Raw genomic sequence first — 253,688 nt, forward strand, 5'->3', positions numbered from 1 at the left:
AATTTTTCTTTATGCGACAGAAGCAGCAAGAATTCTAATTGCCCAAAATTGGAAAAATGAAACAATCCCAACAAAAAAAAAAATGGAAAGATAAGTTATTTGATTATTTAGAATTGGCTAAACTGACACAGGCAATTAGGGACCAATCCAAACAAAAATTTCAAAAAGAATGGGGAAAATATAGTGAATATCTGAAAAAGCAGTGCCCTCAAATTAATACTTGGACTTGTCTGGACTAATTTTCGCAAAATAAGATATAGTGTAAAAATGTAAGATACAGAGGAAAAATAGAGAAGAATTGAGAAACAGTTTATTAAGTATACAACCAGACCAGCTTTGAGGGGGAAGGAAGTCAAATAGAAATGAATAAGAATTGAAATAGGAATGTATGTGTATCATTTGTTCTGTATGTGTAGTTACCGTATTTTTCGCCCTATAGGACGCACTTTTTCCCCTCCAAAAAGGAAGGGGAAATGTGTGTGCGTCCTATGGGGCAAATGCAGGCTTCAGGAGAGCCACACCGCCAGCCCCACAAGCTCGGGGGACAGCGGGAAGGCAGAACGCCACCATCCCACTGTCCCCCGACCTGGTTTGGAGGCTGGCGGCGGGGAGAAGTGTGCTTCTCCCCGCCGCCAGCCCCGCAAGCTTGGGGGACAGCGGGGAGGTGTAGTGTGCCATCCCGCTGTCTCCCGACGTGGTTTGGAGGCTGGCGGCGGGGAGAAGCCCGCTTCTCTCTGCAGCCAGCCCCGCAAGCTCGGGGGACAGCGGGGAGGCGCAGCGTGCCATCCCGCTGTCTCCTGACGTGATTTGGAGGCTCCCCCAGCCCCGCAAGCTCTGGCATCGCTCTGGGACCCGTTCTGGGGGCTGGGGTCGGGGGAAGCTCGGGTTTCCCCCGACCCCAGCCCTGCATGCTCCCAGAGCGGGCTTCGCGCAGCTCTCCGCAAGCTGTGGGAGCCCTTCCCGACTTCGCGCTGGGCTCCCACGGCTTGCGGAAAGCTGCCTGTTCTGGGGGCTGGGGTTGGGGGAAGCTCGGGCTTCCCCCGCCCCAGCCCCACGCCTGGGGGTGGGAAATAATTTTTTCCCCTTTATTCCCCCCCCCCCAAATCTAGGTGCGTCCTATGGACCGGTGCGTCCTATAGGGCGAAAAATACGGTATATCTTTTTGTATTCTTGTCTTGTGAGTGACGTCTGTGTTGGTGTTGGTATAGTAAGTTAATAAAAGCATTTTAAAAAAGAGGAGGAGGAGCTATCTTTAACGGAAATCCCCAAAACCGACACTGCCAACATGGATTGCCATAGGTCCAGATTTTCCCAAACATTTTGGTGATTTCCGCCTAGATACTGCTTCAGGGTGGAAACTCCAGACCAATAATAATAATAATAATAATAATAATAATAATAATAATAATTTATTATTTATACCTCTCCCATATGGCTAGGTTTCCCCAGCCACCCTACTTTTTGCCAAGGATCAGATAGATCAGAAATTTGCATCAGCCACTAGCCATAGCAATAAAATAAAATATACTGAAGATAGAGGTAAAAACTTAACTATACCATATACATTTAATAGATGGATCTGATACATGTAGCAGCTCCTGACCACTCCCAAATGTATCTGATCCATGCTGAGTGCAGCAAGACAAGGCACCAGATTCCAACAAGTGTTGAAGGTAAAGCCACAGCTGCAAAGGGACAATCTGGGGTGTGCTCCCCCATTGCTTCTTTGCAACCATAGCTTTACCTTTCCTGCACTTGACATCATATGGTATCTGATGATTAGCAGGTGGGGGATCCTGCCTAACTATCAAGGTGGCCCACAGGGTTCACTCTTTTCAGATCCAGCCCTCTGGCCAAAATTGGTCCCTCCATCCTGGGACAGTGTTTTCTGCCATGGATGGAACAGGAACGTGTCTGGATTAAGAGGGGAACTGAAAGTCTATTTTGAAAGGTTTTGCTGTGTTCATGACCTGAAGTTTACAAGTTAACTTTTACAGTGGTCATTTCCTGACTGATATAGGAAAGATAGATTGCTTTTTCTAAATAAATAAAAAGCTAAAAGGGGCACACATTCTTCCCTGTCTTTTTGGTGTCAGAGGGCATTTGGTTGGTTTGCAACTGCTTCAGCATCTCCTCTGATGTTTCCATGAATTAATAACTAAGTCATTAAAGAAAACCTGCCCTCCATCTTGGGACTGAGAACATCTGTGGACATGATTCACCAGGTGATACCATATCTCTGAACGGAGGCAGCAGGTTTGTGTTTCTTTTTGCCCCTTTGCCAGAACAATTTGCCAGAGGAAGGTTTGTGTATGCTTGGAAAGCCTAGAGTCTGGATTTTCAGTACTAGTTGGTATAAATTAAGACATTGTTAGTCTCACTTGATTTGCGTTTCTTGTTTGCTGGGAGCAATGTGGCTTCTACAGCTAAGGATATTTTCATGATGCCATTGAGGTGCATGCGATATGAATATAGTGCTGCTTTTCGTAACTTGAAAACAAAACTAGCAAGGAGTTGTGGGGGGAATCTACTGAAACAAGCCAAACACCAATCCATAGCTCCGGAAGATGTTGAGTATAGGCCAATGGTTCCCAAACTCCCCTGCCCCACAAACCACTTGGTCTGTCAGGGTCCTGGTGGAGCATGCAATAATTTTTCTGCCTCTAATAGCAATTGGAATCCACCATGCTAGATGCTGTATGGTTTTTAATTGTATTTTATTGCTGCTTTCATTACATTATATTTTATTGTAATTACAACTTGAAATTCTATGAAATTAAAATTGTAATACAGTAAAACAAAATATAAGAAATAAAGAAGCAATAAAAACACAAGAAAAATAATGGATATGCCACAGACCAACAGTGGAGTAAAGTAAACTCCTACTCTTGAATGAAACAAGGAACAGGTAAGTATGAATGAGAGCCCTGTGACTGACCCATACATTCCATCTCTGTGTGTGTTTCAGAACCAATGAAAACTGAATTGGTTGGGTCCAATTCAGTTCAATTTTTTCATTGACTCCAAAAGAAATGCACATTCACATTATGCATAACGTAAGTTTTTGGTTCAATAATGGACTATTTAAAAAAAAATTCAGTTCATTATACTTTTTACTGCCTGCAGTTCCTAGATTTCAAAGTAAAGCAACTCAGAATTGGGGTTTCTAAGGCCATCACCCACCATCAATAGTGCTCATTCATTGAACAGGTATATTGCGTGTAGAATTCAGGACAGGCCACAACACTCTTGGATACCAGCCAAAGCTAGAAGAATTAGGAAGAGCGAAGAAAGAAAAGGAAAGCTAATATTCTCAGGTTCGGAGGGCATGTTGCCAGAGGTTGCTTCTACATGGCATGCTACTCTTGCAGCCTAATGTGCTGTCAGCATTTTGTATATTAAATTCCTGCAGGTGGTACCTTCCTGCCCCTCCAAGTTTCAAGGATAGGAGAATGCAACAGTTGTGCAGTGTTAATACTGATTTATCATATATGTACGTTTGTGTATGTTCTCTTAATGTCTGCATCATCCTTGTTGACCTCAGCTGGGCTTGGATGCAGCCCAAAGGCTCGATTGTTGGAAGCTACAAATCCAAAGGTTCCTTTCAGGCAGGCAACATAATACAGCAACTTCATATCCCAGGTATAATTGCTTCGGCAACTGAGGCTCAATATCAACCTTGGCATAGCTTTTGGCACACACCTCCAACTTGCACGGGATCAGAAGCTTACAGACTGTAGCTTATTTTGGGGGGTGGGGGAAGGGCTAGTACAGCTCTGAAAGACAGAGAATAAAAAGCCTAATTGTCCAAATCCAAGGCAGCAGAAAGGAGAGCAATCCTGAAATTGGTTGTAAGTTCACAGATACTTGTTGTAAGATAACTTACAAGGTGTTTCAGGCCTGCGGGGTAACATGGCTGTCCAAATATCATCCAGTTGATGTTCTGCTGCATCCAGAAACTGGAGAAAGGCTGAAATGCAGGTGTGTGGCGGGGGGTGGAGTGTGTTTGCTGAGATAACAACTGCATGCAAGATCAGTGTAATTTCTTGAATGTTTGCTTGAGCTTGAAAATTGCAGGATGTATGCTACTCCAGTACAATACAGTACAGTTCCCATTTGTGAACAGAATTAGATTTACTAGAAATCTACCTTATATCCTTTATGGATATAAAAGGAAATTTATCAGTGATAGAAAATATATTGATGTTTGTGAACTTGTTTACATGATTACACATGAATATGGTTGAACTGAACAGACTTTTGCTGGGCTTTCAGCAACTGTACATCATAATCATATTTTGTGAATTGAATATACACTGGAAAATGAGACTGGGAAGATTGGATGAAGACATACTGTGGATGGAGTTCCCAAAATCTGTTTTTCAAGTGCCCTAAAAATCTACTGTAAAGATTTGGAGGCTGTTCTGGAAAATCCTGAAAATTTGTGCAAGGGGAAGGGGGAATTGGCAAGAATCATTTGCCCCTCATTCTGTGAGCAACTGCTGCTGCTGCTGGACTTGTCTCATCAGGATGGAACACAGGTCAGGCCAGCAGTATCAGGCCAGTTTTCTGTTGCAGTTTTACAGATGGATTCCATGATGGGTGAGGCAAATCTGGTTTCTCTGTCAAATAGGATACATTATGAAAGCAACGCCATGGTCCATTGTGCAGCACACAGCGTCACAGTGTGTGTTACTGTGAATGAATATTTACATATTATTAGACAACACGCTGCAACCTTCAGCACATTATTCCAAATTGGAACATGAATGAATGTGAAAAGTTTCAAAAGGTGAAAATTCGGTTTCCCTTCTGCTAGCTATGCAAAACAAAACAAACAAGAGAGGAAAACATGAGGAGGGAAGACTGAATCTAGCTGGAAGGGGTGCTGGGGATCATTAATTTATCACAGCCAGCATTTGCAACAAAGGCTTTATTGAAAATTTCATAAACAATTGCTCTTTCATGACTAAAGGTTTAAATTGCATAGATTTTTGGGCCCTTGCCATGGGGTTCAGCTGGGGCTGCTGTTGCTTTGAGCTATATGGCACAGTTTTCAAGGCTCTCTCCCCTTGGAGGAATTCACATCTAATAATATATTCACAAGACTTATTCTTCCGTTATTAGCTATGTACTATATATATATGTGTGTATGCCTTCTGGTGAGGAGCTGGAAGGAAATTGAGATTCTGATTGTTAACAATATTTCATGACAATAAGAGGCTATATCTTGTAATATTCAAAAAAGCTTCACCTATGCATCTGTGTTAAGTGGTTTGGTGTGATAGCAGTCATTGACTCTCTCAGGCTATAATTCTGTGCCCAATACCAAGGAATAAACACCCTTTATTTTCCACCATTTAGCTTCTTTATTTTTGTCCCCTCCTGGCCTTCCTCTTTCATCCCTTAACTTCTTGATTTCTGCATCCTCCCAGTCCCTAGTCTTGGTGCCACCATACTCCTGTGTTAACATCTCTAGAGCCCCTGTGAAATATCTCCATCCTTGTACGCCTTTCCCCCAGTGAGCAAGAGGGTGGCATTCAACAAGGCCTCCACCTACTTGACTTTTCCATGGTTTGTTGTTGTTGTTGTTAAACTCTGCATACTGCCCTTCAGCCAAAGATTACAGGGCAGTTCACAACAAAAATACAAAATGTGAACACAAAATGCAGACGAAAGCAAAGGCACACCAATAACCCCCTCCCACAAAGACATTTAAAAGGTTTGAGCAGCCAAAGGCCTGCATGTAGAGAAATGTTTTCACCTGATGCCTAAAGATATGTAACGAAGGCGCCAGATGAGCCTCCCTGAGGAGAGCATTCCAAAGATGAGGAGCCACCGCAGAAAAGACCTGTTCTTCTGTTGCCTTGGATTTGCGTCACAGAGTCCGCCATGGGAAAGAGTTGCTTCTCTGTTTTCCAAGCAGACTTGGAACTCAAGCTCCAGGACCGGCAGACTGGATGACGAGAGAGGTAGCCGCAAAGAATGCGAGCACAAAATTGTAGCAGCGAGAAGAGCTACACACTCTTGCGAACTGTTTGCCAGAAGGCTCAGTGAATCATGGAAAGACAGAGAACCACCACCAAGAGAGTAGATCAAAGAAGCAGAACCAGCTTAGGTTCCTCAGACCTTTTCTCTGCCTAGTAATTAATAGAAGTATTTACGGAAGGATGATCGCTGTGTTCTAATTGCTCGTAAAAAGAGGATACATTAATTGGATTTCCCACCAAGGGTGGGGAAAGAGAAATACATATTATTCCCATGTCAAAGCAAGGGAAATTTTAAGTGTGCACTGGCTGTGAAAAAGGTGGACAGAATGTCTAAGGCAGAGATGGGCAGCCTGTGGCTATTCAGATGTTGCTGGACTCCATCTCCCAGTGGTCATGGATGATGGGAGATGATGTCCAACAGCATCTGACTACCATCTTTACATGTTATAGGAAGCATCAATGCCTGTCTTTCCACAGCATGTTCACCATGTATTTCCTGGTGCATTTGAAGGGGGAAATCTAATCATTTGACTTTTGTTGTTGTTGTGCCAGTGCAAACAATGGTCTTCTGAACCCTGCATCCTGTCGGGCCAGCCGTTACAAGTGGCACTTCTTTAATATAAAATAAAGACATAGAGAGCGAGTAATATTCCATAATAAGAGAGAGAGCTCATTGAGACTTCTCCTCTCCTCCGATCACTTTTTATTATCCTTTGTTCTGTCCAGCCGCATGGCTGCATTCCAATGTCTCACGTTACCTCATCCGGTCAAGCTTTAACCCACCCACAAACGATATAGGGTTACACTGCCCAGAGGGGGGGGGACATAACTCCTTATAAGGTCAATGCATTCCAATGCATTGTAAAGCTCAGAGTGCTGGTCAGCCGAGGTCAGGGGGCACCCTGCAATATTACAAGCCTTTACCATGGCTATATGACTCCCACATGCCCTCTTTCTTTATATTTTAATCAGAGCCATATATATCAGTACCAATGGTTATGTCGAGAGCGATAGGCGACTCTTGTGAGACCGGAAGTGGGCCGCGGACTGGAGAACCATGCAGTACATACAGAAATTAAAGAAGGAATACATTGTATATAGCAACACAAAATAATGCAAATAACTACTATAATAATCACTATAATCAATAAACGTCGAAGCCAACTTCCATCCGGAAGCCAAGAATATAAGAATTCTGATTCCAAGCTGCATGGTAGGCTTCCTTTCTAGTTTTTAACCATGCACTGGTATGCACTGGTATTGGTCACTGTAAGAGAACAAGAGCTATTAACCATGAATTTCAAAGTATATTGACAGTTTGGATATATGCCCCATGATTCTTTCCCCTCTTTAATTTGAAACAAATGGGGGCAGGCATACACACCCAACATTTAGAAGCATGCAATAAACTGGTAAACTTAATCATATCTTGTACAAAAATATTATCCCTCCATATCTTATGATAATTTTCACCCCTAACAGTCTTATTCAACAACACTGTTCTTCTAGTTCGAGAGTGGCTGAGCCGTGGATGCTGCCAGCCAGAGTAGGATTCTGATGACAGCGGCTTGCCAGCTGATAAGGTGAAATATGGTGGTTTCAACTGGACTAGATCGTCTGCTTCTCTTCCTTGTATAACGGTGCAGCAAAGGATGGCAAGGCAAATGGTTAGGAAGGCGCTTCCGCGGTTGAAGATGCTCGCCATGGCCGCACGCCATCCTTGGGAACAGGAAGCACCTTGGGACACAATATCCCTAGCTTGGGCCAAAGGAATAGAAAACTGCTTAGCCAATGCTTTCACAGGGAGATGAAAGGTGTTATGACATAGTACAGGATCAGAAAAGAGAGAAAAGGCAGAAATGTTCTTCAAGGCTGCATCTGCTCTTGCATTGCCCTCTGCTAAATACCCTGGGTGCGATGTGTGGGAGCGAAGATGTGCAACATAATAAGGGAACTCTCTGTGCTGAAGTAAAGCTTGCAGGGCAAGAAACAAGGAAATTAAGTCAGAATCCAAGGAAGAAGTTATATAAGATACTGGTAAAATAGCAAAAAGGCGATATACATACTGAGTATCCACAATAAGATTGAAGGGTTGAGTAGGAAAGGATTGAAAGGCAAGCTGGGCAGAAGACTGTGGAGGGGTAAATAACATTTCCATTTTCCTCCCTCCTCCCACGTCACCACCCCCCTACTTTTCGTTCCATCCGTGAAGAGGGTTAGTGCAGAGGGGAGAGGTGTGAGAGACAAGGGGATAGCCAAAACATAGGTGACCTGTGTCAGAAATGTCAAACGGTCATCCTTTGGGGGGTTAAAAATGATGACACCTATAAAATCAGCCAAAGCAATTTGCACGGCAGCATTTGTGATCAATAAATGCTGCTGTTCAGTCTGTGAAAAAGGCAAATAAATTGATGCAATATCAAAACCGCTCAAAGCTATAGCACGTGAACGTCCTTTGATCACAATGTCTGATGTGGATTCAATTACGGAATAAATGTTTTTTGGAGGGGTATGTGGTAGATGTAACCATTCTATAATGCAGATAGTCTTCTTCTTGCCAAATTCCTGTTGGCAATAATGGTGTAGCAAATACTGTCAGATGCAGCTGTTGTTCAGCACCTCTAGGTGGCGCATGCGGAAAGGTTTCGATGCTTCATCCACAAAATGCTGACAAAGTGTAGGGGAGTTCCACATGCTGTGAGGCAGGACAATCCACTGACATCGCTGGTTGGGCTGCAAATTGTTATATTGGCAATATAAAAGCAAACCGTTCCTGTCTGCTGGTGCCAGTGGGATGAAGATGGTTCAATGTGGCCGAAAGTCAATTGTTCAGAAATAAGCTGTTCAGAAACAAGCTGGTGCTGCGGATTTTTCTTTTGGTGGAGGCCACCGTTCTTGTCTGATTGAACCCCACCTAGACTGGATACTGGTGGGTTCCGGGATTTTTCTCATTGCTTGTTGAGCAGCAAGAGCAGTATCCCTCAATAAGATCTGCAGCAGTGTGGCTTGTACTGAAGCCTGAGCAAGGGGGCCATGCCCCATCATAGCAGCCATCACATCTGCGAGGGTAAGATTAGGATTATTCCCTCTTGCTTGTTTAAATGGAGCTTGCAGTCCATTTGTCCTTACTGACAATTGCAGCTCTTTCAAGATTTTAAAGTCAAAAGGTTGGTGCTGGGCTTGAGTTCCTGCTGGAGCACCAGCAGGGGGCACGATAACAGGGAATGCCATAGTATCCTGTGATAAGGAACAGGCAAGGACTGCACGTTGAAAAGGGGTAGCTGGTTGTGCTGCTGAAAGAGCAGGGTCATTTCCAGCCAGACCACTGTATTTTTGCAGGATTGGGTCCTCTGGTGAGGAACTGTTGTCTGGAGGTTTGGGGTCTGGGGGTGCTGCTGGCAAAGCCAGTATTGGAACAGATGCCAGCACAGCAGGCTGAATTAAAGAAGCTGGAGGTTGTGTTGGCAATGCAGCCATGGAGATATTTTTTGGTGATAAAGAACCCATAGCATATCGAACCTTGCACCAAGCATTTAAAATCCGAGCACTACTGCTGGGGAGCCCATGAAAATGTTCACCAATCTTGTCCCAATGTTTTATTTCCCATGTTCCATTCAAAGGGAAACAGGGACAATGTTCATCAATAGCCAGAATGAGCTGTATCACATCACCATCAGGAACTTCCAATTTGTTGGAGGAGAGGAGAAATTTTAAGTCTTTTAAAAATTTCTGTTGCGGAGAAGTCAAAGAGCTGCCCATGTCTTTAAAATAAGATAAAAAAAGAAGAAAAGGGATCGGACTCACCCTGGGATCTTTTTTAAGATGCTTCAGCGCTGTGCAATCCTTGCCGGACGAAGGGGGCCGATGATATCCACTGCTTGGATCAAAAATCCTCTCACAGTTTCTGTTAGAATCCTCTTAGTCTGCCTCAGACTGTTTGCTTAAGTTGCTTCTTTTTTTCTCTTTTAAAAACCTCAGTCATATTTATTATTATTCAGCCTCACACGGGGCACCACTTGTCGGGCCAGCCGTTACAAGTGGCACTTCTTTAATATAAAATAAAGACATAGAGAGCGAGTAATATTCCATAATAAGAGAGAGAGCTCATTGAGACTTCTCCTCTCCTCCGATCACTTTTTATTATCCTTTGTTCTGTCCAGCCGCATGGCTGCATTCCAATGTCTCACGTTACCTCATCCGGTCAAGCTTTAACCCACCCACAAACGATATAGGGTTACACTGCCCAGAGGGGGGGGGACATAACTCCTTATAAGGTCAATGCATTCCAATGCATTGTAAAGCTCAGAGTGCTGGTCAGCCGAGGTCAGGGGGCACCCTGCAATATTACAAGCCTTTACCATGGCTATATGACTCCCACAGCATCCCAGTCTGCTAATAAGGTTGAGGTGGTCTGCTTTGTTTCACTTTAACATTCCTTTACATCTAGGGAATGGGCCATGCAAAGATGTCCTCAGCGCCAAGGCTATGGTCTGCATCCATCTATTCCCCATGCCCAACTCTTACCCTTAGCTGTGCCATATAGGGGAAAAAAGAAGAGTGCTGCCATGCTAATATGTGGCCTATATCTGGGCCCTGGGCCAAAATGGGGAGGCCAGTTGCTCTCTTACACTGGGACAGTGTTGAACCTGTGAGTCAATGTCTAAGCAGAGGTTCATGGGATCAAATCATTAGGGCCGTATGCCTGATCTGGTTGACAGGAAGCCTGGTGTATTTGAAACAAGGCTTTGGATCCCTGTGAGAAAACTAAGGAAGGAAGACAACGCCTGAGTGAGGAAGCTGAACTGCACATTTATGCATGCAGGAGTGGCAAGCACTTAAGCAGACTCCCATTAGCATTACTTGGCTGTCTCTTCCTTTTCAGCCGGGGCTGGAAATTTCTTTTGAAGGGAGATAATTTTATAAATTGCTGAATGCACATTTTCCAGAGCCTCTGGCATTCGGCAAGAGACACTTTGCTTTTAATTTAGCCCTTCTGTTCCTGTATTAAAAGGATACATTTTCAAAGCAATGGGGGCACAGTACTGGTATAAACATATCCTCCTCACAGATAAAGAGCATGTAGGATGTAACATAGATGTAGACGCTTTGAAAGTTCAAAGGGGCTGGAGAACAAGTGTTTCTCCCTGACTCCGAATGATATGACAATAAAACGGAAACACACTTCTTGAGTCAAAGTTCAGCTGTCGTTCTGCTGCTGGGTTGAGGCAAGCTACGTTTTTGACAAATTGCTCTTGTGCCATGCACATAGCCATGTCCCTCTGGGTTGGTTGATATAGAGCACTGAGGTAACAAGCCCTCTCTGACTCTCCTAAATGCCCCACTGTTTGTGATTGACAGCTACTGCCGTGAAATGAGTTGTGTCAGCTACTGTTGTCAAAGATGGCTATTCAGTATCAATGAAACGCTACACATATACACCTGACCATTCCTGTCCCACCTAGAATAAATCTCACTATCCCATTTATTTGGAATTAGTATTAGTAGAATGATCAGTTGGTTGTATTCAGATCTTTTGAGGAAGATGAGCTAGGGAGAAGGGTACAGGGAGAAGAAAATGGCTGTTATGTTATAGTGTTCCAGTGAGACTCCCCAAAAATATGGCTGACCACTGTTGGAGGCTGGATATTGGACTAGATGGCTCATTGGTGTGCTTCATCAATGAAATGTTTTATTTTCCTAAAGAAATAATGCATGCCAATATATAGTGTGGGAACCAGTTCTTAATAAATTTGGAGGTTCCAGCTGACAATGATTTTATATTAATAGGTAACACCGACCGCAATATTTGGCTTGGATCCAGAATAGGTGCTTTATAAAATAGCTCACCTCCATCCAAGCTTCTTTGTAGGTCGCCCAGCTTGACACATCTGACTGAATCGGCTTTGTTTAACATCTCCCCATTCACTATTGTGAAATTTTAAACAAAAGACCCCACCCCTTTTGAAAGAAGTTGATGAAATTTGCAGGCATGGTAGCCACTCATGATTGGATAAAGCCTGCCAAACTACAGGGATATAGGTCTACCTGTGCGTGCACATACACCTGAAAGGAACCACTGCTAACTCTTTTTTGTAGAATTTGCAGGTAAAATGGCCCCTTCTGAGAAAATAAGTTTTGTCAAATTTCAGAAGGTGGTTTTCTTGCAAGAACAGGCTTTACATTTCTGGAGTGGCTAAAAATAAAATCACTTAATCTTTCCTGTTATTTTGTGGATATTTTGTAGGAGAGCAGCACACACACAAGAGAAATACCCTTAGGTAAGAAACCTGCTAAACAGCAGACAAAAAGGTCCGTGAGCTGTTCTGCTAGCTTCCTACAAGCTTGATGTATTAGTAACAAAGGAGCTGTCCCACTGAAATCTCCTTCCCCACTCTGCCATTTCCCTTGAACTTTGAGAAGACAAATGCTTTGCCCTTGCGGAATAGCATCTGCATCCCAAGCCATGGGATTGGGGAGCACTGGTGAAGCTCCCTTTGATTGCAAATTAGACCTATCAGTTGCCTCCACCCTCCTGATCTGGGCATTTTTCTAGACGTTTTGATTTTGTGAAGCTGCTGCCTCTTCCACTTTCTCCACACCACAGCCTTAAAGGTTAAGCTTTGAGACATCATTTCACTTTTCACGGACCTTTATCTGCAGAATTTCTATCTCTTTTTAATGCCTGGGTCAGAGGCCACAGGATGCTCAGGGGGTTCTGCTTTGACTTGTTCCTGCCTTGTAGAGATCTTGCAAAAGCCCCCAATCCTTCTAAGGCATCTCACCCCATCATTTGGGAATTGTACCAAGCTTTAGCACACCTGGACAAACAGGGATCCCAATTCTCTCAGCGCCAGTCCTTCCATAGCTAAAATAGCACTTCCTGGCACAGGATATCAACAGGCTCAGGGAAGCCCCAAGTTTGAAAAGATACAAAACAACTTTAGCAAGCCCACCTTTCAAGTCTGCAATTCTAAAGTGGGGAAGGGGAAGGGGGGCCTGAAGGTGGTCAAACAGTCTCATGACAACAATCAGAAGGGTGGAGCAACTCTCTTGCACACCTTCATCCTTCCCGTTCATTTTTCTTTTACAAATGAAAAACAAATTACGCCAGCTCCTGGGCTGGCATAGTTTTCTCCAAGTGGTACTACTGGGAAGGGTATGGATCCTTTGGATTGATGCCTTCCCCAAGCCTACGCCAAAGACACCCACCCTCTCTAAGGTTGGACCCCTGACTTTGGAGAAGGAGATGTTCTTGATGACTTCTGGGATGACTTCTCAGGGATCATAGGCCCGCATGGTCTGAGGGGGAATCTCATTAAAGCAGACCAGTGAGAACCAAGTCAGGTCGGTGGCCACTGAATGCTGACTGAGTGTTGGAGGGAGGAGTCTGCATTGCCCCACTGTGTTGCAGGTGCCCCTTGCCCTTTTCTTTTAGGTAAGGAATAATAATAATAATAATAATAATAATAATAATAATAATAATAATAATAGAATTGGCAGAAATGACTGGCAGAATCCGAGACCTGGGAGAAGAGCTAGTGGAAGAGGATTGGAAGAAATTTAAAGACTACCTGCAAAAACATTGTAAAATGTTTGAATGCTAAAACGATGCAGGATATAAAGACAATATGGCATTAGTGACATAGTTGAAAGGAATATGTAAAAAATGTTTTATAAGAATAAGGGTGAAAAAGCTAGAATAACATTATGTCAAATTTAAACAAAATGATATAAAGGGAAAAATTGGAGACATAATAGTTGAAATGTATAACATAGAATAAGATTTGAAAAAGGGTAAGGCACTGCTGAATATGATTGTGTAAAAGGGAACACAGAAAAGGGAGATGTGAGGAAGTCAGGAAAGAGGGTTATGGAAACAATAAGTAAGAAACTGGATTTTTATGTCTGTTTTATGTCTCTTATCTTCTACTTTTTTGTTTTGTATTGCATTTTTCCATTTTTATTTGATTGTAATAATGTTCTTTTTTTCTTTCTTTTTTTGGTTTTGATTGTGAAGTTTGTTTTATTGTTTAAAATCTCAATAAATATCTTTTAAAATAATAATAATAATAATAATAATAATAATAATAATAATAATAATAATTATTTATATCCCGCCCTCCCCGACCAAAGCCGGGCTCAGAGTGGCTAACATCATACAAGTAAGACAATGCATAAAAACAACTGATCAATAAATTAAGATACAGCCCACAATTAATTCAAACAAATTAAAATTAAAACTGGACAAATGGCAATCTTCAGGTTAAAATTGAAGGCGGTTACCAACTGTTTCCACTAATATTATAAGCATCTGTGAGCAGGCTTGGAACCTCCTTCGTGCTTGTTCTTATTCAAGAAGAAAATGAGTCAGAATGAACCCTGACAAAGGTTGGGGTTCAGGCTGCTGCTGCTGCAGCAAATGTAAAGAGTAGCTTTGCAGCACTCACTGAACTTGAGAGTAGATGAGAGGCTTTTCACTTGTTTTAAAGTTGTTGCAGTGTTTCTAGCTGTTTTTAATTATCTCATATGTAAATCGCCTAGAGACAGTCGTTTAGAAGGCCATTGGCAAATTAATGATGATGGTGGTGGTGGTGGTGATGATGATGATGATGATACGTGCGCCATGCACTTCCCTTCATCAGTGCTCTTTACCAGGAACATCAAAGGAGCAGCTTGAAGGCTGGAAAGTAGGAGCCAGAGCTCAGTGCTGAAGGGGAAGTTGAGGAACAGGCTGGTTGCCACAAAGTCATGCTCTTTTAAAAGCTGCTAGTTGGCAAATTTGATTCAAGAAGCTGCTGGCTTGGCAGGTCTGTGGATTCCAAATTTCCCTTACTATCTGCATTGTCAAAAATCCATCTATTACCGTCTGTTTTGTGTTTTAGTATCTTAGAAGCTTCAATAATATACTAGTGTTGTTTTGTTTGTTTGTTAAAAAAACCCAACCCTTTTTATTTTCATGAGAGCATTTCCACTCAGGACATTAAAAAAAGAGAACAGCAGTACATAACCCATAAAACAGAAGAAACTAAGAGGTACCCATGTGCAGACCTTGCAAAAGTCTTTCCAACAAATTCAGGGTAGTCAATAGCTGAATTAAAAAAAAGAGAGGCTCCCCTTTTGTTCTCTGAAATATTTATATTAAAAATAAAACTCAATCAATCTCACACAAATGCATCTTTGTGGTCCCCCTCACACACACCCTACATATTCTTGGTTTACCTGCAAGTCGTCTCCACTAGGGGATCTGCCAATCCTTTTATACCAGGCTGTTAGGTTAGCTCCTCTAATATTCTTCCCAGGGCTGCTAATTAATATCCTATCAGGGATTTGTCTGGCATGTTATCATCCAAAATATCACACTTGAGAGTGAACAAGTTCGTTCTACCAAGCATATTGAGTATAATTCATCCCCTGCCCCCCATTTTTGTCAACTTTGTATTATTGTTAATAGTTTTGAATGCCACATGTTATCCCAGGATGCAACTCTTACAGTAAAAGGGTGGGGGGAAGAGGTCAATTGGGGAAAGGCAACCGATGTGGACTTGCTGCCCTCTAGTGGCTCATAGTGGAGGGGGAAAATGAGTGTGTGTGTGTGTGTGTGTGTGTGTGTGTGTGTGTGTGTGTTAAGAGGAAAATTCAAAATTGGAGAATGGGGAAACTAAGGTTGAGTACAAGGCATCTTTCATTCTGTGGTTTCTGCATATTACATGCTCACCCACACTGTCATGAGCATGGCTGGGTACCATGCTCAGAGGGCATGGCACAATTGAGAGCATTGGGAGCAAGGGGTCTTTCCGGCTACGGCTGCTACCATCACCAGCTTGAAGCTGCTGTTCTCTAGCTTGGTACCACCATTGCGATGGTAATGTAACTGACCCCCTTCCATAGCCACAGAAGGAAGCCCTGAGTTCCATGCAGACCAGAGTTACAGAGTCACTAAGGCACTGAGCAAAGCCGGTGGGATTTATTTATTATGGGGAGAAAACCTGGGGAAGGGGGGGGGGAGAGATTTGAGAGGGAGAGGGTGAGGAGGAATGGGGCACCAGAAAGACACTGGTGCTTGAAGGTGAACTGGTTTGTCTTTCTGACTCTGACTCCAAGGACTTTCCTGCACACCAAGACAGCTGTGGACTTCCAGTTAGAACTTTATTCTGGTATTGAGGGGCATGGGTTTTTTTCCTCTCCTTTGGTTCTGAGCATACAAACTTCTGCCATTGTTACTGCTACTGCTGCCTCTCTGGGGTTGTTTGAGGTGGTGTTGGGGCAGATTACAGGGGCTCTGGATCTCAGCCTTATAGTTTGGACCTAGCCATGGCACCAGTTGTGATCGACACAGAAACATGTGGCTGGTCACTGCTGGGAACTGAAAACTAGACAAGATGGACCAGTGCAGTTCTTAATGTTCTGACCTTCCGCTCTGCACCACTGGAGCTTGGGGGGCGGCTGAAGATCACATAGTTTTGCTCTGTGTGAAAGGATTTCCTGCTTGCTCTTCACAAACAAAATCTGCACACAGAAATTATGGAACCCCAATAGTATTCTATTAAAGAAAGGTTAAGACAGAGATCTGTAGCAAAAAAAACAACAACCCCTGAAATCATAATAATCTTTCACTGCAGCCTTCTTCAGGGAATACAAGTGCAATCCTGCCCATGTCTAGTCAGAAGTAAGGCCATTGAGGTCTGTGAGACTTTCTCACAGATAAGTGTGTATTGCAGGGGTGTAGGACTCCAACTCCGTCAGGCCCCAGTCAGCAAGGGCAGTAGTGAGGGATGCTGGGAGTCATAGTCCAACACCTGTAGAGTCACATGTTCCACACTCTGCTGCACTATGAAGGCAGCCTTAGTCTTTGCCAGTCATGCATGTTCAGAACTCCCACTATAGTTATTAAAAAGCAAAATCAAATCCTGAGAATTTCCCATACATTTTTAATTCAGAGCTTCAGTGAAACTGATCTTATAAAAGTCCTTTAATCATATGGTCCAGTTTCTTGTCTTTGGATAATTTATATGATGCACGTACATCATAGACAAGGAATTTCACAAAGAAGCCACGTATGTAAAAAAGCACTCACAGACATAAGTGCTTGGTAGGAAAATGTTAATTTATTATGTAAGGTGTTGCTTTTTGCTTTCTATTCAACCGTTTTGTTTTGTTTTATTTTAAAGAGAAACGAAGGGGCCATCCATAACAGAAGGTGAAATGTTGATTTATATAATTATCGTTAGCAAGATTCATTATAGCTTTCTGCAGTGGTGAGCATTAAATAATAGAATGTGAAATTAACTCTTCTTCACCCAAATACTAATTCTCCTTATCCTCAGCCAGTGCTTTTGTGGAGCTGTAGCTTTTATTCGAAGGCATTCAATGTCACCTTTATTAGTCTGATCTTCCATTTCAAAAAATCCAGACTTAAAATCCCCAATTCGTATGAAGGATAGGCATGTTTGACGTTCATTTAAGTGGACTTTGAGCCTGCCCTTTTCTACAAAACCATTATGAAGAATGTCTGTGCGATGTTCGGCTGACCCTGTGTAAATATGAATCTTCTGGGGAATAATTGGGTTGTCAAAAACAATGGTGAAGTAGCTTTCTGCTGTCACATTCATACCCCAAAAGACACCCCTTCCAGGAGGACACACATTGGCCGGTATGTAATTTCCATATATTTGCATGTTTGTGAAACAGGAAGCAGTAAGGGCATCGCCCAAACTTCCAATGTCTTCATAAAACTCTGAATCTGTGTGTTTTACTTCCAGCTCGTGAAATGAAGAAATTCTCCCTACATGCTGGAAGAGAGAAGGCCAATAGAAAATAGTTTCTCCTTGCATTTTGGTTTTATGAAAATATGTCATGAGCCAGTCCGCGGGAATAACATCATAAAACATCAAGAGAAACCGAGCTAGTTTGGTGAGATCAGAGCTATGATAGAGCTTCCCTATGTAGCCTAGCCTTGAAAATGCTATTGTGGTCCAGGATTCCTCCATCGTCCTTACATAGCTTTGTATAATGGACACAAAACCAGTGGCACAGGCAGTGTCATCCTCTAGCATCAAATAATACTGAGAGAGATTGGCACAAAAGTTAACTAAGTAAGCATAATCGACATTCTGTTTGGATTTATATTTGATGTTTTTGCCCCAGAGATCTACTTTCAGATTGTGCACAGGAGGGTAACTTTCTAGAGAGCTTTGTATGGCAAGCAGCCTTCCTGCTTTCACATGCGCACTAAACTGAGCCTTCATCTCCACGGCGTTTTCCTCGTTCAGCTTAGAATCGTTATTGGCTAGGTATATAACTAGGGTGATCAGATTTAATTCTTCTTGGCGGCAGTGACTGAAAATGGAATCAATTGTCTTCAGCAAAAGGTGTTCTTTCTTTTTGTGGAAAGAAGAGATTCCAATGGTCAAGAATCCTAGAACAAGTAAAGACTATAAGAATATTGAGCATTTGTACAGCATTTTGTATGTTCAAAGCACCGGGTGCGTTATTTGAATATCACCACAATCTTGTGGCTTTATTATTATTCATGTCAGCTCCCCATCTGCAACATGGGCAGGGCTTTTTTTCCAGCTAGAACTCACTGGAACTCAGTTCCTGCACCTCTTAGGTGGGCACCATTGCCATTCTAAGAGAACAAGAGAGGCATTCACTGTGAGTTCCAGCACCTCTTTTTCTAGAAAAATAGCACTGAATATGGGGGTGAGAGTGCAAGCTCAATCTACAGCAGCATGGGTCAAACTCTGCTTGTACAACACTCCTTTCCTGGCTGTCTTCTTTCCCACTGCCCCTCCCCAAAAAGCTGGTCCTGGGGGTGTAGTTGGGGCTGCTGCAGATGAGCAGTTGTGTCCTTGGAGTTCATGGCAGAGACTCCTTCACTACTCAGCCTTCTGGCAACTGTGAAAGACCAGCCCTCCTGTCCATAAGATGCATGCCAAGATCCTGCCTTTCATCCTCTCCTGACCAATTAACACATGCCTTTCTCATGGTTACCTCTTTCCAAAGCAAACAGGTGGTTTCTGGGGTGAAAACTCAGTGTGGCAGATCATGGGCGTGATTGGGTTATTTCTGCTGACTTTGCTAGAACATGCTTCAGTAACCACAAGCTATGTCTTAAAGGCCTGTTGACCATTTAGATCCCTGACCACTGGCTGGGGTTGAAGGGAGTTGGAGTCTAACAACATCTGGAGAACCGCTGGTCAGCCACCCCTGATATACAGTGTGTTGAGGGCTGACAGCTGTTCTAAAATGCATTTGTTAAAAATTGACATAGAAAATGATCTCGAGGAAAATCATAATGAGGCAAATCATGTACCGTATTTTTCGCCCTATAGGACGCACTTTTCCCCCTCCGAAAATGAAGGGGAAATGTGTGTGTGTCCTATAGGGCGAATGCAGGCTACATTCCCACACCGACCCCTCTCGCTCTCCAGGCTTCAGGAAGCTATCCGCAAGCCTTGGGAGCCCGGCGGGAGTTCCTGCCAGGCTCCCTAGGCTTGTGGACAGCAGCCTGCAGCCCGAAACCCGGAGAGCACAGCGGAGCATGCCCCGGGCTTCGGGCAGATATCCGCAAGCCTGGGGAGCCCGGCGGGAGTTCCTGCCGGGCTCCCTAGGCTTGCAGATAGCAGCCTGTTCTGGGGGCTGGGTTTGGGGGAAGCTCGGGCTTCCCCTGCCCCAGCCCCGTGCCTGGGGGGGGAAATATTTTTTTTTTCTTTATTTCCCCCTCCCCCCAAAACTAGGTGCGCCCTATGGGCTGGTGCACCCTATAGGGCGAAAAATACGGTATTTAGATGGCTTACTAGGCAGGGATGCGGGTGGCGCTGTGGTCTAAACCACAGAGCCTAGGGCTTGCTGATCAGAAAGTCAGTGGTTCGACTCCCCACAACAGGGTGAGCTCCCATTGCTCGATCCCTGCTCCTGCCAACCTAGCGGTTCGAAAGCACGTCAAAGTGCAAGTAGATAAATAGGTACCGCTCCAGTGGGAATGTAAACGGTGTTTCCATGTGCTGCTCTGGTTCGCCAGAAGTGGCTTAGTCATGCTGGCCACATGGCCGGCTCCCTTGGCCAGTAAAGCGAGATGAGCGCCGCAACTCCAGAGTCGTCCACGACTGGACCTAATGGTCAGGGGTCCCTTTACCTTTTTACCAGGCAGATGATGGGAGAGTTATTTATTTTTACATCATTTCCCTCCACAAACCAGTAAGGTTTCAATTCCCCTCATAGTTACTTACTCTTTATTGAAGGAGGTGATCCCAAGAGATATTTATACTGAATAGGTAAGAGACCTGTAGCACTTTCCATTACACTGAAATCTGGATTCTTCTTCAATATAATATTTTCTGAGCTGGTTGTCTCCATTCTATCTGTATCCTTAAATATAACAACAGTAGACTGTTTTTTATATAATCTGTGAGGCTTCCTTTCTCATAACTCCATCACTGTGTGAATCCTATGTTATATTATTATGCAAAATTCTATACCCTACAAGATGGCATATCCCATTCCTCAGAAATTCTGCAACTAAGCCTAATATGCAGCATTCCTTCATCTGCTTAACCCCGTCTTGCATTTTAGATATTAAACCCCTGAAGGCAGGGTTATGTTCTCTTGCAAATTACAAAGCTCCATGCACTCTGGTAGCACTATAATAAAATATAGAAATAAATGGTATAGTTCTGAACAATGGGCTGAATCCATAGATGCCCATGCAGAAGAACTAGTAATGCATCCCGTAATTTGATGTACACACACATTGCAGACACAGCTATTAGCTTTCTACAGGGCTTACCGTATTTTTCGCCCTATAGGACACACTTTTCCCCCTCCAAAAATGAAGGGGAAATGTGTGTGCGTCCTATGGGGCGAATGCAGGCTTTCGCTGAAGCCTGGAGAGCAAGGGGGGTCTGTGTGCACCGACCCCTCTTGCTCTCCAGGCTTCAGGAAGCTATCCGCTAGCCATGGGAGACGCAGCTCTCCCACAGCTAGCGGAGAGCTTGCCTGCACCCAGAAGCTTGGGGCGCACTGAGCTCAGCACGCCCCAAGCTTCGGGCTTCGCGCAGCGCTCCGCTAGCCGTGGGAGAGCCGCACGACTCCCATGGCTTGCGGATAGCAGCCTGTTCTGGGGGCTGGGGTTGGGGGAAGCTCGGGCTTCCCCCGACCCAGCCCCGAACCTGGGGGGAAAATAATTTTTTTTCTTTATTCCCCCCCAAAAAAAAACTAGGTGCGTCCTATGGGCTGGTGCATCCTATGGGGCGAAAAATATGGTAGCTTATTGTCCAAGGACTTGGGAAGGAATAGACTGTCAGGTAACCAGTATGTGCAGCATGCAAGGACTTTTATAATCAATAATATCACACTGAACCTGGCATATCAGCTGAGGACAAGTGCTCAGGAAGAGGGGAGGAGTCCACAGAGTTTCATAACCAGGTGTCACTGTGGGAAAGACTTTCTTACCCATCTCCACATAATTCACCACTTCCACTGATGGAGCACTGAATATACTTTCAAGAAATTTCAATTCTCAGTCAAGAATATACAGTGGTACCTCAGGTTAAGAACTTAATTCGTTCCGGAGGTCTGTTCTTAACCTGAAACTGTTCTTAACCTGAGGTACCACTTTAGCTAATGGGGCCCCCTGCTGCTGCCGTGCTGCCGCCATGTGATTTCTGTTCTCATCCTGAAGCAAAGTTCTTAACCCAAGGTAATATCTTTGGGTTAGCAGAGTCTGTAACCTGAAGCGTCTGTAACCTGAAGCGTCTGTAACCCGAGGTACCACTGTACAGGGAAAGGTGCTTCCATAAGTATCCAGCCGAAGCTGTTCAGAGCTTTTTCCTCACTTCCTCTGGAGATGCATCATCGCATAAATGTTGTGTGAAGTGCATATAACCTCATGGGGAAATCCTACCGATAACTCTTTGTTGCCTACCTTTAATCCAGATTCTTCCCATTTGGGACATTTGCATGTCTCCTTGCTTTGTTTCCAAATGATAGCAGACAATACAATGGCGAGTCCTAAGAAAAAGCATAACCTAGAAAAGTTCCCCCAGTAGCAGGCTAGTGACTTCTTCAGGCTCCTGTGCACCATTGCCATTTCCCACCAAGGGCCTGTTTAAATGGAAACGGCCAGTCTTAATACTCTTGCTACGGCAAGAAAAGGTTCTGAAATGAAAATGAAAATTATGCTGTTTTAATAGATGCACTTTTTTTTTAAAGGTGTTCGTGCTGAGCAAATCTTTTAGAAGCAAAATGATACAAAATTCCTTTTTGTTAAATCCGGGTATACAGTGATATTATGATCACAAAAAAGCTAATCATTTAGAAACATTGCAAAATCAGCTTCTCCCTTGGTGTGGAGCGCAAGTCTGCTCAGGATTTTAGGCCAAATTTAGACCTTATGTAAGAACATTGCATTGGGGTTCCTGCAGATTGCTGGAAAGAATATCCACACTGGTTACAGAGGAGAAAAAAGAACTCCTGTCAACAGGTTTGCATAGAGATGTTGCTGAGTTCCTTAATCCCTTGCCTTGGAATATGAACCTCGGTGACTCACCCTGCTTACTTTAAATATAAGATGAGCATTAAAACCCTCTGAGCTCTTTTCTGGCTTGAGTTTTATGAAGACCAGAGAAGAACTGAAGTAGTCTCTACTAGCCAGCTATCCCCACGCATGCTGGTATCCAGCGCCTCTTCCCCCCACCCTGACTACAATTCCCCTTAATGTTTTGTATACAGTAAAGTGTGTTCGTCCTTTTAAGGAAACACAACAGGGCTTACTGAGTGACTCAGCTCACTAAGTACTTGTGCAGCAACGACTGTGCAGGGACAGAGAGGGTGTAAAACAATTGTTCTCCTCCTTATGAAGCTTTGGATCAGTGGCATCCTTCATGGTCTGGTCTGGTGGGGCCCAACTGTAATTCCTTCTCTCTCTTCCCAGAAGCCTCCAACTGCTACAGAACCTGTGAGCTGATCAATAGAACTAGAACCTTCTCCTACGATCCTCTCCCACCACTGCCTTTGGATGGGCTGGTGTACTTCAATACCACATGATAAGGTAGCTCATATGAATTTATCTATGACCTGTGTGAGATACCTGTTGTCCAAATATTTTCTCCATTCCAGTTGTTTTTTAAACAGGAACGTTATTTCCCTCACACACTTCTAGAACTCCTATTTCTGCAGTATCATGCAAAGCACGGGGCCTTCTATTGAGCTATGGACCTCCCCCCATACAGGGGTGAATAACTGCAGGTCCAGGGAACAAACACCAGCCCTTCAGAGTCTCCCCAGGCCACAGCTGACTCCGCAGGGCTCTGTCTCTGAGCTCTGGCAAAGACTCTTCCTTACCTGGATGGAGGTGTGTGTTTGTGGGAGAGAGAGAGAGAGAGAGAGCACCAATTGCTGTACAATGAAAAGAGTTTCATCTGTTCCTCTGCTCAATTTTGCCTCTAGTCCCACCTACCACTGGCAGGCAGCCTCAGAAGCAAATGTGTCTCTTGGTCTGAAAAAGGTTCCTCATTCCTGTCACAATATGCACATAAAAGTGAAGGCTGAAAGCTTACCTTCCAACGCTCTGCAGCCCAAACGTGGGAGACCATCTTCTGGGTCCGAAATCCCATGTGAATCGTGTGACCCATGTGAGATCAAGGACCCGGAAAAATGCTTTTTGATGGCACGGTGCCCAAAAGCATGCATTCTGGGGTGCCATGTGAAATCGCAGAGCCAGAAAAAATGTGGTGTTTTTTTCTGAGTGAAATCTTGGCCCCAAATCACATGAGAGCAACATGCCCTAAATGGCCGCCATGCTCTCACAGAAAAAAGAGATGTCCTGGTTTTTCCAGGGCAGTTGACAGGTATGTGAAAGTGCTTGTATTCAGCTGTTGGTGGGATTCAACTAAGGGGTTACAGGCATGGAACGAGGTTTGTTCGTAGATAAGCAAATGGACAGTTTCTTGGACATAAGAGCCACTCACCCACAGGGCCCCTAGCTCATCACGATTGGCTGCTGCTACCTTGTATGTGTACAGTATAGTCACTTCAGCCCCGATAGTGCATTCCATGTACACCTGCAGACACACGTACACTTGTAATCCTCAATATGTGAAGAGGAAACAGCACTTAAGCCTTACCAGTTGTATGTTGCCAGGTAAAGGACCTCTAAAAAGGACGACTACAGACCTGCCCTTTTCACTCACAGCACTCTCCCACAGCAAGTCTCCATCCCTGTAGCATGCAGACTGTGGACATAAGACCTGTTCCTGGAAACATTTTAAACATTTTTTTAAAAAGTTAATCTGTGTATGTCCATCAGCGCCAAAGGTCATTTGTGCTAACAAGTCTCCAGTGAGGCCTTTCCACTTCACCCAAATGCCAAGTCAGTAAATCAAGCCTAATAAGGATGTTTTGTGTTGCCCCTTCTGGTATCCGAAAAATAAGTGTGTGTGTGTGTGTGTGTGTGTAAGAGGACATCTCCAATTCCTCAGGTTCCAACTAAAGAGCTTGTAAGCAGTTGCCAGCCGATGACAGCTAATAAGCCAAACTCAGATGCTGAATGCACAGGTCTAGCCCAACACCCCTGCTGAGTCGACAATCTGGAATTTGGCTTCACTGCCTGTGGCTTTCAAGGATTTCGACAGATGCAGCACATCGATTTAATGTTTAAAAGGGACCCCTGCTGCGGCTTCCGCAGCTTGCTCTATTGCCTTGGGAGTTAGGCGGCAACATAACACACAATAGAAGTGATGCCACTCAGCAATTCTGTGCTTATAAACAACATTCAGTGTTTGGGAACCTGGGATTCCAGTCAAAAGGGCATCAAGATTTTTTGGCACTTTCATTCCTCCCATCTGCAACAGGAAGCCATTTCCCTCTCCTGTATGAAGCCACAAAATTCTTTATAATAGCACTTATTTCTCTCCTTGCCCCCCTTCCCTATCCCAGGAGTGTCTTCCTTATCAACTTGGTTGAATTAAAATATTTAGCCTTCTATTAGAGGGCCGTGTTGTACTTCATACTTCAAAATCAACAAATTGTAAGGTGAACTTCATAGGCAGCAGCTTTTACCAGATTACCAGATTTTTTTACACCCTAACTTTTTGAGGGATTACAGTTCACCTCATCAGACGGAAGCACTGTTATAGGCCTGACAGGGTGAGTCTGGGGCTGAATCCTATCCCACCATTATAATGAGAAATGAGGGTGAGAGAATAGATTCTGTGGATTACAGTTAGAAAATGGTCCAATGATCTGATCTGAAACCTGTGTCAGCTTGAAGCCGGCCCTTGCCGCTTTTGTGGTAAAAAGGCTAGGAAACAGCTTGTTTTGAATGCTTGACGAGACTGGCATGTTGACAGGTGCTGTGCCTTTTTCTTCCATACACTGTGCTTGGGTGATTTTTCTGGAAAGATTTTGTGGTTTGAGCTGCATCTTTTGGGAAAGGCGTTTGTTGTGCTGGGTCAAAGAGAATATCTCACATGTGATTTCGTCTAAAAGCAGTGTGGTGTGCTTGTAGTTTATACTGAAAATGAATTTTTGTGGTCAGTGTTAGGCAATGGAATTTAAGAAGGGTGTTCTCCCAACATGCTCAATACGAATCTGTCATCAGAGAAGTCTAAGTGGAGGGGAGCATTGAATGGAATGCTGGATAGAATGAGGGTGGATTCAGATGTGGGGGAAATCACTTTAGTTTTCCTGATAATAATGCTCATTCTTCTGTCCTGTTTCCTAATGTTCCTTTCACACTGCAGTACCTGTTGCATTATGGTTCTCTGGCCTTTTGAGTGATATGCTGGCATTTTGCACTAAATTTCATTCACATCATTGACCATGGTGTGGCACAACAACAAATGTCACTGGACAAGGTCACTAGCCCCCCACCCTTTCATCACATGCATGTTTCTGTCCCTCCACGATTCCCCCATGAAAACAGCAGGAAACGAACTGCATGCCGGTATACATGTTGTCCTTCGATTCCTGCATTTTTCTGAGTTGATGGAGTTGCAAAAGGATTTTTTCCCCCTGGAAGCAATTAATATGGAAATGAGAACTGTCTCTGCTCTCTACAAGAAAGCCAAGGCTTTTGTAAGTTACTTCTTGGAATCTTGCAGATACAGTTTGGCTGGTATGGAACATTGCTTCCTTACAGCTAATTCTCTTTACGGATGCTTCCAAGATGATGGCCTCACACGGCAAATGAGTCCTTGGGGTGTGGGTGTGTGTTTGTGTGTATACACACATACTAAGGACTCATTTGTAGTGTAAGGCATACATACATACATATACATATACATACATACATACATACATACATACATACATACATACATACATAGGTATAGCTGGATTAAGTGGATAAAAATACATATGGATTATTAAAAAAAACCCTATGCATGATGAGCACCAGTCCCATAATTAACACCCATCTGGATGCACCCTGACTTTGCCTTAAAAAATGTTCTGGAGGAATAGGTCCAACTGTTCTCTTGGGTTCATGTTTCTTGTTTCAGGCAGACCCACCTGCATGAGACATTCAGAGATTTTCATGCTTTAGGCTATCAGATTCGCATAACTTGAAAGATCTGTGTTGCTTGAAGTGTGCAGCTATCATAGCCAAACACGTTTGATAATTCTAAAACTTAGAACTATTTTTATTATTATTTTTGGCCACACAAAATAGTGAGCAACTTTCTCCAGAACTCTTCACCAGCTCGGAGTTTGGTGGGAGGCAGAGCAAGGGGATGGGGGAGAGAGAGAAAGTGGTGTGGTGTTCATGTTGTCAAGTCTGCATTAGCTTCCAGAATAAGATGGGGTATCAGAAGAGACAGTAGACCTGAAGATAAAATCCCTTATTTTTGAAAATACAAAACCCAGTAGTCTTCTATATTTCTCTCTAGCTGTAATCTTCCCTCGAGTACTCAAAGTCTTTGTTACTAACTTTTGATATTATGGTAGGCCTAATAAAGGTGTTGCCCTACTATGTTTGTCTTTTTTAATGGGCCTGCAGAAATACCGGTACTTTTCTTTTTCTGGATGATTTATGATGTTACTGATCAATATTAACCACTAGGTGGCTCCATTTACACGGCAACTCGTTTATTCTTTCGACAAATGCAGAAAACCCACCTGCTGCTGGTCAGATGTGCTTTCCAGCAGATGTGATACTGGTTTATGCATATGGGGGCAATTCTCATACTGTGAATCACAATGAGGCATTATTGTCTCTGAGCCATAACCTCATTGTATAGAGGAAACATATAGGCCGTACATAATTCAGCCTTGTAAATAGCCCAGAAAAGTTACTAGCCTGCCATTTCCTTTTACTAGCCAGCTCAGAGACTTGTAGGCTGTGTTCCCATGCTGGCCACAGCATGATGACACAGGATACCAAACTCTCAGCAGCCCAGTTTGGGTTTTTTTTAAGCTTACTACCAAAGAAGTTGGCAAAGGAAGGAGGTGCTCAGGGATGGGCTTCCATTCCTCCCTAGTGAGTACAGAAATGAAGTTGACTGGTGGAGGAATGGAGAGGTCCAGCCTTCCATTGCCAATTCAGTCAATTGCCTACCTGAAATTCTCTGCATTCACCTGCTCACCTACACTTGCCTTACAAGGAATATGCCAAGGTGGGGAGAGGGTGAGCTCTTTTGTGACTTACATGCCCAGCATCTATTCAGAGGGAATGATTTCACCTGGACTCGCTAATCAAAGTGCTATGGGGGAAGGACGTGGAAGTAATGCATTGCCTTGTTGTTGCCTGTTCAGTGCTCTTTGCTAGTTTGGACACCTCCAAAGTGCTTGGTGCACTTTTCCAAAATTGGATTCCAAACTGGATCTTGGTCATGCATATAGGCCCTTACTATGGAGGCACTATCTAGTTGCCACAACTCACAGCCACAGATAATATTTATTCCTCACAAATTGCGCTGACTTTAAAAACATGTGCAAGGCTCTTTCACCCCTTATGCAGACCATCTAGCTTGACACCAGTGCTTTCCCTTATACTGAAGGTGCTGTTGTGATGGAGACTGCTAATGCTACAGTGCAGAGAACGAGACCATTTACCCTTTCTTGATGATGGAAGGCCCTATTGTTCTGTGACAGCAAATGCCAAGGTGGCTGATAGCTCAGTTGGTAGAGCGTGAGACTCTTAATTTCAGGGTCATGGGTTTGAGCCCTACGTTGGCCAAAAGATTCCTGCATTGCAGGGGGTTGGACTAGATGACTCTTGTGGTCCCTTCCAACTCTACAATTCTGTGATTTTATAATTTGTGATTCCTCGGATGTTGGAGTGCAACATCAGTCCCAGTCAGCATAGCCACCAGTCAGAGATGATGTGAGCTGTAATCCAGCAATAACTGGAACGCCACTGGTTGTAACCCTTAACAGTAAAGCTGTGAGGTAAGCCAGTGTTGTTATTCTCCTATTGCCATTGGCCGAGATGGAGTGACTCGCCTGATGCAGGATTCAAACCAGGAACTTCCTGGTGGTTGCAGCCCTGTCTTTTACCAGTACAGTGGTACCTTGGGTTACAAACGCTTCAGGTTACAGACTCCACTAACCCAGAAATAGTACCTCGGGTTAAGAACTTTGCTTCAGGATGAGCACAGAAATCGCGTGGTAGCAGCGGGAGGCCCCATTAGCTAAAGTGGTGCTTCAGGTTAAGAACAGTTTCAGGTTAAGAACGGACCTCTGGAATGAATTAAGATCGTAACCAGAGTTACCACTGTACACTCAACCAGTTCTCTGTAGCAGAAGGAGCAACAGAACATATGACTAAAACCATTAAACGTCAATCATTAAACATTAAACATTAACAACAGAGGCAAAAAGTAAACAATGTTGTTCTGTATCATCTCAGCCCATTCCAAATTGTATGTTTGATAAAGGCTGGCATTTTCCATCTAGATTCCTTGGTGTGTGTGTGTGTGTGTGTGTGTGTGTTGTCACAATTAAAGTAATAATTATAAAAATCCAGGCAGTTTTTAAAAAAACATCCCTTACAATATAACCTGTAACAATAGGCACTTTTGTCAGCATTCCCAAGGGAGGAGGAAGCCTAGAGGAACAAATTATCTCGTCATGCTTACATATGGCCTCTGCAGAATAGAGTAATATAGTTGGCAGGTGCACTTAAGGATTTTTATGACTGATTCTGAGTTAGCAGGCAAATGCTTGAACATTCACATTTTAAAATCAATTAAAGTAGTTATTTAAACAGAAACAAACATTCTGCTAAAAGTTAGTCTGAATTAAAGTAAAAACCTGATATACAAGTAAACAAGTTTTAGTGTTGACAACAAATAGCACTGGTGGCAGAATTAATTCAGAACTCAGGAAATCAACCACTGAAATAGTCCATCTGCAGATTTAAAAACAAAAATATCACAGCATTTAAAACATGGTAGGTTTTTAGAATAACCAGCTTAGTAACAGTTACCCTCAGAGACTGATTTAGCACAAAGTTATTGGCACCAAATTCACATTGGCTCAACAGGACTTGTGAATTGGGAACATGTGCGCTGGATCATGACCTTACGATATAAAAATAACGATCTTCTCAGCACTGAAATCTTTCCCACAGAGGAACACGTTGCTCAACTTTAGATTTTTTAAAAAACCCACATTTTTAAAAAGAGCCATTAGTGAGTGAATCACCTTGGTGGGAATAATTTACTAAATTAATGCGTTGATTGAATATTTTAGACAACAAGACAAAAAAAGGTCTCCCAGCGAAACAAAACATCAAAAACAGCAGCAGCTCAGTCACATTTAAGCAGAAAATTAAAACAGCTCACAGTTTTCAAAAAGAAACTAAGTTTCCATGTTTTTGCAAATCAGTTTTCTGTTAGATATGCAGCAGTAAGCAGCACTTCCGTAGCCAATGGATAGATTGCACTACAGAGCATGAAACAAGCAAGAGAGATTTTCTGCAATCAAAACCAGACAACCGATCAGAAACTTTAATCTTATTCATTTTGCTCACCCATGAAACAGGGGAGGGAGGGAAATGTACTGGATCATCATGAAACACTCTATCAAAACAAAAGCTTCCACATCTGTGACAGGAAAGTTACCAGCTGCCATATGTCGCTCCGATATGCATATGCTAACACAGGCCCGGCCAATGGAGTTCCTACAAACTCTTCCATGACCCTGTTGTCCCACTTAATGAATGCCCCATTGTCAGCAGTGCTAATGCTATGCAATCTGTTTTGCCATATTGCAGCACGTAGCCCTGCTCTGCTCGGCGCAGCGCATTTTGCCACATAAGGGTAACTTGCCGGATGCCTTGCAATCTGTTGCTCTTGAAGAGGGGAAGCTCTGCTGTCACAATTGACGCAGCCTGTTGGGCCACAAAGGAGGCAACCTCATTGTTCTCCATGTTAGGTATTCTGCTTTGTGGCTCTTCCCCAAGAGCAGCTGCCTCAGAATCTCCGTTTTAAACAGACGACATGCCAGTGACTCCGACTGTTGTATCAAAACAAGCCGGTTCCTTTTATGCGATCGCCACCCAGCTTTTTCAAACCGCATTTCAGCTACGTTCAATTCAATATTACAGCCATGCCGCAGATTCTGACACAGTTTTATTGGTCTCAGATGGCTGTATGTAGTTACTGTGCTGTGACTTTTACAGTCAACAAGCTGTTCGGTGGCAGTAGAATTTGGGTGTCTGTTGCCATAAACAAATCTACAGGGGGTGATTCAGGAATAAAGTACTCTTTATCCCAGAGTGGCAATTTGTTAGGGAAATAAGTGCCTGGTGCAAGATGAACAACTTCAGGGTTTGAAGCAGGGCTCCACTCTTTCATTCCTTTTCCTGATTGATCACTAGTCAACTAATGAATCAACAAAGTGATTAATCAGTGTGGACCACTGATTTTAATTACTAGGTCTGATTGCTAAGGGCAGACATTTATTTTGGGGGATTTGCTCTGATACTTGTGATAAGGAATGAACAAGAAAGTAGTAAACATGTAGTGGTAACCTTTGATAAATTTATCACGTTTTCACACATGTCCTTCAGCATCTCAAAGACACCTAAATTGACACCTATAAAATGATCATAGATAATTCAACACATTAGACTGCAAAGAAAACAAAGTTAAAACATATCAAAGATGAAGGCTTTACAGCCACTGTAATAACAGAATCTGTATTCGAATGATACATCTGTAACAGTGGGGAAGGATTGCCAATTAATGTGTCTATCTTGCGTATCAAGACAGGGCTGAAAAGCTATGATTACTCAATTAAGATTATTTACGTTCCTGGAAGTCTTACCAAATCATCTCAGTTTAAACTCGGATTTGTTTCACAGAAGAAACGAGTTAGTGTGAAACTGCAGGGAGCTAATCCTCATCTGTGTTTGCAATTTGGGGTAGCTGGCTTCACAAGCAGTGACACAATGGGATTTTGAAGGTGGCAGAGAAAGCCATGGGGAGAAAGCAAAGAGAGTGACTGAATGCAAGGCATTCAGGAGAACACCCATCTTATCCCTGTGCTTCTTGAGATGGGCTATATAGTTATGAGGAAAATCAGCAATCCTGGGATATCTGTGATAAATAATGACCATAATCAATATTTTACATCCTATGGAAAGATACATCTGGTATCTTTCTTGTTTTATATCTGCATGTAGAGTAGGGCTGTGCAAGCCACACACACACACCGATTTGGCAATTTGGATCAGGCCCCAACTCAGTTTAGATCAATTTAGATTCTCAAATCTGAATCAAAATTTCAAAGTCTAAATCTTTGTTCCTCTCATTTATTTACTTCCACTGGGAAACCAAAATAGCCCAAACCTCCCCCACCACACCCCATACAGGTGCATGAAATTTTGAGAGATGGTAGTTCCTCAAGAGGGGGTTAACTTTGCCAAATTTCAGACAGGTAGATCCAGCAGTTGAACCGAAGGATAGACAGAAGACAAGCTGAACAAATGAATGAGGATGAGTCTGAAAAAAGACTGGGAAACAAACAGGTATAGAAGAAAGGCTAGGTAAGGTACTGAAGGATAAACAAAATGGAAGCTGAATAGATGCCCCCACATTCCACCAAACTCTTTCTAACATTCAGAGGGAGCTGCTAGTTTTGACATGTCGTGTCCCTCCCCTAAGCAGCTGCCCTAAGTTTCACTTTTTTTTCTATATTAAAAGAAGAAATTAACACTACTGTGAGCTATAGAATGAACTGTGCTTTGCCATAAAAACGACTGCAGATTTTTTCTTTCTTGCTAAGACAAGTACAGGCTGCATAAAAGGCATTTTTAAGTACACTACTGACCTGGAAAAGAAAAAGGCTCTGTGTTCTACAGTCAGACTTCAGCCTACCACTTTCAAATATGCTTTTAAACAGGACCACTGTGGCCTTACCCCTGCCATTCAGAAGAGTGTTTTAGCAATGTCTGAATTTTTTCAGTGTAGATGAGCTGCTCAGTTGGCTTATGCTTGCTAATGAATTCTGCGACCTGACTCTAGTATTTGCTGTAGAACTTCTGACAGCAGTGTGTAGCCTCTACGGTTTTGCTGGAAAAATAAAATCCAGACAGACCAATAAATTCCAACGACACGAATAAATCACCAGCTTTTATGCTGAATAAATAGGTGTAAAATGAATTATTATAGACACAATGCTTTGAAGTTATTGTATTTAAAAAGGCATTGGTATCTACAAAGTTCTTATCACTGTGCAAACTCTGTTATTCTGTTACTAGAGGTCCGTAGAATACAGTGCATCTTGTACAGGTCTATTGAAAAAAATTAATGGGCCTACAAGATAAGCAGAACAATGTTGCATAGTTGAACTGGTAGAGTTTTTGGATTGTAGGTAGGAGACTGCATATCAAATGCTTCAATTTGTTTTTAAAACACCAGGCAAACCTCCTCCCGTGTAGAAAACTAGTGTGTCATGGAAGGTCTAGTGTAATTTCCTCCATTATATTCTTGGTTACTACATGCAGGGACCTTTTAATATGGGGCACCATTCAGAAATGATCCCTCATCTGTTCTACACCCCTTTTAATTTTTTTGCATGTATTTCAATAACATGTCCAGAATGGCTTGCCTAGACACCTCGCTCTAGCTCTCTTCTTGTGCTCACTTTGAATGTGTGAAGGGGCAAGCGAGAATGTGTGGGGCATGCCCCACCTGCTTGATGCACACTGCCCTCTCCATGTCTCCATCTTCACTGGCTCCACCTCGACCTCCACAGGTCTGAATGGGGAATCGTCATCTGTGATCAGTGCAATGCACTTAAGAATATTCCATTCAACTGGGAGCCCTGACTGCATGGAAGATTCTGTGTTTATTATTGTACAATTATTAGTTATCTGCCTAGGAATAACGCAGCACAAAACAAATAGTGCAATAAAGTATCAAATAAGATAAAACAACATCAGCACACAAAGAAATAAAAGATACAACCAAAGGGTTGCAATAATCACACGGAGGTGAAAATTAAATGCTCAAATGCTATCAAAGTAGGGACTGGTTAAATATGATCAATGTTAGCTTTTAAGACATTAAGGGTAGTAAAATATTTTTAAGGGTGAACAAAAAGGTCTGTGACTGGAGCAAGAGAGAAGTCACTGCCAAATGTGTGAAAATCTTCCCTTCAGATCTTCCAGCTCAATGTAGGGCTGGATCCAGTGAGAATCTTGCATGTGGAGCCTGAGTACACAGCCCCTCTCCCTGTCCTTCAAATGCACTGAGGTTTCCATGTAATGAATTAAAAAAAACAAGGTTTGATGTGGTGCAGTGCTGGTTTTTCTGCAAAGAAAACAATCAAAAATTTCTCCACTTTCCTGAGGTGTAGCTGTTCCACTTCAGTTGTGCTAGGGCTCCCGTTAACTGGGCTTAATTGTTCCTCCCCAGAGCTGTGACCCAGGAAGGATCAATGGGTTCAAATCCCAGATGGCTTTTGTTGTCTTTCAGAACTAAGTTACATGAAGCCAGCCCTGGGTGTTTTGTTGCTAGGGGCAATCAGAAAATGACTCTCTTCCCCTGTGCACCCTTCACTTCCCCAGTGGCAGTGGATGCACAGGTGATGTGTGAGCCGCAGGTGCACAGCAGAGGAAGTGGCCAAAAGTGCAGGAGGCAGATGTGCCTCCTCGCCCAGCTATCCAAAACCTGCCATCCTGAGGTAACTGCCTCACCTTGCCTCATGGGCCAGCCAGCCCTGCATTAAATCACACATGGGGCTCATCTACACAGCTGCAAGTAAAACGGTTTAAATGTGTTGTAAAGTGCAATATACAAATGTGACACTATATGGCGACAGTGAGCTATGCAAAATTCAAAGTATTTTTCAGAATGTTTGTAAAAAAAACATTTTCAGAGTTTTTTATATGCGTGTAGATTCCACCATGGTTAGAGAAACCATAAGGCAGCCTTTCTCAACCTTGGCTCCTGAGATGATGTTGGACTACAGCTCCCATCATTCCTAGCTAGCAGGAGCAGTGGTCAGGGATGATGGGAGTTGTAGTCCAACATCATCTGGGGAGCCAAGGTTGAGAAAGGTTGCCATAAGGGGCATGTCAGAGGATGCAAGAGCCGCATTAAGAGCTTGTGGAGGTCAGGCAACAACAACCCACTGTATCTCCTTCAGACTTCCCTATCCCTACTTCCCCCATCGCTCAGTTCATGGGCCAAACAGTATGCCATTCAAGGCAGGGAAATCTCAGATTTACTTCTGTCCTTGCACAACCACCACATAGACCTGAAGCTCCCAATACAATGTACCGAAAAGGTAAACTCTGCCCCCTTTTCAGTGTGTGTGTGTGTGTGTGTGTGTGTGTTAAAATCAGACTGTTAACTCTCAATCTCTTTCAAGACTTTGGTATTTCACTAAACAATTATTTTGAAATGCAGGCCTGCTAAGTGGATTTGTGAGCCCCAAGGCAAATTTTAGGTTGCCTGCCTTTCTGGTTTTAATGCACGGATGGGCACAGTAGTACAACATGGTTAGGCAAGCCAGGAGCCATCTTTTTGTCCCAATGCCCTCTTCCCCTTAGCAGCTTTGTTGACATCAAGTTGCACGAAGGCTACAGAGAGAAGAACTAAAAGAAAACACTTCACCCACACACAAACAGTGCATAAGTCGGCTGCCAATTATTTATCAAAACATGTTGGTTCAGACAAATCTTTAAAGCACTGCTGAGGTCGTTACTTAGTGAAAATCTAAAAAGCAGAAACAAAACACGTCAACTTTAATTCAGTTTCAAACGTGCATAGCTATTTAAGGAAAATGTCCACATTTCTGAAATATTTGAATGATCTCCGATGTCCTGAAACAGCATTGTTCCCTGTGGAATTTAAATCATTCAACTGTAGCAGCTTTACCATGACTGCCAGAGAAGCAACTGTGAAGAGAAACACTGATCATGGAAGATCTGCAGAGCTATACAGTCAACTCTGTGGTGATCTGAGAACAAAAGGCGGGAAAGACTTCCACCTCAGGAAAGTGTATTGGTGAATAAGTTATGTAGAACAAATATCCCTCAGCAGGAGTGTATACTGAGAGAATCAGGAAGGCAACATGAACAGCATAAAGTACGGAATGGAGACAGAATTTCTCAGGAAAGATGGGAAGGCAGAAATATCTATATAAATGTTGACTGATCTGTGTTGCACACACAACACATGCCATGCAAATTAATTTCTCTCTCACCATAACCACTATATAGATGTACTTGAGAGTAAACCCAGTTGGATTAAATGGTGCTTATTCCCAGGTAAGTGGTTATAGTATTGCAGCCTCAGTATATAATTCTACTGATTTTTGGAAAAAATGCATATCCCTCACACCTTGTTCTGAAGGAATTTTAACATCACAGCTCAGTAGTCTGCATATTAAACAGTTGCTTGAGGATGACAGAACAGTTCAAAAGTTCTTGATCATTCTGATGAAAGCAGCAGACTCCCTCTCTCCAGCTTCACCTCTGACCTTCCGTCTGCCTCCATGAATATTTCCCACATCTTCAAGCCTGCCTGCCGTACATCATTGCCATGACATTTCACCGTGTAAATGAAATAGTTACTAATGTGCTCAACCTATCTAGTATGGCTGGTGCAAGTTTCTTTTCCATTCATTGCCTGGCTGCTATTTATGCAGCCTCTATGAGTGTTGTGGAAACATATTAAGGATTAAATATATATATCCCCCCTCATCTCTCAATGAATCTATCAGTTCCATTATCCTATCAAAATAGCACTACTTGATTCCATGGCTTTAAAGAGAGTTGAGATAATGCCATGTAATGAGGGAACAGGTATCCCCCCCCCCCCCCGCCTTATGATCTTACTTCAAATGATGCAATACTCTTACTAAATGAATCTCACATTACTTCATTTTTTAGTTGTCCCCCCCTTCCTCGGTAGCTGACTTGTGGTTTAGTGTAAAAGACTTACTTATAGCATGAGAGGATCCTATGCATACTTTCTCAGAAGTAAGTTTCACCATGTTTGATGAGTCTTGCTCCTAGGGAGAGATACCTAGTGATGGAGCCAAAACATCACCTCAGCATGATTTAAGTGGAGTCAATTCAATCATACAGTCATAGAATTGTAGAGTTGGGACCATCTAGTCCAACTCCCTGCAATGCAGGAATCTCAACTCAAGCATCCATGATAGATGGCCATCCAACCTCTGCTTAAAAAACCCTAAGGAAGGAGAATCCACCACCTTCCGGGGGAGACCGTTCCACTGTCTAACTATAATAAAAAAAGGACTTGTGACACCTTAAAAGCTAACAAATTTATTGTGGCATCAACTTTTGTGGACTACACAAAACATAACCCCTATCGTTCTGCTTGGACACTGAGGTCCAGCGGTGAGGGCCTTCTGGTGGTTCCCTCGCTGTGAGGTTACAGGGAACCAGGCAGAGGGCCTTCTCGGTAGTGGCACCCGCCCTGTGGAATGCCATCCCACCAGATGTCAAAGAGAAAAACTACCACCAGACTTTTAGAAGACACCTGAAGGCTACTGTATTTTAATATTCCATTGAAAGCCACCCAGAGTGGCTGGGGAAACCCAGCCAGATGGGTGGGGTATAAATTATTATCATTATTATTACTATAATATAACCAAATGCCACAAGACTCTTTATTCCTTTTGCTGCAATAAGCAGGCAACCCTTTAGAAAACCTGTCATAATGATATCCCAGCATTCTCTCTCAAAGGAGATATTGCTAAAAATTGCACACCTGGACAATGCAATTTGTAAGATGTAGAGTATTAATGGAAGGCACTGTTGGTCTCCTTTGGACATCTTCTTTCAAGGAGGGGCAACTCTTTTAAGAGTTTCAGCATCTCAAGAGTAATTTGATTTTTCACCCCAACTACTGAAGCCCCTGTGGTTGTAGGACTGCCTGGCAATGTGGCGGCACCAGTGTCGTGGAACATGGTATAATATAGAACTTCAGTCTTGTCAAGTGACACAGTCCTTTCCTTCAGTTCCCAGGCAATGTTCCCACAACTGATGGCTTCTAGTCAAATTAAAACAGATGCAACAATGACTTTATTTTCTTTATTTTCAATCGATACTGTATGAATACAAAGTTTCTAGAAAGCTACAAAAAAATCTACCACTTTATCAAGAAGGCATCAAAATGTGTCACTTTGCAAAGACATGGAACACCTGCAGTAACCGACACAAAAATAGCATTTTTAGAGTGATGAAATAATTGCACTTAACTGTCATGGATATTAAAGTTATCACACATATGTACCGCGAAAGCTAGAATACATATTTTTTACAAAGCACTTTTATAAAAAAATTCTCTGCACACAAACCCTATAATTTTCATATTACTATCATACTAAAGATAAATTCACTTTAAAGCCAACACTTAAAACATTTTTTTAAAAAACAAAGAAGGTACCAGTACCTACACACAGACAACAACAAATACAAGAATACTGTACTGCCAAAAGGTTTGATTGAAACTCATTTTGAAAACTTCAAAATATGTTAAGACAAGATTTGAAAAGTTTCATATATATTTTTATTTTTTAAAAAAGAGCTTTCCCTCCGTGTCTAAGCAGGAGGTACTTTGTCATCCAAAGGCAGATTCTACAACCCCCCCACCCAAAAAAAAAAATAACCAGCAGCAGTACAATATTAAAGTAACCACTGACCATATATGAATATGCTTAAGTCACAAACCCAGTTTATACACATTACACAAATAAACAAAGTGAGAATTCCATTAAGTCATTTACAAATGTGAACAAATGCATGTGGCAAATAAAAAAAAATCAAAAAGAAAACTGTTTTACATAAAACGTACTGATATTAAAGAATTAAAGGCTATTCAGGCTTTAAAAACTGTTATAAAATTCTTTTGTCTTTTTTCAGGCACATATCGTTGTTTTTTTATCCGCAGTCATGAGCCTGAAGCAGAGGCCCATTTGAACTAAAGAGAACAGAAACAAAATGCTGAACAAAAATAGAACTTGTGTGAAAGGAGGTAACGGGGGCATATCCTCTCTGTGAACTGAGTGCACTTAAAGAGTTAACTGACAAAATGTGTTTAGTTTGTTATATATATATATATATATATATAAAGTATCTCATTGCCAGACCAACTTCCTAAGCTAGAGATCAAGACTTCCAAATTTCTTTTTTCTTTCAAATTATCCTGTCTTTCTTTTCAGGGTGCTGGCCAGAAGGAAGAAAAGGAACAGATTTAGAGAGAGAGAAATCAACCTGAGTAAGGACTGAAATGAGGACCACTTGACATGTTACTTGCTGCCCACGGTGGCTGAACTCAAACCCTTCTCCATACCAGTGATCAACGGATCAGGGAGCGATATTTAAATCCTAAAATTGCAGAGTTGGAAAGAGCCTGGAGGGTCACCCAGTCTAACTTCCCACAATGCAGGAGTCATAGCAAAAAAATTCCCTGGCAGGTGGCCACCCAACCTCTGTTGAAGAGCCCCCAGTAAATGTTTGACCATGCACTGTAGGGGCCCACAGTAGACTGGGCTTGGGGAGAGTGTCAAGGGTGTGCTGCCCTGGTGTGCATTTAGAACGGCAGACATGGCAGATGGAAGGGAGTGTTAGTCTCTGTTGCATGGACTGCCAAACAAACAGAAGAGCTTCTCAACAGCAGCCACAGACAGTGAGCGTATATTGGTCCCTAAAGAACCATATGTTGCATGACCTGTGTTGACGATGTGGGCCAATGTTAGTGCATTGCTCTGTAACTGACTTCTACTAAATTCTCAAAGACATCCCAAGTCATGGTTTGGGCTTACTATCATTTAGAGTATGGCAGGCAAACCATGGTTCTGAGCTACTTGTCTGCTTTCATTTCCCACCTCTGCGCATTCAGCTTCATAAGTTCACGCCCACTGCCAGAATGCGGCAGCTTCCGGAAGCTGAGCAATGCCCAACCTATGGTGGTCTGTTAATTCAGACATCCGAACCATAGGTAGTGGAGAATATGAATCACAAACCTCCTCTGAACCAGAGTTTTAGATGATGCTTTACTACTAGATTGAATTAACATAGCCATGCCTTGTAGACACCACACTAAACCATAGTTAAGCATCTTTAATCATGGTTTGGCTTGATGTCCAAACTGAGCCATAGAGAAGGAAGAATGCCCTAGGAATTAGATCAAGGAAAGAAAGTATAAAGATTTCAACTTTTCAAGTTCTGCAAGCCAACTTCCATTCAGTGTAATAGTTCACTCTGTTACTTGAAGGTGACAAAACAGGAAAGTTGAATTCAATGCAGTTGCCAACCTGAACGGACTCTAGCATGGGTAGGAAGTGGGAAAATAGTTACCAAAGTTGCAAATTATTCAGTATAGTGGTACGGTACCTAAATAAAATCATTCTAGAATTCAAGTAAGAACAACATTACATTTGTAAAGTAAGCTATGTTTCAACTGCCACAAATTGTACCATTATTCCCCCCCAATTTTGTACACCAAACAATAAATAAATTCATTCATTTGCAATAAAATATACTCCAGCCACTTGCTTACCTATATCTGTTGCAGCAGATATATTCAATCGATCAATATTCGATCTATTTGGACACCATTTACACATAATGCAAAGCCAAAATACACCTTGGCATGAATGAGCAAGCATGTGGGTGCACAGTAGGAAAACTATGGCTGCTTTATTCCTCCCTAGCCACGCCGCTGCCACATTACCAGTAGCTAAGCCACAGTTTATCTATGAACCTGGGCTCATGAATGATCTTGCTTCAAGGAAAACACAAACTGTAAGCAAGGTTTGTTCTTGGTGTGACACTCCTGGGTTGTTTGCGGGGAGACAAACCACAAGCTTGGGTTCACATGTTGTGCTAAGCCAAACGATGGCTTAGTTCCTGGTACCGCTGCAGCAGCAGAAGTGAAGGAGTGGCTGGATTTTCATATTGTGCACCAGGACACTTGCTCATTCATGCCAAGGCCAAGTTTGGCTTAGTGCTAAGTGTGACTGGGGCCCGTGTACTTCTGAAGCCAAGCAATCCTTACTAGATGAAGATGTCAGAAGAAAGTGAACATATACAAATTTAAGAAAAAGGGAGGGGTATAACTACATATATTTACCACTTTGTGTGCCACATACTAATTTTAAATAAAAATTATTTGATTTTTTTTGTCTATTAAAAACAAAAGTGTATTCACAGCTACAAATCTCCTCTGCCAAGCTTTTGGTTTTACTGCTATTAGTTCTCAGTGATTATTAATTATGTTGTATCCCTCTGAACCAATGTCAGTGCTGTTGATGTCTCTCGAAAAACATGGTATTGCCCAAATGCATGGGTGGTATTAAAACGGCACTCTTTCCTACAATGAAATAGGAAATGGTGCTGTTCAAGGGTCTCCCCGAGGACATTTATTCCTAACAATTTGGTGCTAAAAAGCACAGGTCAACTGGACTGTTTCATTTTTTTCTACACTTTCATTTTCAATTTTAGGCATCCAACTGCTCAACTTTGTAAACAAAACAAGTGCAAATTTAAAGAAGAAAACCATCTTCACAGATTTAGAACTACTATAATGATGATGGTGATGATGATGATGATGATAAAGTCAAATTTGTCCTTTGCCTGAACTTCTGCTATTTATATGGGCTCGTGTTACTCAGATGCAAGACTGGATGGAGAGGGACATGGCAAAGGGTGAAATACTGACTGCTTTCCTATCCTTGCCAGCCAGCAATGCTGCATAAACAATCACAAACGGTTGAATAACATAGAGAATAGTTTTTCCAGCATGATGCACTCTTGTGATTTGCAAAAAGCACGCTACTATAAAAAGTACTCTTTTGAGAATGGAGGCCTGTTAGTTTTGACTGTTTCCAATAAACCAAAGGCATTATGGTGATCTCTAAATATTTTTGGTCTCTACAAATTGTCATTTATTATGGCAGCACTTTTCTAAGCTGGAATTTCAAAACCAAAGGCACTTGCATGCGAGAGTGCAGAGAGTCACAAAGGTTTAAGTATTTGGTCATGAGAATTTAAGAAGGCAGCATTATTATTCATACAATTCACTTTTTGCAGAAAATTCTAGCGCTGTTAAAAGGTTTCATTTTGGTATCGATATTCCAACTATGTAGTGACGGGGTGACTTATATAGGACGGTGTTTTAGGGCCAAGTAGCCAAAAGGCTTCTCTTCGGGAGATATTTTTTTCCTTTTTCCTTTATTTAAGTAAACCAATTAATTTACTACATAAGATTGGCATGATAAGCTAAAAGGTACTTCTACTATAGCACTAAGGCACTGCATATTGTAATGCTTTGGCAGCTCGGAATTAAGAAGTTCCTACGACAAAGTAACAGTTAACAAGGGAGATGCTTCCAGCTTACAAAAGAGCTCACAGTTTACAGGCAGCCTTTTGGACTACACAACCCACATAAACATCTGACAGACTTAAGGCTTTCCAGAAGAAACATGCACAGGGGGTTTACACCCAACGTAAAGGTAAAGGCAAGGCAAACAGCTCCCGGGAAGGTTTTACAAAAGTGGAGATGCAAGAAACATTGTGACTCTTCAAACAGCAGAGTTATTACATACATCGTGTCCCAGACTGCATTAACGCAAAAGAGAGAAGTGTACCTGGTTTGCAAACTGACTGCTCTTCCACACACCTCAAGGGGTTGCTTTGAGATGCATGTTTATTCTAAAAATGTCCAACTTCTTTTAAAAAAACAAATCCATCAAAACCAAAAGCCTCGTAAAAGGTAACATTTTTTTTTAAAAAAAGTAGTTTTAGACTTGTAACACCAAGTGCTTCAAAATAAAGGGCTACTTTAGATGAGTAAGATGCAGTGCTAATTCTCCGTTAGTGTTAAAAACTGATGAAGAGTTACAGCCATATAAGCATCTGATTTTACAGTTCACAGAGTTAAAATGACTGAGAGGTTCATCTGCTTTAATGTCTGTAGGACAAAAGGCGTGCAGCTTGCAGAGCCTAGAGGCTATACAGTACTGGACTGACTGCAGCATGCCATGAGAAGGGCTGAATAGGAGTCATGAATGGAAGACTGCATGCAACGTGTTACAGTTTTGCAGTGTTCCAGAAGTTGAGTAGCTCCTCTGACAATTGAATAGGGCAAATCTCCAAGCTATTTATACCTTGAGCATTTCCTGCCCCCATGTTGGATTCTAACAGGGTGAAAGGTTTTATGCAGGCATAAAGAAGTTTGCTTTCTGAAGTAACAATTATTCTAAGCAGCACACTGAATATGTTTCTTAAGTATGCACGAAGCTGCATTTCAAAGTGCAACAGCTACTGACCTAGTGCCTTAATGTAAAGAAAGACGTTCTCCATAGTTCATTTCATCACCCTGTGGGCTATACAGCTTCTCATAAGTGGCTGTAGGCCAGGGGTAGGCAACCTAAGGCCCAGAGGCCGGATGCAGCCCAATCGCCTTCTCAATCCGGCCCATGGGCGGTCCTGGAATCAGCGTGTTTTTACATGAGTAGAATGTGTCCTTTTATTTAAAATGCATCTCTGGGTTATTTGTGGGGCATTGGAATTCGTTCATCCCCCCCCCCCAAAAAAAGATAGTCTGGCCCACCACATGGTCTGATGGACAGTGGACCGGCCCACGGCTGAAAAAGGTTGCTGACCCCTGCTGTAGGCAGTAGGTGGAGAGAGGCAAATCCTTGAATGGAAACTGTAGCAAAGTTGTTGTGTTCCTAGCTCATCAAACTATACAAACCCCACGTAGTGATAGATTTCTGGGTGATTTGCAGTTTCTCACTACCTAACACAACTCTCTTCTATCTAAATTCGGCTGCTGAAATGAAGGCAGCTAACTAAAAGTAGACTTTTGTGTGAAAGAACTGTATGTTCAGTTTAGTTCTACAACTGAAGCCAAATCTCCAAACTCAAAATGTGCTCAGATGCACCATGTTCCTTCAGTCTAACTATGATATATTGATTTATTTTTTACTAGGCTCTGACTGATAGATTTTGGGGTTGTGGTAAAAAAGTAGATCCAACAAGTCTGATGTTTGCCCGCCCTGTATTATAGGTTAACATTTACTAATAACATAAACCAGTTCCAAGACACTTTTTCAGCCTTTCATCACGTCGGGCAATAATATATATTTACAAAAGCTGCCTCTGAAGGGGAATCAAACCTCGTGTGGTGATAATAGATTTATACGTCTTTGAAAAAAGCTCTTCCTCACTTGTTCTTATGAGCACCAAATGTTTCTACAGTGATGGAGGGGATGTGGGATGCACCATGTCTAGGAAGTCTGAAAATGGATTGTAGGAATTGATAATACGATCCAGTGTAAATTCATACGCTTCATGGTTTGAGGCCATTAACTATCAGAGTTTTCACCTTATTGAGTGAACAACTTGTGATCTGCAAGCCACATACATTGTCAGGCCTTTTTTGGGTGACAGTACTCACTGGTATGAAGTGCATGGGTATGGAATCACCTCTTGTTGTTGTTGCTCATGGGAACCATTTTGTACACGCTCCCATTCCATGTTTATATGAGGATTGTCACCTCTCTTCTAACCCCCCAAAGTACTGCACTTTGTGGTCTGTCAAGTGGCTTGACAACCCTCCTGTTTTTGCATTTTCAGGCAAGCTGAAAGAGAAGGAGATTTCAATGGGGCTCATAAAGTAATAATTGTGTCTTTTTTGTTTGGCGAAGCCTGTGATTTTCTAGCATTTTAAAGACATTAAAAACAGATGAACCTTTTGATTGTATATCTATTATCATCTCAACCACAGTGCTTTTTGTGGTTTTCCGCTGACAGTTTAATTGTAATTCAACAGTCACTTTAATTCCACCCTCCCTTTACATTTGCTTATCACTAATTTTGGTGTTGCAATTTATAGACTCATTAGGAAAAACAAAAACAAAAAGTTCATATAATATATAACCACACACAAAAGACACCATAAGTCTAATTTTTCAGTATTTACCTAGTTATTGCAAAACGAGTCATCTTTTAAATAAACAAATGTCCTTATTAGTACAATACTTTATACCTTTTTAATGCACTAGATATAATTAGTAAAAGGGAGGAAGTCTTCTCGCTTTGCAATACCTGCTTGAAAAGTTAAATGGGTTAGAAGGTTAGTTTTAATACAGAGGGAAGAATAATAATATTTTTTGCCTACTTTTAGGACCTGTCTGCTCCCATCAGGCATTTTTAAGGCTATGTTTGTCATTTGGCTTCAAACAGAAATTGAGTTGCAGTTATAAAATAATTTAGTGAATTACATTCGTTTGTATCGTCCACAGTAATCAGTTATGAAGATAATTCTAAGAAGAATTTGTGTGCTAATTTATGCTTATAGTTAAAATTCATTTCAATTTCACTAGCATCTTAAAAACAGGGTTTTTAAAAATTAATTTAGACAAAACACCTCATAAACTCTTATAATTGCTGTTAAGTTTTCCCATGGCAAACGCTCTGTCTTATATTTTTCTAACACAACAACAACAACAAAATTAAAACTTCCACAAAGGCCTTGAAATTCTTAAATATAGTCTTCCCAAGGAACGGTGGTTTTTTTAATATATAAATTTGAAGAACACTTTGTTTTAGAAAGAATTTGTACAACTGTACCAGAATTTCACAGCTACAATATATATTGACACACTAAAATGAGGTTTAGAAAAATGTAGGGGAAAGCTCAGCCAGAGGAACTGCCACTTAGTGTTGAGGTTGACAGTCTGTGTTTTGATAAGGAGTTAAACAAAACATGTCTATAAATAACTGTTCAGTCCTTTACAAGCCTGTAGATGTGATGCTGTGCACCATGTTCGCTGTTTGAAACTTCAAATACACAAGCCATGCAAAGTAGGGTTTCTTGCGTGTCCCTGTTCGTTACAACCTGTTTGTGTTTTTATACATATAAAGAAAAGGAAAAAAAGACAAAACATTAGAAACTGGGTCATTTGCGAACACAGGAACAAAAGCAAAATATGTAATTGTAATCACTGGAGATACACACACACACACACACAATTTCACTCTCATATCTGAAGAGACATACACCTCTCATCTGTCAAGGTTTCTTGGTTAATGCCTCTCTAATGCTGACTTTTGACTCAATGCATATAGACATTAAAGAGTACTCTGCAGGTATGAGAGATAGACATTATTATTATTATTATTATTATTATTATTATTATTATTATTAAACCATATTTTACTAGAGTGCATAATCCTATCTCCCTTATCTCCAGCACTATGTAGTCTACAACATATTGAGTAGGACTTCTAATGGAAACCATCTCAACTGGATTCTGACCTAGGTTCTGCAGTTCCATATTTCTGACACAGTTTCTGGAATCTGGCAAGGCAGGATCTGCTTTTTGGGAAGTTTCCAGAGGCATATTTTTGGAATACTTCCCGGGAAAACCAAGCTGCTAAGATTTTAAAGGAACAGTTTGCAGGAATCTCCTTTCTCCTCTTAGAGAATGTGCAAAACTGCACAGCAGTACATTGATAAGAGCAGAACCGATCTAGAAGCAAAAAGCCACCGTGAGCCAAAATGTTCTGTTCCACTTATCCCTGAATTTAAGGCCAAGCAAGAAAAAGAAGACAAGGCTACGATGGAGCTTTGCCGTTGTTCAATCGGAGCTGCGTAACCCAATCTTTAAGGGCTTGGAAGAAGGGTACTGGGTAGGAAATCAGAAGCTAGGAGAGAGGAGGGAGGATGAAAAGAAGGAAATATAAAGGTGAGAGGGGTGGGACAAACAATAAAGAGGGATCCTATGCAGGTCAGTTTTCCAGAGCCCAAAATGTTCTTAGGGTATTCAAAAGCTACTGTGATAGATCCATTCAAAACAGGTGATTAACATTGAACATAGCTTGAAACGAGTTGTTTCACAAAGTAAACTACCAGGTGTCCCAGAGAAGAACTATTTTCTTGGCGCTCTGAATCAACTAGGAAGTGAATTTACCACGACTTCCATGTCTCCAATCACAGTTATGGTGGGACAGCCAATGCGGACACCAGGCCCAAAACACACCCAGGCCAAGGAAAAGAGTACTGCCCCCCTGTTACTGCAAACTCTATTGCTAAATGAGCAGTGGGTGAATTCTAGAAGTAGAAATATTATTTACTACAGCTAGATTTCAGCCTCCTTTCCCCGCTGGGTTCTAGGTCCAGGGTCAAGGCAAAGAGGCTAATGAGTGGCCAACTAGATAAATGCATCCAGTTCTCCACCACAGAGGTCCAGTTTATAAATTGTCTCTGGTGGATTTGCCACAGAAAAGCCACATCTCCATGGCTGCCTCCTATATTGGATCAGTAACTCATAAAGCTGCCTAGCACAGGGTGTTTGGACCGCTGTGTAGATTTAGTAGCAAGACTGGAGTTTCTGCAAGCCAAGATTAAAGCACAGAACCTACATTTGGCAGTAACATTGTACTTAACTCAAGGGCATGGAATTTCTAATCCTTGCAAAAGGAACCAAATAAAAATCTGCCTGCTCCCAAAGAACTGCAGAAAACCGCCAGAAAAAGTGAAAGAGAGAAACGTTACCAATAAAATTGTAAAGTTTTCCAACACGCTGTTCATCATATATTTTTCTGGTAAATGCTTGAGCTTGTGGATGAAATTGATCATATATTCACACATTGGAGAGCGGTTTATTCTAAACACAAACCGGCCATTCTCAAACCGTGCGTATTCAGTCTAAGGACAAAAGGCAAAAGAGAACAGAACAGAACTGTCAATGAATGAAAAGCTCTTTTTTATTTTTAAATGTGAGCCACTGTGTAAAATAAAGACACCTTAGGCTATTAAAATGAAATTTTATTTCAACTAAATTAAACATACCATGTAGCTAAAATATCGGTTTCTCATAAAAGGAACATGAGGAAATAATGTATTGCTTATAAAATAACCTTAAAGGCTGCCTTAATATTGTGGCTCTGATATAAAATAGGGCTTGAAGGAACAATTAAAATCCATGTTACAGGGGCTTTCCTGTTTTCTCTGTTGAGTTGGGAAATGTTTTGAATGTACTATTAATATTCTCTATTCAATGTGTTGAGCATTCTCAGGCTCACAGAATAAATCTCACATGGAACTCTTTTTGGTACTTTGCAACTCCAGGAACTTTTGGTCAGGGCCACCACTTAATTCAAGGTTTGTGTGCATGTGTGCACTGATTCATTATGGATCATTTGTGAGCAGGAACAGAAGAATGGTGGATCTTTCCAACTGAAATGTAACCCCTGCACTAAAATCCCACTTCAGGGAAACATGTGTGCACATGCATGTATGCAAGTATACACATAAACACATGCACAATATACATGTATAAGGGTAAATATAGGGTGCTACTGCACGGCATGCAAGATGCCCTTCAGATTACCAGAGCTACCAGAGAGATTCATGGCTTTGCATGTGCCCTCCTAGAGGAGTCTCTTTCCCCTCTTCCAAATGGATAGGTAAATCAAAACTGGGTTGTAAGGAGTCTATTCTATTCAGCCCATAGTACAAAATTATGTAGAGATCCACATAGGCGCCGACTCCATGGGGCCTGAGGGGGCCCGAGCCCCCTCAAAAATTCGTTTGGGGGGGCTCCGCCCCCCAATAATTTAAGAAAATTATTAGTTCGGCCTCATTACGCCCCCCCCCCGGCGATTCTCTGCCAGCCGCTTCATTCCGCTTCCACGCGCCTCAGATAGAAGGTGACGCGCGCCGCTACCTTCTGTCGCCTCCGTCACTTCCCGGCTTCGTCTCCCTTCGTCCCCGCCCACTCTTGGTTCTTCGGCGCTCCTGCTCGGCCGGCAACAGCGGAGACTGCGACCCGCTCCGAACCGGCGCTCTCCAGGTGTGAAAAACCCGCGAGGAGGTCTTCCCATCCGCCGCCCGGAGCTGCGCGCAGCTTCTCTGCTGGAAGCGCGAAGTCGCCAAGGGGATGGAGCACGGGAAAAGCAGGAGGAGGAGACCGGAGGCGCCCAAAATAAAACTGTAACGGCATTCAGCACTCCGCCTCCCCGGTGGGATCCCGCACGGGCGGCCGGGCAAACGACGAGCCGAGGGAGAAAGTCTGCCTTTCAGCACCGGCTGACTGACAGCGGGTTCAAAGCGCAGTCGCCGCTCCGGCTTTCTCTGCACCGGCCGCGCCCGCCCCCCGCCAGCCTAGTTGGCTCCACCCTCCCCGGTATGGGCCCCCCCAATATGTAGTGACAACATCTGGGTGTCCCCCAAATTGGCTTACTCTGCTGTAAGCTCAGTGATTTAAACCAAGGACAGCTTGGAGAGGGAAAAAACACTTCTAGAGAAAACCTGGCAGCAAACAGGCAAGCAGCAAGTTTGAAAACCATACCTCTACTTTTTCTACCACTTGCTTCCCGAACGAGCAGACTTTGGTGGAACAGGTGATTGTCATGTTTTCTGAGCTCTCATACTGACTAGTTACACCATAGAATGCTCCTGTATCATCTTGGATGTTGCAGTTTAAGTCCGCCTGCAGGAAAAAAACAACAGATGCTTCCTCAACTACTGACATTATTGCAAAAAAAGGAGAAAGTATTTATTATGAATGTCATTTGAAATAAAAATTGATCTGCTTTAGCAATCCCCATCAAAAGCAGACTTAAGAGCACAAAAGAGCAAATGGCATTGATATTTCCTGCAGCTGCAAAAGAGTTGCCAGCAGATTTTGCACAGCAGCTTTGCAAGATGGGACTGGGATGCAGATAACACACCTGCAGCCCCAGGCAAATTTCAAGGGAGTGCCCTGAAACAATTCTCATTGCCAAGGACAACAGCTGCGCTATTTCTCTTAGGCTTGGGTTCTGCGCTTCCAAATCGTAAAAGCTTTTGACAGCCCATGGACTAACCCAAGGAATTAAAAATATAAAGATACAGCAGTTCCATGGAAAGAATAAGGATTTCTCGGCTTAGACCCTGAAGATCAGACTGGAATTGGATTTGGATAGCTAACCCAGCCACATAGTCAAATAACCGAGGTCCATAAAAATAACCCACCACTACAACCCAAAACGATTAGCGACATATATTCTCCAGCCCCATATTTGGCTGGAAATACGCTCTTCAAGTGAAGGATGAATGCTTCTGTAATGCATGTCTGAATGGTGCCTTTGCATACTGAGACTAAAAAGCAGGTGCAAAAATTATTCTCTGTGCCTAAAATTTGCAGCAGAAGGAGTGGCTCCACCTCCATCATCCAGCCCGGTCACTTAGATCCAGCACTGAGGGCCTTCTGGCCATTTTCTCCCTGTGAGAAGTGAAGCTATAGGGAACCAGGCAGAGGGCCTTCTTAGTAGTAGCGCCCTCCTTGTGGAACACCCTCCCATCAGATGTCAAGGAGATGAGATTTAGAAGACATCTGAAGGCTATATAGGGAACCTTTTAAGGTTTAAGGTTTTATCATGTTTTTATATATGTTGAAAGCCGCCCAGAGAGGCTGGGGCAACCCAGTCAGATGGGCGGAGTACAAATAATAAATTGTTATAAATTGTTATTATTACTGTCTGTTGATTACAGTATATAATGCATTCATCTATCAATATACTATAACTTGTTGGCATGGAGCTCTGCAAGTTTTGCATATCAAGACCCTCAACTATTGGACACGATGCATCAAAAAGAACCCCACAACATGCCCCAAAACTGAGCTGGCTGAAGACAAGAAAAACACTCCACATGGGTAAGTGTTCTTGGTCTTCGGGGAAACGAGGAGGCAGCCTGCATGTGTCACAATAGTCTTGCCTAAATAGAGTCTTCAAAACAACAGAAAAGCAGCAAATGCAGAAAGATTACAAAGCCCTTTTCGACCAAAAGAGGGGGTTTCCCAAGGGAGCAGCATAATGAAAACACAAATATTCAGTAGTTAAAATTGAACATGGAGAGGTCACTTGTTAAACAGAACAGAGGCTTCAATTACAGTGGAAACGCCGTGAGGCGTCAGTCATATGAGCGTATTAGACTTCCCCTCCTTTTCAATGAGCAGGGCTCAAAGAGCAGAGATTCCAAATTGTGAAGCAATTCACACACACACACAACTGCATCATCTGGATCTTTGGCACACTTTGCTGCCAGTTGTGTGCTGCAGCTTTGGAAACGCTTCCAGGTCTGCCACATGGCTGGGCTTTTGATGACCAGGCCAAGCTACTCTACTTCCCAGCTGCTCTCTGACTCATTCAGGGGAACCAGCACACTTGCACCAAGTTGCAGGCGGGCAGGCAATGGCTTGTGAAGAGCTTTGCATGAGTGCCATAAAGCTCGCCGTGCAGCAACGGTCCTCTCTGAGGCAACAGAGGGGGCGAAAGCAGCAGGAGTGGTTTCTTCCATCTCAGTTTTGTTTCAAATGTGTCTGAAACGCTGGCTAAAGATGGTCAGTCCACACAGCTGACCTCATCTCTCTCCGGCAACTCGCTTGCCAAGTCTCATTCCGTTATGCAATAAAAATCACATCTAAGAAAGGGGGGGGGAGGGACACACATTACAATAGCTTTTTTGTGAATGAAGGAGACAAAGAATCAACATGCCTCTAAAGACGGCAGCAGACACACATGAGGGACGTGGGAGGAGACCATGTGGCTGAGCTCTTTCTGAACACTAACCACACTGAATTCATTATTTGTTAACAGTGCCTGACAAAGGAACAGCATTATATTTTTCAGGTCACAGCTATTTTACATGATAAGAATAGGAACAAACCTAACCATCCAACTCATGTTACTTTGCCACTAATTATGGCATATATTTACATCTATAAAATGAGAGAGATTTTTGGACATGATTTAATGCCCTTTTATTGTGCAGATTCCTTTATTTCCACTCCACATTTGAATTTCAAAAATGCTTTGGACTTCAAAGCATCTTTTTTTTAAAAAGTCCACTAATTACAATACACATTATTTTCTAGAACTGCTTGTTTGCATTGCAGATTTCTAAAATGATAGGTATTCATTAAAATGCACTTATTAATATCACCCACACTTCTTAGAATGAGAGTTTTGCTCTCCATTTTGCAACGGTGTTCAGACGCACAAATAGGTTTTCATTATAAAGCAATATTGCAATTCTAAACATGTTTAGTCAGAAAACAAGGCTCATTGTCTTCACTGGGACTTACTTGCGGGTTGACATGCAAATGCGTTTATAAAAGTAATCAATCCTTTCAAAAGGAGGTTATGCACTGGGCTGAGCCAGCTCAGAGTATGCTCTTATAAAATATCTCAATCTTTCATTTCACCTGATATGAAATCATCCATAATATCTCATGCTAACAGGTTTAGTTAGAAAACTGTGCCAAGATACCGCACAGATAAATAGTACACAAAATATGAGAATGTATAGTTAATGATACATTTGTTGATATAAACATTGAGCCTGGCACATGCTGGGAAATACTCTGTAGTAGGGTTCAGATGTACTCATCTCAGCTTAAAAGGCCAAGATATAAACAAGACTTCTGCCACGGGGTCACAACTATGAAAGGACACCTCATGAAAAAAATGGTATGGTAGATGGAGACATGCCTATTCAACACTTGCAGCAAACTGTGTACATGGTTACACCACAGAGCTACAGGGTTATAGCCACCTTCTCCAGCTGCTTTCTTGAGTTTGATGTAATATATAAATAGGGCAAAAATATGTCTATGTGTCCAATCCTTTCCTTCAAATCTGGAGTAAGAGGCAAGTGGTTGCTTGCATCACAGTTTAGGGCTGTCAGAGAAAATGGAAGCGGAAGTTTTCTGATGTTCATTTATTCATTTCATGCCCAGGCCATAAATCAACCCAGTGAATACAATCGGTATTCGCTGTTGCCTTCTTACTACAAACTACATTTAATTGATTACATGTCCCTACCACAATTTGCATTGAATTTCATTTACATTGAAATGAATAGGCTGGAACAAGGTACTGTGACATAATTTACGTAAATTATGTAAGTTCCACAATAGCAGACGGTGAGAAGGACAACAGTTTTTGATGGAAGTTGAACTGCAGCAGAACAGGAGCGCTGCTGCATGGAACAAATATAGGTAAGAAGGGAAAACGATGTCTTCTTGCATATTTTTCTGGGTTACAAACTTTACTACATGTTGCACTTAGCTTTGCCTCTTCAGATCTCGGAAGGCTCACTCTCTGCCGGCAAGGAACATTGGAAAGGCTTGAAGCACTTGGTGGCAGCTAATATTCCCTGCTTTCTGCTCTCAACCACCGGGAAAAATTAGGAGAGGGAGAGAACCAATGGAAAAAGCCTAGACAGCAGTTCCTCCACCCCTGTAATTATGACTCAGCACAGAGAAAGGCACAAGATGAAGAAGTACTTAAGCCCCTTCACCTTAGGGGCTATAGGAAGGGACCCTTCATAGTTCTAAACAGCAAGAATGGGGTTCCTTTTCACATGGTAATTATAGCGTATGGAATGGCTCTAGGATGTTAAGGCAAATGCATACCACGGGAGAAGAGTCTGGGCAGACAGACCTAAACTGTGTCGTTTTACCATACCTTCAAGGTCCTAACTTGCTGCATGTGTCAACAGTCCTTTTATGACCATCCATTATCTGTTTGTGGATCAGGCATTCTTTGGTGGGAGCTCTCAAAAAAATGTATATTAATGAGGCTTTTTAAAAAAATTTACTTTCCCTCCCTTAGAAATGTTATCTTCCAGGGCAATGGGGCACACAACATGCAGCCTACTTAAATGTATGTGTGATGGCAGCCCTCAGTTTGACTTTACAAAAAGCACTGGCTACACAACAGTCATTAACAGCAGCATTTTTGTGACATCAGGGATTCTTACATGCAGGGATGTCTTGATGGTGCAGTCAGCATTGCTAACCTGTTCCACTAGATGGCAGGTGACAGTTTGCAAATTGTTTCAGTACCAGTTGTAGAGTGAGCATCATGTTGACAAGCAGTAAAGGAAGCCTGCTCTTGGTAAACTGGATCAGTTTTAAAAATGTTGTGCTAACATGCTAAAATTAGCTGTAAATTACGCATGCCTTTGCAGGGCTGGCAAGATTGAAAACCTGTCACGCTACAGTTCTGAATAAATATTCTGCCTTGGGTTTTGAATAAGATTTTGGCATTACTTAAAAAGACAAACTAGATTACTCAGTGGCTGATCGGAACCATGACACTACTACGACAACAGTTATCTGTTTTGCTGTAAGAACTGTCAGGACTGAAAATAAATTTATTAAATCAAGCGGCTGTTCAAAATTAGTGGCAGCACTGAATACTTCAAATAGTTTTGATTGTGATGACTGGTTAAAGTACAGAGACACTGGAATTGTATAATACTATTTTGACACACTGCTGAACTGTTTTATTGAAGCAATGTTAAGTTTTAACTTTGTTTTCCCTTTACTTTTATTCTACTGTACTGGGTTCACCACCTGAGGTTCCTATGGGATGAAGGTTGATCTAAAAGTATAAATGAATGGGAGCATAGATTTGTAAATCTGGTGGGATAACTGCTGACCTCTGCCATTATTGAAATTGTATTTGGTAAGAAACAGCTTTAAGACAACCCCGACTGGCTGAAATCCAAGGCAGTTCTTTGTAGCCATCAGGGGCTAATAACCATTGATGGACTAAACCTCCATGCATTTGTCTAATTTTCCTTTACAGACATTTTAGTTAGGGCCCTTCAGCACATATTGGGCAGAAAAATACATTAATTTCATCTTTTCCCCTCTGTCTGTACTGAATCAAATGCTGTCAATTATATTGGATGACCCGAAGTTCTAGCATTTTGAACTGTCCCTCCACCCACTTTTCCTACACCAGCCAAGAAAGTACATTAGAACATAAGAAGAGCATGGCTGGATCAGGCCCACCTAGTCCAGCATCCTGTTCTCACAGTGGCCATCCAGATGCCTATAAGGAACCTGCAAGCGGGACCTGAGCACCACAGCACTCCCCCTTTTCTGCAGTCTCTAAAAAATGGTATTCAGAAGCATGCTGCCTTCAAGAACGGATGCAGAACGTAGTCACCAAGGTTAGCAGCCACTGATAGCCCTGCCCTCCATGAATTTGCGTACTCCTCTTTTAAAACCATCCAAGGCTATCACTGCCTCCTGAATTCCATAGTTTAACTATGTGATTTCTTTTGTGTCTCCGTCATCTTTCAATATTCATCTTCGTAGGATGTCCCCACGTTCTAGTGCAGGCATAGGCAAACTCGGCCCTCCAGATGTTTTGGGACTACAACTCCCATCATCCCTAGCTAACAGGACCAGTGGTCAGGGATGATGGGAGTTGTAGTCCCAAAAAACATCTGGAGGGCCGAGTTTGCCTATGCCTGTTCTAGTGCAATGAGAGAGGAAGGGGAACTTTTCTCTATCCGCCTTCTTCACACCATGAGAAAGATAGTAGAACATTTAGGAAAACAACAACAGCAGAGTATTTTGAATATCTCACCCAAAATTTTACGAGGAAGAAGGCATTCTGAGGTCCTTTTCCAAACAGCTCCTTCAAGCCGCCCTTCTTTTCAGGGAATTTGTCATAAATCTGGCGAATGTCTACCGATTCCAGCAACGGATCGCTGTAAGAATGGTTGGCATGCCCAATGTGCACAAAGAGGTGTTTGTTATACTGCGAAGTAAAGAAATAAAAAGCGTTATTACTGATGTCATAAGAGCTTTGCATTTCAAATGCAAATAACATTTCTTTGCATTTGTCGGGGCTGTACGCTCTTTCTGTTTGCACAATACCTAGAGGAAAGATGTTCCATGTAATAAATAAACGTGCATGCTAAAATCAGAAGAAAAACAGGAAAATAGGTGATTTGGTGTCCTGAAATGGAATGCAGTGCAAACAATCAGTCATGAAACTTAGTGTGAGGGAATCCGCCTATGCCTGTCCTGAATCTCGGGTTTTTGTGCAGAAAAATGAGGATTAAAAACAGAATGGATGAACTACAGGTGAGCAGCAGAAGTGGCACAGGCTTTAGGAGCCACCTCTGGACTGAGACAGCAGAGTCTGACTTCTGCCTGCCTCACCAGCTTGGTAGGCTGGAGGCAAAGTCACAGCACAGCTGAAAGGCAGCACAGCAGGAAGATTCTTCACAAACTTGCTTTGAAGGTGATGAAGTTAAGTCTGATTTCTGTACAACAGCTGCTAAGAAAAACAGGAGGTAGACAACAGTTTGCAGTTTTTAATTGGATATAAAACTGAAATGCCTGGACACTGATTTGTGAAGTCTCTCTTCAAAAGCCTGCATTTATTTATACAGTGGTACCTCTGGTTACGTACTTAATTTTTTCCAGAGGTCCGTTCTTAACCTGAAACTGTTCTTAACCTGAAGCACCACTTTAGATAATGGGGCCTCCTGCTGCCACCGTAGCACAATTTGTGTTCTCATCCTGAAGCAAAGTTCTTAACCCGAGGTAACATTTCTGGGTTAGCGGAGTCTGTAACCTGAAGCGTATGTAACCTGAAGCATATGTAACCCGAGGTACCACTGTATTCTATCTTTCTTCCATGGCGCACAAGGCAACACACATGGAGGTTTGACCAGTTTAGTTTTCATTATATCATGTGCCCCCAGACTAGGTCATGGAACCCTCGCTACATAAGGAATTGTTCTATTGACTTGACAAGCTTTATTTGTCAAAAATCATGGCCACTGGTGAGATAAATAATAAGTAGCTGATTAGGTCTTATTGTCCCTAATGAAGGGATCGTCAATGGTTGCACCTGTGGAGGCCTTCCCTAGTTGCTGAATTTAGGCTTGAAAAAAGTTGTAGCCAATAGAATATTTCTGTGCAACATCTGAATCCGAAGAGGGCTTGCAAGCCCTGAACTGGTGGCCCGGGCTTGGTAGTGAACTAGATGAGAGCTGATAAACTGACTCTGAATCCTGGCCATCATGGCACTGTGGCTGGGTGATTCCAGAGTCTGGATAATTGGTCAACTGCCTGCTTTGGAAGGGTCAGATTCATAGTCTAGAGTGCTCCTGGATCCATCTGTTGCTAGAGGCCATGGGGACCTTAGTGGCCAGGAGTGCTTTTTACCAACCATGGTTGGCAAAACACTTGTGGTGCTACCCTGGAAGATGCAGCTGGTGCAGAATGCAGCTGCTCAACTGCTGACTGGGATGGAATACCACCATCATATTGCTGAAAGAACTTGCCTGGCTGCTAGTTAGCTATCAAACTAAGTTCAATATGCTGGTACTGGTGTACAAAGAGCTATACAGCTTGTGCTCTGGATACCTAAAATATAGCCTCATCCCCTACATACACAACTGATCACTGACCCTGCCCCAGTAGTGGGCACACATGGGCACCTGCCCCGGGCGGCATGGATACACTCTTCACTGCTGATCCATTCTGCACAGTGTCTTTCATGTGGTGGCACCAACCCACTGAAACCTCCTCCAATTATATATTAGGCAAGCACCTTCCCTACTGTCTTTTTGAAACCTGCTGAACATGTTTCTCTTTCAGCAAACCAAATGGAGATCTTTACCCCAACTGACAACTGCATTGGCTCTGAATTGGTTTTATGTCCATGCTGCTGCTGTTTTTTAAATGGTTCTACACACACACACACACACACACACACACACACACTGTTTAATATATTTTTAAAATTATATTCATACATGAAATGCACAGTAATAACTTGTGCTTGACTGTGGCTTGTGTGTGTTGTCTACAACAGTTTCTTTGGTTTGCAAACACACCCATAGGCAACCCAATGTCTTGCTTGTGGACTTCCCATAGGCATCTGGTTGAGCACTGAAGGAACAGAATGTGAACAAGATGGTCCTTTGGTCTGATCCAACAGGGCCCTTGTTACATCCTTGGGAATCTGTCTACCAGTTAACTACTTAAAATAACCTCATATGATAAAAGGTAGAGTAAAACAGAGAAAACATATTAATCTGTACCTGTAGCCAGCATTGTCATACTTCAGTAGCTTCCCTTCCAAGTCAGGATTTAACACTATATCAGATCTAAATTCAATTCGTTCAATTATGAGCTGGTCCCACAGCTTTTCAATCAATTAGGAATATTTTTGTCCAAATTCCCCTTTCATAATAACCTGAATTATGTTACCTCCAAATACAAGTGGAAAACCTATCCAGTCTTTGCTTACAGACCAGAGGGGTAGCATCAGCCAAAAAGGGTGTTTCTTCTTTAAAGAGTAGAGTTCATAAACAAATGAATGGAGGGAGTGAATGCATGAATGAGCAAACACATGAATGAATGAATAAATGAATGAATGCTTATGAGTAAAAGCCTTTGAAAGGGCAGGCTTAACTTGCATACCGATCAGTTACACAAGAATTACAGTAATTATCGTCCTATTCTGTAACAATAAGTAATTACCATACAGCATCTGCACAATTGCTAGCTTTACCATCTTGCTCGAGATGCCAACTACAAAAGCAACAAGCTTGTTATCCTCTTTAAAACTCATGTCTAAAACTATGTATGTAAAAGTTTTTATGTATACACCAAACTGTACCTCTGTAACACCGCAATTTAAATTAGACTTTCAGGCTTCAAATCGCTCTCCTAAAGCCATCTATATTGAAATAGCCGTAGGGATGCTTCCTGGACTTCTTCTCAACAATACCTTAGACCTCTGAAGTTAAGAATGTGGGAAATGGTAGAACGTTGCACCATCTAAGGACCTCAAGCCGGTCAGAAGTTGGAACAATCACCAATTAGGGATATATTGCCTAAATAATTCTTACAGCTTCCTTCTGAAAATCACCTTGATTTCTAGGAGCTTTTCCTTTTGACTTGTCATTGCAGAATATTCTCTAGGAATAAGGTGGCGCTGGCAACAACATTTATGCAATGCTTTAGAGTGTATAAAGTATTTCACACGCATTATCACAGCAGAAGCTGCAACCTTCCAGCAGTTCAGGGCTGCCACTGAGATTGAGGGGGCCCAGGGCTATGCAATGTCAGCGTGTTGTGATTGCAAGCTGATTCATTTGTGTGTGTGACACAAGCACATCCTATGGTATGTATGCGCAACCACCATGGAACTTGGGAGAGATCAGCCCTTTCATTGGAAATATTGGGGGGTGCTATCCACCCCACGGTAACTATGCAACAGTTTGGCTTCACCCCCAAAGGTGCACTCCTCCATTGTCTCCTGAAACAGACAGATGCTAACCAACCAACATTATCGCAGGAATCTTTCCTGCAATCCTGTGAAGTAGGTCTGTCTTATTTACTACATTTATATCTTACTTTCCTTCCATGAAACTTAAGACAGCATACATAGGATGAGCTTAGCTTCAAAGCTAAGCCTGTATTGTATATAGTATTGTATATATCCCTGTATTGTATATAGTTTGCTGAGAATGACAAGATACCTACATGTGAGATATAAACCCAGTCCATCCTGGCTCGTAGTGTATGCTCTTAGCAACCTCACCAACTCTGAATGTACTTCCTTTCTGCTTTAATTAGTAAGATTTTCTATGAAGGTCAATTCAGGGAGTGGGAGAAAAGTTCTCAAAAACTCATGTTTCATTTTTGTGGGCACAGAATTCCTTATACACAGTGCAGATCTACACATGAGTACTGCAAGTCCTGCATATAGAGTTTAGTGGGGCAATGGAGAAAGAGACTGAAAGTCACAAAATGATTGTGTTGTTAAACTTCTAACTTAGAAACCTAAGGGACACATTGCAAAAGACAGTGTGCTTTTCAAATCCAAAGCAAAGTTAAAGGCAGCTGTGGAGCTACTGCAGTTGTTTGCTGATCTTGCCAAAAGTACCAGATGCTGCTGCAGCAACAGCAAAAATTCCAACATGTTTCAGAGGGACAGATGGTATGGCATCATCTCACAATATTCGAAGGACATAAATGTTTATTTTGACATTGCATGTGTGATTATTTTCTCCTTATGTTACTGTAATTCCTACACTAAACAGAATGATGACTAATCCCGTCAGTCACGGCATGTTTCTAATGAACGACAATGACAATGTAGTAGGCATTAAATGAATAGATTTTCTTACCAAAAGAAAAAAGAACTCATGTTGGTTTAGAGACAACTGTACACCACTTATGAGATCACTCACACTTAAAAGAACGCAGTCTTAATCTCCTCCACACCCTGGAGAAGAGGAGCAGGGAGGCTCTGAATGGGCAAAGGAGCAGAAATAAGCAGGGAGCAGACTTCTCAACTTGCATGCTGATCAGTGACAGATGGCGAGTGAGGGTCAAAGCCCTTCACAAAAGGCTGTGTCATAAAGGGGCAACTGAGGGGAGAGGAAAAGCCAGTCCAGGCTACCCCTTTCCACCCTGTCCATCCCATTCTGACTGCTGAAGACCCCACTTCCTGGCCTCTCTTCCTCCTCTCAATGCAGTGAAGAGCTCAGGGTCATTTCTCTTACTTCCGACAGAGAACCTTCTGGCACATGGATGGCTGAATGCCACAGCCAGACAAGTGGAGGATCTCTTCAGTGTGGTGGGCTGAAACCTGGAGCATTGATGTACACTCGGCTGGGGCATGACTCCCTTCTTCCTCACTTTTCCAGGACTGCACTTGAAAGCTTCAGTAACAATACCTCTTACAACTCAGTTTTCAGTAGAAGCTCATAAAATACAACAAATACCTTTCATTTACATCATTATCCTTTCTGCCTGTTATATGCTAGGTTTGCAGAAGGTCATTTCTAAGGAGAAAATTGCCCACCCCAGTACTTAAGAGTTCAGGACTGAGATTCCTTTAACATTTTGATGTTATGGCCCTTGTACTTGTTTTTAAGAAAGAAGTTTAAGAAAGAACTTGAGAACATACATTCATGGATTGCTTCACCTGTACTATCTAAAGTAACCTCTGTAGCTTTGAGATGGCTGCCTCTTACTGAACTCTCTCGTATTTGAAGAATGCAGCCTGTAAGGCCATGAAAAATGGCTCTTGTCAAATAATACCAGGAGAAAAAGAAATTATAATCCATTTAGGAATTCAAAGGAACCAAGACAAATTGCTGGTGTCAGGGGATGCTAACATACAAGCTGTGGCAAAACAAAGACAAATCACCTGCATTTGTTTTACTTGCTAACATACAATTAAGCATATCATAATAATGTGTTTTATTTAAAACTGCCATCCCCTTCAAAACTCAACAAGCAGGGTGGAAAACTTCAAACAGTGCGAGTGTTTCATTATATATACGTTGAAGGATCCTGATGTGCTTCAGTTTGAGCCCTCTTGTGCAGGGAAAGTCAATAAAAACAACAACAAGAACTACCCTGTCCACCACAACATATGCTAAGAAACCTTATGACAAAATGTAAGGTACAGTACGTTTGCTTTTCCAATTGTATTTCAACTGCATTTTATTGCTAGTCCAAATGCATTTCAGAGATTCTGTGTGCCTCTGAAAGGGCAAATGCAGCCACAGAGAGCAATTGGGATGGAGGCTGTGGTGCAGAGGGAGTTTTAACCCTTTCTTTCCATACTGTTAATCCAATTCCAGACAAACATACAAGCCCACTGGAATTGGGAGACTGAGAAAAAGCTGCAGGGAAGAGAGTTAAAAGCACCACTCTGATAAGGCCATGGCCCCAGTCCAGATGATTCCCTGCCTCCATTTTCCAAAAAGAAGAGTCTGGTGATCAGATTGCGGTTTTCCTGCCACCTTCTATCATTTGGTTTTAGGAGACAGTTGAAGGCCCAAACTAGCAGGACCATGTGCTGTATATTGTGACCTGTCCTTCTTGTAAGCCACAACAATGCCAGGGACTGGACGCCATGTCAGCACCGCTGCCCTCACTGATCATTACGGCTCTTAGGACTGCACATAACATTTTCCTCTTTAGAAAATGAAAATATGGAAACAAGGTCTTCTAACGACCTGCTGAAGCAGAACCAGCAGAGGGAGCTAAAACTGCAAACTTTATTCATGGTGCAATCTTGTACATGCTTACTCAGAAGTAGGTCGCACTGAGTTCCAAGGGACTTGTTCCCACATCAGTGTCCACATCAGATTGCTGCCTTTATTCCAAAGTAGTAGCTACTTTATCAAACGCATCTTAGCAACAATGGAAAATCCACACCAACCTTATGCTCCCTAATCTTAAAGCAGGTTAACATTAGCAAAAGGCAACCCCGCTTTTCTCTCTCTACATTTTTGGCTAATATGCCAGGCACATAATCCTGGAGAAAGTAATGGCTATAATCCTGTTGCTTTGATGAGGACCCATTAAGTTCACCGTCCCTGTTCCTTGTTCGTAACATTATCAGTATCCTCTACAGTGACTGGCAGAGCCGCTACAGGACATGAGGAATACCCAGCCCTATGTGGGAGATACTAGGAATTGAACCTGATAGCTTCAGCATACAAGGCAGATGCTCTGCCACTGAGCTGTGGTTGCGACCAGCAGTTCCCCCATATGGAACAACGATGTGAATGATCCATGCCTGCTCGTGTGAGGGGTAGGCAGCTTCTCCACCTTCATGGATTATGTAAGCACACCGTTAGATTTGGCTGAATGACATCATCTCTGGAAATATACTTAGAATGGTAGAGTTGGAAGGGACCCCTAGGGTCATTTAGTCCAAACCCCACCCCCTGCAATACAGGAATCTCAACATGCAGCCCCCCACCCAATTTGAAACCATAACAGACCCTGTTTAGCTTTGCAAACATGCCAACAGTTTTATCGCTGCACCCCTAGGAGGAGGGTACCACTTGTTAAGTGTGTGGCTTGGTCATGGATGACCTACACCTCTAAACCAGGTGTGGTGAACCTTTGGCTTTCCAAATGCTACTGAAGTAAAGCTCCCTTCATCCCCATCCCTGGCAATGCTTGCTGGAGCTGATGGGAGTTGTAGTTCAGCAAGTGGAGAACCAGATGTTCGACATAGCTGCTCTAAACCCTCCAGCTGGCATGCAATCTCTTATAAATCTCTTTTCAATGACATGAAAAAGGAAACAAACACTGCTTGCTGTGGAAAAGGGGAATCTTTCTATCCTTGGCCTTGTATTTCAGCTGGTGAACAATGGAGAAACTTCTACTCTGCTTCACAAACCATTCTCACCCTATGTTTTCTTATGTGACTTTTTGGCCATATCACCGCAACTGCGGATGGCAAGAACTCAGTAAATTCCACGTTAAAGAGAATGCTGAGACCCAATTAGGATGTGATGATCAGGTAAAACCAAGTCACCCTCCTATTTCAGCCAATCAAATACATCTATACAGCTGGAGAGGCTTGAGCTTTCAGGTGTGAAATGCAAGACCTGAATCAAAAGCCTTTTCAGCACGTAGACAATCAGTGTAAACATCTGTCTCCAAAAGGCTCTGTTTCAATAGTTGTATGTTGTCTTCTAAGGGGAAAGTCATGCCTACATTGAAAGCTAAACTTCATTCAACATGTTGAACAGCAGTATTGAAAAAGCAACCATATTGTGCATCTTAATTTCTGTACTGTTGTGCTATTTTCTGCTCACAGCCTTATTGCTATGAAGAGTACTCTGATGTTAGGTTGCCACAGTATGTCTCTGGTCATTATTGTAGGAAAACACTTTATTGATAATGCCTACTTGCAAGGATACATACATTCAATTGTTCCCAGAAAAGAGTTATAGAAAGCATAAGATGAGGCTCCACTCTACAGACTATTGTATTTTGCAAGGTATTTGAAGCAAAGAAAGGTTTCGTTTTCCAGGTTTTTCATAAGGGCATTCACTTTTCATAAAGAAATAAAATCTGCATAAAGCAGCAGGTTTAACATGCCCCCCCCCCCGCAAAATGAAACCAAGATGACAATTGACACTGAAAATATTATCACGCTCAGCCTTCTAAGTTCACCAAATCTCTGTGCTATTATAGATAGATGGATAATGATGATAGATAGATATAGATAGCTGAAGTCTTCTCAATGCCTTAAAGCTGATTACAAGAACAAACACCATAAATTCATATGCTCTATTCCTTGAAAGCAGCTAGAGTATATTCTAGGACTTGTGAGGGGCACCATGAACCATCCCTGTTGATCACACAAACAGAACATGTGATTTAGAAGTTTCCATGGTACAGGCAGATGTTTGCATTGCATTAGTGAAAAGATGTGATACAAAACTGCAAGAGTAAAGAGGCACAATGACTGCTATAAAGGATATTCGCGTAATTCAGGGTAATACTTACAGAATCTGGATCTCTTTGTTGTTCAAGAAAAGCTGAAAATTCCACCAATCTGAGTTTAGTTGTTCCAATAGACCGACCTTGCCAAGCTGGAACTGACGGGGCTGGAGCCGATGCAGGTTCAAACCCTGAAGCATAAATGATCAGCAACGTCTTTGCTAGTTTTAGATTACGATTGCATTGTATTCTTTATTATTGTGGATGAAGAAAACTTGATGCCAGCCTATTTTAATATAACTGTTAAAATTCAACTACTTTTAAGCTCATTCTCAATTGCTTGGAAATATGGTTATTTTACATTCATAACATTTGTGTTTTACTTGTTGTTAAAATTATATTGCTGTTTCCTCCCTCAAGTATTACATTCTTCTTTGTAAACGAAAGAAAAGCCTATCCAATATATTGTATTTGATGTATCAGGACTGTGCAATTCCTTCTATAATACCGTATTTACTTGAATCTAATGCTCACCTTTTTTGGCCAAATTACATTGCAAAAATTAAGGTGGGCATTAGATTCGATGGCACATTTACATTCGCCAGCAAATACTTTTTTTTGTTTCGTTTCAAGGATCTGAAAATTGAGGTGTGCGTTAAGTTTGATGGTGCATTAGACTCAAGTAAATACGGTAATTAGACAACACTTTACAAGAAAACATTAAAATAATCACAGAAACCTCAGTAAAATAAGTATAAATGAAGTAGTCCAAGACTGATGCAACTCTGAAAGATATGCCATTCATTACTGGGAATGTTTGTATACATAAGAGCCAAGGAGACCAATCTTAATGAAGTCAATTATCATTTTAAGATAAAGTCAATTGAATGATTTTATATTCCTTTAGTTTATTGCATATGAGGCCAAAGGGTATGGTTTTAGATTTAGAAAGGACAAAGAAATGTGCCATTTCTTCACAGATGTTCCTACAGTGAGGAATTCTGGAATAGGTAATGCCACTATGGCTCTAAAAGTAGATGTGGATTAGATGATTCAAATGCATATTCCATCATCTCTGCATAGATAAATATTGCATACACAAACTCACAAATACATTCATCCGAGGTAGATGACCAATGAGACTACCGAACTCCCTTGTGTAGATGTAATTAAAGGCTGCAACCTCTGCCAGGCACTAAATATGGAGTGGGTCCAAAAAAATCTAAACAAACGGATAAATCTGTAATTGTTACCTGAAATGGGAGTTGCGACAGTTGGCTGTATAGGGTAGGCTTGCTGGACAAATGGCTTTATGCTGAAATAAACCATTGGACAATGAAGTCAGATATTAACTGAAGTATTTAATAACAGTAACAAGAAAGCACATTTTGTTTCTAGTAAAGACAACAGTGAAAACCTCCTTTTAGAGCAGTATTTCTTAGTCTGAATTAAGGGTCTAAAGCAGGCTTCCTCAACCTCGGCACTCCAGATGTTTTTGGCCTACAACTCCCTTGATCCCTAGCTAGCAGGACCAGTGGTCAGGGATGATGGGAATTGTAGTCTCAAAACATCTGGAGGGCTGAGGTTGAGGAAGCCTCGTCTAAAGCCAGTCCATCCTGGGACAAGTGTAGCATAGCGATTAAAGAGCTGCAGTCCTGAGGAACCAACACAGATTTAAAATGGAGGAATCCTCTCTCCTTGCTCAGCAACTTCAGATTGGCACCTCAATGTGTATGGGCCAGTGGCCCACCTTAGGGCCACCAAATCCATTCCCCACCCCACCCCACCCTTTTTTGCTCCATAGCTGCTTGCCGCTAATATTTTGGTTCATTGGTCAAATCAAGAAATACACAAAGCTGGGCTGGAGAAGTGTGGAAGCCCTTCTTAGCGACTGGCCTTCAGGATGTTTGGGACATGACTCTCTGCCATCACCTCCACAAAGAGTGTGATTGGAAGTGGACCTCAGGACTGTGCACATCTATTTGTTTGTTTAAAGTTTATTAGCCGCTGTTCAGCCAAAGCGCTTGAAGTGGCCAAGAAGAGGCATGTAAATGTACAATGGGAGTACCATATTGGTCTGAATATAAGCCACACTTTTCCTCCAAATTCTGACAGCGAAAAGTTAAAGTGCAGTTCATATTTGTGACTTTGCCTTTCCCCCAACAGCTCTGGGGAGGCTTGGGAGCAGCAGGTGGACTGCGCACCATTGCGCCACGCTGCCGAGCTGCTCTTGGGGAGGCCATTGGCAAAGTGGCACGGCTCCCCCCCCCCCCCCGGGAGTAACCTGGGAGTGCGGGGCAGCGGTGTGCAGCCCGCTCGCCACTCCCAAGCCTCCCTCGAGCTGCCAGAAAGAAGGGGGGAAGGCTGGTGGCAGAGCAGTGCGGCTCCCCCCCCCCCCGGAAGCAGCCCGGGATTGTCTTTTTTCCTCTCCCCTCCTTCAATTTTAAAAGTGAGGCTTATTTGCGGGTGAGTCTTATATTCGGGCCAATACGGTAATTCGTTGTTCTACTGAGGAAAGCATTCAGTCAGGGGAAGCATTTCGGCTTGCCAGATGAAACAATCCCCCCACTCCTCACCCCACTGTTTCTTACACAGGGGGGTTTCTTACACACACACACACACACACACACACACACACACACACACACCTTTTTTCCCCTGGGGGACTGAGGAAAGAAAGCCCTGTTGTGCAAGTGGAAGTGCTTATACAGGGCTTATGCTGATGGGACTCCTTAGTCGATTCCCGTCCACAATAGGCACAAATTAGTGCCTGAGCTGAGGGACAGGTCAGCCTTTGCCAACCTGGTGCCCCTCAGATGTTTAGGACTACAGCTCCAGTCAGTGCAGATGTATAGCACAGTTGTGCTGGCCGGGGCTGATGGGATCTGTAGACCAAAACATTTGGGAGGCCCATAGGATACCAAATACTGCCCCAGACTGTGTAAACACCACACATTAAAAGAACCACCAAAGGAACCTGGGAACTGTACATTACCCCTCACAGAATTACAGCTCCCAGTTTTGGAGGAGGCAGCAGGTGGGGGAGGTTGCTTTGAATGCAGTTTGTACAAAGCCTTGGTTATTTGAAGCAAGGAACTTCCTTGACCCTGGGGGTAATAAACTTGATCCAAGATCCAACTATCAATGAACCATGGGGTTTTCCAGGACCAAACCAGACGTAATATTAAATGGATGCAAGCATTTACCATACCTGACTTTTGTTCTTTAGTTAGCAGCCAGGGTGGGGAGAGGGGGCAGAAAAGTATCTGGACCATGATCTGTGAGGGATTAACCTAGCCCCACTCCCCAGGGTTGTGGTCCAAATAGAAACACACCCCTTCCTGAAATTCTAAAATCTGCTCCAATCTCACTGGATGTAGTGGTGAGGCTGGAACTAATTTCTGTACAGCTTGAGTATCCCACCATTGACCCTAATTGAAACAGCCTTTGTTTTAATCCTCATTAACAGGCACTGTGGTGACTGGGTAAATGTGCTGGAAAACTAGTATTAAGTATAGAAAGCATTCTGGTCACACAAATGCTTCATCTATTTCCCATGCCACCACTGCCACACTCATTACGTTCTTTAGTTATAGCCTCTGGGATTGAATTCCTCTGGCTAGGTACACATCATTTTTGGATATACACATACCTACCAATGTGTATTGCAACATATACATACAAACAAGTGAAAACAGTGGCGCTCAGTCTTGTTTTCCATCACTTACTCTTGTGAAGATCCAGGCTGTCCTGTTTGTATCATCCCTGGCCAAAACTGCATGGGAGTAAAAATAATAATTTTTTTTTTTTTTGACGCACACAACTTTTTTCAATTGCTCTCTTTCAGGGCACATTTCCTATATATATTTTCCACTAAAGAATTTTATAAGGGAAGGGGGAAGTACATTTTATAGAGAAATTAATTGATCCATCCTTCATTTCCTACCAATCATTGTTCTGAAATGTACTTTTTTATTGCAGCCAATTAACTTACTCCAGGTGCTCCAGGAAACGTCGGACGGGGAATTCCTGGCAGGCCCAACTTATTGTGAATCGCTGTTGCAGATACTATTTGAGCTGATGACATAGCGGCCATGTGCTGGAGTGCTTTGTCCTTTGCAGTCTGATCCTTCAACATGACAATTACAGGCATTCATTAATAGAATGGACACAACAAATCACACCAAGCAAGCACAGCTAGGAAGCACATATGCTAAAATTAATTAATTTTTTTTAAGGCACAGGAAATGTGAAAAATAAAAGCATACCATGCAGGGGGGGAAATGTAGCACAAGGGGTAAAATACATTTGGATTTCCTCAGGGTAAAGTTCTCTGCTCCATATTATCATGACTCGGTTTAAGTATGAATACAATTCCCTACTGTAAATCGGTAGGAAGTCAGCTAGAATTTAACCCAGGACTGAACTTTATTTCCCCCCCCCCTCCCCACAAGCCAGAACAGAGTCTGAACCATCATTTGAAAGTCTTTGTTGAGCCCAAACAGGAACACAACAGCAGCAACAAAATCAGATGACTAGTTCATAATAGAGATTTGCCTAAATACGCAACAGCCCTGATAGGGGTAATGATCTGAAGGCAGCTGAGGCTACTGTCTTGCTAAAGCTAAGGAGGTTTGGCTCTGGTCGCTGCCTGCGACTACCTGGGAATTGCATGTAAGCAGCCTTGGGCCCCATGACAGAAGAAAGGTGAGTTATTAATGTAGGAAACGAATGATGTCACTGATTGCAACCAGATGGGAACCTGAGACCCTGAAACTAACATCTATAAGGATTTTTAGGTATTTCTGGAATCCACCTGGCTTCTCTTTAACAGCCCTCTCTTCAAGAGCTCGGGATAAGGAAGCCTGTTGCTTTAAAGGCCACACTTCACTCTCAGAGGCTGGAAGAAGAATAGGAAGGCAGGGCAAGGCAAGGCATGCACTGCACAATATTTCACACATGCTGTAGTGCTAAGCTACTGCTGGTGCCTATTAAAGTGGTGGAAAACTGAACCAGAGGATTTAATCCAGCCAAAGTTAAATACTTTTAAAGCCTATTGCTTTCAGCAGCAGAGATTTAAACCTGTACTTAAGGCTTCTGTTGAAACCAAGCTTTCCTTAGGTCTGACTGTACCCTTAAAGGATCCACACCCACACCCGGTGAAGTAGGAACCCCGGAAATACTTGGGAAATACTTGTTTCCATATATGTTACTACATATACTATTTATGATACTAAATGCTAAATAGGTTTATTTTATAACAACCCTTAATCTATAAATGATACTGTTCAAAAATCAGTAGTGGACTTGCTCTAATGCAGAGTTTCTCCAACTTTCTTGATTACAACCCCCATCATCCCTAGCTAGCAGGACCAGTGGTCAGGGATGATGGGAACTGTAGTGCAAAAAGAGCTTGAGATGCAAGTTTGGGAAACCTTGGTCTAAAGGTAACCCTGGTTATCCCCAATCCCAATTATCAGCCATGCCAGGGTCAAGCTAGAACCATGGGCAGGTGCACCATGGTTTAGATGTGTGATCTGCAGAGCAGGATCCCTGAAGTAGGTGGCTGGAGCTGGGAGGTACTGGAGTCTAAAGTACAGCAGGCACTGCTCTCTTGAGCAAGCAAGGGCAGCTTGCTAAGCTCCTGGCACTTATGCCGAGTAAAAAACTGAAGAGGGCTCTGAGGCTTGAAAGTATACAGTCCATAGAAGCTCAGGTCCCAGCCTGAAACAATCAAGTTCAGATCCCAGCCCTGAAGTAAATGACCTTTGGGAGTAGACCAGGCAGCAGTTTTATATTTCTTTCTCATCCTATCCCAAAGGCTCATGCTAAGGAAGCTAGACACAACCCAAACACAATGAAGCCCTTGTAGGAAGGTACTCAAATCCTACACAGGCCTTCCATAGTACGTCTAGTCTTAGATTTGAATACTTGGCTGCACAACTGCACAGGGCCTACATGTCACTTGTGGCTGCTTGTGAATAACAGAACCAAGCGAGTGAAGTCAACTGCGCAAGGAAGATGCATTTCCCTGGCCTCACTCATATAACTTACAACATTCACACACTGAGCTCTCTCACCTCCACCATCACCATATGGGACCACAGTGCAGGGGGGTGGCTCCTGTGGGCGGCTCTCTGTGAAGCGGCCCGTAAGCCCTGGATTTGGGGTCCCATTGGGTAAGAAGATACTGGCCAGGCATGGGAAACTGTACCATGGACCTCCAGGTCTTTCTAGGGAACTATTCCCTTGTTACGAATAAATCTGGCTTCAGCAGAATTCTGTAGCAGCCTTATTTACACATTCCACGCCACAAGTTCCTCTTGCTTTGAAGGAGAAAATGTTTTGGGCGAAAGCTAAACTTTGGGTATAAGACTGAACGATAAAGGAACACAAGCGCTAAGAGGCAGATTCATTGTTACAAGCAAAATCGCAAGCATGCTAGCCAGGAAAGCATGCCATCCAATATGGTATACGAATCCGCACACATAATTCCCCCCAAAGCCCGTAATGAGAAGTTGAGCAGCTTCTTCATTTCAACAGCTCCTTTAGAAACAGCAGAGGCTAACAGTACAGTTAAAGCTAGCTAAAAGAAAAAAAAGAAAGAAAAGGGGGGGGGGAGCCTGCCAAGCACAGCTGAAGTATGTAATACTTGCTTTACTGGAAAAAAAATACTTACCATGCTTGTTACCTGGATGCAACAACAAAAAGTTTGTTAAAATGCTTCTGCACAAGTGTAGTTTCTTAGCAAAATATGCTCTAGCACAATTAAAATTGGAAGGTGTTCCTAGTCATTTCGTACACAGAGATTAACAGTTATTATTAATTTTCACCAAGGAACTGATTCATCAAAAGAAGAAAAGGACTAATTGTATTAATGCCTACCACGCTGATAAAATTAAACGACCAGCTTGGCAGCTGCTAGGTCCCCATTTAAAAAGCTGTGGAAACTGCCGTAATAAAACTATTACAGGTTGCCTATTTTATGCTGGTTTGCTGGGGGTACGGGCGGCAGGGGGAGCAGCTGCTCTCAGAGGTATCTCCCCCCCGCCCCCCCAAAAAAATCCTGAGCAGAATTCAAGCGGAAACCTGATCAGGTGTTAATGCTTCGAGAAGCGACATTAACACCTGTGGACCCATCTGTAGCCTGCTCTTCCAGAGTCACAGGGGAACTGGCTGAGAGCAATATGGCTGCTGAAGAAACCCGGCTTTAGCAGCAGCGGGGATGCCGTAGAGTGAGAAATCAACTTATTCAAACAATTATGCCAACTGCTTGACCTATTTTTCGACTCCTGAGGTTTTTGGGTCTTGCATTATTATTCTAAATAGTTAGCAAGGAACTCTTCAGAGTGAAAAACGAAACGAAACTGCCTCTTTCGAGCAGGTTTATAATGATAAAAGAGGGGCTCTGTTTTGTTTTCTTCTATCACAGGCAACACTCGGTGCCTGTACATCTGTTAGTGTCATGGCTGGGCCAGCGGCACTCATGCCAGGAATGAAGCTTGGAGCTTCCACTCTGTAACCAGGCAGGGCAAGAGAGGGCCAAGCTCCTGACCAGACCAGAAGCTTCAGGCTGCCTGCCAATTGGAGGAGCAATGTCACATGTCCATATTCCTTTTTCGTTCCCAAAGAGAGCTTTTGCTGCACAAGCATGTACAGACCCCGAGGGGCTATATAATTCATTTGTGGATCAATGAAACTGAGGTCAAGTGAAGGATTATATTATTCGAGAAATTTATAACAGCTGTTTTATCATTTCTTTTAATTACATGCCATTGTATTTGCAATCCATTTGGTCAAAAATTAGCAAATAGATATGTGCATATACATTTTATATGTATCTGTGTATGTTGGGTGTGAGTAGGGAAGAACAGCTAACATAACTGCAGAACGTACATAAAAAAGTGTGTCCTTTTGGAAAGAAATTTTCTATTCAGTAGAATGAAAAATGGGGATGGGAGAATTTCTTACTTGTTTGGAGTCTTAAATCATTTCTTGTCTGAGGGAACCCCAGGCAAGGTGTGGTTTGTTTGTTCCAGAATAACTAATGACCCACTATTATCTGGATTAAATGGCTACTTTGTAAAATAAAATATGATGTATAAAAAAAGGCATATTCCAGCATATTATAGGGCATGGATACGACTAGGTAGCATTCAGGGTCTCTTCAAATCCTCTGATTTTATTATCAACCCTACATAATGAAAAGGAAGCTTTACCTTCCTCACTCATATGCAGCTATTTCTGAGGTAACTCATAACAACTGATTAATCACACATTAAAATGCTACATGACAGTCTGAGCAGCTAGTGAAGAAGACTACATCCAATTAAAACTGGATGGGGAATTTAGGCAGGCAGATTAGTAGTAATTACTGAAACTGGAATTTGGCCAAGATACATGACTTAACACCCGTATTCTCCACCTCTGAGTGCACTGGGATCTTTAATGAACACAAGCGATCAAGACCTTGACTTCCTAAGAAAACGGGTGTGTGTTTCCACTGTCAGTTATGCTGCAGTAAATACAAAATGGCTTAATTGTAGTCATGCAGAATTATGCAGTCACTAGGCAAATGTGGAGCAGAATTTGTTTAGATTAGTTTGCCTTCAAGTGCCATGATTGGCTTCTGGTGCTAGTAATGCTAACATCATTTTCCTGTCGTTTACAGTAAAGTGTTCCTTGGCTGACTCTCATCTAGTATTGATCTTTGAAACCTTGGAACAGGCAAGCATTCCCCCAAGGTGACCCTGAAACAGTCCTTGAATGTCTCTTGCAATACGTTATTTTCCAAAAAAGGGGGCGGGGCTTAATTTGCTTCCATATTTTGTCATTTTTGATCCATAAATTTCTGATCTGAACAGCAATAGCTAAATTCTTGACTAAACTGAGAGGTAGTTTTCATATTTAGACATACAGGGACCATTGCAATACTGTTCCCCAAGAAAAATGATCGCCGCCCAAGTAATTATCTACATAGCCTTGTTCCCTAAAAAAAGTCACCCCTCCTAATTCTGGGAGAGAATTTGGAGGGTATCACATGTGAGGCATGGAGTCCAATAAAATATGTGGATAGAGAAAGTGGTTTGTGGGCGATGTTCTAACATAAATGGCCAGAAGGGATGGGATGGATGCCTAGGCTAGGAGAAGTTGGTTAAAAAGAAAGAAAGCGGGTACAGTCATACCTTGGTTCTTGAACGCAACACGTTTCAGGAGTCTGTTTGACTCCCGGAACCGTTCAAAAACCAAGGCTACAGCCAATCGGAAGCCGCGGAAGACGTTCAGCTTTTGTAAATCGTTCGAAAACTGGAACACTCACTTCTGGGTTTCAGTCGTTTGGGAGCCGATTTGTTAGGAGCCAAGGCATTTGAGATCCAAGGTACGACTGTGAACCCAATGGCATTGCCTTTCTGTCCAAACTGTTGCCCCTGGTTTGGCTCCACCTGTAAACGTGTGGAGGAGAGAGAGGATCCCAAGAGCTCACTTCACTTCACTCCACTCCACTCCCTGTGCTCTCCAGATTTGTGATGTGTGGTTTCTATGTGCACAAAGTGGTACACACAGAAATTTTTCTGGAAGCCTAATCATGCAGGGTTCCTGATGATTGGAAAGGGTCTACAAACAGAGAAACCCCATTGCTACCATTTGCCCGATGCATAAAGGTCAGGCGGTGGGGGTCTTCTGCCACTATCCTGTTCTCTTTCCCACGTGTTTCCTCTACGTGTGAAGCCAAACGTAAGAAAGAGTATGTGAAGAAAGATTTATTTGAAAATGAATGCTTATGTGTGGCCAACTGCATGAAAAATAGAGTGGTAATGAGCATTGCAGATGGGAGTAGGCAGAACAGCAGGAACAATTGTATGCATGTGGACAGAAAGAAAGGAGGATGCTGGGCAAGTAGGTGCTATAAAGCAGGTTCTTGGAAGAGAGGGGTGATCTTTGGTTCAAGAGAGAGGGTTTCCTGCTCATTGAGATGTACCAATGCAGTGACTAAACCAGGCATAGGCAAACCCCGGCCCTCCAGACATTTGGGACTACAATTCCCATCATCCCTAACTAACAGGACCAGTGGTCAGCGATGATGGGAATTGTAGTCCCAAACATTTGGCAGGCCGGAGTTTGGCTATGCCTGGACTAAACAAAACAGCCCTCTCCCCACTGTATGTCTCCAGTATCTTATATTCAGAGTTCTATTGCCTCTGTAACAGAAAGTTTCATTTAGTGATTACGGTGGATAGCTACAGATAAGACTTGCACTCCACAAATTTATCTCATTCCCTTATAAAGCTATTGCCACATTGCATGGCAATGAATCCCATAAGCAATTTATGCACTTTGTGAGTAATTGCTCTGTCTGCCACAATAATTTTCATTGGGTGATCCCAAATTCTAAGGTTGTGAAGGAGCGTAAGTAAAATGCCTCTCGATCCATCTCTTCTCATCATTATGGAATTTCATAAAACTTCCTTATGGGTCCCCCTTTCATCTTTTTTTTATTCTGAATTACAAAATACAATGCACCCTGAGAAAGGGCTAAAGGGAAGGCAATCCACCTCACTGAGAATTTTGGTTGCTCTTCCGGGGTCAGACAAAGTAGCTGTACATGATAAAAGGGGAGGGGAGATGGGGGCATGTGTGTAAAACACAAAAAGAGCTTTGGAGCTGAGGAAAGCAGGAATCAAAGTGCTTGTGCAGAGCACAAGGTGCTGATGGTGATCCTATGCATTCGACAAAACTCTTGAGGCTGCATCTGTTATGAAGCTGAGTGTAATATGTTCATGATTAATAATTTTATTGTTTACTACTTTGTTTACTACTTGTTTTCAAGTTGCAAGCCATTAGAGAACATTAGCAGATATGGGAAATATTAAAATTAAATGGAAACCAACATTTACATTTGTTCCCTCCCAACTCTACAATGCTGTTATATCTTTTAATGAATCAGAGCCCTGTGTTCCCTTGAGTGCCAATTGGTTTTGAAGTAAATGCCCTAAAAGATTAATATGCTGGCCATGTTACATCCACCATAGTTTAGTTTGCTGTATACAAACTTCTGCAAGCCTCTGACTAGCACCCTTCCTCCCTTCTCATTTTCTGGTTCAGAAGGGTTTGGAAAATGCTGCTCCATTTTTGCTTAGCCATAGTTTGTTGTATCATCTAAACTGACAAATGTGCTTAATGTTAATTACAGCTTTAAAAAACTAAACTAAACTAAACTACAGACAAGCATGATGTCCAAATGTGGTCATTCCATTTTTTTAAACCTGTGATAAAACAGGTTGGAATGGATTTTTTAAAGGCAAGAAATCAGCAACTTATGTTCATCATCTGTTCTAAAACTAATGTACACTTCGAAATAATTCATTGAGCCTAAGCAACCTACTCAAAATGATTTCGTATCCCAGGGAAATGAAAGAGATATGCAATATAACTTTTCAAAATATATTCTTGGTATAATTAAAAGAAGGGATAATGTGCATTTTAAAAAATCAACAGCATAAATTATGTGGTATTACATATTTTCATTAAAACCCACATAGACATCTAACAAAACGTTACTTTAAAAAATGTTCAGGCAAAGAAGCTGCAATTTGCTCTTAAAATGAATTTTACAGTAAAGCATGAAATACTAGCATAAAACAGTTTTCTAATAAGTAATTTTACAAATCTTAGTTCTGCATTTAGACTGTATTGATTAGAATAACCTCTGAAATTATTTGCTGGAGCTAAAAAAAACAAACCATGGAAGTATACAATTGTACTGGGCAAAAGACAGTTGAATAATTGTAGCCATGATCTCCAATTTGCTTATTATTAGAGAAGACAGTAGTAAACACAAAAGCCGGCTATTTCAGCCAGGCAATAGCTAATGCTAAAAGAGAACCCACATTCAAAGCTATTCCAACTTGCTGCCTAATGAGGAGCAATTAATCCATCTTATTGTATCTCAAAATGCAGAAGACTTCATTCACATCAAAGGGAATTTTCCAAGGCTTTTATCATTGTTCATTTATTAAAAACAAGAAAAAGAAAAAGGCTCTATAGAGTTATCTTTAGCATCCTAACTGTCAACAGTATTTTCTTTTTACATGCAGGCAGCACGGAATGTACACTAATGGATTTTAAAGCACCACATACATGCAAACTGTAGGCATTTTTTTAAAAAAAAATTGGCTTCCTTTAATGAATTTTAAGCTTACATGCTAATGAATACTGGAAATCAAAGCCAAATATCTTGTTATCTCTAGGACAAAATACTCTTTTAATATCCATACACCTTCTCAGATCTTTTGGGGAGAGATATCCACATCTATTTTCCCACCAAGTATGAAACTGTTCTGATGTTTACAGAAGTAACACACTATGGCACACCAATGCAAAAGGAGGAGTTGTGACATTTCCTAGTTTTAGTGGTATTCTCTTCCTGAACTATCAAAATAACCATCACTAACACTGAGGAAGTTTCCATCACCTATGGAAGGAAACATTTTCAAACTTGGATTAGAATGTGTAGACTTCTCCAGACTATATATGGCGTATTCCAGAGGCGTTTCCCACAGCAAGATAGGGCAAGGACAACCATGTGTTCCTTAAGACTCAGGTTCATGCACCTAGAAACCATCCTCTCCAGTATGTGCCTAAAGGTACAGCTGCTGCCATGTTAAAATGCTTTTAGAAATTGCTTATTTGAATGCATATTTATTAAAAATGTATTCAAACTGGCTGTATTCTTCTTGATTATTAAGGCAAAATATGTAGTCAGGCCACACTCTGATTTTAACCCTGTTATCCCACAGTCTTTTGTGGGCAAATGGAGTTGTTCCATTTGTGGGCAGCTAAGTTTGTATTTAAGCCATTTATCATTTGACCTTTGGTTTTTATATTCTGGGACTTGACCCTAATACATGATGATGCTTGGGCAAAATATCATAGAATTTCTGCTTATGCAACAGGACTTGCCTCCCTCTGCTTCCCTCACACACGCCCTGGATCCTGGAACAAATTTAGGAGTTGTGCAGGGGAGGGAAAAAGGGGAAGTCCCATTGTGCAAGTAGAAATCCTTGTGATGATGAGAGGCACCACTTAGTACTACTTGGGATAACCCCCAATGGTTCTCATCATTTCTTCATTTGCCCTTCAATACTGGGTTGCAGCTCCCATAGAACCCAGCCACTGCCCATTGAAAAGCACTTGGAACAGCTTGCTGGTGGAAGAGATGAAATCTTCCCTGACCCCCTGCAAGACGAGCTTGTTTCCGTGCACATGTGGATTGGACCTGATGGCTATGTGACAAGTTATGGCCTATCAAGCATCGTATGTCTGGGCTTGTGTTAACTGAGATGGCAACTGTTGGATTGGCCACTTCTGTTTACATGATGTTTCTCCCATGGGTATCATAACCAGAGAGGATGGGCTTGCTGTTTCCCTCCTCGATTCTGCTTATCTCCACACCTAAGGTAAGGGCTAGTTTTCCATATCTGCTTCAGTGGCATTTCTAGATTTCCTAGATCCCCTGAAGCAAGGATGTTGAAGCTGCACATTGCCCTGCTCCTATAACATGGCACTTACAGGGAACAGTGTGCTGCAGGATCACATCACTAGCAACACTGAGATATTCAGCAGATCTGAAAAAGCCCACACAGATACAAATAAAGTCTGAACATGGGCCATTATTGTGAATACATTCTATTCAGATCTTCTGCGGGAAATAAAATGTCATAAATTGGAGAGAGACACTTGATCCCACTGCCCTCATGCATTATTCTGTCTGATTGCATGATGCCAAGTGAACAAGGCACTAGTTGAACAGTCGTCATCTGTCAGAAATGGGGACACTGCTGAAGTTCAGAATTATCAAATTCAGAATACAGATTTGCCCAGTTTTTAACATTTTGCTGTATGACTCAAATTGTATTTCCCTGAAGACATACTACAGCTCAGAATGCAAACTAAAGTTCTGCACATGTGCAGAATAAGCTTTTAGCAAAAGTCTATTTTCATCCCTAGTCATGGTGGCCTCTGCTTCATACAGAAGCTTGAAGAGGAAGTCAAAACTTGTATGAGACTTTGCATCTTCACAGAAAGCCAAAGTCTCTATCTTCTCTGGTTTTACAAAGTAATTGAATAGGTTTGATAATATCTTGGCTGATGTGTCCCAAAAGAACTGCAAGGGAGACTTTGCATCTACTCCTTAGAAGGACTGGTAGTGCAAGAGTAAATGTACTCAGTGCTCCACCTGGTGCTGCAGGCAGACTGAGAGTAGGCACTGCTACCTCAGTCTCCCACCTAGTCTGCATCAACTCAGGAAGAGGCTTGGTACAATTAGCTTGTGTGCCATTTCTAGTACTGTGCTGGAACTGTCATTCAATTTCTCAAAAGTTTTCTTTCCCTAAGAATGACGCTTCCACCCCCCCACCCTATTCTCAATGCATTTTTGAATTCCTGTATGTGCAGGGATCTGATCTTGAGTTATCATTCAGTAATAATAATAATAATAATAATAATAATAATAATAATAATAATAATTTATTATTTATACCCCGCCCACCTGGCTGGGTTTCCCCAGCCACTCTGGGCAGCTTCCAGCAAAACACTAAAATACAATAACCTATTAAACATTAAAAGCTTCCCTAAACAGGGCTGCCTTCAGGTGTCTTCTAAAAGTTTGGTAGTTATTTTTCTCTTTGACATCTGGTGGGAGGGCGTCCCACAGGGTGGGTGCCACTACCGAGAAGGCCTTCTGCCTGGTTCCCTGCAAGGTGGCAGAGGTCTCTTCTTTACAATAAAGAAGAAGAAGTAGTAGTTTGGATTTGATATCCCGCTTTATCTCTACCCTAAAAAGTTTCAAGGCGGCTTACAACCTCCTTTCCCTTCCTCCCCCACAACAAACACTCTGTGAAGTAAGTGGGGCTGAGAGACTTCAAAGAAGTGTGACTAGCCCAAGGTCACCCAGCAGCTGCATGTGGAGGAACCGGGAAGCGAACCCAGTTCCCCAGATTACGAGTCTACTGCTCTTAACCACTATACCACACTGGTGTAGTGTGTAGTCCCCAGTACTTTGCAGCCTCCCTAGCTGCCTGCACTTCCAGATCTCAAAAAGCCCTGTGGGAAGAGTTACCTCATGACATCTTCCCTGGACTTTAATTGAAGCCAGCAGAACCCAAGAAGGCTGCAGAGTGCAGAACAGTGGTGAGATTATTTGTAGAATGAAAGAAATGGCACTCACAAATGGTCCTTGGCAATTGTAAGGCAAGCAAGAGAAAAATTTCACACCCCACCTATAGAATTTCACTGAAAATTTATCTCCCCTTTGGTAAAAATGCAAGTTAATTTTTTGGCACATCATTAGTCACTACTTCTTTCCACTCAACCCACAGGAGCTAGAAATAAGCAGGCATATGACAACCTGGGCTGAGTAAGACCTACTCAGTCACCAGAACTGTCTGTGTGAATTTGGGAGATGGTCTCACACTTTCCCTCTCCTGTCCCTACCACATTCTTCTGTTGTCTTTGCATACACTGTGCTGACATAATATAAAAGAGAGCCTATGCTTGCAGGTCCCCTGCAATAGAATCTTATAAAGCAAGTTCTGCTCCACAAAGTCAAAGACATACTATATTCAATGAAATGCAGGACAGCCCAGTTCCATTGTTATAATTATGATAGCACTGAGGAGGATGACAGGGAGAGAAAGTACAAACCTCATACCAACTCCCAAAATCATCATGGATTCTGTTCTGGCGAACCATCTGACTCTTGTCTATTCTTTCTTAAGGACCATATACATAATTTCTACTTCACATAAAATAATATATTTTGCATGGGTGGAGTCACTGCCACTTCATAGATGGTTATTATTATTATTATTATTATTAATCCTTTTCCATAGAAACATCTCCTAGTTATTTTTTCACTGTAGCAACAAGGAAACTCGAGAGCAAGACTTGTGATAATCAGTGGTTAATTTTCATCAGTGCCTGGTCGCCCAAAGCATCTTTTACTGCCGCAACTTGTCTCTTTACGCTGAAGTACATGCTGACATTGTGGGAGTGGCAGAAATTATTACTCGACAGATGTATCAGCAGATTCTTTCAACAAATTCCACGGAACCAGTGCATTCAACAGAAAACATCACTAAACTAAATTCAGTGGAGAGAGAGAGAGAGAGAGAGAGAGAGCCCAACAGGAAAAAGGACTTGCAGGTATCATTGGTGTTTACTTTGCTGCCTTGCTCTGCAGAAAGCTTCATCATCATACAGGTGGTGCAGCAATAAAAAATAAGTTCAAATTTAAAAGCATTTTTAAATATTTTAGGTGTGGGTAAGAAACACACCTGGGAGGTTTTCCTGCATGGCAGAATTGCAACCTTTTAATCCTAAGAAAAGGCTCTTTGGTAGAAATCGAAGCAGGTAGCCCATGCTAACAAATGTCTGACTTCAGTTCCACAAAGGAATCTGCAGGTGCCCACTATTAATTTAGTACATGGTGTCAGTACACTGCTTAATTTTCTAAACAGGAGCTAAGATGCCTAATTTTAGCCATTAAGTTTGACAGTTTTAGTCTGAAAATGCTACAGCCTTCTGTATCGTTGCACCTTGGGTTAAGAAGCAGTACTTTCAGAGTTCCCTTAGTTCTTCACCAACCGCGACTGCTCAGCCAGCCCAGCTCACAAGCCAGCCACCAACAGCCATACAAGCTTGCCAGCATGCTGCCCACAGCATATTGAAAACCCAAAGCTCCTGACAAGTAGGACAGTTACAAAGCCAGGCCTGTTATTTACATATTGCAGTTCCAGGATTGCGGCAAGCAACATCCACAGTGTTTACCACTTAGGGCAGCATAATCACTTTCTGAAATGCTTTTTGCTTTCAAGTGACTTTAAACAAACAAAAACCAAAAAAAAAAAAAAAAAAGCTCAGCAAAAAGACAGACAAACATTAGTATGATCTCAGATGGTAGTCAAGAAGATGCTATAGTTTACTGAAAAATTAAAACAAAGCAAAAAAAAATCACCTCAAACCTAACAACTGAACATTCAGGGATTCTTTTATGCAAAAATCTGGCAACGGAAGCATTTTTTATCACTTCATCATTCCTCTCAGAAATCAGAAAATGGGGGGTGGGGTCATCACTCTTAAAGTTTAAGGGAAGCAATTAATATCTTTCCCTAGGTTATGCAATTTAGGAAACTACAAAGCTAAAACTATTCCAAAAGCCCAATCCTACAGATGTTTACTCAAAATTAAGTCCCACTGTGCTTAGTGGAGTTTACTCTCCAATATGTGAGTTTAGGATCGCAGTCAGATTTACACAAATGGGGCTTCCCCTTTCTTTTCCTCTCCTCTTTGAAACAGATGGGGAGACCTGAGACTGGATCTCACCCAAAGGGCGTAACTCAAAGTTAATCACTTCTAAGTCACACTGATTTCAAGCCGAGAGCAGATGCCTAACTCTCCCGCTGAAGCCAATGAAAGTGCTTCACTTTGAGGGGATCATAGCTGGAGTCAACATTTTACTTTGGGTAACAAGTGATTTAAAGGTGGATGTCGCAAATTAGACTCTCCGGAAATCACAGACAAATGTAAAATAGCCGGAGGTAGGATAGGAATCTAATGCTGATCAGAAAACGTGTTTTCTTTTATCTATCTATCTATCTATCTATCTATCTATCATCATCTATCTATTTATATTAAAATCCCTGCAAGTATTTTTAAAATCCCGATAACAAGGGGGTGGGAAATGTACCATCTCAGTTATCAAACTGCAGCTGCATGTGTGTGCACATACAAAACTCCTATTTAACTGCAATGCTTTTAGTGCAAACACTAAGTTAATGCTTTTTTTTGTTTGTTTAAAAAAGGAACCTTTAAAAAAGTAGTACACATGCACACAGCAAGTAACATTTTTGAAGGTTGTTAAAAAAAAAATAGAGAGAGAGGCCAGTGCAGAAATCAGTGAAGGGAAGAGATTAAACACAAAGAAATGTAAACAGCCACCACATGCAAGGAAACTAGGTTACAAGAATCACAGCACCAGGCATTCACCGATCACCAGGGAAAACAGGAAGTGAAAGGCATAGCAACCACAAGCCCAAAAGCAGAAAAGCGCATACCTTCAGCTTGGAATGAAAATCACGAGATTTCCTTCTGGCAAGAACCTGAATGTGACTAGACACCTGCAGGGTAGGGGAAGGGAGGGAAACAAAGGAAAAGCCTGTAACCATGGAGATGAAAAGCCCCCTACAACTGGGCAAGCCAAACGTACCTTAATGGCGGCTTGAATTTCTCGAACTTTCTTCCTTGCTAAGACCTGTATGTGACTAGACACCTACATTGTTCAGAGTTATAAAAGAAAAGGGGGAAAAAGAATAAAAAAGAAAACACAAAAGAAACACAAAAAATCAAACATCTGTTTTTCTTTTTTTAAAAAATAAAAAAATAAAAGTTTATTTGGGGAAGTTATTTGCATCTTCAGTAAGCTTTGCTGTTAAGAGAAGACATTCCCAGCCACACACCACGCTTTTAGCAGAGTTTACTGATCATCACTGCAGTGACATGGTTAAGAAGAAAACATTTTAGACTACTCAATTTATTTTTCTGACAGAGAAACTAGGACGTTGCCTACCGTTAAAGACTGCATGCTCTTTTCTTAAAACCTTTTCAGCTACAGTCTTTGTAGTAAAGGCATGCCTTATGGATAAATATTTGCAGATCTTTTTCAGAACAAATGTTTGCTTAATATCTGATAAGACTATATAAAATTTAAGGACAAGCAGAGTGCCAAGAAAGTTGTATTTTGATGTATTCAATAGCTCATAAGTTTCGTTGCAATTAAGGAACACCCAGTTTCAAATGGAACATGAATGAATATTGCATATACAAATACTGCAGTCATAATTGTGGAGCAAAACTATCTTTGCTGCAATAGAATCATGACAAACTTTGTAAGCAATTTATCTCATGGTCAGTTTCATGTCATAATTTTGCACTAAACCAACGGAGGAGGAGGGGAATGTTATGTCAAAAACAGAACACTGGACTCAGCTAGACTGGTAAAGGAAAAGCAATTTATATGAGCTGTATGTGCAATATAACATTGCACCACCAGATGGTGAGGTGGAGTCCCGTTTTTCTCTACCTGTTTTCCCTGTTTAAATTTACAATGCTTTAAACTAAATGAATGAACCAAATATAGGATGTACAGAGTACACATGTTCCATGGGGCCTCTTTTAAAAGACTCACCCTGTATAACCATCATGTTGCCAACTACTGTGTGTATCACATCCATATCCTATCCCCTTTCAAAGGTGCTCAAGTTAGCATAGGTACTATCTCAATATCACTACAACAACCTTTTGAGGCAATGAACCAAAAAGTTAAGATCATCCTGTGTTCTTCGTTGTTGAGTGCAGATTGAACTCTGGCTTCCTCGCTCCATGTCCTACACACTAATGGTACTACGTGCTACACATCTGTAAGACAGCTTTATCATTATACTGAGGATAGAAAAGACTGGTGTAACAAAAATGTGCAGGAAGCATTAAACTTCTGTATTGTGTCCTGTATGATGAAAATTACAATTGACCAGCAGCATAAGAAATCCACACAGTGTTTACCGGTGAAGTCCAATCACAAATCCTTCCTCTTGACATAACAAGTTTAATAAACTGTTTCAATAGCCATCAGTTTCTCTGTTAATCATGAGCGTCCATAATGCAGAGAATTTTATCAATCACAAATACATATATCACTTTTTTTTAAAAATCAAATCAGCAGGAATAGCAATATCCACACAGCTCTCTGGCAATCTCCATAACAGAATATTCTATGTAGATAGAAGAATCCTTAATCCACTTCAGCAATTAAGTATCACACGGTTCCAAATGCAATGAAACTAAGAAACATTAAAAATCTAATGATTGCCCCTCTCCCCACCTCAATGCTCCTATAAAACATCTTCCCAGGGGACAAACTGTCTATCACCAAAAGAAACTTTCAGAACCTTCACCCAAAAGGCAGTCAGATAATTGGCTAGAATGACATGAAAGTCACTACCTTTATAAATACTTCCTCAGAATCACACATAAAAGATACTAATGGAAGTTATTATATCCCACATCTATTCATTAGAGGGATATTTTGTATTACCAGTGTAATTATACAGAGTAATTTCATAGCTGTAGGTTTGCATCAGGCAGACCCACAGTCACAGCACAATCTAGTCCCGGGACACAATTCTTACCCTTTATAGACAATCAGTATTATTGGATTATTTATTGATATATTTTTACTTTTAAAACTTCAGGAGCCCTTTAATGTTCACTTGTGAATTTCCACACAAGTAGGCTTTCCTGCTGAATTCAGTTTGAGGGGCTAACACACAGAATGAATGGGAGGAATGTGTGGCACCTGACAAAATCAGCTGAGAAAATCCTGTGTATGTGTGTGTGTGTGTGAGAGAGAGAGAGAATGTGTATTCCTGTAAACTGGAAACTGGAAGAGTCCATGGAATCTGGCTCAGTTCTGTACCACACCAATTTGACTTAAATGTGTTTTCTAAATGAAAATGCAGGGATTTGGCACTTTTCTAGCTATACGAACAGGTAAGGTGGAGATCAAAGAATGTAAAAAAAAGAGGAAGTCTTCATATGTAAAATGTCTCCATTATAATTCCTAAATTCTGTTCTCTCTCCACTTCAGTTAAAAGCCCTGTTTAGTAACCTTTGGGAATTGGTGGCAGCTCAGTGGCAGAGCATATGCTTTTTGCATGAAAAAGATTCCAGGGTCAATTTCTCTCCAAAGAGGACTGGGAAAAGGCACCACCAGTCAATGTAGACAATACTGCACTAGCTAAACGAATGATCTGACTTGCTGTGAAGCAGCTTCTTGTATTCTGAATAGGAATACTAAGTTTACATACGACTGATGCAAAGACTGGCTCCATTCAGACATTACACCCACACAAACCAGAGGCTGGGCTTCCAAATATATGGGTAAACTATAGTTCACAGCTATTTGTGTAATTTCATTTTCCTTCCACTCTGCACAGTCTTTAGTTACAGCAACGATGGTTTATAAATGGAGATACCACTCCAAACTATCGTTAGCAAAAATCATGATTTCCACATTTGCATTGGGCCCGCTGGTTCACAAATGATGGCTTCAGTGGTGGAGCTTCAGGCGGGGCGCACCGTCCACAGGGGTGGGGCGCCCAGCGTGGGTGGGGGGGGGCAGCTGCGATGGCACCCTACCAGGATCGCGCTGCCAGGGTGTGCTCCCCCCACACTCCTCTTCCTCCGCCAGTGGATGGCTTGCTGATTTAACTAAGCCATAGTTAAACTTTCTCAACCATGGTTGGCACGGTATCTGAACTGACCGTAAATAAGACAAATGGAACACAACTGTTACTTATCCAGGGAAAAGGCTGAGTGATGCTAATGCTGCATTTTAGTCTCTTGTGAACTCTGATGCAAATTCTTCAAAGCCATGTCCATCTCTTGCCTGATTTCGGAAGTCATGTCTGATAGGAAATTAAAATGTTACTTGTGAAAACTACCTAAGGCTTTAAAAAATAATAATACACAAAATACCACATCCAGTTCTGTAAGCAAAGCAGACAGTTGTGGGTTTTTTGTTTTTTTTTTGAAGCCTGAAAATTACCTGCAGGAAACAGCTTATCCAAGAAACACAAATAACATTGTAGGTTGGGTTACTAGTCTATTTTTTATGGTTGCTTGCCCCACATTTTTGTTGCTGCTTGCCTAAACTTCACTGTACTTAGATTTCACCAGCAAAAATACAATTATTTCACTATAAATAAGTAGCTGCGTATACCACTGGCATTTGGCCATTTCCTTCCCTTTCCCCCTCAATTGGCATTGCCTTTCACCATGCCTCAAAACAGGCACAGCATGCCTATGTAGGAACTTCAACCTTTCCCTTCACACACACCAATATTAAGCCCATGAGAATTCTAGATGAGTAAGATGGAGCTCAGAATGCAAAAGGAGGATGGTGTCTTTTTTAAAAATAACAAGAATGTAGAGTTGAGCAGAGCTAAATGGCAGAAAAGCTTTGGTGGGAAGCTACATCAAATTCCAGTCTGCTGCAATTCTGGAGTAGATTGTGGAAGCTGGAAGGGGTTGCATAACTCATTCTGGGCCTCCATAAAAGTTTGTGATTCTTTTTAGATAAATAGGCCTCTCTTCACAAGGTCAATAGTCCTCTGATACAGAGAGGAGGAGATGGCCTGGCACCTGGTGTGAGCATCCTAGGTCAATCCTGGGATGAAATTACACTCCCTGAATTCCAGGGCAGAAGGTGTGCAATGCAGCAAGGCAAGATTCAAAACTCTACTCCCTCATTGTTTTGGAGAATCACTGAGTTCATGAGAAAATGCACCACCCAGCTCCTAGAACCAGAGGCCTCCATTGACTTAGGAAGGAAGGCTTAAAGCAGTGTTTCTCAAACTTGGGTCCCCAACTCTTGCTGGACTACAACTCCCATCAACCCTAGTTAGCAGGACCAATGGTCAACAGCTGGGGACGCAAGATTGAGAAACACTGGCTTAGAGCCTTCAAAAAGGCTTGTCTGGTCTGGAAATGTTTTCTCCACCACCCATAACTCTGGCCCTGACCTGGATCAGCAGAATCACATAGCAACCCCTGGAAGAGGACCTTGTGTGTATTCATTTGTATTAGAGTCATTGCAGAGAAGTAATCTACCAAAATCTCTTGCCTACATTCCTGTACCAACCAGTCCCAACAAGAATGTATATCCTGCAGCGCCAAAATCTGATATATCTGACCTAGGTAGCAACCTTACTAATGTCCAAATAAATGACCTCTGGGAACACATTTGCACAGCCCTCTTCTTAAGAGGTACCAACTTTATTATTATTATTATTATTCTGAGCACAGGAAATTTTCAACAGCTCCAAATTGCAGGAACCATAAGTGCAAAATATTAAATTTCCTATTTTAAAAAGTGGGTCAACTAATCATAGTTGCACAAATAGGCTTGAAATGTCTGTGTGTCTTCGGTGATCAAAATCCTTTTACAAACCCCATGTTTTTATTTTAAAGAATGTTTCAGGAAATCTTGCAGGTGGGGTTATGATAAAAACAAGGCTAAGTGAGATAATAAACATCAAAAGGCTAGGATGATCCCTACTTGAAAATGAAATAGATGCAAAACTCACAAAGGACATGCATAGTAGCATATGCTGATTTACATATGTAAATGAAGAATGTTCCATAATCTCTGATGAAAAATATTACAAGGGAATACAAAGTTACTAGCTCCGGGTGAAGCACAGACAACCCTTCATAGTTTCTGCGTCTCTCTCGGAAGTTGTAATGCACACCATGCTTTGTCACCTCAGCACATAAATGTACTTTGTGTTACTTTCCTGTGTCATAAAAATGTGAGAGAGCAGCTATAACTCTAATAATTCAACAGGCTTGAATGGCTCGCGCAGCAATGCAAGTAGCTGAAGGAGGTAGATCAGCTTAAATAAATAAAATAAATAAAAAGAATCCCAAATCTCATCTCATGCAAATAGACAGATGTGGATTCTCTGTCATGTTGACAGAAAGACATATCCTCCTCTAGATCTTCCAAGAAATCTAAAACCTCTATTTGCCTATTCTTTCATTATTAGCTAGTTTTCAATTCTCTGTCCCATTGGTTTAAAAAAACACACCCTTTCTGCCAATCCTGCTTGGATACACTTTCAATACCAAGGAAGAGACACATGAGATACAATTAAGCGTCTCTTAGCAGGTTCTGGGGACATTCTTCTTTGTCTGGTGAAATTCCAGTTGTAACTTGCTAATCACGGTGTAAACTTCCTGCTTTTTCTTGCTCCTTTGTCCTGAGACAACATGAGGCTGTCCCTGTTTGAAATGGCTTGAACAAAGGACTTTGGGGAACCGTCTTAAGTTTGGACCTTGCGTGGCCTACAAACTGTGTGGATGACTTTACCTAAGAAAACATGCAATTTGCTACCTTTTCTCTGCTCTTTGCTATAAAGCATTCAGTTCCTTTTACTAAAGGATTTCCTTAAATATATTTGGTTGACTTTAAAACGACGTCTTTTTATATTGGATTTTTATGTTGTGCACCGCCAGGAGAGCTATGGATGAAGGGCAGTATACAGATTTAATAAAGAACATAAATAAAAATAAAGATAATAATGCCATTACCTCCCAAAGTCACCACAAGATCCCTGTTACCACTTTTGCTCCCCAAATATTATTAGGATTCTTCTCATAAGAGCAATTTAATAACGTGTTTGCGTCAAAAGGAAGGATTTGATTTTGGCAGTCCAGACGAGGTTCTTGCCCTTTGCAAGCCAAATGAATGGGCTGGGAGGACAGGAGCAGCTTAAGAAAACACAACTATGTCCCATCATAGCAACTCAGTAATTCTGAAATTAATTGATTAATGCATCCAATAGGTTTTTTATCAAGATAGGTGCTTATGACTGCAAGCATACGGTGTGCTTAAGGAAGTTGTCACTGAAGTGATGAATGGCACAAATAGAAGTATTTTATTTCTGAACACAAACTCAATACACTGAAAAAGCAAGGCAGGAACTAACCAGAGCTGAAGCAAAGCCAGCCACTGCAGCCAAGACCGCTACGTTCTGTCATTCATTGACATGCACAGTTTTTATCCTGCAGGATTTCCTTACCTGTTTCCTGGTCCGTGTCTTTCCCGTTCTAAGTTTGATGTATCTGGCTATCAGTTCATTCCTACCTGAAACAAATACAGATTTACAATGAAGAACAAAAACAGAAATTCAGCATGAAGGTATAAATGCGAAGAGCTGCACAATTTAAAAATACAGATCAGCAACAAGTATTATGTGCATTTAAAAAACGGATCAGGTCCTGTGCTCAAAAATTGTATTTTTCAAACGAAATAGCACAAGCAAGCCGGCATGTGGAATGAAGAGACTGAGAAAAATATATTTTAAACAGTAGCTTAGCGACTGAGCCACAAGAGAATTCTCCTGCAAAAGCAGTTGCAAAATTCAGCAACATTCTGGGAGGCCATGACAATATGATTATAAAAACTGCAATACTTTTAGAATTTTAAACTACAATTCTTTTAATGGCTAACATGAGCTAAGTCAAAATAAGTAGGGGGAAACAACCTGTGCTTTCTTCTTCCATCCCTCCCCCAAGTCAAAAACATCATATAATACTAGATATGTCTTGAGAAAAGTAAAGCAAGCATCACACTTGTGTGGGGTTGTACCCACGAGACTGGCAGAGGACCACAGAGGTCATCTCAAGCCCCTCCTCTCCACAACAGAAGAGTTACCGGTAAATGACATGAGGACATTCAAATAAATATGGAATCTCCCCAGTTCATTCAATCGATTTACTTTTCTCCTTGGCAAATTTATGGCACAATGTGAAATATCACTGCGTTTTTCAGTAGCCAAAGCCTGGCTACTGTTTGCCCAAAATGTTTCTATTTGAAAACCACCAATGTCTTCTGTGTTTGGATCTTTGCAAAATACCAGAGTCAGAATTCTTGTAATCAAGTGTTGGAAGAGTGACTAGAGGACTTATAAACTGCTCGCTGGATCGTCCACAGCAAACAAGAAACCTTTTGTGAACTGGAAGAGAGTCTCTTAGTCCATCAGTAGGCTTCAAATGACTTTGTGTGGGCGGACAGGCTAGTGGCTGAGCAAATAACTTGTGTGAACTTGTTGGCAACACTGGTGACAACTGTGCTGTTTCAAAATAAAACACCATACGTTTCTGTGTGCTTTTGGCTCCACCTCTCCATTTTCTCCTTCCGAACAGGGTGATATTATTAGAGGTGATTTAAGATTTAAACAACCCCAGTACTGCCTTCAATCAGTTTGGATCCTCAATATGATCTAGCTCTGTGGTACAGCCGGAGATTATGAAGGTATGCTTGTTTGTGACTATTCTGTTACAGAAATCCATCCTGTCCAAGACTCCTAGAGCATATCCCGTTATTATTTCAGCCTCTTGATTTCAAGACATTTTCTTTAAAAACTCAACAGACCTAGTTGTGTCAGGTGCTGCAGATCATCAGACTATATGCTGGTTTTATTTAAATGCTCAGCTGAGTAAAATTCATTATATGTTCCACATTCTTTATCACCATCACATGCCTGTTCTTGGGTAAGCAGGACTATCCCATTCTCTCTCAGCACAGTGGTCATGTTATGAAACGGCAGCAGACATCTGGTTTTCAGGATCCCCGAGAACCTGAAGATATAGCAACTGGAGCCAAGTGCAAAAGATGTGTATGCAGAATGTTTTTAAAAAACCACTTGGGGGTTTTATTAGAGTCCCAGAGTTAAACTGAAGTCTTTCCACATAAAGTCCACTTTAGGTTACCCTCCCCATCTTGATTTCAACAGTAACTTCTTTGGCGGGTTGGGTAGTCTTTTTGTTGCTGGGAGTCAGAGAACCTTGCTGATCCGCTTCAAAACCTTGTGGTCCCTTCCAATTCTATGATTCTATCTAGAAGCCTATAACTAGATCAGGCATGGCCAAACTTGGCCCTCCAGCTGTTTTGGGACTACAGCTCCCATCATCCCTAGCTAACAGGACCAGTGGTCAGGGATGATGGGAAGTGTAGTCCCAAGACAGCTGGAGGGCCAAGTTTGGCCATGCCTGAACTAGATCCTTATATACCTTCTGCCCATCCCTCAAGTAAGACCAACTGGTTGGTATGAGAGAAGCTAAAAAATCACTACAGTCGTACCTCTGCTTACGTATCCCTCTGGATACATAAACTTTGGGTTGCGAACGCGGAAAACCCAGAAGTGTATACTTCTGGGTTTCGCCCCGCATGCGTGCACAGAAGGGCACCTCCAGTTATGATGTTTTCAGGATGTGTCCGGGCTTCCGGAACAGATCCCATTCGTAACCGGAGGTACCACTGTACCACACACCTGAGTCTTGATGAGATCCTTCTGCTGCTCCTCTGCTTCACATTCAGAGGAACAAAATATTCTCTTGGTGTAAGAGGTTGTGCTTTTGTTTTTGTTTGTTTTCGCCTATTTATCTAATTTCGGTGTTTTGAAAATCTGTTCTTCAATCTGTTCTCGTCTTTCTCTCCCCCTACCTCACCAATACGTCTCCTCATGGATCCATTCCTTCCATAGTTTTATTTTTTAAAAGAATTAGGGTTGTCAATGGAAATTTTGATAACTCTTTCTAAGAAGGAAGATACAAATAATAAAAATGAAAAGTAATATAATAAGAAAAGTAAGCAAAGCCAAAGGGATATTACAATATAAAAATAGTTGTGAAATACAGTGTTTGGAGAAGCCTCCAGGAATTCTTCAAGGCGCATGAGGGAATCAAACTCAGGTGTGAACTTTGAAAATCAAAAATGTTGAATTGTGCCTTGGATATGTGTACAAATTTTCATTCTTCTATCTTAATCTCCAACTGCATTATCACATTGCAAAGAAACAGACACACAAACAGAAGGCCAAATGGGGCAGTTAAACCAAAACCTTACTTTGCTTGGTGAATAATATACAATCCTGTCAAAAATCTCTGTTAAAAAACAAAACTTTTTTTTAACCCCCACATTATTTAAATCAGGGTTGGAAAAATAATGACAAGCCCTTGCTGGGAAAATGGGAAAATTCCTAAGACGTTAAGCAGAACAATCCTATACAGAAATAGCTCCTATTAAATTCCATGGTTCTTATTCCCGGGTAAAGGGGTATTGGATTGCAGTACTATGGAAGGTACTCTAAGGTTACCAGACGTCCCCATTTCCCGGGGACAGTCCCCGGATTTACAAATCAGTCCCCATACAAAATCCATTGAAGCTGAAAAGGTCCTCGGGTTCATTGAAAAAAAATATGGTAACCTTAAGGTACTCGGTACAAATTCTAACACCAAATTTACTCAGGTGAGTAGAACATGCAAGTTTTTGTTTGAAATCCTAGATCCAACTAATTTTTGTCTCACTAACTTTTAATAGAGATTTTTGTGCAATTTGGATCGGTGACATCTGAGAATTATTCTTCATTAGCAGCATTCCTAAAGAAACTTTAAGCCAGCATTAGGAATGTCTGAATGCTCTCAGGCCTTCCAGGATTTTAGCATCTTATACCACAATAAAATTCTGCATGCCTACCCATGAAAGTGCCTGTGTTAAAGGCGTGTGCGCATGTGTGTGTGCATGCGAGCAAAAAAGAAAAAAAGGGAAAAAATCCACCTTGTGTAGCATTTGTGGCCAGGGGAGAGAAATTTTAAATCCAAATTAGTTAACAAGAAACCTCTCTTGTAGATAAAAGTCAACAACTGATTAAACAGATTTTAAGACACCCGCTATTTTAAAGCCATGAGCAAAATCTTTCTTAAGCCTTTAAAAAATATTATAGGCAGGTGTTAAGTCATCCCCATAGCGAGTGTTTAGAGTGTTCCTCTTAGTCAGTTTTGAGAAGGCTTACAGGAAAGGGGTGGGGTGGGAGATTGGGCAACGCTTTCCTATGCAGGCAGCGTTTTGTTCAGACAAGCTTACTGCAGAAGGTCATGTGACATAGGCCAAATAAACAGCATCTGGGGATTTTCAATTACAGACCTTCACCCAGCATGCCTGCACTGTAATCTCTACCAGATGAGGCTCAGGCCTCACTATTTTCAATAATTCACACACTGTGTACACATAACATGACAATAAGGGCATTCATGCAACCGCCTGATTCGCACATCAAAGCTCCCAAATGGCCAGCTGTAAGCATGCTTACTGCTGAATAATTCATTCTTTTCACAGGCTTGAAAAAACGCTCAGCAGGACTTGGCAAGCTTGTGTTCTTTCCTGTGTGGTATGCTAAACTCAAATTTTGAAAGAGGCACAGCCCCACTTAAAAAAGGGAAAAAAGGGGGGCGGGAAGAATAAGAAGAAGGGAGCTAGAGATTCAACCATTTAAATGCACATTTGCAAGGATTCAAATGGTGCGTGTGTGTTTTTTGTGTTGTTGTTTTTAATAAAAATAAAAATTAAAAAGCAGTCAGCTAAATGAGCTTCGGTTCCAAACGAGGGAAAGAAAGAAGGCTAGGGAGTGCAGGCAGACGCACAAAACGCTCTCGTGCTTTTGGAGGCAGGTGTTTCATGTGGGGGTGGGGAGGAGCAGCTTTCGAAGGGTTCTCTCTTCCAATAAGCAGATAGACAAAAGTATTTCTGCCCTGCCAGATGCTTAACAGTTTTACAATTGCAGAAAAATTAATTTCAACATATCTAGATACCCTCCCAACTACACGCTGCCTTAAAAACTTTGCTTTCTATAAAGACCATACTTGCCTAAAGGATGGGGAAATTATAATTAGAATGCTGCATTATTATTATTATTATTATTATTATTATTATTATTATTATTATTATTGCCTTGCTTCATTTTAAACACCATGCAGCTAGAATTTTAACTGCAAGACAGTTCTAAATGTATTTATATTATATTCTGATAAATCTGTTTTGCTGGCCCTCCAAAGCCACGTTCTTTTAAGGAAATCCCGGGCTTCATAATATCAAGTTTTCTTATCTGCCAATCAACACTACAACCAGCAGGAGCAACTAGTCATGACCTCCCCTCATAGCAAACACATGCTGCTTACCAGCTGTGGGCTCTGCATTTTTACACCCTTTTCCCTATCATTCAGAGTGGTTTCCTCTTAATCACAATAATCCTAAAAGTGCTAAAACATATCAATCGTCCTCTAAGCCCTGCCTACAAAAGGCCAGCCATCATGCTTTTATGGGCTTGTCCAACAGCAGCTGATACTTCATTCAGCTGCAAATCCAATTTAGCAGCTACAAGAGGTTTAGCATCCCTGGAAAAAAAAAAATGGGTGTTGATCCTTCATGGTTAAGCCAGCAATATTCTTCTGCCATATTGTTTTGCTTTCTCTGTCGTATTTGCACTCCTATTGGATTTCCCCAGTTGAGATGAAATAGTACAGGTTTACTTTTGGAAGCATTGTGCTGACAGTGATTTTATTTGTGTGCGCATATTTATGTATCTATTATGCTTATATACAATAGTAAGTATATATTACAATAATATTAGGATGCTTTCATAAGCTAAATGTTACAAATGTAAATAAACTGTAGACTAGTGTAATTATGACAAATACAAAACACACACCGTGTGTGTGTGTGTGTGTGTGTGTGTGTGTGTGTGTGTGTCATTCCTTAATATCTTCTTCAAAATATCATTTGCCATGTGCCCATGAGAAAATTCATGTCAATTCCTCTAGACATTGTGCTCTGACTATATAGCCAATTCATTTGTTCCTGCATGAAATAAGAACTAGGGTGCCGAATAAGGACACTAAAATAATTCATTTCATGCCCACTACTTTCAAATCCTTTGCCACGAACTCCCAAAAGCAGAATGGCTTCTCTCTCCCTTGCATTTTTTCCTTTTTCGTCATCTTCTTTACAAAAGGAACCTTCCAGTGACCTGGCTGTAACCTCCTTCTTATCCCATTCCATTGCCTTTAATATATTTGTCCTGAAGTATCCTAGCTATTCATGACGAATCTATAGTTTTGGAAATTCTGTTCTCAGAGACCACAACCCAGCCCAACATTAGATGTGATTAAGCCCATTGGTTGGAACAGAGCAAAGCACTTCTTGTTCTGTCTTGGATTGTGGCTTTTGAAAACCCATCTTGCCGTTAAAACACAGTTACTCCTAGGAGTAAGCATACAGTGTTTAATGGTCTTAGGCACCTCAGTTTATACAATTAATGATTCAGATCCCCGCCCCCACAGTGCTGTGAGCCTCAGCAACAGAATACTTAAGATTTACATCGGATGAATTTGCATTTATATACTTTGCTATGCAATATTAAGTGCATCATGTTTCACTGAGAAATTTGTCTACTTAGTGATTTCTCAAAACATCACACAACCTTAAGAAACCACAATCTGCAGTTCTGACCAAGGAAGATAAAATAGAACAACAGTTTGTAGAAAGATCATTACCACTATTTTTCTTGCTGCGGTAACAGGCCAACAAACTAATCAAATATGAACTTTATATGTTGAGGTTGTATTTGACTTTTAGAAAGTGCTGATTTATACAGTGCACCAAACAAATTAAAACAAGTACTCTTCTGCCAAGAATTCATAGTGAAAAGTCCAACTTGGACAGAAATCCTTCAGATATGTAGACAATGGGTTGGCTCATCTGTCATGCATGATGGATGAGTTAGGGGGATTAAAATCAGGATTTGCATCATAATAGATAAAAATTAGCAAAATAGAATTTCTCAGTTGGTGGCTTCAGTTTTGCCAAGGAAAAAGGAGGTCCCTTTTTCAGAAGAATTACAGTTGGCTTGCAGTCTTCATTTGAAGAGGCTTTATTCTAAATGCTGATTAACTTTCTCAATAAAGAATGAAGAACGGTTAGCTTGGATAAGTTTCAGATTCTCATACAGTCTTTTTTTTTAAGCTCAGTTCTTAACTGTATATATGTGTCCAGGAAATGTAGAGTTTTTCACTGTTCACATTACATTATAGCATAAAGGAAAATTTATGGGGAAAGGAGTAATTTAATATGAAAGGAAAATTATTTTCTTGCAAGATTGGAAAGATATTCTCTGTGAGAATAAGGCCAAGTCTGTTAATGACATTGCTCATAACACCACTTTGAAGACTCATTGAATTTAGAGAGTTGCCAAAATACTCTGCTTATGTTATGCTAATGTCACACTACAACATGTGCACCTTTCACAGGGATTAACCAGCGAGGCCTAAGAATAAATGGAAGAAACAGGCAGGACTCAATTAAGTTGTTGCCTGCAAATAACATGGTCAGGTCACGCAATGGGGCTCCCCCCTTCTCTCCCCCACCCCATGCATCCAGACAACTGTAAAACTGTTCTGGAGGCTTGGGGTATCCCCAGAACATGTTTAGAGGGCGTATAGAGGGAAGGGGGGAAGTCCTATTGCACAAGCAGACCTTGTCCCCTATGCACATACCCCACTTAGTGCTACGTTGGATTCCATTCTTTAATGCAAATATATTCATGTACACTGTCAAATGTATAGTTTAGCAAAAGGTAAGGTAAAGGACCCCTGGACAGTTACGTTCAGTCAAAGGTGACTATGGGGTTGCAGCGCTCATCTCGCTTTCAGGCTGAGGGAGCCGGTGTTTGTCCACAGACAGCTTTCCAGAACATGTGGCCAGCATGACTAAACCTTCTGGTGTAACAGAACACCAGAGCACACGGAAACACTGTTTACCTTCCCGTTGCAGTGGTACCTATTTATCTACTTGCACTGGTGTGCTTTTGAACTGCGGGACGCGGGGTGGTGCTGTGGTCTAAACCACTGAGCCTTTTGGGCTTGTCGATCAGAAGGTCGGCGGTTCGAATCCCCGCGACGGGGTGAGCTCCCATTGCTCTTTCCCAGCTCCTGCCAACCTAGCAGTTCGAAAGCACACCAGTGAAGGTAGGTCTTCCAGCTTCACAATGAAGGTTTAGGTAATGGCTTTGCTCCAGCTCAGGGAAGCTCCTACTAGCTGAAGAGGAAGACATTGCTTTGGTCCTGCCCTCCCATCAAAGCCACTGGTGCCTTTCAAAAATCTGCTCCAAAGGACTGGAGATCCCTCCGGAACCAGGGTGGGGTGGGGGTGGTATGTGCAAGGGGAGAGGAAAAACTGGCAAAAATAGCCTCCTGCTTTTGCTAGAAGGATTCCTCCACTGGACCAGAAGCTTCCTGTGGACAAAAGGGAGTCCTTCCATTTGTGGATGGTGAAATTTAGGACCTACTCAGTGTAACTGACCACAGTGACATCATTCTTAAAAAATCATTCAACAGAAGTATCAAAAGCTGAATACAAAACACAGTGAATCTACAAATTTAAACAAATGCTGATCTATTTACATGATCAAAATGAAAATATATATATATATATATGACATATGGGTATATATTGATACACAGGGTGCCACATAAATGTGCATGATTAAATGCCCCATAATAAAGAATATGGGTCTAATAAGTATGGAGTTCTATCATTCCAGTATAGTATAAACAAACTCAATTTTTCAATCAGTTTAATGTATTTCTATCCGCCGTCACTTACACTAATTAGATTAGTCAGTTTCAACCGTATAAGCCATATCTCAAAAGTTAACTAGCCAGGAATCACCAGAAGGCAGAGTAGGGGATTTCCAGTTTTGACACATCACTATTTTAGTTACAGTTAATAAATAAGCTGTCATTTCAACATCCTCCTCTGATACTATATTTTAAGGTTCTCTACTTTTGATACAGGAAGGAATGCTGCCTCAAAAGTGTTCTCTCTAGCTACACTATCATTAGTTCAGAAGCTAGTGACTTAATAACAAAAGCTTCTTGCAGGATAAAGCTTTAAAAACAGAAAAAGAAATCATGTTTTCATTAAGCCAACGATCATTTTGTGAAAGAGCCTGTCCCCTAAGTTTGCATACCCCTCCTATTAATAGTACACACACAAAAATCAAATGCTACAACCATCGTGACAATTCGTTTTCTATGCCAAAGAGACTTATGTGGTTTATCTGACAATGTTTAGCACATACTGTATTTTTCCGTGTATAAGACGTTGCTTTTTGCTAAAATAAAAAATAAAAAATAGGCAAAAATTAGGTGTCGTCTTACACACGGATAGTGAATGCAGAGGGGGGGGCATGCGATTAATGGCAGCAGCAAGCAGGAGATTGGCAGCGGCGATTGGGCAAGTGATTGGTAGCTGGGGCAACTGGGCAGGCGATTGGCGGATGCACCAAGTGGGCGGGTGGGCTGTTGGTGGTGGAGAGCAGGCAGGCAATTGGTGCCTGCCGTGAGGTGTGCGATTGGCAGTGGCTGTGGCAAGTGATCGGCAGTGGCAGGCAGGTGGGTGAGCAATTGGCGGAAGTGACCTCCGCCACCCAACAAAGCTAAACAACTTAATTTCTTAATTTGGGGTTTTTTTAAAAAAGGGGTTGTCTTATACATGGGGGCGTCTTATACACAGAAAAATACGGTATGGCCAGTGTGGAAAATAAATTTTGCATTTGTAGCAGGTCTAGAGATGTTTTTAAACTCACACAGTGTTAATCAAGAAGATCTGGAATCAGGTTACACAGTATCACAAGTTCAGGTGGCCAACAAGGGCCAAGTGGAAAGTATTTAACCAATATATGAAGGATTTTAAATGTATCCAACCCCCAGTGGCGTAGCGTGGGGGGTGCAGGGGGGGCCGGCCGCACCGGGCGCAACATCTGGGGTTAGGGCAAATCCACGGGTTAGGGGGCGCAAATCCATGGGTTAGGGGGCGCAAATCCACGGGTTAGGGGGCGCAAATTACTTGCCTTGCCCCGGGTGCTGACAACCCACGCTACGCCGCTGCCAACCCCTAACTTTGCTTTCTTAAGTGCTGAGTGAGACACTGCTTATTTGGTCAGAGCAGAATTTGTAGAGATATTTTTCCAGAAGTGCAGGGCAAAAATATTTGCTCTTATTAATGAACCCACATGCCTCCACACATACATTTTCATTAAAGAGATATTTGCGCATGCACGCACGCAACCAGCGCCCTTCATTTTCAAATGCAGGAGTAGTTTTGCCGCCACCTATTCATGATCCACCTTATGATCGGGGGGGGGGGGGATTAATCTGAGAAGTTTCGAAGGACCATTCTGAATTAACAGGATAAGCTTGATCCTTTGCCACTTATGTAAAGAGATCTATAATGCAGATGACAGAGTGGGGTTGAACCGCAAGGTGCCAGGCAGGAAGAAGGTCAGGCATAGAAGATTTCTGTCTCACTTGGAAGATCAGCAGCTACCTCTCCACCAAGCTTCACTTTCATCCACAAAGAACTGAAATACTGACTGGGAAATGGAAGATACTTCGCTGTAACTCCCCTGAGATAACAGCACTCAGGTGAAGTTCCTTTAAAACGTAAAAAAAAAATGCAGCCAGGAGAACAGCGTGTGACAGTGCTCTCTAACCCTCTCTAAAAGTGACTTTCTTTTTAGATATATTAGAAAGCAAAATTACTTACAGCTTGTTTATCCTCCAATGAGCTTATATACTTGAAGCATCCTTGTGGCCTGTCATGCAGGTACAGGCTAAGTGCAAATCAAGACCATCTTTTCAGCTGAAATTTTCACATGGTAAAAGTGCCCCAGAATACAAGACTTCAGTATGCCATAGCATGAAAATCAGCTGGGGTGGAGAGAAAGAGGCTTTAATCACATTAATATGGAGGAGTAAGGACTCTTCAAGCAGCCACGAAATTAAAAGACGCCTGCTTCTTGGGGGGGGAAAGCAATGACAAACCTAGACAGCATCTTAAAAAGCAGAGACATCAACCTTGCCAACAAAGGTCCATATATTTAAAGCTATGGTCTTCCCAGTAGTGATGTATGGAAGTGAGAGCTGGACCATAAAGAAGGCCGATCGCCGAAGAATTGAATACTTTGAATTATGGTGCTGGAGGAGACTCCTGAGAGTCCCATGGATCAAACCTCTCCACTCTTAAGGAAATCAGCCCTGAATGCTCACTGGAAGGACAGATCCTGAAGCTGAGGCTCCAATACTTTGGCCACCTCATGACAAGAGAAGACTTTCTGGAAAAGACCCTGCTGTTGGGAAAGATGGAGGGCAAAAGGAGAAGGGGGTGGCAGAGGACGAGATGGTTGGACAGTGTTCTCGAAGCTACCAGCATGAGTTTGACCAAACTGCGGGAGGCAGTGGAAGACAGAAGTGCCTGGCGTGCTCTGATCCATGGGGTCACGAAGCGTCGGACATGACAAAATGACTAAACAACAACAAAGGACTCTTCAGCCTCAAAAACAGCAGCACAGAAATCCATGCTTAGCAACTCCTTCTGCTTGATCATATATAGTCGCATTCACATTTCAAACAGGGCATCATGCAATTACTGGAAAATGGGACTCTGGTCCTAGACTGACCCTGCTTCCAGTCAAGCACACTATTGGGATGCTATGCCAGGCGGGCCACCTGACTCTGGGACCAGGATCACAATCCCACTCCCCAGAAATCGTGTGCTGCTCCTTTTGCGCATGATGAAGGTGTTTAGTTTCAACAGAATGTGAGATAAAGAGACTGGCATGAGCTTAAGCATGGAAGTGAATGTTCTTTGACCTCTGGAAAGAAGAGGCGATTGGTGAGCAACCACAGAAAAACTTTCAAATATTCACATTTGTGCAGAGGCAGAGGCCAGCAGCCAGCAACATTTCCCCAGCAGACTGAGTGAAGAGAGCTTAATGCTACCATCCGCATGGCATATCTCCCTTCCATTCACATTCTCTTCAGCATAGCTATCATACTGAATGGCTTTAGCTGACAGTAACTTAGAATCTTGACAGCAGCAACTTATATTTCAAGATGACCAGAGGGTTCCATTTCAGAGTTTAGAAGCACCGTGTGATATTGATTTGGGGAGCAGTCCTTGGATAGACCAGGAGTAAACAAGGGAATATTCAAATGCCATCATAGTTGCTAAGGCTGTCACAACTCTAGGAGTTAAACCGGAATCAAATGCAAGCAGATCATTAGGGAAATGTGCACGCGTTCTATATTAAAACCCAGTATTTATGAACACAACAGCTATTTTAGGGCCTCTCGCTTTTATAATTTTAGCTTTCTTTATAATCCTCAAAGACAATGACTTTCAAAAGCCTTTGCCTTTTAGGTCAAATATGCAATTTCTATAGCTCCCCATATAACCGCTGCAAGATGCAAGCCTCATTCTTAGGTTGCATGATGGATCTCAATAATATTAACCAAAAGCAGAGGTGCGATTTTATCTTTTAAAACAGTGTGCTTTACCTGTCTGCTAACAACCAAGGTGGCATTACGTTGTTTTAATCCAGATTACTTTGTCATGTCAAGACACTAAACATCAACATTATACTCACACAGTTTGTAGCACTAAAAGAGATGGATACATGTTCCAAAAAGTGGACACATTCAATTTATGTCTTATCCTCCTGTAGAACAAATTTCTCAACCAGCCACTTCATTTTCTTGGTCTCTCAACCCTAGCCCTACCTTCATCCACAGATCACGCAGCTGCTTTAGATAATCAAGGGGTCAAAGCCATACCCTAAACCATATCTTATTCCAAGCCCTCTTTACTTTATAAATTGACCAATTGTTACTAAAATTCCTGATTAGGGGCTGTGTCCAATGCTGTGCAACTGAAGTTCCACTCAAACAGTAGGGAATTATCCTTCTTCTTCCCTGTAGCCCCCTGTGCACCCCCAAATTCTGCTACTGCAGGTTCCCCAATCCTCTGGAGAAGATTTTGAGGGTGCACAGGGGTCTACATGGGAGCGGAGGAGCAAGTTTCATTGTGCAAGCAGAAGTCTGCTCCACAAGTGGTGGGGAAACAGCATTGGATACAATCCCTAGTACCTTCCCAGCTGCTTTTGCTACAATACAGTCGTACCTTGGTTCTCGAACGGAATCCGTTCTGGAAGTCCGTTCGACTGACGAAACCATTTGATAAACAAGGCGCGGCTTCCAATTGGCTTCAGGACATTGGACACTCGGCTTCAAAAAAATGTTCGCAAACCAGAATACTCACTTCCAAGTTTGCGGTGTTCAGGAGCCAAAATGTTTGAGTCACAAGGCATTTGAGAACCAAGGTATGACTGTGTATTTAATTCTGCTCGTGAAATAGAATTCCCTGTATTCCATGCCCCTTTCATCCCACACCCCATGACCACATCTACAGCACACACACACACACACACACACACACACACACACACAATATTAGTAGATATAGTACTGCTTTATCTATTTTACAGCAGAAGCACTTAGGCAAGATATTGTATCCCAGTGCAACATGTACTTAACTGGGGACATACCTGTGTGGTGAAAGACATGATTTGCATTTGCCATTCGTGTTGAAATGAATTCAGCATTGTACTAAGGTGATTGTTCTTGCCAAGCATTCTGGCTTACCGGATGGAACAGTCCAAACTCTTCTTCCCCCTAAGTGCTGTTCCAGGGGTTTCCCTACCCCCCGGTCAATTTCAGAGGTGCAAGGAGGGCACACAGGTGGGGGTGAAGCCCAGCTGCCCAAGCAGAAGTTGTTGCACAGAGCTTCTGCTGACAGGACTCATTGGTTGAATCCCACCCCCTTAATTTATGGCATCTCCAATTGAACCTTCTCATGTAATATGGGCAGAAAATTCCTCTGGCCTAGAGCGACCATTGACCTAAATCTGTGTAAGGTGAGGCTTTGTATCCTGTATCATATTATGCAAGAACTGTGTGTAGATCTCTGTGCCAACACTTCTATATTGCATTCTCATCTGTATTGTGCCTTTGGCAATATACAGGGGTACATGCATATGTGCATTTTAACACTTTTCTTGTGGACACTCTCTGTTTATTTCTTCTGCTCATTTCATCCAGAAGAGACTGAAATTCAGTCTATAAAAATGGATTACTGTTGGTGTTCCCCCCCCACAGAGATCCTTGAACACCCACCCCAATATTCAAGGGTGTGTGGCAAGAGACACATCTCTGCAGGAAAGCAACTCTATACTTACTAGGCCAAATACTAACTGTCTAACCAAGAGATAGGGACGCGGGTGGCGCTGTGGGTAAAACCTCAGTGCCTAGGACTTGCCGATCGCATGGTCGGCGGTTCGAATCCCCGCGGCGGGGTGCGCTCCTGTTGCTCGGTCCCAGCGCCTGCCAACCTAGCAGTTCAAAAGCACCCTCGGGTGCAAGTAGATAAATAGGGACCGCTTACTAGCGGGAAGGTAAATGGTGTTTCCGTGTGCGGCTCTGGCTTGCCAGAGCAGTTTCGTCACGCTGGCCACGTGACCCGGAAGTGTCTCCGGACAGTGCTGGCTCCCGGCCTCTTAAGTGAGATGTGCGCACAACCCTAGAGTTGGACATGACTGGCCTGTACAGGCAGGGGTACCTTTACCTTTTTAACCAAGAGATAAAAGTATTGATGAAAAGGGCCTTGGAAATTCTGCTTCATTACTTTACTTAAACATAAATATTGCATTAGTCCAAAAGCTCAGGGCAGGCAGCATGCTGAAAAACAGGTAGAAAACATTAACAACAACAACTAGAGTACAACCCTGCCAGCAAGGGACAGTGTAGTTTGGTCATAACTGCTTTAAAATACAAAGATTGGCTTCTGATGAAACTCATAAGAGAGGGATGTTACAATAATTACAGTATTATTTTATTATTGAGAGGTGCTATGAATTGTACCAAACTCCATAACAGAAGGTAGGCTGGATGCAGTAGCTTCTAATACCGCTCTTCTGCATTACCCTAGATTTCCCTGGCTGGGAGGCCTCATTAAACAGCCACGGTCTCCCTCCTTGGCTGCCCTCACTCCAGCAACAACTGCTTCAGTGCTACCACCAGCATGGATCCCCTCCAGTCCAAAGGCTCTCCTCTTGTACAACTCCAATCGCTCCGCAGGCAGTCCCCTCAATATAGAGGCTTACCTTATTTCCATCATTTCCTACACCTTGAGCAGTTAGCTTTGCAGCTGTAAACGTCTTTTAACACGTTTTTTATTGTGCATTATATTGTAGCAACACCTGCCCCGCCCAGTCACAGTGAACGTCACCCTCAGTTGAGGGTTGCTCACGGGGCACAAGTCACAAGGAGTGAAATGAAGCGTAGTTACCCCTACAGGGTTGTAAAAGGTTTATATAAAGGCATTAAAAAGCAAGGGGCTGAATACATATTTGTTAGGAACAAAATGAAAGGTTGTTTCTGGTGAAGCTTACAGCAGCGATGTGTTTTCTGTCAGGGAAATTTATAGCCCTCTGTCAAGAGCAGGAGTGAGTCACAAAGATTTCCAGGTGCCATGTGTCAGGTTTTTCATTTCCTCAACTAGACTAAAGTACATTATCACCCTAATACAAGCAAGCTTTTAGCATATATTTATCATGTGAACATGTGTGGCCAAGTTTCCTTAACTTCAAAAGAGCCACCGTTTCTCATGGGGGGGATTCCAGAATTTTCGAGCTTTAGTATTCCTAAACAGCAAAGCTCCATCGTCTCTTCCTGCTCTTGCCCAGTGAAAATGTGAGCTGCTTGTGGAGAACATACTTGTTCTGCACTTAAATAAAAATCTTCAAACTTATTGACTAAAATAATGACTCAAAACGTTGATCTGCACATTAGAGTCCGCATTGATTCCATGGAATGAGAACAAGAGTAAAAGAGCCTATGGCTTGAAGTAGGCATTATGGAGGATGTGAGCCAGGTTTTGCTGGTGATCCAAAATCCTTAAGGGTGGTTAGATCAAAAAGGGAAGGCATATATCAACTGCTACACAAGTGCTCCAAGACAAGTAGTGTTGCACAGATATTGATGACAGATTAATGTTTAGGATGAAAAGAAAGTGAAAAGAAAGTGGCAAAATAATGATCAGTTATTCAACCAAATGCTTTTGAAACTATACACTTCTTTCAGTTCGGGTGCATTACTATTACTAGACACAGGATATTAACAGTGTGATTGGATAAAAAAAATAGATGTTACCAATATTCTCAGCTTGTATGTGCACTTGCCTGATATATGGTAGTAAATTACACTTGGCATGGAGTGATGGCAAGTTTGCATGCAGTCAAGATACCTCTAGACCTACCATCCTTCTTCAATATTTTTTTTGGCCCCATATTCTTGCCCTGTCAAGCTGATAAGTTGCTCAAAGGAAAATGGGAGCACAGTAAAACTGTAATTATTTCCCAATTCTTTTTTCACCTGTTCAGTAAGGCATGAGCACAGTGCATTTTGCTGCAAGGATAAGCTCACGAATTCCTTTTCTGTCCTTGGTATATAAAATATTAAAAATCTAACTGTAAAGTTCTTCCGAATGCTCAACAAGTCATTATGGCACATTTTCTGACTCGAGATACAGCATATACACAAACAGGGGAGGCTTATTCAAACTCTGAACTGGCATGAATATGGATCGCTTCTCTATTGCGATAAGTATGCATGTAAATTATCAATAAATTGCATCAAATCTAAAACCTCCAACCGTCTTTGAGCATTTGCACTTTACACATTAGACTATCATCAGTGAGCTCCATTAAGGCATCTCAGAATCATTTGCAACATGTGTTAACTGGGAGGCCGGGGGAAATACTTGAAGGTGGACATTTATGTATTTCCATTATTTAAACCCTTTTAATGCAGCTACTTTCATAGTTTATAAATGTTTGATTTAAAATATAGCCATTTTATCATTTGTACCACATTTACCTCATCTTACCACTATTCTGACTGGATGAGAGTCTAATGTAGTCTACACTGTCTGGTCAATTATGGCATGGACGCTGGGGACCAATTAATGCCATCCATAAAAGCCTGAATCATTCTGTCAATTAACTAGAACTAACTATGTCATCAGATATATTACTGGTGAGCAAGTCTATTTGGTTGCAATATGTCTTGAAGGAGAGCAGTATCAAATGAATCACAATTGACTTGGACAACTGCTAGCATAATTTCAGAAGATGAAAAGACAAATGTGGTAGTTATTAGTGGTCCCCTGAGGAATTACGGCCAAGCAATTGTAATGTGCTAAGACTGCGCTAGCAGGTGCCCACAGCACAAATCAGGAAGAGGGTTAAATCAATATTTTCAATTTCTTTGGATCAATTCAGTGTTTGAACGAGATGGAAACTTGTTAGCAATTGGCAGAATGTGTAAATGAAAAGTCAAACTTCTTATTATTTGTTAAAAGGGAACGGGTGCACTGCATCATGCCCTTGGCACAAAGTAGCGCTTTCATGATCCAGTTGCTTGGGCATTCGCTGAGAATCAAGCAGTTCTTAAATTTTAATAGAGTGCAAAAGGTTAGTTGTATACACGTTGACAATTCAAGAGCTTTAAAAATGATTGAAGTGTCAATAGGAATGTTTTTGAGGTGTGACAACAGTACAGTTATTAATGATTAGTGCAAGAACCAGCAAGAAAAAGAAATAGTTGACTGCTTGAGAGAATGAGTCCTACCAAGAATGTACCTTAATATCTGACACATTTGTTCTTTTACACGTGAAAATAGAACTGGGGTGGCTTTAAAGCTTATCTCTCTAACCATTAAACATCGTAGGCAAACACCTGTAGTCAATGCAGAAGAGTATCTTCTGATGGCAAAATTAGTTTTTCATGCATGTTAATTTCCTCTTAAGAAAAATGACTATGTAAACGCTGCAGCATTTAATAGAGTCATTTACAAGTCATGTGAATAGAAGCACCACTTTAGCTAATGGGACCTCCTGCTGCCGCCGCGCCGCCAGAGCACGATTTCTGTTCTCATCCTGAAGCAAAGTTCTTAACCTGAAGCACTATTTCTGGGTTAGCGGAGTCTGTAACCTGAAGCGTATGTAACCCGAGGTACCACTGTACAGGATTTCAACCTTGGGGCAGAATTCAACAAAGTAGTTCCACTAGTGCATGGATTTCTGGCTGTACAACATAACTTCCTCTCTCTCTCCTCTCCTCTCCTCGTGTGCCCCTAAATCTGTTATGGGGTTTCCCAGCCCTCCAGAGCAGATTTGGAAAGGGCATCGGAAGGAAAGGGTAGAAAGTTGCACAAACAGAAATCCTTACTCTAGTGGAACTACTTCACTGGACACTGCACTTAATCTCTCTCAACTATATCCTTAGGGAAACATACAAACTGGACTTGAGTGCTTGTTGGAACTTTTAGTAACTGACGTTACTATTTTCACTCCTAGATTTGCCCCAGTTGGTTTCACTCATTTCAGCATGGACCTTTTTGGTGATACAAGTTGCGGAACTGGGGTGGGGATGGGCTGATCCGAATCAGGCCTACGATGAAAGGCAAAGGGTTCAAGACCCAAGCTAGGTTTCCAGTCCGGTTTGGAAGATCTGCACTGCCTATTTGTTAAAGGAGGGTAGAAGGAGCCTGCAGAGCTAAGTGACTAATGCCATGTGTAGTTTGGCCTCACACAGAAAATTGTTGCTTCACCATATAAATGGCTATAATTTTATAGCACTATACCTAATCGTGTTTAATATATTTTTTTTATTTTCTACATTCTCAGGCACGACAACATGCTAGCAATCTTTAAATCCATAAAGAATGTCAAAGATTATATTTCAATATTTCCTTAACATGGGCCCCCATACAACAGACTCTCTTGTCCTTTAAAGTTGAATTACGATGAGGCTCAACTTTTTCAAATCAAGGTTCAGAAAAAGAAAAAGAAGTCAACGGGGGGGGGGGGGAATGGTGAAATTTGAAACCAGCCCACACATTGTTCAAGAAAAATCAAAAGCCTGTGTCTCCCACTCAGTTCAGACACACCCCAGTTTCTATTCTAGAAAAGCACATATTCTGTTTATAAGCCAAGAAGCTAATTGACTCAATTGTCTACTGTATAAGAAAGCTATAAAACAAAGACACAGAGAACAATAGGAACATACAGCTCTTTTAATGGCATTACAAGAGTTTACTGTTTAACAATGGCACTGATTAGGGAACAAATGGAGGAATTGTTTCATGCAGTTGCCACATAATATGAAGAATGCATAATTTAATTGAGAACTGTATGTCTAGTCATAAAATGCATCTTCTGTGGTATAGTAAACTGGCTTTATATTCAGCACTTATGAACACACTCGCTAAAGATACACATGAAAGATCAACTCTATATAATTCTTTGGAGTCTGCTACATCAGCAATCCTCATTTCTTTGTGAAAACACCATTTGTAGCTCAGTCTAAGTTCAACAGCAAGGCCGTACAACTGATTTCATTGGAATCTACTTGCAAATATCTTCCTTTGCTTTACCTAAAGTAAAGGTAAAGGGACCCCTGACCGTTAGGTCCAGTCGTGACCGACTCTGGGGTTGCGCGCTCATCTCGCTCTATAGGCCGCGGGAGCCGGCGTTTGTCCGCAGACAGCTTCCGGGTCATGTGGTCAGCATGACTAAGCCGCTTCTGGCGAACCAGAGCAGCACACGGAAACGCCGTTTACCTTCCCGCCGGAGTGGTACCTATTTATCTACTTGCACTTTGATGTATTTTCGAACTGCTAGGTGGGCAGGAGCTGGGACCGAACAATGGGAGCTTACCCCGTCAAGGGGATTCGAACCACCGACCTTCTGATTGGCAAGCCCTAGGCTCTGTGGTTTAGACCACAGTGCCACCCGTGTCCACCTAATCTGACTTTTTCAATAGAAAACACTTGTACTGAACAAATGACTTTGTTCATTTAAATATTTATTAAGTGCTCTTCATCAGAGGATTTTTATCAGTGAAAAACAATTCAGACAATATGATGGGTAGTATTCAACTTCCTTTTACTCAGAATAGACTTATGGGAATCAATGAACATAACTAAGTTATGTCCATTAATTTCACCAGGTCTCCTGTGAGTAAAACTGCCCTTAAACACAATATTAAACAAAAGAAAATACAAGGCAGACTAAAAATATTAAAAAAAATAAACTCAAGGAATGGGGGGGGGGGAGCAGTTCCAACTAAGATTCTATCTAAAACACCTAAGAGAAAAGGAAGATGAGACAAAGAATCTGCTAGACTGTCTGCTTGCTCACAAGTCGCCCCCACAGCAATCAGCCAGGATGGGCCGCAGATTAGGAAGGGCCATAGCTCAAGGACAAAGTGCATGCGTTGAATGCAGAGGGTCCCAAATTCAATCACCAGCATGAAACTCAGGAAAGCCTCTACCAGTCAGTGGTAGAGTCAATAATAATAATAATAATAATAATAATATCTTTATTGTCATTGCCCCCTCTCAAGAGCCTCCCCAGCCTCATGAAGAAAGAAGGGGAAGCCTCATGGAGCTGCTCTAAGTGCCTCTACCATGCCTTCACGGCAGACTCTTGACACCAGCAACAGAAGTCTTGCTCCCACTGTGGCTACTGGCACGTAATGGAGACATTATTAATAAGCGTGAAACACCACATGACACGAAGCATTAAGAAAGCAAAGACAAGAAAAAGGTGTGAGGTGGTGAGTAGGGGTGGGGACCAGAGCCCACTTAGTTGAAAATGAAATGGCAAAAAGCTGTCAGTACGTAGCGTTCCCATGCTTAGAAGAAAGTCCATTTTCTTGCCATTTTGGGGTAACCAGAAAGGCTGCAGAGTTTGGCCACTGGAAATATGATTTGTAAAATGAAAGAAAGGGCACTTATACAACCTACTGGCCACCTTGAAAGTAAGAATGGTGAATTTCCCCCTGAAATTTCCTCTTCCCTTTGAAAGTTTTCAAATGCAACATTAATTGCCAAAAAGTGGTGGGAAAAATGTGAGAGAAATTTTGGGCATAGTGCTAAACTGCCTATTTGTTATCAGCACTATTTGCCATGCTCATCTAGTATTCCAAAACTAACTGCATGAAATAAAATATACACAAACAGCTATATATTATTTCTAGGAATGTGTTATATTTCAGCTAACTGCATTCTGAAAACCATCTACGTAACAAACATCTGGCCAGGAACTTGGAGCTGAAGAGATTTCCATGCCCCTCTTGCCAATGAGATTTAAAACACTGTTGCTTTCTAGTAATTACGAAATGCTCCAGCATAAGAACACTGGGGAATATCCTTTTTTTTCTCCGTTTAAGGCAATAATAACATCTTAGTTCCCTGCTTATTTGTTCTGTGGAAGTGATTTTTTAAAAAGTCATAAAAAAGACAAGTTCATTAGTGACGTTATGAGGAATGCAAATATATGTTCAATGGCTTATGGAAATCAGTACAAAATAACCTAAACAGAACGTCAAGTTATATGTGTGATTGACTCTGACCGCCACCGACATATCAAAATGTATGTGTGTGTGATATATATCCAACTCAGAGCTGACTCAGTTATCTTCCCTATTGTCAGTCATATCTATTTAACATCAAAACAGTGGATTCCAGAGGCAGAGAGTTAGATGCGAGTCTGACAATTCATAAAGTTGCAAAGATGAGCACCTTCTGGCCACTTTTCAACATGTCTTGCTTTGAAGTTCATGTGTGATTCATTTAAACTGGAAATCAATGTTTCTGTGTAAGATTTCTATGAGGATTACCCTCAGGGAAGGCATATACGCCATGGAGAGAAAGTAACTCAAGGAAATTTAATTAGAAGCCTTAAATGTACAGCATGTATACTTAGCTAATCGGATCAATTGCAGCCCACTAGCAAAGCATATTCTAATTATCAAGACAGATGAAATTTTGCCACCTCTCAGCAGTGGTGCAAGTCACCTTCAGGAAAATAAGAGAAGCCAGGCAAGGTTTTTTCGTACTCTGTACACCATTGAGTTTTTCTGCTTGCATTTTGCAGAGAAACCCCCTGTGGACTTTTGATTTGTTAAAGGTGGTTTTATCACATAGATTTTCTAGTGAAAGACACCTACCATTCCAAAGAGCCAGATACTTTTCAGAACAGGGCTGCTATTCTACCTACTGAGTCTGAAGGAGCTTTGATTTCAAGGCCATCTTGAAATTAATTCATGAAAACAAAATACAGATCCTCAGTTCTCACATCTAAAGTGTAGTACTAAGTAAAAATATATGCATATTTTAGCACCAGCATATAAGTGAATGTACCATACAAATGCATCTATCTACCCTAATTAAAGTTTGTAGCATAGAATCACAGAATCATAGAATCTTAAGAGTTAGAAGGGACCCAATGATCATCTAGTCCAACCCCCTGCAATGCAGGAATCTCATAATTACTAGCATAATCCTATCCTATGGACCTTCACTTGAAATTTAGCCTCATTGTGTTCAGGACTTATTCCAAGGAGGAATGCATAGGATTACTGTGTAAAGTTGCAGTCTTAAATACTCTTACTAAATACCCAAAGGCTCACTTGGTGGGGACGCAGGAGAGGGCCTTCTCAGTGGCTGCTCTCAGACTTTGACATGCCCTCCCTAGAGAAGCTAGCCAGGTACCCTCCTTGCTGTCCTTCGGCGGGCAGCCGAAATCTTTCTTCCTCCAACAGGCTTTGGGGAATTGACTGCTTTTAATTAAAGGGCTGGTGCCATGCTGCTTTTATTGTAGTTACTGGCATGTTTTAAACAGATTTTGTATATGCATATAGTTTTAATTCTATCAATGTTTAATTGCATTTTAATAATCGATTTTTCTGCATTTTTAGCGGTTCCAGTTTTTATCTGTATGCTACTTTGAATCCCATCAGGGGAAAATGTGGGTATAAATAAATATATAATAATAAGACTATAAATCCCACTGAACTCAGAGAAAGATTCAATTTTTAAAATCTTGTTTTCAATATACATTGTTTGGATATCTTAAGGGCTAAATGTATTTATCATCACTGCTCTTATTTTTGGCTAATCTGCTGAAATACACTTCCATTATTTCTTCCACAGAGCTGTCATAAAAACCTTTCCAAAGAAACTTGTAAATGTATAAAAGATTAAAACCCCAATCCTGAAAGTTATATGGTTGTGAACGCTACTGATTTCAGTTAAACTCACTTCTAAGTAAGAAAATACAGGATCAAAGCCATAAACATATTTTTAACTATCAGTAACAAAGAAGTAGCTGATAAGCTCAAGGTTTTCTTCTAACCTCTTTGATGAAATGGGTACTGACCTACAGGTGTTCATGCTATAGTAAATTTTCTAGACTTTCAAGGTGAAACCTTCACCATGAATAGCAGTCATGAACAAAGTAAGTTCATAGAACTTGTACTTGATCTATTGAACCACTTGACAGACTGTCAAGAGAAAGCATCATATAATTAGAATAAAAGGAAGCATCCGCATTTCAACTTTCCTTCCTGAACTGTCATGTTTGAACACCTTGGACATTTTGCAGGCGATAAAATGTTCAGCGCACTAGTTGGAGTCTGCTTTCTGCGTCCATTTACGTTTCACGTGTAGTCCATCTAGATGTGTTTGGAGAAGGACAAAGATACTTGTGGATTTGAGCATGCATCTCAAGAGGAAGCCTGCATAGCATTGTTAATGACGATGCCAGGGGTAGAAGCCGGACCTTGAAGCTGATGTACAATATGTATGTTACAGGCATAATGTAATCACTGCTATTGTGGCACTCATCATGCACTTGAGTACAGTGGTACCTCGGGTTAAGAACTTAATTCGTTCTGGAGGTCCGTTCTTACTCTGAAACTGTTCTTAACCTGAAGCACCACTTTAGCTAATGGGGCCTCCCACTGCTGCCAGGCCGCTGCCGCGTGATTTCTGTTCTCATCCTGAAGCAAAGTTCTTAACCTGAAGTACTATTTATGGGTTAGCGGAGTCTGTAACCTGAAGCGTCTGTAACCCGAGGTACCACTGTAAATCGATTCCATGCTGTCAGGATGCTGTCAGCAGCTCCCGGCTCATTGCCCAGGAAAGCATGAAGACAAGGAAAAGTTTCTTACAGTCCTTTTTTATTTCAAACTTTACAGAGGGAGCCTATAGAACCCAGCTTCTTGGATAATGGCATTGTCCCGAGTGAATCTCCACCCCCAGCCCCTGTCTCTCCCACTTCCTCAATCATCATCATCATCATCATCACCTCCTCTACGGGTGCCACTCTGTCTTAGAGCTCTTTTCTCTTCTGCTTTTAAGGTTCTGGGAGATGGTGGGTCTGGAATGCTTTCTATTGACAACGTGTCAGCCAGCTGCTGTTCTGGCTCTGCCTGCTCCTCCTCTCCCATTATTTCCCAACTTTCCCCCTCATCTGCCTCTGAGCTGTGACCCCCCCCCCCTGCAAACCACTACTGTAAATCTGTACTGTCTTCTTCTTCCTCCTCCTCCCTGAAAGGGTCAGGATGGGGAGGCGGTCTCAACCACTTCTCCTCCTCCTCTGCCCAGTCCCTGACCCATGTGCTCCAGTAAATCGCCTGAGAAAAGCAGATCACTCGGGTCACAACCACAGCAGCACGACAGGGAGGCTGGTGTTGCTATAGTATGGGTACCAAATGACCGACTTGTACTAAGGGCAAGCCGTCACTGTGACAAACGTATGACGTCAATAGAAAAAGTATATATGTAGATAGGAGCCAGCTCAAAAGCTGTTATGCTTGATGACTAATACTGCTGAAAATTTCAGCTTTCATGTTGGAATAAAGAGTTGCCGTCCCTCATTGTTGAAGACAAAAGCCTGAATGTGTGCATACAACAACAAGCTCAGACACTAGGAAAGGATTGAAGCATCAAGGGCTTAGGAAATAAGGCATTTGAACTCACGGCTCATAACTCTATCATGATGGCTCTCATCATTTAGCACTTTTTATCTGACAACAGAACTTTTAATGTTACATTCTCTGCATTCAGAGGTTTCAAAAGCAAATGTTTCCACTAAGGCTGAGCTGAAAGGGGTAAAGGCTACATTTTGCAAACACTTTAACAGCCAGAAAAAGCATCTTCCCTTCATTCTTCTTTTTCCCCCACAGAGGGCTGCAAAAAGAGGGTGAAAATGTTCAGCCATTTTCAGGGAAGGTAACTGGAGGACAAGTAAATATTTGCAATGCAGAAAGATGTGGAGGGTCAGCCTACCCTACTCCCCGCCCCCTCTCTCCAGCCACTTATTCACAGTTATATTCATTGGGCCTTAGCAGTGTCATGTGACCAAATGGCTTCATGACATCATGATGTTATCGCACTCACTGCATGACCAGGAAGGGGGGGGGGGCTGATTTTAAATAAATAAATAAATAAATAAATAAATAAATAAATAAATAAATAATAAATATAAATGGCTCTGGAGCAGTAGCCAAGAAAGGCAGTGAATAGGTGCAAAATAGTAATAATTTGCATTTTCCAATGCAAATGTTGTCTTGCACCCAAAGGTACTACTTTTGTGTCCAAAATCAAATCACACGAGCATTTATTGCAAGCCTATTCTTGTACTCTAAAGATGCAGTTTGATGAACTGACTGAAACCCCACTTCTGGCTGCAGTCGATGCATGGGGTGGGGGTGCGAGGGGTCTCAAGGAGCCACAAGACAATAATTAGACTCCAAATATTTTATTTCTAACTGGCACAATGCTCTCTATCTGCCTCGGCTGCAATGTGTGTACATGTCAATACAAATTAGCACAAACAGTAATTATCTGGGCTGTAGTATAACACATTGCAAACATCATTTTCTTTCTTTTCCTTTTTTTTTAAAAAAAAACCCTTCCAGATTGCTCAGCACTAACATACACAAAAACCAACCACCCTCCGAAGTATAATATCTATGCAGTTAGCACAGCATATAATCACTGTGTGCTCTGAGGATTTCACAAACATATTTGTAAACGGCATAAATTAAATGGCCTCATGCAATAATTGCATGTTTATCTGTGCCCTCTAAAACATAGGGTTACTAATACTTACAACTTTTTAAACATGTGCTTTGGCGAGCGCACAATGTGTAAAGGACTCTGGCACCGAAGGCCACGGGTGAGCACTTTCGGCAGTTGGCAACTTCAGACAATGTTCCCTTAGGGTGTGCTTCCCTGAGTGCAAGCCTTATGCGCTGGCATATCCTCTAGCACAAATCTCATATTAAGCCCTAGTTTTATTCCACGCAAAATACTCTGTGAGGTCACGGGCACTGGAAGTACTCCAGGATTTAAGGGGCCCTACCAGGGGTGTTGCTAAGCACTGAGTGAGCTAACCTCTGGAAACCTGACCCACTTAGCATTGTCCCATGTGAGCAGCATTGAGAGGAGCTGATGGTTTCCTCTCCAGGCCCTCATGCTCCTCTGTTTCTATTCCAAAGAAGAGCCCATGCCACTATCGCATGGGAAACAAGATGCGAATGGCAAAATAATTGCCATTGCTGCATATAATGTCAACTGAAACTCAGGTCTCCAGATGTTCTTGAACTGTAACTTCCATCATGTCTAGATATCAGGACCAGTGGTCAGGGATGATGGGAATTGTAGTCCAAAAACAGCTGGAGGCCCAAGTTTGGGAAACCCTGCATTAAACCATAGCTTAGCTCTCCACAGTGAAGCCTCCACGAATTTGGAGAAGATAACCTATGCATATAGAGTTAGCACGAATGTAGGTATGGACGTTGAGGCAGGACAGGTTGGTTCTCATGGTACCAGAGGAACTCCTAGCGAGTGAGAGTTAGATATGAGCTGAGCCTCTGTCTCCAAACCTACCTCTCTTATATTTCGGTTGCTGCAGTTACTAGGGTCCTACACCTTACTTGGGGCTTAGGGCAGTTGCTCCTTGGTAAGAACATTGAGGAACCCTGCTCATCATGGGGGAAACAGATAACTCAGCCCCAGCCTTTCACAACCCACAATGTCCATTTTCCTCCCTCGAGTGTCAGCTTCTGCCTTCTCTAGGCCTTCTCTTCTGCCTCCTCTTTGGCATGACTTCTCCAAGGCTCATAAGCCATCAGGCTAAGTCTGCAAGTTTGCAGACTCTCATCAGTGCCTGGCTGCAATATTGGACTCAATGATGGAGCAGGTCCATAGCTTTAGGCTCCTCCTAGAGCCAATGTTTTCAGTAAGCAGCCTTAGTGGTGCAGAGTGACTTCTATCCGCTGGTAGTTGAACTCTTTGCAGTCTGTGCTCCGGTAACCTCTAGGATACTTTACTACAGTATCTCTCTGATGAAAGAGACCAGAAGTTCAGCTCTGATATTCCTCTACTCACAGGCATTTAATGGTTGGTTAATTCTACATCTTTCCATACTTGATTATCCCTGATCTTTTGTCCACTGGTATCGTGTGATGATATTTCAGTAGTGTTAAAACTATTTTGTAATACAATTGTGTTTGTTTGTTTTTTGTATATTTTAAACTGTTGTAAGTCATCTTGAGTGTTTTCTTTTTAAAAAGAAACAAGCATTTAAGAAATTTAGTAAAACTAAACTAATAATCTGCCCTACCATAACCTAGCTCCAGACCATCCTGGCTGATGTATAGTGAACAAGCAGCTGGTTTATAAACTTCTTCCCCACGGCTGTCTTTTATTGTATTTAATTTCTATATACAGTATTGTATTTTCAGTATTGTTTTGGTGCAAGCCATGGAGGGAATGTTTATTGATGGGTGGGCATATAAATTTCACAAGTGCAAAACTAAAAAGAAAGACACGGATGTTGTTGTTGTTTAGTCAACAACATGGACCAAAGCACGCCAGGTGACCCCATGGACCAAAGCACGCCAGGCATTTCTGTCTTCCACTGCCTCCCGCAGTTTGGTCAAACTCATGCTGGTAGCTTCGAGAACACTATCCAACCATCTCATCCTCTGTCGTCCCCTTCTCCTTGTGCCCTCCATCTTTCCCAACATCAGGGTATTTTCCAAGGAGTCTTCTCTTCTCATGAGGTGGCCAAAGTATTGGAGTCTCAGCTTCACGATCTGTCCTTCCAGTGAGCACTCAGGGCTGATTTCCTTAAATGGAGAGGTTTGATCTTCTTGCAGTCCATGGGACTCTCAAGAGTCTCCTCCAGCACCATAATTCAAAAGCATCAATTCTTCGGTGATCAGCCTTCTTTATGGTCCAGCTTTCACTTCCATACATCACTACTGGGAAAACCATAGTTTTACTATACGGACCTTTATTGGCAAGGTGATGTCTCTACTTTTTAAGATGCTATCTAAGTTTGACATGGATGTAGCTGCATCTTAATTATTCATTTATTGAAGTGTTTATATATTAAAAGGTAAAGGACCCCTGACAGTTAAGTCCAGTCACGAACAACTCTGGGGTTGCGGCGCTTATCTCACTTTTACTGGCTGAGAGAGCTGGTGTTTGTCCGCAGACAGTTTTTCTGGGTCATGTGGCCAGCATGACTAAGCCGCTTCTGGCGAAACCAGAGCAGCGCACGGAAACACTATTTACCTTCCCACCAGAGTGGTACCTATTGATCTACTTCCACTTTGACGTGCTTTCAAACTGCTAAGTTGGCAGGAGCAGGGACCAAACAACTGGAGCTCATCCCGTCTTGGGGATTTGGACCAGCATACAACCATATGTAAACAATAAAACCTGAAAAACCATTAAAAACATGGTTGCATTTGCCAAAGTGGGTTGCAGCACCTCTTTATCACTATAATTTGTAATACCTTACATTTGATGCAAGCTGATCAATGAGAAGATTCCAGCGCTGAACAGTGTCAACAGACACTATGGTAGCACACATACATAAGCCATGTAGCTCACAAGAGGTATATTGGGAATCTGGTGAAGGATGCACACTGATGATTCATGTACTTGGGCATTTTAGTATACCTGAAGGAGCGTCTCCACCCCCATCATTCAGCCCAGACACTGAGGTCCAGCGCAGAGGGCCTTCTGGCGGTTCCCTCACTGCGAGAAGCGAAGTTACAGGGAACCAGGCATAGGGCCTTCTCAGTTGTGGCGCCCGCCCTGTGGAATGCCCTCCCATCAGATGTCAAGGAAATAAGCAACTATCTGACTTTTAGAAGACATCTGAAGGCAGTCCTGTTAGGGAAGTTTTTAATGTTTGATCTTTTATCATGTTTTAAATATTCTGTTGGAAGCCTCCCAGAGTGGCTGGGGAAACCCAGTCAGATGGGCTGGGTATAAATAAAAATTATTATTATTATTATTATTATTATTATTATTATTATTATTATACCACAATATCACAAACATGTTGACAGAAACCTGCAAGGGTCCAAAACAAGCTTTCATAAGGAAATTGTAAGTATCAGACAAATATAGCAAATATCTATAGCATTAGTGTTATACAATATTTTGCCTTTAGAGCTTCTGGATTTATTTGATTTTGGCAGACTCTAAATCTTAAATGTTGCCCCTGAAAGCAACTTACAAAACATTACTTTAAAAACTTTATCAGAGAAACAAAGTCAGTGCAATCTAATCTTGCAATGCCTGATAAAACAAGCAGATCTTCAAATCAGGTTCATCCCCCTGGAATGATACAACCTCTAGATAAGTTGTGGCTTGCGAAAAGCAGCGTGCAAGTTTAATTTAAATTAAATAAATAGCCGCATGAGCTTAATTAGACAAAAGATATATTCAGTAGTTTAATTAGAATCAAGATTAAGCTGCTTGGAATAATCTAAAATGATATTATAGGCACAAAAAGAATTAGGAAGGCTAAAGACAAACGTTGAACATTATAATGTATGACATACAACTTCATTTCCCACTCCTTAAACATGCCGGTGTGAAGAGAGTTACATTATCCATTGATCTAAGGCAAGCACCTTCACCGCATTGCTTTCAGCACCTACTAAAAACTCTTTTTGTTCCAACAAGCCTAGCCAGGCATGGCTTTTTGGCACATGATTTTAGTAGGTACAAGTGTTTTAAAATTACTGGGTTTTCTTCTGTATTTAAATTTTTTATGTATCAATATTGGTTATTTATAGGCATTTTAAAAAAATTTTTAGACTGTATTCTAAACTGCTTGGAAGTTAGATCACTTAGAACCAGTAAACTGCTTAGAACCACTAAGAGTTCCAGTAAACGGTATATAAATTTTGTTAAATAAATAAAATATTGCATCAAATGTCCAAAGTATTCTTCAGTGTTTTGTCATGAGACAGGTGAACAGAGAGAAGAATACCAAAACGTATCATACACAGGTATATTTAATATGAACGGGGCAGAATACCCAATCTGTACTCCACATTTTAAAATTCGCTTTACATGTTAACTTTTGAAATGATTTTTTAAATTGTATGACTCTCATTTGTAATATTATATATTTTGCAATGTTCCATCTGATCATTTAAGACGAGTTGTAAACTCCTTAAGAGATTCCCTTGGTACTGTTCAGTGGTATAGAAATGATTAAAAGAATAAAAATAATACATTCAGCATGTATACAGTCATTCCACTAACATCTTTACATGTGGAAATCATAATGTGTAAACAGCACTAGAGTATTCTTATTTTATTATTAATAATATTTTTAATTTTCTTTCTATACCGCTTTATACTTTTAAGGAAACAAATCTCAAAGCAGTTTACAATCTACATTAAAACATCAGGAGTATGTGTAAAATAGATTCCTGAATTTTTTGTAGTTACTGCATTTTACCACCTAATGCCCCTTTTCTACCTTTGACGTTTTCATTAAGATGACAGGTATACATTATGTCACTGCAACAAATGAAAGCATTGTTGGCTGTTAATAACTACACTGAGTGGGTAAGAAACAGCAACACACACAAAAACCCCTGGGGACAAAGCTTCATTGTGAACATTAAACAATTATTGCAACGTGAAATTAGACAGTGTTGTCATGCAATAGCTGTTTCCCTGCAAGGGAAATGAGGGCAGGTCTTTTCAGACACATGGAATGACTCCAAGCAAACTAGGATTACTTCAAGCCTCGCAAGCTGACTATAAAATGGTACTGAATTCACATTTTAGTAAATACTGAATGTTTGTTAAATACCATGCCTTGCAAAATAAGATAATCCAGTTGCTTATTTTCAGTGAGTAAACGTAGATGATTTCCCCCCTCTTATTACAGTCACCTTAACACTACTATGAGATCTTTGCACTGCTAGTCTACATTTCTAGAAAGCTGGCATGAAAAGAGGGCATGTGGCTCTCAGAAGGCTTCCCAGAATGCAGCAGAAAGGGAATGCAGCACCCCCTTATCTCTTTCACAGAGGATGGCTTAACACGGCCATTTATCCCATGCAATTGCTTTACTAGTCAAAATATCTGGGAAGCAGATCTCCTGTATAAGATGCATTTGTGTATAAAATCTGGATACAAATCCACAGTTTAAGAATGTCATGTGGAGCAAGTCAGCTCAGACCCTGCAGAGCAGTGGCATTGCTTGGGTTTCTGTAGACACATGTGTTCCCACTTACGCACGTGCCAAAAATGGTGCTGCAAAGGGGGAGGTGGAATGAAGAAATCCCCATGTAGCAAAACCCCAGTGTAACTGGCTTCCACAGGGCGGCCACCAAAAGGATGTGGCTGATAAAGGGAGGTGTAGACTCAAAAAGGCTGAAGACCACTGCTCTAGCATATAGCAGGGAGATGAGCAGCCTCCACAAAGCAGGAGGAGGGTGCTCAGGAGCAATCATGTCAATGGCCAGAGCCATTTGGATGTTCCAGAGCTGGGCCAGGACTTTGACAGAAGTGACAGTCATATCATCATCATCATCATCATCATCATCATCATCATTTATTACTTGTACCCCGCCCATCTGGCTGGGTTTCCCCAGCCACTCTGGGCGGCTTCCACAAAGACCAAAAATACACTAAGATGTCAGACATTAAAAACTTCCCTGAACAGGGCTGCCTTAAGATGTCTTCTGAATGTCAGGTAGTTGTTTATCTCTTTGACATCTGATTGGAGGGCGTTTCACAGGGCTGGCGCCACTACCGAGAAGGCCCTCTGCCTGGTTCCCTATAGCTTTGCTTCTCGCAATGAGGGAACTGCCAGAAAATCCCCCAGAGCCACCTGGAAACCCATTGGATCCATCAGCCTCCAAGGGAAGGTCCATCTTAATAGATGCCTCACCTCTGCAAAGGGGAATAGGTGTTGAAAACCTTAGCAGGAAGTAATCTGACCATTACACAGAACTGATGTTACTTTCATATCACCCTCTTCCTGCCCAGTTGAGAAAACAAGGTCCAGAATGTAGCCAACCTCATGGTTGTCGTGGCAGCCATGAAGCCCTGAGCCAACCCAGAGCCAGTCGCCTTGGCATAGATTTTGAAGTCTCCCAGAAGCAGCAGTATGGAAGTCCTTAACAATGCCTCTGGGACCAGCTCTGTCAAGCTCAGGTAGGGAGACTGCTGGGAAGCAGGGCAGGCAGTAAACCAGCAGAATTCCTAATCTGTCCCCATTGCCCAATGCCAGGAACATACAAACTGGATGGAGAGCCTTGAGAAACAGATGGAATCTCCATCTAGTATAGCAACTCCCACTCCCTGACCCACAAGTCTGCCCTGATGCTGAACTGAGTATTCTACCCTGCTCACTTACCCAGGTCTGGGAGATACAGAACACATCAGCCTTCTCATAGACAATAAGATCATGGATGAGGGTGGTCTTATTCCAAGTTGACCTGGCATTCAGCAGCAGCAGCAGCAACAACAGCAGCAGACCCTAGGGCTGGCTGATAGGACAACCGCAATTTCCCAGGTTGGATGAGGAACTGGCACACAGCACAGTGCAAAATGACTTCTTCTTCTTTGGCGATCACTCCAAGTTTCTTTGCTTGCTTCACTAAGGGTGATATTCAACATTAGTCATACTCTATTGTTTTCAGAGTCTTTTTTCTGCACGGCTAATGTTGGAGATCATCCGGGGAACTTGAAATATGATCAACACACAGCTTTTGTCCCCACCATAAGTTAAAATAATTAATCAGAAAATCAAAGGCTGATATAGCTTCCCTGTACTTGGATTAGATGAGCTTGATATTGGACAGCTCCCTTGCTCCCAAACCTATTTGGGCTTGCCAAGGGTTTCTTTGAGGTTTAAAAGCCATTTTCATATTTCATTTTATTTCATTTCATTTTGTTTACAATTTGCTAGGCTGCTCCATGAAAGGTTTCTCCTCATTTTGCACACGCACCTACAAAACAGCCACATTAAGTTTTTAAAGGAAGGATTAAAACCTAGGTTTGTTGTTTTCAACATACAGTGGTACCTCCGGTTGCGGATGGGATCCGTTCCAGAGGTCCGGTCGGATCCCGAGGTTTCTGCAACTGGAGGACCACTTCTGCACATGCGTGCGCAGCAGTAGACTGGTTCTGCACATGTGTGCATGGAGACACTTGGTCAAATACTTCCAGGTTTGCCGCTTTCGCATCCTGAAGTTTACGTAAACAGAGGGTAACATAAGCGGAGATACTACTGTACTAAACAATACAATACACATTTTATTATACAGTCACAGACCCAGTAATACATACTAAGCCGTAGCTGAACTTCTTGGGGAAATGGTGCTTGATCCCTAATATCTCTTGAGAATTGTGAGTTGGGTACATTTATGTTCCAAACTAGATAAATTGTGAACTTTAGCAACTTCACTAGTGTCAGTTAATAGGTATGAAATTCATAATTCAAGGTCTCCTGTATTTTATCTGCCTCCCACACTCATCAACACTGATAACAAAACAGGCACAAGCTCTGCTCTACAGAGAGAAAACCTTTCTGTGTTTCAGATTTTATGAAAAACAGCCTAAAATTAATGGTAGTTGAAAAGTATGCCATTATAATAGCTTCAGTTCTAAGGGTGCAAAACATGGTTGTTGTGGTTTGTTTTTTTAAGTATTTATTCAAAGCTAAATCAAGGCTTCCAATTATGCTAGTTTTCAAAGTACTGCTTCGTACAAGGATGTGAAATGACTCAACACACAAAAAGCTTCAGATGAAAGAATAACTTCCGCAGGTTATTCTGCAGTTTAGTAAATGATAGAAGTGCAGACGGGGAAGTCCGCTATGACAAGGTATTACCACAAATGGTTGGCTTCCCTTGAATTTCTGAGAGTGGATTTACAGGACTATTTTCCCTAGGAAAGATTTACTATAAATCATATCATAGCAAATATGAAAGCTTGTCTTGTGAACAGTATAACATGTTTTCAAATGTCCCAGAACTGCAGTGCGTGTTGAGTCTTTCTTTAATGATAGGATCCACCAGAAGATGATAAAAATTGTCAGAGGGTGAAACAAAAAAATACATAAAATAGACTGCATTTCTTCACTCATTCTCTTCTTGAATATGCCTTTCCTTCCTGCTTTCAGGACTGTCCCTATGTACTCCTTAGGAGTATTAATTAAGTTCAAAGTTAAATTATATTCCCTCAGAGACATTTGATGCCCTGGCTGGTGGCAGAGGCCAGACTGTGATTCTCTTTGGTTCTATGGTCCTAGGAACATTCTCATTTTCATACAAGTGGGCTCTTGGGTCTTTGGTTTGTGAAAAGATGGCCTTCCCCTCTGGCACAACTACACCCCTGTAATGACGGACACCCTCAATTGAAACAGCTGAAATTTGTGTTTGATAAATAGGACAGTGGTCATACGGAGGTACCCACAATTCTATAACTAAATGTGATTAACTTCAGGAACTCCTGCTGACTGCATATATTGTAGTTTGTATTCATGCTTCAGGGAAAAAATTATCTAAGGAGAAAGTTGAAGCATAACTGAATGAATGTAAGAATACTATAACCAGAGGTGGCCGTCCAGTGTATTAAAATTGTTCTACATGTTATTTGTTTGCACGTACACAATGTACATACAGCCTTCTTCAGTAAACATTAAAGTAAACCAAATACACTCTGTTGCTCTAAGAATGATGCAACGTATCATCACTCACTTTAAAGCCAGTCACACATTTTGACAAAGTATCAGAGGACCAAGATTCTTCTCTAATTTCCAAATGACTGTGGCTGCAGAGTTCTCAAATGCTCTGTCAAGATTCCACTTTCTGAATTACAATTGTGCTAATGGCACTAATTTACCATAGTGCTAAATCCGTGAATATAGGTGGTTTGGAAAGGTGAACTGAAGGATCCTCCTCTCCCGTCTTCTCTTCTCAATCACGACATCTCATACAAACAAAGATTGGGCTCTCTTCAGAAGACACTTGACCCAGCACATTAACTAACCCCTTCAAGCCTTACTTTTCCCAAACCAGTATGGAATTGTATAATAGCAGCAGGATGCCTACGGTTGAAGGCTTGGAGGCTTCTGGGCACATGCTCAAGGGTGTCCAAGCCCTGACTGCCACTGTTAGCTTGGCAGTTCTGATGCTAAAAACTTACAGCTTAAGTGCATTGAGGGAAAATTTGATTGCAAATGTTGAAGCCCAGATTCAGTTCACTCTGGTATTATTTCTCTTCTGCCTCTAAACTGGGAGTAGACAGAAAGCAGTCTGGGATCTACTGGTAGATTTCTGGGTGATTTCCATTAGATCAGCAAGGTGGGGTTTTTTAACAGAATTTTTCAACAACAACAAAATTATAGTGCTGAAATTAGGAAGGCTGTTGCAGCTAGGGAAACCAAGTAACCACGAGCGTCCAAGAACTTCTACATCTACTTGAAAAACATTTAATAAGCCCAGTGCGATCAACTCAGGTCTGTTCTAATACTCAAAACAGATTCCTTTGCTCATCATACTTTCATTCCTTTTGCACCAAGCTATGCTTGGTGGATCTTGGGGGTCATGGAGGGAGTTGGTCACAAAGTAAAGCAAGATAATCTCAGCCAATGCAATTCTGTCTGTGGCATACAATTGTGTCCTGTGATAAACCCAAGAGTAGTTTGGCTAGTGTGATGGACAGCAGAGCCGGACCAGAGTCTGGTGATGCAGCCCCCCTGAAATTCCACCAGAGTGGCTGGAGCCTCTCTCTCTGATTGGCTACAAAGTCAGCTAGCCACAGAGGGGGGAGGAATAGCACTTTGGGGGGAAGAGTAAAAGAACCGGCTTCTGAAGGAGAGAGTTAAATAGGGCTGGATTTAAGATGAGAGATAGGGCTGATTTGAGGAGAGAGATAGGATAGGATTTGAGTTGAGATGTTAGACAGGTTTCAGGTTGGGAGATAGGGAATGAGATAGGGAGAACTGGTTCTGAGTTAAACATACACACTAAGGAGACTATCCATAGCGAGAGGACAGAGCCTTGCAGCTTGGATAGGGAGACCGGGTTGAGGGTCTGGGAAAGGTATGCAGACAGGCGTCTCCTCAGAGGGCTGTGACTCAACCGGGAGAGGTAGATCTTGTGGGAATACAGTCAAACCTCAGCTCCCGAACGCCTCCGTCATTGTACATTTTGGGTCCCGAACGCCAAAAACCTGGAAGTAACTGGCTTCCAGGGAGTTTTTTTTTCTTTTTTCTCCATTGACTTTGCCAACCACCCTTTGATCCTCTGTTGTCAAACGTTTCAGAAGTCAAACGGTCTTCTGGAACGGATTACGTTCAACAATCGAGGCTTGACTGTACTCAATATAGCCAGGAGGGAAGAGTTCTTCTAGGTACTGAAGACCCCCAAACCAGTGACAAGGGGTGAGGTGATCCCCTGGGTCTGTTACGCCATTTAGAAGACCTCAGGTGTGGGATGGTTAAGAGGTAACTGAGGAGCTGTTCCTGTGAAGGAAGCAGGATGGTGTTGAAAGAATTTAATTGTAATATCTAAGTGACAGAAAGTGAATTGAGCATTTTACCATCTATTCTGGACACTTGAATATTTATCTACTTGAAGTGTACCAACTGATTTTTAGTAACTGAGGTTTAAGAAGTGTTGCGGCTTTAATATTTTGTTTAAGCCTGAGACATCTTATAGTTAAAGTAAAGAAGTTAACTTTTATCTGAAAGAACACATTTCCTTACTCGCTTTGTTTCATAAACTTCTTTTTGTTTAATAAAACTTTGCTTGTTTGATCAATTCTTGCCTGAGACTTTAAATCATTAAAATTTTCCTCACACAAGTCCCTCACTACAATTTATCTGTGGTAAATTGTAGAAATTTGTTGGTGTATTGTGAGGTGGGTGCATTATATTTAATAGGGGGCAGTCAAGAGGAGTGGATCCACTGCATTATTAATTCGTGGTATTAAGGGGTGGATCTGCTATAGCTAGGTTTCCCAATTTGTTGGTTTTTGTGTGTGTGATCACATGTGTCAGATACATTTTCATGCACACATGTGCACTGGCACACAAGCAGAAAAAGCAAGGCAACAGATAACCACAGAGGTACATTGTGGCTGAAATTAATATTTGGTGCAAACATGCTACGGTTTTAATTGAACCTGATAATTTAATTTCACCTGAGCTTTTAATTGTTCCTGATAATTTTTTCATGTACTTTTCTTTATCAAAAACATTGCATTATCCAGACAGGATATGGTTTGTGTGACCTGCAATATGTTTATTCTTGCTTTGTACTACAATTTTGTATTCATGAAGTAAACATATTCTTTAGAAATCTTTTCTAATTGGACCTTAATCTTCAATTTCTTGCCCATGCAAAAAGCCAACTGCCTCCACCTTAATTGTTTTCTCATTATGTTAAAATTCTTTTTTATCCTTTTCAAAAACGAGTGTTATTCATCACAAAGTATGGACTGGGTAGAGCAATAAAGGGGGAAAGGGCTTCATAAATCAGGATATATCAAAACCTGGCTTCTCTTGACTCTGCACTACTTAAGTCTTCATTACTCCCATGCTAAATTAAGTAAATATATTAGTGACAAAAATGTGAAATAAGCAGTTTATTAATGTTTAAGGGTGCTGGGAAAACATATCCGTGTGTTCTAAACACATACAGAGCACGACAAGGGAGATAAAGCTCACATCTATCTCTGAAAATAACCGTAGTAGTTTAATTCCAATGCTAGACCAAGGAACAAGACAAAATACCTCATGTACCAAACACTGTGAAAACAGAGCCCTAGAAATGGCAAAAACAAAACTATTCTCAACCAGCAGTTTGTTCTCACACAGATGCTATGTATTTTCAACCGTGATAGCTGCTTTAAAAATTCAAACATAAAGTGGAGCCCATGCAAACTTGTATTTAGGTCTGTCTGAAAGTACTGGTGGAGATGCTTATGAGCGTGAGTGTGAGCAGCTTTCATTTACGACTAAGCAATCACCCCCACCACTAATTTCAGATTGAAAGAGCAGGTTTCTAGTTAACCCTCTCAAGTGGAGGAAGCAATCTTGGATTTAGGGCAAATCGGAAAGCCGTTAAATGGGATCCTCAAAGGGAACAGCGCAGGCTTGCCCTCTGTGACACTGAATATTAGGTTTAGGCACAGAAGAGCTTAGTTCAAGCCCTTTGGACGTTTTGGGGAAGGGAGGCTTTGATGGGTCATTGTATATTATTTTAGCCTATTTCACAAGGGGCATATGGGGATAAAATGAGATTACTCTGTAATCTGCCCTTGGGTATAGGAGGAAATAAATTCCAAATGAATTAATATTGCACCAGGGCAATACACTCACATACTTCCTTATTATGAAGCAACGGGACTTCGTTTTTGAGCAATCTGCTTAGTGGCACAAGCCAATTCAAACAAAGCCTATGTGATTTGCCCAGGGTCAAATAGCTAGTACGCGACAGAAGTAGGTTGAACTTTCGTCTCCCCAATGTCACTGCATAATCCTCCCTAGGAACATGTCATAGGAATTCAAACACATTCCACCACTTGACATGAACGTGGTGTGTTGAACGGGTGTGTGGGTGCATCTTTCTGCTCCCTCTCTTCACTTTGTGTGTGTATAAACGGACACAGGCAGAGGGACACATTATTTCTAACCCTGCAAAGTATGACGACTATCAATTTTCAGAATAGAGACACTAAGTTTTATTTAAACTTTAGTTTTGCCTTGCAATATTTTCATTTGAATTATTACTCCACATGAGCTTGACAGCAGATTTTAAAAAATCTTTAACAGATTTTATGCATTTCTTGTTCTCTATGCTCTTCAACCTCTACATGAGGTTATGTGACACTGACCAGACACTGACTCTTTCTCAGGAAAGAGTGCAGATGGTACACCAACCAAAATTGAGCAAAAGCTCTTCTGGCAACAGCAGCAACCTGTCCCTCCAGGAGCAACACCTGATCTAGAAGATGAACCTAGTCTATCCAAATAAGTGTTACACCACACAGAGCTGGCTATATACACATTCTCAGATTGGTTTTTCTGTGTGACCCAAAGCACCTCCTTCTCGCCTGGATTAAATTTTATCTTATTATCCCAAATACAGCCAACTCAAGAGAATATACGGCAATGAAACTGAAAAACACATTTTGTTATCTATGTTGTAAGAAAACACCATTCCAAAAACAGGTTGTTTTATTAAACAGAATAGGCATCCAAAAAGCCACTTGTTTTCTGTCAACTAAAGCGATATTGGGGTACTTGGCAAGTTCAAGGTAGCTTAGCTTGCATGCTTTATGTATCAATGGGTGATGTACATCAACTTGAAATAAACCCCGTCTTCATAATCTTGGCATATTTTGAAAATGAAAGAGTGTAGGGGGAAGCAAGAATCAAAGCAACCTTCATACAAAGCAGCAGTTTGAGGCTATTTGCAGATTAAAATGTAAAATTAAACCAGCTCTCCTTTAAACTAGCCACTAAATAATACAACTTTACTCTTTTCAATTAAGTGTTTTATATTTCAGATGCATAGAGAACGAGCTCTTTACTAATTTAATTAGTGATGCTGACTTGATAAATTCAGGTCAGTCTATATAGATTCTCTCCTCCTGCCTAAGAAGTGAATGAATTATCAAATTGTTTTATTTAAAAAAATACAATTCCATATGTTTCAGACACAGCCTTCTACAAAGAAGTATATCACACTAGCCACCAGATTTATTCTTAATGAATTATGCAGAAACAAAACAAAGAATAACTACTACACAATCAGACCTCCTTAATGCACAAGAGATTGGCTTTTCAAATGGCAGCTCTCTTAAAGGAAGTTTTTTTGTTCAGTGTGTGGAAGGTGCTCTAATTATAGAGAACCAGGGTTGAGAGATTACTAATTATTCCATGCTTTTAAAAACAAGGGAACTTTCAATAGGTCAGACTACAGCCTGCACACAGGAAGGGATGAATAAGGGTCTTTCTATTAAACTGCAACGTAATCTTGGCAAGCCCAATAATTTAAGGCTTAATGTAAATCACTGCAAAACTTCAACTTCTGTTTCCGAAGAACTTTTCAAAAAATGTTTCTAGTTTCACACAGCAGACCCTGTTCAGCATCTCGCTGCCATGGCGTTTTTCTGCCTTGACAATTCACTTCCGTGAACAGGCATGCAGCCAACTCAAAATGAGACCCAGCGCGGTGAAAAGCCCTTCAGGTAAACAGTGTGATAAGCTAAACTGCAAAAACTAGACAATGTTTTTGGACTACGAGGCAGTTGCTATGGAGACAGTTGCTAATTAACTGCATTCAGCCAAGAGAACAAAGGGTTTTAAGGGCAGACAGGACTCGGTATCTTAGAGTGAGCAATGTATAACATCTTATGCAATCTGCACATCTCCCATATCTGAAATACCTGAGCCTTTGCTTCAGCGGCAAAATACCTTAAGAAACACCAAGCACTTCCTTAAAATTTAACTGCAACTGGCTCATCATCAGCAATTACCAATCAAAATATTATAAACTGTGAGCAAAAATGAATTTGGGTCAGGAGTGTTTGAGACATTATTCAGATCCATTCAGAGCAACGCCTTCTCACACTGAAAGTAAATTAGAAGTTGCCTTTGGAACCAATAGTTTCTGAATCCTATAAGTGTGCAAAGGTAGATAGATTTAAAATGCCAGGGCTTTATTTTCATTCCACACTCACATAGCCCAGAATATTCAGTAGGAAAATATCCAGTCAAAACACTATTGCTTCCATATACTGTACTATGAGCACTCAATAAGACTTTTGTTTGACAGTTTTGTATGCCCATTTTCCTTAACCTGGTGCACTCCAGATGTTTTGGACTACCAACTCCTATCAGCCTCAGCCAGCAAGAAGGCTGCCACAAAGGTCTTCTTTGATAAGGCTATCCTACCTCACAGAGCTGCTGTCAAATGTCAAGCCTCCATTATGGAACCATAAGCTATTTGGAGTAAGGAATAAAAAATGCAGAAAACTGATGTTGTTTTGTTTTGCTTTTTTATCAAGTCTGACAGACAATTAACGCCCTAATTCTGATCTTCCAATAAAGCAGAAATAAAGATTCTAAAACCACTCTTCTTCCATTAGATATTAGGGAGGTACGCCAAAAATGACCAAAATGGTCACAGAACCATAAAACACAAGGATTATGTTACCACAGCAAAAGCAAATCAAAATAAATACAGTGGTACTTTGGTTCTCGAACTTAATTCGTTCCGGGAGTCCATTCGACTTCCAAAACCGTTCAAAAAGCAAGGCGCGGCTTCCGATTGGCTGCAGGAGCTTCCTGCTCTCAAGCGGAAGCCGCATCAGACGTTTGGCTTCCGAAAAATGTTCACAAACTGGAACACTTACTTCCAGGTTTGCGGTGTTCGAGATCCGATTTGTTCGGGAGCCAAGCCATTCGAGTACCAAGGTACCACTGTAGTTAAGAGGACATTTGACAACATTAAGAGAAAATGTGTATCTGTAACAGGCATCTGTTAAAACTGGCCACTTCAGTTTCATGCTTGAAAAGCTGACTGTATATAGTGAGAAAACAGTAAGGATATATGGGCCCATTCTCACTTTAATGCCATGTGCAAAACACTCATGGGATGGCATATCCAATGACACATTCCTGCTAACCCCTCACATGCTCAGAACACATGGGCAGCTTGTACTGAACTACAGCATTTTGTGTTTTGTGGGTTATCCCCTCAATCATAAATAGAGAATGTTTCATCCTTTAACTCCTTGAGATGAAAATGTTGCCCTACCCAATTCTTTCTCCATATGTGCATTTAATATTTTTGTACAATACAAAGTTTTAAGCAAGACAGAAATAATAAAAGTCATTACTGGTGCAGGTGATCAATACTTTATTTTCATCAAATTGCCTTTGGTCTCCAAACAACAATAAAGTACATAAAGAAAATATTATGATCCTTTACTTGTGGTGGAGAACAATTCTGAGTAGTTGCTTGTAAATTTTCTGAAGCCAAGCTAGGTAGACCCACTAGATCTGCCTTTCTCAAGTGGAGCTCTACATATATTGTAGTACAGCTACCATCTGCCCCTGGCAACATGCTGGTAGAACAACACGTTTGGGAAACCTGCACTAGGTGGATTTAGCCCAGCAGGGCTCCTTATGTTCTTCAGAAGAAGTTGACAAAAGTGGTGTCATAGAAGACCTGCTCAACTGCGAAGCCACTGGGCTGTACTCAGTCAAAACTCCTCCTATCAGCCAGAAGGGCAAAGTGGGAGAAGAAGGATACGTTGAAAAACAAAGGACTCTGGGTACAAATGATGAAAGCCATCAACTTCATGCCCAGGGGTCACCAAAACTAATTTGCTCTTCCACCAAAGAGAATGAACTCAGACAAAACAATGTGAGCAATTTAAAATAAATCCAGGGGGAGCACTGGCTGTCCAATCGGGTAGACAACAGGCTGATGAGTCACGTTGCCTCCAGCCCTACTCATCCCTCCATAGATAGCAGCACAGGTGCCCATCCAACACTGTCTGCAGCCACATTTCAGGGAGCAAATCCTGTAAAGAAGACAAGAGGCATATATTTTTCCTGTGTTTTTGCGCTCAAGTTGGCAGTACTGCATGCTATGCACACAGATTATTCTAGTAGGCTGAAATATATCCCTATTTCCTTGGGCTGAATCATACTATGGTGGTGCCTTTGGGACATGTACAGTGAGGTCAGGGCTTTGTCTGCACGCCCCTCCAATATGTCCAGTCAGTCTTTCTTCCAGTCCAGCAGGGTTTATCACAGCAGAACAGTCCAAGTCGGGAAATTTGTAGAAATCAGTGTGAAGTTCCAGCAGTGAAGTCCCTTTTCAAAACAACTTTTAATCCCAGCCGTAAGGCATAATATTTTTGGCATAAGGAATCAATAGTAGGAAGCTCATTTCTATCACACAATGCCTTTGTTTTTTAGTGGAGACAGATAAAACTTTCTGAAAAGACTGAAACAAAATGATACTGACCAAAAAATATATATTGAGAGAATACACCTGCATTTCTTGAATTTATTTACACTTCCGTGCTCCCTTTGGAATAGGGGCATCATATGCCTCCAGTTAAATAAATGTTGTATCCATTTTCTCTCTCATTTTCACTTGCTGTCTGCTTCTTTGTGACATCCAATCTTGCCTGCCAAACATTGCGTTAGGCTACAGAAGTTTCCTGGTGTTTCAGGAAGTGCACTATGGAATTGCCTAACTAACCAGCACCGAAACCTAGTTACATGCGAGTAAACCTTCAGGATCCAGTACATCTGCTCGTGGCTTATGGTCATATGAGCTACCATGCTGAAGGGGAAGTATATTTAAGCATCCTAGTCCTTCGATAAGGTCACAGGTGGTACCCTCACACAGGTGCCAGAACTGGATCTAACACTAAAGCAGCCATTGCTGAGCACAACCTAAGAAGAGCCCTGCTGCATCAGGCCAAAGGCACCATCTACTCCAACTGACTGTTCTCATAGTGGCCAACCAGGGACCTATGGGAAGCCAGTATGGGACTCTCCATGCTTGTGATCCCTAGCAACTGTTATTCATACTGCCTCTGACAGTGAAGGGGGGGAGCCATCAAGGCTAGAAGCCACTGCTATCCAGGTTGGTGAGCATCATTACACCTTGTGGGAGCAAATTTCATAATTTAATTATGGGTTGTATAAAGAAGTACCTTTTTTTTTGTCTGTCCAGGACCTTCCAATGTTCGGCTTCATTGGAGGCCCATGAGTTCTGGTGTTGTAAAAGAGATCCGCCCCCCATCCACTTTCTCCACACCTTATTACATCTTAAACACATCTTACTTCCCTTTTCACTAAGCTAGAAAGCCCCAAATGCTGTAAGCTTTCCTCTGAAAAAAACAAAAAAACACTTCCTCCTGCCCCACTGTGCTATACGGGGGCATTTATAAAGTAAGGGGGCTTCACCTTTCCATTGGGGCAGGGCTGGATGATCCTCTTGCAGATTTTAGCTCTTTATGCAAACCTCATGTACGGCTTCATCCTCCTCCTTTCCTTCAGCTGATCAAGGCAGGATAACAAACGCCTGTACACCCATTTCGATATGATGCTGCAACGGTAATTTCAGGCACAGCTGCCCAGGGGCTTCTAGGTCCAAAGTAGGAACCAACAGCAGCAGGCAAAAGGGGAAGAGCATGTGACCACCTGTCACCAGTTAGCTGTCAGGCTGCTTAAATACCTGCGCAGAGGCAATCTTTCTAGCAGGTGCCACTATAGAACAACTTTCGAAAGGCAAAATATTAAAATACAATAATTCATCAAATATTGTATTTGAATCTGATAAACCCTGTATTCGGTTGAGTTGTCAACACCTTAAAGTAGGATGGGAGGACCTATGGCCCTCCCGTGTAGTGTTTGGACTACAATTCCCATAATTTCTTGCAATTTGCCATGATGGCCGGGGCTGATGGGAGTTAGGAGGTCAAAAATATTGCCTTGCCCCTGGAAGCAATGTTTTAAAGCAGTTAAATAACCAAACAAACAAACAAAACAAGGACACAACAGGGCCTTAAAACCAGGTGTCCTAAGTGTCAAAAAGCATATACTAATTACCGTATTTTTCGCTCTATAAGACACACCAGACCACAAGACACACCTAGTTTTTGGAGGAGGAAAACGAGGAAAAAAAATTCTGAATCTCAGAAGCCAGAACAGCAAGAGGGATCGCTGCGCAGTGAAAGCAGCAATCCCTCTTGCTGTTCTGGCTTCTGCGATAGCTGCGCTCCATAAGACGCACACACATTTCCCCTTACGTTTTAGGAGGGGGAAAGTGAGTCTTATAGAGCAAAAAATACGGTATATCATTTTCCAAGGGCATCATGTATCTTATGGGTTAAATTCATTTTCACTTTATAAATAAAATTTATTATATTATTATTTATAATAATAATAATAATAATAATAATAATAATAATAATAATAATAATTTTATTATTATTATTATTACTACTACTACTACTACTATTGCCCCTGCTTCAGCTACCGAAAAGCCACCTCTAGATTGTAGCTGTTTTGCAGGTAGGCTACAATCAGGTACAAGCAAATTCCTGTTGCACACACTTCCTTTCTGCATTAAGGAAAGGTAAGGGAAATTGCACTGAAATGAACAGATTGTGTGGAAACAAGCAAAAGATTCCATGTACGATTCAAATATTTTAAAAGAAAGTCTTCCATTTGCAGGGCTTTTTCTTTCAATGGACAAAATCTCTACCTGCAACTACGCCAATCAAAGCAAGTTGACAACGAGTCTTAAGTGGATTTTTTCAGGTCTCTTGAAGACAATCAAATCCTTGGATCCAATTTCATCCTTACATGAACACTAGAAGGTAAACTTCTTTTGTTTTGTCTACACAAACAGTGCCATTGTAGTAGCGTTAGCGTCTGGCCAGCTTTCCTCCTGAAATATCAAGTTCAGCATCGCAGAAAAGAGAAGACATAGATTTAATCCCTTCAGACAGCTAACAGATATTATTATTATTATTTATTAAGTCTGTGTGCCACCATTCATCCAAAGATCTCAGAGCAGTTCACAACATAAAAATACAGAATAAAAACACAATAAAAACACGAACAAGAACGAAACAAACAATAATGTTCCACTTCCCACAAACACATTTAAGAGGACATAGACCAGGGATCCCCAAACTAAGGCTTGTGGGCCGAATAAGGCCTGAGGGACTCGTTTATCTGGCCTGTGGCACCCTCCACCACCACTGCCCACTCTTACCGGCGCTGTGCAGCTGCCCACTTCTGGATCGGAGGAGCACCAGAAATAGCTTGTGAGCATGCACAAGCGTTATTTGCACATGCGCAAGCATTATTTCCAGTGCACATCCAGGTCGGAGGAGGCCCCTGCACATGCGCACAAGCTAATTCTGGTACTCCTCCGACCCAGAAGTGCGTCGGAAATAGTGTGTGCGCATGCATATGGGTACGCGCTCCCCCGCCCTCCGGCCCACCACGCAATCGGCGCTGGAGACACTGACCCGAGGCACGGTAAGTTTGCTGACCCCTGACATAGACTGTTAATCAGCCCAAGGCCTGAAGAGGAACATATTTGCCTGGCACCTATAATAATGAAGGTGCCAGACGAACCTCCCTGCGAAGAGCATTCCACAAACTGGGAGCCATCACAGCCTTTTGACACATGTTTTGGATCTTTCAGAACTTGCAGATACTTAACCTACCCAAAAATAAAAATTATCCTCATTTATATTCTCAGTCACAGCTCAGTTTGCTGTTATTAGGAGTGATGCTAAAGTAGCTAACATGAGCAAGTAGATCAGGGGGTCAGGAAACTTTTTCAGCAGGGGGCCGGTCCACTGTCCCTCAGACCTTGTGGGGGGCCGGACTATATTGTTTGGGGGGAAATGAACGAATTCCTATGCCCCACAAATAACCCAGAGATGCATTTTAAATAAAAGGACACATTCTACTCATGTAAAAACACACTGATTCCCAGACTGTCAGCGGGCCGGGTTTAGAAGGCGATTGGGCCAGATCCGGCCCCCAGGCCTTAGTTTGCCTACCCATGAAGTAGATTCGCTTAAAAGCTGTATGGCATGACCCAGTCTATCATGGGCAGGGAACATCCCTATATGGAGGACCAATAGCTGGGCAAAGAGGTAAACAGCAGCCTGCACACAAAGGCAGTAGGAGGAGCTATTGGAGGTTCATGTGACCTCCTCCCTTCTCCCTCTTCCCTCCCATGACCACTACCAATATCTCCCTTCTCCTTCAATTGGTATATAGCAGGCACATCCAACACCAAAGAGACAGCAATCTACTCACAGTATTAAAATACTGGCTGTGATCTACCCATTGTCATTGCCAGGTAAAGTTGTTGAGCGTTTTTGGGGTGAGGCAAAGTTGTTTTTAGGAAAGCCAAACTTGCTGAGGTGGTTTGGGGGGGGGGGCGATTGCTCAGAGTCATGCGATTGACCGTGATCTACCATGGACACCACGCGATCAACCGGTAGATCGTGACTGACATGTTGGACATGCCTGGTGTATAGTATTGCAGTCTATTCTTCTGATCATACAAAGCAAAGATAATTTTATTATTGATACCCCAGTCCAGAGTGGCTAGGGAAACCCAGCCAGATGGACAGGATATTATTGTTGCTGCTGCTGCTGTTAGTGGATAAGCTTGTTGGAAATTGCATTTCATTTCATGAACGTTTTTGCACATTGATCAAACCTTTGATTTCAAAGTATGCAGGTATGGCCCACATAGTATAGCCAGTATGAGCTGAAACAGTGTGTCATAACAAATGTGAAGTGCATGTTGGAGCTATAAGGACCTACATTCAAATCCCTGTTTAGTCATGACTCCCTCCCTCTCCCCCAGCCAAAGATGTCTCACAAGGTTGTTGTGAGAATAACATGGGGGAAGAAATGTTCACTACTGATCTGCTTAGCAAAGGGGCAGAATGCAAGCGTGACAAATAAACAACTGAACGAACAAATATAATATCTGCATAACAACCATTTAGTTTGCAAAAATACGTGTGGACGGGTTTGTGTACTGTAACTTATCCACCAGCTACCATCCGAGAGGCCTCATCACTGGGGTATATTTTGTGTATGTTGCTGTGAGACAGAAATTGCAAGGCTACATCTTTGTACAATGATTACAGTAACAGTTGAATAAACATGCAACCCAATACTTCACATCTGGCATTTCATCTCTTCCAATGCTACTTCTGGATTCAGATATACTTGTCCTTAATGCTGTGCAAACTTTATGACTTACATTTTTATAGCAGTAGTAATGAAAATGGAACTTCTTGAAGTTAAAACGAACAAGAGGGGGGGGGGAAATCCCATACACTTAGCTGTGAATCAGACAATTATGACAACTTAAAACATTTTGCTTCTCCTATTTCAAAAAAGTGACATCTACAAAACATTTTAGCAATAATTCTACATATGAATGAAGCTTTTAAAATAACACTGCCTCATACCAGGGATGTAAAATTTGATTCCTCCAAGAGTAGCATTTTAACCTGAGGCATGGAAATATATCATTGATGCCAGTAATCAGGTACAATACAAGCTCAGATTACCGCTAATTTGGGAATGCATATTTTCCCCTTTAAGTGTCTGTTCATTTTCAGTCAGCACCTCTCTGTAGCAGATCTTCAAATTAAAACACACACAGACCCTACTGGTGCACCTTGAGCGTTCAAAGTATTTGAATGTTACACTCTTCCGAAGGGTAAATTGAGGCCAATTAGAACTTCATTGGCAGAGCAGTAAATTCATGACAAACTTGCCTCACCACCAGAGAATCATCATTACCCAAACTCTAGGTGTTGTCTTAGAACACGTCTCACACCTGTGCCAGTCTAATCCTCCATTAACCTTTCTTTCTCTCCCCACTCCTTCAATTTATGTTTTCCATATAAAGCCCAAAGCAACCATAACCCATAATTCCTTGACAAATGCAGGTTACAAATCAAAATAGCGCTCAGAGAAAATTAGTGCCTTTTCTGGATATAGTCCTTCTGAAGGAGAGACACATACAGGGAAGTATCCTGAAAATAAAGTGCATAGGGAAAAAACTAACAAAAAAGGCCAACACTTTGAGCTAACCACAAATACAGATCAGCCAACTAACTTTCAATCAAAAGGCCACAACTACTGGATTTAATGAATGAGACTAATACCAGAGTCAAGATTTACAATCAAAGGAAATGTTCTGTATTTTTAATTGCATCTGTCATGGTACAAACATCAACAGAAGTAGCCACCACACAACAAAAATTTCACAAAGGAAATGTTGACTGCTTGAGTTAAGAGTTGCTTTTCTTTTCAAGAGATTGATTTTATTATTTAACAACATATGAATTGCTAATGATTCAGAGTCAATTAGCCCTGGGTGGCACACCTACAACTCACATGGTAGGATAAAAGTCTGAAACAGTCAGAACGCTTTAGCCCTGAGTCTCCAGAAGTGAAACTTTTGGAAGGAGCAAAACATTTGATGGACTAAAAAGCATCCATTAGATTTAAGAGGATCTACAGCAACCTCTTAATTAGTTGGGTCACATTTTCTCCACTTCTTCTCCCTACCTCTACCATCAAAAAATAGCTACTGCCATCCCACTTTTCTTTGCTCTGATGGTTATCACTTTAAAGACAATTTCAACCAGAAAATAAACTGGTACTAACTTTGAACTTCTGTCTTGAATGGTTCATGGGTGGCTGTCAAATTACCGTATACTCCAAATTCTGTCAAAGCTTTGAAATACAGCAATATCTCCGCTATAAATAAGCTTAGAATGCCACCAGAAGGTATTCTTTTATTATTATTATTATTCCACACGGTATCTAAAAACACTTACAATGTTTTGATTTCAAAATCCTTGGAGAACAATTATGCTATTAGGGCCATAAGACTCTATTATAAAGTCCTCAAAAACATAGCATGGTTTCAATAAATCCTCAAACACTACAAAGCAGTTGCTCAGCTTGAAGAATGAAAACATGAGTTCATCCAATGAGAAAGAGTCAGGATATAAATTCTACTAACGCAGTCATCTGCATTTCCCCAGAGTACTTCTCTTTTTTCCCAGAATTATGGCAGTACCTTAAATCAAAGCTCAGCTACAATCTGAACACTGAATTGCCACAATATAAAAATACCAACTGAATTTTAATGTGTGGTTTTTAAAAAAAAAATCTAAACTGTGTATAGCAGTTCTGTAATAGCAATTAAATAAAAATGCATGTTTGATATATTCGCTAAATTGCTGATCAGCCCTTTTGCAAGTATGCTGTGGGAGTCCAATGAATCATAGAATTGTAGAGTGGAAGGGACCTTGAGGGTCATCTAGTCCAGCCCCCCAAAATTTCAACTAAAGCATCCTTGGCAGATGGCCATCCAACTTCTGCTTAAAAACCTCCAAGGAAGGAGAGCCCACCACCTTCTGAAAGACTCCACTCCACAGCTCTTACTATCAGAAGTTCTTCCCATGTTTAGTTGGAATCTCCTTCCTTGTCACTTGAATCCATTGTTTCAAGGTCCTACTCCCTTGGGCGTAAGAGAAGACAAGCTTGCTCCATCTTCCATGTGATAGCTATTTAGATATTTGAATACGGCTATCATATCTCCTCTCAATCTCCTCTAAACATACTCAGATCTCTTCCACCTTAGCCCCTATGCTCTTTAACATCTATATTAAGGCACTGGGGACTGTCATTCTGAGGGCACAATGTCACCAATATGCAGATGCCACCAAGTTTCTCCTCTTTTCATACCATCTGAATCATATGAAGGTGTGCAAGTTTTGGACCAGTGTCTGGAGCTAGTAGTGGGCTGGATGAAGGTTAACATACTGAAGCTGAAATCCAGCCAGATGCAGGCATTGTTGGTGGGTGTTTCTTATGCCTGGGATCTGAGGTTGCACTTTCTCTTAAAGAGCAGTTTCATTGCTTGTGGGTGCTCCCTTATTGTACACTGTCACAGGAAAACCAGGTAGCATCAGCAGTAAGGAATGCCGATAACTTAAATGCACTCTGTGTGGGGCCACCTCTGAAGTTGGTCTGAAAACTGCAGATATAATGCAGAACACAGCCTCCAGGAGTGGTGAGCATTGCTTTCAATTGGGATCCTGTAGCACCACCCCCATGGATGCCAATATGCTAAAAGGCCTTAAGAACTGCTGGGGAGACCTTCTTGCATTCCAGCTGCTAAGTATAGCACAAGGGTCAGTGGCATGGGGAAGTGGAACTCTTCTGTAGAACTGAGGTACAACTAGCTCCCTCCTTATCGAATCTTAGGGAGGGTGTGAAGACACACCTTTTTCAATTGGGCCTAGGGCTTTCTGTGATTTTCAGACCAACTTCATAGGTGAAGCACGTTCAAGTTATCAGCATTCCTCACCACCGATGCCACTTGGTTTTCTGTAACAATAAAACAATGTACAATCAGGGAGTACACATAATAAGGGAACCTGTTTTACAAAAATGTGTTATTTCATCATGCCTACATTGAAAGTGCTGATTTGCTGTGTTGTGTTATGGTTGAAATTGTGAGCCACCTTGAAAGGACATTGAAAGCAGCATAAATATTAAATAAATATAAATAAATATATATTTTTAATAAAATATAATAATGAATTCACCGCTATATTTACAGTACCCTCAATGGCTCCCCTACCCAGATCTTTTTCTCAAGTTTTACAATTATTTTGGATTTGCTATTGAACAAATCTTACCTGGTTCAAGTTCTAGTGGAAACGGATGTATACATGCATATGTGCTCTCTTGTCAGGCAACTACAGAAAAATAATGCTACTGGGGGGGTATTGGTTTGTTTTGCTTTCGTTCTTGTTTCTATTATGTATTTTATGTTTTTGTCTTGTATTTTTAGGCTGTGAACCTGAGATCTTTGGATGAAGAGCAGTATACAAATTTAATGAATAATGATAATAAGAACAGATGCAAATGCACCACATGTAAAAGACCTGTTTCAAAAATTTATTTAGTTAGTTCCATGAGGGAGGGAAGGAATTTCAGGTACCGGGCTATAACATCCTAATCATATGAAGCCTCCTTTGTAGAAAACCTCTTGGTATTCTTCTTCAGGGAATGTAGCCACCACATAAAACAAATTTCTCCTCATTTCGTGATAAGAAACTACCATCACCACATGGATCACTAAAAGATAACAAAAATGACGGAAGTATACCAGTGTCGGGAGGGGAAGCCAAGGGAAGAAGGAAAACTGTGGTGTCTGATACAAATTGAAAGAAGGGGAGGGGGAATCCAGCAGCCGGAGGAAGGAGGCCTCGAAAGTTTCTGCCAACAGCAGCTGAGATGCTTCATCAGAAGCCTATTTTTCCAGACATTATGTTTCATTTGGCTTCAAGGGTCACATGACAGCTGCAAACTAACGCCTTAAGGTCTGTTTCTCCCTCTCTGTGACACTGACAGGCTGTGAGAGACTCCAACACCACAGAAAGAATTTTTTCCCCTTGTTTCCATTACATCATCCAACCAGTACTGGGGGGGGAGGGGGGGTACACAGCTGGTGGCAGCTGCAATACCATCTGCTTTCCACTTACAGTGCATGCTAGTTTGCTCTGCAGATTCCTACTGATCCTTTCTGGGGAAGAGCCTGCGTTTCAAGACAAAACACCCCATTGTGCGAAACATATTTGCAATTGTGGAGGAATAAGTTGCTCTCTAATGCTCACAGAAAGATTCATCAGGTAAGGATTCCGCATCGCTTGGAAAGCCCAGCTGCACAAAAGACAGAAATCGCTAAACACTCAGTGATTAGGGGAGAATAAAGAGCACAGCAACAACCTGCCATCTGCTTTCCACAATGCGAGAAGCCAGAACCGGGGGGCGGGGGGGGGGGGGACTCTGCAGTCAGCAATATTTTCTGAAAGGGAAGGGACTGAAGGAAAGGGAAAAGAAGCTTAAGTCTCCAAAGTCAAGAGATTAGCTGGAGCAACTCGGAAAGAACAAAAAGTAAAAACAACTTATCCCCTAGCTGGGATAAACATCAAATATATGTACGAAATACTGTCAGCACAACTGATTATCTATGGCAGCCCAACTTGGAAGAAAAGACTCTATGGTGCCTTAAGTGAAACGATGGTGGAAGTTAGTGAACTTACAATAAACTGTAGACAATAAAAGTGCTTTATCTACCCTTGAGCTCTTACAAATGCATTGCCAAATACAAGTTCAAGTTGGATTACATTTTTTAATGTGATGTATGTATTTTCAATACAAACAAGGACACCACCTTATGAATTAATATTTCATGTTTCTTTTAAACACACAAAACTATCTGAAGGTATTTAAAGCTTTTGATGAAACCTTCAAGATTAATATAAAGAAGCAATTTATCAGTTCTAAAAATCCTGTAATAGACACTTCCATAGAATTCTCAGCTCCATCAAGAAAAAGGAGAAAAAGCAAAATGATGCACACAAGTTTGATCTAATGCACATATTTATAGTTTCTTTACAGCTCTGAATGGGCTAAGATTTTGCCACGCTTTTACAACAGATCAAACTACCACAACAGGAGTTTCTTCTCCTTTTCAAAATTATTGGTCAGTGTGGTCATTCTCCCTTCTGTTACGTCCTGATATAAAGCAGCAACGAAATGCCTCTAATTTCATTAACTCGCTCAATAATGATGGCTAGCACTTGCTTATTTCTTAAGAAAGTGGCCCCTTTAATTTGTACACATGAACAACTTAACATAATATTTATTGAATTGTTTTCAAAATGGCTGGATCTGTATGACTTACCATACATTTTGCCTTCATCAGACAATATGATTTTCCTCCTCCCACAAGGGGGATATATAGCTAGTGCCTCCTGAAAGCTCTGCTCAATATCTGGGCTCCAGACACCTTCTGCATCATTGTCAATTGGTTTATCTGCAGAATCACTCATTCTTTCAATGTCCTCGGCAGGGCTCTCGCTGCCGCTCCAGCTGCTGGGCTCAATGGTGATGGCTGGGTTCTCCAAGCCTTAGCCTGGAAACTTTAAGAGAATAAATCTAAAAAGGGGGAAACAGCAAAGACAAGAGTTTTAGGTTAATTTTCCTTGACTAGTTTTAGTAACCAGTACAACAGAGCCACAAAATGTTATTACAGAATTTAAAGACCGAGAACTAATGGAAAATAAGCCCCAAGTTCCATTTCTCTGTGGAACCAGACTAAAATTGGCCAGTTTACCTTTCTCTGTATCTAACAAATAAATGGGTTAGAATATTTCATGGTGTATCTAATCTCACAGCAAGTGTAATATATTTATTACAAGACTGGAAGTTTGGAACAAATATGTTGGTTCCACTGACTTCATCCGAACAATAACTATAAGGGTTTCTAGAAGCTAAAGACTACATCTAAGGAAACTGTTCTATTTAAAAATGGCCATTATGCTATTTTAATTCACATCAGGCGTTCTGGCACAGATGGAAAATCAGCACACTTCCCTTACTTGACCTATATGAATGGCACAGTTCGTGCCCGAAGAAGAAAAGGTGGCCAAGAGTTTAAAAATAAATGACACCTAAAGGAAAGGGTAACCAGGCCAGATTTTACACCTGTTTCAGAAAAGTGTTGGATATAGAACAAAGTTTTTTGGGGGGTTTTAAAATCTCACTTCCAGATGTGGAATCAAGGTAATAAGAAATAATCTAATATGACAGCACCTGCTAACTCCATTCCACTCACAGATAACATCAATGTTTCTCTTATATTTGTAGGAGATGTACTGCTGATATGAAGGTGTGCTCTAGGCAAAAGACTGTGGTATCAGGCTGAGTTTTTCACAGTGGTAAGCCCACTAAGGATGGTGAAGAAAGCATCAGGAATTAATTTGCCTCAACCTGTCAAAGCATAGCTGAATATCATTAAGGACAAAATGTACACTAGTGGACAAAGACTGGGTTAAAAGAAAAACCAACCTCCAAAAAACATTTGCTTCAATTTAAGCTTCCTTTAAAAAAATAATAACCCAGAAGTCAGTACTAAGAGGTTTCTTCTTTTTTTCAAAATAATAGGTAAATTAAGGAAAAATATGAGAGAATGAAAGTTCTGATTGAAGAAACTAATTTCTTTTAGAATCTTTGCATTCTATGAACTCAAGAGACTCATCAGGCATAAGGACCGTAAGCAAAAATCAGATATTGAAATATTTGTTTCCAGGATTGTACATTCTCAGATGGATATTATACAAAGGAGGTGAGAACTTACTATGTTAGTATGGAACAAGCTGTTAGGGTTCTTTGAGCCACTGCATCTACACAAGTCACAGGGATCACATGTAGAAACACCCCTGCACAGATGAACTATATACTTCTGGGCCACCACATGGAAATCCATTCTCATGAACTTTTAACAAATTCCACACAGAAATTCCACTTGTCTGTGAATACTGACTGAATACTGTTTAAAATTGTTTACAGCTGTTTTTAATTTCTGTATGGGTTTTGTTGTTGTTTGTTTGTTTTTATTGAAGGAATTCTGAGGCCTAAGCCTTGTACTGTGCTAGCTTGAGTATAAAGAAACTCTTTGGGAAAGCAAAATTTTGAAATTATATTACTTTTGCTACACATACTGGCAAACTTTCTAGGTTCAAATTTTTTTATGGAAAAAAGGGTATCTAAAATATTTACTTTTACTTGACCATCCCAATACAAATCCCAAGCGCGCGCACAGGGATACTGATATACCGAACATTGGCGTGTGTACACACACACAGGCATGCATGTGTATGTGCTGCACTCAAGTAAACTTGAGCAAACACCACACTCAAACATACATCTAGCTGGATGGCTTCACTGGTTATGGACAAGATCTGCTTTGAACTGGTAGCAGATTGCTGAAAGCTTTAAAAACTGATATAAATCTGTCAAATATCTCACTGTTCAAAATCAACATTTCCAGGGCAGCTAACATCTCCAGTCTCTGCCTTGTATTGCATTGGCCTTTTCCGCAGGCACAAGAGGTTGCAAGCAGAGACATGCCTACTTTAGAGCAGACAGATATACCTGCACCCCTTTCATTACAGAGAATATGGTGCTCTCACTTCCACCTGCCACCATAGTAACGGTTAACGACAGTGGCTGTTATTTGTTGATAACGATCAGTGGTTGAGCAATTCCCAATTTTTTGCAAGGTCTTTGCATTTTTTACAATCCTCCCTTCAACATGAACAGGAGATGACTTTGCCATCTGCATCATCTTTGTTTTGTCTTCAGTACATTTGGGGAAATGAAAATCATTTTAATAATCTGGATTAATTCTTTGAAAATCCAATAAAGTAAGGCAAAGCAGCTTCCAAAAGCCACAACGTTGCTTATACTTCTCAGCTTCTTTAGGTTCTTTTCCTACAGATCACTGTCAAATTTGGGGCATCATTCACAATCAGACTCATTCGTGAAGGAAAACAATTTTTTTGTTAAAAATAATAATCCTCAAGTACAAATATATTAGAATTCGTATGTGAGTTGGGTCATCAAAAATACATGGTGTGTCTAATTGTAAATATTGCTTATATAACCTTTTTTAAAATAAATGCAGAGCTGTAAGTCAAGCAATTTACACCTGGTTGCTACCGGTATATGTTCTCAGATTTCTCAGTGGAGAAAGCATTTGGTTCAGTTGATATACAGCTTCAATATACACAAATCAACATGTTTTATTGTCTGACCTTATCACTAAATGATGCATTCAATATCCAACACAGAAGCCTATTTCTACAAATGCACTCTCATTAATAACACTCTGCACACATGCAAAACCTGTTTGCAAATAACCACGGCAAACAAGAATGGCCAGCCTTTTAACAAATTCAGAAAATCAGTATGTAATCATCCAACTGAGCCCAATTAGTGATATAAAATTATTTAGCATCTGTATCTGAGAAAGAAAACACAAGAATGCATTATAAAAAGGTAGCGCTGAACCTTTTATTTAAAAAACCAATTTAGTACATATGGAGCAATTTATCATTTACATTTCAAGTCTGTGATTTTGTTAAGATTCCTCAGGCAGTTCAACCCACTGACTTTTGCAATATGCAAGGTAGCAACCCATGTCAGGAAGACCCCAATGGATGGAGCCTACTGCAGCAGATGCAATTTTCCTCCCTGTCAACTGGATAAAGAAAGTCAGGTTGTGAGCAAGAGATTCTACAACAACAGAATCACCCTAGTATATGGTTTTACCATGAAAGAAATCTCAATAAATACAGGTAGCTTGTGGTTGCCTTTTGAGAACTTGCAATTGCAGTAGAGTTGCACTATGTATCTGTTTAAAAAGGGTGCCTAGTAAAAACATAGTTTCATTCCAAAAAAAAGCAAAAACAAAAAGAACTCCACACCATTTACTTCCTTTTTGCAGAGTTAGAAAAGGAGAAGGAAAAAATAATGAATCTAATTAACTGAGAAGATTTCCTCTTTCTGTCTTAATCCCTACTACTTGCTGAAAGAATGATGCCGCTGGAAAAACCACAAATCTAAGCAATGGAGTAGTATAGTGATAAAGAGCATGAGCAAATTTGTATACCCTTAGTTCAAATTTCACTCGAGTCCCCCAGGTGTAATTTGGGCAGTCTGCCTCTGGATACTGGTGGCTGGAGCACAAGAGTGCTCTCAAGATCATACCCTACTTGTAGACATCTATCTGGCCACTGTGAGAATAGAATGCAGGATTAGACAGACCTTTGATCTGATCCAGCAGAGCTACTCTTGCGTTGTATTCTTAGCATTCCCCAACGCTAAAGTGAAGTCTTGTTCCCACAGTTTAGCTGACCACTTCCAAGTTTGATCCTAGCCAACTCTATTAAATCATGTCCAATACCAACACTGCACTCTCTTTGGCAATTTCTTCTTTAGCAAAGTTAAGGCGTGAAAATAAAGGATCCAACAATAAATTCTACTCGGAAATTTCCTTTTATAGTGTTCTCAACCATCTTCCCATAGTCTTTGGCTTGAGTGAATGTCCACCCTGTCCAAAAAAATAAAAAGTCTCCTTTACTACTCCATAGACTCATAAAAGTGTAGAGTTGGAAGGGACCATGAGGGTCATTCTAGTCTAACGCCCTGCCAGGGGCGCCATCTATCCCTTAGGACTGTGGGCGCCTGCCAACGCAATTCCGATGTGTGACATCACACGCACACACCTGTTGCGGTGGCCAGCGGCTGCTCCTCTTCCTCCTCCTCCTCTCCATAGCCAGTGAGGCACTGTTTTCTGGAGAAGTTGGAGGCGGAGGCAGAGTCTGTCTGCCTCCATTTCTGAGCTCCTCCCTGAGGAAAAAGGTGCCTCGCTAGCTAGCTGCTTCTCTGTCAGAGGCAGCACAGCTGCCACCTGCTGGCTTTTCTCATTGACTTTGTGGGTGCCCCACAATAATATTATTGTGGGTGCTGGAGTTGGCTCCTATGCCCCCTGCAATGCAGGAATCTTTTGCCCAATGTGGGGCTTGAACCCACAGCCCCGGAGATTAAGAGCCTCATGCTCTACCAATTGTGCTAACACAATCTGATCTTATTTTTTAAAGCCATAACTTTTATAATTGCATATGATTTCACACAATTACTTTTTAATTCATCACCTTATTCATTAAAATAATCTGAAACAGCAAGGACCATGATTACCAGAAGTAACTGTGGCTTAATGTCAGGTTATTAATTAAAATAATATGAAATTAAAAAGAGCTCTGATTTCTAGATGTTGCCCTGGCATTTGAACTAGTGCCACTGCAAAGCTAACCTGTTCCTTACAGGCACACTCAGCCTCCCCACCACGGTGCAACCTAAGGCCTCAGGTTTTTTAGTCCTGTTTGCCTAATTCCAGCATATCTGGCTCACTGCCCACTTACTTGCTTTTAAATGGGGGAGTTCTGCATTTAAGACGTATTTTCTACTTGACTGTAAAAACTCGGGCAAATTGCAAGTCACAACACAAGCAAAAGTACAGCATAACTCTTCTGCTGGAATAGTTGTGTGCTAAGTTTTGCAAAGAAAACAAGTCTTTCAAAAAGTATCCCGTCACATGATCATTTCATGTGCAGCATAATTACCTAGTTCATGAGAAACAGTTTTAGAGCTGTGCTAAATTTTCACATTCATCTACATGGCAAAAAATAGGGCTCTCAATGAGTGTGAAAAGTCCTTTGAAGAAAACTCTCAGTAGACTTGTGCTTTTCTGTGCCTTTTTGTGTAGCTTTGACATACTGCTGCATTACAGCACAACTGCAACCACATCTACTCAGAAGTAAGTCCAATTGAATTCAGTGGGGCCCATTCCCAGGTAAGTGGAGTTGGGATTTCAGCCCAAATTCTATTTTGGGGCTTCTTTCTTTGCTATGTAATACCAGCCAACAGGGATCATGCAGTGAATGTGATGATACCTCAATGCCATGTAGACACCTAGATTTGGCAACATGACTACATAAGTGAGGACAAAGTCCTCAAATTGCCCAGAGTCTGAAAGGGAAGGAGGGAATACATAGTGACTGTCAAGGCCATCAGGCCAGCATGCCTTTCTGGGCAGGCAAACTCAAGAGTGTTTTTCAAAGGGAGCAAAAGGGGCTAATGAAAAGTGCCCTTCTGTTGTTGTTTAGTGCTAAAACTTGATATACTGGTTTGTTTGGTTTTTTAAAAAGACAACTACAAAAGCACAGTGAAGTGAATGTGTAGTTTTGGAAGGTCCTAGCTCAAATAAGACTTGCAGCTCTTGCATTAACTCTCTCCTCCAACATTGCAATTAGAGGTGGCCTACATCTATACTAGGGACGCGGGTGGCACTGTGCTCTAAACCACAGAGCTTAGGGCTTGCCGATTAGAAGGTTGGCAGTTCGAATCCCCGCGACGTGGTGAGCTCCCGTTGCTCGGTCCCTGCTCCTGCCAACCTAGCAGTTCGAAAGCATGTCAAAGTGCAAGTAGATAAATAGGTACCGCTGCGGCGGGAAGGTAAACGGCGTTTCCATGCGCTGCTCTGGTTCACCAGAAGCGGCTTAGTCATGCTGGCCACATGACCTGGAAGCTGTACGCCAGCTCCATCAGCCAGTAAAGTGAGATGAGCGCCGCAACCCCAGAGTCGGCCATGACTGGACCTAATGGTCAGGGATACCTTTACCTTTACCTTTGCATCTATACTAGAAAACTTTAATGTGAGTTTTTCAAACCAATGTCTTTGGCTGTCATCCCATTCCTAACCTCCACATTTCAAGTGTAGATCGTATGAAATATTTTAATTAATAAATAAATATGGCCAACGGAACACTGACCAAGTCAGTAAAAGAATGCCAAAATTCATTAGGAAGGCAGCTTAGGAAGGGCAATATTGAAACATATAGGGGTTCTGGAAAACATAGCCACCAAGCTAAGGTAACACAATGCTGTGGCATATCCTTCATTCATTCTCCGCTTACCTAAGTAAAAGGAAGTTACAGGTCTGCAATGGGTCCTTATAACTGAAACACATGGTTTCAAATTGGGTGGTAAAGGTAAAAGGGTCCCCTGACCATTAGGTCCAGTCATGACCGACTCTGGGGTTGCGGCGCTCATCTCGCTTTATTGGCCGAGGGAGCTGGTGTACAGCTTCCAGGTCATGTGGCCAGCATAACTAAGCCGCTTCTGGCAAACCAGAGCAGCGCACGGAAATGCCGTTTACCTTCCCACCGGAGCGGTACCTATTTATCTACTTGCACTTTGACATGCTTTCGAACTGCTAGGTTGGCAGGAGCAGGGACCGAGCAACGGGAGCTCACCCCGTCGCGGGGATTCAAACCACCAACCTTCTGATCAGCAAGTCCTAGGCTCTGTGGTGGGTGGTATTTAACAGCAAAAGCTAATCTACTGTTGCAGGCAGTACCTGAATCTCAGCTGCAGGGAACTGCAAGTGGGGAGAGTGCTCCTGTGCTCAGGCCCAGCTTCCAGACTTCCCACAGGCATCTAGCTGGCCACTGTAAGAACCAGATGCTGACCTGATCCCACAGATCTCTTGTGTTTTTAGATGCAGAAATTTCCTCTGTAGAAATGTTTAACCATTTGGGACAGAGTCCATTCTTCACAATTTTGCGCGTATGAAGTTGCAGCCATGAAACACCTGATTGTGGGTGGACCATTGCGTCCACATTCTATGCACGTTTACTAGAAAGTCAGCCCAAGTAAACCATCAGTGCCATTCACGTGTGCAAGTGTGTGCATGTATACACACCAGCCCCCTACAACTGTCACCTTAACATTTGGCGTAATGCACCATAAAGCAATTTTTCATCCTCCAGTGCATCTTTCTCCACTCCCATTTTCCGTCATGGACCTATGCGTGGCTGCACGTGTCCAAAAGCTGGGCAATGTCAGAGATTCAACTGGTGTTGCTGTTCCCAAAACATTCCCTGGCCGATTGCCATATGTTGCCTTCCCAAACATGTGCTCCGTTCTACATACGAGCCCTACCCTCCTCCCTTGTGACTCTCCAAACCAGTTATATCAAGCCATTTGCACTTGGAAATGGCATTCTCTTTTTAGGCACCTTTGACTGTCTTTTCTTCAGATTCTTCATATATGCCCCACAGGTACTAATGCAGCAGCTTGTGCTTCTGCCTGCCCTGGAAAAATGAATGGCAATAGCCTGCCCATTTTCATTAATGCCCATTGTACTTCCGCAATACAGTGAGGAGCACAAATAGTAAGCAAGCACTGCCCATGGTCATCTTATCCAGTGTAGCTTCCTCATGCTGTATTGCTATGTGCCCAAGTGGTGATATGCCCAAGGTGGGCCTGACATGACCAGCAGTCTTTGCTAAATTTGTGCATGGGTTCACCAAGGCTGAGCCTGGGAATCTATCTTCAATCTTAGCATTTAGCTCCAGAATATATGATCTAAGAATGTATTAAAGTGCCCTGGGCAGGTGCGTTTCTTCTGCCAGCAAAGGATTGGGACAAGGGATTCCAGATCTGAGGGTACTGTCTCCAAACAGAGTTGAGTCTTGGCATGCTTCTCTCTTTTTCTAGAAACTGAACCCTGCCATGAGAAAGTTTTGCCCTGTGAAATAGACTAGGGAGATGGAATACAGTGGTACCTCGGGTTATAGACGCTTCAGGTTACAAACGCTTCAGGTTACAGACTCTGCTAACCCAGAAATAGTACCTTGGGTTAAGAACTTTGCTTCAGGATGAGAACAGAAATCGTGCAGCGGCAGCACAGCAGCAGTGGGAGGCCCCTTAACCTGGTACCTCAAGTTAAGAACAGTTTCAGGTTAAGAACGGACCTCCAGAATAAATTAAGTTCTTAACCCGAGGTACCACTGTAGTTCCTGAGGGCCACAAGAAACATTTTGCATGAAACAAAAGGCTGCTTTTTGAGCAGGCAAGACCATAAGTAGACAGCCAGCGATAACACTCTAGGCAAACAAAGGTACCACTTTCCCGGCACCTGGATAAGGCAAAGCACTTCAGGACAACATCCTAGATTCTGGTATAATGCAGGAAAGGCAAAGGGCAATGTGAAGAAAGGGCTTCATGTGGCAATCCCAACTGTGGTTTGCCTATACATCTGAATGTTAAGGTGTGATTTAGGTTCCAAATGATGGTGACCGCAAACTGGTTTGGCATGATGTCTGAACTGAACCTGAACCAAGGCACTCTGAGCGACATCTCCCTAGCAAAACAGGCAAACCAGACTGTGCTGGCAGCAGCTGTCTACAAATCCCACTCTACGTTTTGCACATGGGTGGGAAAAGCCTTCCGGCAGCAGGTGCAAAGAGGTGCGAGAGCCCAGCCTTGCACTTGATAGCTATATAAGCCTTCTGGCAGCCTGCCAACCATGTGGGTCAGCCATCCTTTGAACCTGCCAGCTGTATTCAATATTTCAAAAACAGGTTGCTACAACAGCCCTTTGGCTAGTTATTTATTTCCACAACAATGGATAACCAAGGCAGACCTCTAGACACCCTCATTAAAAAGTGCAGTTGGAGGAAAAAAGAATAGGCTCAACCCACATCCTCAAAAATCCTTTATAAGGATGGCAAAGAGGTGAGTTTTTCAACATGCACAGAAGGTCAAATTTCCCCCTCCCAGAAAACTAGAGAGAAATACCGTCTCACAGGAAACACCTTGCTCACACACAGTCCGCTCCTGGATGTGTAGTTTGGGTATCATTACTGGCAATCGATTTGCCATTTCGTTCTTTCTGAATCTTTTTCTCTCAACCTTTGTTTCCCTTGTAGGAAGATGCACAGATTGTTAGGAGAAGAGATAAAGTCACTTTCCACCAGCGGCAGAAAAGTAGGCTGTTGGCATCCTGCAGAGGTTAGGGATATCATCTTCATAGCTGGGTCTGTGTATTTATGATCTATGTGTTTATTATTTAATCAGCTACTTCCATCACTTATATATATTGCCCCTCACGTTTCTTCCCCTTCCCCTGCCTTTACAAGAATGTGCTCCCATATCTACAGAACATCATGGAACCCATTTTCAGACATACTTCCACAGCGATAACAATGACAGGTCACTGTAGATTCTGGCAACCCTACATGAAAATGCCCTCAGACTGTTAGCTCCTACAACTTGAATCACAGAATCAAAGAACTGTAGAGTTGGAAGGGACCACGACGATCATCTAGTATGACCCCCCTGCAGTGCAGGAATCTTTCACTCAACATGGGGTTCGAACCCACAACCCCAAGATTAAGAGTCTCATGCTCTACCAACTAAGCTATCCCTCAGGTTCCATTTGTTGTTGTACTGCTTTAAAAATATTTTAACTGTTTTAGCAGCATTCTTATAACCTGCCTTGAGACATATCAAAGCTGTTTCATAAATTAATTCAATTATGAATTATAAACACAGATCTACACAAACCCCTGCCTTGCAGAGACATCTTAAAACCCCCGCATTGTGGTGATCTTTAATTGCTATCCATTTTAAAACACATCCTACTCTATGACCAACAATGACATTTACCAAAACCAATATCATAGGTTATGTATTCAGCCTACATTTCCCTTGCAGTTATCGCTTGTCAGTGAAGCACCCTCTGTCACCAGTTCAGATTTATGTGGGCAGCCTTGTTTCATCTCCTCATTGCTTATGTAGTTTAGTCCTGTTTTTAAGGTATCAGTTTACTATAAAAATAACTCTGCTGGCATTCACCAGGATTGTGAAACCTTGGAGACTGAGATAGAGGAGACAACACAAAGCATACAAAATATGGTTGCAACAGAAAACAGCCAATAGGTGCCCAAAACAAATTTCTGCTAATAATAATTTTGTTGTTGTTTTTTTATTTCCTTTTATTTATGTCATCCTATTCTAAATATTCTGGGTTGCAATGTAATGTATGCCATTCATTCTTATGAGAATCTTGAATTACATCCAACTGAGGCCTGAATTTTATGGAAGCTTCTTCCCCACAGAGCTTCTCCTCATGGCTGTGTCGTGAACATGAATCCTGCCAGCAACTGCACAGGTGATTCTCATCCTGTCCCTTTGGTTGTTGTATTCAGGCATATACTACAGGCAGACGATGTGTGATAGCACTAGAGAAAGTGGCACCTGTTTGCGTGACTGAATGAGAATTATAGAGGAAAAGAGCCTTGAGTGAGTTCACAATGACAGCCATCAATAGCTGCCGAATGATCACTCTGATGGAGGAATGTGCACAACCATTTAAGTGTGCCAGCTTCCAGGCATCCAAGTGCCTTGGAGTTGCATGTGAAATTATAATCTGTTCTTCGGCAGTAAATATTGCCCAATACACCTGCACTGGCTAGAGCAGTCATAGCTAACCATTTGTGGCTTGAGGGCCACGTTGATGATTAGCCACCTCTCCAAGGGCCACATGCCGGCACAAGACCACCTACACCCATGCATGTGTACAAACATACAGACAACAAGCACCATACGGGGCATGTTCCCATTCTCTTGCTCACTCTCTCATACACAAGCACCCCTCCCCACGGTATCACTGTAGAAGTGAGGAATAGAACTATCCCTAAAGAGGCCGTGTATCCAGTCCCACATTGCATCTCTGCTATGGGGAGTGAGAGGAGAAGTATCTCTTGATCTCCACAGATTATTTTCTGATGATCAAGGGGGAAAGGGAAGCTCCAGTCTCCAGATCTTAAAGGGGGATGATATGGCTCAACATCACTCCTTATCCTTCTGATTAGATCAATCTGATAGGCAAGATATGACCTGAGTCTACATTATTGTGCTGGACTGAGTGAAGGAGTCACATGAGCTCCCCAAGCACAGGTTCAGAACTTCTACTAGCTCCCTTCAAATGAACTATGAATGCAAGATGGGGAGCTATATGTCACCTGCATACTGGTGACGCCTATGTTTAACCCATGGTTTAGCACTGTGGAGATTTAAATGTAATCCTGCAACAAATGTAAACCAAAGGCATGACACAGAGCAGCATCGTTCTGGGACCTTCACTCAAGAAACTACAAGGACTCTTTAGAAGAACTGCCTATGTATAATGAGAGTGAGTCAAAACAGCCTAGAAATTTCCGGAATGTTCATTCTTAGAGCTATGGATGCTTTTAAGTAAGATGAATCTTCTCTCACAGCACACAGAAATGAGTTGTATGACCTTTTTAAAGCCTCTTTTTTTCTTCCTAATGTTTTAGGATCCAGTTGTCAGAAATCCCAAATTATATATTTCTAATATTTTTCATGATTTCCAAGGGAATCTGCTTATGAGGTTTGTAACACTAAATATGCCTTCTATGTGGCTAGGACAGGGTGTGTAATTAGTGCCCCTGCCTCAGAGAATACTGGACAATTTAACAACCCCCCTGTCCAGCTATTGGTATGACCTAGTAAGCTGACTGTGAGAAACAGATATACTGTAAGCCCATACAATCATATGTCTTGTGGAGAGACCTTTTAAATGCTTTTGGTTGTCTTATACATGACTTACATTCGGGCACTTCATTTATATCCCAAATGCACATGCATGTATTGAAAAACCATGATATTCAATGGCCCTCAGCTACTACTGAGGCATCAGGCATAAGCCTGCATTTTATTAATGTTTGATCAAGGCTTGTATATTAAAGAGGGCTTAGATTTTTAAAAGTTTCACGCCAGGCAAGAAGGCTAGCTGCTTAAGAAAACACTGACAGTGTTTTCTTCCTAGACAAGGGGCCCCTTGATTGATAGCAGAAAACAATTCTCAAAGTCGTAAAAGCTGAAATTACAGGCTGAGAACGGACACTGATCCTACATGTTACAGAAGATAACAAAGGCAGAGATAAATATAATTAGGAATGAGTAAATAGTAAAATTATACCAATGTGCCTCCCAGTAAAATGAGCTAGATCTTCTTTCCAAGGTTAAAGACCAAATGGAGAAGCATCTGGCTGGCAGAAAGAAAGCATTTTTGGGAAGTCTTTTTTAAAGCTGTTTTCTTTCTTAAACTGAGAGAGTTTAAGGGTAATAAATATTGGGAACAGCTAAAGAGGAGAGCAGATGGCTGAAGGGGGGGTAAACTGAAGGGGTTCCTTTTAAAACCTGTTTTTTACTGAGTTCCTTCCTTTCTATTTTGAGAAGCTTTATTCTTTTAAAAGGTTACCTATGATAATGTATGAAATATATTAGCTTAAATATATTGGCTTAAATGTAACTATGCAAAGGATTTAGAAAGTAACAAATTTAGATGTTAGATTCTTATTTCATAGAGTCCTAGAGTTGGAATAGACCACAGGGGCCATTGAGCCCAGCCCCCTGTCAGACAAGAAGACGCCATCCAAGCAGCCATCCAAGCAGTCCTGATATATGGCTGTCAGACATTTGTTTAGAAACTCTCAAATGAAGGAGATCTTTCAATGTTGATGTGAAACTCAAGATCCTTGACATATGTTTAAGATAAAAATTTAAGATTAACCATTTGTTTTAGAAGGCAATAGGGCGAAGAGGGCAAGAGGTGAGCTGGTAATTAATATTCCTTGTTGAGACACATGTAAGATATATTACTACTTATTTGTCATTTATAGATGTAACAATATATAGCTCTTTGTGCTCCATATAAGGACAGGAGGATGTGGGTGTATCTTTTGTGATTGGATATAGCAGGCAGCCAATAGGAAATCCAACCAGGCTGATTGGACAGATGCAGCCAAGGAGGAGCAAAGGGGGCTGGATTAAGGGAATATAAGTGCTGGCCATAATGGCAGGAGGCCAGGCCAGAGCTTGGTAACCATATACCACTGTGCCTCTCATTTATTTGTCTGACAAATAAATTATTATTTTAATTTCTCTATTGCTGCGTTGAATATTTCATTCCAGCTAAGCGTTAACCACAAGCAGGGTGCTACATTTTATGGTGCTCCTGTGACTCGGATAAGTGGTCTGCTGGAACGCAGCCCCTTCGCTCTACTGAGCAGGGTACAAGAGAGAGGATCTCTAAACTGCCTACCCAGCGCGCATGGAAAAATTTTTTCCAGGGGAACGCAGAAGTCTCGTCTGTCTGATACCCTGCTCACTGGCAGCGACGGACCGGGGGGAAACGGAACCAACCAAGGGGTAAGTGCACAAAGGGATTTTTGGCCCTCCAATTAATTGGGAGGAAGAGAAGTCTTGATCAAACTTCTGCGTCTCAGTAAGTGGGAACTGAGTACGCTAGGTGGTTGGGTATATCAGATGGTGGTCTGGTGGGGGGAAAGGGAAGAATGGGAGGTAGAGTGTGGTGAAGTATCTTGCGCATTGTATGTGTGAGAAAGTACAGAGCAATCTGTAGCTGACCTGAGTGTGGAGTGGGTAGTACTTCGGTTCCCAGTGAGGCGACTCCATCTGGGCAAGGAAACCCACGAAGCGTGTGTGTGAGTGACTGAGTGGATACTTCACAGGGCCATACAATGGGAGTTGGGGGTTCAAAGGGGGGAAATACACCTCTTGAATGTATGTTAAATAATTTTAAGAAAGCCTTCTCAGGGGCATATGGAGTCAAAATGACGCCAGAGCGCTTGAGAACGTTATGTGAACTAGAATGGCCAAAACAAAATACTGGATGGCCATCTCAGGGAACTTTTGATATAAATTTAGTAAGCAAACTTTGGTCTAACATCACCAAAGAAACTGGAGGGTGCCCAGAACAATTTTCATATATAGATTCCTGGCTGAGCACATTAAATAAAAATCCTCCATGGATAAGGGAATGCAAAGTCCAACGATGCAAATTATTGGCTGTAAAAGCCGAAGCTAGGAAAGGAATCTTGCCAAATAAACTCAAACCCATTTTTGAGGGACCAGAGGAAGAGGTGCTTCCACCTCCACCCTATGCTCCACATCGAAGGGAGCATAATCCAAACCCTCCACCAGTTGTAACCCCAAGGCAAGAAAGTGGAACGAATAATGGGGGAAGAGACACAGAACTTGACTCCTTGATAGATTATGATAAATATCTTCAGGAGGCATTGGAGTCCTATAATGAAGCCCAAGCAGAAGTGGTTATTCCATCTGTGAGTCCCAGTAGAACTCCATCTACAGTCTCTTTTAGTGGAACAACTGATTGCCTACCCCAAACCCCTGTACATCCAAGTCCTAGAGAATTATTACAGAAGTTACAGGGAGACCTTAATCGGTCAGCAAGCAATACAGCCAGGCGTATTAAGCTGCTAAAAGAACGCCTTGGGACAAATACCATCCCCTATGATTTGAGGCCCCTAGAGCAAAGCGAAGAGAAAGATCACGTAGTAGCCCCTCTCAGAAGAGTATTTGATGCACTTGAGGAGCCTGTGCTGGTTAACGGGCAACTCGGACCAAGGCCACCTCGAACTTCGACCCTTCAGTACATTCCATTCACAACTACGGATCTGATGAATTGGAAAACACACACCCCATCTTTTGCAGAAAAACCTCAGGCTATGATGGACTTGGTGACTTCAATAGTAAATACTCATAGTCCTACTTGGACAGATTGTCGCCAGCTTCTGAATACTCTGTTCACCACTGAGGAAAGAAGAGACATAATTGAAAAGGCACAGATATATTTGCGTGAGCAGGCCAGAGTGGGAAATATTTTTAATATTGACCGTCATCTCCAAGATAACTTTCCCTTGGAAGATCCTAATTGGGATCCAAACAATGCAATTCATCTGGCCAGACTTACCACTTACCGCCAGACGCTTGTGCAAGGTATTCGCAGGGCATGCCAGAAGCCCACTAATATGTCTAAAGTCTCAGAAGTAGAACAGAAACCAAATGAGAGTCCGGGAGACTTTTTAGAGAGGCTGCAAGAAGCCTATCGTATATGGACTCCTTTTGACCCTGAAGCCCCTGAAAACAGCAGAATGATTACTGCTACATTTGTGGCCCAGTGCGCTTCTGACATTCGTAAGAAAATTCAGAAATCAGAAGGATGGGAAGGGATGCTGATGAGCCAAATTATGGCCATTGCACGCCGAGTTTATCGGAATAGGGATGAGGCTGAGAAGCAAGAGAAGAAGAAGTGGCAGAAGGAAAAGATGGTAATGCTAGCCACAGCAGTGAAGCAAGACTACCGCCCCTTAAATGGAGGAAGAGGGCGGGGAAGGAATCCACCACTGGGAAGGAATCAATGTGCGAATTGCAAGAAGGAGGGTCATTGGAAGCGGGAGTGTCCTGAACCCCTGAGGTTGGAAGAAGTACGCCCAGGCCCAGGCCCAGGCCCAGGCTCCGGCCCAAGAAACCAGGGACGGGGACGGGGAATGATCCGAAATGGAAGATATCAGAGACCTGGACAAGGACAGAGTAGAGACAATTTCATTGGACTGGCAGAGGAGGATTTTACTCAAGACTAGGAACGACCGGACTCCATAAAGTTAGGCTTCCAGGAGCCCACGGTCACGATTCAATTAGGGAGCCATTTAATAGACTTTATGATTGATACTGGGGCTGAATACTCAGTACTCCCAGAACTATTGCAGAAAAAGGCATCCAAAAGTGTAGTCATTAAAAGTGCCACTGGTCAGTCAGCTAAGAGGTCTTTCCTCCAACCTTTGGAATGCCAGATTGGGGGACATCGTTTAACCCATCAGTTTTTGTATATACCTGAGTGTCCAATACCTCTCTTAGGTAGAGATATGCTGTCCAAACTGCAGGCCCAAATCACCTTCACTCCTCGAGGTCCAGAAATGAAACTGCCATCAAAGGCAGCAGGAATAATTACCCTTTCAGTACCTAAGGAACAATCATGGCGCCTAATGTCAGCCTTGCAAGTCCAACCCACATTGGATACAGAATTAAACAAGCTCCTCCAAACCCTACAGGTGCCACCAGGAGTATGGGCCGAAAATAGCCCACCAGGAATGGCCAAGAATATAGCTCCAATTGTAGTAACCTTAAAACCTATGGCTACCCCTGTATCTGTAAAGCAATATCCTTTACCCCGGCGAGCAGCAGAGGGCATCCAGAAACATTTGGACCGCCTATTAAAATATGGTCTGCTTAAGCCCTGCCAATCAGAATGGAACACACCCCTTTTGCCTGTTCGAAAACCTGGGACAGATGAATACAGGCCAGTGCAGGACTTGAGGCTCGTAAACCAGGCTATCGAGACCTTGCACCCAAATGTACCAAACCCATATACCTTGCTGAGTTTGATCCCACCAGAAGCAACATTTTTTACTGTATTGGACTTGAAAGATGCATTCTTCTGTTGCCGGCTGGCACCACAGAGCCAACCTATATTTGCCTTCCAGTGGGAAGACCCTTTAACAGGAACAAAAGGCCAGCTAACCTGGACAAGATTGCCCCAGGGATTTAAAAATTCCCCAACTTTGTTTGGCACTGCCTTGGCGAAGGATCTAACAAGTTACCCCTCAATACCTGGAGAAAAGGTGGTTCTGCAATATGTAGATGACCTTATACTAGCAGCAAAGGATTTTGATACCTGTAAAGAAGGGACAGAGGAACTGCTCCACTTGCTCTGGCAAGCTGGCTACCGAGTTTCCCAGAAAAAGGCACAGTTATGTTTAGAAAAGGTCAAATATTTGGGCTTTGACATCTCACACCAACAACGAGCATTGAGACCAGAGAGGAAAGAAGCTATTTGCCTTATCAAGGAACCTACCACAAGGAAACAACTTAGAGGATTCCTAGGAACAGCAGGGTTTTGTAGACTATGGATACCTGATTTCAGCAGTCTGGCCAAGCCCTTACATGAAAGCACTCGAGGTGCAGAGAAGGACCCATTCGTATGGGGACCTGAGCAGCAACAAGCCTTTTTAGTTATCAAACAACGACTTATGGAGGCCCCAGCCCTTGGACTGCCTAATTCGGAAAAACCCTTTCAGCTGTATGTACATGAACAGAATGGGATTGCAGCGGCAGTCCTGACCCAGAGATTAGGAAGTTGGAACCGTCCAGTAGCTTATTTGTCAAAACAATTGGACTCAGTAGCAAAAGGATGGCCTCCATGCCTAAGGGCAGTAGCGGCCACTGCAAGTCTTGTCAAAGAAGCTGATAAATTTACCTTCGGCCAGACGATGTATGTGAATGTACCTCATGCTGTTCTGACACTCATGGAATATAAGGGTAGTTATTGGCTAACGAACCCAAGGATGGCTAGATACCAAGGCCTATTGTGTGAAAATCCCAGGATTCATCTACGAGTAGTGAATATGCTCAATCCAGCGACTTTGCTGCCCCTACCAGAGGTAGATGATGAGGAATCACATGATTGTCTCCAAGTAATGGATGAAGTTTATTCCAGTAGACCCGATCTGAAAGATGAACCATTGAAAAATCCAGATGTTGTATATTATACTGATGGTAGCAGTTACCTGCATGAAGGTGCCAGACGAGCAGGATATGCTGTGGTCACCAATGAGGAAGTTGTGGAAGCTGAAGCTTTGCCTGCCGGCACCTCAGCACAAAAAGCTGAACTTATAGGTTTAACTAGAGCTCTGCAATTGGCAGCCGGATGTAAGGCAAACATCTATACTGATTCTAAATATGCCTTCTTAACCCTGCATGCACATGGAGCTCTATGGAAAGAAAGAGGTCTAATAGGAGCCCACGGGAAGGCCTTGAAATATGGACCTGAAGTAGAAATCCTGTTAGAAGCAGTATGGGCTCCAGAACAGATTGCTGTAATGCATTGCAAAGGTCATGGACGAGGAAGGGATCCAATAACCAGAGGAAATCATGCGGCTGACAAAGCAGCCCGAGAGGCAGCCCAAAAGCCTGTGGGAGGATTTATAGCAGCCCTCATACCAGAGGTAGTTCCAGAAGAAGTTAAACCTCACTATACCCCAGAAGAGAGGAAGTGGGCTGAACAGGAAGGAGCAGTTGTGAAGGACGGTTGGATGATTCTGCCGGACAATAGGATTTATGTACCTCATCATCTAGCAGGCACAATTGTAAGAAATTATCATGAATCTACTCACCTTGGCGGTACTGCAACCAGAGAGAGTCTCAGTCGGAAGTTGTATATTATTAACCTATCACAATTAGCAACTTGCATTTCACAGAAATGTGTTCTTTGTGCTAAAAACAATCCCAGGCAGGGACCGGTACAACCTCCTGGAATCCAACATGTGGGATATGTCCCCATGGAAAGTCTAATTGTGGACTTCACAGAGCTGGTCCCTTCTAAGGGATTCAAGTATCTCCTTGTGTTTGTAGACACTCTTACCGGATGGGTTGAAGCCTTTCCCACCCGAACTGAAAAGGCACGAGAGGTAACTAAGAGACTCCTCACTGAATTGATCCCGAGGTTTGGATTACCTAGATGCATTGGAAGTGATAATGGGCCAGCGTTCATTGATCAAGTAGTACAAGAAGTATGTCAAGTCCTACAAGTGAAATGGAGACTGCATGCAGCATATAGGCCTCAGAGTTCAGGGAAAACTGAAAGAATGAATCGGACTCTGAAAACCCAATTGGCAAAATTAACCCAGGAAACGGGATTGGGATGGGTAGATGTGTTACCCATAACACTGTTTCGTGTTCGGTGTGCACCCACAAAAAGACTTAAGTTGTCACCTTTTGAGCTCCTGTATGGGAGACCGCCCTCCTTTGTTCAGGATATTCCAGCTGACCTTAAACAACTAGGAGACCATGTGACACAGGGACAAGTGCAATCTCTCTCCCGTGTTTTTGTTTCTCTTAACAGGTGGGTCCTCGAGCGCACGCCGTGCAGCATTGCCGAGCCGATTCATCAGTTCCAGGCTGGCGATAGCGTATGGGTGAAAGAGTGGAAACGTGATCCACTCGCACCTAAGTGGCGTGGACCTTACACCGTCTTGCTCTCTACTCCAACAGCGGTGAAGGTAGCTGAGGTGACCCCCTGGATTCATCACTCTCGTTTGAAGAAGTCCGAAGGCAGTTGGACGTGCAAAGGTGACCCCTCTAATCCTTTAAAACTGACTCTCTCCAAAAACCCCTGTATCTAGCCCTACCGGGAACGGGCTAGGTCACGGGCAACATTAGACGACCGGCCTGCTGCAGCCACAACCTGGAAGCTGGCTGACCTGCGCACGCCTGAAGCTTGAGGAGCGTCTGAACCAGCGACTGTGAACGGGAAGATTCTCTTATACAATTAATTGACTGGCCCCCCCTTGTGGAACAATTATCAGAGATATTACTCATTGGGGATCCTCGGGATATATGTTTTGGTCTTGGTGGTTCCCCATTTCTGTCACTGGGGGAATTATATTGGGACTAATATTTATTTGCTATCACAATAAGGTACTCTTCTGTGGAAGGAATGCATATGCTAGACATCAACATGATTCTATTATTAATCCTGATCCCTTGGGAAGGGGAAGGGTCCTTGAATCTGACCAAATTGACTAAATATGGATTCCGCCATGACCACAATATGTGGGTAGGTTTAGCTGAAATGGTAGCCAATGTTGCAAATAGGACCAATTGCCTTGTTTGCTCTCTTGGGCCAGATGATTCAGAGGGAGGTATGCCCTTATTACCGATACCATTAGATGCCATTGGTATGGTAAGCGAAATACCACACCAAACAGAATTACAGAATTTCCACGGATGGAACTCAACTAAACCATTACGAGTTATACCTGTACAAGGGGAATTCTGTGTACATAAATCATCAGATGCAGCTGATTCTATCATGATAGGCTCTTCTCATTGTCACTATACTTGGGATTATTTTAAGAATAGTCATACCTGGGCACACGGTACTACCTATCGAACTCGGAATACCTTGCCCTGTGCACCTCCTTTTATTCATGCATGGAAAGTGGTATGGAACATAACTGTGACAGAAAAAGGCAATCTAACATACTGCACTGTGAACTCTCTACCTCTTTTGATATTTCGCCTTCTGTACTCCACGTACCAAAAACCTCAGACCCGATGGTTGTGGTGGATATGTGGAGAATGGGCATACAAGAAACTCCCTTCCAAATGGAGTGGGACTTGTTTCCTGGGATGGGTATTACCACCAATGTGGATTATGCCTACTAATTTGGCCAAGCGTACACGAAGAAACGCTGATATTTCTCATATAGCAGGAGGAAGTACCCAAAGTTGGAGCGGTACTGATGATTGGCCACCAGAGCGCATTATAGCCTATTATGATCCTGCCTCCTGGAATCCTGGTGAGCTCATACAAGGGGCACGGGATCCTATCTATAATCTAAACAGAATAATTCGATTGCAAGCAGTAGTGGAACTTGTAACCAATGCAACGGCCCAGAGTTTGAGACTTATTGCACAACAGTTGGATGAAAGTAGAGCCGCCATTTTGCAGCTGAAAATGGGAATGGATTATGTACTTGCCAAGCAGGGAGGCCTATGTGGAGTCTTGAACTTGACAGGGAATGCCTGTTGCTTTAACATTTCTGATAATGGTGAGGCAATCCGTGTGTTGGCTACAAAGATGGAGAATATAGCACATGTCCCAGTACAAACATGGGAAGGATGGGATATGGGATGGCTCACCAATTGGTTACCTAATGTCACAGGACTCAAAGGGATACTATTGTCTTGCTTGTTTTTCTTGACAGTAGTGGTAATGGTTTTATGTATGATGCCATGTATCATTTCATGTTTTAGAAGTACAATTAGCAAGATGGTTTCAAATGAAACTCTACCTCATATCATGGCCCTATACAGAGCTTTACCTCAGGAATATGATGAAGGTCAAGCTATCAAGGACACTTGGGACGAAGGTCCTTGAGCTTGAAAGGGGGGAATGAGGCATCAGGCATAAGCCTGCATTTTATTAATGTTTGATCAAGGCTTGTATATTAAAGAGGGCTTAGATTTTTAAAAGTTTCACGCCAGGCAAGAAGGCTAGCTGCTTAAGAAAACACTGACAGTGTTTTCTTCCTAGACAAGGGGCCCCTTGATTGATAGCAGAAAACAATTCTCAAAGTCGTAAAAGCTGAAATTACAGGCTGAGAACGGACACTGATCCTACATGTTACAGAAGATAACAAAGGCAGAGATAAATATAATTAGGAATGAGTAAATAGTAAAATTATACCAATGTGCCTCCCAGTAAAATGAGCTAGATCTTCTTTCCAAGGTTAAAGACCAAATGGAGAAGCATCTGGCTGGCAGAAAGAAAGCATTTTTGGGAAGTCTTTTTTAAAGCTGTTTTCTTTCTTAAACTGAGAGAGTTTAAGGGTAATAAATATTGGGAACAGCTAAAGAGGAGAGCAGATGGCTGAAGGGGGGGTAAACTGAAGGGGTTCCTTTTAAAACCTGTTTTTTACTGAGTTCCTTCCTTTCTATTTTGAGAAGCTTTATTCTTTTAAAAGGTTACCTATGATAATGTATGAAATATATTAGCTTAAATATATTGGCTTAAATGTAACTATGCAAAGGATTTAGAAAGTAACAAATTTAGATGTTAGATTCTTATTTCATAGAGTCCTAGAGTTGGAATAGACCACAGGGGCCATTGAGCCCAGCCCCCTGTCAGACAAGAAGACGCCATCCAAGCAGCCATCCAAGCAGTCCTGATATATGGCTGTCAGACATTTGTTTAGAAACTCTCAAATGAAGGAGATCTTTCAATGTTGATGTGAAACTCAAGATCCTTGACATATGTTTAAGATAAAAATTTAAGATTAACCATTTGTTTTAGAAGGCAATAGGGCGAAGAGGGCAAGAGGTGAGCTGGTAATTAATATTCCTTGTTGAGACACATGTAAGATATATTACTACTTATTTGTCATTTATAGATGTAACAATATATAGCTCTTTGTGCTCCATATAAGGACAGGAGGATGTGGGTGTATCTTTTGTGATTGGATATAGCAGGCAGCCAATAGGAAATCCAACCAGGCTGATTGGACAGATGCAGCCAAGGAGGAGCAAAGGGGGCTGGATTAAGGGAATATAAGTGCTGGCCATAATGGCAGGAGGCCAGGCCAGAGCTTGGTAACCATATACCACTGTGCCTCTCATTTATTTGTCTGACAAATAAATTATTATTTTAATTTCTCTATTGCTGCGTTGAATATTTCATTCCAGCTAAGCGTTAACCACAAGCAGGGTGCTACACTACTGCTCAGCTGCTTAAGCAGATGCTAGAATGTTATTTTATGAACACATCTTTTGTTCGCTGTTTAAGACTTCACACTCCCACACACTTTAAAAGTAGGCCTTTTTTTTAAAAAAAAAAAAGGTCCTTGCACATCTGCAGCTACCACTGAAAGTAGCAGACAATGAAAAACCTGGCCTAAGATCAAACTGATATCCAAAATTATTCCCACATTGGAGGCAAACTGCAACCCTTGCTTAAACCCAATTTTACAATACAATGATCAGTTATTTCCATTCAGTACTCTCTTCCTTATTATTTGAGATTGTGCAGTTACTGTGCCAATCCACAGCACTATACTGCACTGGAACTCTTAATGGAAACATGTGTTATATGTGCAAGCATACTACTGGGAAAAGGGATTTGATTTTACAAACTCAAGTGTGTGATTTTTTAAAAAATAAAACCTTTTTTTATACCTTGATGATTTGGCATCCACTATGGACCAGTAAATGCTTAATCTCAGCATCCTCCTCCCAGAAAGCTGCCTTTAGATTTTTAAGGAGTTTAGGCTTTTACAGTTGGCTCAGTATGGTTACGACGAGAGTGATTTGTATCACGAAGTTTCCCAGGCCTGCTTTAAAGACTTTGCAGAGGCCCCTAAAATTCTGCTGGTCTTTTCTGTCTCTCATGAGATTTCTAACTAAGTATCTTGATACAGCCCCATTACTATCAACATATTATGAATTTGTCACAATTAATTCTTGTAACTCTCATAGAACTAGTTCTATAATAGCCAGTATCCAGTATACTCACTATAATATTAGGTTTCAATATGAAATAATAATATCTTGGGCATTTTGGCATTTGAACAGCTCAAATAATCTGGCTTTTGGTCGTTTCCTTTTGGTGTCCACCCTTATGTGGGTGAAGTGCTTTTTTTACACTGTTGGGGGATTTTTACAGAGTAACACTTTTAATTTGTTTTGTTGTTTATATATTTTGTATTAGACTCCTTATGTGTGAAGTGATTCAAAAACTGAATTACACTGAACTGAATTTTTCATCAATGACTTTCTCACCCATGAACTCAGGCACACAAACCTAACCTTAGAAACACAAGTTCTACAATCAACTACTATTAATATAAACTGGGCGGGGGAGAGAGAGAGAAGTTAGGAAATGCTATTTCCAGCCATTTTGCCTTCATATCCTGGTCTATGACCCCATTGGGAGTTTCAATTGATTTTCCACACCAGGTGCTTCTTGCATAAAAATGAAACATTTTTTAAAAATCCAGCTTATTTCTACTGTATAAATTACCATTTAGAATTGATGATCTGTTCCTTCAATTCCATGGGCTTTGCCGCATCTAGGTATATTATTATTTCAGTGTTTCCTACTGTATCCTTAAGGTGCTCTGAGTACCTTAATTGAAATTGTAGGGTTTTTAAAATGTATTTTAAATTGTCGTAACCCTCTCTGGGACCTTTGGCTGGGTAATAAAATAAGATAAAATATAATAATTCTTCAGATAAAATACAAACACGGTACAATAACATTTTATTCGCCTGCTTTTAAAATTGTGGGGAAATTGAGGTGTAGGGGCGGGTGCATCTGCTCCCATCAAGTCTGGTTCTAGGTGACAAGACTGCAACCTTCTGCCCAGGCACCAGAGTAAAACCTTCTCCAGCCTCCCCTGAGGCTTTTTGCTCCACAGGAAGGTCAGAGGAGGAAGCCAGCATCCTTGATCCCCTTTCGAAAACAACTGACATGGAGGGGTTAAGGGGAGATTCCCACCTCCTCCAGCCCTTTCTTCCCCCATCAGAACCTACCAACCTAAACCCAATCCCAGAAGCACTGGGGGGCTAGTGACATTAATGATTATTAATGGACTCTTGGGAACATCTGACATTGTCCTTTTCAAACAATCTGCTCTTTAAAAAAAACAAACTCCTACATCTTCTGCTGATTGAATAGGCATGCAAACATTCACAGGCAAACGCAGATCCAAACTCCATTAGTTGGTTGTGTTTTTTCATGGAGTTTTTGGCTGAAGCAACTTTGGCACAGGATTTGAAACTATTTTTGGAAGCTTTGAAAAACATCCCAGGCCTCTGCTTTTTATTATTTAACACACAATATCTTTCTTTCTATATATCCAGCAAGACAATGCTATCCACTCAAGTCCAACTAACTTTCACGTTACTGCAGGGCAAAAAAGAAATCATGATTAAGTACAGCTGGGGGGGGGGGAGTCTTCAGAGAGCCTTGGTGCATTCAGAATAATTGAAGCCTTCCAGTTTCAAATCCCCAAGATTCTTATGGAAAGGCAAACCTTTTAAAGCAAGTTCAAACTGCAGATTATTTTCTGCCTCTAAACATTTCCTATAAGGGCTAAGGCAAGTTAATGGGATTCTCTGAGGCTACTGCAAGCCTTCACACTTAAGACCCATTTAATTTCTGGGTCTTCTCTAAGGAGCTCTTAAGAACCGTCATTTAGTGTATACCTAAAAACATCAGGTGGGATGTGGCCCCAAGGAACTGTACTATGTGACTAGCATCCGATGCCAAGTCATGAAACATTGTCTGGTCCCATGCATGCTTACAAGGGAATACGTCCAACTTGGTTTCAGTTGAGACTTAGTTCCAGGCTTAGTTTGCAATATGTGAAATCATTATGGACTAGCCACACACACAAAAAGAAAGGCTTTTTTATCATCATCATCATCATCATCATCATCATCATCATCATCATTGTTATTATTTCACTTTATTATCTGCCCTTCACCATCAGGCCCAGGTTAGGCTAAAACAATTTAAAATTCAGTATTAAAACGATGTTCTAAGCTGTTTCTATTTCAGCTGTAAACTGCCTTGAGTCCCTGTCAGGGAAAAAGATGGGATATAAATAATGACGGTGGTGATGGTGATGATTAGAAGCAGCATGTCTCTGAATACTGGCCACTGAGGAACAACAGCAGGAGAGGGCTATTGCTCTGATGTCCTGCTTGTAGACTTCCCAGAAGCATCTGATTGGCTACCAAAGGAAACAGAATGCTGGACCTACAAAGGCCCTAGGCCTGACCCAATTGGGTTCTTGTGTTCCCTACGGCACTATTGTCACAGAAAGAATGCTGCAGAGCTATCCCAGTTCCCAGGCAGCTGGATCAGAATGGGTAACCAAGGAAGCTTCACTTTTTGTGGCAGAGAAACAACTAAGCAGAAGAAGAGAAATATTATGAAGGGGTATTGTGGACCAAGTGACTGCAGAATAATTATTGACAAACTTTCTTTGATCTATCAGGAAATTAGAAAGATCTGCAGCAAATTGGTACCATAACACACTTTCCTTAAGCCTATAAATCTGGATAAGGTAAAAGGAACCAAGTATTGGGGTGGGTGGAAAACGAAGTCTAACACACTGGAGCTGTTCTTTTAAACTTAATTATAGGGTTTCTGAGGAGTTGCAGATTCAAACTTGACTAGTCTTCAAATGCATCCATCAAGTCCCAACTACACACATAAACCCACCAAAATATATATTACCCTGGCTCATAAATCAATATAGAAATTTGACTTCCTTGAACTTTTCAGGCCAATAGTTAATGATTATAAAAGCATATTGCGCTCCTAACCAATCTGGCATCATCCAGATGTTCTGGACTACAACTCTCATCAGTCATGGCCAATGCAGCTGTATAAGGCTGCATATACGTGCATTTGGATTTTTAAAAAAATAGTGGCAGAATTTAATTTTTTTCCTTACACAGAGGAAACCATCTGGTGAATGTATTATACCTGTCTAGACTTTTCCAACTTAGGCACTAATTGTATGATAAAATATTAACATACTTAGTAAAGTAACCAGTTTAAGCCCTGGCATTCTTCTGGAAATGTATACTGTCAAGGATGTTAAGGTGCCACAAACAGGTGTGCTTTTATTGTTAGTCAGATCTTGTCAGAGTACAAACCTAGAGACACAGACAGGCCCTTTTTGGGTTCCAACTCTTTGTCACACTCTAACATTATCAATGATTGGAACAGAAGGTCCTCCTATCCAGATGGAACAGGCTCAGACACATTAACTTCTGTGGAACAAAAGAAATGGCTTCAATCAACCTGCTCTCTCCAAGAAACAGGAAGCACCTTTAGCTTTCCACCCTAACTCTAAGTAAAACACTACGTTTGGGGACACCATTGTAATAGGGACAAAACTTCCAGACATTGGGTGGGCCAGTGTCCAGAGAACAATACAGAAAAGCGATGCAATAGAAAAGCGATGCATCTCCCATAGTTTCCAGAGTACACAGATCTCTCTGTTCCTCTGACACGTACATGTACAATAACAGTAATAGAGAATGGCAGTGAGATAGTGCCATTCCCTCACTACCACCAAGTCTTGACAAAATTGGGACGCAGGGAATTAATTCACAAACAACTGCTGGATTTCACTCAGGAAAAGAAAGAGGATGAATACTTGCTTCTATTTGTGGAATATATATATTTTATTACAGTGGCCTGGTTCTCACGACAAAGGGCTTTGAATTATGGCTTACTACAGGGATGAGGAGATGGGTCAAGCCAGCAGGCCAAAGGCTTATCTTCCCCACTCCCACAAGCCAAGTATGACAGGTGGGTAAGGCAGCCGACCTCTCAGTCACTTGACATCATAACGACATCTGCTGGCCTACTTCACAGCACTTTGCAAGCCCCACTGATCAGCTCATCATCAGTGCTTTCAAAGCTTCCAAGCCCACTTTCAACGCAGTCACATCTTTACCTGACCAGCACCTGGTGTCATGTGACTTCAGGTGCAGGGCAAGTGGGAGTGTCTGGGCCTTAAAGGCTTGGCAAGCCAAAGCTGGGGCAGGGGACCTGGCCAGCCTAATTAGGTCTGTCGGCCAGAATTTCCTCACCAGTGGCTTACTGGGACTTCATGAATGCGATGTCTCACAGAGAGGTGCTCACAGTCGCTTTGGTATTCCCCCAGGTCATTTCTGCTCCCACAACACAGTGAGCTATGCCAAGGTTTTGCTTAGGATGCCATCTAAACACGGGCTTGTGATTCAGCTCTCTCCTCAGTGGCCATGAGCTGCGGCCAAGAACAAACGTAGGCTGATGCCAATGAACCTGGGTTACAGCAACACACTAAGTCAAACCATGGCTTTGCTCGGTGTGGAACTGAAGCAAAAATGACTGGGAAGGAGCAAAATGGCTGTGAGTGCCTCTCCAGAAGCACCCACATTCATGTGGTCCTGGCGTGATTTGTTTTGCAATATTGTGCAAACCGGGCCAGCAGGGAGCTTCTACCAGCTTTGCAGATGCAGCAAACATTTCCTCAATTTATTGTGTTAAGCAACACTTTGGCTAGTCAAATTGAGTTGTTTTCACTATTCTCATCTCCACAGTCTAAAATATGAATAACTGCATATCAACAGATGTTTCTAAGAAACCTCATTAGTAGACCCCTGCAATGGCAGACTAAAGCAGGATCTTTATCCAAGAAGATGCTATTCTTACTGAATTGATTATTCTTACTATTTGAGCATGAAATCCCCAGAGACACTATCAAATCCTCCTGATTTACTATAGGAAATAAAAAAAAAGAAAGATAATGTTCCATAAGGCATGTCCTTATAAAGTCAATTCAATTCAATTCAAAATTGTCTAACAGAGACATAAGATTGGTTGTGTTTTTTTAAGTATCCAAGAATGCCACAAAAATAACTACGCATTTTACCCAGAAAAGAATATATTTGGAGTCAATAACATAAACTATCTTTGAAGTAGTGGATATCACGGTACACTTGTTGAAGTTTGTGGTCTCTTCCTTAGGAGTTTTGTAGCACAGTGTCATTAGTAGGCTAAACATGCACAGCTCTTTTTCTCCATAACACCTGAATCAGGAGAGGCTCTGCAAGCTCCGCCCCAGGGTCTTAATGCAGTGGCGGACTGGATGAGAGCCAACTGAGTCTGAACCCGAGGAGGATGAAGACCCTGTGGGTAGGTGGTTCCCATGTCTGAAAGACAGGCCAGTTGCCTGATGTAGATGGAGTACCACTCCCTCTAAAAGAGCAAGTACACAGTTAGTAGGTATTCCCGGATACAACTTTGTCATTGGTGCCTCAAATCTCTATGGTGAGGAGTGCCTTGTACCAGCTTAGTTATTTTATTTATAAAAAAATATTACTATACTGCTGTATTGTTTTAAAAAAATCAAAATGGTTTACAACAATAACACATAAAATACAATAAATACTATATTGGAAAGTTTAAAACAGGCAGTAATTAATCACTGTGGAAAGATGTATTAATTGCCTGTGTAGGACTGGCAGAATAGGAAAGTTTTCAGCAGGAGTTAAAAAGTTGACACAGAAAGTGCTTTCTGAATCTCTATTGGCAGAGTTTTCCACAGGACTGGGCTGAGACTTGGTCTCTCATTGTAAGCAAAAGCCTAGGTTTCTTATTGTTGTAAAATGAGCCTCACCAACTTGGGGAGTAGCCATATTCCTCAGCAAATAATTTCAGGGACTGAGCTGGGCTATAAAGCTTGAACCTTGAACCTGGCTCGGTAGTAGATGGGCAGCCAGTGCACTGCTTTAACAACAGTGTCACATGTTCTCAACCAGATGCCCTCACCCACAGTCTGGCTGCCACATTCTGTGCCAGCTGGAGCTTCCAAACCAGACCCAAAGGCGGTACCACACAGAGCACATTACAGTAATCCAGCCTCAAGGTTACCAATGCAAGGACCATAGTGAGCAAGATATCCCTGTCCAGGAACAGCCATAGCTGGTGAATCAGATGAGACTGGTCAAAGGCACTCCTAGCCCCAGAGGACACTTGGGCCTCTAATGCCACTGTTATAGTGGCCCAACTGGCCTCAAGTCCAAGTCAGACACTTAGCGCAACTGGTCCTATGCTCTTCCAGTGGAGATTCAAGAAGCCTCCTTGCTTTTGACTTTTAGACATCTCTTGAAGATGCCTCTTGTGTCAACTTCTCGTTAGCCAATCACCACAATGATAACCCACATTTCAATTATTTTTAAATGGAATTTTACGCTTCAATGTTGTACACCTCCCAGATATAGGGCAGTATAGAAATAAATAAATTTTAATCTCCGTCTCATTTTCAGCGGCTTTCCTGGGTGTTGTTAAAGTCAACCTGGATGAAGACAGGCGCTGCTTGAAGCAGGTGCCTAACTGCACAGAGAGATGCTGACATTGTCTGGGTTCCTGGCAGAAACTCCACTGAAAGAATAATGTGTGAAGCCGTTTGGAACTAGCCCTGAACTGCTCCCATTAGAGGGAGTCTTACCCAACAACAAGTCAGTTCCAACAAACAACCTCCTTCCCCCCAGCCCTAAAAAAGAATACTCATCTCTCTCTATATATATATATTTGGTGCAGAGCCTTTCAGGAAGCTGGCAATCAAGCAGTGTTGGGGGAGAGAGGCCAATGCTAAACAAATACATATGGCTTAGGGGACTATGCTTTTTTGAGAGGGAAGTAAGAGGCACTTAGGCAGCAGACCCACCTCCTCTCATTCCCTATTCTTCACCATGGAACTTTGCAGGTGCTAAATAGCCTCTGCTGCCTGATCATTTTACACATGATTTAGCCCAATGATTAGCCTCTCTAATAAAATGAACCGGGCAGTTTTTGTTGTTGTTGTTCTTTTACTTCTGGTGGCATTACTGCTGAGGTGGCCAAAATTTGCCAATCCTGAACTTGTGAACAATGTAAGCTCACTCTGAATGTCAAAGCGTAGAGGACTGGAGCCAGCTGTTATCTGGGCACAGGGAAATGCACACACAGTTTTTCACGCTGTAGTTACTACTCATAATACTGGGTTTTAAAAAAAACAACTGAGATTTTCCTGTAGTTTCAAATTAAAATATGGTACTCTTACCTAGGAGTAATATTTTGCATAGTAAGCCAAACCATCATCTCTAACTTGCCGGGCCTTAGGTCTGGTTCAAATATGCATGTACATTCTTTTAATTTTTCTATGCTTTGTGACAGGAAACAAGGCCATTTAAAAGTGATGGATTTGAGGTGATGTAAAGAAACATGAAAATTATCTGCGATATTATATTTGTAATAGCCCACTCAAACATGCAAGTCATCATTTAAACTGTGGGGGATTTTATAGTTTTATTGGTTGTTATGTATTCTTGTGTTTTCATACTGTAAAGCGCCCTGTTATCCTAGGATGAAGGGTGGTATAAGAAGAAGAAGAAGAAGAAGAAGAAGAAGAAGAAGAAGAAGAAGAAGAAGAAGAAGAAGGCATTTATCTACAGATAACTTTTACAACTCCTTTCAAATTTGGGCTTGGAAACTTTACAAGCAACAAGCCAAACAGAAACCTGAAGCACACAAGGTATTTTAACATGCTGCGACCCTATGCTGACAAAATACTAAATTGCAATATCAGGCTAGTTGTCTGAAGTTACTAACAGTGCAATCCTAACCATCTGTACTCCACAATAAGTCCTATTTAATTCAAGTGGGCTTCCTCCCAGGTAAGTGTAGCTTGGGTTACTGCCTAAATAATGTTTACAACTCACTCTTCTCTATAGACTACTGCCAATAGTTGCCTTTCCATTTTGTCCGATTAAGTAATTTATAACTTTGTTAGTTTGCCTACTCTTATGCTAACAGAAGTTGATCTAATATGTGTTATCTCTCTTTCTGTATCTGAGAAGTGTATCACACATTCCATGTAATCTGTAAGTGATATGTAGGCAGGTTGAATAAATCTGCTTGCTTCTTTGCTATATGCAAGTGCCCATTTCCCTTCTAGTGTGCAACTCCAGCTAAAATATGCTTTCCCTTCTGCAAGTCAAGCTTTCATAAAATTATCTGTAAAAAGCACTAGCAGCTCCTCACTGCTAATTTCTTCAAACACCCAACAGGAATGGACAGCAACCACTTTATTCTCCATGGAGGAAACAAGGAACAAGTCTTGGATAATAAGCAAAAGCAAAATTTATTGACCACTTTGTGTAGGTCATTGCTGCGATGATCACACACATATGAGCCTTTTGCTGCCTTCATATGTGCTGAGAACCTGTGGCCAAATATGGTGTCCCAAATAAATACTTGCACATGCACAGCAAACGGCCAGCTGGGGCTAATATCACTTATTTATGTAAAGCACTTATATACCTTTTTTAATTAAGGATTTCAATCTGTTTTACAAAAAGTTAAACAATCAAACAAACACATGACAAACAGCCAGCAGATAAAAGTGTAATTAAAAGTCATAGTAAAAACTTTATATGAATGCCTGGCCTTAAGATACAGCAAGGTTGGTAGCAGGTGCATTTTCCATAGGAGAACATCTCACAACTGGGGTGCCACCACTGAGAAAGCCCCCTCTCTCACAGAAATAAGTCTCACCACTGGCATCATGTTAATTAACCAACTTGTACTTTCTATTTCTTGATAAAGTGTGTGAATAATTGCTATAAAATACATTCTCACACAGTAAAGTATTCAGTACTGAGCAATATTGTAAAAAAATGATTAACAGGTGTCACTGGTTCACATTTTTTTTTTTTTTGCAAAACAATGCATAGTACAACAAAAAGCTGGTTTGGGGCACGTTTATTGGAGATTTTATCAAAGTGTTGAATTCCAGAAATTTTTTTTTGTCTCATAAAACATCAACAGAATGCTGCTCTTTAGAAAAACACTCTCAGGAAGATCGCGCCTCCAACGAAAATGTAAAACTGTTGAGAGCATAGCAAATATCCTTATTTTTTTAAAAAAATATTACCCGATACAAGCATAAAGAGGTTGGCATTCTTTTATCATCACTGTCCAAAAATTGAGTCATGCCTAGGTACGCCAAGTTTATTTTTGATGTATTTTGTTTTGTTTTGTTTTGTTTTAAAACTGCTGTTCATTGATTAAAATCCAGGACAGTTTACTGTAAAACAATATAGGGTTATATCCAGTAACACCATCCCATTAGGACAAGGACTTCAACTTGAGCCATGGAACTTCCACTTCCTTTCCTCCCCCTGCCATCCACATCTGCTCCAGAGGTTTTGGGTGTTTTTAAGGGAGGGGGTGCTTTTTTGCATGCGCGCGCACACGCGCTCTCTCTCTCTCTCTCTCACACACACACACACACGTGTTGTATAACATTTGAGGGATGCGGGTGGCACTGTGGTCTAAACCACTGAGCCTCTTGGGCTTGCTGATCAGAAGGTCAGCGGTTCAAATCCCCATGATGAGGTGAACTCCCATTGCTCTGTCTCAGCTCCTGCCAACCTAGCAGTTCAAAAGCACACCAGTGCAAGTAGATAAATAGGTACCACTGCGGCGGGAAGGTAAACAGCGTTTCCATCACGGTGTTCTGTTGCTTCAGAAGCGGTTTGGCCACATGAGCTGGAAAGCTGTCTGTGGACAAATGCCAGCTCCCTCGGCCTGAAAGCGAGATGAGCACCGCAACCCCCATAGTCGCCTTTGACTGGACTTCACCACCCAGTGGTCATTTACCTTTTACCTTTTTTATGACATCTGAGGTTACAAATCAGAAATCCAAGTACAAATCCAGCTCAGATCACTGGTGACCTTAGGTATAGTATGTCATCTCACAGGGCAAACAGCTGCACTCTGAACTTCTTGGAGAAAGTATTGTGGGGACCAGGATACAAAAACATAGTGCCTACAAACAGATATCGGTATATGGCCCAAAATAAGTCCACCTGTGCTGGACTCACTGGGCTATGGGAGCACACACTATGCCATTATGAAGAGGCCTGGGCACACCTCCCTTTTCCACCAAATCCTATCCACCCCCCCACTCTCAGTCAAGCAACACAAGCTTCCATTTCTCATAACAGCCTGGCATGGTACCCAAAAACAAGGGACAAAGGGAGAGAAAGGCAAACACAGATTGATGGGGATCCTTCCACAGAGGCACACTCTGCGTGCAATAGGCTCAAACACCCATATTAAACAGAATAGGAGAAATCCATCTATATTAATTACGTTGGACAAAATAGATTCAGGCTATTGGGGACTTCCCCACCCCCACCAAAAAAAGAAGTCATACAATTAAATCTTTACTAAGTGAGAAATCAAACTTAGCATACATAAACATGACTCAACATTTAGTAATCTCTACCAAAGGACAATTCAGTGGAAAAGCCAATTAAAGTAAGTTTTGTTTAACGTAAACAAGCTGCTGCCTTGGCCATATGTCTTTGTTCTTGTAAATGTAATCCCCCGGTTCTCTACCCTAGACTGGAGACTTTGAAATTCCTCTTAAGGATAATAACAGTAGACAGCACTTGAATGCTCCCTTTGAAGCACGCACTACACAGACTTTACTGCTGACCTTCAATTTTCAACAAGATTAATCCCAGATCTACAGTTGGGGTAGTCTAAACGTGATTATCAATCACAGTTGGTTTTTTGCATTGTTGTTGACCATTTCGAAATACACTGCAAAATGGCAACCGGCAGGATATGAATTACCTGTTCAACGTTGCATTAATATTTTATGCATAATATGGTCTTTATCTCAAAATGTTTCGAAGGCCTTTTTCTCCCCTACATATTTTATTTACTCTGGAGTAGTCAATGATATTTGTCGCCTTGCTCTGTACATTGACCAGTGTATAATTACAGCAAACTAAAAACAGTCAGGGGGCATTCAATATTGAGCCAAAGGGAGCTTCCATAAGGCCACAAGAAAAGGAGATGAGCACAATGGGCAGGCCCTGGAAATGTAACAGTTTGAGAGAGAAAAATGTCTAGATTCTTTGGGACTAAATGAGTGGATGAATGGTGTCGATACTGGAAGGGGTGGAGGCTAGCACAGAAGTTCCCTACCAAAAAATAAGCACTTGTAGAGGTAGCATATGCTACACACCATTCAGTTAGAGGTGGGCAGAAATACCTCAGTAGGAAAGCACATACTTTTGAATACAGAAAGTCCAAGATTGAGTCTCTGGTATCACTCATACTGTATAGCAGTACTGGGAGACACTTCTGCCTTATTTCTTAGAGCAGGCATAGGCAAACTCGGCCCTCCAGATGTTTTGGGACTACAACTCCCATCATCCCTAGCTAACAGGACCAGTGGTCAGGGATGATGGGAGTTGTAGTCCCAAAACATCTGGAGGGCCGAGTTTGCCTATGCCTGTCTTAGAGCATCACTGTCAATCAGCTAAGTGGACCAATGGTGGGACAGCATAAGGAAGCGTCTGTCCTCTTATGTCCCACATAACACTTTAGGCTAATCTGAAGTATAAACAACATGAGCATGCAGACAACTGGCAACAATGATTGGGTGGCTGAGTCAGTAGAGCATGAGACTCTTGGTCTCAGGGTTGTGGGTTCGAGCCCCACGCTGGGCAAAAGATTCCTGCATTGCAGGGGGTGGGATGTGATGACCCTGGTGGTCCCTTCCAACTCTACAATTCTATGTTTCTACAGTGACATTCTCTTCAAACCCGGACAGGCAACAAGGGAAAACTGCTTAGAGGATCAGCATGGATTCTCCAAGCCCAATGTCATCCCCAAGGAGCCTCAAAATTTGCCAAAAGGTATGCTCCTTCACTGGGACGCAGGTGGCACTGTGGTCTAAACCACTGAGCCTAGGGCTTGCCAATCAGAAGGTAGGCGGTTCTGTTTTTCGGTCCCTTCTCCTGCCCACCTAGCAATTTGAATGCATGTCAAAGTGCAAGTAGATAAATAGGTACCGCTCTGGCGGGAATGTAAACGGTGTTTCCGTGTGCTGCTCTGGTTTCGCCAGAAGTGGCTTAGTCATGCTGGCCACATGACCTGGAAAAACTGTCTGCGGACAAACGCCGGCTCCCTCGGCCTATAGAGCGAGATGAGCGCATAACCCCAGAGTCGTCCACGACTGGACTTAACAGTCAGGGATACCTTTACCTTTACCTTATGCTCCTTCACGGTTCAGAAAGACTGCAAGCAGAGTAAATAGGATGCACATTCAAATAAGCATCTGACTAAAGAGGCTGCCTCGCTGCAAATCACTGCTTTCAGTGGCATGTGCTTCCCATCTAAATACACATTGCAAACTTGATGGGGCTTATACATTCAGAGGTGCATGCCATGTAGGTGCACATCTGCTTTACCCAATGAGTCCTTAAAAATGAGGAAGGCACACAGCCCTTTCCAAGGTTAAAGAATCGTGGTGGGAGGGTCCTGGGATTGGAGGATGAGCAGCTTCTCTGAAGCAAGTTCACTTTACTCTAGGTGAGTTTAATGCATTTATTGTACGTAGTTTTCTATATTGATTTCACTGTTTATTTATACAACTGTAGCACAGAAGTGAAAACTACATGTTCTTTTTTAAAAAAGTTAAAAATTACTGTGTATTTGTACAACTGTGGCAGAAAAGTTTAAAAAATTAAGGGTGGAAAAAAGGAGATGTTACATGAGTTCTTCTAATCCTGGGAACATGACTGGGGATTAACTGAACTGCCAAGACTTCACAGAAGTAACAAACGATACCAGATGAAAGCTTGCCTCCATAAGCTGTGTCAACTTCATTATGCTGTTTGAAATATATTAGCGCCAAATACACTTTCCCCTCCACAAACAGTTAAGTTCCCCACCCATTCGGGGTTTAGACATAGCAGCCGAAGTTGTATCATCACTGGAACCTGAGGGAGGCTGAGCGAGTTTTTCAAGCTCTCTTCCACTATTAAGTTGTTATTCCAAAACAGTTTTTGCCCAGCTCAAAACTGCAACACTTTTGCTCTCTCTGTCTTACAAGAAGAAAAAAAACTGTGCAGTCCTGGGAAGATGACTCATTAGTAAATCCTTTTCTACTTGCCGAAAACCTGCCCCTCTTCATTAGGAACATAAAAGATAAAAGCTCTTAAATGGCATTAGCTGGAATACGCCTACACACAGTCAGTACAAATAAATTAATTGCACCTGGCCTCTAACAGCCAAAGTGTAGCAGCAACATCTTGTTTCATTAACAAATTAAATTGTAATAGAGTATCAACACTCCTGTTATGAACATAAACATTTTTTGGCAACTACAAATGATAGAAATACAAGGTGAATCCTCTGGTACCTACATCTTATAGCAATGAAATGTACCATATTGACTGCAATTAAAATACTTTTCAAATACGGTACTGAAAGAAATGCCAAACCTACCATTGAACAATTCTGAAAGTTCAACAAATGGCATGCACTAGGTGTAAAGAGATTTTAAGTGAGAAGAATACATAAACTGATTTTTTTAAAAAAGAAAAAAAGAGGTTCTCAAAGCTAACAAGGTACACATCATTCATGATGGCAAAATAGATTTTAGATCTATACTGATATTCCTGGATCTGGGGGGTTGCTTTACAACTGAACACACTGCAATCCAGCATGTTCCTTCTGGAATGTTCCTAGGTCTTTAGCATGAGAAAGCTATGCAGGATCAACCTGAAAAACAAGTTCGACTCAACTAGCCCACAAGCTAATTTTACACCCTCCAACGCACCTTTCTAAGATTTCTTTTGTGCAGACAACTTGTGCAATCCAGTTCCAGGCAATTACTTAACTAAATGCCAAGTGCTCTCTTCATATGCCACACAATTTTTTAAAAAAATATAAAAATTTTCATTTAAAAATCAAAAGAGATCGCCATAAAATGATAATAAGTGTTCCATCATATTAAATTAATTTTCCTTTATTCCCCCTTATGGGAGAATAAAGATAAATTGTGGAAAATAGCAATCACCACAGAGATTAGCATCCTGATTTATTTATTTTTTAAAGCCAATGAGATATTTGCCTTTCACTTCAGTGCAACTAAGGTTTCAGCCACCACTGCTAAATAAAAAGCAGTTCTGATCCTTCTGTTGTTTCATTTCCATGAAACACAGCACAATGTGATAAATAGCATGTGTGGGTACGGGTATACATATATATTCTAATATACAAATATCCATATATGTCCTGAGGCACCAGCCTTGGAAATAAGGCTGCCCTTGCTATAGCAGAGCAACTGAATGCAAGTTCCCCTCTCCTTCCATCAGCTATCCCCTAGCAGCATTTATTACATCAGGCAGTAGCAAAGGGAGGAAGGGAAGGGAAGCAGAGCCATATTACATTGGTGCAGCTGAGAGACCTGCATCTTTCAGCTTCTCATTTCCTTGAACTGCTTTCATTTACAGCTGGCAATTATAAGAAGGAAGGAAGAACCAGCACCCAAGTTTGCATTCCTCCTCCTTTTTCCTCTCGTGTTCTTTCATTTTGCATGGTAAGCCTCAGGGCAGGAGGCTTATGACTGATCCGTACAAACCACTCCAGGGTCTATTTTGGCTGACGAACAGAGTATAAAAGTCCTTCAAGTAAATACGTCCACAAAAGTTATTACCACATAAGACTTTTGTTAGCTTAGCTACACATCTGCATTAGTGTGCATGCACACTGGCTGCCTGAATCAGGGATGGGGGGGGGGACCTAGAGCCCTCCAGGTGTAGCTGGATTCCAATTCCATAATCAGTGGTCAGGGGTGATAAGAGGGTTGGGGGAGGGGGTTGCGAGCAAATAGAAATAGAGCTGTTGCTACCAAAATTAAGACTATGAACAGTGCAACGCCAATAATAAAATTGCACCCATAAAACAAATTCTCTGGAATGGGTAATTGATGCTCATCGTGCATCAGCCGCGGAGTGGCATCGACAACCAACATTACATTATTTGGGCATGGATGCTGATCCAGGGACTTACCTGTGCATGTGTGCATCAAAGGGCTTTATCTGCCCTGTTATTTAATACTGATGGAGCTTTTTTTATTATTATACTCTCAACTGAGGATCACTTATTGAAGAAGGAAGGTTCAAAAACTAATTTTAAAGGCATTGATAAAATAAGTGCTGCACATGTCTCTTTGCTTTTCCCTGTGAACGGCAGCTACTGTGCAGGAATGACAGAAGCAGGGCCAGAAGTGTACCAGCAAGACAGAAGGTTGGACCAGAACTTCCAGTCTCTCTCTCTGCCATGCGTTTTCTGCAATATGGCACTAGATACTACTGCAATAAGCTATCCTGAAGCTTCCAACCTGGAACACTGATAGCTATTGCCAAATTATTTTTACATATATACTCTTCAGTAGTCCAGAACAGCTGCTTTACAGCATGCAACTGAAGACCAAGAAGTACCCATTTTTTGGTATTCTTAAGAACACAAGGAGAGATATAAAATGTGAAATCAACCATCCAGGCTTTGAAAATAAAATAAGTACTTGTTGGAAAACGTGTGGTTGAGAGTACAGTATAGAACTACAGCCAGGGTTTTATCCAGTGTTAATTCTTCTCAGAGCAGACCAGTTGAAAATAATGGACATTACTAACTTAGTTCTAGTCAATCCAGTAGGTCTACTTTAAGTAGAACTTAGTTGGATGTAACCCATTGTGACAAACCCAAGTTTGCCTTTGCACAATCCTCAGTTATATCCACTAGTCCTGTGTTAGGTGGTGCTGACTGCATTGGTTCTCTTTGCAGCCCAATCCATACCCTCCAACATTTTGGGAAGGCAATTCAGGGCATCCCCACCAGCACCCCCACCCCACTGACCCAACTGCTCGCCCCCTCCCTGCTGCTGATCCCTTGCATGTTTGGTTGTTAATACATAGATACCCACTCCAACTATTCATATAGAAGTTTAAAGTGGCACAAATTATCTTTCCTGACAAAAAGAAACAAGAAGCAACAGCAACATGACTCCCATCTTCAACGTGACCCAACCACAACCCATTAAGATGAGGCATGTAATGTCTGATATGTAAGCATAGCTCTCCTTTCTTTCATGGGGTTAACACTTGCCCCAGGGGATGACTGTGCAATACTTTTGTTGAGTGATTACTGTTAAAAGGAAGATTCAGCAGCAAAAACCCACATATGCCTCTAATAATTTGCATGTGTATTCTGTAATGTGACTGCAGTAGTTAAAAGAGAGAGAAACATGCAGAACAAAAATCTAGTCGTATTTTGTTGTACGTGGAATCTGCCTTCTGCTCTCACCATTCTGGAACTAGCTCAGAGAAGAGAGGGCTGCACAGCGGATTTGAGTGACCATAAACAGCAGCAGCGGCTCAAGAAAGTGGCCATATTGTTTTGTAATTAACACATCATTAACCCACCATGAGCTCTGAAACTGAATAAATCACCAAATAAATAAATACCTATGATCCTGAAGCTCTTTACTACAAGTGCATGCCCAAGCATTTAAGCATAAATGCCTCCTCCTCTATGCATCTCTACCTTCATTCATATGATGGGTAATCTTCACTAATTTGGGATAACTGCTTGCAAAGGATGAGACACTTTGGGATGGAAGCCATTTTGCAGGTAAATTCTGGCAACAATCCCAGAAAAAAACATGTACCGTATTTTTCCGTGTATAGGACTAGGTTTCCCCCCTAAAAAATAATGTTCAAAATTTAGGGTTGTCTTATACATGGGGGCCATCTTCCCCCCATTTTCTTAAATCAGAGTCCCCCCCAAAAAGGGGTGTCTTATACGTGGGGGTTTCTTATAGATGGAAATATACAGTAACTCCTGTGTGGATAACACCTGTGAGCAACTTTGATTTGATGAACCAACACTAGTGACAAGAAACTCATTTGGATTTAATAGGAATAGTCCTGTAAGAGATGAGTTCTTTGCTTCTCAATTCCTATTCTGTTTCCATATACAGGTTCAAAAGTGCCAGGTGGAAAGATGAAGTAATAAAAAGAGCCCAGCAGAAACCTTACTCCAGAATTCAGCCATCTCTGTACAATCCCACCACATGTGTCTATATGTACCAAACATGCTGTAGCCCCACCAACACAGTGAAGCTGTACCAGGGAAAGCTGTTGCAGAATGAGGTGCGTTTGAGCTGACAAAGACCTCTATGGAGGCTTGGCCTACAGACCATGCTGCTGATAGTTATCCGTCTACATGTCCCAATTAGATTTCCACCATGACTTTTGGCTCTGGGCCCCAAAGGAGGACATCGATCAGAATTTTGTACAATATAGAGAGTACCTTTACATAAGTGTGGTGTATCTTTAACCAATCATTCAAGAGCAGTTAATTCTCTAGTAGCATCTCTTTTTTGTAGAGGGACAGATGAAAATGGACCTCAGTTCACTGCCCAATATTCAGGGAAAGGGCTTATCCTCTACAGTCATACCTTGTTTTATGGCCGGGATCCACTCTGAAGCCCCAGCCGCTAACCGAAAAGGACGCAGGGCAAAGCGCCACGCACGTGCGTGGAGCGGTTTGTGCTTCAGCGCATGCGCCAAACCCGGAAGTAACCTGTTCCAGTACTTCCGGGTTTGCCGCGGACGTTCGCCAGAATGGACACTAGACGAGGCATCCATTAGTAACATATACAGTAACATATATATTACTGTATACATGTTTTTATACCTGCCATAGACAAAGGAACTGTTTCTGTATAACAATCCATAAGGTGGTATAGTAGACAGGATGTCCACGAAGCTATGTTGTAATACCTCCCCTTTTTCCGAATGATTATGTAGTGACATAGGTTCTGAATGATTTAATGTAGACAACAGAGATTTTTGACTCCCATTTGTTTAGCAACAAAATGTTTGTGGGTGTCACACTTGGAGGAGGGTTACTAAGAAGTTGTTTTTTGAGTGAAAAGCATATGAGCTCAGTTCAGTTCTGGTACTCAAAACAAATTATTGTGCAGAATTCTTTAATTATAAGTGCATTTCTTTTATATCTGACTCCAGGGCATCTTGGGATTCTAGTAAAGATCAAAGTAGTCCCATACACCTGAAGTCTGGCCTCCCCTGTTGTACACTTACTTCAAGCTGTGCTACTGCTGCGCTGATTTCTTTAATAAAAAAAAAAACCAACACCAATCTGCTTAGTTTAACAAAAACAAAACATTTTATTGTTTTTCGCTGATATGAAAAAGTGTTCCTTGTTCAAACTATCTTTCTGAGGCTGCAAAGCTGCAGCTAGTCATAACCAGGCTTAATTTAGTAGTGAAACAATTTCTTCTGCCACTGCTGGCTGGAAGAATAAACCTGTTTCCTGGGTCAAGGAGAAATGCACACTATAGAAAGAGCAATTCCTCTATCCATTGAATCCCAGAGGGCCTCATTGCTATAAAGTACATGGCCTTTGTCAACCAGGTTACCTAGGAGTGAAAGTTATGTCACATAATCCGCAATTCTGTTCCATACTGTATACCATCTGGAGCCAAAGTCAAAAGCTAATCTGATTTTTCTGTTGGCTTTTTTTTTTAAAAAAGAGTGCCGACTCAGGTTGGATATTGTATGCCATCTGGCAAGAGAAAGCGTTTATTCACATCTACTGCTTGCCTGCCTATGAACTGTTCACAAAACCAACAGCATAACCCTTCATTTTCTTAATTTAAGAAGGTTTTATAAATTTAGGAAGTGTGTTTTGCATGAAATCCACTTATGGAGTTATCCAGCCAAACAACGTCATGCACCTCAGCAAAGCTCTTTCTTGGAACTCAGTGTTTTGCATGGACAGGGAAATGAATATTATGACAGAGATAAGTACTGGAGAATCAATGCAGCCACATGCCCGGATAAAATAACCTTCAATCATGAATTACTTTATAAGGAAGAAAAGCTGGTTAAAAAGTTATTGTGAGGCATACAGAGCAAACATTCCCAAACCATGTTTATACTGAGCTTGCCAAAGTCAAAGTAAAAATTAACCTTTTATTTTATTCCATATTCATTCAGATTTTCAACCTATATCATGCCCCAAAGGATCATAGGTTTCATGGCATCAACTAAAAATCAGCTAAAACAAATGGGGTTTCCACACAGAATAATGTATTGTATACTTAAAAGCACATTTACATATTTAAAACAACAGGTTGAACTCAACTAAGTCAGATTTAGAGTAGACTCACCAGAATCAATGGGCATGGCTTGTACCTCTGGTACAAAATGTGAATGAGGACACATATCTTAGTGATTAGCTTTTCTAAAATGGAAGTGGCAATCTATGATTTGGCCCAGCTTTTGGTTTGTTGATGAAAAAGCACCAATTTAAATGAACAATTGTCATTCATAACTGAGGGTGCCACTTCAATCTTCAGCTTTGGTATACTTTGTACACGCATTCTGAAAGTAAAAAGTAAACCAGATTGGGTTTTTTATTCATTTTTTTTGTTTTGTTTACCACTTACGCATAAAAAAGGGGTGAAAAACAACAGCAAACCATCATTGTGCATGTGTGGGCAGGCATGGAAAAGCTAGAAGGGTGGAAGGAAAATTCTTAGTTGGCTATCCCAATTTACATAGCACCTTCGGGGGGGGGGGCGGATCAACTTTATGCAAACACATCAGGGTAAGAGGTCTATATGCCTGGCACATCCTGCTTCCATTTTGAAAAGCTCTTGATACGCAGCTAGCATAATCATGTCCTCCAAGCAGTGCACAGAGGAGATGGTCATTCTTTCTGGCACTGGAGCATTAAGTGTTTAGCTACCATGGTTGCATGTTGAAGCCAGTCATTTTGTCCCACCATTAAATTACATGCCAACGCTTTGGAACCCAGCAAGATAATTGGAACCTAACAAGATATTTGGAACCTAACAAGATATCTATGAACCTCAGAGGCTTCCCTAAAACCGTACTGCTGCAGCTAACGACCTCCAACCAAAATGTTGTAATTTTAAGGCAGAACCCACTTTACAATTGCCTACACACTCTGTGATTCCACACACCCCTATTCAGAAGAAAGCCCCGGTGAGATTACTCCCAGGAAAATGTGGATGGAATTGCCACTTTACCGTTGGCTCATCGGAACTCACTTAGAGCAAATCTGGCCTTATATAATCTAGGCAAGACTGTTGCCCAAGGAATTTGTTCCAATGAAACCATGCAGTTTCTCAGCTACAGAGAACCACGAGACGCCCAATCAAAATGCTAGCCCGGTGCTTGAAACAGAATTTATCTGTTAACTTAACTCAACTTTTTCCACTCTAAAATAGTCTTTTTGAGGTGTGGTGACCAGAAATCTACATGCCAAATGGTCGTACCACAAATTTGTATAGAGAGGGGGGAGAGGCGGCAACCATTTTGTGTGGGGGTTCTGTTCCTGTCCCCCACACGTTGGCAGAGCGTGCATAAGTCTGTTCCTCCCCCATTCTGCCCTCTTCTGGGTCCAAAATGACCTGCATTCCAGTGGTTGTGTGTCAACTGGACACACAAAATGACCACTGCCTATACTTCGGGGGGGGGGGGGAGATAAATAAATTATGACACTAGAAGTTTTATCTTCAATTCCTTTTCTAATGGGATCCATAAAATCAAATTTGGCTCTTTTGCACCTGTCACACATTGCATCAACCTTTTCATTGACCTACCCATCACAGCTCCAAGATGTCCAGTCCGCACCCTATTAGTGCATATGTGAAGTTCAGCTTGCTTTCCCCGAATCTGCAATACTAAATAACTTTGCATTTTACTTTTCATTTTAATTACTAATATTGGTGTATATAAAAGAGTATTTCAATAAAATTTAAACATGACACATACATGTATATAAAGGGAGCCTGTTTCTTTTAAAAGTGCACCATCAGTAGTGAAGCCAGGCTGGTGAAAGAAAGAAAAAAGACCCAGCGGTGGACAGTTCCTCATTGTGCAACCAATCTGGACCACATTAGGTCCTAAAGTCTGAGAAGTGCTGTGCTACCCAAAAAGTTCCAGAAGTTTGAAGTATTTAGTAAGACCCTTCCATCTACAAGACCCCCAAATGTTACATGTATGGGTCAGTATTTCTGCACTGCCTCCCCCCTCCCATTTGGAAAGGGTTGTCACATTCCCCCTACTGTTCCACGCAAGGTTTTTGCAAACTTCAAAAATTTGGAAGCCAATCATCATCACACAAGATGCCCCACAGATGAAGCACTGTAACAAATGAGCAGAAACTAATCTCACGATTTACAATGAAATTCCTATTGCCCAGTTGATAGCTTCCAACGACAAAGCAGGAAAAGGAAACAGGAATGTTATCAAAGTCTATTAACAAACGATAAGGAAAGCAAACCTGTTATTCATGCTGGGCAAAGAAAACCATTCATTCACAATGAATCCTGCAAAACCAGGAGGTCAGGCAGTTACCGTATGTTTTCATCTGGTTTCCTTTTTTTTTACTTATGGTGGAAGCATATGCTGTTTCACACATTACCTGAGGTTTCCACAATGTATATCACCAACGAGGAGCTACAGCCAATCTCTTTAGCACTAGTGTCATTGTAATAATTGCCCTGAGAAGTGAATTCTATCTAGTTAGGGATCTGTATGATTCGCCTTAAGCATTCAGGTAAGCAGGAACTCTTACTTCATGATTAAACCAGAAGCTTCTAATTAACCACAGTTTCCTGCTTAGCCCAAACCACCAAACTATGGTTATCAGCTTCAGAACAAGTCAAAACAAAGTTTAAGATAAATAATCCAAGTTTAAATTAAACTTAAAATTTGAAATCCTGGCTTGTTTCAAAGTTAGGAACAAGAGTTCCCTTGTTTAGATGAAAAACAGAACTCCTGATAATTAGTGGCTTCATAGTTTAAATGGCAAAAGGGAGGTGCGGGAGGAGTAGACAGGCCAAAGGCTCATCTGTATTTCAGTTATAAAACAGATACAATCATTTAACAGCAAAAATATCCAGCAATTCTGTTAAGTTTTTAAGTACTGAAGGGAAAGGAGACCTATGCCCTACTTCAAGGGAACAAGTTGGTTAAGATATAATCTCCCTTCTCTCGTTTCTAAGATGTGCAGCAGAAAATTCTCAGCAAACTTTTAAAAGTTGGTACATCTCAGGCTTAAGATGATTGTCACAATCTTCTCATTTCTCCACAGTTTGAGGAATTTTCTCCCCTCAATTTTTTTTTATGGTGTCTTCCAAAAGGCACTCCATTACAGAGTTAGATATCAGGTGATTTGGTCTGATTTATATGCACTCATTGTGACACAAAAATCAACCAAAGGAAATATCCCAAAAGGCGTTTGGAAGTATCTTTAATAAAAAATATATATCCTGAGAGGTACAATGTATTTCAAGCCACATAAGATCTTTTCTCAAAATCTACAAAAATATACAAATCTGTTTATTATTAATAAATTATTATTAATAATAATAATTATAATTTGCATCCTGCTGCTCCTCATGCGTGAGCCCCAAGCAACAAATACCATATTTAAACACAATAAAAGCAGCAGGCATCATGTCACAGAAACATAAATCAACAATCAAGCACAACGATACATGTAATCAGCAAGGTAACAAAATTTATATTCTAAGTTAAAGGAGCCACCTCAATAAACTGCAAAGTCCCTATAGAAAAGAGAGTTTTAAAAGTGAATTTGGAGGGAGGGGCGTAACAGCGAACTGGGATTTTTTCCTAGGCAAATTAGAGTAATCTGAATCTTTTAAAATTGAGTTCTGTAACTGGGGAGCCACTGCTGAGAAGGCACTACTGAATGAAGTGAGACTTCACATAGTAAGAAATGTTAAGTCTAGTATATTCATTTTGCACCGCAATCATGTTTGTCGCAGCCAAACTAGTATTTCCCACAGTAAAGGCAAAAAGCATGAAAGAAGCTGCACACCTCAGGTCAGTGTGTATGTGGTGGAAGGAGGCAGAGTCAAACAGGGTTCCTGACTACACTTGCATGACATGTTTGCAGATTCACATCTGCCTTTCACACTCGGTGTGTTTACTTTGGGAAATAGCAGCATTGGCACAGTAAACATGATGGCTGCACACAAAGTGTGAAGCAGATCCTAGTTAATCTTTTGGTAGAGTTTTTTCTTCAATGAACATGCTTCACAACCTAGGCAATCACATTTTAAAAGGAGTTGTCTGCCAGAGAAACGCATGGCTTCCGATAACAAAGCAGTGAAGTCATCTTGGACAAGTGCCATCAGGCAGGCTTTTCTTACGTGTAGCACATCTGCACTCTGCCCGATGTATACAATGCCCATAAGCTGAATTGTTATTAAAATGTAAATATACCAACAGGTTCTGATTTTAAGAAAAATAAATAAATGGTGTGGCCCAAATCCCAAGCAAAAGATTCGCCTAACAATTACAATCTTTTTCTCCCCCCCCCCAACCGAATCTTTAGTTTGATTTTACACATTCTCAAAGAATAATATTGTATTTATCACCCTTTTGTTATAATAGTTTAGATCTATCGGCACAATTTTCTCCTTAAAGGGAATGCAGGATCGGTTTCTAACAAACGTGCCTGACTTAAAGTGAATTGGCTGGCGCTCTTAACAGGAAAATTGAAGCGTGTCAGTTCTTTCGTTTCTCTTCGGGAGAAATGAGAAAAAGTTCAGATGCACAGATAAGAAAATGTATAGCAGTGTAAACACTTCTCTTCTGTGGAAAGTCCAGTTCAGCAGGACGCAGAGTGAAGTTGAGTGTTTTGTGTTGTCAAGCTATCTATGCAGGAAAAACCTTTGCTTTACTTTCAGTGTCAATATACCATCAAATCTAAGAATTGCAAGCACAGATTAACACGCCCTCCTTCTTTTTTAAGTCATACTATGGTGGAACTCAAGATTTTTGTTACCTCTGCCCGGCCTGTACTATGATCCTTTGAAAACTTTCTGTAGCAGCCATTAAGATGATTTTGGAATGACATTTGTGAGCAAACTGTAATCCAGATTCCCAAATTCTTTGATTGGCAGGTACAATTGAGCAACAGACATTGAAACTTCTTTTATCAATAATTCCTGCCAACAGTTATCTAAAGATTCCAAACAATAATCAAGTTTGCAACTCTTAGTTTTGATTTCACTACCCAAATTGATTATCTATACCATAATTAAACAATGCATTTTAATATTTAGATTTTATGCTCTACAGAATATACTATCATCTGATTCAATATAATTCCATATACATATGAATATGTAATAAGATAGCAATTTAAGCCCTAATGTCCTCTCTCCTAAATCTTTACTGGTCAGAACCCTACTCTTTTCTCCACATCCCCCATCCTGTTAATTACTGTCCTGCATTTCTTGGAAACATCCTCAGTTTGAGGTGAGAGTCCTAACTCAACCATAGCTGAATAGCCAAAAATCACAATTTTATTACTAGTTCATGTTGCGCAAATATTTGCACAATTTTTAGATGGCTGAATAAGCAAACTTATGTATTTTAAACTTAGAAAACTTTTTAGACTGACTCTTACAAATAGTTATACGGCATGTATTTCTATTTATTTTTCAGCTAGTATATGCTAAAAAGGCAGCATGGAATTAAGGCTGTTAACTAAAATATAGATGATTACATGTAAATTGAAAAACATCCACTCTCTCACACTTACGTCTCCGAATCTCGTGTAGTTTTTAAAGATAAGATGCTGTGTTCTTAGAGCAGCTTCAGACACTATATGGGGTTGGGGGGGAGAGAAGAAAGTTCCCTTTTCTTTTTTTATTTCCTGTACTGCAGCCAAGTGGAATTGCAGACATACCTCCACTGTGGTAAGATGGGTGCACTCTGCAAACTATCCTTCTGCAAGAGAGATCTACAAATCCTCATTCTGCACTCACAGCAACCTCTGAGTGACTCTAACCTCCTCCACCTCATGTGACACCCAAAGATGCGCTGAATATAACAAGAATCCCATTTACACCAAATTAGCAGAAGAGGAAAAGGTGGTGGTGACAGAGATACTGCTTTCTTTCGCTGAACCTGTGTCTGTTGCCTTCATTTCGGGATTGCAACAATGCTTCCAGCTCTGTCAAGTTTGAAACTTGCCCAGTGCTTTTTTTTTTTTTTTTAACTGGGTGGCATAAATTCTTTAAGTAAATAAAATCTAGCCAAGTTACCGTTTGTCCGATCCACTGCCCAGCTACTCTTTCCCTCGCACCACTTGGCTCCTGCATTTTCTCCTTCTTCACCATCGCACCCTGACTTCATCTGTAACTTGGGAGAACCATCTGCCACGCTGTCACAGTGCCCACCACCTGGCAAGTTTCTCATTTCTGACTGCTTGCCACTCCCACCAACTCAGCTGATTCCTTCGTCAAGACCTTTTCATTCGCCCTGGAATTTTAAAGGGTTTCTGTTGCATCAGCCTGTTTTTTTAGTTTCTATTGTCTTTTATAGCCTCAGCTTGTAAATTACAGTGGTACCTCGGGTTAAGTACTTAATTTGTTCCGGAGGTCCGTTCTTAACCTGAAACTGTTCTTAACCTGAAGCACCACTTTAGCTAATGGGGCCTCCTGCTGCCACTGCACGATTTCTGTTCTCAACCTGAAGCAAAGTTCTTAACCCGAGGTAATATTTCTGCGTTAGCAGAGTCTGTAACCTGAAGCGTATGTAACCCGAGGTACCACTGTACAGTGAAGGATGTTAGTGCATTGTATCCGCGTGCTGTTTCGAGTAAATTTTCTCTATTGTTCACTTCTCTGGAATCCATGGGAAGAAGGGTGGTTTAGAAATATTGTTTTAAAAAATAAACTGAATATTAAGCTCCATGTGAGATGCCAGGAGTGTTCCCCCCAACTTATTTCTACAAATGCAAATTGCCTAGAGCAGGTAACTTCAGCCTTCACAGAACCAAAACTCCACCCAGGCATTTGGGGACCCATTTCTTAATCTTTTACCAGATACCTGGTAATAATGCTCCTCTCACAGCCCACCTGGCATCAGACCTTGACCCACTTGTAGCAACCATAGTTGTTGTCCATTACATTTCTATACTGCCCTTCATGTGAAGATGACAAGTCAGTTTACAATATAAAAGGTGAAATAGAGACTGACAATTTATTAGATAAAGTGAGCCAGGTGCAGAATTTCCTTTCCAGACTTGAGGTCACCTGACTGCTTAAACATACCCTCCCCTCATTGCCATCCATCCCCCATTGTATCATTCCAGCTGCAGGAAATAGGAAATGGAAACAGTTACACTTCCTGTGATGCAAGCATGTGCGTTGCAAGCCACCCCTTGAGCCAGTGTTGTGATCCTTCTTAGAACCATGTCGAGTTCCTGCACCACATTTTACAAATCCTAGACTCCCACAAATTCCCTCCTACCCAGCCACACAGGCATTGCCATCCTATGTGTGTTCACTATGTGTGAACTGGGTGAAAACCTAAGAGAAAATTCCATACCTCTTGCTATAACCAGTTCACAGATTAATACGTCTGTTTCAATTTTTCCCTGATTAGTTTTTTTTGGGGGGGGGTCAGGTTTAATGCAGCACAGCAAAACTGCAAATGAAAAGGGTCGGGTCTGTATTATGACTGTCTCATGTTATTACAGCATTTGTTTGCTTTTCAAAAAGCCTTCACCTCACAGGGCGCTATCTAGTTGTGGTGTCCTGAGTGCGCAACACAGACTTCTGATTGCGCAAGCAAACCTTTCCTCTCCTCCATCCTTCATCCTCCTCCATCCTGCATCTCTGAAACCTGCTCTGGGGGGCGGGGAACCCTCTTAAGCAGACTGGGGCATGAGGGCTGCAAAAAGAGGGGGGAGAAACCAACTCCCATCACATCCATCGACTCCGGATTGGATTTCACTCACAGCTTTTATTTATTTAAAAATAATACAAAATCTGATAAATGGGAAATCTCAAGTGACTTTGCATCACATAAAGGTAAAGGTAAAGGGACCCCTGACCATTAGGTCCAGTCATGGCCGACTCTGGGGTTGCGGCGCTCATCTCGCTTTATTGGCTGAGGGAGCCAGCGTACAGCTTCCGGGGTCATGTGGCCAGCATGACTAAGCCGCTTCTGGCGAACCAGAGCAGCGCACAGAAACGCCGTTTACCTTCCTGCCGGAGTGGTACCTATTTATCTACTTGCACTCTGACGTGCTTTCGAACTGCTAGGTTGGCAGGAGCAGGGCCCGAACAACGGGAGCTCATCCCGTCGCGGGGATTCAAACCACCGACCTTCTGATCTGCAAGTCCTGGGCTCTGTGGTTTAACCCACAGCGCCACCCGCTTTTATTTATTTAACAATAATACAAAATCTGATAAATGGGAAATCTCAAGTGACTTTGCATCACATACTTTCCTTTATAAAAGAAACCCTTCAATGACTCAAATTTACAGTGTCCTCCATTTGTTAGTTTATTGTTACTTTGCTGATACAGTAGCTGTTAAATGCTTCTTTAGAAGCAAGTAGTGGGGATCTTTTCACGTAAGCAAAAAAAGATGCCCAAGCTCTGCCTGTACAATAAATATACAGGCCAATACGCCGCAGCAAAATGTTGCATTCATACAAATGCAAAAGCATTGCAACAAAACGCCTTTTCCTTGAATAGCCACGGCATAAAAATTCCAATGCAAAATTAAAACACTGGTTTACTCTTAATGCGTATTACTAAATTAGATGTTATGACAAGTGCAACACTGAATTTTTTTGTACAAGCATTATATTCTCCTACACTTTTCAAAGTAGCTCCTTAGCATAATTATTACATTTAACATGTAAGGCAGCAATTGCTGTTACACAGCACCTGCCACTGGTCCACCACATAATTACATACCACTGACCTTTATATAAAAGCATCATGGAAATGTTGTTACTAGAAAACTAAATTGCCTTTCATACAAACACTGAACTGTAACTACCGTGATTTCTCGCCCCCCCCCCTTTTAAGAAATACGTGCTTATCCGAGGGAGGAGCTGAACTAATTGAACTAACAATAATTTTCCAAATCTCGCCATGTACATAAAGTTTCCGCCATCTCAAAGTGTAGTTCAAGGTATACACACAGATGGATACAGAACTGAAAATATTCCCTGAAGTCTTAATGGTGGGGTTATGCAGGATGTCATTTAAAAGCTATTCACTAACAATGCCCTTTTCCCTTTTAGCCCCGAATCCTACTGTACAAATTCAACTGGGGGAGAAAAGTCAATTAATTGAAATTGTGTGTGTCGGTGGAGTAGCACTGGAAGCAGCTAACGTGGGGAGAAAAAGACTGTGTGCTATTTACTGGTAATAGTTGCAGCAGGATAACGGTTGAGCGACTGTACAAATCCAGCAGAGAGGATGCCCAGCCATAACCTGAACTGAGAACCCGCCCCTGAACTCACTGGGTGGCCTAAGGCAAGGAATTTTCCCTCAACCTTATTTCTTACTCTGCAGGTGCTAGCAAGCACTTCAGCAGGCCAGTCTTCAACTGAAGAAGTGTTAGATTCAAATCCCAGCCCAGCTACAATCTCTCCAGGTGCCCTCGGCTAGTCAATCCTTCTCAGCCTCAGTCATCGCTCTGTAAAATGGGTATAACTATCTTGCTCCTTAGCTTTTTTACCTGTGTGTTTATTCTGTATGCTGAATTACTGACTTTCAACCTATCTCATAGAATCATAGAATGTTGGAAAGGACCCTGAGGATCATCTAGTCCAACCCCTTACAATGCAGGCGTATTCAGCTATCTGAATTGATTGATACATTTTGTAAACTTGCTTCTTTACCCCACTCTAACGCTTCTCATTTTGCGAAGTGAATGTCTGTTGTAAGGTAGTCTGAGCACAGCTTACTGTGGAAAGGAGATCCATAAAGAAATTAAATCAAATCAAATCAACAAATGCGATAACTACAGGAACACTAATTCACAGTACAGTGGTACCTCTGGTTACGTACTTAATTCGTTCCAGAGTCTGTTCTTAACCTGAAACTGTTCTTAACCTGAAGCACCACTTTAGCTAATGGGCCTCCTGCTGCCGCTGCGCCGCCAGAGCCTGATTTCTGTTCTCAACCTGAAGCAAACTTCTTAACCTGAGGTACTATTTCTGGGTTAGCGGAGTCTGTAACCTGAAGCGTATGTAACCTGAAGCGTATGTAACCTGAGGTACCACTGTACAGAAGTTATAGGTAATTACAGCTATGTGTCTTAAATCTATATCCACCTTACGAACAGAACTTCCGCAAGGTATTTTACGAAATATCTGGATAGAAAAAGAAGGATTTGTACGAGAATGAGGCTGCAAAGCATTTGTTCCCTACAAGGGAGCAGCACACAAGATAATAATAGTTTCTGCCAATCGCTTTCATTGAGGGCACGGTAATATCTCTGTTTAAGATTACTATTTCAAGTTGAGCGACAAAGTCCTACAGCTGTCGTGCACACATGCTATTTTTAAAGGTGCAAAAAAAGTGTTCCTGACATAAAGCGTCCACCCGCAGGCACTCCTACATTGACACAGGGCATGGAGCCCAAGAATCCGGCGACGCATTTCCAAGCCATGGGGTGCCGGCGTGGGGGGAGAGAATCTAAAAACTGGACTAGAGCACCCACTGTAACTCAGGCAGCGGGGTGGAGGGAGCCTCTGAAGCAAGGTGAAAGGAAGTTGGCATCTTCACAAGAAGAGCAGCTCTGCTTGCTCAGGACAAAAGGCCCAATGAGTTCAGAGTCCTGGTCTCTCAGTAGACAAGCAAGGCTGGAGTACAACAGCAACAGCCGCACCTGAAATTCACAGCAGCAGGTACTGAGGAGCATGCTACCTCCATCAGTGGAGGTAAAACATAACCTCCCCTGTGATTGTGTGTGCCTCTTATAGTGGGATCACTCTGAACAGAGCACACCGGAAAGCAAGCCTGATGGAAAACATTCAAAATGCATTGGGGTTCAATAAATTACCGTATTTTTCGCTCTATAAGACGCACCAGACCACAAGACGCACCTAGTTTTTGGAGGAGAAAAACAAGGGGGGGGGGGGAATCTGAATCTCAGAAGCCAGAACAGCAAGAGGGATCGCTGCGCAGTGAAAGCAGCAATCCCTCTTGCTGTTCTGGCTTCTGGGATAGCTGTGCAGCCTGCGTTCACTCCATAAGACGCACACACATTTCCCCTTACTTTTTAGGAGGGAAAAAGTGAGTCTTATAGAGCAAAAAATACGGTATATTTCTGCGCACCTTAGAGGACCTCTGGCCTCCTGCTCCTGCACTGGTGACTTCCCTCCTTTTTTCCCTTTGCCCCAGCCAGGTATAGATGTACACAGACACAGGGATGGGATTGCACTTGCCCCACGCCACATTGGAATGGATATTTGCAGAGGGTCCTACACGTGTACACTCAAGTGCCCACAGGTTCCTGGTGCAGGTGTTGCAACAAAGAGGTGGGACCATCAGGCATCAGCCCAACATCCCACCACAACTACCTGACTATGATGGAGCTCACTGGGTGACTTTGGGCCAGTCACGACCTCTCAGCCTAATCTACCTCGCAGGGTTGCTGTGAGGGTCAAAAGGGGAAGAAGAGAACCGTGTGCACCGCCTTGAGCTCCTCAGAGAAAAAGGGGGGCTAGAAATGCAATGGAATAATGTAATGGAATAAAATGCAGCTGAATGAGGAACAACCGTCTGCTCAGACATAAACACACATTACAGTCGTACCTTGGAAGTTGAATGGAATCCGTTCCGGAAGTCCATTCGACTTCCATCACGTTCAGAAACCAAGGCGTGGCTTCTGGTTGGCTGCAGAAAGCTCCTGCAGCCAATCGGAAGCTGTGGAAGCCCTGTTGGACGTTCGGCTTCCAAAGAACGTCCACAAACCGGAGCCAAATGTCCAAGTACCAAGGCATTCGGGATCCAAGGTACAACTGTATGTTTCTGGATATCTAGATGCAGGGAACTTGCAATATAATGACAGACATTTTGTGTATATGTATATAAATCAGAGTACTTGTTTTTTGACTGCTATAAATAATGTGAACAACAGGAGGAAAGCTTTCTAAGCAACTGTGCACGAGTGGAAGGAGATAGCCTGGCAATATAGCTCCTGAACATTGCTCTCTGCATCCATCGCCAGTTTGTGAACACACAGGGGCTAACTAGGGGCACCCAGACTGAAATCCCCTCATCTTGAAAGTGTGCTTATCCTCTTAGATTCTGATATTCAGGCAGCATTTGATCACCCACTCATTTGGAAGCAGACGATTACTTCCACAAGCAGCATCGATAACAGAATTGTTAATTTGCTGAGGGTCTTTTTTTATTAAAAAAAAAGTTACTAATGTGTGTGTTATCTGTTGTTCTTTTTATTTGTTGTATACCACTCTGAACTCAATTTAGAGGAAGGACCATTTTTTAAAAATGCAGTGGATAATTAAATAACGAAATATGATAGCATCTGACCCATCTGTGACAATAGTGGTCATAGCTAAATTCCTGCAAAGTACAGGAGAGGCAGTTTAAAGAACACAAGGGCTGCCTGGATCTCTGTCTCTCTCACACACAAACACAAAATATTTTTGCCAGCTAAACAAAGTTACCCATGAAGTTTTTGTATTGGTGGCTCAAACACTGGAAACATTATTACTAAATACTGTTCATTTGCGCTGAACAGACTCTTGGTGCCAGCTTTTGCAACAAGTGCGTCTAACTTCAATATATAAAAGTACTTCAGGGGAAGCTTATTATGCAAGGATTTTTAAAGTATCTGCTTCCAGACATCATCACCCACCCTCAAAAAAAGGTAGCCGTAAGGATGGCAGTAGAAAGATAGATTTCCAGGATTATCAACCTTCGTGCATGTTAGACTAGCCATATGCCTTATCTCTGACTCTGTTACTTAATCAAAGCTGCATCCACAAAAACATAAAAATGAACGTAACAAAGTTCTTTAGCTGGGGTTCTTCAGGAGGTTGTGCACTTCCCACCAGTCCTGTTAGCATGTTTCAACAAAAGGGCCCCTACAATGCTATTTCCTGCTCCAAACGCCTTTGAGGACAATTTTCAGTCAAGTCTAGAGGCAGCCCAGAATTCTTCCTGGCTATGACTCCAACATCTGTGGGACCCATGGAAGCCTCACCCCAGCTGGTATCTGCCAAGACCCCCCTCCCTTTTTTCTTCTTAAATTGAGGTTAGAGGAGCTGTTTGGTTGAGGTGGTGGCCTACTTTTTTGTCTGTGTTTTATCGGCTTTAGGATGTGTGTAGATATTGTGCATTTTGCGGGGGGGGGGGGGTCTGAACAGTGACACCCTAGTGCTCACTCAAGAATGGGTGTTTTGAGAAGACCATGACAGTTTCTTAATTTCCAGTATATCCTCAGGCAACAAAAGGTTGAGGATCTCAACTATTGCAACTTCCTATCTGTCTGTGAATCCTAGATGGGTTGTAAGCATCCTTTGATAAGAGGGGATTTTAATATTTAAGGCACATGGGGACTTGACCCTAGAACTGAAAAACAGTTCCACTTGAGTCTAGCAGTATGTCAAGCCCTGTGAACTTTTAGCTAACTGTACTGCTCTAGTGAGTGAAATTTGCAGCGTTTGACCATAGCAGCACTTTTTGCCTTCAACACAGATACCAAGAAATACACTGTTCCAAGTATCTGAGGTTCGTATATCACCCCATGAATTTGCACAGGTCTCTACAGCAGATTGATAGATATCTTCTTCTTTTTTACAGATGGTGGGAGTTGAGGGAGCGGGACTTAAATTTATGTAGAGGCAAGCAGGGCGGTGGGGAGAAGAGAACCAACATTTAAAAGCCAGCTTCCAGGCTTTTTCAGCTCTATGCTAAAAAGCAAGCAATCTCCCGTCTCAGATTTCCCTATAACACCCCCAACTGCACCTGCTTGAGTCCAGCAGCTGCAGTTCTTCCCCAATGCCAGCTTCACTATGTCTAAATATGACTCATTAGGTATGCTTACTGTTTCAGTGGCTTGCGCCATGCCTATATCACTCTTACGAATATTCTTTTCTCCTCTCACACACAAACACATGGTTCCCTCCACCCAAAGCTCTCTTACAAAGTCAAGAATTAGTAGTCAATAAAGACAGAAAAGACAAACACTAGTTAAATTTTGCACTAGTTATATTGAATAAGTACATATATACACATACTATTTTCTACCACCAGACACACATCCCAAGATCAACTGAACTAACTCCACTGTAAGTATGTTTGCAGCCATATTTACTTATCAGACAAGACTGCATCTCCTGGTTTTCCAAGGGGAAAACATGCATAATAGGCATGGGGAATATTGGCCCTCCAGATGTTGCTGAACTATTAACATCCATCAGCCCCAGGAAGCCAATGACCATGGATGATGGGAGTTGTAGTCCGCAACGTCAGATTCTCTACACCTGATATATAGCGTCAGTTTATAAGCAATTGTTGTATGAAATATTATAAAGATGTTGTTTTCCTTAAATATGTTAATTTATCTATTCATTTTACTCATAAAATTTATACACCACTTGATTGTAAACTAACGTCAAAGCGGTCTACAAAAGATAAAGCAGTAAAATCAAGAAAAAATCACAACCATACTTTAAAACATGCAGAAGTTAAAATATTAAACAGAATACAGTGGTAACTCAAGTTACAGACGCTTCAGGTTACAGACGCTTCAAATTACAGACTGCGCTAACCAGAAATGGTACCTTGGGATAAGAACTTTGCTTCAGGATGAGAACAGAAATCGCGCGGCAGCAACAGGAGGCCCCATTAGCTGAAGTGGTACCTCGGGTTAAGAACAGTTTCAGGTTAAGAACGGACCTCCAGCAGGAATTAAGTTCTTAATCCAAGGTACCACTGTAAAATTACCTCAACTTTCTAATGTCAGTTGAAGTGTCGGACAAAAGTCTGTATGGGCTACACCAGTCAAATCATAAAACAGCATGCAATGAGTTGGGTGGGAGGACAAAGGTACTGTGGTGTGAGAATAGGAAATAAGGGTGCAAAAGAGTTCTCTGCCACACCTTGAACAGCACAAGCCCTAGTATCTATCTTTAAAAAGCAAATTCTTATTGCTTCATGCATTTACATATACTTTTTATGCAGTTCAAGAACATGTCAGATGTGGACTTACAGTGGAAATCAGCTCCAACCACAGACACAATTTACTTTTTATCCACGTTACTGTTTGAAAGAGGGAAATGTGCATAATTCAGGATGTTGCGCATGTGGATATCCATTATGAGCTTGGGGGAGCAGTGTGTGAAAGCCTGCTCCTCCAACACAGGAACTGAATCTTCAGCCAAGGTAAGCATCAGAATTGACCATAGTGAACAAGACTCTATTTTATTTAATTAGCTGATTCACATTTCTGATCTGCTGCATCCTGAGATAAACAACAATAAGGCCCAGTTCAAATGCTTACCTTGGCTGCTCATCTTGTTCTTGTGGTAAAGGAGCATCCTCGGGTTTTCAATGCCCTCCACTACTCTCATAACTTAATGTGTCGTGCAGACAGTCCATGTGGACATTCATCTCTGCATAAACCCAATTTGTGCAATTCTTTCCCCTCAGGGAAAGGTGAAAGAGTAAACAACCTAGTATTTCATGCATACAGGAAGAGAAAATGTCTGCCTATGCTTCGACCATAGGAACTGGACAATCGTCTTGGGAAAGCATCTGAACGGAGCCTAAAATAGCATCCTAAAACTGTGGGGTGGAATTCATTAGTAACAGGGCAATTCTATTAAAATGTCAACCTGTAGACACATTTTAAATATATCATTTCCAGGTTCTATATCATTTAAAGATAATGTTCTAAGTTTTATAGAACAAACACCCACATGGCATCTTACACATTAAAATAAACCCTGTAAACATGATATAAAAGATGAGTCAGACTTTTCTGCAAGAAAATAGCCAATAGATTAACGGACCTTCATAGCATTGACTCCTCGTTTTCTGTTTTAGTTAAACAGAGAAGGAATTTAAAGCTAGGAACAAGGTCAAACAACCCTAGGCCAATTAGGGAAGGATTTGCTGAATAATAAATTAGAAATTGGAATACAGAAAGGGGAGGTATGAGGAAGTCGGGGAAGTAAGTTATAAGAAAATAAGGGTTGAAATTATACTTGTTTTTTTATTTTCTGTTTGTCTGTTCTATTGTATTGTTCTGTTTTGTTGTTATAAAAAACATCTGAAACTTTAATAAAAAAATTTATAAAAAAACAACCCTAGGCCAATTAAATGTATATATTAATAACTCAACATAGCTTTAGCATTTCAGATAAAGTAATTTAGTAATAGCTAATTTTTTAGGTTGCGAAACTGCTATGCCAGTCACATTTTTTAAAAAACAAATAGTAAAAAGAAGACATCTAAACAAACTGTGGCACATTTCTTTGTCGTTTTGGCTGAGAAGATCAATCCAGCTCACACAAAAATGGTTTATTGTACACTGAAATTCAGGGGAAATTACTTGCATCCACTGGGACTTTGACTCCACTATTACTGCTGTTATGTTGGATGAGTTTAGTAAGGCTCAAGGATGTAAACAAGGTGCTTGGATTAGTGAAGGTGACCACCTGGGCACCGGACCCTTGCCCCTCCTGGCTGATGAAACTAGCAGGGAGGGGACAGCTGGTTGGGCCAGGGAGGTGATTAATGCCTCCCTGCAAGTGGGGATGGTCCCTGCCTGCTTGAAGGAGGCAGTAGTAAAACCACAGAGATCCAGAAAGGAGGACTTGACATTACAAACGCCATCTCCAACTTCTCGAAAGATTCCATCAACGGTGTCTCTGAAAAATTTTACACATCACTTGGGAAGACAGGTGAACTAATATCAGTGTACTGGATGAAGCAAAGATCACCAGTGTTGAAGCAATGATTTTTCAACATCAACTGGTCATGTTGTGCAGATGCCTGATGATCGTCTTCCAAAGCCGAACTTAAAAATGGATAGCGTAATGCTGGTGGTCAACAAAAGAGGTTTAAAGATTGTCTCAAGGCAAATCTAAAAAAATGTAGTATAAACACCGACAGCTGGGAAACACTTGCCTGTGAGTGCTCCAACTGGAGAACAGCCTTTACCAAAGGTGTCATGGACTTTGAAGACACTTGAACTCAGAACGCAAAGGAGAAACGTGCTAAGAGGAAGGCATGCTTGGCAAATCCACACCATGATCAACTCCCGCCCAGGAACCAATGTCCTCACTGTGGAAGGACGTGTGGGTCCAGAATTGACCTCAACAGTCACTTATGGGCTCATTGTTAAAACCATGTTTATGGAAGACAGTCTTACTCGGCTAAGAGTGATCGCCAAAGAAAGAAGAAAGAAGTAACACATCTCAGTTTCTACTTATCAAAAATCACAGAAGAGTCATTATAATCAATCTACTCCACTTTCAGTTTTTAATCTTTCCTCCTCCATTCATGACTATTATTATGGGTATTTAATATTAAAGCCATAACCTCTGTGCTCACTGAAGTTGATGTGCATCTAATTCTGTGATAGACAGTTTTTTCAATATATTTATTTAAGTAGCACTAAATGCCTGCATTTAAAATCCACTCGCTGCTATCACTGGGCCTTAGAGCTTATCTGGATATTTACAGTAGCTACAGGTATGGCTATCCTAGGACGTTACCACCAGAATTCAGGCTGGAGTAAGCTATTGTGAGTGCTTTGATCTCACAAAAAAGCCAAGCATGTTAAGAAGAAAATATAGAATCCTTGTCATCACTATTCTGGTTTTCTGTGTTAAGAGTGTTTTGGAGAAGAGGAAACAATAGTAAAAAAATGAGAGCTACTACCTACTTTGGAGCGGTACAGTCTCAACACTACTGTATAACTTCAATGAGGGTATACGTCAGCCCAACCCTATTGAGACCACCTTTCAAGAGAGTGCATGTAATTTTTGCCCAGACAGGAGCATTATGTGACCCATGAGAGCAGCAAAATAACCAGACTGCACAGCGGTGATGGGATAAAATCAGGCCAGCAGTAGGCATGGCAAGGGTTGGCATGACATTGGGTCCCAGGATCAGTTGAGTCTGGATCACTCCAAACCTGTTCCATAGGAGTCGGCCAGTGTTGGACCTTGCTGTGGTGCAAAGCCAAGCAAACAAGGTCTCACAGGGAGACCGGGGTGCAGATTCCAACCAGGCAGATACCAAACCCATGCTTGGGTTTGCTGTGGTCAATTCTCCTCTCAGGCCCCTCATGGAGCCCCCCCATATGCTATGTTGATCCTGACCAGTGCCATTACTGCCCCCATACAATGTTCTTCCACGTAACAAAGGAAAGCCATAATTTCACTGAGAGAAAGGCAGAGAAACCCCAACCAAGCGACAATTGGGTTGAGAGAGAAATTCCTTTCTGGCCCTGTCAACCAGCGAGCCAAAATTGCTCAGTGAAGGCTCTAACCTCTCAGAGCAAAATGGCTGTGAGCTCGAGGGGAAGCAGTCTTATATAGGCTTTTCCCTCCCCTCTTCAGCAAGGGCTCATGGGGCAGCTTTTTCCTGTGAGCCCATCACACAGAGAAGATATTGGGCAAAGCCTTGCCCAGGATTTTGCTGTAATCTATGGTGCACAGTGCCACCGGGAAAAGATGTCCCATGCTTATTGGGCTTAAAACTGAATTCCTGTAGGTTCAGAATATCTCAAAAAAATTCATGAGTGAAACACATGTATTCATACAGAAATTAAAGGACTATATTTGGTGGTGGGGGAGACTCACTAAAAATAAAATGTGTGTGCAACAGGAAGGATCTGCTTATGCAAATGTAAGTACAGTAAACAACTCTTATAGATTGGTTATATTTTGTTTAAGGTAACGTATTTGAACACCTTACTGCTTTGATGCTGTTAATAAGAAAAGCTGTTATAGGAGCCTTGCAAATCCATTTAAATTGATTCTAATTAATGAATCAATCACTAGCCACTGACTGGAGTGAATAATTTGCTGCCGCAGGCCTCTAATTCCTACCTGAAAATCCACATTATAGTGATAAGTTGCTTCTTGGTCTAACACTGAACTGCGCTGCTTTTAAGTCAGATTTAGGATATTTTGTTCAAACAGCTAGGAAATCCAAGTCCCAGATTTATCAATTCAAAATTGCACAGGACTCAAATTACAGCAAGCAAAGAACTGGAGATAGATTAGGTTCAACAACAATACAGTTCTGAAATTTTTAACTTTAAGTATCTTTCATTAAGCATCTTCAGGATAACATGATCCTTTATGGCACCTGAAATAGAGTTATTTGTATATAATTTGATTATACATTTTATTGTTCAACACAAGTCTCATTAGAACTGTGACAAAACAGTGGCTGCTCCTTCAAGTTCTAATTCAACATTTGACTTTGGGGCCTGCCTGTATGCCATAGCATAGGCATAGGTTAGCATGCGTATTTTTCTCTGAATTAACGTTGGAAGAATGCTTCGCTCAAGTAGCTACAAAAACCACCACTACCCCAAAGAAATAAGTCTACATCCACAGTGAGAGTTCCCATTTCAAAATTTGAAAGGTGGGGCATAACTTCTCCAATAAGGAAATAATATTATTAAAAATAGCCTACTGCCTTTAGAACAGGAGTAGCCAATGTGATGCCTTGCAGATGTATCTTACAGCTTTATCACCCACAGGTGGCCATATTTTGCCTCTACTTCCAGTCTTTGCTATTATTACCTCTTACCTGTTTCAGAGCACCTCTTTCCATCCTCCTCTATCACTGGACATGCTGGCTGGGAGTGATGGAGATTGAGTCCAGAAGCATCTGGACAGCCACAGGTTAGCCACCTCTGCTTTAGAGCATCATAGATTTTCAGCAGTTTAACTATTTCCAAATCAGTGCATTGTTTTAAGATTTCTCTATGGTAACTATCAGGCCGATACACAAAGCACGGTGCCAAAGTGTGGTCCCTAATCAATCTCAAAGCCATTATACTGCCATATTTGTTTTGGCACAGAAATGTTCAGGTTGGATAGGAATAGCAGCAAAAAGAATGGGAAAGCTAATTGCTTTTTTGGTTGTTGTTTCAGTTTAAGTCAATACTATCAGAGAAGTACGTTTTGCAGACAGTGCAAGGGATTAAAATTAGGGCTAATTTTGACTTTACATAATGAACACAGCTGAATAACATCCATTTAAACAGTAAAAATTAAAAGTGAACACTATACGCTACACTGTGGTTCACATTCAGAAATAGGTTATGTAGTCAGAATGGCCTTGGTTATGTAGAACCAACCAGCTTTCATTGCAAGAGACAAGCCAGGAAGGTTGTTGAGGAAGCAGAATATGACTTCTTTTGTTTTACTTCTTCCAAGGTTTCTCTCTTCTCTCCAGCCACTATTCTTGACTTCTGTATCTTTGCTGCCAATTTTTTTTAATTAAAAGGAAAAATCAAAGGGGGGGGCTGAATGTAGCAGTTTTGGGAAAAGCTGCAAGTACGTTCATGAGTTCATGAATGTCATGTCACTCATTTTTACATCCTGAATGTTTACGGTTGAAAAATCCAGATAGCAGCTCTGATTCACTCTTGCATATGCCAAGGTATCCAGACATCCAAAATCAAGACCACAGATTATAAACAGCTTCAGCAAATTGAGTCAAGTGCCTTTGTTCCTCAGATGTACATCTTCCTATTGCTTACAAAAGCACCATACACTAACCACTAACACTGTTATAGCCAGCACTAGGAAAGGAAGTTATTCAAGTCTGGATTTCCTGCTTATGGATGTAGCCAAGAACTGAGAAGCTTGTAGTGGTTTCAGGAACTGAGTCATCTAATGATTCATGGATAAGATACTGATTTTAATATGTGCCTAATCACAAGACTAAAAAAACTTGACAACCAGCCTAGATGAGGTTTAATTTCTGGCTTAAAGCAGAACAAATCTGTATTGTGGCTGGGGGAGGAAGAGACCCCAAACATTACAACTCATCATCACTTTCAACTTTTTAAAATGGTTTATTTCCCTTTGTATTCTAAAAGGCTTTTAAAGCATAAAAAGGAGAGGGGGCGAAAGCTTCTAAGACAAGACCTATCCTGACTTAGAAGAAACAAATGACAGGTAGGATATGCTATTGTGCTCTTAGAAACAGATATCCATATTTTTAATCAACAAAATCCACTAGTGTATTGCTCTTACCAATCCACAAGATTCATGTAACTAATGGGAGTTGAGCTAGTGGAAACCAACTAGAAGTTCCATTTCCACGGCTGATCAGCATGAAAGCAGAAGCTGGCACACACAGTACCTGCCGGAGTACAGGAACTTGTACTCTTGAAAGCAGAGACGTTTCCAAGCGCAAATACGGAATTCATAACTAGCCACCACTTTGTAGGTCTGAAATGTTTTGGTTGTGGGGGAAGGGTATATATAGTAACCTAAACTGCAGGCTGCCTACCTAAGCCGACGTTTGAGAAGGAAAAGTGAGTTTTCATCTGTGGAAAAATACTGGCTAGCCCCCCCCCCCCCCATTTCTGAAAGGGAGGCTCAGATGCCACAGTACAGTAACTCTGGAAAAGGAAAACCGTTGTGGGAGGCCCCCTGATTTTAGGATGCGTGTTTTACCAGCGTGTTTAAAAAGAAACAAAAAAAGTGTAGCATGCTTTTTAAAAAAAGTAAAACAGTTGACAAGAAAAGGCCAAAGTGCACTCTGTGGCTGGCAGTCATTTTATGGCTTTAGTCCTACAGCAGATTTACTTAGATGACGTCAGTGGCTCCAATCCAGCTTTTTCTTTGGTAGCATTTACCACTTGCCTCTTGAAGCCTCCACTGTGCTACAGAGCAGCAGACCATAATCAAAATTCCCTTTGTGAAATAGAGTTTACCTCAGGGCACACAGGCCTAGCTAGCTGAATTGAAGGCTCTTCACCCTGCACTTCATGCCTAGAAATAAATAGCCTACAATACTGTACTTTGCCTCAGTACAGAAGAACCATTAAAAGCAGGCTGATACCTTTTTTAAAGGTTTTTTCCCCCTTTTTCTTTTGGTCTGCTCCAAAAATCTCACAGGCTAGAGTATTACTTAATATTCCAGACCTATCACATATCATGATAATACTTTGCAGGCTATTGGGGCCTCATTTAGAATGGGAAATGCTTGTACTTTATGGAAGGTTTTCCATACATACCGTTCTAAAACATCTGCCAAACAGTGGTAGATACTGTGGTAGTCAGTTCCTTTCAGTAGGAGGGCAGTTTGAGTTAGACCCTCTGCATGGCTGCTAGGATTTGCCAGCCCAAGGGCAAGATGGAATGCTGCTTTCCTACAAACCTTGTTCAAAAATTGATAGGCTTCCCCCAGAATATGTACTCCTTCATTCTCTTCCACGGTAGATATTACTATCCTCATTTCTTGTTGACCATAATGATGATTTAGTTACCCCTGCACTGATGTTAACTATGGTCATGCTAACTGATTACCTCTGAACCAGCGCTTCAGACCTACTTCAAATTTAAAGTTTCAAATTCAGAAGATGGAAGCCCCAGTTAGCAAGAAATGTGGCTGATAATACAATATTGCCAGGCATCTGCCAAAGACCCACATCTCACTGGGGCAAACTGACAAGAGCCCTCTGGACCCTTATGCAATGAGCAGATCGACTCTTTGAGGGAAAGGAGCCTGTGGAGGTTGTCTTGCCCAAGGATCTTCCAAAACCTGGAGGCACTGATGCAAATGGGGCTGTCTAAAATAACACTTTCATGAGCTCCATTAACGTGAGAAGCTACCACTGGATTGATCCCATTTCCCACTTCCCCTGAACACCCAATGCTCAACATTGAATTGCCACATGTTCAACAGAAGCATGTTCGGTCTTCTACATACACACAGATGTGTGTGTGTAAAGCCCCTGCATACTTCTGCTGGGCACACCAGTATTTGGAGGTGTGGCTCACAAGCATCACATATTCTGCAGGGTCAAGGATGACAAGGAAGTGAAAAATTGCTCCGGAGAAGGAATGGTGACTGCAGGCTACCTCTTAATTGGGAAGCCAAGGTCTGTGAGATCCAGCGTTGCATTTCCCCCAGGCTATACAAAACCTCGATTCCGTTCTTTGCCTGCCACAATCTCTCAACTGGACAACCTGCACTCTTCCCAGCATGAAGCAACTGTGACACTCCCAATCTTTATGACCAGGCACACCTCTATCCCCAGGTAAGGTCCTTTCAGTGCTAGATAGTATTAGTTATGTTTTTGCTATGCAGAAGACTGGGAAGTCTATATGCTACACACAGGCTAGGAAGGAAGGCTCGCTGAAATCAAAGAGACTAGGGCTGGACTGTTCCCGTATATTCTGAAAGTATGAAAAGGATCAGTAGCTGAAGGAGGGGCAAAGTTACTGAAAATAATCCAAGTATGTTTAGGACTATAAGAAGTGTCCTGCTTTATGAGACCAAATGCTTAGGTTATTTTGCATGCTGTTTCCCAGGATGGGCAGATGATCATCAGAAGCTTAAAATCAGGACACAGGGCTAAAAACCATCTTCCTCTGTTGCTTTCAGGTGACTTATCTTTGAGAATGTTGACTTGGGACATGGAGGTACTATACAATCATCATGACTAGCAGCCATTAGGATCCTTATCCTCTATAGATCTGTCTAATCCTCTTTTTAAAGTCATCCTGGTTGGCGGCCATTGCTACATCAAGAAGCAATGTAGAGCAAATCTGAGTTCAATGAAGTTCTGTTTTGTCTATCCTCAATCTCTCACCCTTCAGCATCACTGGATGACCTTAGGTTCCAGTATGAGAAAATGAAAACAGTCTCTAGCCACTTTCTCCACATTACACATTATACATCTGCATCTCTCTCGCGCGCGCACACAACTCCAGCTAGTGTTCCCAGTTGAACTGTTCTGTCACCTTTTTGACAGTAAGTACCAGCAGCATGTTTCCATTTCTTGTTCAAGAGGAGCCTATCCCTTCTGTACAGACCTCCCTTGTCCCACAACATCCCTAGTACCTAAATCCAAACTCTTGCTCCTGATACCGCCATCTAATCCATATACAAGTGGCACATAGAAATTATCCTTCCAACTACTTTCAGGATGGAAAAACAAAAGCAAAGAGCATTCCTAAAAGTGATCACGACCAAACAAAATATATTTCTCACCAACATTCTAAAATGCTTTCTAACATTGCCAGTCCCAAATTATTCTCAGTTAAAATAACAGTCCAAAATTAGTTTTAAAATGCTTGTTGCTTTTTCGGGAAGATAAGACTCCTCCATGGCCACATGCACACACCATGCCTGCAGCTGACCCAGTTTCCTCCAATTCATTGAATACACAAGATATGCTAAAACTATTCAGAAAATGAGACCTAAGCTGGCAGAGACCTAGTGCATATCCTTAAACAAAAATACTGCCAATCTGCCCTGGTCATCATCAACACTGTGAAGCATACTGAAGAAATGTTGGGACTTGAAATCAGTGGTTAAGGTGGTCTGAAAAGAAAGAATATGGTGGCACTAAACAAGGGCACTGCTTAGAGAGATACCCTCAAGCATGTAGAATAAGACAAGCTAAGCAAAGAAAACAGAAGAGGGTATATAACTTTAAACAAGAATGGTGTTGGGATGAAGGGGCCAAGGGAAAGGCCCCCTGAGGCAATGAATGTTTCGCAGGGTCAGAGGGCAACATAGAAGGATTCTATCCCAAGGCCATTTAATGAATGTGAATGAAAGACTATTACAACTGATATTTTCTGCTACACAATACAGAATAGGCAATGGTGGGGCTTCTACCACATTCTGGGTCTGCTGAGAATTTACTGTATTCTTTGAAAGACCCAAATCAAATAAGATTAAGGTAAAATTAAGGATAAGATGTATTAGATTTTATTACAGTGCATTAATCATATTTGAACCCTGAATGAATAAATACGATGACGCAAATATTCTTTTTCCAGAATTTTTTGAAGATCACATTCATCCCATTGATTTGATTTAGCCTGTTTGTTTAGGCTGCAGACCTATGCAGTGGGCAACTTCCTTTGCCAGCCCTAAATAAATATTTTATTTACTGAGATATTTCTATACCACCTTTCATACACAACAAGGTGCTCTACAAAAAACAGAAGCACAACAACATAACCAATTCAGAATAAAATAATAGCTACTAGGGTCAATGGCAGATAGTTAAAAGAAACCAACTGGAAATAAAGGCCAGAAATGATGGTGATGATGATGATGATGATCCTGCCCATCTGGCTGGGTTTCCCCAGCCACTCTGGGCGGCTTACAAAATATCTAAAAACACAATAAAAACAACAATCCTTAAAAACTTCCCTAAACAGGGCTGCCTTCTGATGTCTTCTAAAAATCAGATAGTTGTTTGTTTCCTTGACATCTGGAGGGAGGAGTTCCACAGGGAGGGCGCCACTGCCAAAAAGGCCTCAGAGCCATGTATTTTCAGCATACTTAAATGTAGGAAGCTGCCTCAGTTCTGAGGGGAGACAGTGCCACTGAAAAGACGCTCCCCGCCTGGCCGCCTCTAAGCAAACCACTGAAGCTCATGCCACAACATGTCTCAGATGCAAACCTCTCTCAGCATCTTCATACATTCAGGTGAAAGGGGCTTTTAAAAATTATGCTTTCCACAGACACAAAGTAAACTACAAATGCAAATCATGACCAAACATTTAGAAATTATGAAGCTGGACATAGCGAAAGCATCACAGGTTTTAAATCCGACTCCCAAGTTTGGTAGGTAGCCATATGACAGTTTAGCACCTAAGCTACACTCTAGAATAGTGGTACCCAAACTGTTTCTTTTTCCATGAACCACCTGAAAACTGCTGACAGTCTTGGCTGACCACTTACGACTTTCCTACCTGTTGCAGGAAGTGGAATATGCTATGCTAGAGGCTGCATGACATTTAATTGTATTTTATTGGTTCTTTTATTTCTTACATCTTGTTATTTTATTGTATCCCATATAATTCAAATTGCAATACAATAAAAGAAATAAAAGAATCAATGAATATACAATTAAAAATCAATATGAATGTTGCCATTCATCACCCAACTTCAGCTACAAATCCACAGACATTTCGCAGGCTGCCTTAATGAAGCTGATGGACCATTGGTGCGAAACCCTGCTCTTTGATACATTGACGCACCCTTCAAAATGTTTACTTCAGAATTGTTTTTGAAGAATACGATCCACTCACTAACACCAGAAGGATGAAGGCTTGAGGCAAACCACATCACTGTCATGAGAGTCAAAAGAATTCAAGGACTGCAAAAAATTCAGAAAGAATTCCAGAATGCTTTGGACCATGCCCTGTGTTCTTTGAGCTTTACAACTAATCCACAGTTTCTATTTCTTATTTTCATGACCACTTGCCTGTAGACGGGAGAGACCAGCGAGAATCTGCGATAAAAACGAAAGGACTAGAAAATTTGCAAACAGTTATGCTGCAAGGTATTTGTAATTTGCAACATCACTGTTCACATGCAGGGATGGACCAAAAAAACAAAAAAGGGGGTTGGGAGAGAGAGATTCCACTGAAAGGATAAAGGAATATTGGACACCTGAATGAGTGGAGCCTGTAGCTGCTGGTGATTCAAACACGAAGCATATCAAAATGCTCTCGATAAGCTAAACTAGCAGATAGCTTATCTGAAGCATATACTAGCCATATGGTGCCACAACTTCTGTTGCCTGTTGCTAGCATAACAATAGGCTACTGCAGACTTCTACTGGAAGCACTATTTGACAAACTGTCAACAGCATTCCCTCCCCCCCAGAGCTCAGGGGCAATGGCGTGCATGTCTATTTGCATTAATAAAAAAAAAAAAGCAGGTGAACAAAGAGTAAACCAGATGTCAACTTTAGAAATCGAGCTGTCTGGTTTAGGAGAGTTAACAGAGGCAGACAAACTGCTAGAGCTCAAAGCTAGACAATGAGCTTCTCTCAAAACACTCTGGCCTAGGGGAGTGGCTATTTAAAACACTTGGCTTCTTTTATTTCAGCACTGTGGAAGTGAATTCTGCTCTTAAGTGCTGGCTCAAATGAAGTCATTTTGTTTCACTGGGGGTTTCTTTGCATTTCAGCAATGTGAGTGTGCACTGTAGCGAAGAATGAAAATGCATGATTTTTTTTTTTTAAAAAAATGACTTTTCACTTTTAAGCATGAAATCCAATACATTAACCAACTTAATGCTTTGATTCTGTACAATACAGACAAATCCTGTGAACAGTTCGTTTAAGTTTAAACAAAATGGAAGTTATTATCCTCTTGTGCAAGAACTTTTGAACACTAGGCTGAATTGGAATTTACAACCCTGTCTAATGCCATAAAGGCAAGGTGTGAATAGTGATAGATAAGAATGATTTACAGTTGGGCTTTTATAAAACTGACAGATTCACATCTGGTTTACATTGCAGAATCATACAGATCCTTTTTCATGCTGCAATTATTTCTGTTCCCTCTTATGTTTTTCCTAAAAGCATCTCAAAAACATTGACAAAACACATATTAATATCCAGAATAGTGGCCCATGGTGTTTAACTGAATGTTATTATCTGGATTTTGTGTTATTTTTTCCACAATGAAATCTAATAAACTAAGTTCAATGTACCGGGGGGGGGGCGAAAGAGAGAAGTACACCCCAACACAGTCAAATACAGAAAAATTAATAGATCTCTCTGTAGCAATATGAAAAGTCAAAAACATAAAATCTGAAAATGTATTTTCCTATAGAACTGAATATATATGACATTTTTGGGTTATCTTTTAGGATTCATGTTAAGTTGAGAATGCACCTTGAACTCCTTCCAAAAAAACAGTACTGCACTGAATTATGATAATTAGAAGACTGTGTACATAAAAAAGGCAGTGCAATTGATGCATACTTTGAAAGAAAAAAATCTTACTGCACAGAATATAAGTTCAATATGTTCTCACATAATTAACATTTCCCATAATTAGCAGCAGTTTTCAGTTTATGTCCCAATAAAAGTAATAGCATCCATTATCGTTTTAGATTCCCAAGCAATGGCATTGTAATTGCTTTAAAAACCATGTTTAACTTTTGCTCCCGATAGCACTTTTGAGATACCAGCTTTTTCCTCTCAAAAATTATGCATCAGTTTGGAAACACATCAGGCAGTTGTGTATCAATGGCTAGAACAAATCAAAGACATGGGGAAAGCTAGAACTCTATGGAGGCAACTTGGATCAGTAAAACAGGGCGTAGAAAGAACACTCACATTGTCAAAAGAAGCAAAGAAGAAAAAGGCAAGGAATTAAAAGAATAGTAACAGATGTTACTGATTTCATTTGGCCGCCTTTAAGCAAATATTACCATCATTTTAAGGGAATGCTGAAGATTTGGTTTGTCACAAATCACTTCTCTTCCCTCCCCACTTGAAATTGTTCCTCAAACCCACCTTCTCCAAAAAGTTTTTTCCTTGCCACTTAGGCCCCTTCTTCAGTTGATTTTTTAAAATACCTTACGTACACACAGCTGCAGTTGACCATATTTATCCCTTGTTATTATTTTTGTCCTTCTCTCTGTGGCATCCCCCACTACTGTAAGTGCCTAGAAGCAGAGATCTGGATTTTTTTTTTTTACTTGTGCTAAACCGTGTAACACAACACGTGTTTAATGAAACTATTTAAACAAATAACTTTCTGCTCAATCATCTCAAGCTATAAAGTAGGGAAGTACCCTCTTACAATATGGAGGGTGCTTTTTTAAAAAAAAAAATCCTCTCAGCATGCAAAAATTTCCAAAGAAAAAGGTACAACAACAAATAAAATGCACCATAAAGTATGTCTGTGATCCTAAAGCCTTTTCCCCCTTTTTTTTTGCCATTAAGCTTTGGGACAGTAAACCTTCAAAAGTAGACCTGTTCTAACACCTAGGATTATTATTTTTATATATAGAACTGAAATCTTAAATTCTCCCACCAAAATTAAGAGGATTTAATGACACCACTACGGCCCTCTCTTTTAAGTCTTCAGACTCCAAACAGCATTATAAAATTTTATTGAGAGATTTAATGTTTGGCTTGTTTTATATTTTAAATACTGTGTTTGCTTTCTGACCTTGGGTTCACCCGAAGCAGGTGGGATATAAGTTTAAAAATAAAAAAAAGAGTTTCTAGTAGCCCTATCCTAAATCCTGCAGCATTTGCAAACCAGTGTCAGGATGAGGCTTCACAAATGGTTACATCAGTCCAGCATCACAAGCTATGGATGTTACACAATCCATGTAGGGATATTATACACAGCTAGAGAAACTCAAGTGCCTCAAAGTGCGTATGGGCCACGAAAACACAGGAAGTTGCACTCTTTATAATCCCAGATTATGAACTCCACAATCATAAAAGCACAAGAATGAGACTACTCTGGAAACTGATGCCACTCTGTACGTCATACGACATGTTATACAACAATCTAATAATAGTAGTAGTAGTAGTAGTAGTAGTAGTAGTTGGTTGTTATTTTACTGCTCTTCCGCCTTGTCTGCCCCAAGCATTGGCAGGAGAAAACAGAAAAGAAAGACTCTCAAGGGAGCTTCATGAAAAAAGGTGCTGTTAAAAGTATTTATTCATACTTTTGCCCACTATCAAATAGAGATTCCACATACAGAAGCACATTTCCTTAATGCACATATACATCTGAATACATAACTCCATTTGAGTTGTGGTGCTCTCTGGACCACAGTGAACAGGCAAGATGAGACTTTTTATGTGGATGGGAGGACCTGCAGATCCAGAGCAGGATTGGGATCTTGATATCTAAAGATGAGGATTCAGTGAGGACTAGCATCATTAATGCTTTTGTAGGTAGTGCAATTGTCACATTTCTAAACATAACACAGCTAGTGATTTACATAGTATACAGTGTTAGTTTAAACTGAAATCAACATACAAGGCACTGCTAATGCCTTTCCCTAGTTACCTCATGTACTGCACAATGCTAGCCTTGTCTACTCACAAGTAAGCCCTATTGAATTTGATGGAGCTTACTCTCAGGTAAGTGGAGTTTGGAATGCAGCCTACTCCCAAGTATCAAGTCCAGTAAGAGTCTTCAAGTCTAGCAATACAAGACCCAAACTTTCAGATTTTCTCTCACATGGAAGGTTTCATTCCAAAATAGTAAATAGCAATAATTCAGTTTCAATGCAGTAACTGAGTACTGTATCTGTAACAACACACACATGCCAATAAAAGCCCAAGAGACTTTATCTGCTGTGTGTGTCCCTTTAAGAAACACCCCCCCTTTGCTGTTCCTGTAACAGTGCCATAAATCTCTTTATAAATCAATGGACCTACAAAATCTACGAAATAATTTCTGTTCAAATTTGTGCCCTGTAGTACTTTATGGACAGTGTAATATTTTCCAAGTTGCATAACCAGGTGATAATATATAATCATTGCTTATACTTCAATTACATATTTAGGGAAATATTTTAGTTAAAACAGTGGTGTAAATGACGTTCTTCTGTTATACCATTTTCTGACAAACCACAGTATAAAACAATCTCATGTACATAAACATATTAAGTATTAAATCAGCAAAGTTTTGATCACATGACTACGCATGCACATACCATTTTAACACGAGCACCCTGATGCAACAAATCTTTAAATCCTGAACTAATGAAGTAGCTTTAGGAAACTAGGCAGCAAGTTCTACTATTTCAAGTGCAATAAAAATGCATTATTATATTAGAAAGATCACTGGTTTAAAGTGTGAGCGCATATGCTGCATCTTGTATGTGTTTTGGGGAGGGGGGAAATACACAGTTTAAGAGATTATTCCTTACTGTCACACACAATCCAAGCAAAGCTCTGAATTATGGAAATGAGCCCCAAATCAGGTTTTTTTCACAGTAAGTACAGACTACACAGCCATCTTACTGCTAAAGGGTATGGATTCACAACTACATTTTGCTACAAAACAAAAAGGGTACTTTTACCCTTCAAGTATCTCATCATAAGAGGTCTTTGCATTCTGGCCCTCCTATACACTTAAGCAGTCACATTTAACACTTCATTGTTCTTGAATAACTGGGATATCGATTGTACCCTTTTGCTGTGTTGAAGCCTGAGAATTTTTAAAGTAGGGTTGCTGATCTCTGGAATTACATCTTCTACAGTTTGGGACTTTCTGCCTTCAAAATAGCTGAGCTTAACTTTCATTATCAAGGGAAAGCACCACAAAAAGCCTAGATTGCTTCCTAGACCTAGATCATCATCCAAGCAAGAGAGAGAAAGAAATCTACTTTCAAAGTATTAAAGTAGCTTTCCAGTCACACATACATTCTTCAAACACCAAAACCCTTCCAGCTGGAATTCACTAAGGACCCAGATCTCGCTTGTGCTAGGACTGTTCTTTTCCACTGTTTACTAAACTTCCCTAAAAGCAGATACGATTCAGCTAAAAAGCCCACATAAAACCAACATTTCACTCGAGTCTCCTCCTTGTGATAAGTTTAGTGGACGCTTTCCAGGTTTTGGTACTGCATACAAAACGAAGGCATATCAAACATGTATCAAACATACTTTTCATATTTTCAGCAGCACTAGGCATCTAAAACTATTTGCAAACACTAGGCAAATTTAACAATGAGGTACACTACTGTCTCATTAATACTTTAATGTCATTCCGCATAAAGAAAAACATAAAAGCCATTACAATGGTCAAAATAGGGTGCTAATCAATACACCAGATATTTGATCTTCCTAGATGCATCTAAAATATTTAATGCAATTAGTGCCTCCAAGCTATAAATTATATTGTCAACAAATCAGCACAGAAAAAGAATTGTGAAAGCTTGTCTAACTGCCAACATAATTTCCTTAAAATAAAAAAAAGATAATACCCTTGAATCAGCTCTAAAATTCAGATAGGCCTGAAGAGCTTTCTGTTCACCTTTTGAAGTGTTATGAATTCCCAACATTCCATTTGAAAAATATGTGGCGCATGCATATATAGAGGCAGCCTCTGGAATAAGGCAATGTAACATTGCCCTCTGAATTATCTGAAATCTCCTTAGCATGCACCATCAATACAGTCTAATGTCCTTGCAGTGGTATTTCCCAACTATTTATAGAGATGGCAAAACACTATGTACCCAAGGGCAGCCATTCCAAATTTAGGATTTATTAAAAAACAAAAAAAGTTGCATGATATAAGAGCATGTCTCCAGTTACTATTTGTGTTCCCATTGCATTGTACATAATTATCCTTCCCTTTAAGCAAATTCAAGCTGCCATAAGATTTACACATCAATATAAAATCTATATTAAATTCAGAAAATGCAGTCATTAATTTTTTTTTTAAAGAACCACACTTGATACTTATACGTATGTATCTCAGAAAACTACAGCTAAGGGTGCTATCTTTCCTTTTTTATCAGCAAAGGGAATAAAATGCTAAGTGCTCCTGATAAGGAGTTTTAGCAGAGCTACTTTTTTTTTTATTGGCCACCTTAAATCAGAATTTACATGTGTAATATTTTTAAGTCACCCCGTGCAAATGAAGTGTGATCTAGGAAATGTTTTAAAAGATTTCCATATTTTACATCACTAGCAGCCATTTACAATGAGAAAATAAAGAACATACCTGCTCGCTAACTTTTGAAACATTTATTGAGGTCACTTTTCATTTCCCCAAATCAAAAACAGATACTTGCTTCTAATCGTTTAACAACTCTCCTGAGAAACACAGGTGGCTGGTATTTCATTGTTTCATAAATATTTTTATACAGTGACACCAATGAGCATTAAATAAATCCATTAAATCAAGTCCAGGGTTGTGTGTGCTTCCTTCCACCCCACCACCCCTTCAAAACTGAGTTTTACTGTTGGAGTAACACAGTATCTCTCTCTCTGTCTCTCTCTGTGTGTGCCTTCTTGTGTTTTGTTTTGGATTGTGATAAACTAATTTCCCACCAAGACTAAGTGGACTTCCTTTCTTTGAAAGTGTGAATTCTGTGAACAAAGACTACTTTCTGCCCTCTGGGAAGCAGCTCCATTAATGTGTAAAGAGGGGATGTGCAAGATCCCTTTAAAAGGTTAAGGGGAAATAAATAATCCTAGGGTTCCTACCGAAAGGAAGTTTTCCAGGGACAATATCCGCGTTTTGTTGGAACTGCGACTTTGTCTTTTTTGGATACAATGTTTCTGCTGACTCCGGAAAATTTTCCACTTGAATGTGCAATTAACCAGCAGTGGCAGCAGCAGCAGCAGCAGCTCTGGAGAAAGCAAAGAAGCAGCAAAAGAGAACATTCCTTCTTTCATCTTTAAGAGGGAAAAGAAATTAAAAAGGGAAGAAGGGGCGGGAGAGAGAAAAGCAAAAAGCAAAAACTCAAAGCTCTTAAAAGCCAGCCAAATCTCAGATCCAGCCACTTTTCCAAAGCTCGGCACTAGGGAGAGAAACTCGAGGGATAGGATCAATTTACTTTGCAAGGCCTGATCTGCTCCCAACTTATTCCTTCTTGGCGAAAAATGTGAAAAATGCCAAAGATTTGTCTGTGTGTGCGCGCGCGAAAGAGTGAGTGTGTGTGTTTGAGGGCGCGAGAGCGCGCGCGCGCCCCAGGCTGCAAAGCAGTGACTCAGGCAACTAAATGAAAGCAGCAACAGCAAGAAGGAGCAGAGCGAGAGAGGGAGAGAGGAACGGCCGCCTGTTGCAGCTCTGCCTGAAAACCCCCCAAAGCAGCCAAAACTCCACTCAGAAACAACTCCCTCCACCTCCCAAGGCGACTTTCCGGATTTCGTTTTATTTTGCCCCCCCCCCCTTCACATTTCCCAGATCACCTGCAGAGATTGAGAAGAGAGGAGGAGGAGGAGGGGGTCGTGAAGGAACGAAAGAGGGACGATCGGCATGATTCTCCCAAGTAAATAACAGAGGACAACCCCCCCCCCCCGCTCCTCTCCTTGCCACACAAAGCAACGCGAAATCTGCAGGGAAGCAGCCAGCTCCCTCCAGCCCCCACGCGCCCCAACAAACAGCCAGACACAGACCCGCACAAAACTTACCTCCACTCCACTCCCCACCTTTGCAAACACCACCAGCCTTTTGCAATTCAATTGCAAACTTCTTCCAGCTTTCCCCTGGGGACTTGGCTTGCTTAATTTCCAAGCCTTGGTGTTGTTTGGTAATTTTGGGGGGGTAATTTTTTTTTAATTTTTTTCCTTGTTTTTGCTATTATTATTGTTGTGGTGGTTATTTTGAAAAAGAGAGAGAAATCTCTTAATGTGTGTGTGCGTGTGTGTGTGTGTGTGTGTGTGTGTGTTTGGGCTCTACAAGCTTGTTGGCTTGCGGGATTATTGCAAGCCCTTGCCAGTGCTTCGTGACTGCCCCCAGACCGGTGGCGGGCAGGGCGGGCTGGGCTTTCGAAACGGGCTTGTGCGGCGCGAGCGATGCTAAGAATGTTCGGAATGAGAAGAGGAATGAAATGAACGCGAGGAGCGGACTCTCGACAGCGGAGGCGGAGCCACGGGCCGCGACAGCCCGGGGAGGCGGAGGGGAGGAGCCACCGAGCAGCTGGTGACCTCATTGGAAAGTCCGGGGAGGAGGAAGCCGGAGAGGGGAGGGGAGGAGTTTCTGGGCAGGGGAGGGAGGGGAGAGATCAGATCGCATGGGGAGGGGCGGGGGGAAGAGGTCACCGAGAGCCACCTGAGCATCAGCCCGAGGGCAAGAGCGCGGCGCTGAAATGGGATCCTCTGCTCACATGCCGAGGCACAATCGGGAAGGCGGAGCGTGGCTGGCTTTGCGCACCGAGAGAGGGGGAAGAGGGAAGAGGATCGTTCCAGCTGCGACTCCCATCGGAGGATACAGGCAACAGGACTGCAGCGCCCTGGGGACGGACGAGGCTGATGCAAACTTTCTAGGGCTGGGTTGCGCGCGCTTTTGGAGAGTTGGTGCTTTCCTCGTGAAATGGAGGAAATAACGTCAGGTCGTCCTTTTTTATTTTATTTTATTTTTTGCACAGAGAAAGCAAAATTTAGAAATACTTGCACAAAGATGCACAAACAAGCCACGATTCAGAGACGCTCAATCAGACGTAAAATCGAGACAGCAACCTGGAAAAGAACTGCAGTTTGTGATCCGAGTATTGAAGAGCAGGCGACCTGCTCGCGATAGTCCATATCGCGTGCCTTTCTTGTCCTTGTGACATCATCGCACCCTTGTGGAAATGCACTCCCGGGGAGCTGTTGTAAATCACTTGCAATTAACTGTTTGAGTTCCACGTGGAAATGAGAGACATTGAAATGTGCAACACACGGGGGAAATGTTTGCCACGGGCACTTTCTTGGGGGCGTAGAACAAAGCATATAGTGCAATTCTAAAAATGTCTACTCATAAGTAAGCACCACTGCGTTCTGCGGGACTTAATCCCAAATTTATAGGATTATGCCCTCAACCAGGACCATTATATTCTGATGCCATAGAATATACATGTAATGGAATAGTTGCCCCTCATATACAATGCACACCTTTGACATTATGTTCCATCTGGAGTTAAAACGTTTTTTATTCATGCGAGCATTTACTGGAAATTAATAATGGGCTAACTGTCCTCTGCTCATTGCTTTATTATGCAGCTTGCTGTATTTTTTTCTTGTATTTTTATTTCATTGTTGTACACCACTTTGGTACTTTTTAAGTGCAAAGTGGTGTTTATTAAAAGATTTATAAAAAATCAGTATCATACCAAGAAAATCAGAACAGTTGTGTTATTGCAACGTTCAGTTGCCATCCTAAAAATATTTTTTTCTCCCTGTCCCATTGAGATTTTTCTCTGTTCCATATCTGGCACAGGCTTCTAAAGCAGAGTTTATTAGTATGGCTAGAACAGTTGCCATTAAAAAAAAACCCCTTCATAAATACCTAAAACTTAGGAATGTTGTATTTATTTATTTTATTTATTTTGTATTCTGCCCTTCATCCGAAGATCACATGGTGGTTCACAACATAAACATTGAAAATGAGAACACAAAATGCATAATAAAGCAAAAGCAAACCAATAACTCTTCCCCCAAACACATTTAAAAGGCCATAGAACACGTTAATCAGTCAGTGTTAAATAGAATGGATATCCTTATACTTGTTACAGAATAGTGACAAGCCAAACATCCAGAGCAGCCTTTCTGCCAGGATAGATGTTTATGGGAGAAATGGAAAGGGAATAAGGAGGCAAGATAAGACATGTCTCTCCGCCAAAACAATTAATATAGGAAGCATGCAGTCAGTATACATGCCCAATGTCATCTTGGAAACGATTCCTTAAGAAGTCTCCCAGTATGGGAGGCTGCTAGGGTAGACGGTCAGTTTAATTCAAGATAGTTTCTTCTAGAGAATTACTTAGGAAAGTTATTCTAACTTTCATTCCTCTGATCCAGTGTCCCCTTTCAACCTCCCTTCTGTTCCCCATCCATTGTGCTTTCAACTTCTCACTTAGGCTGCATCCTGTAAATGATGTTTTCTCTTCCTCATCACTTTAGCCTGCCCCTTCTTGGAATTTTGTCCCTAGATCTGCTCTTCTTGGCTTCCCCTTGGTAGAGTACCTCCTGGTGCAGCTGGATTTGTCATGACAGCTGTGAAAGAACATATAAGTTCAATGTTACAAGCACAATAGAAAAAGAAGCTCGCCACTCTGAAGTGTCAACAGCTATTTTCTCCTTCCAATAACCCCCAAATTCCAGACTTCTGTTTCCCCATCCACAAATACAATTCTCCTTCGGTGATGACAAAACCAGATCTTTGTTGTTTAACAAAAGTTCATCAGTTGTACAAAGAAAGTAGCAAACTCAGAACATGATTAAAACAAAACAGTTCAATGTTGCAACATCCAACATTCTACGCTGCAACCATAATAATAGAACTGTAGGGCACTACAGAAATGGTACCATTTACAATTCAACTCAACCCTTTAACACAAAAGTAGCATCCCCCTCTCCGCTTTCATTGTTCTGAATTGTACACCTTCAGTGACGTCCAGTATTTAACCACTTCATACTTACACTGGTGTGCTGCACCGCACACAGTGCCTTGTAATCTGCTTCCTAATTATTTGCAAGAGCAGCAGATGCAGCCTAAAAGAAGTCGGGAGACAAGGGAAACATAAGAAAATCAGGTGGAGCACATGCAGACAGGCCACATGCAGCCTGCCAGGCCCCAGGAAGTCCAACCCACTTCCCCCCACTTTAGCAATTTTAGCTGCATCAGAATTGCGAAGTGCAGGAGCAAATGTTACATTCTGAGTGAGAGGGAAAGTGTGTGAATGAAAGAGTGTTGCCTGAGTGTGTGGTTGTTGAATGTGTGTTTCAGTACACGTGCCCACCACTGCCACCCACACCCCCTGGCATGTGGGACACTCTCAAGTGACCCCCCAGGTGCAAAGAAGATGCCAACTCCTGACATAGAAGAAAACACAGAATAGAATCATTCCAAAATACACTAGATGGGAAATACTGTATGATGATCCTGTTGGTGATCCTTGATCTCTCAGCTTCTTTTGAAATAATCAACAAGTAGTCCTACTTGGATGGCTGTCTTGGGGGATGCTGATCTGCCCCATGGGTTCTCCAGTGTGGGGTGCCATAAGGATCTGTTTTATCCCATATTCAACATCTACATTAAACCACTGAGTGGAGCCGTTTGGAGATTGAGATTGTGTTTTCAGCAAATGCAATTCTATTTCTCCTTTACATTGGCAGGTGTGGTGGTAGAGGTGCTAGACCAGTGTCTGGCCCCGCTGATGGACTGGATGAGAGCCAATAAACTGAAGCTCAGTCCAGATAAGGCATTGTACATAGGTGCTTCCTTTGATCAGACAGCTGGGGTTCAACCTGTTCTGAATAGGGTCATACTCCCCCTAAAGGAGCAGGTCACATTTGGGGGTACATTTTGATCATCCATTACTGTCACTGGAACCCTATGTGGACAGGTATAGCCTCGATTCTATTGTCTGCACTCTGGTAACTTTCAGGTTAGATTACTGCAATGCATGGGGCTATCTTTGAAATGGGTTTGGAAATTGCAGCTTTTGCAGTGGCCAGATTGTGGCAGGAAGTAGGTTTGATCATATAACACCAATTCTGGCCCAACTGCATTGACTGCCAATTAAGTTTCCATGCTCAAATCAAAGTGCTGATTTCAACCTATAAAGGCTGATGTGGCTCAGGACCCCAATACCTTAGGCATTGCCTCTCCACACATGAACCCACCCAGACACTTCATTTATCATCTAAGGCCCTTTGTGTGCCCCCTCTGAGGGAGGTGGAGAGGGTGGCACTATGAGATAGGGCCTTTTCAGTTGTAGCTCCAAGACCTTAGAATGCTGTCCCCAGAGAGAGATGCACCTAGTCCCATTGCTATCAACCTTGAGGCACCAGGTGAAGATGTTCTTATTCACCTGGGCATTTTTGCTCTTAATTGGTGTTCATCTTTTATGTGGTGTCATGAACTGGCAGGACAATGGGGAGGAAGAAGAGGATTCTGGGGGATGGAGTATAGCCAGGACTGGGACAAACCAGGACAAGCAGGGCATGGGGAAGGAAGTACTCACAGGGTGGCGGAGGATGGTGATGGGATGAGGGTCAGTGTACAAGAACCAGAGCATCAGGACCCATCACCAGAGCCAGAGGGGCCCCCATCTCCATGAACACGGTGGACTCTGAGGAGTGGGGAGCAGTGGAAGGGGTGCTCTAGGAGGTTGAGGCAGGCAAGGGCTCACAGCTCAGTTACCTTGTCTAGGTAAGGCTTGATAGCTTTGGGAGAAGGTATATGATACCTCCGTTGGAGTAGGTTTTGAACAGGTGAGGGTCACATGCCTCATCAAGCTCAGATGCTGCAATCAGCATGCAAATTCCAAAGGGAAGCAGAGCAGAGGTGCTGTGTCTGCTCATCTGCCAATTGTTAAGTGTGTGTGCAGGAGCCAAGCCCTGTGACCAATAGGATTTTGCAGGACTGGGGCCTTCCTAAGTTTGTTCTGAAGAGGCAAGGCACGGCCTCACAGGTGAGGCCGATTGGTAACTCACTGCACCTGGTGGCAAGAGCTGGGAAGGGATATAAGGTCAGCATTTCCCTTCGGCTCATTGCTACAGCAACACGCTTCCTGCCTTGGGTTTCTTGCTTCCTGATCCTTGAACCTCGGCTTCTTGACTACCTGCTTCTTGATCCTCGGACCCTTGACTTCTTGACTCCTTGCTTCCTGACCCTCGGACTCTTGGCTTCCTGACTCCTGGCTTCTGGACACCTATTCCTGCTCCCACCCCACCATCTTGCCCCTCGTCCTGACGTCCCCTGCCGGGACTTCAATCGCCTGTGAACCAGACTGTGACACCAATGTTGATGGACCTAAGCTTGGAAGCTCTAAGGGACAGTGTTTTGGGTTTGACTCTGGACTGTATCTTAGACTTCAGACTTGGCTACTTGGATTGACTCTGAACTGTGTTTCTTGTTTCCTTTGCTTGTGTGGACTGACCCTTAGGCTTTGAACTTTGGACTTGCTGGCAGGTAGGCCAGGGGTTCAGGATAGGGTGGGAGACTTTGTCTTTTTTGTATTTTTGCATGCTGAGCACTTTTAGTTAACTATGTTAACTATATTTCAAATTCGTTACTGAATGCTTCTTTAAAAAAGTTGCTTTGAGACTATTTTGTAGTAAACAATAAAGATAAATACAAAGAATGATTAAAACCAACTAAAATATTCAAGTGAGCACACTTTCAAGTTCTCCAGAGTTCATCAGACTAGAATGTTTTTGAAAGCAGAAAGTTGATGAGGGATTGGCGGGTGGTGGTGGGGGGACTTGAATCACTGTTGTAGCTAGATCAGTTAGATGAACTGTAGGATGAAAATTACAATTCAGTGTATCTTGACTCTACAAAGGATCAGCCCTTGGGTTTTTTGTTGCCCCCAACAATTCTAGGTGTAACCTAGTAGATCCGTGAGGCTTAATCATTATTTATATGAAGAACTTGGATTGTCCCTAATTTTCTCTTGGGGGTGAACTGGGGTCAAGCAAAGTTTGGCAACACAAGCCTCTGACTTATGGAAAGCCAAATTAGCCTTGGCTACAAAAGGAGGATTGATGTGAAAGGCAAGCCTGTCTTCATCAGAAGAAATGCGGTCCTTTCCCTACTAAGGCTCCTGTATCCCTTAACTTCTTGATGGAAGCATTCAATGAAGGAGGGTCCATGGCAGCTTTCAGGACTAAGGAAAAGTCCCAAGTGCAGCAGCATCAGTAAAGTGAATACATGTACAGTGGTACCTCGGGTTAAGTACTTAATTTGTTCCGGAGGTCCGTTCTTAACCTGAAACTGTTCTTAACCTGAAGCACCACTTTAGCTAATGGGGCCTCCAGCTGCCGCCGCGCCACCGGAACACAATTTATGTTCTCATCCTGAAGCAAAGTTCTTAACCTCTGAAGCACTATTTCTGGGTTAGCGGAGTCTGTAACCTGAAGCGTATGTAACCTGAGGTACCACTGTATTATTCCTATATGTATTTATTTGGCATTTGCTCCTAATAAAATGTTTGATGTAAGGGTGATGGTGGGGGGATAAGAATAGTCTAATTTCAAACTGCCCCAAATGTAACTGAATAGCCTGAGAAACAAGTGAACAAGGAGTCTTCCATGAATTTCTGTAGCAGACAACCTGCTGTGTCTGGGTCCCAACTAGAGAAAATCTCCCTTTCCTAGCTAGCTAAGAGTGGGTGGGTGATGGGGAACATCTTAAGGAAAAAGCGGTGGAGATTGAGAGCAGCAGAGAAGCCTTGCTTTTCTTGAAGGCAGAACCAGAGGTAGTGAACATGGATGGAGACTTCTCATAGGACTTTCTGGCCTTGCCTTCAGTGGGTGGCTGGGTGGGTTAACCCTTTACTGAGTGCTCTCCCTCCAGGCATGTGACTGAGAATATGTCTACTGTTCAAGGGGTGGGTCTTTCAGTCTTGGACTAACTGCACATTATGGAAAATATGTTTGGAAACCCCAAGCCATTTTTGAAGTCTCCAGAAGAGACTATGTAGCGCAGAGAAACAGCAAGGTGAAGAGGGTTTTTGCGTACTTCCCTTCTCCATTCTTTTCCCTGCTTCATCTTGCTCTCTGCTAAGCCCCTTCCCCTCCCTACGCAGGACTTCAACTTCACGTTTCTACATGTTTGGAAACCCACAAGGGGGAAAATATTCAAGGTGTGATTTGGATAGGAAAAGCAGCAAAGAATTAGAGGCTCCCTTGCCCACAGTACTTCTTTGCTTTCTAAGCTTCCTCCCACAGTGGCTTTTCTAAAACGAAAAATGGTGTCAGGTCTTTGTACGCACTTGATGTGAAATAGGCTAAGGTATAGATGCATGCATGCCATACATCAGGCATAGGCAAACTCGGCCCTCCAGATGTTTTGAGACTACAATTCCCATCATCCCTGACCACTGGTCCTGTTAGCTAGGGTGATGGGAGTTGTAGTCCCAAAAGATCTGGAGGGTTGAGTTTGCCTGTGCCTGCCGTACATTTAAAGCATGTGGGCTCCCACAAAAAAAATCCTGGGAATTGTAGTTTATTGAGTATGGGGAACCATAGCTCTTTGGGGTAAACTGCACTTCCCAGAATGATGGGTGTGGGGAGTGTTTCAAATGTATGTAAGTGGCATGCAAACACACAGATTAGATTGGAGATATAGCTTATATTGGTCAGAGCTTTAGCCACCATCTGACAAACTCATTTTTAAAATTTACTTGGAAGGAAGCCAAATTGATTGCAATAGCCTTACATCTAAGTAGGCATGTTTAGAATCGCATCATCTCCTTCCGTGTCTGGAAAAGGGAAGAATCTGGTGGCTGTAAGCTATTTGAGATAGGTTCTGACTAACAGAGTTATTCCCTGACAGAGATTTCTGGCAATTGGTGTAGAGCTATTGTTAGCCCCCGCTAAGGACAAAATTGGCAGTGGTGCTTGGCACAGCAGAATTAACCACCCTCACCCAATATTGGTTGATGCTGGTCTCTGCTACTCATCCTGACATATGTTGTTCTCTGTGTGTAATTAAAGGGCACAGATAGTCATCCTGAGTAAGATTAGATTGTTAGCAGGACAATTTCCTTTGTATATAACTACTTCTGAATTAGATAACTTTTGTTGTTGTTTAAAAATGGCATTCTTAGGGCCAAGCTAGACAAAATAAGTAACCAGTCTCCAGTTTTAAACTGAAATGTACTATGGAGAGATGGCTATAAATTTTATTGGAGTGGTGAGTGACGGTGGGTTTCCAAATCATGCTTTCCAAATCGTGAGGGGAAAGATAAGGTGTTTCCCATATAGTTTTCCCTGAGGGCAAAACCTGTGAGGAAAAAATCAGACCTGCCTGGCACTCTGAGATCTCTCACACACACACACACACACACACACACACACACACACACACCACACTCTTATTTTAAAAGAGGGTTGTGGAGAAAGCAGACTATCCTTAAATTTCATCTAGTTTGGCCCTAAATTGTGTTTTATGTGAAAGAATTGTATAAACACAAAGTTAAAATATTTATATACTATTTCCAGTTGCAGTTCAGTTTGATTTATCCCAATATATCAAATTGTCCCCATGTTGGGGAGCACCAAATTTGCAGGAGAAAAGCATCCAGATTGGTGTTGTTTGAGGGCAACATCATGTGGACTATGCAAATTTTATGAGAATACAAACAGCTGCAAACACACAATAGGCTCTGGTGAGAACAAGCCCTTTCTACTTTGTACAACATCTAGCCTGATTCAGTGTCCTGGATAACTTGAAAGTACACACACTGTTTTGCAACATTGTGGTTGAGCCTAATAAAAATATTGTTCAGCTGTGTACTGATACAAAGTTTAACTTTTCTTGCCTGTTCTTTTTTGCAGTGCTTGCTTTATGTTGCTTCTGAGCTTCAGAAAGTGAGCAACTCCACCAAGCCCACTTGCATTAACTCAGAATAAACCTCAGACGGGGACAAAATCAGTGATACGATGTTAAAGCATCTCAGTAGAAATCAATTTGATTCACTTCCGGTCTGAATATGGCACTGTGAACATCACCTCCCCTCTGCTAAATATATTCTGGACAACTGTACAGTATTACCGGATTAAGTGAGCAAAAAACTTCACTAATCAGGTAATTTTCTTTGTTCTTTTACTTTAACGTAAAGATGGCCAAGCCTAATAATTTAAATAATGGCAAGTGAACTTTTTATTGAAAACATCACAATTAAATGCTTGAGAGCAAAGGTGTTCCATGCTGTGGGTTCCAAGTAAATCTCATTTGCTATATACAGATAAATTGGGTTTGAAAAGTTGTCTTAGCAGGCAACCTAAGTTACTTATCAAGCACCATCCATTCACATGGAATGATGATGACAATGGGAATATATGTGTGTGTGTGTGTGTGTGTGTGTGTGTGTGTGCTTAAATGCTCTGCTAAGTATCTAGAGTTCCTTTTTGTGTAGTTGCCTGCTGTTAAACATGAGGTGTTCCTCCCATACAGAAGATTGAAACTACTACCAGTATATTGTATCAGTAGTGGCAGAATTTAATGTGTTAAGAAAACAGACCCAGAGTTAGGAGGGGATAACATTTGGGAACTGATTCAGCAGAATAATAAGGACAAAGACACAGAGCAGGGGAGGAAAAACAGACATGGCCAGTAAAAAATGGTGAGTTATATTCCGCCAGAGTGACCAATTGAAATAATTGGCTTTGACAGCATAACTCACCTGTTGGGGGAAGGAAGCACATGGACTTGATGCTACCTGAATACTGGAGGTGGTTCAGAAAATTAGTCTGCATGTAGAAGAGTGTTTCTGTGTTAGATTTAGGTGGTGCTGTTCAGAAAGTTCGCAATATGTTTACCATTCTGCTCCATAAATTTGAGGAAGGATTAGGCAGTGAGTTAGTTTAGATTTGATCCTGACAAAAACTAACTGAACCGGACAAACTAGATACTTAGGATTTGTAAACGATTGTGCACTGCAAATCTGATATAGTAAGAAAATTAGTGACAATAGCACAGAGGGTTTATATTTCATTTAATCTAGGAGGTGGATTAGAAAACAGCAACCATGTTGGGAAAACTGGAAGGAAAACTGCTAACTGCCATTATGGAGACAGGCACTGCTGGAGCGATGAAGCCGAGGTAAACAAATAAAGGCTTTATCTAACCCAGAGTGTAAATACAGTTCAGCAGTGGCACAAAATGCCAAGGAAGTTGTGGGTTGTCCTTCCGTTTGGGTTTCTAAGAACTAATTGAGATAAGACAGAAGCCTCTGAAACTGATCCCATATACTGCCAGTCCCGAAATATTTATAATGACCACCATGCTTATAAATTGCTTACCACACGGACTGGTCCAAGTATGTGGAGAGCCTCCATGTCAGTACACATGCATCTGTGTTGACACGTTCCGTGCAGTCAGAGCTCTAAGGCAAGCAGCTTATAGATATTACAGCTCCTGCGTGGGATCGTTTTGGGAAACGTCACCGAGAAAGCCTTAATGGGCCTAGAGTAGGCAGTGGGTGATCATCTGCCCGTTAAGTCTAACACATCCTACTATGGGAGGATTTTTAATCTAAGCTCTAGATCTGATTTTGTGTATAAAAAGTAGCCTCAACTTATCCCTAATTTTGTGGGTGTAATTTTTGTGCTCATAAATTATTGCATCCAGTGTAAACCACAGGTACTGCCAGTGGTTTCTGATGTCTAACAGCTTGTTAATTCACTCAGCAAATTACTGTTCAATTCATTGTGGTTACAGAATTACAGGCTCAATTTATTAGAGGTCACTGCTGAAAATCAGGTGCTAAATGAGCTTTGGATGGGAGCATTTTAATTTAATTAAATGTCCAGTGGAACGGAGCCATTTCAGAATCCTCATTGCTGATTACTGCTTTGCTCAGGTTATCCTGGGTGCCTGTGCACTTTGCTTCAATTCCAGCATTTCCTCTTCAGCTTCTACAGTCGGAAAAAGTTAGATTTATTAATAACCATGACCGTAGGTACATGGTCATACATAAATTTAGTAGAATTTGTTTGTTGAATTTTCATCCTGTCCTTCCTTCTAAGTGCTTGGCGTGGTATGCTTCAACTGATTCCATTTTATCCTTGGAAACAATGCTGTAACACAGTGAAGTTGAGACTTACTCAGTGGCCAGAGGTCAATCAGTGATTTTAATCGGCTTGACAGGGGAACTGAAGAACCCAGGTCTCCTGGTCTAATTACAACACTACCCACTGAACCATACTGACTCTGCTTACGAGTCACCTTTAAACCTAATATAAGTGCTAAACAAATATCATATTTGCTACTCTGAGTAAGCAGTCTGAGTAGTTCAAACTAAGCAAGAGCACAGGGCCAGCCCTGCTATTGGGCAGATTGAGGCAGCTGTCCCAGGCAGAATGTGCTGGGGAAACAGAGCACTGATGAGTTGCTGGAGGACAGAGCTGTGTGTACTACACAGCCTGCCCTGCACACATTAAGCTAGCCAGCTACCCTCAGGTGTAGTGGGTGATGCTCTCTCCTCACCAACACAGTTAAGAAGGTTAAGTCCTACTCTACCTCACTAAATGATGAGTGCCACAGCAGAAGTTACTGTAAGTACCAAAGGCCTGTGTAAATACCATAGTCATGTCTTAGCCTGGCGTTTGAGTAAAATTCAGTTGCTAGCCTGGTTGACCTCATTATGAGCAATCTTGCAGCATACTATCTTTTGTCCTTTGCCTCAAGCAACAAAACATCTTAGGCCAACCCTGAATGGGCATATGACTGTATAATATAATAGGATTTTGCTATTATTTTGCTACTATTCCCCCCACCCCCAATATTACCTTTCCCAATTCCTCTTTCAGCTCTCTGTGCTTTTCAATGGTCAGGTTAATTTGACTGGGTCCACCTTTGCCCATTTCCCTTGGGAAAGTGGCACGTGCCTCTTCATTTTCTGACTATCTCTCTGCAGAGAGTGGCTAATTCAGAGGGTGGGGGAGAGAAGTGATCGGAGGGGCAGCACCCACAGCACTTGCTCAAAAGTCCCAATGTGTCCAAAGGCCTAAACAGTTAGCAGCCCCTGTAGAAGTAGATGGCAATTCACATGATGCATGTTTTGGCTGCAAGTGTGCAACAGCAGTGCAGGAAGACCTACTAATTGTTTTCTTACAAAGGTGCATTTGTGAAACATGACTTATTGCAACGTTTAATTGTACAGCAAATAACAATTAATATGTAATTTTCTAGGAATGGGTTTTAACTTGCTTGGTTTCCATAAAGGCTGCCCCATAAATTCAGGTTATAAATCCCTCCAAGGTAACAGATGTTTGTTAAATGTGCCAGCTTGATTTGTACAGTAAAAATGGCTTTTAGAAATGTTTAAGCAAGCTGCTTACTCACACTCTCATCTTTCTCTCCTCTGCTTTTGACACCCCCACCCCCTCCCCCGGTTTCCACCCTCTGCACTCCACTCAGCTCAGAAATCTCTGACGACCTTCTCATTGCAACCTCGAAAGGTCTCAGTTTAGTCCTCATTCTTCTCCTCCTTTAAACTTTAATTTATGCAATTGATTACTCTTTTCTGCTTCACTCCCTTTATGGCCTTTGTTATCCTTTGCTTAGCTGGTTCTCCTTCTACCTGTCCAATGTTTCCATTGGTGGAAGCTCTTCCTCTGCTTTCCCTCTCTCTTCTTGCTGGACTGATCTTCTCTCTTTCTAATCTTCACACTGTCTCTGGGTGTCCTTATTAAACCCCATGGCTTCCAGACTTTCAGTACCACCTCTATGCAGATGACCCAGCTCTCTCTCTCTCTATCTATCTTTGAATTGTTGCCTTCCCTCCAATATGACATCTCCATCTTCATCTCTGTTGTCTCTGCTTGGATGCTGTTCTGTCATCTCAAACTCAATATGTCTGTGAATGAATTTCTCTGTATCTGAAGAAGTGTGCATGCACACGAAAGCTCATACCAAGAACTAACTTAGTTGGTCTTTAAGGTGCTACTGGAAGGGGAAAAAATTTTGTTTTGAATTTCTCATGTTTTCTCCCAAGCCCTCTTATCCCTGAACACTTTCCTTATCCATTGACAGTGATAATAACCATGTTGTTGAGCAAGCATATTACATTGGTTTTATCATTTAGCCCTTGTTCCTTTATTTTCCACATTCAGTCTGTTGCAAATTTATGTTGTTTCTCCTCCATTTCAAAAACTAAAACCCCTCCTTTTTGTCCTCTTAGCAAAACCTCTCATTCATCTGACCTGGTTATTTCTCACCTCTCCTGTAGCAATCTTCTCTCTCATCTTGCATTGTCTCACCTTGGTCCCACACATCCATCCAGCATTCTGCTACCAAAATCATTCACATCCCTCATCACTCTGATCATGTGGTATCACTCCAATAATACTTACACTGGCTTCCTGTCTGCTTCCAAATCCTGCACAAAGACTTAATCTTTACCTTCAACCCCCCCCCCCCCTAGTTTTGGCTCTGCCTTCTTAGTATATAATAAAATTGCAAAGCTGTCAGCATGATGCAGTTCATACGGCTGCCAAGAGGTGCAACATAAGAACAGAACAGCAAGTAGGTGCTGTGGACAAGCCTAACAGGCAGGTGGGTGACAGGGCAAAGCAAGCGGGTTGCATGGGTAGCAGGTGGCTCAGGTGAGCCACAAAGGAACAGGCAGGATAGGCCAGGGCAGCTACCCAAGAAATGTCCTGAGGCTGCCAACCTCACACCTTAATTGAAAGGTATCATGTTTGGGTTGGCACTGCCTGATTTGAAAGTTCTGTCCATGATGAAGGCTTTAAAACATTTGAAAGGCTCCAGGTTGTGGAAGACTGATTAGGTTGGGGAAGGGATTCCCAAAGACCTACACAAGATTCTCCCTTATGGCACATGGTTTTTGATTCATCTACTGTAAGGAAAGAAGCAGAGGGTTTTCTGACAGCACTGTGACCTCATGCTCATGCTCTGCTCCTTTCCCTGAGGACAGGGATGGGGAACATGTGGCCTTCCAGCTGTTGATGCATTGCTGGCCAGATGGGATTTAAAGTCCAGCAATACCTGGAGGGACACAAGTTCCCCAAGCCTTACTTTGGAAGGGCTCCTGGAAATTATGAAATCAGAATCTGAGTGTATACATAAAGAGCAGGAGCAAACAGAGATAGTAGACCAAAGCCTCAAATGTGGGGTGGAGAACAAGATGGTCCTGAGATTGTCCTGAGCTCACAAAACAGACTGTAGCCAGAAAGACTTGGCATTCACAGCAATCCTGAATTTTCATGATGGGCCCTGTAGTGGCAATTAGCTTTCTGTTGTATAATATTATGGTTATTTTTATACCGAGAGGTACTTGAGGAAGGCTTGCTTCATGATCTGAAGTGAAATTGAAAATAGTTAAAGCAAAATTAAACAGCATGTTCACAATATCCTGTATGTTTGGATTATTTATTTATATATATATTTTAAAAAAATTCCCCTGGCATGCTTTCCTTCTAAAATCCCTAGAATAATGTTGGGGTAGAATGTTCCACCCTCACATGTTTCTTTTCCCCCCAAATGCCTCTTCAAGCTGGTATTTGTTGACCTATTGCACCACCAGTGCCATCTGTTCGAGAGTGACATTTTCATAGATTTTGGCATGTGATAATCTAGAGCATAGACCTTGTTCAGTTGCTGCAACTGCTTAGTGACAGCAGGAACAGAGATTGCTCCAATGAAAGGGTGCAGGGAAATTAAAATTGTTTGGCAATTCCTTGTAGGGCACTCTCCCGCCTCTTGCTTACGCATATCTGAATTTGATATAGGTGACACCTTGCAAGTCCATTTCAAAGTGATTGCCAACTGTTGTGAGTCTGCTTTGATTAGGAGATGTGACACCAAGTTAGGGACACCTAGAGACAGAAAGCTGAAGCCTTATGACCCTATCCTGCTCTCCAGATTTTGCTCACCAGATTTTCTTTAGAAAGGGGTCTTGTTTATTGAGGGCCACGAGTCCCCAAAGCTGTAATTCTCCAGGACTTACTCAGTTTTATTTTGTCACTATAGTCAAGCTTTCAAAATGGGACAGGCTTAAAATCTCCCTTTCTCTGTCTTAGCAGAAGGCTTAAAAAAAAAAAAAAAAAAAAAAAAAAAACCCCAGCCACTTTGCTAACCTGCTGCAGGACTGAAAAACACATTTTAAAATAATAATGTTAAGTCCTCCCAGTCTAACCACCCATGGAGCAAAAATGGTTTCCTTAAAATACTACTACTACTACTACTACTAATAATAATAATAATAATAATAAATTTACAAACGAGAATACTTTGTGTCTGGTGCTGCTCACTCGCACAAAACAGCAGTGAAAGTAAAAGAAGCAAGAAGCAAGGCTGCTCAAGGAACGCACTCCTAAGGCTTGGCTGGGTAGATGCAGCCTTCAATGAAATAGTTCTGAGCATGCTCAGAATAGATGCGTGATTCTGTTATAGGTTAAGACGATCATATGCGGCTGTTCATGAAGCAGTCCTGACTCCGTAAGTTGCTGTGCTTGATTGTCTTCATAATAGCAGATGCGGTTGGAGCCTTCAATAGGGGATCCCTGACCATTAGGTCCAGTCGTGGCCGACTCTGGGGTTGCGGTGCTCATCTCGCTTTATTGGCCGAGGGAGCTGGCGTACAGCTTCCAGGTCATGTGGCCAGCATGACTAAGCCGCTTCTGACAGAACCAGAGCAGTGCACAGAAACGCCGTTTACCTTCCCGCCGGAGCGGTACCTATTTATCTAGTTGCACTTCGTGCTTTCAAACTGCTAATTTCAGGCAGTCTAAGCAGTCACATGGGAAGGACCTCTTTGCCATAGCTATACTTTTAGATTAGTATCTAAGAGAGCTGATTGGGTCAAGAACAGGAGATTGACAGAAATGGTTGCTTCTCTGAGTCCAAATAGAAGCATAAAAGGTGTTTGGGACAGGAAAGAGTGTATGGTTGAGATTTTGAAGGGATTTTTTATTTTAAACTGCCTGACGTTCTCAATAGGACCCAACTGGACCACTGTTGATGGCTTGGCTTCCAGTACTATGAGTATTGTAGGAGACTGCCACCCCCATTTCAAGTTATCTCTAGCACACCAGTCACAGTCTCGTCTCCCTTGCTGTTTGTGGGTTCTGCCTTCTCCATTTAAATCTTGGAGTGGGGAGCAGATGCCTCATCGGTAGCTTCAATGCATGAGCATGAACACAAAGGCACCATGCAGTGTGCTGCTTGCCAGTTTGCACACTGCACCTATTCAAGTAAATTTTGAGCTGTTGATAACATATTGGCATCTGTATTTTCTTGTATATCTTAAAAGAAGCTATTGAACTGTTTTCCAGGATAAATATGTATATACACACACATCTATACATAATGCAGCCATTAAGAAATAAGGAGGCAGAGCTTTGTAGTTTGAGCCTATGGTATGCAGCACCTCAGTTCTAGGGGAAAAGCAAAGAGGCCCTTACTGTCAGTTTCCCCCCAATATTAACCATTTAATGCATCCCTGAATCTGTATGAAAGTTGTATCTGATAAGGGTGTGCAATGACCACAATATTTACCTTCTATCTTTGGAAGCAGCTTAATCTTTTTCAGATATGCTCTGTGGCCTTTCTATTTGAGTTATCATTTGGGTCTGAAATCTAACCTGTTAATTCCAAAGTTCTGTCCCCCCCCCCAAAAAAAAACTATAATGGGGAATCTGCAGCTTTTGTCTACCAAAAGTATACAAATTTTTCAGGCAAAGAAGACCCTCCAGAGTGGATTAAACCTGCCAAATTTCAAGCTGAGGAAGCTGAGCTTCCAAAGACCTCTGCCTGAAACTTTGGAATAGCCTCTGCCAATGAGAGTACTAGCTTATGTGAACTAGGACTCTGATGTTTAACCCATTGAAATCAGTGGGACTTAAAAATTGCCTAATTTGGCTCCTTTGTGCTCTCCATTTCCAACCATAATGCAGCCAGGAGAACTCTGAAAACACGAACCAATGGTCGTCATATTTTTAATGTGTACTTTATCATGTTCCTTTGCCACATGTCTAATGTAAATATTGCAGAGGTTCCTTGATACCTCAGGCCCAAAATGTAGCAAGTGACCTGAGGCTCAACATTCGTACTCGGGAATTTTCTTGGACCACCCTGAGACCTGCAGGTATAGGGCGGTATATAAATTCAGTAAATGATAATGATAATAAGGGGCTGGGCTGTGATTTCATGTAGAGTTATAATTGTTCAAACTAAAGTTGAGCCAAAGTATTCATTGTAAGCTGCCCATAAAATGTTATGTTATGGTATAACATAAATAATGCTGAAAATCAGTCAAAAGGGTGGGTAAACATTTGTGGCACCTTTTTTACCCCACAAAGAGCATGCTCCTCATTTTGACAACTTTGGTCATCTTCAGGGAAAGGGCAATAATGTCCATGTGGGGCATTCAGTTGTCAAGGGAACCTGGTCACCCTCACGCCTCTGTTTTGCACTAAAACTACCAGGGCATGGAAAAATAGGGGGCACTGGTCTGGTTGCTTTGGCAATAATGAATCTTTCTTCCTCACGCATGTGACTACTTGGGTCATATCGTGTGAAAGAAATGGAAGAAAATGCACCAAGGTATGTAGAACGTGCCATGAAGAAAATTGAAAGAGGTGTGTGCAAGTTTTTCAGAGGCCTATATTGCAATCTTTCCAAAATTGCTGTATTTGTGCTGAAGATGTTCATAACTTCACACACTGACACAATTCTGCTCCTACCACTTTTGGAGCTGTAATTCTTCGACTGCCACTCAAAGCAGAGATCTCTCAGAATACTCCAGTTTTCCTTCTTTGAACACAAATGCCCTTCTTCCATTTCTCTTTTATTTCCCCACAATGATTGAATGAAAATCACTCAAGGCAGTCATAAATTGGAAGGATATGAAGGCAAAGATCAGTAGCCTGAGATGTGGCCTGGCCAGCTAGTTTTTCTACAAAACAGCAGTGGGGGTTCACACACAACCCTGACTAAAAACATTTCTGATCCCTTCATTTCTGATCCCACCCAATGTTTGATGTCAGAAGAAGCCCTGTGCAAGGACTTCCGCTCATGCAGTGGGGCTTTCCCCCTGAAATTGGCTCTGGGATGGTCATGGGAGCCTCCAGAACATTGTGCCAGGGAGCGGAGGAGGGAATCATGCTAATCTGTCAAGCTGACATGCTTGCACTGATGGGACCCTCAGAAGATCAGGCATTGAATTCATTCCCAGGACTCCTCCAGATAAACCAGTCTAGAAGGAGGCTAATATTATTCTGTATAACAATCATGAATAATGTGTTGCATTAATTAATTAATGGTCTAACATGTGCTAAGAGGCCAAACATGTGAGAAAAGGGAAGGATATAGTTTAGCAGGACTTGCAGATCCATAGGTCCTCTTCCAGGAAGGGAAAGAATGAAGCTGAATTGTTATCCTTGAGGACATTTAGTGAAACTAATTTCCCTGTAGCCTATCATTCCCTCTAGCTAGGTACCTCATCCAGAGTCAATCAGAAGCAGTGCTAGAGTAGAACAAGTAACCTTCTGAACAGTAAAATGTTGGCCCAGGTGATTGTGTAGAAGAGAGTATATGGGCTGGTGCAGTTAAACCAGGTCCCATGTGACATGTTGTTGTTTAGTCGTTTAGTCATGTCCAACTCTTCGTGACCCCCATGGACCAGAGCACGCCAGGCACTCCTGTCTTCCACTGCCTCCCGCAGTTTGGTCTCCCATGTGACATAAAGAGCTACAACTCCCAGAGTTCTTGCACACAGGCAGGCAGAAGGGACAGCTGGTGCAAGGCACAACACTTCATAATAAGTAGGGGCTTATTATCCCAAGGACAATGGGAGCCAATGCTTCTGGTTGGATTTACAGACCCAAAATATGTGAGGAAATGTTTAGTTCACATACACACAACATACTGTCAGGTCCGGCTATAAGCACAACCATGGGTGTAGCCAAGGGAGGACAGGGCAGATAGCTGCCCCCCTTGATCAAGTAAAACAATAGAAATATTTCACTAACTGACCAATCACATCGGTTCTGCCCCCTCCAACAAAAGTCCTTCCCCCCGCCAAAGTTCTGTCCATCCCCCAACTGAAATCCTGGCCACACCCATGAGCACGACACAGGCAGCTAGAAACTTGAGGGGATTAAAGAAAGGAAGCTAAAAGAAACCAATTAATGTCACTTTTTCAAAACAAACGAAGGTCACATTCACAGCATGCATTTAAACCACTGTGATGAGACTTTAAACAGTCATGGCTTCCCCAAAGAATTCCAAGAGCTGCAGTTCGTTCAGGGTGCTGAAAATTGTTAGGAGACCCCTATTTCCACCCCAGAGCTACAATTCTCAGAGTTCCTTGTGAAGAGATACGGACTGCTAAACTCTTGAGAATTGCAGAAATAGGCACAGTTGGTGCTCTAGCTTCAGCTGAGCGAAGACATTCCTGGTTATTGCCACTTGAAAATCTAGGACTGGCATCCAGACTGCAAACCAGTTATTTCAAGGGGGATGGCTGCTCCATCTAAAACAGACTAAATCCTTCTCCCTATCACTCAACTGACAAGGAGCAGTTACTGTCTAGAATGAATTTCAGTGTGCTTGTTCGCATGCAGTCCATCACAACTGCAGCCAATAGCTCAGGATCTGCTTCCCTGGTTTACCTTTTAAAGGAGTCAGCTCAGAAAGAGGTAAAGTAAAGGTAAAGGGACCCCTGACCATTAGGTCCAGTCGTGGCCGACTCTGGGGTTGCGGCGCTCATCTCACTTTATTGGCCAAGGGAGCCGGCGTACAGCTTCCGGGTCATGTGGCCAGCATGACTAAGCCGCTTCTGGTGAAACCAGAACAGCACACGGAAATGCCGTTTACCTTCCTGCCGGAGCGGTACCTATTTATCTACTTGCTCTTCATGCTTTCGAACTGCTAGGTTGGCAGGACAGAAAGGGGTGGGGAAGGACAAATAGCCAGTCTCTCCTCTTAAGGCAAATTGTCAAACCCGGTACTTTCATACAGACTTACACAAACTGAGTAATTGAACAGCTTTACTTTGGAGCAAGCCGCAGTGATATGAAAGTCATGTTCTTTTGCTTTGGAATTACTGTTTTAGTGTTTATGCAGAGTTAGGAGGATTTATGTAATTGTAATTGGTTAGTGCTGCTGTTGGCATCCATCTCTTCACAGGAGAAATGAGCTTTTGGGGATTAGGTCAAGCTGCTGGATAGTTGCAGCGCCTGCTGTGGCTGTAGAGACCAATGCGGGAGAGACATGTTTTGTTGCAGCTGGGGCAGAGGAAGGCATCCAGTTGTGCTGCTACAGATGCACCATGGCTTTCTTCTCTGGCTGCTGCTGTGGATACATGACTTGACTGTCTCCAGGCACTGCAGTCATCTGCAAAGGATTCCCACATGGCTTGATTGGTGTTGCCAGCCTTCGTGTAATGCTTGCAGACATCTTTGTAACTCAGAGTTGGTCTGCCAACTGGCCTGGTGCTGGAAGCCAGATCCCCACAGAGCACGTCCTTGGGGATTGTGCCATCTTCCATTCTGTGAACATGGCCAAGCCAGTGTAGATGTCACTGAGTCAGGAGTGTGAACATGCAGAAAGTAATTCTTTAATCAACTAAAATTCATCCAATTTAGCAACTAAGAGTTCTTTAACCAGCTGACCATGATAATAATTGCTTTATGGGCTTAGCTGCTACAAGATGTGATGGTGGCTGCTGGTTTTAAAAGGAGGTTAGCTGATCTTCATCAGTGATTATTAGCTATAGGTGGAATCCAATTGATGTTGCTCCTTTGATGGAAAGCATCCACCAGGGGAAGGTGGCATACGCAATTTTGGGCAATTTCTCCTTCCTGAAGTCTCCCATGTCCCATCCTGCTCAACAATGGAGCAAATTTTGCAGCTGCATGGACAGGACAAATTGCAAAAATATTACAAAAATATTACAAAAATATATATTATTTTTGTAATATATTATTACAAAAATAACCCTTCATCGCTTCCATCAGTGGAGCAATATGCACTGGATTTCACCTAATAATACCCAAATGGACTCTTCATGTGAAGCTCAGAATACCAGTTGCTGGTGATGAACACAACAGGACAGGGGAGGCTTCTTGGGAACATCTGGCTGGCCATCATTGGAAGCCAGATACTCATCCGGAGAGATTTCATTCAGGAGTGTTCTTACACATTTCCTGCTCCATTCCCATTGGAAATTCATTCAGTTTAAGAAAGGAAACATACAGCACACGACATGTGGTTTCCCACTGCCTAACCACACAGTAATAGAAATACAAACATTTATACTAAGGTGTCTGTCACTCCTCAACAGTCACTCGGGTTTTATTTGCAGGTTACATTTTAAGGGTTTCCTTGAGTTTGTGACTTTCATGTGATCTGGAGTCTAGAATTGCATTTGGTGGCTTCCTTTATTTTCAGTGGAACTGACCTGGTTACATGTCCAGAGGCATCTTGCTGACCACCACTAGAAACAGAACAGTTAGATAGAACTTCGTCTGATCCAGCAAAACAATATTTATGTAAGCTGTTCATTAGATGCCAGGAAAGAAATAGAAAAAGAATTTAAGAGACTGCTTTCCCCAAACTTACATATTAAAAAGAAGGCATCACTCCATGAGTAGTCCTAATATACATTGAATAACAGTACTGAGAATCTGTGTCAGGCTGTTTCATTTATTCCCCCCCACCCCGCTGCATTAATATTATCCTTGTCAAATATCCATGACAATGAAAGCATCAGCTAAATCAGCTTCAGGAACACAGAATGTGATATTGAGAAAAAGGGCTTATTTGTCAGAACGTTACCTAGACGATTAAACATTTACAAAAATAAATAAGGAAATAATAGCTCTGGCAAGCCTTATTCAATTGAAACACAGCATGTGGATGGAGGCTTTTTGAAAACTATGCCAGGCTATGTAATTTTATCCAAAAGCGGGGAGTAGGCAAAGGAATCAAATCTTCCCTGACGGGAAAATGAAAAATGTTGTTAACAACATTGCAGGCACTCCCCACCCCCACCCCACCCCCCACAAACTCCAAGCCTAAATATCATTGGAAGAACTGGAACGAGCAGAAAATAATAATTTGCTGTCATCTTTTATTTCCTGTCGCATCATAGCTGTAAGCATATATAAAAACCTGATCCAGATAAGAAACTCTTGCCCACCCTCTCCAGGTCAAACTGATTCTGTTTGTTGTTGTTGCTGCTGCTGCTGCTTTTATCTTTTCTCCCCAGATAGAAGCAGCTGTAAATCACTCATCCTTCAGAGGCTGCCTCATCAGAGTAAGTTGCTTGTGTGGAGTAACTTGCCCTGCGGATCTGGAGCATCTCACCTCCGACATGGCAAACAGTTATTTTTAGGCGCTTGCAGTAGCATGGTGAAAAATGCCCAGCCTGTGCTTATGTGATAACTGTCACAGGGGGGAGCAATTTACAGCAGCTCCCAAATGGCAGTGGTAATGTCTAGACTAGCCCTCCCCATAGAGGTTTAGGCAAACCAAACACCCTGTTTATAATCTAATCAGAGCACCTCTGAAAGGTCACTTTCCTGCATGCAAGTGCTTCTACAGTATGCCAGGGAGTAACTATTACATTCATTCTGATGTTCCAGGAGAAGAAAACATTATTTGGGCAATTAGATAGGCTTGATGTATTTAGGATTACAGGCCTATATGAGGCTATATGGTGGAACGCAGTGAGTTCACACATTGCACAGCAGCACACCCAGATTTGTAACTGAGTTTGCACTCAGCGGGAAGCTGCAGCTTGTCCCAGCTGTCTGATGAGCATACCTGTGTGATGTTGTTTGGTTGTTTAGTCGTCTCTGACTCTTCATGACCCCATGGACCAGAGCACGCCAGGCACTCCTGTCTTCCACTGCCTCCCGCAGTTTGGTCAGACTCATGCTGGTAGCTTCGAGAACACTGTCCAACCATCTCGTCCTCTGTCGTCCCCTTCTCCTTGTGCCCTCCATCTTTCCCAACATCAGGGTTTTTTCCAGGGAGTCTTCTCTTCTCAAGAGGTGGCCAAAGTATTGGAGCCTCAGCTTCAGGATCTGTCCTTCCAGTGAGCACTCAGGGCTGATTTCCTTAAGGATGGATAGGTTTGATCTTCTTGCAGTCCATGGGACTCTCAAGAGTCTCCTCCAGCACCATAATTCAAAAGCATCAATTCTTCGGCGGTCAGCCTTCTTTATGGTCCAGCTCTCACTTCCATACATCACTACTGGGAAAACCATAGCTTTAACTACACAGACCTTTGTTGGCAAGGTGATGTCTCTGCTGTTTAAGATGCTGTCTAGGTTTGTTATTGTTTGTGTGATACCTGTGTGATACCAGTAGAATATACCAGTGTGCCAGTATAATAGATGTTTCCCAGATGCCTCTGTGACATTGACACTCGAGATATTTCAAGCATAGACTTAAAAATGTTATGTGTAAAGCACACAAAACTAACTTAAGCTTCCCCCTTCTATGGGGGAGGGAGGCATTCCCGTACACTGTGTTGCCACTCACCCTCCCTGCCCCCGGAGCAGAAAAGATGAGCACCCAGGCCTTGTGCAACACCCCTCTCCTTGCCAAGTTTGGAGGGGGTGGTGTTCTGGCACCTAGGTAGGAGAAGATGAGACCTCTTTGCAAAGTGTTTCTGGTACCCAGGCATCCTTGTGACATACACTGTCTATTCCCCTACTTGTCTAATCAGAGGTAAGTTCTGTTGAGCTCAGCTTCCTAGGAAGGGAGTACAGGGCTGTGTACATTCTCCCATGTATACCTCATCAGGTGAGCTCTCACCAGCAGTTGGGGAAGCAGTGTACACACAGAGTTGGCCACTTTCCATATCTATCCTGTATCTATCCTGTTGATTCTTCTGAAATACTAAATTTTGATATGTCGTCCATCCCCCCAATCCAAATTGAGAAAAAGAATAATCTAACAGCATTGTAAGCTGGTAATGTGTGCACAGCACAAGATTGCAGTCTTTATCTCGTTGCATCTATATACAAAGCGATAGAGGGCTGCTCTGCTAACCTTGAGACTTGAAAGGTCTTTAGATAATCATGCTACAAAACAACCCTGCTTTAGTGAACGCACTATGCTGCAGTGCTTATAGTAATAAAACTAACCTTGAGATGAGCACTTACTCAGAGGAGTGAGTCTATGCAGAATATGTCAATGCAACAAACAGATACAGATTATCTTTGAATGAGGCCAGTCAGTACACAGTGCAGGCCAAGAAGTAGAAGTTTAGAGTGCTGTATTGTACTTTATGAGCGGAACCTCCTTGAGGACAATTTAGAGCTAGTTCACATGTTGAAAATCGAGCAGTCATGTGACTATATGAAGTGGGGCCATGAGCACATCTCCAAAGATACACACAAAACCACAGTTAATTTGTATATAAACCTGTATCTATAATGTCCTGGATTTCTGCTGCAATCCTTCCATTTATTTTTTAAAGTTGTAGGTTTGAGGGTGTAACACCACTACGTTGTTAGGTTGCAAATTCGTAAACAGACATTCTTCATTTGTATACGCGGGGGGGGGGGGGGCAGAGTTATCATATTGGGCAACAATCTGGTCATCTAAGTCCTCCTCACCACTATTTAAATATTCTCTGGGTGTAGGAAGGTATTCAGCATAGCACTGTGGGAATCATTCTATCAGCAGAAGCTTTTGAGCTTGCCAGACTCTCGTCCCTGTGCAGGCTGTTCTGAGGGTTTCCCTCATTTCCTTCACCCCTCAAGCCAATTGCAGGGGTGTGTGGGGTGACAAGCACCATGGTGCTAGTGGAAGCCTTTGTGCAGGCTTACTCCAGTGGGACTAGTTAGTTAAAACCTACCCATAGTTCATAATGAAATTTAGTTCTTTCTATTTAATACACAATGATCTTGACTTGGCTTGTTCTGTTCCTTTCCTTGCAGGTTCTCTTAATGTGGAAAACCATTATCAAATTGCCACCAACTCAAGGTAACATTACTGCTTTCCCCTTCTCATTCCACAGCATACTGCTTTTTGGTGTGCTTTTTACATGTTGGCTCAAACTTATGGGAACAGATTTTAACATTCAGGTTGTTGGGTTTTTTTAACTTATACTGGTAAACAATGTATCTACCCTTGACATTCCTGCTCCTGTTGTGTTTTAGCAAGCAAAAACAAAACAAAACACCAAATTGGACATGAAAGCTTTGCTGATTTCAGTGGGACCTTCATGCTTAACTTTATCTGGATCATGTGCATTATCTATTGCATCTCAAAAAATACAATAGAAAAGTACAGGAGAACCAAAGCTGCCTTCTAAGTGAAGCTGCTGTTTAAGGGGATTACAGTCCACTCTATTAAAACGATTCATCTTCTGGAAAGAAAGAGAATGGGATTTCTTGTTGAAGACTGTTGAGGAGACAATTTCCCAATACTTCTAGCGATGTCCAAATGCAGCATGATGTGTGAATTTGTGATAATACATCCCTCTTTACAGCTTGCCATGCTGAAATCAAAGCAGCTATATGTGCTATTGCCATCTAGTGGAAAGGTAAGTTAAGAATGCAAGTGTTTATTTAATTTTGATAGGAAGTTGATTCCTGACCATCACGAGTGATTGCATCCATTTTAACACTATCCAAAAACATAGAAACCCTCATATTAACTTGTGCTCATTTCCCACCTTGTCTGTTGAAATGGTTGTTCTCTTTCTCAAAAGTTCTGCTGGGCTGGCAGGCAGAAAAAAATGACTCCTTCCGTGCCATTTCTTAGGGCCAGTTCACATGTTATGTGGTAGTAGTGTTTTTTGACACAGGCACACCACTGTATTGAGCAGTAAATGCTATAAAAATAGAAACATATTTGCAACTTTCAGTGGCCTTCCACTAAAGAGCCAACTGGTGTTCCGCTGCCCATTCCTCCTTTCAGGTAACTGTGTTTGCAAACACAGGTTTTTCCTTCACACCAACCCTAGTGTATATGCAGCAGACACAGGGTTCCTCATCACACAAGAGAGGAGAGTGGGGCTGTTCTGTTGGACCTGTCCTTTCTACCGTATTCCTGGCAACTTCTTCTTGCAGCTCTCAAGCTTAAGACAATATACATGCCCTCCTAACTGCCATTACACAAAGCAGCACTGAACCATTGGTCAGGGTCAGACCTACCATCAGGCAGACTGAGGCAACTCCCTCAGGCGGCTGAGGGGAAGTGAATGGCAGCAAGATATTGGAAGGCAGAGCAGTGTGTGCTTCACAGCCTTTCTTGCACCCCAAAAGCCAGCCTTCTGTTCTGCAGTGCAGGACCCAGTCCTGTTGCCAATGTAGAAGTAAGAGTCACCTGCCAGGCAGGTTGGCTTCTGTATGTGGAACTGGGGTGCGGGTGCCATCTTGTTCTTCACCTCAGGCTCCAAAATGTCTCAGGCCAGCCTTCCCATTGGTTTACATTTAAACAAACAAAAGAAATGGATCACTGAATTTATTTATTTAGAATGGCACTCTCTCTGCCAGTTCTTGCTTCTGCACTGCTTCTGTGGAAGTGAATTCCATAGTAACTATGTGCTGTGTGAAAAAGCATTTTGTTTTGTCTGTCCTGAATCTTCCAGCAGGCAGCTTCATTGGATGTTCCTGAGTTCTAGCATTAGGTGAAAGAGAGAGAGAAAATTCTGCACACTAGGTATTATATACCTATATCCCGGCCACTCTTGTTTGTATGTTTTCCAAAAGAAAAAGTCCCAAATGTTATAACTCTTCCTCACAGAGGAGTTGCTCCAGCTCCCTGTTCATTTTAGCTACACTTTTTAAAAAAACTTTCTCCCATGTCTATTATATCCTTTTTGAGGTGAGGTAACCAGAACCGTACATGGCATTGGTTTTATTTTCCCCAACACTGAATTTGTCTTTTTCACAACTGACACACATTGGGGTAACATCTTCATCTAGCTATCCATTGTGACCTAAGGTCTTGTTCCTGGTCGGTCATGGCCAGTTCAGAAACCATATAAGAAATTATTATTTTTTTTCTCCAGTTCACTTGCTTACACTGAATTGTGTTTGACATTTTACTGCCCAGTTTGGAGAGATCCTTTTGGAGCCCTTTCTATTTCCCACTACCTTGATATCATCAGCAACTTGGCTACCTCAGTGCTCATCCCTCTACCTGATCATTAATTAAGGCATTAAAAAGCACAGGTCTCAATGCCATTCCATGGACAATTCCACTTTCTGCATCCCTACACTGAGAGAATTGTCCATTTATTCTTACTCTCTGATTCCTGATTTTCAACCACTTACTGTTCCATAAGGGTCTTCTCTTCTTATTCCTTGACTCCACCTCATGCCTGTAAAGTCAGAAAAGGACTGAGAAACAACTTTGTAAAACTTAGATTATATATTATTTTACTTTGCTGAAGGGGAAACGAAATCTGTACTGAACCTTTGGAATGGAGAGACAAATAACAAATGAGCTGCTTGGTGCTCAAGAGCCGCTGGCACTTGATAAAAGTGCTGTGGATGCCAGCACAAAATGGCTGCCATGGGCAACCAAAAAAAAAAGGGTGATGGTACTTTCTAATCATGAGTACCATCACAAAATAGCACTGTGTACATGTGCAAGCACACCTGCCACCACTTTGTGTGGAGAAAAAAGTCAAACTACCATATTTTTCGCTCCATAAGACGCACTTTTTCCCTCCTAAAAAGTAAGGGGAAATGTGTGTGTCTTATGGAGCGAATGCAGGCAGGAGGCAGGCGGGAAAAGCCCCCAAGAGCCGCACACACGCTCCGCACGGCTCTTGGAAGCTTTTCCCTAAGGAGGGAGAAGGGACTGACTGGCTTTTAGGGGGGAATGCAAGGAATATTTTTTTTTTTAAGGGAGCGCTGAGGAGAGCCTGGGATGCATACAGGCTCTGCTCAGCGCTCCCTTAAAATTTTTTTTTTCCTTGCATTCCCCCTCTAAAAACTAGGTGCATCTTATGGTCAGGTGTGTCTTATGGAGCAAAAAATATGGTATTTTTGATAACATACCTTGACTTCTATCACTCTGTAGATCTAGACTAGGTCAGGGGTGTAGCTAGCTGCTCCAGTACCCAATGCAGCGGGGACAAGGGGTGCGAGTCACCCAGGGGGACGGCCCACAGAGTCTGCCTGGCGGACACAAACCCTATGCTGCCGTTTCAGGCAGCGTGGGGCCCTGAGCCACCGCGTCACACCCATGAGAGATATGTGGCTTGGGCACGCTGCAGGCCAGGCCCCTGGTAAGTGTGCCATTTTGTCACCCCCTCAGGGATGACACTTGGGGTGGACCGCAGCCCCCTTCCTACACCTCTGTATTAGGTTACCCTTTCCATGACCCATTCTGCCCCAAGACTCTGTGAACTGGAGCAGCTTGAAATGCCAGATTTATGTTTTCAGGTAGGTGTAAATAATGTATCTTGAATCTGATGTGAGTTGAACAAAAGCCAGTCAATACTCTGTACTGTGAGTCATACAGTGCCATTTAATCATTGATTTAAATTGGGAACGCTGTTTAAATATCAGTGACAATATGGCTATAAAAGTGTGCAACACAATATGGCTATTAAATTAAAAGGAGATGAGTTATGGTAACCTTAACATTTGTGTTTTCTAATGTTTAAATGTTTACAATAGCAACCTAAAAGGAATCCAATCTACCAGCACAGCTGGCATTTTTCAACTAGCATTCTGAATGTATTTGCTTCCATTGCTAAGATGAAGTATGCACTTTTTAAGTACAGTCTGTATTTAATTTAGGACACATTTCAAGAATAGTGTAATAGTTTGTATGTCACTCTTGCTCTAGTTTCTTGCTTCACAAAACTATCTGGACTTCTGGTCACATATAGACAGTAAATTTGGGTTAGAATATGACATTTTGATCTAAAGCGGCATGGACCAATGTTTCCCTAGGTTAAAAAGCTTTGAGCAAATCAAGGGCAAAACAAGAATTACTAAAACAAAATTACTTATTGAGGAAAATGTAATTCCAGGCACATCAAAGGAAAGTTAATTTGTTCCAGCTAGTTCCAGATGTAATTTCTGTAGTATAGGAAGCATCCATATGAATTTATTAACCATTCACAGATAAAGTGAGGGGAAGTGGTATTAACAACAACAAAAAATGAAAGTGCTTGGGTGACTGACAAAAATCCTCTCTCCCTACTATTTCTGCAAGAGCTTTTCTTCCTGCCCAGCTCCAACATCAGCAGCTAGCCATGACTGGAGAAAAATAGCTTGACGGAGCAGAGTACAAGTGTCTCCTTGCAACCAAACATGCTATTTCATTTTTAAATCTTTTTTAAATGGGGCTTCTATTTGCATGTGAATGCAGCAATGGATGCAATCTTGTATGTGACTAGTGACTACTCAAAAGTAAATCTCATTGGGATCAATGGGATTTACTTCCAGATGAGAGTATAGGATTGCATGTGGCTGTCCTGCTATGTCTTGTTTGTCCCACAGTTTTCATCTCACAGTAAAAAAAAAGTAGAAAAATAAATTCGTTTATTCCACTTTTTCAACTTCTGCTTCCTTCTTCAGACATGTGAACAGAGAATGGTTTCAAGTGGCTTAGTTTACTAACTTGTTAAGGGAATCAACTGGTGAGATAAATTATTGTGGCTTTCCCCCTGGCCCTTTTAAATTCTTTCTTAGAATGTGTTTTTCCAACATGATCTCATAAAAATTTATGGTAAGCGAAAACTGATCTAATATCTCTTGCTTGTAAAAAGTGTTTGTGTGTTGGCCAAGTTAATTAACACTTTATTGCTAGTGTGGTAGACACTGATTTGCTGTGTTCGTATGTAATGTAGGAGGCATAATTATATACAAATCAGAAGTTGTTAAGAAGAAAAGAATGTTCAACAGACTCTGTTACCAGACACATCATCTGTTAATCCCCCTCAACACCTTTTCTCCATGGCTTCCAAGACACAGTTCGAACACAGTGGGCCCTGAGGCGTAAGGAGCAGCGGAAGATATGCTCAAGGAGGCTAAGGCAGGCAAGTACCCACAGCCCAGTTCACTAGCTGGCCAGGTGGGGCTCGCTAGCTCTAGGAGGAGGGGTGTGATTCCTCAGCTAGAGTAGGCTGGGAGCAGGTGAGGGTCACATGCCTCATCAAGCACAGATGCTACAATCAGAATGCAAGGTATAAAAAGAAAGCAGAGCTGAGGTGCTGTGTCAGGTTGGTTGGACCACAGCTTGGTTGTTCCAGGGAACTCTTCTCGACTGTGCTCATGTGGGACTGACCTCCAGGTGCCTTGAAATCTGGGTTGGCTGCAGAGGCAGGAACCTGGTCTGACTTTCGAGTTTGAACTTGTGGCCTCCATGCTAGCATCTGCTGTGGGATCATGCAGTCCAGCAGGACTTGCCACCAGGTACTCGGGTGCCGGAAAGGGTTCCTCCACCACTGCTGGGAGGAGGTGGTGTTGGAAGTGGAAGAGGGGGAACAGGGTTTAGTGAGCAGGAAGAGACTGTGGCAGAGGGCAGTCCAGAAGCGGAGGCTGGAGAAGAGTCAGGGCAGGCTGCTGAAGAAGCCAGGGTATCTCCCCCTCTTGCTGTGACTAGTTCCCCTCCCGGGGTCTCCCAGAGGATGAATAAAGAGGGTGGAGCAAAGAGAGGCAATATGAAGGAGACTCAGGTTGCTTGGGAAAGACCCTTAGAGAGTGGTAGGAAGGCAGGGACCTTCATTACTTATAATTGTCTTATTGGGGCAAGATCTACTGCAGGCATAGGCAAACTTGGCCCTCCAGATGTTTTGGGATTACAACTCCCACCATCCCTAGCTAACAGGACCAGTGGTCAGGGATGATGGGAGTTGTAGTCCCAAAACATCTGGAGGGCTGAGTTTACTTATGTCTGATCTACTGGGAAGAGTTGCTGTGATCACTAGGCCTGTGCTGTTTGGGTTTCCTTGACTAAAGAGTTAACTTCACTGACATCCGGTGTTTATTGCTGACCTGCTCCTGACTTTGGCTTCTGACAGGTGTTGTATGGAAGATGAAAATATATGAGGTGTGGTGTTACTTATGTGGCTGTGTAAAGGAGGAAAGGTTATTCGGGTTGTGTGGTTAATGGCTGCACAATCATGTGCTTTGGGGAACAAAGTCAGGTGTGGGCATACAAGTTCTGGATTGAGGCTTGGACACAGTGGTGGTCCCTGCACCCAGGAATAGGGCAGATTACTTGTCCTAGACAGGGTTGCACTCCATTTGAAATTGCAGCTATGTAATGTGGAGGATGCTCCTTGCTTTGAACTGTTATCCTTGGCATCCTAGTAGCCACAGTGGTTTGGAGCACCTTTTAGCAGCTTTGGCTGGTGCACCAATGATGGGTGTTCCCTGGATAGGGATAGCCTTGCTACAGTGACATATGCAATGATAACCTCATGACTGGATTACAGGAATGTTTTGTATGCAGGGCTGCCTTTAACGTTGGTCTGGAAGCCTCGGCCAATGCAGAATGTGGCAGCTAGATGGCTGAATGAAGTGTCCCATCATGAGCATTTAATACCTTTTACAAGAGAACTGGCCCAGCTGCCTATTTGCTACAAGGCAAACTTAAGGTATTGACCTATAAGGGACCAGGTTTTCTGAGGGAATGCCTCCTCCCATATACCTTATTCACCTGGTCATGCAGATCTTTTGCTGAGACCAGCTGGTACCGCAGCCTGTAGAGGTTCATCTCAGTTACTGGAAGGGTTTTTGTCACTTGTGGCACACCCTCTTGTGCAATTCCCCTCTGAAACAAGGAAGGCACCAACAGTGAAGCCTTCCCAGCTCATTAAAGTATGTCTGTTGTGATGTACATTTTGAAACAACTCTTGTCCTGACTTTAAAAATGCTGTTGAATTTCTTGAGTGCATTTTTAGTGCATTTTATTGTGAGTTTTTTCATGACAGGTGGTATAAAAATATTTTAAATTAAGCAAATAAATGACTACTGTATTTGTGCTTGGGCTCCCCCACCCCTCTAGAGTGGAGGTTCCTAAACTGTGGCCCATGGACCACCAATGGCCCATGACCTTCATTCATGTGGTCCATTATGTGTCGGGGGATTTGATGTTGGAGATGACACATCCATACATAGGATTTCTATGTCTTTATTGCTGCTTTTATTTCTTATATTGTATTTTATTGTGTCACAATTTGAATTCTACGTGCCAGCTTTTTGAAGGAGAGGATCTAAAGTTCTTTAGTTGTGTGGTTCTTTGGATCTTTGCAAACGTTAGCAACTTTCTCAAAGATTATTAGACAGGGAAGGCATATGCTTTAAGTGCCAAGAAAAATAAATAAATCCCAGAAGAAAAACAAGATACCATGTACAATTTCACAGCATACATAACCTTTATTTTCATAAATGCTATTGAATCTGCAATCTATTAGACAAAATACAATTAAAAGCAACCTTTTAAATGTGTAACAGTTGATACACTTGATTACAGACAATAATGTATGCACAGGACTGAACACCAATTAATGTTAAACGATAATCAGCATTCTTTGGATGATGGAATACCTGCAGTTCTGAAGTTATTAACTCACAGTATTTCCAATACCAGAAGAAAACAGAACAGCTTATCTTCCGACATAACATTAGATTGAAATATGCATTTCAATACAATTTTCTAATCTGAAGAATTTTGCTGATTTACAATTGATTTTATATGTGTATTGAATTAAGAACACACATACACACAACAGCAGTTACCGCATGGTGTTTGCCTGTTCAGTGCAGTGGGCTAATGCTCATTGATTATACCCCACCCAGTGCACAGGAGGGAATTCAAGTTCAAAGACTTAGACCCCAAGCTTTTGATTTTATAAAATGGCTTGCAAAATTATGGAGGTTGAGTTTACTGAGTGTCCGTTTTGGCAACATGTTGCCACTTAACTGGTAAGGAAATTCCATTTTTATATATATATAAAGGATGTTGAGGTTTTATATTCTGTAGTGTATATTTAAAGGACATTTTCAGACAGAAAACTCAACTTTCTTTTTAAAAAAAAAGCAAATTCAAAACCAATATAGATTTCTGACTACTGAAATAAAAGCATCACTTTTAAAATAAACTATTTAGTTAGCTGTGCTAGTGTTGGCATGGAACAAAACATTCATGAAAAGAATACAAGGAAGATTCATTTGGAAAGCAACAATATTAAAAGTAGGTGAATTACACTGATCAAGTGCCATTTATCTTAATATCCATGCAAGCTGTATTGATTAACAAATTTCTCCTGCTGTGAGCCTTCTATAAAAATCTCTTCTAAATGCAATCATCATACATAATCAAAGACATCCTAGAATCTCTTGCACCTCCACCCGTAGAATCAATAGAAGCACTTTCCAGGCCTAGATTTCTCATAAGAAATAGATTACACACATATAAGATAAGGAGGGGACTGGGAGATTAATGTGGTGGAAGGTAGAACATATGAGCTCTCGTTCCTGACTACGTAGCCTAGCCAGTTTTGTGCCTTTTTGAGAGCCTTCTAACAAAATTGGATATTTTCCTCCGAAACCACAGAAGTTAAAAACTTTTGTTCTATCTTTGAAAAAGTAGGTTCTCTGGATTGTCCCTTTAGCCAGTCTTAATATCTAGCTGTACCTTGGTGCATGGAATTAACACCACACTTGACAGAATTGGATTCACCCCATTAAGTTTCACGTATGTTACTTCTTAGATGAACTGACTGCAGGATCTGTCAAAAGAGGCAAGACCACAACACATTTTATACTGGTGGCAAACTGCTCACTTAAGTATAGGCTTTCCTCTAAAAGGCAGTCAGCAAAAAAGAACAGCACAACGGTCAAAGAACATAGAAAAAAGGGACCCTCCTAGAATTAATGGAGGAGAGAATGGTCCAGTCCAGATGCTTGGCACCTCCCAAGCTAACTTGCCTGCAGGTTTGCTAGTGTTCAATGAGACCAGAATGGAGGAGGGGGAAGCAGAGTTGGAAACAGATAAAATTCTGTTCCCCGTGGCAGTTTTATAGCACTCCAAGGCAGTAGTTTTTGCTTTGGTCTTGCTTATCTGGCCCATCAGACTACATGCTTTTAAGAATACTGGTCCAATAGAGGAATGAGGTAATTTCAATGCTGCCCTTACATTATTATCATGCTCTATAAAATGCATTCTGACCCTAGTATTAAAAATATAGCCCCGTTCACCCCAAAACTCTCCTTATTTTAACAATAATCTAGGGAACAAATCCTATGTAGACTAGGAATTTATAATAACTAATATCTCTAGTTTGCCCAATTTTTTAAAAAAGTCTATATTTTATACAGAAATAAACCTGTTTATATATATTTCTCTATATTTTTCAGATGCAATAAATACTAGATATAATCTGTAGAATCTATAGGTGATAATTCTCTATTAGAAATATAAGACAGAATCCATTTTTATAGGACAAGTAGTGCTTGGGTATGGAAATAATTAAACTATTTCATGTTTATAGGTGTCCCTGTATAATTGTAGAAACTGCTCTTCAATTAAAACAAATACTTGCTACGAAACATACACGTGCTCACCAATTTAGTTACTTTTGCAAAATCAAAGCAATGGCCTTCATGGCCCCAGGTGTCAATCACTTGTGTTTTTGAAGATGGAATCAGCTGTCATTTACCCACAAGATACTTTGCTGGTTCCATTCTCAAATAAGCACCTTGGAATTTCAACAAAAGACACATCTAAGGAATAATTAATCTTACTTCCTGAAAGGTTTAATTTATTCTACAAAGAAAGTGCTACCAGCAACTTTATTATTGGTGGATATTACTTAAAAAGTAGGCAATGGAACCCTAGGTGTTCAAGCAGATTCTCCTGTTCCAAGTTATGAAAAGGGGAAGCCCTGTGCACCATAAAGGTCAATTTGCCATGTGCGTAGAGCTATACATCCACAGCCTGACAACCTGATCTAACCAGGGACCATATCCAATTAGGAGGTTGAAAAGGAACCTCACATGCATATGGGTGCTGCATATATGGTTTCTTCACCAATCTAGCTGCCAGAGCTTTTTGGAAAGAGGCAACCATGTTTAGAAGGGGGAGTTGAGAGGGCTACATTTCACCAACGTTTGGTGTGACTGCTGTTTTTCTGACTGGGCTCCATGTGTATAGCTCTGGTTGCTGCTACACATGCGTAGCTGGATCAGGAATACAACTACCTTCCCATTTCTCAGTATGACATAAGCTTCTACACCTTCAAGAAGAAAGCTTGCAAAACATTAATAAGATACGTAAATATAACCACTATTAGTACCTGCATGATTAACAATAAATAATCTAGCATTCCACAAATTACAGGGGATGTTTCAGTCCTTGTCAGAAAGCTGCTTTCCAATTAATTAATGGTTCTAACATGTAACACCCACCCATTATCACCCTACATCACTGTAGAAAGGACTAGGTAGCTTTTTTTGCCAAAATATTTAGTCTTTATTTAGGCAACGGGCTGTCTTCTTGGTTAAATACTCAACATTTTGTTCATTCATTCAATGGAAATGTTTATATTATACAGAGTCCAGCATTTTCTTCTTAGCATAAGTAACTATTAAGCTTCCTCTAAAAATGACAAGACATGCCTAATGTTTCACATTGCTTAAACTCATCAGTTACTCCCAGTCCTATTTTTCTAGAAAAAGAGGTGCTCACCATGAGCACCTCCTTCCTTCTCTTAGAATGGCAATGGTGCCCACCTGAGAGGTGGCGGAACTGAGTTCCTGCAAGTTACGGATGAAAAAAGCCCTGGTTACACGCCCTATCTATGGAATTCCATTTATTTTTTAACACACAACTGAGTGAAACCCATTGTTTCTATTTATACAAATCTAACCGATGTGAAATGATAATATAATGATGT

The 253,688-nt window shown here is 41.8% G+C and overlaps 2 protein-coding genes across 14 annotated transcripts; both read right to left on the bottom strand.

Annotated features, from left to right (window-relative positions):
• Positions 1 to 17,272: 17,272 nt before the first annotated feature.
• Positions 17,273 to 22,989, bottom strand: LOC144325949 (alpha-1,3-mannosyl-glycoprotein 4-beta-N-acetylglucosaminyltransferase C-like). The gene is made up of 4 exons (XM_077922822.1): positions 22,764 to 22,989; positions 21,916 to 22,148; positions 20,222 to 20,360; positions 17,273 to 18,405 (listed from the first exon to the last, which is right to left on the bottom strand). Exons 2-4 carry the CDS (start codon positions 22,078 to 22,080, stop codon positions 17,273 to 17,275), a joined length of 1,437 nt encoding a protein of 478 aa, XP_077778948.1. The 5' UTR covers positions 22,081 to 22,148; positions 22,764 to 22,989.
• A 14,506-nt stretch (positions 22,990 to 37,495) lies between these two features.
• TEAD1 (TEA domain transcription factor 1) lies at positions 37,496 to 218,225 on the bottom strand. 13 transcript variants are annotated; one of them, XM_028730970.2, is made up of 15 exons: positions 217,807 to 218,225; positions 216,877 to 217,022; positions 141,435 to 141,688; positions 88,211 to 88,275; positions 81,778 to 81,840; positions 81,626 to 81,688; positions 70,192 to 70,203; positions 67,507 to 67,641; positions 67,241 to 67,287; positions 64,766 to 64,827; positions 63,579 to 63,703; positions 54,865 to 55,038; positions 48,783 to 48,923; positions 46,985 to 47,137; positions 37,496 to 45,325 (listed from the first exon to the last, which is right to left on the bottom strand). In XM_028730970.2, the coding sequence occupies exons 3-15, from the start codon at positions 141,580 to 141,582 to the stop codon at positions 45,212 to 45,214; spliced, it is 1,302 nt and encodes a 433-aa protein (XP_028586803.1). In that variant the 5' UTR covers positions 141,583 to 141,688; positions 216,877 to 217,022; positions 217,807 to 218,225; the 3' UTR covers positions 37,496 to 45,211. The 13 variants fall into 13 exon arrangements, with proteins under 13 accessions (XP_028586803.1, XP_028586810.1, XP_028586825.1 ...); XM_028730977.2 differs by lacking the exon at positions 216,877 to 217,022; XM_028730992.2 differs by lacking the exon at positions 81,778 to 81,840.
• Between the last annotated feature and the right edge of the window lie 35,463 nt (positions 218,226 to 253,688).

This window comes from Podarcis muralis, chromosome 1, assembly GCF_964188315.1.
Source record: "Podarcis muralis chromosome 1, rPodMur119.hap1.1, whole genome shotgun sequence".
Classification (NCBI taxonomy): Eukaryota; Metazoa; Chordata; class Lepidosauria; order Squamata; family Lacertidae; genus Podarcis; species Podarcis muralis.

Coding starts and splice junctions, on each gene's coding strand:
- LOC144325949 (XM_077922822.1), bottom strand. CDS start 22,080: ATGGCAATGGTGCACAGGAGCCTGAAGAAGTCACTAGCCTGCTACTGG. Junction 20,361..21,915: donor GGGAAGAATCTGGATTAAAG/GTAGGCAACAAA, acceptor GTTATATTTAAG/GATACAGATAGAATGGAGAC. Junction 18,406..20,221: donor ATCACCTCCTTCAATAAAGA/GTAAGTAACTAT, acceptor TACTTGTTCTAG/GATTCTTGACCATTGGAATC.
- TEAD1 (XM_028730977.2), bottom strand. CDS start 141,582: ATGAGTGATTCTGCAGATAAACCAATTGACAATGATGCAGAAGGTGTC. Junction 55,039..63,578: donor AACAAAGAGATCCAGATTCT/GTAAGTATTACC, acceptor TTTACTTCGCAG/TATAACAAACACCTCTTTGT. Junction 45,326..46,984: donor AAAACTTTACAATTTTATTG/GTAACGTTTCTC, acceptor AAACACAAACAG/GTTGTAACGAACAGGGACAC.